Source organism: Homo sapiens, chromosome 1 (assembly GCF_000001405.40).
Source record: "Homo sapiens chromosome 1, GRCh38.p14 Primary Assembly".
Classification (NCBI taxonomy): Eukaryota; Metazoa; Chordata; class Mammalia; order Primates; family Hominidae; genus Homo; species Homo sapiens.
The window spans coordinates 89,614,342-89,902,699 of record NC_000001.11 but is presented as its reverse complement, the minus strand read 5'-3'; the positions used below and the strand labels follow the sequence as shown (position 1 = coordinate 89,902,699).

Below are 288,358 nucleotides of genomic sequence, written 5' to 3'. Positions count from 1 at the left end.
TACAAAAAATTAGCCGGGCCCTGTAGTCCCAGCTACTCGGGAGGCTGAGGCAGGAGAATGGCGTGGACCTAGGAGGCGGAGCTTGCAGTGAGCCAAGATGGTGTCACCGCACTCCAGCCAGGGCGACAGAGCGAGACTCAGTCTCAAAAAAAAAAAAAGAAAAAAAGAAAAAGAAAACATCCTTTTATTATTCTGTGGGCTCAGGGACTCAACTTGGTCATTCTTCTCAGTGGCTACGGCAGCTTATCAGAGAGGGCAGGCTCAAAGGACAAAAGTCAGTTCAGAAGAGATATGAAGACACAGAGAGAATGCCTGAGTCTGGGAGAAACTGGTTTGGGGCAGCTCTGAAAATGGGAAACAGCCAACAGTCCACAATCATGGGATTTAGGGCTTAGAAATAAAGTAGCAGGCTATTCAGATATGCACACTTTGTTAATACGGTTAAACTTTCCTCCATCTTCTCTTCAAGGTCCCTGCTGCAGGAGCATCTTCCAGAGACTGGTCTGCACGCCTTCAAATAGGTATGGCCATTTCTGGCATTTAATTGTTGTGGAGAAAACATATGTTTCAATTATAAACTCTGGAGGAGGAAGAGTGTGTCTCACACCTTGTGCCTCTCTCCCTGGCCTACTTCTGCCCCAGGGCCTAGCCCCCAGCATGGAGATGCTCACCTAGAAAGTGCTATAGAGAAATGTGTTACTATACTAAAAGCAGCACACATGAGGCCAGTACAGAGAAAAGGGTAGAGCAAAGCAGCATCTCCCTACCTCTGTGAGGCTTCGGTGGAAAGGCTGAGTTCAACAAGTTTAGGAGGAGGAAGAAGACGAAGCCTTCAGAGGCACGACGTACTGCAAAGATTATAGCGTTCCTCCAAACAGAAATCAAATTTAAATAATAAACCATAAAATAAGTATAAGAAAGTCCAGCTAAGGTCTGCTTTTTCTCATGATCACGGCTTTATTTCTTTAAGCAGCAAATATCAAATTATTTTTTAAAAAAAATATTTGAGCACGGTGTCTGCTTTTCTGGTGCCCCAAACACATGTTTAGTCTGCGTATCTGGTAATCTAACCCTGCTTGGGCACCAAAGGATTCCCTCCAGATACAGAGAGGCAGGCATGAAAGAATGGAGTTGGCAGGGACAGGTCAGGTGGAAAGGGAAGTATGAAGGAGACAGTGGCAATGAAAGGGTGGGGCAGAGGTGAGGACAGCTGGGGACTGGGCAATGGTGCAGTTAAGAGTAAGGTTAGCAATTTCAACTCCTTCCAGGTTAAATCTAGAGAGAACTTCAGAAACAATCTAAACCCAATCTTTTCCTTTTACAGGAGAGAAACTATTGCCCACTGATGATTTACCCAAGGCAAAGCTGCCAGTTAGAGGCAGAGATGGACCTGAAATCTGGCTTCCTGGCTGCCTGTTTAGAGGTCTTTCCACTCAGCACATCTCCTTTACGCTTACAGGGCAGAGGAATCAGAGCTCAGACAAACAGGTGAGAACTCAAGCAGCCGTGAAAGGCCTGCAGGCTCTCCTGCCCCAATGCTGCCTGTTAACAGAGTCAGCAGAAGAGGCAAAGAGAAGAGGTTGTCACTCTGTTTTTGATGAAGCCATTTGGTCTTCTGATAGGATATGCTGGACTAGAAATGCATGGTCACAGTCTGTTTCCCAGGGCAGAGGCTGTTATCAGGATGCTGTAGAGTACACTTGATAACGTATGGCAGGAAAGCCTACAGCACAAGAATTATGCACCCCTGACATTCCCTGACCCCTCTGGCCTCCAGTCGCCATGGCAAAGAACTGAAATCACCATTGGATACCTGGCTTTGTGATTCCTGATTCCTAAGATGGTACAGTTGTGAAGGAAACAGGGTAAGGATAAGACACATAAACCAATGGAGACACCTGCATTAACAATAGTCTTGATGAGATGCTGCTGTGGTTTTGCTGCCTAAAAATTGGGACAGACAAAAATTACTGTGAGGCTCAACAAGCTTATCTTCAGTGCTCTGTGGACCAACTCTTAGCTTTCAGACTTCCTGAGCTCCAAAGACTTTCTTTATAAAATCAGCCTCCTTTCTCTGAGAGATACTTCCAGTAAGTGCCACTATGCTTCGATGTTCACCTCAAGTGGTAAACATGTACTACATCTGGCCTGAACTAAGATTTATTTTTAGTCAGTTTTTTTTTTTATGATGGACATAAATCACTCAACTGCATTCTGCTTCACTTTGTGTAGCAGGCAAACTAAGAAATCAGGCAAACTAAGAAATCAGGCAAACTAAGAAAACAGACGATGACTTTTTAACCTACATCTCTCACCACCTTTACCTTCTGAATCTTCCTTGATGCACTGTACCCAAAAGTCATTTCTCCCAGGGGAAAGCAAGAATTGAATAAAACACCATCAGCATTTGTAACACATCGTCCCTCTACCAGGTTCTCATCCACAGGCTTTTGCCCATTGCATTTCCTCTGCCTAAAGTATCCAGTTTTCTCCAATTTACCTTGTTAATTACCTGTCTTTGCCTGCCATCAGTGCCTATGGTAAGCCTTCCTGGAAATCTCTACACCAATAACCCAGTCCTTTTAATCCTCCCTTGATGCTCCCAGAGTATCCTGTGCATTTCTGCCCCTCTACACTCTCGTACAATTATCTGGTTTTGAGTCTATCTCCTTCACTAAAGCTGTAAGATTCTCCAGGGCAGGGATCATAATTCATTCACGTTTGTTTCCCCAGGGACTAGTATACTACCCAGCACATGGAAGGGGTGCAATAAATACATAGTTGTAAGACTTTATCACACATATTCTTTAGCTGAATCCTTAGAGTGATACTGCAAGGCAGGAATTGTTGGTCACATTTTACAGACAAAGAAACAAGCTCAGAAAGGTTTCAAAGGATCCCCAGGACCATCAGTTCTGACACCCTCTAGCTCCCAGACTAGATTTTCACTTTACTACATTATAATCATTTAACCATACAAGTTCCACATAGAAGACAAATCTGAAAGCATTGATCCTTTGATGTGGGCCTATACATTGTGACCTGCACAACTGAAGAACAGATGCACAAAATTTTCAAATGTGAGTGTAATTGTTCAAATTGTTCTAAAAGCAGGAATGATGATCAGCTAAGGTGATGCAGTTTACATTAATTCTTTCCTCAAGGTCCTCTCCATCCTAAAGCTCTGCAAAAATGTCTGGTGGACATGAATTACATACAAAGTTGATCTGGTTATTAAGTCACAAAACTGTCTCTGGTTAACTGCCAACACTGTCAGACATCTTCAAAGAGCCAGACATGGCACAGCAGCAATGGCTGGCGAACTAGAAGTAACTTGGATGTGGCTGATTTGACCATGCAGAAAAGACAGGTCACCGGCAGAATGGGATTGGTTTGTAACTTTGACCCTCCATGACCCTCTGGCACACTTGAGCCTCTCCTCAGCCAAAGAAAGTGGTTTTCAGCACAGCTGCACCCTAGAATAATGCGGGGTGGCCTCAGAAACTAATGTAATGCTAGGCCACACCCCCGGAGGTACCAACTTAGTGGACCTAGGGTAGGCCCTTGAATCTACACCTGAATTGTTGAAAAGTTCCTCTGCAACTGTAGTATGCAGCCAGAATGAAAGGCCTGGGTGTTTCCGAAGCTGAAGAGCTCATCTCGTTGATCTAAATTTAAGATGAAAAGCCCAACTGGAACACCTTTTGGAACTTTCCTTTCCTTTACATCCAGCGACATTTAAAACACTTAAGTAAACAGCCACTCAGCACATCACAGTATGGACACTGCTTTTGAGTTACTCAACACTGGCTTTCATAGAGATGGAAACACAACATTCCTCTACTCTATCTGGGAGATTTTCCAGCCCTTTCTGCACAAACATTTCTAATGACAGGAAATGTACTACCTTAAAAGGTACTTTGTAGTTGTATGCTTAGAACAGGTGAATATTACAGTATGTAAATTAAATCTTAGTAAAGCTGTTTGTGTATGTGTATCTGTGTTTAAGGTACTTTGCTTGATTTCGGGAACAGCACTTATTACAAGAAAGTTCTTTTGGATCAGTCTATGAAATTAACCGATCTCTCCTTTACACTCACTGATCCTAGCCTTGCTGCTGGGGCCACTCAGATTTAAGTCTAATTCCTCTTCCACTTGACTCTGAATTCAGGCATATCTGGGTGTGAATCCATTTACTAGCTATGTGATCCACAGCAAATGAGCTCTTTCTGAGCTTCAATGTCCTGATCCACAGGAAGTGAGAGTATTTCCTTCGTAGAATTTGCGAGGATTGGCAAGCATCTAATATCTGGAACATTGTGAGATGCTCAATGAATAACGCTTTCCTTCCCTTCCCCATAGAGGTGGAGTACAAGGCTAAACATCCACACGTAGATATTTCACGATTCCTCATCAGGTTGCGGTTTTCCATTTTTCACCATCCTCCCATGAATTGCTTTTAGATTTGATAAATGTGGTGGCCTCACTTCTACAGCATCAGTTAACTCTGGTACAATAACTGCAGTATACCAATGACTGCTTACTGGCTCGTATTCAATGTTTTAAAAGTTTTAGGAACCCAAGGTTTTTCCTCTCAGTATCGGCTGCCTGTGAGCACTAAACCACATACAGAGGTTCAGCCACATATCAGAGACATCTTTATTCAGCTGCTTAGGAGCGAGTATGGCGGTTAGGTGGGAATTCCTTCTGTTATCTGCTGTGCTAGGAGAGGTGGCCTCCAATTATCACACCATGACCATGCTGCTCCTTCCCTGTACCAGGCACTCACCGGGATGCACCTTGTCCCAGCCTCTACCTCCACTGCACCTCGGCTGCCCACCACTTTTATCTGTGATTCTGGGAGGGCAACATAGCACTGCAGAAATCAAATGAGATTTGGCTAAGGCAGACCAGTTCAAATCATGGTGTCCTCTCTCAGAGCAAACTATTGACCTTCAGCAAATCAGTTTTTTTTTCAGGTTATTAAAAATAACCTTTTTTAAAAAAAGTTAATATATGCCTGATAGGAAACTGAAAAACACAAGAAGCAAAGAACAAAGTTATCCACAATCACAAGCAGTTTACAGTTTGACGTGTCCTCCTAGGTCCTGCGTGTGTATAGACACAGCATCCAATTTAATGGGATTAAGATTGTGCAATATGTATCATGCTTTTAAACACCACATGAATATTTACCAATTCAAAATCTCAAATCTATGTAAGTATTTTGATAACCAAGAATATACTACACCAACTCAATCTGCTAGGAAAAAACATAATCTCGCCTTTCTTGTGACAAAAATTTCACAGAAGACAAAAATGGCAACAGGCCTGTAGATAAAAGCACTGGCAGAGTCCCGATTAAAATACTGTGTTCCCTTAATACTCAACCTAAAATGAAACCATAAAGCAACAGAATACACCAAGTATAATGTTTCTAAGATAATTCATTAACCGATCTATACTATTAAAATACTAGCAAGAAGGTATATTGCCACTGAATTACTTAAGGTATTCCTATAGCATAGCCAAGAGAGATGTACATACATCAATAGTTATCATCAAAGTGTGTATCTGAACACATCTGCATACTTCTCTTCCTTTGGATTTCCTTCTGCCCCTCTGGTCCCAAAGTAATGAATAGTTTCTAATACACTCTGCTGACTTCAAGTAAATTATTTAACTCTCTGAATATCAATCAGCACCCCCATCTGCAAAAACTGAACCACCACACCTTTCCAAAGGGATTATTATGACAATTAAATGATTATGCTGCAATAAAGTGTCTAGCCTAATGTCTAATGCACAATAGGCATCCAACAAGTAGTAATTTTTTTTGAGAATATGTGAATATGTTTATTTCGCACTATATAGATTTAGCTTGTTTATTAACAACTATGATTCACAAGAAAAGAGAGGAGACAGAGAGAGAGAAAGGGAGAAAGACAGAAAGGGAGAAAGAAAGAGTAATTATTATCATCACTAGTGTGATATGGCGATTTCCCGCTCTTAGACTGGACTCTGTCCTGAATGCTAATCTATTTGACTACAGTCCTGACCTCTGTGCTGGGTTCTCACTACCTTTGTCCTCCAGGGGTGGTAAACCCTGATCTTCACACAGGAGCTTGCCCTACCCTCGGCCTGAACACCCCTCACCTGTGTTAAGTCTTCACAGCCTCTCTCTCCCTGCCAAGCCACTGTGTGTATTTCTCAGCTACTCTTAGCAAACTCCCAGTGTGTAAAGTGTGCTGGGAGTCAGAAATCTGCATTCTAGGTCCTGCTTGGCCACTAGCTACGTGACCACGAGCCAGGCACATAAACATTTTTATCTTGCTTCCCCTTCTGTGCAATGATGATGTCAGACGACACGATCTCTAAGGGCTCCTCCAGAACCAAAGTTTACGACCCCTCCCTTCCCCACCTCCTGGCCTCTTCCCATCTATCCTTTACCACCTTCATCCACCCCTCTACCCTCCCACTCACCCACAAGGGAGTCTTCAAGGCTGATCCTCTCCCCACACTCTTACCTCTGCTCCAAGTCCCGGCAATATGCCGTTATTGGCCATGTATTTATACAAAGCCACTTAAGCCATAGATTTTGGGTTGTTAGTCTGGAAACCTAAAACTCATGTATCATTTCTTGTCTATTAGAGAATGTATTTGTGGACATTACATTATATTAAGATGACAATGTCTAATAAAGGTTCTAACGCTTGCCTGTCAGGAGGAGACATATATTATGTAATATGTTTAATAAACATGTGCTGTCATACCTTTCCTTTTCTGATGTTTCCTATGGAAAAGTTTTCCCTGTAGAGCTGAGTATGCTACTCTGGAGTATCAGACTCAGAGACATTCTATCCTGGGCCTCACAAATTATACATAGATGTAAACTGCTTTAAGAAACATGATAAAGAGATTACTAAAATCATGAAAAAAATTGGTATGATTATTCATCTTCTTAGAGTTCTTTCAAGACATCTAAAAATAATTTAGCTTACAGAAGTTCAACGTCTCATCAACTTTTCAGAAGTTCAATTGTTGCCTAAAATGAAATATTATATATGAATAGAAACTTGAAGATATTTTAATTTTTAAAAGTACATGTCAAATTTGTTCACATAGAAAATTAAAAGTAAAAAAACAAACAGTACATCTTTAAAAGCAACATTATGCTACTTAGAAGATACATGTGGTACGTAGAAAAAAAATTATTACACATATATTTACACACAGTGTTTTGAGTTTGCACAGGGCTAACTCAAGTTGCCTTTGAAATTAAGCAGATATTTGAGATAAAATTACCTAGCTGGGAATTTTTCTGAGCCATTTGCTTGTTTATGATAGCTTGAAGAAAACATACCAAGTCTGCCAAATCTGTAAATACATAGGGATTTAAAACTCTTGTCAAATAAGAAAAATGAACAAATTTAAGGTCATCTAACAGACTTCATAATATATTATATGAATATAGTAGGCTTATCTTTTCTTGCGTAGTAATACAAAAGTCCTGCATGTGTTCCCAGTATGTTGATTTATTTTTAGGATAATGTAATAATTTTGTTTCCAAAAAATGTTAATTATCTAGCACACCTGTCTGTCCTCAGACAAGCAAGTACAGGAGTCAGTTAACACTGCTCACTGTAGGCACTGAGACATCAGCCTGCTTGCTTACTGAGTGATCAGTGGGTGGGGTGGGGGTGGGAGACCTTCACCTACAGACACACTTGGGTCATGGAATCTGACAATGAAAGAATATGAGCACTATTTGATAGTGTTGAAAGCACTCAGAACTTTCAACACTATGGCTGTCTCCGAACTTGACAGAATTTTCCGTATCACATCAGCCAATATTGTACTCACCCGTAAGATATGGAACACTTGTATCTTAAGGAAAGGAAAGAAACAACTATTTGAGTGGTGACTTATATTCCCTTTATGAAATTTACTTATGTCACTCACATTCCAATAATAGTAAGCATACATTATTTTTCTATATTTCAGCTTACTCAGTATTGTGCTGATGATGTACATGAACACTATCTTCTTGGTTTACTCTGTTCTCCATTCACTTTAGCCAAATAATGTCAGCAACCTTTCTTATACTACCTCTAAACCCAATGGGCTATGACTCTGTCCAATTTCCTAAAAGATTTAAGTTCAGCTTGCCTCCCTAAATTGCTATCTAAAAGAATGTTTAAGGGAGCATCTCAATTTCCTATGTTCTGAAAGTTAACACTCAGAGATAAACAGGAATCACATTTCTACTATACATTCCAGTTATCTTCAAGCATTTCCCTTCATACCCTTGTGCTACTGATGCCAAGAATGCTATGTGCTCGGCTCACTCTCAGATGGAGAGTGAGTAATATGGGGCTGTCTTAGTCTGAACTGCTATTACAGATTACACAGGCTGGGTGCCTTAAATGACAAACATTTATTCCTCACAGTTCTGGAATCTGGAAATCTAAGATCAGGGTACCAACACAGCCGAGTTTGGTGAGGGCCTTCTTCCAGATTGCAGACAGCTGACTTCCCTGTCTATCCTCACATGGTGAGAAAAGGGCAGGAGAACTCTCTGGGGTCCCTTTTATAACAGCATGAATCCCATCCATGAGGGCAGAGCCCTCATGCCCTAATTACTTTCCAAAGGCCCTACCTCCTAATACCATTACACTGGGGTTAGGATTTCAACACTTTGTGGGGGACATAAACACTTAGTCCATAACAAGAGCCCTCTGCTTCCAGCATATATTGCTCTAATGAGAGTTATCAGGTAAGGGTTTAGCACATTTTAATCTCAAGTCAGTCAAAAACTCACATCACCAATTATCTGCAAATACAGAACAATTAAAATGGTAATTAAATTACTCCAGATATTCATCTAAAAAACTCTTTAGTTTCCACTATGCTCTACTGAAAAAAGAGTAAGTCTGCAATCATCAAGAGGTCTTAAGTCTAAAAACCAACTGCATGTCTCAAGGCATTTTACACTACTATCCAGTATAAAAGACATTCTAAAATACTAGATATTAAAGCATTCAGAACAATAACGTATGTCCCATTACAATATAGATGGGTTCCACTGTATCTACTTCAGGGAAAAAATGTATGCTTGGGAAAACAAGAGCATTCTTATCAATCTTGAAAATGCATAATTTCCAGTATTTTCTGTTGTTTTGTTTTCAGAATACTTTGTTCCTGGGGAAATATGCTAATTCCCTTGCAATTCTGGTCTACCTTTTTTTTCCTAGTTAAATGAGCAAATAAAGTCAAATTTTAAGCATGAAGTTAGATGCTTTCTAGGAAAAAAGTGATAACGAATATTTTTCAAGTAACTGAAAGCTATAACCATGTTTTCGCCCACTGGCTGCCCTTCAGTTCTTTGAATATGCCAAGCTCACCTGTATCTCAGGACCTCTGCACGTGCTCATCCCTCTGCAGGACTGTTCATTCCCCAGATCTTCTCATTGTTCCCTTCTTCTCAACACTCCTGCCCTAGCTCAGCTGGCACCTCTTCATTGAGGCCTTTCCTGATTAGTCCCCATCTCATTTCATTTCTTCATAGCTTTTACAGCTATTTTATATTATCTTGTTTATGTTTTTGGTTGCTTATGGATCCACAAGCTGAGATCCTGTCTATTTTGTTCACACTCTATTCTCAGCACCTAGGACAGTACCTGTCATATAGATGTTTATAGATTATCTGTTTAATAAATAAATAAATGAATGAATGAACAAATTAACCACATGTCAACTGAAAGCTGAGGACATGTAATTTCAAATAAACTTTGTCTGATTGAATTTTACTTGATTTCAAGAAAGTTTTAACAAAGTTACATATAATAACCTTGTGAATTTGACAGAAATATCAATCTACGGCCAGGCACAGTGGCTCACGCCTGTAATCCCAGCACTTTGGAAGGCCGAGGTGGGTGGATCATGAGGTCAGAAGATCGAGACCATCCTGGCTAACACAGTGAAACTCCGTCTCTACTAAAAAATACAAAAAAATTAGCTGGGCGTGTTGGCGGGCGCCTATAGCCCCAGCTACTCAGGAGGCTGAGGCAGGAAAATGGCGTGAACCCAGGAGGCGGAGCTTGCAGTGAGCTGAAATGGTGCCACTGCACTCCAGCCTGGGCGACAGAGCGAGACTGTCTCAAAAGAAAAAAAAAAAGGAAATATCAATCTAGTGACGGTTCTGTAGATTCCTTACAGGTCAAATGACTGCACCTAGAGTGCTAAATAATGCCAAGCGGGGAACTTGGTCCTACCTTATCCCACACTGTTATCAATCATTTGGAAGATGAAAAATTTTAAATCACACAATGCTGAAAAGGATAGCAAATGGGCTGGGGAACAGAATCAGGTATCAAAAAGATCTCCATAGGTTGAAAAGGCAGGCTAAAACAAACAAGATGATATTTAACAGGGATCAGCCTAAAGCCTTGTACATAATTTAAAAACTCAAACATGGAGCGAGGGCGTTCAGGACACCTGGCTTAACAGCAGCAGCACTGTGAAATATCCAGCATTTTATCATTGTGAGCTTCATATGGGGCAAACATATGGCTTGACCACTAAAGAACAATTATCAGAATGTGAAACGGAACAATGTAGCATGCTCAGGTAGGATGAACTGGGGTTACACAGGCTCAAAACAAATTATTTCATTCAATAACAGTTTCTGAGCACTTATGATGTGATGGACATTATACATGGAACCGGAGATACAGAGATAAGAGACCAAAGTCTAGTATGGAGTGAGAGAACCCAGAGTTGTTAATACAGAGGGCAGGGGGATGATGACAGAGGGGCAAATGAAAGTTACAGGAACAAAGGGAAAGGAAAGGCTGGAGAGGGTGCTCCAGGAAATACAACTCTTGCAGACAGATGAGCTAATTAAGAAGGTGTTATAAAAGTGAAACCAAGAACTCAGCACTGTGCCAGGCACAAAGCAAGTCATAATAACAATGTTGGGTACCATTATAATTATAATCAACATTATTGTGGTTATCATTATTACTAAAAATGAATGCACCTTGACAGCTCTTTCTTAAAGCAGAATTCCAAATAATATATGTAGAGGAAATGATGGAAAGACAAAAATCACTGTTAGGCAAACATTACAGCAATAACTGTTGCAGGCACAAGACACTGATAAACACTAAAAGTAGTGAGCAAAAGTATGAGAAACAGGATATCTGCATAGTCTCAAAGTATCTCTCCACAAGATATTTATTACAAAAGAGAAAACAATAATTCTATAATGGAGTGGCAGACATCATCCTTACTAACAGATCACAGTTATCACCACCAGTAATAAAACATATCAGCATCACGTGCATCTTGATATGACGAACTTGGAAGAACACATAACTTATGTGGTACTCTTGCCAAAAATGCATAACCCCAATCTAATCATGAGAAAATACCAGAAAACCCAAATGGATAGACAAGGTACAAAGTAACTGGCCAGTATGCTTCCAAAGTGTTGATGTTATGAAAGACAAAAACTGAGGCCAGGCGCGGTGGCTCACGCCTGTAATCCCAGCCCTTTGGGAGGCTGAGGCGGGCGGATCACAAGGTCACGAGATCGAGACCATCCTGGCTAACACGGTGAAACCCCGTCTATACTAAAAATACAAAAATTAGCTGGGCATGGTGGTGGGCGCCTGCAGTCCCAGCTACTCAGGAAGCTGAGGCAGCAGAATGGTGTGAACCCGGGAGGCGGAGCTTGCAGTGTGCCGAAATCGCCCCACTGCACTCCAGAGTGATGACACAGCAAGACTCCGTCTCTAAAAAAAATAAAAAACAAAAAAAGAATGAGGAACTATCATCATGGCTTGGAGGAGACTAAGTACTATGTGGGATTCTGAATTGGATCCTGGACTAGAAAAAGGACATTAGTAGGAAAACTGGCAAAACTTGCATAAGGTTTCTAGATTGGTTAACAGTATTGTATAAATGCCAATTTCCTGGTTTCTAGAATTGTTCTACGGTATGTAAGGCATTAACATAAGGGAAGGTGAGTGAAGGGTACTGGAGAACTCTGTATTATTTTTGTGACTTCTTAAGTCAAAAGATAATTCCAAAACCAAAAATCAAAAATCAAAAACATGGATGTGCCTGAGCCAGGAACCAGAGATTCTGCCAGGAGATAAAGGGGATACGGAGAGGCTGACTCAGACATGAATTCTACATATTGAGCCTCCTAGGTTAAACCATGTCAGGAAAAAGACTGAATGAATGATATAGCATACAAAGCCTGGGGCTATAAATACCAAAAAGTTGGCTGTAACCAGGAAAATGTAGTGAGAACATCCCTGAATTAGTGGTTCTCAGGACAAAGTTGAACCTGTTCTTGATGACTCAGCTCCATTATCAAGAGCATCAATCAACACTTTTGTAACACGGAGGCCCCCAGGCTCCTAGGGTGTGGTATGCTGCCCTCTCCTACAATGTTTTTGGAATCCTCAAGGCTTTTATTTTATTTTATTTATTTATTTATTGAGACAGAGTCTTGCTCTGTCGCCCAGGCTAGAGAGCAGTGGCGTGATCTTGGCTCACTGCCAAGCTCCGCCTCCCGGTTTCATGGCATTCTCCTGCCTCAGCCTCCCAAGTAGCTGGGACTACAGGCGCCCGCCAACACGCTCAACTAATTTTTTGTATTTTTATTAGAGATGGAGTTTCACTGTGTTAGCCAGGATGGTCTCGATCTCCTGATCTCGTGATCCACCCACCTCGGCCTCCCAAAGTGCTGGGATTACAGGCATGAGCCACCGCATCCGGCCTATTTTATTTTATGTTTTTTTTTCAGACAGGGTCTCACTCTATTACCCAGGCTGAAGTGCAGGAGCACAATCTCGGCTCACTGCAGCCTCGACTACCCAGGCTCAAGCGATCCTCCTACCTCAGCCTCCCAAGTAGCTGGGACCACAGGCGCTCACCAAAAGAGCTGGCTAAATTTTTGTATTTTTAGTAGAGACGGGGTTTCACCATGTTCGCCAGGCTGGTCTCGAACCCCTGACTTCAAGTGATCCACCAGCCTCGGCCTCCCAAAGTGCGGGGATTACAGGAATGAGCCAGTGCATCCAGGCTGCCTTTTTTTTTTTTTTTAAACAAACATTTAAACAGTATAGTTTTAGATTTAGAGGAAATTTAAGTTACTGCCAGGAGTTACAATATACTCCACCCATTAATAATATCATACATTAGTCACAATTCACAGACCAATAAAAATATATTATCCACTAAAGCCCACACTTTTTGCAGATTTCCTTGGTCTTTACCTAATGTTCTTTTTCTGTTCCAGGATCCCATCCAGGATACCATATTACATTTATTACTCATATCTCCTTAGGTTCCTTTTGGTTGAGAGAGTTCCTCAGATTTTCCTTGTTTTTGATAACCTTGACAGTTTTGAGGAGTACTGGTCAGGTATTTTATAGAATGACCACCAACTGGAATTAGTCTCATGCTTTTCTCATGATTAGCCTGAAATTATAGGTTTCTGGGAGTAAGACCCCAGAAGTAAAGTGCCATTCTCATCACATCATATCAAGCATAAACACTAGCCTGACTTACCACCACTGATGTTAACCTTGCTCACCAGACTAGAGCAGTATTTGTCAGGTTTCTCTGCCTTCCCACATTGCTCTTTGGAGGGAAGTCACCATGCACAGCCCACACTTAAGGAAATGACAAGTATTATAACCCACTTCTTTGAGAGTGGAATACCTACATAAATCATTTGGAATTTTTCTGCACAGATTTGTCTATTTCCCTCATTTATTTATTGATTCAATCATTTATTTATATCAGGATGGGTACATATTTCATAGTTTGGGTTACAGTTCATTACTACTTTATTTTGTTGCTCAAATTATTTCATCTTTGGCCACTGTGAGCTATTTCAGTAACTCCTGTGTCCCTCTGATAAACCTTCGTCATTGTGGGTTTGTTAAGCTCTTCCTTACTTTCCAGCACTACAAGATGCTCCAAGTTCATCTTGCACATTCCCTGCCCCCGCTCTAGAATCTGGAATCTGTCATTCGGCCAGGAGACCTGGTGGCTTTCACAGGATAATGGTATTAGAAACCAAGATCTGGATGCCAGATATGCTTGTTGCTGCTGGGATATTGCTGCTTTTAGGCTCTCTCAGGTGACACAGCGAAGAAATTGTGTGCGTACTAACTTGTGTATATACACATATCTATAAATATTTCTTTGTATTTTGTATCTATATCAAGCTAAACATGAATTCATATCGGTATCTCCAATTCAAATCCATTACCACATGGATCATTTCCCTCCTTGCTTATCTATAACTTTCCATTCCAAAGTGAGAAACCAAGGCCCTCATCATCCACTATCCATTTACTTATTATTCAATTCCAGTGTACATATATAATAGTTTCAGAATCATTAACTTATATCCTCATGGGAAACAACTTTATCGAATAGAGTATAGTGCTTGCATATAGTTCCTAAGTTATTTAAGTCGGTAACCCTTTTTCATTCACTTTCTTCAGTGAGTTTATTCTGTACTTTGTAATACAGTTGGATTCTTTTGTCATAGTCTGAATTTCATCCTGGGATCCTCCAACCTCCTAAATGGCTTTTAAAAATCTGGATACATTAATGTTCAATATATGTGCTGTAAAGTTTTATGGGTTTTGACAAATGCACAGTGTCACGTCTCCCTTGGTGCCTTTTTACATCTTTTCTGTTTTCTCCTGTGGCATCAGATAATAAACTCAGGGTATGATCAGTCCACCCCTCTTCTAAGAAACCTCCCACCCTGTGGCTCCCTAATCTGTCATTAGCCAACAAACTAAATAACTGAGGTGGTAACATTATAAAGAAAATAAGAAGAAGAATGCCATGCCATAGGGCTCTCCTCCTATCCCATATTTTAAATTCATGATACTGCTGCAGAAATTTTGATTGCATAAGGCTTAAGAGGATACTATACAGGATAGAAAGAGTTAGCAATGAAAACACCTTAACAGGCTGAAAGGTGGGCCAAACCAAAAAAAAAGGTTAGATTACCAGGGAAGTTAATAATTTGATTAAAAAATTCAAGAGTACACATCAGGGAAAGATAACTAGTTTAGTTACTGCATCTATGAGATACTTCAGTGTTTTCATAGGTTGAAAGCTTGGTATGAGGCAACAAAGGGACTTGCTCATCAAAAAACTATTACCAGGACAATGGCCAGGACAGGGGAGGAGACAGTCAGTCTGCACTTGTTAGATCATGTGTGTCATTCTGTGTTCAGTTCAGTTCCAGGCATCAAAGTCCAAATGTGACACAACTACTAAATGAACCAGAGTTGTGAAAAGTCTAGAAAAATTCACTCAACAAGCATTTAGTGAATGCTACCATTCGTATAAGGTATTATAATATGTGCTAGTGTCCAAGCGTGATAATGACGAAAATAAAAACAATAAAAAAGGGCATATCATATCCAAGCACTGCTCAAAGGACTTCATAAGTATTAATTAACTTAATCAGATAAATCGGCTCTTTGTGACCCTTCAAGATATCTGAGGTTTCCAGATTTATGCCCATGTAAACGACTAGTATATTCAACAAGTCATATTTAATCATTTATTCTCCCACATTTTACACTTTTCTCCCATTTTTTTCTTCTAAGAAATAAAATTTAAATAACAAATCACCAAATCAGCACACACCCATCATTTGGCATCACTTTTTAAAAATGTCTTTTTAAAACATTTTTAAAAACATTAAAATGCCCCATTTTAAAAATGTCTTTTTAAAAAGTGACTTTTTGATTATAAAGTTAATGACATTCAATAAGGAAAATTTGGAAAATATAAATACATACAAGTAAAAGAATAAAAAATCAGGTAAGTTTCGGACCACTGTTAATATTTATGGCATTCCCCTCCACTCTTTGCATGAATAAATTTGCAGTTTTCTTCGAGGTTATCATTCTACATATGCATACTTCTATTTGACCTGATTAACCTCACGTGCATATTTCCGTTTTATTAAATAGGCTGCTGTTACTGCCAACTTATGGGCTGCGAATACACCATATGTTTTGAGATAAAAACTGAGGAAAATGTTTCTTCCTTCTCACCTTATTTAAATTGCTTATTATTAAGTGCTTTAAGGTTTCTAAAAAGATGTTCTTGTCTTTACAATAAATGAATGCCAACAGAAAGAGAGAAGCAGCCTCTTAATTGCTACTATGATTTTACAAGTACTTACCTTATTGGATAAGGAAAAATTTTACTGAGTAAGCTACAGTATAAGAGCTACTAGATCCTTCTTCCACTACTTAAACTTCTAAGAAGAAACTTGGAGGTAAAAGAAAATCCTAAATGTAACTTCCATCCCTTAAGAAGTTACAAATGACCTCCCCCGTCCGGGGCTCTTGAGAAGAGCACCTCCCTGTCTTGAGACTTGAGAAGAGTCTCTCACTCTTCAGAGACTAAATGAATTGGCAAAGGATAAATCTTAGGATATTTAAGTTTCCACTAACTGCCATGGATGAGGCACTACACTCTTAAAAATGGGAGGAAAAATTTCGAAGGCAATGAGATTCATTATGGATGAGGTATAATATGGAACAGATTCTCCCATTACTATTCCTCTCCCCACTCTCACCCCTTAACTTTTCTTTAAGGAGTAAAGGAATAGAAGGAAAAATGCAAGTAAGTGAGGTAAAGCATCTCAACAAACCAGAATAATTTTACATTGTGAAGACCAAGCAAAATAGCATTTGTCTATAGGTCCAAGACACATCAGGTTACATCTTATGAAAACTGATGTAAAGGAAACCAGGGAGTGAACTTAAAATGACTCCTTGCCCATTCTGCCTCCACAGCCTGCAGCCTGAAGCCATGGTTTGAGGAATTGAGGATCTTGTAAGAGAAAGACAGCAGGGCACTCTTTGCACACCAGGTCTTCACTGATGCCCAAGCACAATGTGTTTATTCTCTCAAAGAAAACAACGTTAAGGAAGACAGTAAACACCAGCAACAGTAGAATAAGGGTTCTCTGATGGGTCCAGACAGATATTTCTTAGTGCACATATATAGGAAACTTACTATTGCCTTTTTGCCCTTTCCAAACACCCTAACTTAAAATCTCTTTCTTCAGGCTGTTAAATGCGCTGGTACTATCCTTACTAGGATGTATTCACACCATTATTAAGTTAATGCATTCTAACACTGTCAGGATATTAATTGTCAAGGCGGAAATGAAATGGAAAGCAGAGGAATGTGTCTAGATATGGATTTCCTCATCATTCTTTAAAAGGAAAATGTGTTTCTGGGCCCTCATGTTTCTTTTATGACTCATAATACATGCATCCATGCATCCATACTTTATAAACAATGCTATATGCAGCATTTTAGGCAGGAAGATCACCATGAACAAAGGCACTGAGGAGAACTGAGTTCATTCTATGTCTAAGGTTAAGATCCCTGGATGAAGCCAAAAATTCGTACTGAGTAGTCATAAGAAATAAAGTCAAAGGGTAAGATTTTGCCAGATTTCAGAGGATATCAAAATTTAAAGGGAGTGTAGTTTTATTTAATAGGCAGCAGACAGATGGTACAGATTCACAATAACATAAAATAGGTTTAGAATGTATAGTCATACCATGGTATATGAGATCTGTGGTGTGGTTGTGGGGAGATGGGAGGATGAGAGATACTAGCAATTGTCTGGGAGGTTGCTGTCATAACTTAGCTGGAGGCAACATCAAGCATGATATCAGTGGGACTGAGGTAGAAAGTGCAAACACAGCATCTTAAAAGGAGAAATGTAGGTGGGAACTGTAATAGTTCGGGTCTAAGGGCACAAAGGCAAGGAAAGGTTCCTGATGCCAAGATCCAACAGTACACCATTTAAGTAATTGTTATTACCAGTTACTGTGCCGTTCTCTGGTTCCAAGCGTATCTGAGTTTTATAAACCTAATTTCTTTCCATTGTCACATCAAGTCTGAGAGGAATTATAATTCTAGTTTACAATGAGAAAGCTGGGATCTTTGAGACATTAAACAGCTTGCTAAAGGTCACCCTGCTTCTAGAGTTGGGGTTTGAACCCATGTTTGTCTAACTCCACGGTTCTTATCCACTCTATCGCTTCCCCAATGTCAACGCCTGAAAAAACAGAAGGAACCTGCTCTTCGCCATAAATCCTTACCTAAATAAATGCATGCCCCTAAATATTCAATACTTATCTTTGCTTTCATTAGTTAGAGTGTAACATCGCATATATGACTTCTGATATCTGGATGTGAATATATATGGCAAGTGGGAGCTCCAAAGTGCTGAACAGATGTTAGGTATTATTTTTATTATTATGTGGGCGTTTTCCTTCAGTGACTAATGTCAGGAAATAGAAAGGGCTCCATTACACACAAAGTCTACCTCATCTACAGCCCACCCTAAGGCTTACTGTGAGATTGTTTTCTTTTATAACCAGATATAAAGAACAAATGAAGAATCTCTGTTCACGCATTAAGGATTCTTGCAGAAAGGCCCATCTGCAATTTTAGGTGCAGGCTGTAGCATGACTAGATGCCGTTCAAACAACGTGCCCTACTTTCTTCAGCAATGAGAAAGGAAAAAAAGGTTAACATGAAACACGCTCTAACCTAGCTGGTTTGCTTTCTTATAAACTTTACCTACAAAGAATCAGTAATAATGAATAAGAACTAAATGGATCAAAGTACCCACACTGACAGGATCGGATGACCTTCCTGAGTTGGATGCTGGCAGTGGGTGTTTGTTTGGGTTTTCAGAAAGCACCCAGCTTTTCTAAAGTCCCTATGTTTCTCCACTGACAGATTCACAGGCTGCTAGTGCTGAACAGAATCTGAAGGGTTGTTTTACAAAGGAGGTAATTAGGGTCCTAAGAGACGAACGTTCAGTGCTCTGCATTTTCTGTCTGATCATCAATATGTCAATTATACCACTTGAACAACATGTTAGATGTTCTGGAGCATGCAAGGGGTCTATCATTAGCCCCTCCTGTTTTTTCTTTCTGGTTTCCCCACCTAGCTGAAACCCCACAGTTAGTGATTTTAACAGCAGCCTTAAAGGCCCAGAATCCACAGCCTAGGCCGGCTCCTCCAGGGCATCTCTCTTCAGCAGGTACTTTACTGAGAGGTTCCAATACCAGTGCTGACCAGGCCCCCAATGAGATGTGCTGTTCATCTCCTCCTCCCTTACCATCTGGTCGTGATCCTGCACTCAGAAAACCCAGGGGTTCCTTCCCTTTACCCTCTGGTCATGCTTGGATATCCCCCATTCTCAAAAATAAAATCCTATTTTAATCCAACGAAGATCAGATTGGATCTTAGTTGATCCAACTGGATCTAACTGCTCCAATCTGCCCACTACATTGCTATCAAAAGTAGTTTCTCAAAGTACCCTCTGAAATAAGTTTCTGAAAATACTGTCCCTTAACACACACACACACACACACGCCTACACACGTATTTTGAGGGATGGGGGTCTCACTAAGCTGCCCCGGTGAAAGTGCAGTGGCTATTCACAGGCGTGATCATGCACTATACCCTCAAACTCCTGGCCTCAAGGGATCCTCCCGTCTCAGCCTCCTCAGTAGCCAGGACTACAAGCAGGCATCACCATGCCCAGCTCTGGAATTCCTCTTTAAAAACTCTACTACCTGCTAAATAAAGTCTAAACTCCCTTGACTGGCAGTTGAAGCCCCATCCACTATCTGCCCTCGTCCTCCCTCCTAATCTCTCCACATTTCTCCATATGCCCTAGGCTCATTACCAGCCAGAACCCCAGGTGGTTTCCTGGGCCTAACAAGTGGCTATTTCTGGTGTTTGGCATGCCTCTTCTTTTCTCATATGGAACGGCCATCTAGTTTCCTAGGCCTGGCTCAAATGTCACACTTTCTAAAAGAACTACTCTCTATTATAGCAACATGTCAATTTCTGTCTTGCAATACACAGTTATTTATCCATTAATTCAATCAACATTTATTAGCACTTTGGCGCCAGAACTCTGCTGGGAATACAAAAACACTTGGAGTTTGACATACAAATAATGAAACAGTGAAAAATTTAAATAGCGGGATATGCTTCTGGAGGTACTGTGGTTTTCTTCTCCTAGATGGACTATAACCTCCCTGAGGGCAGGGGATGAGCCCTTTTCTGCATTCATTATCTCCCACAGCATTTACCATCTGTGGACTCACAGCGCCTGCAGTGTATCTCACAGAGTAAATATAAAGGTATTATAATTTATCTGCTTACCCTTGAGTAGACTCATATTAATTTTTAAAATTCCAATAGCCAGTCCAGTGCACAGCACGTAGTACTTAAACAGCAAAGCTAATGAAACAAATGAATGGTAGGAAGCAAGAAATAAATTACCATGACAGCAGGGATATCTCTACCTTATTCACCTTTGTGTTCCTGGGGCACAGCACAGGGCTTAGCACATAAGGGGACCTAACAAACATATGCTAAATAGCCATAGCTACTGTTCTACAGGAACTTGTTTCTCAAACAACTGCCAAAGTTTCTAGTCTCCTGTCCCAGAGTGCATCCAAAAGCTCCGTAGGCAGCATACAACCAGAAACATAGGTCCTGGTCCTAACTCTGATGGCAGTGAGGCCTTATCTTCCTCTCTCTGGCAGCTGCTCTGCTGAGCAGGGCCTCAGGAGTCCCAGCCCCTCCCAGTGCACTACTCCATCACCAAGGCAGTGGATATGGATAAACTGCTTCCAGATGAAGACTCATGAACAGCTCGCAGAGTTAAAGTTAACAGGGCCAACTCCATCTCTTACTTCATAGCCAGGGGCACCCTCAGCATGGCCTTGCTGTTCTGGGCCAAGGGTCATCAGGCCAATGACCACTCAACTATGAATTTGGAAATGAAAAACAGAAGCTAAAAATGAAGTTCAGTGAGGCTGTTCCAGGTTAATGGATGGAAATCACAATTCATGCCTAAGAAAAGGCATGATCATGCCTTTTCAGGCCATTCATGTCTTGAGCCCCCTTAGGTTCTCCCTTCCACTTGCCTTATTACTATAAACACTTCCTTCCTTCCTTACACCATAGCTCCCCTTGCTTCTTCTTTTCTCCATCTTACTCATCTGACAAACCACAGTTTTGTTAAGTCCAAATCTCCACCTACTCTGCAACTGTACCTGGGCTGCTGAACATGTTTGGAGAAAATCAGTCACCATGCTGACTGACAAGTACTGTTTTAAACTTATGACCACTAATCTCAGGGGGGTCCTTAGTTTAGCCTAGCAATCCTAGCATATTTCCCAAGTCCATCATTCTTTCGTTTTTTAGATGACTATTTCATACATTCTCCTTTCTTTAGAAATCTCCTCCCCACCCTCAGCTGGAAAACCTTGCACTTTGTATTTTCCAAAGAATATGCAATCGAAGGAGAATTTCCACATACTCCCACTTTTACCAGCCTTCCTGTTGGCTGAATAGATGACTGGATGAAAAATGTCCAAAGATGTAAAGAACCATAAAGGAGAAATCATTGAACTGGGAGGATTAGGGATAGAAATGGAGCTGGAAATGAGATAGGCCAGTAAAAAGAAGAGATTAATAATGGAATAGTTAAGAGCCCATAGGTAAGAACTTGCTTTTCATTCTGTAGGAAATGGAGTGCCATCAAAAATTTCACTTTCCAGAGTCATTTCTAGGATCATCTGAGGCAAAGTGTTTAATGCAAAATACATTGGCATTAGAGTGATGAGCTTTAGATTCCAGTGCTAGTGACATGTATTATGTAATAAATATATTATGTATTACATATATTATGTAATATGTACACTGTATTATGTAATACAGTGACATACGTATGTTAGCAATAACATGTTGTGCTTGAAAAAATTAATCTAACATTCTGTATTTGGAATAGAATGAATAGATCAGTTCAAAGACTAGCACAACAGTCCATGCAAGAAGAAATAAGGTGTTGAATTCAAAAGGTTGAAGAGTGATACAAAGGAAATATATATAAGGGTATCTAGCTGGTTGGGCAAGAGTTGCTGCTTTAAATTCTATTTTCTGATTTAGATCCACTAATATTTATTACATCCTTCCTATATACACATAAGGCACCAAGCATGGAACTTTCACATACTCATGGGGAAATTTTATTACTCATGTTATGGATAATGAACCTAAATCTCTGCAGAATGTAGAACACTCAGCAAGTAAATGGTAGGCCAAAAAAAAAAAAAAATCAAACCTAGGTCTCTTCTTTCTGATTTATGACAAATGTCCAACCTAATGAGATTTCACATTATTACAGTCTAGCACTGAAATCTAAAGCTCATCACTCCAATGCCAATGTATTTTGCATTAAACACTTTGCCTCAGATGATCCTGGAAATGAATCTGGAAAGTCAAATTTTTCTTTTGGATTAGATAATTTGACTCCAGTCTACATTTCTCATCTCGTATGCAGTTCCCTGTCCCCACAAATTCTATAGTCAGCTACACGAGACTACTCAACATTCCCTGCTTACACATCTATATCAAATTTCCTCCTTGCCCCAACCAATTTCCAATCAGTAATATGAGGGTAACAGTACCAAACGTCGTAGAGACATGCAAAGCACATAGATAAATGTCTCACACATAACTAAATACCAAATAAATGTTAATAATTATTATCCTTGCCTCTTTCAACCTTACTTCTTTTGAAGTTCAGTCCACACTATCTCTCTAGATTGCTCCAGGAAGAATTAAATGGCTTCTACTTACCTTTTTGTAATTCAATTTTAATACATTTCATAGTTTCATTTATATTCTAGCTAACCTACATGTCTCTTTTTCCAATTAGAATGCAAAAGCAGCACCATATTTATGTTTTTATCCCTCATGAAGCTAGCACACTGTGATGGGTACAGCAGGTCCCAAACAAATAACTACTGAATACAGCCAAGTATACTATAATTAGTAAATTGTTAATTAATTTTAAAATAAATTTGTAGGGAAGAAATGATTATACAACATGCATCATTAGAACAACGGTGTCTACTAGTGTGCCACATTTGATAGTCTCATTCACCTATGATTTAAGAAAAAAGAAATTGTTTCTTATACACAATATCATACATAAGGTAACACAACAGATTTACCAGGAAAGTATTTTTGTTATAATATCTTTGAAGTATACAATATCCCAACATAAAAAACCATCTCACCAGCTTCCTATCCATTTCAACATCTCTACCAGAATCATCTGAGCTTTTCCAAGGTCTTTCAGTAGCAAACTACTGGACGGCTCTAGTTCTCAACAATTGTTTCCTTACAGTGAGCTGATGTCGGTCTGCTCAAAAGCTCTCCTCATTAATTCTAGCTCTGCAATTTATATTAATAAGGTTTATACCCCCAGGAAATTGATAATTGGAACCACCTTCTAAATTGCAAGCTGCATCCCCAAACAAAAGGAGAAGAACAGACATTGAATTTATAGCAGGATAAACTCTTTCATTGCTTACTCTTTTTCAGCTGAAGAGATACAAATGGGTGTCAACGGCTGTAGATAAGAGTGCTAGAAAAGCATAGATAAAGTCTAGCGGACAAATGCAGCAGGGAGATACAGAGCAGGGGGGTGCACGGATGTGCACAGAAAAATAGGGGCTGCAGCCAAACAGCTGTGCTTACTGCGCAATCCAGTCCTTCATGGGCCACATCTCATTAGAGACTTTTTTTTTTTTTTTTTTGAGACGGATTTTCGCTCTTGTTGCCCAGGCTAGAGTGCAGTGGTGCGACCTCAGCTCACTGCAATCTCTGCCTCCTGGGTTCAAGTGATTCTCCTGCCTCAGCCTCCCAAGTAGCTGGGATTACAGGTGCCCACTACCATGCCTGGCTAAATTTTTGTATTTTTAGTAGAGACAGGGTTTCACCATGTTGTCCAGGCTGGTCTCGAACTCCTAACCTCAGGTGATCCACCCGCCTCAGCCTCCCAAAGTGCTGGGATTACAGGCGTGAGACACTGCACATGGCCCTCATCAGAGACTTCTATACTTCCATATCCTCCTTCCCTAAGATGACTAAAGTTTCAGACTGTAGATAGTTTCAAGCTAGAGGATATTAATAGTTGACCATGTTCTCATTCCTTCTGCTCTAAGTACAATGAGTCCATGGAAACTCTAAGCAAGTTCAATGCATCTCAGATACATTCAAACACAATCCAGAATTAGAAAAGACAACCAACAGAACAATATGGCCTAGAGAATGGGACTACTTGCATAAGAAAATACCTCTTGCCATCTAGCCAAGGGCTTTCTTCTCATATTATGTACTGATCAACAGGTGTTGGCAATGCCATCTTACAGGTCAAAAAGGCAGCTTGATGAGCAACTGTTGAGCACATAATACCTGCTGAACACTCTGCTGTTCGAGCCTTGGATAACAGATCTAGGCACTATAAAGTATTTTCACATCACTGCTGTCTCAGAAAACTTAGAAGCAGATTTTCAAGAAGCTGCACTCACTGGCTTCTGGGAGGTTTTTAAGTGATATTGTTTATCCACTGCAAGTCTATGGAACTAATTAGTAAAAAATACTGAAGATGAAAGAGTTAAGAAATAGCCACTGGATTTTAAAAACCCATAGTGACATGATTCTGAATTTTCTTTCATTTTTCAATTTCTATCACTGCTATCATTTACACAAACAAAGGGAACTCGCACCTCTCAAACAGTTCCTGCCAGTCCTGCTCAGCTTCTATAAAAGGGAAGGCACCAAGCATACTCATGTTAGGAGATTCTGACACGTCTCAAGATAAAATAGAAACATACTTCCTTTCAAATATTACTATGATTCCTGCTTAGGAACAAGAACTAACACTAAGAAACAGTCTGCTTCTAAATAAAAATGCCTAGTTTATTTTTGAAGAGTTTCAGTTATCTATAAAAGTTTACAGTGACCATCAATAAAACCTAGACAATACCATACCATGTATGTCACGTGCTGGACCCAACCGTGTTAACTGTAACAAACCTGCGTGGAAGGAGGTGAACCACCGCTGGTCCCTAAATTAGGAACAGGCTGCATTAGCCACGTTTTAGGAACAGGCTGCATTAGCCAGGTTAATATACAAATTACTCTGAAATTCAGAATCCACTTTCCTTAAAACAGAAAAGGGGGAGTGGGGCAAATATGTAAGGATTATTTTCTTAGATTAGGCCACAAAAAATCATGAAATAATAATAACAATAATTAAGAACAGCAAACACTCACAAAGCTTTTACTATGTGCAAGGTATTTTTAAAGCACATACACACTTAAAGCTCATAAAAATTTTAAAAGGTACTGTTATTATCCTTGTTTTGCCAATGAGGAAATTGAGGCAGAGAGAAGCTAAGTAACTTGACCAAGGTCAAAAAGCTGTAAGTGGCAGAACTGGATCCCTACAAGTAACTCTTAATAAACACAAATTTAAAAAAAAAAAAAGAGAGAGAGAGAGAAAGAACTGTTTGAAGTTTCTTCTAAAATATATCCTATCTAGATGTTCCTTTCCTTAGACTCCCTCTTTCCAGAGGCCTAAAGCAGACCCTTGTCATATTTGACATTTTACAGCCAATCCCAATCTGAAAGCTTCACTTTAGTTCTGCAGTTCTGCATTATCCAACATGGTAGCCATCAGCCAAATGTGGCTATTGAGGTTTAAATTAATTTTTAAAATTGATTAAAACCAAATAATATGAAACTTTCAGTTACCTGGTCACATTTTCCACACTTCATGTGCTCACTATCCAAACTTCAAGGGCCAGTGGCTACCAAATTGGAGAGCAGATAGAAACTTTTCAATCTTCATGTAGTTATTTGGTAAGCTATCCAACAAACTTTGTCTATAAAGGACCGAATGCTAAATATTTTAGGCTTTGGAGGCAGTATAGTCTTTGTAACAACTACTCGACTCTATCAGTGTAGTGCAAAGCATCCACAGACAATGCATAAACCAATGAATGTGGCTATGTTCCAAAGAAACTTTATTGCAGAAACAGGCAGCTGTCCTGTAGACCACGGTTAACTAACCCTTATTCTAAATGACTCTGGAGTTTTCACATGGATTTTCCCTTAATATCTGATCTCCCACTACCCTGCCACCTCTCTGCTCTAACCAGGCAGGGAAAGAATTCCATCAGAATTACAGAACCTCTCTGCACTCTCTGTGGAGACAAACCTGTCTTATATAACTCTTTTCTTCATCTCTTTCCCCTCACACGGGAAGTGCACATCCTCTAACCCAGTAGTTTTTAAGAAGCTTAAAATAGAGATTTTTGGGCCCCATCTGCAAAGCCTGATTTAGTGGGTCTGAGGTGGAGCCCAGGAATCTGTATGGTAAATGAGCCCCACGGTGGTTTTAATCCTGGGGGTCCGTGGACCACAGTATAAAAACACTACTTGCCATTTAAATAGTAGGTAGGAGAATGGATGAAGAGGATACATTCTTTTCTAGTAGCTGTAATTCCTCAACCACAGAGAAAAAGCTATCACTTAACCTCAGCCCCAGGAAAGTCCAGGTGTCAGCAGAGCAGACGAAGCTTCCAACGGGTCCAGCAGGAAAGAGCTCTGAGTGGATGGAAGCCTGGAGAAGAGTGGTATCTGCCTGGCCTGGGAGGTAGAGGTATTAGGAGCTTTTCAAAAGGACCTCAGGGGCTGACATGCTCCCTACCCAACATGATCCCAAAATATGGAGTCCCACCCTATCTGGTGTTCCTGAAAGCAAGAGGTGGCACTAAGAACCTTTAAGAATCTTTATTTTTTAAATTCCTTTACAAACTGATTCATTCATTATTAGCTGTGACCTTGCGGAAGTTCCTCAACATCCTGGTGCCTCAGTTTCCTCATAAAATGAAACAGTATACAAAGCGTTCTTGTGAAAATCAAATAAAATAATATTTGCAAGGCACTTAGAACACTGCTTGGCATAGAGTAAGTCCTCTATAAGTGTTTGTTAAATAAATAAAAATTTCATTTAAACATTTAATAAGCACCTTCTATGTGTTGGGTACAGTGTCAGATGACAACATATAGAAATAAAGAAGACCTTAAAAGAGGTGGAAGTTACACTGTTGTATATGAAAGGCTTTCTCTGACCATGTAACACCCCCTTCTCTCATTGCCCTATCTCTTTATCTTGCTTAATTTTGTTATTAGCACTTATTAAAGGATATCTAATAGATATCCATGAAACACATGCTTATCAGACTCATCTACTATATGGTCTTCATAAGGATAAGGATTTTGTTATATTCACAACTGTATAATCTAGCTTCTAAAACACTGCTTGGCATTCAGCAAATGATCAAAAACTATAAAATAAATGAATGAGTGAATGAAGAACATTTAATGGACACCTATTATGATATTTTGTAAAGACCAGATAGTTAAATGTTTCAGAGCTTCTAACTTTCAATCCCATGCATATTTTAAAATTTGAAATCTAGTAAACTTCTCCCATGTTAAAAAAAATCCAACAGCAATGCCTGTCAAAAAGGCATTTGTATTTTCAATCAATTCCAAAAGATTCTACCGGGCTACTTAACCTGTACAAAATAATATTGGTTTGTAGCTTTATACAGGTTTTTTTTATCCTCATATTATTCTTGAGAAGTAAGGATGGGATAGATATTCCCCCCACTAAATAATGAGACAACAGGTAAGAGAAGTTGCCTCGTCCAGATACAACCAGATCAGCAACACTGAATGATTCAAATTCCCATTATAGGAACATATTCCCACTGTATAGGAACTACTGCAATGACAATCATGGTAAAGTCTCAGTAGAACTAAGAATTAAATGAATTTATGAATAAACATTCTCACTCATCAATTCAGCCAGCCTCTTCTTCCACCAACTTCTTAACATTTTTGGATTACTGCTTAAGTCATTATTCTTACTTTTATCTATGAACAGCAATTATACTCCTTAAATGCCACCTTTTGGCTACGAGTCAATTCAACATCTACAATTCAGATTATTGCAATACTTCATCATTGCTAGATAATAATGACATCCTTTGTCAATACATACTGAGTGGAGAGGAAGGCAGAATCCATAGATAAATGGCAACATGTGGACCCTATCCTTACTAAGCATGGGTTTTTGTTCTTTTTTTAGGTGATAAAGTCACTGAAGGGTAATAGTAAACTTCACTACTCCTGACATAATGAATCCAAATATTATGCCCCACTTACCACACACACACACACACACACACACACACACACACACAAATAGTTTCTTACTTCTCAAGGAATAATAAAGGAAAACAGATTCACACTTCGAGGTCATAGAATCCAACTCCATCTCATTATAGATGAGAAAACTGAGTTCCAAAGAAGTTAGAGAACTAGTTCAAAGCTACACAGCTAGCTTCTGGCAGCACCACAGCTAAAACTCTAGTCCTCTGCCTCCGAATTTAGGGGTCTACAATTATGAGCTTGATAAGCCACATAAACTGGCAACTCTTCCTCCTAGTTTTTCCCTTTATGATGTTTTCAGCTTTGTGTAGGAGAAATTTATTCATTAAACAAAGTACCTACAAACCCTTTAATCGTTAAGTGCCTCACAAATATTTGAGTGAAGTGAACCAAATTTGGGTATGACTTACTGCCATAGGAAGCAGAATGCTTAACACTTAGACTATCCCATTTGTGATTTTTGGTTTCCATAGTGATAAATAACATTTACTGCTACATGTGGTCTGGCTTAGATCTATGAACAAGCATTTCCTGATGAATGGCAACTCCCACAAGATACAATTTCCCAAATACTTTAGGCAGCTGATGAGGAAAAAAAACACTGCCCATAGAAAAGATTAATGACCTACTAGGTCGTTCATTATCAAACGGCACTCTAAATTTGCTATGATATGGCTGATTCTTTGACTTTATAAATTTGTTTCAGGAATGTAAGGGAAAACATTTGGGCTTTGCCAACCAACTTAACAGACAGGATTATAAAATTTAGGTTTACGAGAAACATGCCATAAATTTGATTCAATAAAATATGATAGTTTTCAATCCTACATGACAAAGATATGTTTCATATTTTAACTCTTCAGTTGTTAGTTTTTGATGATAACACCCCTCTTCTAATGTGTCCATTGTTTATCTGGAACCTATCAATATAGTCAGTCCATCTGGACATAAACATGGAGCTGTATACAAAGAAGAGGCCACTGAAAGGAAGTCATGAGCTTCAACATCCACCTAGTCATTTGCTGCCTCCAGCTGGCTTTTGTGTTTGGTAGTTCTGTTTAAGAACTAAACTTATCAAAATGTTCTAGTATTAGGTCATTAAAAATACAAGGAGAACCTAAAAAGTGTATATATGCAATTATACATTTAGAAATATTTTTTCTCCCAGCATTCTCTTCCCAGAAGGCTGTAACACAGAAATTAATACAGAAGCCTTTGTTATTTTGCAACTTTGCATCGACAGCTTTGAGGGGTTGTTGAGTTACAGGGGAGGGGGTCAAATTTTTCAAAGAGGACAGGTTGAATTAGTATCTTGATGTTCCCTGGATCTCTATGATCTCTCCCCTGTACAATTACAGAAGCCTGTACACACTGTTTCTAAGAACACTTCACCAAAATTGCCTTTGGTGAGAACAAAACAACTGTTCACAGTCTGGACAGAATAAGTAAATTTTCTGGATTAAAAGCCTGCTTGTAATATCAATTTTTATTCACTTTGGGTCACAAACGATTCCTATCTAAAATTCCCAAGATGCTATCTTAATTTCAACTCTACATTAATCCTATCCTAAACATGTGGAAATTAAGCAAAATATTAAGAGTTCAACTTCTTAAAAGCATTCATGAAAGCTTTGCACACACATTACTAATCATGTACTGTCTACCTGACACAGTGTAGGAGACACAGTGGTGCAGGTTCTCTAGTGATGCACCTTCATCTAAGAGGGGAGGGGCAAAGTTGGGGAGAGACTGCAAAAACCCACAGCATTCATCTCAGGGAAATGCAGTCACATTAAGTAAGCAGAGAGAACCCAGAACAAAGTTAAATAGCTAAATACAGACATTTCATTATCAATTAGACATATTTCTAATAAGATGGTTATCCTTAAGAAAATTCTCTTGGACGTGTGAAATGAAGAAACCAAAGCTGGGGAAAGCAGAATGGACCACAGATGTGTTTGGTACAGAATATGACTGGGTTGGTTCATGTCTTGCCTGTTCTATAACAAATAACAGAATGAAGTCCTGGTCACTGCCATTGAAAGATCCTCGTAGAGAGTAAAGAAAGCACCAACAGCTAACCAACTGCCTTTGCTTTCCACCCCACTGGGCAGTTTTCGACCTTATGCCTTGGCAATGAGTGGTCTGCCCTGGAAGGGATATGCGACATTTCTGAAAACAGATAGCAGAACGCTATGTTCCACATCCAGATAACACAGCTGGTCATCATGCACACAGGGCAACTCAATGAGCACTTACTGAGAAAGCACTGCATAGTTTGCACAACGCTTGCTACTGTCAATGAATAATTTACGTTTAAACTATGGCACTTGTCCCAAAAGAACTTGCATTTACGTTGCAGACGGAATACACTCTCAGGAAAGTGATATCCCAATTTATAAAATTTAAGTGTGAAACTTTGCCAGAGATTGCCAGGTAATGAGGATGAGATCATCCAAGGAACTGAACAATACTAGGTCAATAGAAACATAATGGCCCCAATGCCAAATGAAGGTAAAAGCTGTAAGTGCCCAAAAGTAAAAGTGGACAAATACGAGGTAGTATTTAGGAGTAAGCAAGCAAAACAAAACAAACAAACAAACAAACAGGCAAAAGTACAAAAAAGGCCTCATAAGATTTTCAATGGACTTTTTCAGAAAAGAGCCACTGAAGGTATTGAAATAAATCCATTCACCATATGTTCCAAACCGTAGGTACCAGGTACTATGGGTTGCCAATATTTTCAAATTGTAAATCACCGAACAGTTTTATAATGAAGTTTATTAACATTTATCATTAACTTTTGAGATGACAGTTAAGGTATTTTGTTAGTATTCCTGTAAACAGTAGAAAGAAACAAGAGTATTAATGAAAAAAAATGGACATCTATTACCGTCAGAGACCTAAGAGTAATTATACCATATGTAAATGCAAATAGTTTAAGAATCATAAACTTCATATTCTGTTCAAATATACTTTAAGTCTAACACAATATAAAATGAATGTATATTTTTAGGAGAGGGAAGGGGGTATCTGCTAAATATCTGAACCCCAAAAGAACGCTATGCGCAGGCGGTTACCAAAAAAGTGCTTGTGTGTGTTTTCAATTAATCATTAATGAGTCTCCAAATACCGATTCAACCGCAAGTAATCACCTACTAGCTTTCTTTAACAAAGCACAAAATACAAACTTTGTTACATTGCCCATGAGACTGTGACATTTAACCCTAGATAGACATAAGATAATTTGACTCTATAAACAAGACAGCTGCAAGAAAAGACCAAAGATAGTCATCATACTAAATGCGGGGAGTCTGTACCTTCTAGCAGTGGCAAATGAACTCTTCCTCACTAGTATTTTGCTGTAAACAACTTACATAACTTTGCAACCTGAGACATGAATGAAACACCACCACAGGAAGTAACTTCACCATCTACCACTTCAATACTGTATTACTAAGTACCTCATCCCAGGAACCAACTTAAAGTAGGATTATTTAAAGTTGAATTCTATGTCTAGGTAGAAGGTATTTCAGCGTCCTACAGAAATTACCCAAATTTAAATCCAAGAATAAAATGCCCACAATGCTATTAGTTAGCTTAAAAACTACCAAATTGAACAAATGTTCACAAAGCTAAATTGGAAAGGGTACCTATTTCCAAGTACCCCTGGTCACTGCCTCCTACATGTGTTTTCCTTAAAGTTCTATCTTGAAGCATCTTATAGACAATGTTGGGACTAGATGGCTGTGAAAGCCTCTGCATTATCAGGTTGAATTCTGAGGGGAAGGTGGGGAGGGGGTGTCAAATGTCTCTCATCTCTTCAGTGACAAAATATTTATTGAGTTTCCCTTCTAAATGCACCAACTTAAGAGAAAATTTTGCAAAAATATAGGAAATCTGTAGTAAAAGTACACAAAATTTAACTAGACTCTCTTCTTGACTTAGAAAACTGAGGCCAGGAGACACCTTTAGTTTCTATCTTCTTCTTTTTTTTTTTGATACAGGGTCTCGCTTTGTCGCCCAGGCTAGAGTGCAGTGACACGATCTTGGCTCACTGCAACCTCTGCCTCCCGGGTTCAAGCGATTCTCCTGCCTCAGCCTCCCGTGTAGCTGGGACTACAGGCACGTGCCACCACGTCTAGCTAATTTTTTGTATTTTTAGTAGAGACAGGGTTTCACCACATTAGCCAGGATGGTCTCTATCTCCTGACCTCGTGATCCACCCGCCTCAGCCTCCCAAAGTGCTGGGATTACAGGTGTGAGCCACCACACCTGGCATCTCTATCAGTTTTTTAGAAAAACTAAAAGGCAGCTTACTTTGGCTGGATATGAAATTCAGGGTTGAAAATTCTTTTTCTTTTTTTTGAGACGGAGTCTTGCTCTGTCACCCAGGCTGGAGTGCAGTGGTGCAATCTTTGCTCACTGTAACCTCTGCCTCCTGGGTTCAAGCAATTCTCCTGCCTCAGCCTCCTGAGTAGCTGGGACTGCAGGTGTGCACCATCATGGCCAGCTAATTTTTGTATTTTTAGTAGAGACAGGGTTTCACCACACTGGTCAGGCTGGTCTCAAACTCCTGACCTTGTGATCCGCCTGCCTCAGCCTCCCAAAGTGCTGGGATTACAGGATTGAGCCACCACGCCGTGTGAAAATTCTTTTATTTAAGAATGTTGAATATTGGTCCCCACTCTCTTCTGGCTTGTAGGGTTTCTGCCGAGAGATCTGCTGAGTCTGATGGGCTTCCCTTTGTGGGTAACCCGACCTTTCTCTCTGGTTGCCCTTAACATTTTTTCCTTCATTTCTGCCTTGGTGAATCTGATGATTATGTGTCTTGTGGTTGCTCTTCTTGAGGAGTATCTTTGTGGTGTTCTCTGTATTTCCTGAATTTGAATGTCGGCATGTCTTGCTAGGTTGGGGAAGTTCTCCTGGATAATATCCTGAAGTGTATCTTCCAACTTGGTTCCATTCTCCCCATCACTTTCATGTACACCAATCAAACATAGATTTGGTCTTTTCACATAGTCCCATATTTCTTGGAGGCTTTGTTTGCTCCTTTTTATTCTTTCTTCTCTAATCTTGTCTTCTCGCTTTATTTCATTAAGTTGATCCTGATCGATTCAGCTATTGATACTTGCGTATGCTTCACGAAGTTCTCATGCTGTGTTTTTCAGCTCCATCAGGTCATTTACGTTCTTCTCTAAACTGGTTATTCTAGTCAGCACAGGCCAAGGTAGCAATCACAAAATCTCAGTCAAAATAACGCAGTGTTGGCTGGGTGCAGTGGCTCACACCTGTAATCTCAGCACTTTGGGAGGTCGAGGTAGGCGGATCACCTGAGGTCAGGAGCTCGAGACCAGCCTGGCCAACATAGCGAAACCCCATCTCTGCTAAAAGTACAAAAATTAGCCGGGCATGGTGGCATGCGTGTGTACTCCCAGCTACTTGGGAGGCTGATGCAGCAGAATCACTTGAACCTAGAAGGCAGAGGTTGCAATGAGCAAAGATCATACCACTGCACTCCAGCCTGGGCGAAAGAGTGAGATTCTGTCTGAAAAACAAAACAAAACAAAACAAAAAAACAACAACAAAAAATACAGTGTCAATACTTAAAAAGTTATTCTATATCCTCCCAATTACTGCAGCAGACTAAAAGGAATAAGAAAGACATTTTTGTGTTCAGTGGTTGAGAGCACTGACCAGAAGCCTAGAATCCTCCGGTAGCCTCTTTAGAGCTGGTATGATACTGGGCAAATTACTTGGTCTTGCTGAACCTAAATTTCCTTTTCTGTAATACAGGAATAAGAGTAGGATCAACTTCATCGAGTTGCTATGTCAATTAAATGACACAATGTACACTGCTTAGCACGTGCCTGGCATATAGTTAGAACTCAACAATTAGCTCTTTATTATTGTAAAAAATTGATGTGCCTTATTTGGTGGGGGGTGGGGGAATATGCTGAGGTATATTTACATAAATAAACCTCATTCGTGTCATGGAATTCACATATACCTTTCATGCATGTGTTGAGGGAATCATGGGAGAGATCAGATGTAGTTTTGAAGAAATTTGCATAATCTGAAGGAGCCCAGTAGCTTTAAGAATTTAACCCAGGGACGGTTTGCGCAGCCTGTTTTTACTTATTATAATGTTTCCTGTGGGAATCATTAGCTTCTAATCCTTACATTTTATGATTCAAAATCTTGGTGTGTCAGCTGCATTCAAGGTTCTATCTTCTTCAAAACCCAGAATAAATATTTTGTGCCAGACACCAAACAAGGTACTAGAAAATGTATAGATGGCTTATGTATTTTCTCATCATTTGAAGGCCATTCTTTGGCTTGATTGTGCTAGTAATTGAGCATCTTGAAAGGGAATGGCTTACATTGGCCCATCTGCCTCTTTTTCTCTTTCCTCCTTTGCTTATCACAGATAACCCAGTTCAGGACTCCATTTAGTATGTTCCTGAAAATGAGACTGCTAAACCATTTCTACTTAAAACCTAACCTGCCAACAGTCAGTCCTTACAATGAGGGCAGCCATTTACTCTTTGTCTTTCAATCCTCATAATTTGGGTTACAATTAGTATCCTTGAAGAATTCTAAAAGGATGTTTCCTTTCTAAGTTATAACCCTGAGAATCTAGTAAAACATTATTTTAAGGAAAACATTTTAATTAAATGTCTTCACATGAAAAGATGTTCTACATCCTTAGTTATTAGAAAAATGCAAATCAAAAACGACATTGCTGGTGGGAATGCAAAATGGTGCAGCCACTTTGGAAAACAGCTTGGCAGTTCCTCACAATGTTAAAGAATAACCAGATGACTAGCCCTTCAATTCCACTCCTAGGCAGAATACACGCAAGAAAAATGAAAATATATCTCCACCTAAAAACGTGCATACAAATGTTCACAGCAGTATTATACACAACTGCCCAAATGTGGAAAACAACCCAATCTATGAGAATGGGTAAATAAAATGTGGAGTATATAGTTTCAGTTTTGTAAGATGAAAAAGTCCCAGAGATCTGTTTCAAAACAATGTGAATATACTTAACATTACAGAATGGTACACTTTAAAATCTGGCATATTTATACAATGGGATATGATCTGGCAATAAAAAGAAATGAAATACTGACACATGCTGCAGTGTAGCTGAACCTTAAAAATATGAGAGAAGCCAGTCAAAAAGTGACTACATAATTTATGAAAAAGTATATATTGTATTATTTCATTTATTCTAAATGTCCTTAATAGGCAAATCTACAGATTAATGTTGGTCAGGGGCTGGTGAGACTGAAAAGGATGGAGAATGATGTTAACTGGGGACAGAGTTTCTTTTCGGGTGATAAAATGCTCTAAAATTGATGTGGTAATGGTCACATGATTCTAAATGTACTACAAACACTGTTGGATTATACACTCTAAGTGGGCCAATTGTATGGTATATGAATTATATCTCAATAAAACAGTTAAAAAAATACACAAATACTAAGTGACTTGCTACCCTGATGATGTTTGGCTTAATAAAATACCTTCGACTTTGGGGTCGACATCACACCGATTTTTCCTTTTAATGTTAAGTGTAAGTATCTATCTGATTGATACACTTGAAATCCTCATGCCGCCCTTAACTCTCCTTGCTGCCCTGCTCTCTCTATTCCCTCCTCAACAGGTGTGTATTCTCCATGCTCCTGAGGGGATGGGCTGCAGGGTTACCTAGGTAACCAGAAATAGCCAGAGAGAGACCCCAACAGAGAGCCTATCGGGCCTTCGTGAGACCAGAAAACAAAGCTTGACATTCCTCTCACCAAGAAGGGGTTTTCTAAGATGTAGGGATAGGCTCAAAGGCTAAAGAAAAGTAGAGAACTAAAGGAATGGCCTAGAAACGCCAGAACACTTCCAGAAACACAATAATCTGGCTGTATTTTTGTACACAGTCTATGAATGCTGTAAGCAAGTGTTCTCAAACAGGGGTCTAAGGATCTCTAAAAAACTACCGACACATTCAAGAGTCTATGACTTCTCCAGAATAATCTTTCAATTTGTGTTTTCATCTTAATGTTAATCTAAAGGAAACTGATATAAATGCACACTGGACCATCCGAATGACCCCCTTAGCAATACCATGCCCAAGTGTGTATTTATAATTGCCACATCACCAAGCATTCCTCATCAGTGATCAGTACTCCTGGGGTGCTGATAAGCACACACGGCAATGATAAAATGTAATTTAAGACTGTCATTGAGCAAGACTTTAATTTCATGGCACCATAAAATGACAAACAGTGAAGGAATGTACTATAGTAACTGCTTCAGGCTGATGAGGAAAGGACAGAGGCAGACTTGATACATAATCTGCAGAAACACACCAAGGGAAGGTCAAATGACATGAAGGTATGTGCTACACATGCAGGTATTGTAGAGCAAAGGTTTTGTTTCAGCAATTCAAAAATTATAAAGAGGAGGCAATGATAACAAAAAGTTCTGTTCAAGTTGTTTTCAAAATAATCTGAATGAGTCATTTCTATAATCTATTGACTTCCTTCAACAGTCTGACACTTGGCTGCATGCTGAAAACCTTAAAAATTTTCCATATCTCTAAGAACTAAAATTTACAAACATATTCCTGTTCCTGATTCTGCCAATAGTTGAATTAGATATATATTTGGAGTTGATGTCAGTAATTCTGAAATGGTAACATCATCTTTGAATGAACAGGACATTTACAGCTCTAACAAAAAAGTTGTAAGTCATTAAAATCATTAAAATTGTAACTAAAGAACTATTCACTGGCAGATTTACGATCTGATAAGTTCTGATAGTCCTGAGCTAGCAAGCAAGGCTTTCGAGTTCATAATGTGCTTCTGAATAACTTATTTATGCAAATAAGTATTCTCTACATTACTACTATCAGTCAAAAGACTCATATGCCTTAAGTACATATTTGGACCCAATGGAACAACTTCATATTTTAAAAAATCAACATAAGTGATTTAGTGTTGGCAAAAAAGCATTCATCTTATTAATTTAAATTTCAAAGGTTTTAATATATTATTTGTATTTGCGATTTTAAAATGTTTAATAGTTTTATAAAAACTATAAGCACAGAAAGTATATATATATATATATATATATATATATAATTTCATGTTTATACATATTTAGTACAATTAAGCAAAGTAATCAACAAGAATGGTTTTTGAAAACTCCCTTTAAAGGAATGAAATTCATTCACAGGTTGTGTGCTAAGCACTACTACAAGTAATAATAAGGGAATGATCTGGACCACATTCATTCAAAAACACGGGAGATCCTACTGTGTGCTGGGTATTGGGATACAGTGGGAAACAAGATAGACATATTTATGCCCTTATGGGGCTTGAAATCTATTAGAAAAGGCAAATCAATGTAATAAGTGAAATGTTGGAGATGTAAAATGTTCTATGGAAACAGCAAGGGGACCTAATCCAGTTTAGGGGTTAGACAGCTTCTGGAAGGACATTAAAACCAAAAGAAGACACAGGAGTTACCCAAACAAAAGTGAAGGAGCAGAAGGGGAAAAAGTGTGCTAGACATCAGACATACCCTGTAGTCAAAGCTTATTGTCATGAAAACTTAGCCAATAAGAAGTACAGGAAGAAGTTTTTTGTGTCTGGAAGATGGTGAGGGGTCGGGGGTAGGTAAAGCTAGTACTCTAGACTAGAGATGGAGGCTGAGGTTTCCTGCGGCAAGGTCTTGATGTCTTAAGGACTCTGGCTTTTAACTCCTTATTAAGGAGTTCCAAGGATAATGAGAATTCACTGGAGGGTGTTAAGGAGGTCACTGACATAAGGTTCCAATGTATAGAGAGCACTGGAGTTCAGAGGCAGCTGCAGCAGTCCAGGCAAAACATGATGGAGGCCGCAACTGGAGCTGTGGACTGCAGCAGCCCACAGCACAGTTAAGAGATACCAGATAAAATTTAAGATAGAATTGAGAGGGCTTGGCACTTCATTGCATCTGGGAGTTAAATGAGAAGGATACATCATGGAAAGTGTTCAAATGGTAACTGGTGGATAGTGGTGTCTTTCATCAGATGAAGGAAGAATTACAACTCCTTGTAAACTGAGGACCACCTGCATTCAAAGATGGCTTTGTACAAGTTTGAAAAAGTGTTTTTGTTTTTCTTGCAATTTCTTACCTCTGCATCTATGTTGAACAGTTTTTTCAAAACAAAAAAACAAAAATGCTACTGACTTGCATAATCACTCACACCCAGAGGCGGCAATATTCAAAACAAGTCTATGTTCTTTTTGGAAAGTCTTGGTTCAAAGACAAAAAACAGAACAGACCAATCTTTTGATCCTCACTATTGACATGGTGCCTCAATGCAAACCCAAGTACTGGTTAAGACCTTTCTTTGATGGGACAATGGGGCAAGAGCTCAACATAGCAGGCATTTAGTTTTAAGAGGTTCCAGCTCTGCACTTTATGCCATAACAACACGGATTTAAATATCAAAAGAACCAGACTCAAGTTCAAGTGACCAATGCACCTGGCAGAATTTAACCCAGCATAAAACCTCTCCATGCAAATTCACAATTTTCTAAGAACAAACAACCCTGGGAAATTTTTCCCATGACCCACTCCCTCATGAACATTTTTAATATTTCAAAAGTACTTAAAAACCGGAACAAAGCAATTTTAAAATCTCAAAGGGTCAGAGCAACTGGAATTAGTTTAAGAATGCATGATACATGAAAGACCAAGGCTTTATAAACAGGGCATCTTCTTTCTTCACACCAAAGCACAAGAAAACAAAGGAAGAACTAAATAACACAGACCACAGAAAATATCACATGAAAGGAAATTCATGTCTGGCCTACCCTGCAACAGAAAAATCTCAAATAAACAGGCTTGGTTTCCATGAGCTCTCTGAAAGCTAGGAGGAAAAAAAAAAGAAGCATAATCATTTTCAGCATCTTGAAAGTGAGGGACATAAGTTTATTAATATTCCAGGTTATTAGGATCACTAAGGAGGCAAAAAGAAACTGAGGTTCCCAGGCCGCCTCTTCCTGTCTCTGCTTCAACACACAGCTCAGCCCATTACCCACTTGTGTACTGCGTGATCTACATTTTGGGTCTGCCTCTGCCTCTTCCTCCAGGGGCCACAGACCAGAAGACTACATGGGCAGCCCTTTATTTTATCCAACCAATGCTTGTGCTGCACTTGCTGTGTGCCAGTCACTGTTCTAAATGCTTCACAAATAAGAGCCCATGTAATCCTCATAACAACTATATAAGGCAGGCACTATTATTATTCTTGTTTTACATACAGGGAACTGAGGCATGAAAAGGCTATAAAACTTGCCCAAAGTCAAATGGCTAGTGAGGGGATACAGCTATCTGAATCCACTCTTCATCAACTGACTAGGGAACTACAAAGGTCATTTTTAATTCTCCTTATTTCCTATATTTTCTTTATATGAGAATTTATTACTTTTATAATAACAAAGAACTAAAAGCCTTTTTATTTTGAAACAGCAAACCAAAAAATAAATAAAAACAAGGCCTTGAATATCTCATCCATGAAATCACGGGAGAAAACACCCTTCCTGCTGGAAGCCAAGGGGTCAGGCCAGATGATCTTCCTTGGATCATTTGTTACAGTAAAATCTTCAGTTCCACAGCCTGTTCCCCCAATACTCAGGTAGTAAGGGAAGCAGGAAATGTAAAAAAAAGACAGCAATTATGAACATGTGCTCTGGAAAACTCACCTGGGATCCAGTTCCAGTTTATAAGCTGTATAACCTGGAACAAGTTGTTTAAGCATTTCAAGCCTCTTTTTATCATCTGACAAAAATGGATACAGTTATACCCATCTCCTAGAGTTAACTCACAGAAAGACTGAAAAACATAAATACATCCAGCACAGAGAAGAAATACAAAAAGTGCTAAACACAGGAGAACTAAACTGTCCAAAGACTGGCCTACTTCAATTATTCCTAACCTAGAACAACCAAATAAACCAAAAATTTCATAACATCATTTACCATGGACAAAAGACGGATCTCTTATGAAGAACAATAACTTTTTCATTAACAACTTAGTAAGCAGTATGGGCTAACAGGGTATATATAGCCTTCTTTGAGCTACAATGAAATGACTCCCAGGTCCAGAGGCTGGAGTCAGGGTGGTACACTAGATGTAAGAAAATAACAACAAAATTAGGGCCCACATCTCCCTGACTTGCCTTTTTTAGTATTAAGAGTTATGTTTCAAGGAAAAAGTCACTTCACTCTTCTGATCTCCATTTTATTATTAATAGAAGAAAATCGCTGCATAGAGTGACCTGAAAGCCTCCTTCTAGCTTTAACAATCTAACGGTATAACCAGCTCTTTTAGTCATGAAGTGTGTACGAATGAGATTCTACCACTTTTCTAAATGATATCACTCTGCCAAGCAACTGGGTCTTCATACACTTTGTAATCAATAACTGTTTTATGTTGCCCCTTTAGTATCTATAGCTATTCCCCAAAGTTATGTTACATGTTCCCCTTAAAGAGGATGAATCATTCTGGCCCTTCAGGATCTGATATTCTTCTTCTCTGTCAAATACAATTATTTGTAATTAGAAGCCTGGCTCCAAAAACAGAAACTTAGATGAAGAAAAAATAAATGTTACCAGCATAGATTTCTACATCCATAAGTCCCTGTACAAAACCTTTTTCTCCATCTATATCCAACTGCTATCTGATGCTTTCATGGAGCAGAACTTGTTATAGTACACAACACAGGAAAGCTAAAGTAGCAATGAATCTTGGCTTTGTAAAAGTCTTCAGGGATGCCCATATGCCAAGTCCAAAGGATACAGAGGACCAATACCTCTTCGCTGACTTGTCCAGATATGTGACATGGACAGTGATGCTACCAAAGGAGCTCAGGGAATCCCTGGCACCACTAGTAGGCCCTAAGGCACAGGTATTAATAAAGAAGAGGACAATACAAGGTGAAAAAACCATTAATGGCTCTACAATGAATGAACTGGAGAGTAAGAAAAGAAGAAAGAAAGGAAAAAAGGCACAGAATGAAAAACTATAGAATCACAAAGTCAGTGGGAAGGAATAACTAAACCAAGTGCCTTATGTATGTTAAAGTCACATGATAATCCTCTTATCATTTTGACCTCATTTTAAAGAGGGGGAAACTGAGGCTTAGTGAATTTAGCTTACTTTCCTAGGGTCACACAGTTAGCAGGGGACAGAGGTGGTATTTAAGCATGGGCTTTTCTAGCACAAAGCTTGTGACTGAATGGTATGTACACACTGTGTAACCTTAGAGAGCATCTCTGCCCCACCCTCCCATGAAGTTTCAAATCTCTCTACTCCCTTGGCCAAGGATGGACAGACTCTCAAAAGTGCCCTTGATGCTAAGGCCCTGGACAGCACCCAGCAATTCAGCCCAGCTCTGCATGGCTTTGAAGTTGATTTGTTCCTTGCATTAACCTAAAGTATGTCTCCCTGCAACTTCTACCTATCTTTATCCCAGAAGATAATCAGATCTGCAGCAAATGAGGTTTCCTATAACAGCCCTTCTAAGTAACTTTAAAAGGGGGAATGGAGAACGTTAAAAAGAATTTCAAGGAAAATCTTAAAAATACGTACAAAATGCGTCTGTGTGTGTATATATATATATATATATATATATTTTTTTTTTTTTTTTTTTTTTTTTTTTTTGAGATAGAGTCTTGCTCTGTTGCCAGGCTGGAGTGCAGTGGCGTGATCTCGGCTCACTGCAACCTCCACCTCCCAGGTTCAAGTGATTCTCCTGCCTCAGACTCCCAAGTAGCTTTGGTTACAGCCGCGCACCACCACGCTCAGCTAATTTTTTTATTTTTAGTAGAGACAGGGTTTCACCATGTTGGCCAGGATGGTCTCGATCTCTTGACCTCATGATCTGCCCGCCCTGGCCTCACAAAGTGCTAGGATTACAGGCGTGAGCCACTGTGCCCGGCCACGTGTACATTTTAAAATTGGACGTGTAAGAGTAAAGAGCCCTGGGATCAATAAACTTACTAAGGAGAAAGATGAAGGTGGGCCTGTCTTTGGTTAGTTACTTCATGGAGGATGATGTAAAACCATTTCTGTTAAGAAAGGAATTGGAGTTGCCTTAATTAACTTTTCGCATAAAAGATTTAGTTTAAAATGCTATTGATCTGAGAGAGATCAGAAAGTGTTGAGGTTTTCCTTTCTTCCAGAAAAGCTTAAATTGTACATTTTCTTTATCTTGGAATGGTTCGGATATAAGCATGCCTTAGGTAGGAGATTTGTAAGCTTTCTTGCTCAGCACCGGTGAAAACCTACGTAGTAATAAAAGGCTCATTAACCAGTGACCTTCAAGTCAAACAAACTATCTGGCTTTTAGGCCCCATCCATAAAGTGGAAATAATACTTGGCAAATAGATATTCTGACACTGCTGTAAAAACGTTGCTTTTTGGTCTTACTATTACTGCCCCCCAAAATATACTGATTCTTCATCTAGAGTTAAGTTCTAAAACAGGCAGAGAAATTTACTTCAAAGTAATTTTTGTCATTTAACAATTTTCACTTTCCTATTTACAACCACCTCTTGGAAGCACAAAATGGAAGGTAGCCTCTCTGTCAATGCACTGCTCTAATACCTAGATTGTGTACTGGCTTCCGTGCAGGACTGATCACAAGCTCTCACTTTTTTCAAAGAGCAAATGATTAGGAAACATAGAGGAATTATCACAAAATAAATGGATGAAAAGGCAAGTAGAAAATAGGGCCTATCAATCCTTTCCCAAGAGTAGTTATTATGGTTCACATTTATAAAAGCAAAGATCACCTATTATACTTTATGTCCTTTTGGGGTAAAAGCTCAGGGTTACAAATAATCCTCTTTCCCTGTATTGAAAATAATGAGAGGATTATTTCTTCCTCCCATTCACAATCCTTAACCCCGAACCATTTCTATTTTCACAGCTATACCTGAGGAACAGAGGCAGATAAATGTTATAACAACAATTTCGACAAGTTAAAAACAGACGAAAGGGTGCAATGTCAGCAGTCAAAGGCACCAAGGCAACATAGGTAAATGCTTAGATAAATGTGTTAAGATAGTAACAACTCCTAGAATTTTTATCATTGTTCGACACTACTATCTCCGTGTATGGAGTCTCTCATTTGAAAATGAGCTTAAAAAAAAAAAAAGAGTCAAATTACCTAGCTTTGCTATTACCTACCATTACTCCCTACATTTACCGAATAGTCTACTATTATGACTTGTAATGCGAATTTAAAAATTCAATTACATTTCAAGCTTATCTTAATAAGCATCCCAGAAATTTGATTTCTGACCCCTCTACTTCTTATAAGATATCTCACCAAAAATTTTGTAAAGAAAATTTATTAAATTTACTTATAATCCCTTAAATAACAATTGTTTATATTTTGTGTTCAATTGTAGACTTTAACATAGCTGTAATAATCAGTGTATTGTGAATGAATTCTTTTTACATTTATTTTGTAAAGTTTTCTAATTGTTTTATTTATGTCAAAATGTTTAATTCTATTAGTTTTAAACAGAATGTAACTATGACTTCATTTCTTGTCTTAAATGAAATTTCCTTGTTCTAACAATAAGCTATATTAAAATGGAGGCCTACAATTTTTGACCTGGAAGTACAGAAAAAGGCATCTGCTTTTATAAACTTCCTTCTCTCAGAAGACTCAAAAAAATTTCACTTGTCATTTGTTCACTTTGATGCAGCAAGTAAGGAAGGAAAAAAAAAAAGTCCAAAATTAAAATTATATTTACAAAATTTTATTTACTAAAATTATACTTACAAAACTTATAACTTTCTTGAAAACACCTGTAAGATCCATTAGTATTAAGACAACTTTTAAAGAAATCAACATTTCATCTGTTTGCACTAAGTCATGCCACTTTCTTAAACCTTAATTGGGGTTTGGTTTATATGTAAACCTCTAAAACTTCAGAAGATATAATTAACATCATGAGAACAGTAATGGTAATTTTCTCTAATATTTCACAAGGTGGGGAGGTGAGTTCCCTGAAATCCAGATGGACCAACAGCCTCACATTAGCTATCATCTCTTCACCTATTACCACAGATACTACCTGACATCCCCTCTCCACCCCACCCAAAAGGAGATATTTCATAACAGCAAACAAAAAAAGTATTACAAAGTTGTCATGAAAAGCTATACTTTTTTTGAGATGGAGTTTCACTCTTGTCGCTCAGGCTGGAGTGCAGTAGCGTGACATCTCTGCTCACGGCAATCTCTGCCTCCCAGGTCCAAGTGATTCTCCTGCCTCAGCCTCCTGACTAGCTGGGACTACAGGTGCTTGCCACCACGCCCGGCTAATTTTTGTATTTTTAGTAGAGACGGGGTTTCACCATGTTGGCCAGGCTGGTCTCGAACTCCTGACCTCAGGTGATCCACCCACCTCAGCCTCCAAAAGTGCTATGATTACAGGCGTGTGCCACCTTGCCTGGCAAAGGCTATACCTTAAAGTGGTTTTCAAGTGCTCTAATCCTACTCATTATTTTTTGAAAGATAGTGAAGAGCAAAAAGACATTCTACTTAGAGGAGAACCTCAATAATGCAGAAATAGTGGGGCCTGGTTAACTTTACATATGTAGAAAACTTTATGTCAAACCACAGGGTAGACTGATTCCAAGTCATTCTGAGGATTCAATTTTCATTGTGTAGGCACAGAAGGTATAGGACAGGGGCTGACAACCTTTCCAATGCAAGCTTAAAAGCAGTAAACCCCTTTCCTTTTTCCCACTAGTGGAGTGCAAGTAATTATGGGATAATGTGCTTATCTCAAGGTGGAAGCAGAGAGAGGGTATACATTTTAGAATCATAGATTTTCAGCTTATTTCGCTGTGATTTACCTCTTTCTTTCTCACCAAAATGGAAAAAGCTTTGTTTCTGATTATAAAATACCTGCTTGTTATTTTTTTTAAAAATCAGATAATACAGAAAATTATAAAAAGTCAAAATCACCTATAATCTCCACTCAGAGATAATTACTTTTTTTTTTTTTTTTTTTTTTGAGATGGAGTTTCGCTCTTGTTGCCCAGGCTGGAATGCAATGGTGTGATCTCAGCTCACCGCAACCTCCATCTCCCAGGTTCAAGCAATTCTCCTGCCTCAGCCTCCAAGTAACTGGGATTACAGGCATGCGCCACCACACCCGGCTAATTTTCTATTTTTTAGTAGAGACGGGGTTTCTCCATGTTGGTCAGGCTGGTCTTGAACTCCCAACCTCAGGTGATCCACCTGCCTCACCTCCCAAAATGCTGAGATTACAGGCATGAGCCACCGTGCCTGACCCCGATAATTACTCTTAATGTCTTGTTGAAAAGCCTTCAAATTTTTTTCTACGCATACACATACATATGTTTTGGGGTATTTTTTTGTTTTAAGAAACTAAAATCAATTATAAACTCTAGGGTAATCACTAAAACCTTTTTAAAAAGAAAGTATAATTGACATTCTCAAAGAGGAGATAAAATGGAATTATATGAAATGTTAACTTAAAACCACAGTAGGCAGTAAATGTGGGGGGAGAAACAGAGCATATGCAATGAATAGAAAACAGTTACAAGCGTGGTGGATATTAATCCAACTGTATCAATAACCACTTTACATGTAAATTACCTAAACACACCAATTAAAAGACACAGATTGTCAGAGTAGATAAAGAAAACAAGACCCAAATATATACCGTCTACAAGAGACCCATTTTAAATATAAAGACTTAGGTTTAAAATACCTAAGGGATTTGAAAAGGAAGCTAAGATCATAGCAGTAAACTGCTTGGAGATCTGATTTTCTATCTTTCTGTGAAAGACAAAATGTTTACCTATTTTACAACATTTGAGGAATACAGAATCACATTATTTGACACAAATTAATGACAGATGAATACTGCAGGCATATACTGCTCCCTCATCTTGCTTGTATCCCACAAATAAAAATCTGCCAATCATAAGAGCATTTACTTTCTTTCTTTAAAATAACCTCTCATATCTTATTTCTGGAAATAGAGAAATATTAATAAATGCTGTTATCCTTACCTGAGAGTGTGTGTGTGTGTGAGAGAGAGAGATTACTGTAGCAGATGCCTTTTTCAATATGGTTCAGTGTTCAACATGAGCTGCTAAACTTTTGCTACTAGCATAGCTATGCAATTATTTACTGATCTAGCAAGTTTAATTTTAATTCTAGATGCTAAACAGATAAAAAAAGTCAGCTGGTTTTCTACATTCTTCCTAAATTTAATGCCCAAGAAGGCTATTTTCCATTGCTGTATATGTAGTATGTTCACACTCATCAAATATATCTTGAAAATAGGCTCTTTCAGACACACTAGATAGTCACATTAGGCTAAGACAATTTCAAATATGCCAAAGGTACATTCTGAATTATACATACATATCTTGATGCCACAGGCAACAAAACAAACCCCCAGAACTAGCATTAGACTTATTTTTGTGGTTAGAAAAATGACTAAAAATTTCCCATTGTGTGATGATGCGTGAATCTTTGATCTCTATTGGTCTGACTTCATACTCAGGCTACTTAGTTTATTTTGAGAAAGCAATCTTTCCTGTTGTTTCTCAGGAAATGGAAGAACATATTTATGAACAATGTTTTAACTTTCAGTTTAAGTGGTTTTAATTTTTTAACTATTTTCACTTTGAAGAGTATATAATTATGTGGAGAAATTAAGACTCTCAAAAAGAAACTAGAGCAAAGAGGTGGAGAGGCAATTGTATAGTCAGACTTCAGCTAAAAGGGTGCATTTTTAAAAGATGCCTCACAAAAACTGTTACACCCTGTTTCTTCCTGTGAAGAATTTTCCAAGCATTAAGTTGTGTAATAGCTTAATGGGGGAAAAGGAAATTCCCAGGTTTCTCTCAAATCGGCATGAGCATAAAGAAAGATTAGAGGCTTAATTTACAAAGGAGTGTCCTATCACCTGCTTAGGCTTGTTAAATTATTACAATAATCTCTGGAGCCACTCATCTGACTGGATTCACCTTTTAATGCTAACCACACCTTGAGGGCTTTAAGATGTTATCCCTGTTCTTAAAAGGGGGCTCAGACAGTTAAATGGCTTTGAAGAATAAGTACACCTTCCAGAGGAAGAATACAGCCAACTCAGAAGAGTGATGAAATCCTTCAAAATCTATAGGCAAAGACATTCAAGGTGCAGTGATGGAAACGGAAAGGAGAAAGGACTCTTAAGGTAAGATCCTCTGAATACTTATCCTTCTCCAACTGTTCGATTCTCTTCTACAATACTACACTTTTAACAAAGAGTGAGAAATGAGCCTAGAAAAAAGAAAATGCAACCAGAGAGAGAGAGAGAGAAACAACATAGAGATGAATGCAAAGAGCATCACCTTCTCTTATGAAACGACTAAATTATCTGCTACCAGTGATTCCTCAGGAAACCGTGGCACTCAGCAGGAGGGGCAAAGGGTAAATCCAAACTGTCTACCCCACACGCAAATCCCATCACAGATTCATGCTCCTGTCCTTCCCCTTTTCTGACTTGCTACCCCTCTCCCATTGCCAGGTACAGACACAACTGCAGACACCTGGGTACGGTTATCTAACAGCTGTCCTGCTGTTCATGCTGTCAACTTCCCAAAGGCTCTGGGATTAGCGCTGCCATCAGAAGAACCCATAAATGATAAGTGATGGGAGTCTAGCTGCTCTTACTCTCTTCTCCACTCATTTTTGTCTAATGATGTGCAAATCTCACAGAAGTTCTGAGAGCTACAGAAGACTTGAGAGGACATCAAATGCAACTTCCTCCATTGAAAGATGAGGAGGAAGAACTCCCCGTCTTCCATTAAATGGAAGAACTAGGACTAGAACTCAAGTTCCCTAATGTTAAGTCTGCTGCTCCTTCTCTCCTCCTGTCCAATCTTTAAATCACCATCCAAACTTAATGTTTCAGGCAGGGCCTGTGCGTTCTATTGTAAAAGGTCATTCATGCTATTCATATTACAGTACTCTATCAAACAGAAAAAAAAAAATCCTCCGTCAGCACCTAACCACCACTGACAAAACTACAACTGGGCCTTCAATGACACACAGCTATCACTCATCCTAAAGCACTGGGCTCCTTTTACAAAGGTAACTGTTACTAACTTCCAGCTGTCTCCTCAAGGCCCCACACTCTCAGCAGATTTCATCTCCTCCTTTACTGAAAATATCCAAGCCATCAGGAACAAACTTTCTCAACTTCTTTCCCATCCACTTGCATATTCACCTACAGCCACACATATCTCTTCCTCGTCTTCTCCTGTCCCAATGGAATAAACGTCCCAATTCCCTTTTATAACAACCCCTTTGAGTATGCTTGTGCTCTAGAACTTGGCCCCCCTATCTTTTCTGGAACTTTACTCCATTAATGATTTCCTCTTCTACTTGTAGTCACTTCCTCACCACTATTCTCAACCAAACTATAAGCTCTAATCACTATCACACACATACACACAACTCCTCGCAAACGTGTACACACCCGCGTGTATCTGCTCGCTCTCCTGCCTGTGCTCTCTCGCTGTCTCTCCATTTGATGCCCCCACTTCTTAACTCCTCCTCATTCCTCACTGGTGACAATCCAGTGTTAGGCTTTAGAGGTCTTCTGACTACCCACTGAATACCTAACTGTCAGATCCAATCTCCTATATTCAATCTTCACTCTACCGGACCCTTCTGTGCCCTGATAGGACCTGACAGCTTTTCCCTATTTACTCTCTGGGCAGCGTGGCAAGTTGCTCACCTGAGGTTTAGACACCCTGTCTGTAAAAGACAATAACATAATTATTTCACAGGAGATTGTTGTAAGAATTGTATAATATATAAAAACAAACAAACAAAAAGCACCGGGTACTCAATGTTGTCACTTTTGTTTTCAGATTTTCCTCTTCTTTTGTCTGCTCAGTCTTTGATCCTTTGGCCATCCCTGTGGAGTTTCAACGACATTCATGGCTACCACGATCAATCCTAGTCACTCTTCAATAATTGTCTCCAGCCCTCACTTCTCTCCTGGGGCTCAGGCCTCTTAAGATCAAAAGAATGCCCCACAGACACCCCAACTCCACTTCAACTTGAACTCACAATTGTCCCTAAACTTCTTATGTTTTCCATCCTTACTAATGACACCTTCAGATGTAAGTCATCAAAACCAGAAGAATCAAGAATCATCTTTTTCCTTCCTCTTACTCCCTTCCTACTTTCCATCTAATCAATAACTAATTATTTCTCCTAATCATTTCTTCAATCCAGTCTCGCCTTTCCTTTCTCACCTTCATCACCTTAGTTTGGGTCCTCATGATGTCTGCCTGGATTATGATGGTAGCCACTAAAGTGCTCCCTGCTTTCTTTTCACATATCTGAAAACAGTGATTGCAACACTTATTTTACCTTTAATGACTCCACAATGCTGTCAGGATAAAGTTCACACTTTCAGAAATGAAATGCATGGCCCTAGACATGGGTTTGACCAAGAACCCAAGCCAGTAGGCACCTCCAGCCTCTTCTCCCCTCTGTACCACCATCGCTTGGCTCCATTCACTCCTAGTCCATGTTCCACATTCACTGAGCCCTTTGGGGCTCTGAACCTGGGCTGTTTCCTCAGTCTGTCCTTTCTCCATCTCGGCCTGGTAAATGATCTCAGCCTCTCAAAATTCAGCACCAAAATCCCCTCCTTCAGGAATTCCTTCCTCACAAACAAGAAAGAACAAAACACTCCCTTCTATGTGCCCTACTCTCTATCATTATCGTCACAATATATTGCTATAAAGTGCCTTAAGTTATAAAAAAGTTAAGTTCCAGTTAGTGGTTTATGAGTCTATCTTCAGAGGTTAGGCACCATTTCATACTCACATTGCATCCTCAGAACTTAACAAAATGACCAGTACACAGGAGGTGGGGATGACGGAGGGGCGGGGACTAAGATTTAATAATTTGGAGCTCAGCAAATGTCTCCTGTTGAATGGATGAAGTAGTTTGGCTGCCAATTATATTACAATAATTGAATAAGAGGGAAGGCTGGTAGGACAGCTACTAAGGGGAGCACAGAGGAATCTGAATGAGAAATGGAGAACTTCCATACTGATAAAGTCCTCTAATGAGCATGTAAGTTTAGTCAGGTAACTAGCTAGGGCTGTTATAATCAAACTCAAGAGAATAGCTAATAAATCCCATTTAAAGCACAATACGAGAACAATTCCAACAACCCACAGATATCAGTCTTATCCGTCTCAGCAGGTTTCGGACCCTAGAACATTCTATATTATGATTTTATCAGACTTTGTGCAAGCTTGGTAAATCTCAGCAGTTAACTAAAAAGACTGCAACTCTCTCCTGTGTCCATAAAGCACCTGAAGAACTACAGACACTAGAAAAAAAAAAATACAGCTATTATCTACGTAATCCTATAACTATTGGCCAAGGTTAACATCTTTGTCTTAGCCTAACCTTGTCACACAATATCTATTTTGAGACCTAAATTTGTCCCCATCATGATTTCAAATTTACTTATAATAATAAGCCATGCTATGTACACAACATGGTTTCATCACATTTTAAAAACCAAGGTGGTGCCGGTCGCGGTGGCTCATGCCTGTAATCCTAGCACTTTGGGAGGCCGAGGCAGGTGGATTGCCTGAGCTCAGGAGTTTGAGACCAGCCTGCGCAACATGGTGAAACCCCATCTCTACTAAAATACAAAAAATTAGCCAGATGTGGCAATGTGCACCTGTAATCCCAGCCACTCAGGAGGCTGAGACAGGAGAATCACTTGAACCCAGGAGGCAGAGGCTGCAGTGAGCCGAGATTGTGCCATTGCACTCCAGCCTGGGCAACACAGCAAGACTCTCGTCTCAAAAAAAAAAAAAGAAAAAGAAAGACAAGGGGAAAATACATTGTACTCTGCAGAGGCACACAAACACCCACTTACCAAATAAAGTGACCTAGCATTCAGTGTGACATAAATTGCAGACGGGGAAGAATAAGACCCACTAAACTGAGAAGACTAGAGCAAAGTAAACTTGGAGAAAATCAAGCTGAAACTGACAAAGTTGTCCCAATAATAAAGAGACATCTGTAATTAAGAGACTTTCAAGAGTATTCACCCATGCAGTCAGTAAGCATCACACCTCATAAAACATTCATTCAAAAGCCGTACCAGGAATGTACCTCATAGCTCTACAAGCACATACAGAGCAACAGAGGAGGACAAGCCTTTGCAGTGACACACCACTGCCCTACACAGATGACCAAGTATGAAAGGGAGCCATAACTGCTAACAAAAGAAGAAAAGAAAAGACAAAAAAAAAAACACAAAAAAACAGAAGAAAATGTAACGTCAGCAATATTAAAATTATGTTACCAAGTAAGGAAATTAAACAATATTCCTAGATAGGTCGACACATTTCTAGAAAAATGTGTCTTTTAGAAATGTGTTTTTAGAAAATGTGTAGCTGCAAAAAGTTAACACATACAAATAAGGGCAAGGAATCTGCCTCAAAATAATCTTAAAGTCTTGAACTTTAAAATTTATATTAATGTATCAATCATAACAATAAGGTCAAGTTATATAAATGTACATGTAACAAGAAGTCATGCTAATAAAATCATGTTATATAAAGGTACATGCAACAATTAAAACAGTGTATCCAATAGTAAAGAAATGGAGTCAACCTAAATGTCCATCAATGACAGGCTGGATAAAGGAAATGGGGTACATATACACCAAGGAGTAGTATTCCTTGATAAAAAAGAACATAAAAATTCATAGAAAAGAACAAGATCATGTGCTTTGCAGGGACTTGCATGGAGTGGGAGGCCATTATCCTTTGCAAACTAACACAGGAACAGAAAACCGAATACCACATGTTCTCACTTATAAGTGGGAGCTAAATGATGAGAACACATGGACACATAGAGGAAAATAACACACAGTGGGGCCTTTTGAAAAGTGGAGAAGGAAGAGGATCAGGAAAAATAACTAATGGGTACTAGGCTTAATACCTGGGTGATAAAATAATCTGTATAACAAACCCCCATGACACGAGTTTACCTTTGTAGTATACACTTGTACCCCTAAACTTAAAATAAAAGTTGAAAAATAAATAAATAAAACAGTGTATCAAAGGCCCAAGAACATACAATTAAGTCAACTGGAACCAAATAGAGATCTCAGAAAGATACATCTACATATATGCACTGACATCCTAGGGGTAGCACCAAAACTCTGTGGAGAAAGAATGTACTAGTTGGCAAATAGTGCTGGGAAAACTGGCTCACAATATGACCAGATTTTTAAAAATAAAAATTGGGTTAATACTTCGTATCTCAAATTACAAAGAGTTTAAAAACCCAAATAATAAGAGTAACCTTTGAAGTTAATAAAAGAAAATGAGGAGAGACAACATTGTGAGCCCAGAATAGGGGAGGATTTCTTAAATGACTCAAAATGCACAGACCATAATAATAATATAAAGTGATGAGACAAGTACATTAAAACTAAAGATTTTATTGTTGCTATTACTGAAAGGCACCATAGACAAAGTTATTAGGAAAGTGACACACTAGAAGAAAGTTACAATGTCTAAAGACAAAGAGGAATTAATTTCTAGAATACACAAGAAACATTACAAAAATTCTCTCAAGAAGTTCTTGCAAGAAAAAGGCAAGAGACCCAACAGAAAATAAAGGGCAGGCTAAAGACATAAAAAGACAATTCATGGAAAAGGGAAATTAAATTAAGTAAATGAAGACATGTTCAGCCTCACTAGCAATCAGAAAAAGGCAAAATTAAACCATTAATTTTGGTTAGGTATAATTATAATTGATTAGGTATAATCAACATTTATCAGGTTGGCAGCAATCAGGAAATTTGTTTAAAAAAAAAAAAAAGGCATTATGCAGTATTGGTGGAGATATAAAGTTGGCAACTATCTGTGCAGTTCCCAGTAAAATTATGCAGTTCCTAGTACGCATATATCCTATGATCCAGCAATATTGTTTGTGGTCAATATCGCCTCAAGAAATTCTCATGAAGGCCAATAAATTCCATATGCCTAGGTTGCTTAGAAAAAAATTAATACATACTACATGGAAGCCAAAAATATTCATAAAAATGTTGACCCTTTCATGTCCCTATTTGTACTGTCTCCATATTGTTTACAGTTTTAACTTAACTTTTGCTGAAAGGGTAGGTAAGACTAAACAAACCATGATCATTTCTTTACATAGTCTAGTTCAAGAACAAGGAAAGCAGGATATACAGTGAGGGAAATGTTTTAGTGTTGGAGACTGCACAAACCTGGATCCAAGTCCAGGCCTTAGCTTGTCTGTGTGACTTGGAGTCTCTGCCTGCCTCAGTTTCTTCACATAAAACAGGGTTATTGGCCAGGTACGGTGGCTCATGCGTGTAATCCCAGCACTTTGGGAGGCAGAGGCGGGCAGATCAAGAAGTCAGGAGATCGAGATCATCCTGGCTAACACGGTGAAACCCCGTCTCTACTAAAAATACAAAAAATTAGCCAGCGTGGTGGTGGGCGCCTGTAATCCCAGCTACTCGGGAGGCTGAGGCAGGAGAATGGCATGAACCTGGGAGGCAGAGCTTGCAGTGAGCCGAGATCGCGCCACTGCACTCCAGCCTGGGTGACAAGGCGAGACTCAGTCTCAAAAAAAAACCCCAAAAAACCAAAAAAACAAACAGGGTTATTACCCACTCTGCATAACACCAGGAGGATTAGAGATAATCAGTGTCTATTTGTCAATGCCTGAAAAATATGGTGTTCAATAGATAGGAAGTAATTTCTTTTAACAAATAAAGGAACTTCATGAAATAACCCTATTAGATTTCCATGCCCTGCTCAACCTATCTCAAGCAGAATGACTTACATTCATGTCAATACAACACACACAGAAATCAGAGAGACTAATTCAATATGAACCCACACATCAGTTTTTCCCACTGCAGAACAGGGATAAATCCTATCTCCCTTTCCTTAAACTTACCACAAATTGTAAAGGTTAAGATTGGGAAGCCTCTTTTAGCTTCTGGGAAATGAATATAGGGCTGGTGGTGGTGGTGGTAGTGGCTATGACCATCATGATTCTGAAACTGGCCTCACAGTCCTGACTCTACAAAAACAGGGAAGGCATATTCGCAGAAGTATTGTAGGGAAAATGCTCTTAAGAGAAATCCAGTTATCCATGACTAACTGCAAAGATCTCAAAGCTGACCATGAAAAACGATTAGCCCGGAAACATGACCAGATCCAAAATCAGGGCTTAACACATCATCCTTTTAATGTACAACAAAGAGGAAAAATTCCACCTGGGAATCTTTATAATCTGATGGCTAACATATTATGCATTTTTCATCACCATTTCAGCATTTTCAGTCTGGAGCAGTTGTTTTGCTTTGGCCTCAATTCCCAACCTGTAGACTTCAGGGTACTGCAAGAGGTCTGTAGGCTGAATCCCTACCTCATATATACATGCAGTGCTATTTTACAAATACAGGAAGATGCTGAAGTCATTATTTGCAATATATACTTGGCTGATATTAAATAACTCTCATGAAACATCTGCAATTATAAGAGATACGAAGTAAAACAGTGAACCAGTTAAGATCGTTGAAATCTTTTAATATTAAATAAAAGCTTCCTGATTTTGGTGTCAGGAGCCACTGCATTACAGTTTACAATTTGACTAAGAAGGCATTTTTTACTTTATAATATACGTGAAGGGAAAAAAAGTTTTGAAAAAATGAAATCTTAACTTGCATTTATCTCCACTCCTAGTCCCCTCTTGGCCATTAACTTTTCCTTGGCATTTAACATCAAAGCTAGTTACCCTTTCATTTTTAGCCTTTCTGTTGGAAGAGATGCACGGCTGGTTCACAAGCCACTGCAACTCACCGACAGACAGAAAAGGCAGTGCACTGCGTATTAAGGAACCATACATGTATCATTTCATTCCTCCCTTACAAAACAATGAGCTCTCATTTCCTCTCTTTTGCTCCTCCTTTACCTTCTCCTCTCCCTGAGGGTTTTGACCACAGTTTTACAGAGGGGAAGTTATAGGCCACTACAAATATTCCAATTATTGAAGAGAAGACAAATATTTTATCCAACACTTATGAAAATTGTACTCCAAATTTTAATTTGCAGTATAACAAATTAAACCATAATTTTACAGTTTAGTTAATGGTGCAACATTAAAACTGTAACTAAAGAGAGCCTCAACTTTAAGCGCTACAAAGATAAGGAAATAAACTTACTTGCATCTAAGGAATGTTACAAAAATATTTAATCTATAATTTAAAGTTACATGGGTTTGCTCACGTTGTTCTGTAATGTGAGCCTCTCAGTGGATTACTGTGAGCTGGAATGAAAGAGTAGGGGATGCGCACAGTGGCAGCAGTAGTGGGGAGTGGAGAGTCATATATATCATTTACTAATTAATTAATTTTCTGGGATATAAACTGCCCTAGGAGTAAGCCAGAAGAGGTTTTTTAATTCTAAAAAATTAAAATATGGTAATCTGATCCCTTGGAAAGATACTTGCTCACTAAAACCTGACAAAAGGTATCTGTAAATTAAAATATACTACTAGAATTTTGGCAGAATACAAATCACACTGGTGCAAACACAGCTAAATCTAGTCACAGACACACAGGAAGTGTAAATTTCAAATATGAAAAAAAAAACTGCTTTAAAAATGAAAACAAACCTTGAGTTCTGGGCAGAGCCTGAGTGAAGAGGTATAACGAAAAACCTGGAGATTTGGTAAGGCAATCCAGCTTTCTTTTGGAATGGCAAAGGACCACCTGAATCAGCACTGCCACCTCTTCCTTAGGCAGCGGCTTTCCAGACTACAAAAGAACCACGGATTACATCAGAAGACCTTGTTCAGGTCCCAACAACTCCATTTACTAATACGACCACTGACAAGTTACATCTCATCAGCCTGTTTCCTCTCTCCATAAACTGGAGAAAATGAATCCTACTTCACTACATCATTGAAAGGAGCAAGAAGAGTTTAGCTCTGTTGAAAGGAGTAAAAAAAAAAAAAAAAATACATCATATACACTGTGTAAACAGAACATGACAATCTAAAGGCCAGTTATGATTTCTGAGTTTAAATATCACTAGAATAGAAGGAGACTCTGTTCTTAAATGGGAGATTTGGAGGCTCACAAAAGCTGTTCTACTGTATCTTAGAGCAGAGTGACAGATGCTAAAGAAAGTCCCCAAATAAATTAATAAACTGGGGGGCAAGGAACACACATAGGTATAAAAGTAGAGGCAGTGGCTGGGTGCAGTGGCTCACTCCTGTAATCCCAGCACTTTGGGAGGCCGAGGCGGGTGGATCATGGGGTGAGGAGTTCTAGACCAGTCTGACCAACATGGATAAACCCCATCAATACTAAAAATACAAAATTAGCTGAGCGAGGTGGTGCGTGCCTGTAATCCCAGCTACTCGGGAGGCTGTGGCAGAAGAGTCGCTTGAACCCGGGAGACGGAGGTTGTGGTAAGCCAAGATCGCACCATTGCACTCCAGCCAGGGCAACAAGAGCAAAACTCCTCCGTCTCAAAAATAAAAAAAAAAAAGTAGCTGCAAAACACTATGGTTGTACAGGTCTTTCAAGAATCTCTCTTGACTGGCTGAGTGTGGTGGCCTCCCAGTATTTTGGAAGGCTGAGGTGGGCAGATCACTTGAGGTTAGGAGTTCGAGACCAGCCTGGCCAACATGGTGAAACCCTGTCTCTACTAAAAATACAAAAATTCGCTGGGTGTGGTGGCGTGCACCTGTAATCTCAGCTACTCAGGAGGCTGAGGCAGGAGAATCGCTTGAACCCAGGCGGCAGAGATTGCAGTGAGCTGAGATCACGTCACTGCACTCCAGCCTGGGTGACAGAATGAAAAACCGTCTCAAAATAAAAAGAATCTCTCTCGATTACTTTCTCACTTTTCATGACGTATTTGGCAAGAAGAGGCATAAACACAGCCATCTCACAATTAAATTCAAACTTACGAAGTTCATGTCTATCTAGGAAGGATAAGTTTAATTGTTCAGTTTTCATAGTGCATTTTGGCTACTTAATGCCATGTACTTATTGATTACATGTTTTGTACTCAAGCTGGTAAATTTGTACCACCCTGGTAAATTTTCCTTTCAAAGCAAACTTAATTATGTAGTAAATATGTTTTATGATAAAATTTTCAGCATCAGAATGCTATAGTCAGCATCCCACGTCATGAATGTAAATTCTACACCTAACCCTGACTCCTTAGATGGCTTGGCTACCCGATAAAGTGAAAGCGCGCAGTGTATGTGATACTGTGCTACACAGATTCACTTTTCCTCTGTGCTACAGGGAGAGATCTTCTTTGGCAGAGTCTCACTTTCCTCCCCTCTAGTCATATGCTCACATCCCTTCCTCGGAAATAAAAATTAAGAAGATGCTACTGGCTTTAACAGGGCTCAAACATTTAATTTGAGGCCATATAATGATCCCATCAAACTGATTATTCTCAGCCATCCCACTCCCCTTAGTGTCCTCCCCAAGACTAGAGTTTCACCAGGTAGATAAACAGGCGGTAAAACAAGGCTAGGCTTTCACTGGGGGGAGAAGTCAATCTGAGTTATTCTGGAGAAAGATTGGACCTGCCAGGGAAATAAAGATGCAAAACGTCTGTAGCATAAAACCAACCCTAGTGTTTTATTCTCCTATGAACATTTGAGATGGAACACGATGTGGAAGTGAAAGTATAATCTACCTGGTGAATTTGAGAAAAGTCACTCTCAATTTTACTTTGATGACAAATGGAATTAATAAAGATGCCTGGCTCATATGTTAAAGTACCTTCTGTCTCAGCGAGGAGGCCTGGCTCAGAAACCACAGTGGAGTTAACAAGCCAGACACCAGACTAAACATCTCAGAACTCGCTGCTGTGCCTCATTCCTGGTCCCTACCTTTCCGGTGTGTGCCTGCATCATTAATTCCCTCTGTTTGGCATGGCCTGGCTTTCCCAAAACAGAAACCAAGGAACCGGGGTCCTCTGTTTCAGCAGCTGAAGAGCTGATTTCTGAGCATGGACACTAAGATTCTTTTCTCCTGTCCACCTTACACTTCACCCACAACTCATCTTCTTCCTCTTCCCTACGTCCCAACCCCTTACCCTCCCACCACCCTGCCTCCCAGGACATTTATGTGTATGACCCCAGACCAGTAAGGGAGGAACAAAGAGCTGCTGCTTCAGGCAGCAGCAGCTGGAGGAGAGGGTGGAGAGGGCAGCTGGGGACTCCAGGAAGACTCCCCGAGCACTGGCAGCTCCAGCGCAGCCCGGGGCAGTCCAGCCTGGAAAGCGCCCTAGTGGAGTCCTCGCAGGCGGCTCCGCAGCGCACGCCCAGGGCCTTCCGCCGGCCCGAACCCAGGGCGGCAGCAGCCAGAGTTTGGCAGAGACCCCGGGTGAGAAGCCAGTGGTGGGGGGCGGGCAAGTGAAGCTGCAGCACAGAGCTGGAGATGCAGATCCGACACTAGCAGTGCTCCGTGCCGCAGACTTCCCGACCCGCTCCCTGGACCCAGACCCGACCCCGCGCACCTGGACCAAGCGGCCACCCTGTTCTCTCAGGGCGCTCTCTGGGGACGCGGCTTGGGCGAGCTCCGGAGGCTGGAACCACGGCGACAGGAGACTTCACTCCTCCATCCTGAGACCCGGCAGCACGTTATAGACAGCCGTGCACTTCCTGTTTGAAAACACAGGGGAGAGAAAGAGCTAGAGAGATCCAAGTGTCGGCAGCGGGGAGGAAGGAGTGCAGGGCGGCGGGGAGGCAAGACCAGGGGGTCACCGCTTGCATAACTGCCATGGTGGGCACCCAGCGCTCCCCTGGCCGTGGCGACCCCGCCGCACCGGCTGCCCGCGTGGTGCCGAGGTGGCGCGGCCTCGGCCCGGGCCCCCCCTGCTGGTGGCCTCGCTGCCAGCCACCCGCCCGCCCGCTCGCTCACAGCCCTTCCGTTTGCAGCTGCTGCTCGGGTTCTCCCCTCCCCACAAGTACCTAGATCAATGGACTCCACGCTTCCTCCGCCGGTGCCCAGTGTGATCGGCCTTCTTTTTCTTCCTTTCTTCACCCTCCCAACCCCCACCCCTACCCCCCAGAAAATAATTACCTCGGGGAAGGTGTAAAGACAAGACTGAGCCTTTGCAGGGGAGTAGGGGCTGGATTTATGCAAATTTTTAAAGTTCATAGCCACATCCCAGTATATCCACTACAGCTCAGCAGCTGTGAGAGATTCAAGATGGGAAATTACTTGTCTTGTGCCTCGCTGGCTCAAAAGAGAAAGCGTGCACACAGCTGCCAACACAGAGCAGCCAGGAACTGCAAAACAGTAACAACAACAAAACTACATAGTATCCTCGGTTCCTCCTAGGGTCTCTACTCAGATCAACCTGTCAACCTCATCCTCACAGTCTACCAACATTTATATATACCAATTCCACATGGAGCATAATCGCATGGTGCATTCTTCCAGAAAATGATTCCGTAGTTCTCTGTGCTATGTAATCACAGAGAAGTTCCATAGTCCTGGGATTACATTCATTCATTTTGTTGAACTCTGACTTAAGTGGACTTCAGTACAGTGTTAAAAAGAGTACACAGATGGCTTAAGAATCTGCTGTATGTAGAGTGTGCTGGCTATGGGGATTCGCATTTGTAACCTGCCTGCCCTTACATGCACAGTCTACCAGGTTAAAAAGCGCTTACAGGACTGTCTCTTGACAAACGGCTCCTTTTATTATCAAGCTGTTGGCATTCATGGTTCCATACTCAAAATGGAGAATGTAATACAAACAATAATCATTCTACATATGAAGCTCAGTTTTGACTGAAGCAGAAAGGAACGGATAGATATTAAGCTCCTACTCAGTGCTAGACAACATCTCATTTTAAATCCCTCTTGGCCTTAATATTTTCCAACAGATCTGCAAAAGTCATATTCCCAAGTGAGGAAACAGGGTCAGAGAAATTAAAAAACTGTTCCCATGGCTCTGGCAGAAAGTGGTCAAATGGAGAACTGAATACAGGTCTTTCCTGATTATAAAATCTGTACCATTTCCCCTACACTGCGAATTCCTACAATGATCACAAATTCTTTTTTTTTTTTTTTTTTCTGAGACAGAGTCTCGCTCTGTCGCCCAGGCTGGAGTGCAGTGGCGTGATCTCGGCTCACTGCAACCTCCGCCTCTCGGGTTCAAACGATTCTCCTGCCTCAGCCTCCCGAGAAGCTTAAACTACAGGCACACGCCACCATGCCCAGCTAATTTTTTTGTATTTTTAGTACAGATGAGGTTTCACAATGTTGGCCAGGATGATCTCGATCTCCTGACCTCATGATCCACCCGCCTCAGCCTCCCAAAGTGCTGGGATTACAGGCGTAAACCACCACTCCTGGCCAATGATCATGAATTCTAGGGAGAAAGTCCAGCACAGCAACCATCCTGTGATCCATCCCTTCATCTCTGAATGATCCTGCTACTTACCAGCTATTGCTGTTGTGGTAGGCAGTTTCTTTAACCACCTGAATAATACACACCTTAATTTCTCGGGCAGAGGATACTGGCTTTTTCCATTACCTACTGCTGGCTGTCAGCCTTTCCAGAATTACTTGGTGGCAAAAGTTCAAAAGGTTCTAGAATGGCTACTCATATGCCAAGGTACAAAGTCTGTCCAGTTCAGAACCTAACAAGCTGACTAAAATTCGATTCCTGCATTATTTTTTCTCTAACTGGGGCTCTTTAAGAAAGTGGCAAATGATGTTCACAAAAACACACATGGCTTCAAGTTGACATTCTCTCATTTTCTGTTTCCTTCTGCTATAACACTTAGTTCACAATCACCTGTCAGTAGCATGCTGCTATGAGGCTCCTGACGCAACCAAATGAAAAGGTGATTAAGAGTCTTGTGCACTCACAAAAAAAAGGGGGGGGGTGGTCTTGACAATACTGAGGCCTCCAGACGATGAACTACACCTCACCCACCCTTTTCTCCTCACCTCACAGACTTGAATTGTAGTGCACCCAGATGACCATGGCCTTCAAGTACAAAGGCAGGGGCGGGGAAGAAGACTGCAAGGACCAGTGAGATGCATTCCTGTCCACTAGGCACTCGCAGTCTAAGGAGGGCTTCTTACTAAAAGACTTCTCAAGGGATCTTAGCATCCTTTTAGGGTCTAGCTCTGTTCACCTTTTTCCTTCTCTCAATCCTTTGCTTACCGTGGTCCTGGCAACTCTTCATGTCTTTTCACAAACTTAATACTTCTTCCCAAACAGCTACCACATATTTTCCACAAAGTACTCAGTGTGGGGAGTGGGGATGTGAAGCAGGGCATTTAGCTAGAAACTTCTCTCATTTTAAAAACCCTGTCAATTATTACCATGTTTTTAAGGACACAATTATGTTTTGAAATATCTTTTGGTATCCCTCCTTCATTTTTGTTACTCATTATCTAAGAGCCCAAGGAAAACCTCTGAAGAAAAATATTTAAATTCTTAAGAAAAGGCAAAGGAAAACTTAAACCTGCAGAGCCTTTGTTTTTTATATTTGGGACTCATGCGATTAGACTATCTAACTTCTTAAAATCTCTCTTAGGAAAAATTCAAAGTCATTAATCTAAAAACAGTTAACAGTAGACTATTCCTATTTTGTCCAAGTACTGTACTGAGTGATAATTTAATGATATATAGGAGAGTTTGTATGGTTTAATAGGTAACAAAATACAGAAGAGCATTTGGTGGGAGACTAACAATGGTATTCGCCTATGCTGCTATGTCCACACCCAAATGTCTAATACTCTCCCCTCCAGAGCAGTGGCCAGCTGTGGGGGAAGGGCAGCCACATTTCTCTTTCTTAGGCTCCCTATAAACCCAAACCCTCCTCCTTATCAAAAATATTTATTAACATTCACTCTGTACGACTCCCAAAGTTTACAGTTTGGAGAATACAACACAGCCCCTGACATTTCCTAATCCTAACTACCATGAGGCCTGAACACCATCTCATACTTTCCCCTGGTCAGCTATTCGCCCGCTCCTTCTGTGTTTCATGCAGAAGTGTTTCTTTCTCATAGCCGCTGTTATGCTTTTGTGTGTGTGTGTGCATGCGCACGTGTGTGTGTGCACGTGTATGTATATATATTAAAATCACAACCTCATAAAAAGAAAAAATGCGCTCTCAGGTAGGCACAAATTATGCCACAAAAGATTTTGGAAAAATGTGGAAGGTTCACTTTGAAAGTCTCCACTCCCTAAGTACCATAATCCCCAGATGAAGAGACCAACACTGTGAAAGCCATTTTAGAAGCTCCAAATTCAGTTTCAAGAAATAGCTTTTCTGAGGACTAATGGGTGTGGAGGAGGAGATGATAAACTCATCTCTAAAAAACAATGCTGCTTATCTTTCTTCATCTTAAGAAAGATCTTAGTTTGGCGGTTAAAAATGTTTGCCACAAGCAATTCTCTGTGTGAATATCAGGAGTCCTGGTGATTATTACACATGGATTTTACAAACAAGAAAATAAAAAATGACAAGCTGTCTGGTTGCCAAAGAGATGACCCTCTGCACTATCAGCCTTCACAGCAGTGTCCCTACCTTGTCTTCACCTCCGGGGTAGCACATGCAACAGGATTTTCTGGGAAGGAGGTCTCTGGCACTCACATTCACTTCCTGGTCTCTGCAAAACCTGAACCATGGCTTTCAAGGAAGCCTTTCGCAGAGCCAACTGGCTGGCCTGATTGGCATTTACCCATAGAGGATTATTAGCCATCTTTAAAGAACCAGAGTAAGTGTCATTTCACATGACAAAATGCAGCAAGGGGTCGCAAATCATGTTTAAAAAAAAATATGCCTGTAAGATAGTTTCCTGATTTTGAGAAAGCAAGAAGGAAAGCACTACTTAAAGCACCCCACAGCATGACTTAGAAGATCCAACCACCAGGCAGGTAGGGCCAGGGTGGCTACAGGCCTGAGCTGGTATCTCTCTAAGCTCAGTGCTCCAATTTCCTCAGCTTCCAAACACACACAATGAACCCACACACCTTGCACAAAATTACTAACATTACATAGGACAAACCCTCACAGGCCCTGCCTCAATGAATTCTCAGAACTACCTTCGCAGGGAGGTGTCATTATTAATGTGTTACAGAAGCAGCAGCAGGGCTCACAGATGTTAAGTGATATTCTCAAAGCCTTAGGTAATGGAACGAAAACTCACCCTGGGTCTGTTCTTCCTTCTTTTAATTGAATAGAAATGAGTGGGTGCATTTTGGCTGTGGATATATTATTCTGCACTACATATCTTTTGCTCAGAAAAAAAATCCCACTTTAAAAAGATAACTTGTAATGCTCTCTCTCAAGTGCATCATACACCCTCATCACCTCGCCAGATTTTGGTAAAGTGTAAAGGATAAACATGTATTTTGTAATAGGTCAACTGACTTTAAGCCATAGGAATATAAGTAGATATAAATTAGGTAAAATATGCACTTGAGCTGCAGCTGGATATTATTTTATAAAATAATAAGACTGATCCACTGATCAAACTGTGATAAACAAAATCTTAATACATTTTTTCCAAGCTTCCTCTCTCATTCTTCAATTAGTATGCAAAAAAATGCATGTAAAGTAGGACATGATGGTTGATGTACTGGGATTTACTAGGCATAATACTGTGAAAGAAGGGTAAGATCCCCCAAAATTCTGACTAAATGCAAATACCTGTATAAAAGACTGTTCAAAATGCTCCCAGCACAGACTGCTAGGAATGAATAGCCTTGGATTATTTAATGACTGTTGATTTTGATGTGTATTACATAGATGAAATACTGTCCTATAATTCATTCTTCTTTGGAAAGCATGTTTTGTCTGTTAATCTTCTGTGGTAGTATCTGCTTCCTTATTTGAAACATTGTTTTAATTCTCTTTGGGCAATCTTATTTATCTTATTTTTATTTTTGAGACAGAGTCTCACTCTGTTTCCCAGGCTGGAGTGCAGTGGCACAGTCTCAGCTCACTGTAGCCTTGTTCTCTCAGGCTCAACCAATCCTCCCACCTTAGCCTCCCCAGTAGCTGGGACTACAGGAGCTCGCCACATCCAGCTAATTTTTCTTTTTTCCCCCCTTTTTTTTTTTTTTAAGGGACAGGGGTTTCGCCATGTTGCCCAGGCTGGTCTCAAACTCCTGGACTCAAATGATCCACCCACCTCGGTCTCCCAAAGTGCTGGGATTACAGGCGTGAGCCACCACGCCTGGCCTGGGCAATCTTGTTTTTTAAATAACATATTAAAAAGCCCAACAATGTAAAAGGGTTGGATCCTAAAAAGTCAAATAAATATAATGTTCATTATTAAGAAGTGTTCTTAAAAATGACTTTCAGAGTTCATAAGGAATAAGTCACACACATCATATCTTGAATACAATTCTCCATTATACATTATAATGGAGTCTACACGAAGAAAAACAATTCATGAATAATTTAAGGTTACAAAATTAGATACTTTAAATTTCATCTCCTTTCCTTTGCCTGTAGTGGAATAGCCAAGGCAAATAGCACGAAAGAGAAACGGAGTACCTGAAAACTCCAGAAACTTTATTATGAACTTTTAATAGCTTATTCATCAATTTTTTAACTAACCCTAGTTTAATAAATGCCAAGCACTTTACATGTATTAACACTTCAATGATTCCTGACAACAACCCTATGAGGTAGGAGTTATTGTTATCTTCATATTACAGATGAGAAAAGAGACATGGACATGGAGATGTTAAGTAATTTGCCCAAAGTCACACTGCTAGTAAATACTAAAACTTCGATAGCCTGGCTGACCAGAATCTACTTTAACCAACACATTTTCTTACCCATAAGACCCAATTGGATTGAGTTTGCTTTCCCTTGTGTGAAAGTTCATGAGGTACAGTGCCATAAATACAGCAGAAGAAAAGAAGTGGGGAGGAGTGGGGTGAGGGGCTCAGAGACTTTCCAGTTTGTAGCAAGAATGTAACCACTTGTCTAGGGGCACTAGGCTGAAAGCTTTAGGAAGTCAGGGATGCAGAGCCTGGGCCACATTGCTGAATAAATAAATATTAAGAAGGAAAGAAAAGGTATTTGCAGAATGAAAAGGCCAGGAGGAAGGGCTGCTTCCTCACCTTGACCAGAATCCTGGATTTCAAGGCTCCAGGATTGCCTGGCTACAGCACAACTGAATTAGCAACTGAAAGGAATGCAGTGAACCCATGTACTTTGATCTTGGTAAAGCAGTTGATACAGTATCCTGTGAAATCAGGATCCTAAATCAACCAAAACTTATGTTGTTCCAAGAACCACACAAGTTAAGCAGGCTAGAAACAAAAACACTGGCTACATCTACTAGTATGATGAAGAAAAAGCCACAAGGAACGGAATTCAATCCGTATTCAAAAGTAACTTGGAAATTACTCACGCTGTTTTAATCAAATTTGCACATAACATTAATTTGGGAGGTGTGAAGAGGGCAAATGAGGGCGAGCCAATTGACTTAGTTAAATTAGCAGAGAGGTGAAGAAAAACAGAAGTTCAGTTTCATTTTTGTGTCCCCTTTAATTTGCAGGGAGTGGCTATGGATGTCCAATGGGTAGTAACCACCTCTAAACCTAAAATGCCAAGACTGAACTAAGTAAGCAATAGCAAATAGATACATGTTTAAAATGTTAAGACTTCAGGTCTGAACTTCACAGAGCATGATCGTATTATTCCATACACTATCAGTAAAGTTCCATGGGAAATAATATTCCTTTCAACAAGACTTCGTTAGGAAAACCCAAAGAAAAGAAGGGGCTCAAAGGCTGAGTTTAGGAGGTCAGATGAAAATGTCAGTGGCGTATGTATAATCTGGCCCCACTACAAATATGCCGCACAGGCAGAAGGTCATGAGAATGGTTTGCAAACACATGGCAGGACAAAGAACAGTAGAGAAGGCAGAGAGAAGCAAGCTAAAACTTGAACTAACATTATTTTTTTAAGCATAAATTATAATTTCTAATTTCTTTAATGTTGAGAAATAGCTTATCCCTTGGTAGAACTATCTGTCCTCCCAGCAAAAATTGTATTTTAAATGTTAGCAGTTGATTTAGAACTAACAAATGAGAGTAAGAGAGCTCTGAAACATTTGAAAAAAAAATGACCTATATTCAGGCTGGGTCCTAGGAAATGTAAAAGTGAGCATCATTTCATGTAGCTCCTAAGAGACTGAAGAACTGCACTATTAGCTCTGTAGCCAATATGCAGGAAGAGATTCTTGACCAGATATGGGTTTTAAGTATGTCCTAGCAGGCTTGTTCATGGGAGGAAAGCATATGTTTCTAGAAAATAAAAGGCTCTGAAAGGAAAGAGGGTCACTGAATAATTAAAACTTTCTAATATGTCACCCTTACTACTCTCAATCATAATTTGTACAGTTATTTTTTAAGGTGAAGCCCTCAATACGCGAGCAATGCAGGCAAGGAATACCTTTAGGTATCTGCAGAATTAATGACAATAATAACAGCAACAGCAGCTAACACGTGAGTGTTAACTATGTGCCAGGAACTGTTCTAAGCATTTTATATAAACCATCCTCACAACTAACCCTAGGAGGTAAATATTATTGTATCTTCATTTTATAGTAAGTTAAGTAACTTTCCCATGTTCCCATGGCTAGAAAGGCAGAGTAAAAACCCAGGCAGTAAACTACAGAGCTCATGCTCTCCAAGAGATTGTCATTGAAGACAGGTACAGCCCACAATAAAATCCCATATATTCCTCTGCCTTCTAAAAGAAACAGCAACAAAAAAGGAGAAATCTAGCACAGGGGCATAAGGATTAGAGCCATCCCACATTCTAGATTTGAACAGGAAATACATGTGAAAAACTTCAGCCAAATGACAATGCTCTGAGAGATTACTGTTTAATACTTACAGAGGACAAAAAGCAAACCATAGAACCTACACAGACAGAACTTCCACAAAGTTTGATGACTGGCCCCCTCCCATGGTTTAAAAAATCATCCATACAGGGACAAACTCAAAATTAGCTTCAGCTCAGACCTTTCTCTAGAATGCCCCAATGCCCTCTAGAACCCTTCCCTCACCAGGCTGCCCTCAGAACCACCTGCAGAGCCTTCAAAACACACTTTCCCAGGCCCTACCCAAGATGTGAACCACTGAAATCATGGGGGTGGAGGGGTGCTCCTGGAATCTGCACATTTAGGAAACTCCCAAGTGATCCTTAGATGCAGCCTAGTGCTGGCGAAAGCCCATGCTACCACCAGAATTGCTGAAGGCAGAGATCAAGGCAAAATTATTTCCCTTCTCAAGAACCTTCAATGGAATAACCTTTATTCAAAGGCAACCAAGTGAAGTCTAAATTCCTCAGCAGGACACTCTAGGCCCTCTGTAATCTGTCCCAAACTACTTCTCTGGCTTCCTTTCCTCCTCCATCCCTCACTCCATCCCAGCAGCATTTCCCAAACACATTCTGTACTTCTACAACTCCATGCTTTGCTGCTCCAACGTTCCCTCAGCTCTCCCATCAATTCTCTACCTGTCACCATCTTTGTCATCCTTCAAGGCCCTATTCAAGGTATTTTTCCTTGTGAGACCTCCCCTGATCTTTCCAGTCAAAATCAGTCTCTCCTTCTGAGCAAATGTCCAAAAAATGTAGCTCTCACAAGAATTACAACATATACTGCAAACTGTGCTGAATTATACTAAACTGTTTACATGCAGGTCTTATCTTCAAAGCAGGGGCATATCTTACTCATCTTTCATATTGTGGATGAGAAAGAGACCTAGGTCGAAGTTTAGCTCTCCCTGCTAGTTATTAGCACTGTATCCTTGAGTGGGTTATTTAAACACACTGAGCCTCAGTTTTGTAATCTTTGAAATGGAACACCAATGACACCAACCTTCATGGCTGATATAAGAATAGAACAGAAAAGTGGCCCACTGTGGACCACCTGAAATGCACTAACATGATAGCCGTTGTTAATATTTAGTGCTAACTTTCGTTTCCCACCCCACTAGAGTGCACTGCAGACAAAGTAAATGCTCAAAAAGCATTTGCTTTTACTCAAAAAAGGCATTTGCTTTCAAAGTAATGATAAATGTTAAGTGATTTCTTAAAGTCCTTTCTCCTGACCCAATTTTGTTCTGTTATAAAGAAAATTTCACAATATTTCTATTCCTATTCTATTTGTACTCCCCTTTCTTTCCTTCAAAAATTAATGTTCAAAATTCTAATGAACAAACCCCGTCAGTGTCCCTCCTACTCTAGCTTGGCTGTTTGCTTTGAACTACAGCAACTGCCTGCAGCCACAGTGTCGCTGCCCAGAGAATTGCCTGCTTCACCCTTGCAACAAATAGCACTTTGTAGGCAAACTGGAAGAGAGCCCAAAGTAGGAGGGGGGAAAACCAAGGAAAAGGAATTTGGGCCAAAAACTGAGTTGACACCCACACTATCATTCACACTGGAATACAGGTAAGGAGAGAACAGGAAAGAAAAGGGGTTCAGATCAACACAAACCTTCCCCAACCACCTACCTCACCACCCACCCATGGAAAATGCATTCCAAGACTCACAAAGGACTTGCTGGTCAGCTCACTGCCTGACACACATGGCTATTGTGAATAAAATACTGTCATATATAATAGCTTCTTATCCTCACCAAACCAATCCTAGTGCCGTTACTGTCCCCTCCCCCATTTACAGGAGATGAAACCCAAGGTCACACGAGTCCACAAAAGAGAGTGCTGGGATTAGAACTCAAGTCTTTTAAGCTCCAAATCCTAGGTCCTTCCCACTGCCTCCAAATAGGTTGCAAAAAGCAATTTAAAAAGTGCTCTCAGAAGCTCACCAAATCTACCAGTTGTAAAGGTAAAGGTAAAACAAGATGGGTTTTGTGCTGTTAAAAACAAGTCTGGTGCCAAGGATGCGGGTTGTCACAGCAACAAGGCTCCAACTACAGCCTTTGTAATGATCAGTCCAGCGTTTTAGTACGGTGTTCCAGGAAGATCCTTTAGTCAGGTTTCTGTTCCTAGATGGAAACTGTCTCCATGATTTCATTTGTTCATTTGGTTTGGGGAGGCAGTATCAGGGAAGGAATATAATTTTATTTCTTTTTTCAACCAAACTCTGATGCTGACTTTAAGACTGAGGTAATGTGGAAGGCAAAAGAAGTTTCTAAAGCAAATTTATGTTCGTCGTTGTTGTGAGAGAGTTCAAGGGGCAATGAAGGAGTCCTAAAAAGCACAGATCCTGAAGCCATGGCAGCTTGGGTTCAAATCACAGTTCTGCCACTTCCTGTAATGACCTTGGCTGCTCATGGTGATTGGGAGGAGCAGCCAGACTAGAGAAGCCAGCCTTGGTTTCCTCTGCTACAAAATGGGGCTGTTGTCAGAAGTAAATGAGCTAATATATGTAAAGTGCTGCAAACAGTGCCTGGCACATGGTGAAGTGTTTCCTAGTCTTATTTCCAGATTCGTCACTAGGACTGGATTCTTTTTTAAGTGTATTTTATAAGAAGGTTAAAGAAGACTTCTTGTACAACTTGTTAACGCATAATGCCCCAAACGAGCACAAACATTATTTACAAGTTTCACTTCCTGATAGGATCTTCCAGGACTTCCATCTGTAGAGTAGAGTCCCTAGAAGGCCGAGCAGTGGAATTTGAAGAATTTTTCTTCTTCCCAACAGTGCAAGAAAACCTGAACCCATTCTCTCAATACTACAAATGGTTTCCATAAGGGGGAAAAGAAATCCATAAAGATCCTTACTGCACTAAAGTAACAAATAGAAGGGGACATTTTAAAATGAATTTATTCTAAAAAGCAACCAAAGTATTAGAAATTTAAAGTTATTCCAGTCTAGAAAGACATAGTTCAGATCACACAGGGATGATAGCCCCAGGACTGGAATAAAACCTGCAGATGATGAAAAGACGTTGTTCCCCTCCCCACAGAAAATGCTGAAATTCCAGGAACAAGGTACTATATACTTGGGATGATTAAGAGCAAAATGCTTTTAAAAATCCTCTCAGACTAGGATTCTGCTAGTAGCAGAAATCTGTTCAAATTATTACTCTCTTCTCTTTCAAAGAGGGTGTATGTACAACAAATTACACAAACGATGTTAGATTTTCCCCAGAAAAGCAAATAAAACTAAAGACAGGAGCACTATTGGGGTCACAGTAAAGGTCTGAGGTCCTGTCCTGCACCAAGATACCCAGATGGTGGAGAGGGGCTAAAACCCAGTAGACAATATCCTCCCGGCAGTGTGCCCTGACAGCGCAGACGCAGCCCTGCTGACACTGCTTCACACAAAGGGACCCTGGAGGCTGGCCCTTCAAAAGCAAAACAAGCTGGTGTTCCAAACCGTCTTTTTCCTAGGGACTGCTGTGTATACCCGCTCAATGTCATAGTTTGGATGGGGGAAAAAAATGATGCTTTGTACTCTAACATAGCCAGCTTTCCCCTATGCAAACATTTTCCAGCATTCTTGGTTTACTTTTTGCTATCAGCTGTTCTCTGGACCCCTCTTCTTTATCTCACTCCCTAGTCTTCTTTCTGACATAAACTCTTTTCCTTCCTTTTCATTCCAATTCCCCTTTTGTAGAAGCCACCGTACACATTAACATGATACACTAGGAATTGCAAAATAATAGCACTCTTTGCCCCCTGCCAACATAGATTCTGCACTATTTCTAAACATTGACATTTTTTCTTTCTTTCTCTTTCTTCCCCATTTACCCCAAATCAATTTTAAGATATGAACAAATCTTCCCGTATCTCCTGGGGTAGATGATCTCTTTACTCAACTCCAAGTGGCTCTTACCCTTCCTTCTCTCTCTGTGTGTGTCCCACCGGTCCTCTCCCCTTTTATATTCATACTCTACCTATTTCTCCCTAAACCTATTCCTCCTCAGGCCAGACAACCTGTTCAAATGCAACCACTCCAGATGTAATACACCACATTTAAAGGTCAGAAATTGTTATCATTAAAGTACGGGGCTTGCGGGTTGCTTTGCTCTGCTTTGTGTCTGGGGTTGGGAAAGAAAAGGATGAAATCAAGTTTCAATTCATGTCAATTTAAATTAATGTTTAAAAGTGTATTGTGGGCCAGGCGTGGTGGCTCATGCCTGTAATCCCAGCACTTTGGGAGGCTGAGGCAGGCAGATTACATGAGGTTAGGAGTTCGAGACCAGCCTGGCCAACATGGCGAAACCCCCTCTCTCCTAAAAATACAAAGATTAGCTGGGTGTGGTGGTGCGTACCTGTAATCCCAGCTACTCAGGAGGCTGAGGTAGGAGAATCGCTTGAACCCGGGAGGCGGAGGTTGCAGTGAGCCAAGATCACAGCACTGCACTCCAGCCTGGGCCACAGAGTGAGACTCCATCTCAAAAAAAAAAAAAAAAAAAAGTGTATTGTGCTTTTTATTCAAACCCTATGCTTCCATTTATCTGGCCACTAAAGGGCTATCTCTAAGGGCCTAAAGAGGCGGTTTCCAGCCCACAAAGCTATTTTGTTTGGTTTACAGGAAGTTCTAAAATGTTGAATTAGCCAACCTTTAAAATCAGATTTTACACAATAATCCAGATTTCTGGCTTACAGTGAAAAATCAGAAGACCTGGCAACACCGGCCCACATTCCCACGCGGCAACAATGCACTGCTCAACAGGCCCACTTCTGATGGGCCTCCCACTCCTGATGACCCCACCCTGAGGGCGAGTGCCTGCTGCCACAAATCATCTCTGAGGCACACTATTTGCTCAAGACCCCCAGGCTACTGCTAGTATCCAACTCTGATTAGCACAGAAATTACAGATCTAATTTCTGCTTGGTACAGAACTTAGCAGGTATAAATAAGTTATAAGGAAAAGAATTTAGAACAGGTGAAAGAGAAACTATTTTGGAATTGAAAAATATCTTAAGAGAGCTAAGTTAAAGAACAAGTGCATCTCTCTCTGTCTCTGAGTGTGTGTGTTTGTAGGAAGGGTGTGTTTTGTGCAAGATGTATAAAACTGCAGCCCAGTTCCCAATTTGTACTTTATTACTGGCTAAATGTTAAGATAAATAATTCAATAGTTAAAGTAAAACTTGAACAGAATAAATTCACTCCAGCAAAGAGATTATACTTGAGTATAATGAAGTATAATTTTCTTGTATTTAAAAAATAAAGGCACGAATGAAACAGCCTATGAATATGATGTAGATACATGGATATTTATTTATTCATTCATTTACTTTGAAGATATAGTTTTTTTATATTGAATATATTTATGGCATTTATTCAGCAAACATTTGTTACAGCAGTTTTTTCAGCTAAGACATAACACCTTAGCAAATATTAGGTATATCTTTACATGATTTGTTTATGTACAGTAGTTATTCTGGCTGAGATCTAACTAGGAGGAGGGTGCTTAAGATGTACTTTACAAGTGGCATTCTATCATCAATATGGGTGACAAAAGAGAACAGGGCTAGAGAAAACACCAGAATAATTAAGTGATTTAAAGTTACCCTCTCAATTCCAGGATAAATTTTCATTCAAGTAGTTTTACCAACAGGCTCATACTTCTAAGACCAACTTGGGGTGACAAGAGCATTGGCCTGGAAGCCTAAATGCCGGGATGCCGCTATGGCTCTACTCTTCAAACACGCAGCACGAACCAGAGGAGTTATCAGGTACCTTTACACCTCAAAACCTGATTCTCTTTTTCATGTAACAGAAATACTACTAGGTATTATAAAATAAATACAAAGAAATGTGCAGAAATGAGAAAGGGTACAGTAGATAAGAGAATAGGTATATATTATAAAATATTAAAAAGTCTGGTTTAAAATAAAAAAGTCTGGTATAAAATGAGTCTGGTTTCAAATTCCACCTCCGCCACTTCTATGTGACGTTGTTGCAAATGACATAACCTTTCCAGCCTTATGACCTCATCCGTAGAGTGGGAATAAGTCTATCTTTCACTCAGAATTGTTTTGAGGATTATATGAGAATGCATGTAAATTCCAGGGCATAGGTTTGGACAATCATTAAGTGCCTAATAGCTGTTATTATTAATAACTTTAGGTGTTCCATACATTGTCCAAGTACTTCTTAACCAGCTAAGTTAAATACGAAAACAAAAAAGCAGCCATATCTGAGAATACTCTGATTTTAAAAGCCTACTCAGTAGAGTGCCATTGCAAGCACCATGGGGACCATTTTTCCAAGCATTTTAATTTTCTAGTATTTCTTAAAATTGGGTTGTAAGCAATCAGTGAAGAGAATTTTGACTGACGGCATCTAATACCCAATCTGAAGAGTTCTGTCCTATCTCTATAGCATGAGAGATTTTGAGACACAGCTTTCTGGCGGCCAATGACCATCAGAGAAAAAGGTGTCTTCTTGTACATCCTTTCTTCTCCTTGTTCTGCAGAACTCGTTGCAGTGCTGGCTATCTGTCGATGCTAAGATGTAGCAATGGGATTTATGCATTGTTGGGGAAGTGAAGCTTTCTCTGGCAATGTTCCTAACTATTACCAGCAAGCATAAGAGGAAAGAAAAAAATGTTTTAAGAAAAAAAAAATGCTTGTAATGGAACCTAACACCATATTTATGAGCGTTCCCCAAAAGGAGGTGTCAAGGGGTAGACACAGACATCTTGAAAACCTCAGAGGAGTGGTAGTTCCCAGACTTTTGATTTCACAGGCCAGTAAAATGTCAAAAGAAAGACTATCACAAAATTGCCAGCTTAAAACTGGACCTAGAAATGACACCAAAAAACCATCATCATCCTTTCATAAAATGAAAAAACAAGCCAACCTTCCAGTAGGAAGGACAACCCAAGATTAAACAAAACAAAAACAAAACAAAAAACCAGACTCTTATAATTGAATAAACTTAGCACTAAAGTTGAAACAGAAAAGCTTGTTGCATTGTCTTCACTCTTCTCATTTTTTCATGGGCTGGTGAAACTGTCATCAGGGACCCACTCTGGAAATGACTGCTCAAGGATGGACTGGGAGTTGGTCCCATCATCCATCCAGCCCAGGATGCACTATCTCATGGAGGCACCAAGGGCCATGGTGGACCATGTGCTGTTTGGGTCACTATACCTTCCAAGAAGACTGACATATCCTTAAAGCTTCTCTTTTGTCTTAATAACCAATGATGGGCTTGCTGGCCACAAATGTTTCAAACCCATTTGAAGGTGTCTTCAGTCAGTACCCAGCCTTCGTGCACAACTACTAAGATGGTGGTTCTGAGCTGAGCTGCACATTAGAATTACCTGGAGGCAGGGAGGGCTGTTTTCAAAACTAAACTCCATATCCAGAGATTCTGATTCAATAGGCATGGGGAAGGGTCTGAATATATGTATTTAAAAAATATTCCCCAGACTGATTCTGATGCCAGCCAGGGTTGAGAAAAACCATATTTCTTGGCATTCATCCTGAATTTATATCTTGTAAAGTTTTAAGGTATACCTCTTCTTTCATTCCTCTGGGTGACAAATACTAATAGAGGGCCTGCCACGTGCAAGGCACTAGAAAATCAGTAGAGAACAAGAGAGATAAATCCCTATCCTAACCACACTGACAGAGTACCGGAGCAGGAAGACAAGGAGGCAATTAAAATAGCACGCTTGGGCTTATTAGAATAAAGTGAACTATCAAGGCTGCCTATGGCCCTATCCTTGTGGTTTCATAGGCCTCCATGCCATCTCCTCTCAGATGACTCTTTCCAGGTGCTAGAAATCTTAATATTTTTATCAAAGAAACAGATGAGCAAGGACCCTGTCCTCATGAAGCTTACATTCTAGCAGCAATGTCCAAACATTCTAGGTAGGTATCATTACAATGGTCATTCCAGCTCTAGTGTCTTTCTGAAGGTTAGGTGCCCACGAATTTGGGGGAAAAAACACAGTGAAAACTCAATTAAGACTATATTTTGTATTTTTTTCCCCAAAATCTTTTTTTTTTTTTTTTTTGAGACAGTCTCTGTTGCCCAGGCTGGAGTGCAATGGCGCGATCTCAGCTCACTGCAAACTCCGCCTCTTGAGTTCAAGTGATTCTCCTGCCTCAACTTCCCGAGTAGCTGGGATTACAGGCACCACCACCACATCTGGCTAATTTTTTTATTTTTAGTAGAGACGGGGTTTCACCAGGTTGGCCAGGCTGGTCTCGAATTCCTGACCTTAGGTGATCTGCCCACCTCAGCCTCCCAAACTGCTGGGATTACAGGCCTGAGCCACCATGCCCAGCCCCAAAATCTTTTTGATGAAGCCTAGCATTTCATGGTTTTTGTTTTTCTGCAACAGCAAGTCAGGACAACAACATGAAGGTATTTTCAGAGCCCTTCCCTGAGTTTATCCAACAAAACACCATCCTATGAAAATTCTGTAATTTCCCCTTAATACCCAACCACCTATTTGCCCACAAGAAACTCACCTGCAAATCGTCTGATGACTAATACATCCTAGTGTGGTTTCCCTGGAGCAAATACCCAGTGGTTAGACATTTCATAATCCAGAAAAGCTGTCATCTGCAAACCTAGAAATTCCACTGTGTGTTCCTTCTTTTAGATCAATTATGTAAATAAGACCCGAGGGACCCCACTGTTTACACACCTCTAAGCAGAGAAGAAATCCTGATCCTTAGCCTTTATTGTGGTCTTTAAGGCAGATAGATTCTAATGCCTACTCTGTCACTACATGTGTAAACTTACGCTAAGCACATCACCTCCCTGTGCCTGGATACGCTCAACTATAAAATTTAAGGGTAGCCAGGCGCGGTGGCTCATGCCTGTAATCCCAGCACTTTGGGAGGCCGAGGCGGGCGGATCATGAGGTCAGGAGATCGAGACCATGGTGAAACCCCATCTCTACTAAAAATACAAAAAATTAGCTGTGTGCAGTGGCGGGTGCCTGTAGTCCCAGCTACTCGGGAGGCTGAGGCAGGAGAATGGCGTGAACCCGGGAGGCGGAGCTTGCAGTGAGCTGAGATCGCGCCACTGCACTCCAGCCTGGGCGACAGAGCGAGACTCCGTCTAAAAAAATAAAATAAAATAAAATAAAATAAAATAAAATTTAAGGGTTGATCCCTTCCAGCTATAATATTCTTTCTATTCAAAGTGACACAACTGCATCCTTAATTCTAAGACTCCAACTTCGACACAGCCTTTGACAATATAAAAGGACAGCAACACTTTTCCCCTCAAGAAATTTCAAATATTCAAAAGGCATCCCTTCTTTTCATTGGAATATCCTTCATCTCCAGAGGATATAAAGAGGTTGCCCACGTGGACTGGTAAAGAAGGGAAACCAAGTAGACTGCACCATCTGGACAGCCAACACACTAACAAAGGATTGGGGCACAATGGACACTCATCACAAAGAGGTGACACACATTTGGCCATGAGATTTGAAATTTTCCTCTAGCTCTCCTTCAACACTGTGAGACAGCTACCACCCAAATCAAGTAATTTATTAAATCTAGTTCACTGGATAGATCTAGAGTATTTGGAGAACTTGGCACTAAGGTACCTGGGATTTCTTACCTGCCAGCTTCAGAAGACATCTGGGAATGGTAATTTCCTAATGTCTTTGTAGTGAAGACTGTAAAATTCAAGTTAAGTATGAACTTACATCAACGGCAAGTTAAAGCCAAGCTCTGAGAAAAAGGTTTGCTTCTAAACCTCAATCCTCTCTCCTTCTCTAAATATAAGGCTGTCACTAAATATTTGAGGCATATTAGCAAAAAAGAAAACAAAGCTTAGCCTGAGTGGGAAACAAGTCCATAGTTGATTTTTGCCAGTTATCCTATCTTCTCACAAATTTCAAAAGCAACTCTAACCCTGCAAGCTTCAGATTTGCACAAAACATTAGAAACTCTCTTCCAGATACATAAACAGAACTACAAAGACCCAGAGGAAGGAATTCAGATTTCAGAAGCTTGCAACAGACTTGAACAATTTCAAAATGGTACCCCAGGTGCAAACATTTCAAGAGCTAAATGCCATGTGGCCTGGCATTTAAATTTCTCAGAAGCCCCCAAAATAAGGGCTAATTAGCCCTAGAACTCACCTCCATCACTCAGTGATCTCAGCTCTCATATAGGACCAATAGAGCCCCCAAACTACTGAGTTTTACATAGTACTGACTACAGTTTTCAACAAAGTCATCCTCCATTCCTCTCTGATATAATTAGAAGACATAAATTCAAAAATGTCAAAGGCTAGAAGACTGGATCAAAATAAATAGGATAACATTGAGAAGGAACAACAACAACAAAAAAAACTTCTCCAAAAAAATCTGCCCAAGAAATACAGGATGCAGCAGCTCACAGAGCAAATATCTGGGGGTTTTGACTATCCAAAACATGATTATCTAATAAAGAAGTTTGTGCTCGGCACTGCCTAAGAAAATCATAGGCAGTTGTAAGCTTAAGGTGCAGTAAGTAGACATTTATGCTTAGGTCTCAGCAAACAGCTGTCTTACTGTACTCTCTGTTGGCCAGATCACATCTCAATTACATATTCAATTCCAGATTCTCCATGTGAGATGCCGATAAACTGAGAAGACATCGAGAAACCACATCCCAATAAAAGACTGTGAAAAGAATTGGGACTAGTTTGCATTAGCAAAGTCAACTGGGGGTAAGGGGACATCATATTGTCTTGGTGCATTCAAAGAGAGTAGGCAGCTCCAAAAGAAGAAAATCATTGGAAAAAAAAATTCAAGGAGACAGTCTTCAGCTCAAGTAAAAATACAACAAACAGTCCAAAGGTGTAATAACCTGTCTTCAGGAGAAGTTCACGGTTCCTGGGGTTAAACAAAAGTTACCTAGAAAGGGTAAGAATTTACTAAAATAAATAAATTGGATAGGGCCCCTCTAAAATGCCAATTCTGATTTCAATGATTCCCAACTTACTCCACTATCATACTGTGCTCATCTGCTATGATCTCCCTCCAAACTGCCCCTTTCTTTCAATAAGGATTTGCCCAGACCCTAATCACATCAGACCTGAGCACAAGTCTCCTACATCAGCTTCCTAAGCTCAATGTTATTACTCCTCCCATGTCAAGAACCACCTCCCTTCAAGACCTATTCTGAGATCTAAGGGCAGGCACTATCGCCATTTTGGACAGGATCATTCTTTGTTTAGGAGGAAGGGGGTTGATGTCCTGTGCACAGTAGGATGCTTATGTATCATCCCTGTCCTCTAGCCACTAGATGACAGCAGCACCTGCCACCTCGCTATGATAACCATAAATGTCTCCGACATTCCTCAATGTCTGCTGAGAAGCAAAATTGCCTACTTCTGAGAGCCACTGGTCTTGAGGCAAATGATTAACACCACTGACTTGTGGTTAAGTTTTTCACGAACTAGGTTCCCTCTACCCTCCTTTATTAGTCGTATATTCTGTTCCACATCCCTGACCACTGTCAAAAGTCAATTCAGATTTCCACTCCTCCCTCAGCATACTTCATAAACTTTTATCTGGTTCCACACACCCTGGATTCTTAGACAACTGTAACTGTCTGCTTCTGCTGGCATCCTCATGTGTGCCTGTCTTATCTGCTCTCTGTGATTACTACGAGAATCCTCTCCTGCCTTGTTAAGATCCCACAGCACCCACTCCAGTTCTCTGCTTCCTGCTGGCACTCAACAAATATTAACTGGTGTTTCTTAGAATGTCAAACACCAGCTCCAATTAAAAATAACTGAAATCTCTTACAAGCTACCACTTCAACAACATAATAATCATGATTACAAAGTTTTGACAAACTTTTGACTTTAATAGCTATTTTGTCTACAGTACTGAGAACAGAATCGAGTCTAATTTCCAAACTATAGCTACCAAAACAATTTAACTATTTGGACATGACAAACACATCAGAATTTTCTAAAATTAATTTTTAAAAATGCTGCATAATATAAAAATTAAGGGAAAAGGGGCCTAGTTTTTTTCTTTTTTCTTTCCATTAAACTTTAGCGATTTTGAGAAAAAAAGGGCCAAGTTTTGACCATGTTTTTTAAATGCTGGAAAACACAGCAGGGAGAAAATGATATGAATATGGCTCAATACTTTAAGTGTTGCATCATATGCTACTCCACATGGTAATGGAAGGCTGGGTCATCTAAGGACAGTTTCCTCTCCAACCTTCTAATCTGTTAGGTTTTAATCAACACGCACACATACACTCTCAATAAAAACGAGACAAATCTAACATAGTGTTCAAATATATAAATAAACTGTGCCAATTCAAGATTTTGGAATTTTTCCCTGGCTCCATAGATTACCTAATCATTTTATGGGGGGCTCCATAAGTAACCTACAGAGACCAAACACCCCAAATCAACTTTTCGTGACCCCTGTTTTAACCACCTAATTTTCATCTCAGATTCCTCCCCATCTTGCACTTGGATTTTAACAGGGATTTAGTTAGTTGGTGTCAAGACAGATGAAGCAAGAACCCCAACTCTCGCCTAGCTGACAGTAGGTGTTTGGTCACTATTTTTGGACTGCAAAAATAAATGCTGCCTGAGGACCCCATTTACAGGATATGGTGCAGGGTTCTTCCCACAGGTCTGTAAGAAGCAGAGGTCCCAGATGCTATGGCGAGGAAGGTCTGATCACTCTCATTCTTGGCACTGGGAGGGGCCCCTTATTTGTTTATAAGGTAGACAGCCCTCATCATTACTGCAAACGGGGATTCCCTGCCTGTCCAGACTCTTCCAAAGTCCGGTACAAACCACGTAATAGGTGCTCAATAAACGCTGCCTGTACGGAATTTTACTATCAAAGCTGCCAAGGAAAGTTTCCAGAAATCAGCTCTTCCAAAATATGTCCTCAGAGTTTTCTTTGTCCAACAAAAAAATATTTTTGAAGATCCAAGAGCAGGAAATCTGCGAGGCAACGAGGAGCCAAATATAAGCCAAGCGGCTCCAGCTGGGCCCCACATTCCGCTAGGACTCCCCAGTACCTATTCCCCATCTCTCCGCCTACATCCTGAGTGCGCCCTCCCTCTCATCTCGGCTGTTTCCTTCCCACAACCCTACCTCCATACTTTCGGCCACACACACCCCAAGTGCGTGCTCCTGGAACCTCACAGCCCACCTCTCCCTCTCCAGCAAGGACCTACCTCTCTTCCCCTCGACCTGCAGCAGTTCTTCTTCACTGCAGCTGGCTTTTTAAGAAATCAAAAAATCTCATTTATCTGCAAGGGATACCCCCTAGTAAAGGGTGACGGAAAGGAGAAGGCCCCTATCAACCCTCCAGTAACTGGAGGTGCTGGTCCTCCCGGCAACCACCCCCAATTCTCCTCCTTTTCAAGCCCCTGGACAGGATTTGAGCAGAAGTCCCGCTCCCAAGAGCCCACGCCTCCAAACAAGCTAGAAGCGGATTATACCGGTACCCAACCCGGAGACGGCCCGCGGACGGCTGGGTGCACCTGCGGGCCCCCAGCTCCCTCCCACAGGCGCGGGGGGCGGGGCGCGGGCCTTCACCTCCCCGCCCCCGCCCGCCGGGCTCCCAGCGCAGCCCACCCTGCACAGGAAGGAAGCGGAGGGGAGGCGATTCTGGAGAAGTTAAAGGGCTCACCTTTGGACGCCGGGCCAGCAAGGCCAGACACCAAACACCCACCTCCGGGAGGAACCAGCAGAGCCGAAACCGGCTCTCCCCGCCTTTCCGATAGGGCGGAGGGAGGTGAGAGAAGGGAGCGCGCGCGAGGGGTTCAGGAGCCAGGAAGCCGCACTCCCCTCCCGCAGGGCCGGCCGCCCGGGGCCGAAGCGGCCGACGCTCAGACTGCAGAAAGCGGAACAATCTCCCAGGCCCTGGCGGCAGCAAACGGGAGCCCACTCCGCTCGCCGCCACCTCCTCCCGACCCCCGGACGTCCCCGAATGAGTTCCCGGCCGCAACCGCAGCTCGGGCCGCGGCGCCTGCGCCAGGGTTGCGCGCTCCGGCTCGGCGCGGCTCCACCTGCGCGTCGCCTTCCCTCGCAGCCCCCGGCCCCTGCCGGGAGAGGTGCGCACCAACCTTGGGGTGCAGCTCGGCCGCCAAGCCACGGCTTATGCTGAGGCCGGAGGTGGCGGCATCACCCGCGGCGGGCGGCGGCTGCACCGGGACGCGCCGGGGCGGCGAAGGCGCGCTGCACCCTGGACCCTGCTCCCGCGGCCCCGCCCGCGGCTGCCACCTCGAAGCGCGGCGGAGGAGCCGGGGCACCACGGGCGGCGGCAGCGGCAGCGGCAGCAGCGGCGACGGGAGCAGCAGCACATGACTCTGTAACGAGGGGAATTAGACAAAGCGTAACATGGACTCCGGGCCCGTGCAGGCGCTGCAGCTCTGGGACCAACCGCAGCCGGCGAGTGCCGCGACTGGCCCGGCCGCAGCCAATGGGGCGGGCCCGGGCCTCCATGTGATTGCGAGCGCTTTCTCCGGTGGCCCTGCAGCGCCTGACCGGACGGGGTCTGTGTGGCGAGGGAGGGGACCCGGGGTTGGAGACTGGCGGCGAGCGACTGCTAGATGCGGAGCAGGTGCTTGGGAGGGGAAGAACGGCAGCCTACATAACCATCGCCGTAATGCTCTCGCAAGCGTCCACCTGGGCAGGGCTCGGTGCCGGGCAGGCGCAGCTGCCAGTTAGCTGCGAGGCATGGTCAGGAGCCTTCACCCGTCCTGGGCGAAGGAGGCTGTCCCGTCGACTAAAACTCTGATATTAAGACTTGGCGCTGGGGGTGGGGAGTTGAATTACGTTAAAAAGTCACTTAAGTGCCTTCCAACTCTAAGGAGAAGTACTTATCTGAGCTTTGGGGCACACACAACTACTACTTGGCATGGAGAGTTTCTCAGCTTCATGTGTTCCGTCTGTTATTGAAGCTGTATTGGAAAGTCGGTTCTTGTTTTTATCTGAGCCCGCCGTTTTCATCCCATTCTTTTCGTCAAAAATATGTTACATCTGAAAGAGGCAGATGAAAAGATTATTCTATGCTAAGAGGGTTTTGCAGCCCGATAATGTCACCGTTTTTTGTTGTTGTTGTTGTAGGATCGGGGTTCATTTGCAGTCTTTTTTGTGGGTGAGCAGAGGCAGGGGCCAATAAATAAATTAAGGCGGGATATTTGGAGTTATTTGGTTGTAATAAAATATGTGGTTCAACCCAGTGCTTTCATATCTTCTTTTATCTGAATCCATGTGTTTCTGTAAACCATCGGAAGTCTAATCTGTCTTCTACCAATATCTCTCCATGTCAGCAAATGTTCAATCAACGTTTACCCAGCATCTAAATATTCTTAATAAGCATGCTGCACAAATGTTACAGGTACTCAGGAAGGTGTCGGTTCAGAGACAGTGAGACATTAAAGAGAATGATTGTCCAGGGTTTCAGAAAAGGATTCAGAGAGGAGCTGATAGAATTGACCCTTGGATGGTGAGCACTTGGCCCTCAGGCATTGGACGTGAAGAAGAGCAGCCCAAACAGGAACATGAACAGAGAGGTCCAGAATACACTCAAGGGACTGCCCGAGACCCGTTACAAGATGCCACCAGATTCTGAGCCCTCGGCCCTTTTGCTCTCACTTTCCTTCCCCGACCCTCCTTGCCAGCAGCCACTCCTGTTCCACACACTGCCAAGAAGGAGGTGTATGGGCAGGGAGTGTGTGTAAGTGATCTAATCAGTGTCAGATTTGCTGATCTAAGAGATGAGAGGTCTTTTAAAACTTAACAACTAGTGGTGTGATATTTTTATTGAAAACAGCCCACTATTATAATGAATATGGAATGTTTTGCTGTTTGTAAAAAAAAAAAAAAATTATAGGCCGGGTGCAGTGGCTCACGCCTGTAGTCCCGGTACCTTGGGAGGCCGAGGCAAGAGGATCACGAGGTCAGGAGTTAGAGACCAGCCTGACCAACATGGTGAAAACCCGTCTCTACTAAAGACACAAAAATTATCTGGGCATGTTGGCACGCACCTGTAATCCAAGCTACTCAGGAGCCTGAGGCAGGAGAATCGCTTGAACCTGGGAGGCGGAGGTTGCAGTGAGCTGAGATGGTGCCACCACACTCCAGCCTGGGCGACAGAGTGAGACTCCATCTCAAAACCAAAAAACCAAAAAAACCAATCTTCTGTACTTTGTTCTTTTGATCTTCCCTGGGTTTTAAATTGTGATTCTAGACTTGAAAAACATGATTTTAAGATTGGTATAAATCGAGAAAAGAAAAAAGTGATATTCAGAAAACAGTCAAATGTGGAGAAATAGACACTCACACACTGTAAAAGTAAGAGGAAATTGGACAAACCCCTTTGGAGGACAATTTGGAAATTTTTGATAAATAGGTGTGTTCCCTTTGAATAGGTAAGTCCATGTCTAAGAGTTTGTGCTTTAAGCATATTTGTGCAAAAATTATGTCAGAAATATTTACACATGTACAAAAATATATATATACGTGTCTTATTGCAACATTGTTTGTAATAGTGGGAACATGTAATGGTGTAAAAATCAAATAATAAAGTCCCAGTAGGAAACTGTTTAAGCAAATTTTGCTAGATCTGTAGAAGGAAACCATAAGCAGCCATTAACAAAAATAAGCTAGATCTATTTGTACCTACATGGAAGGATGTCCAAAATCTATAAGTGAAAAAAAAGGAGGCTGCAGAACAATATGAATAGTATGATTCCATTTTTTTGTACTTTTTTGCATTAAGATATACATGTTATTAAATGTATGCTTCAGAAGAAGTCTGGAAGCATATATAACAAGCTGTTAATGGTGATTATCTCTGGGTGTGGGATTACTAGGGCCTTTCATCAAGTTCTGTATGTTTGAATTGTTTTTATATTGAGCACATATTACTCTGATAATCAGAATAATAATTTTAAAAATTTAAAGGATTGTTTTAGAGTATATTCAGGCTATTATAACAAAATACCATAAGCTGGGTGGCTTATAAGCAACAGAAATTGGCTGGGCATGGTGGCTTATGCCTGTAATCCCAGCACTTTGGGAGACCTAGGCTGGAGGATCACCTGAGGTCAGGAGTTCGAGACCAGCCTGGCCAACATGGTGGAACCCTGTCTCTACTAAAAATAAAAAAATTAGCTATGAGTGGTGGCAGGCACCTGTAATCCCAGCTACTCGGGAGGCTGAGGCAGGAGAATCACTTGAACCCAGGAGGTGGAGGTTGCAATCAGCCAAGATCATGCCAGTGCACTCCAGCCTGGGTGACAGAGTGAGGCTCTGTCTCAAAAAAAAAAAAAAAAAAATTTTTATTTCCTATAGTCTGGGGGCTAGGAAGTTCAAGGCAACAGCAGATTCCACGTCTGTGTGTGTGTGTGTCTTCTTTCTAGTTCAGAGAGGGTGACTTCTTGCTGTGTCTTCATATAGTGGAAGGAGTGAGGGTCTCTCTCAGGCCTCCTTTTTAAGGCCACTAATCCCATTCATGAAGGCTCTGCCATCATGACCTAATCGCCTCCCAAAGGAATGACCTCCTAATACCATCAGTTTAGGGGTTAGGATTTCAACATATAAAATGGAGGGGCGGGGGACGCAATATTCAGACTATAGCATGGATCAAACTAGTAAGAAGTCTACCAATGATAAGTAATGAAAAATAACTCTGATTATCTATGATGTAAAAACAGAAACAAAAAAATCAGCCCATCAGTTTCCCCTTTTCCACAAAAAAACAGAACGGAGGCAGCAAAGGACAATAACTGATTTGATGTTGGGTTCAGAATTAAGAAATATGATGGAAAAGGAATCTGAGGCTACTCTAGACATATCTACAGAGAAACACATGGCTTCTAGGAAGTTCTATTCAACAAAAAATAGAGCACTTACTATCCTTTGCTACTTGTTATGAGAATTGGCAACTGTTTCAGCACATGGTAAATCTGTATCAACAATAACAACTAATACTTACGTAGGTCCTCTTCCAAATACTTTACACATACCTTAAGTCTTCACAGCAGCCCTATGAGATACTATCCTCATCTAATAGATGGGAAACAGAAGGCTTTAAAGAGGCTCTGTGACTAGCTCAATACCACATAGCCTTTAACTGACAGAGCTACCTTTTTAGGTCAGGTGGCCTGGCTCTAGAGGTCCAAGCACTTAATCACAGTACTGCCTAAAAGGACCATGTAAGATAAAGGGCATTATTTGTGCATCTCCTCTTACCAAGTATGATGATTCTAACTTGATTTGTTCTTACCTAAACTATAGCATGCTCCAAGACACTCAATAATACTTTTGAATGAGGGAATGAATAATTGACTTTCCTACAAAAGAAGAATCTGAGCTCCTTGGAGGAGTGATTTTGCATTCTTCCATTTTATCACCTAGCAGAGTGCCTAACATATGGTAGGCAATATGGGTTTCAATAATCTGTAAACATGTTTTTGAAAAATTTTGCAGCAATCAAACTTTATAAATTGATCTCAAATGCACTGAGGTGGCTTATGAGTAATGTCATGATGAATTCGTTGGAAAATGAAAAATAGCCCTGGTGGGCTAAATATGGATATACCTGCATAGTCATACACAAATAAATGTACAGTATATTTGCTTGAAAGTGGTAGTAATGCTGAAGAGTTTCAAATTATTTGAGCCTCTCTCTCACCTCTCTCAGTTTCCTCATCTCTGAAATGGGAATACTAATACATACCTCAGTTGATTATGAGGGAAAGAGTTAAATGACATAATATGTGGAAAGGGCTTAGCCAACTGCTTAATAGGCATCGCTCAGTAAATGTTACCTAAGTACAACCACATATTATAAGTGTGATCAAATTTCTCAATCTAGTGTGTCTCTTAATAACATAACTAACATAATATGCAATATCTAGAGCACTTTATTTTTAAAAGACAGGAACTCAATACATATGATGCTTTAAAATTACATGGTAGGAGTTCAGCCTAAGTAAATGGTAAAACAAATGTTTTCTCATTTTCTTTCCTCCCCTGCGCTACCTACTACTTTAATGTTCTTTCTATTCTTTATATGGGTTAGACCCATTTCAAACTTTCTTTATATGGGTTAAACCCATTTCACTTCTCAGACTTATTTAAACTCTTGCGGGTTGTTTTTTGTTTGTTTGTTTGTTGTTTGTTTGTTTTCCGAGACAGGTTCTTGCCCTGTCACCCAGCCTGGAGTGCAGTGGCGCCATCACCACTCTCTGTAGCCCAAACCTCTTGGCTCAAGCAATCCTCCCACCTCAGCCTCCCAAGAGCTAGGACCACAGCATGCACCATCATGCCCAGCTATTTTAAAACAAAAAATTTTGTAGAGACAGGACCTCACTATGTTGCCCAGGCTTAAACTCTTAGCCTTATAGGTAGCTAAAGAGGCAAACTGTCTCCATTCCTCACAGCTAAGGAAATTGAAATGACTAGACTAGCAATGAGCAGGTTGAAAGGGGAGAAGCACTGTGGAGGAAATGGAGCTGGACGGGATGTGGGGGATAACCCTCCGCGAGTATGACACAACATCAAGTCCAAAGAGGAAGGGAAATTGCCAGACTGCTATAGTTAGAAATAATATGGCGAAATTGAAACTAGAAAAACTAAGGGTACATGTCTTAACCACAAAAAGAAGAAAGAAGTGGATCTACGCCTTCTAAAATGGATTCATAGGGCTGGGTGTGGTGGCTCACTCCTGTAATCCCAGCACTTTGAGAGGCTGAGATGGGAGGATTGCTTGAGGCTAGGAGTTTGAGATCAGACTGGTCAACATAGCAAGACCCCCTTCCCTATTTAAATAAAAATAAAAAATGTATTCGGAGAGAGTGGTAAAATTAGGGTTATCTATCTAAGTGAGTGGGTGCATCTTAATAGGTAACCATGAAATAAGTGTTCCCTTCAATAAACTGTAAAAAAAGAAAATATACCAAATTCAACTGCCTATGAATTCGTACCCATATACTCCACCTTCCTGCCTGCTTCTACTATGAATGGATCTCAAAATAATTGTCTCTACTCATTGTCTCCAATTCATCCCCCACCCCCATCTTAAACTTAATTGAATCAGGGTTTTACTCCCAAAGCATCAGTAAAACTGATCTTGCCAAGGAAAACAATGACTTCCACACTGCTAAATACAGTCAACAATTCTTGGTCCTTACTTGACCTCTCAGCAGTACTGGACACCATTGAATACTACTGCCTCTTCAAGTGGACTTCTCTTGCCTTTCAGGACACCAAACTCACTCCCTTCAATCAGTTCATCCAGTTATATAGCTTTGAATTCCCCTTCTATGCCAACAACTTTGCATTTATGTCTCTTACTCAGTCCTCTTTCCTGAGCTCCAGCTTGTGTTTCTGACTGCCTAGTTGGGTTTCCTACTTTCACGTCTAATAGACACCTCAAACTCCACATGTTCAAAACTGAACTCCTGATTTCTCCCCAAAACTTGTGCATCCCACACAGCTTTACCCCCTTACTAAATGGCAATTCCATTCTTCCAGTTGCCTGGACTAAAAGCCCCAAGTTATCCTTGACTCTTTATCTCATGCAACTCACATTGAAATAGGAAATTCTGTTGGCTCTACTTTGTAACTATGCACTTCCACGGCTACCACCTTGGTCCCATCCACCATCGTCTCTCTCCTTGATTAACTCGTTAGTCATCTAATTAGTCTATGTAGTTCTGCTTCTATCCTGTTCCTCCCCACAGTCTATTCTCAGCAGCAGCCAGAGTGATCATTTTAACATATGTTTGATTGTCTCACTCCTTTGCCCAAACCCTGTGATCACTCCCCATTTTACTCAGAGTAAAGCCAAAGTCCTTACGGTGACTTGTGAGGTTCTTACATGATCTATGTACCACATACCCAAACGTCACTCAGAGAAGCATACCCAGACAACCATATCTAAAATTGGAATCCACTCCCTGCCTGCTTCCGTTCCCATCACCCTGCTTCATTACTTTCCCTTGGGCACTTATCACTGGCTTATTATATTTTTTGTTTATTATCTATCTCTTCCTGCTAGAATATAAGCTTTTTGCGGATAGGAAATTTTATCTATTTTGCCCACATGTATTTAGAATAGTGTCTGGCACATAGTACACACTGAATAATTATTTTATAATGAATTAATGAATTTATTTCAGATTTCTAATCAATAGTAAATGCAGGAGAAAATTTTTCCCAGGAAGAGATTTTTCCACATCATGCTGTTCTCTGAGTTTCGTTAATTGAAAAAAGGCATTCATATTCAGAGTTTCCAAATCATACATACCTATTACTAAAACAACACCTAGTAGTTGACATGGCAGGAGATGAAACTTAGTGGAAAACATTACCATTTTTGCTAATCTCTTTTTTTTTTTTTGAGACGGAGTTTCGCTCTCATTGCCCAGGCTGGAATGCAATAGCGCAATCTCAGCTCACTGCAAACTTTGCCTCCCCGGGTTCAAGAGATTCTCCTGCCTCCACCTCCCGAGTAGCTGGGATTACAGGCATGTGCCACCATGCCCAGCTAATTTTGTATTTTTGGTAGAGATGGGGTTTCTCCATGTTGGTCAGGCTGGTCTCGAACTCCTGACCTCAGGTGATCCACCCCCCTCGGCCTCCCAAAGTGCTGGGATTACAGGCGTGAGCCACCACGCCCAGTCAATTTTTGCTAATCTCTTATAAGGAAAAACAATCTGATCTGACTTAACAAGTAAACAAAATTGCTAAATAGTAATTCCAAAGTCCTAAATTATATTCTAATTAAGGAAAACATTTAAACAAAGTAACACAATAGTGAAAAGAATAAGAGCAGATTAAACATTCATTTTCCTGTAACATATTATTTATTTTAAAAATGTCATGTGAGGTAAGGCTGCTGTGTATTCTAATTGGCTAAAATAAAAGGTTTAAGTGAGAATAAAGGAACACAGATATGACACAAAATAGCAAGTGGGAATCTAAGTTTTTCTAATAGAAAGTTGAAATGGCAAAAAAAAAAAAAAATCCTCAAGAAAATCACCATAAGAAAAGAATTGAGCAATTCTTAAAAAATTAAAAAGCTCCCAAAGCAAACTGATTTGTATGGTCACTTGAAAAAAGGAAGAGTAATTGCTGTTTCTAAATGGTGAGTTGAATGTTTAGAAATCTACATGGAAATTACTTTGTTAGTATGTCTCCTCATAGCTCTTGTCTGTGGGAAGAGAAGATGAGCACAGCCAGAAACCTTAAATGTCAAGATGAGGCTGAGCAGTGCCTGCGCTGGAGAGAGGAATGTAGGAACAGGAAGAGAGAAGCCAGCTTGTGGGGTTTTCTTACTCATGAGTGAAATTCTAGCATTCTGGCTTTAAAAGATTAATATATCTGAGCATTGTTTGAAATTTCACCTGACAGCTTCTCAAAGCAGCAAAACCTGGAGATGATTTGAAAATAAAGTTCGGACTGAGAGGTTGTCGCCATGGAACTAAAAGTCAGTGTTATCCTAACGTGAGTGGCTCCTTGGGCAACACAGATGCACAGAAGAAGGCAGCAGTCCTGTCTCCTGTTGCTGATCATTCTCGAAGTTGGTGCCCTTGCTCAGCTCAGGCAGGGAACCTAAGCCAAAGGGGAGTGTGATGCTTACATTTAAGTGTCAATTTGATTAGGTTAAGAGATACCCAGATTGCTGGTAAGGCATTATTTCTGGGTATGTCTGAGGGTGTTTCCAGAAGACACCGGCATTTGAATCAGTGGACTGAGTAAGGAAGATCCATCTTCACCCAATGAAAGCCAGCACCATCCAATCAGTTGAGAGTCCAGATAGAACAAAAAGGCAAAGGAAATGCAAATTCAAATTCCTTCCTGGAGCTGGGACAGCCATCTTCTCCTGTCCTTGGACATCAGAACTCCAGGCTCTCAGGCCTTCAGACTCCCGGCCTTGCACTAATGGCCCCCCTAGGATGTCAGGCCTGCAGCCTCAGACTGAGAATTATGCCATTGGCTCCCCCGGTTCTCAGTTCTCTGGCCTCAGACTGAATTACACTGCTGGTTTGCCCAGTTCTCCAGTTTGCAGATCGTGGGACTGCTTAGCCTCCATAATCACATGAGCCAATTCCCATCATAAATCCTCTTTTACATATCTCTATATAAATATGCTATTAGATCCATTTCTTGAGAAAATCCTTACTCATACAGGGAGCTGAGACTATGAGTCTAAATCATCCATTCTTGAGACTAGTTGACCAGCTACCTCCCATTCCTGAGCCTCTATTATATCCCCTGGAAGTTTTTCTCCAGCATATCAACAGATAGTTCTCCTGACACTTTCCTCAGTAACATTTACCTATCTCCTAAAATCTGATCTTTCTTCTCTTTAAATGGAGTAAGAGTTTTATGAGTTAACTATGTTAGTCTTTCTTCTCTTCTTGTGTGACACCTGGCTGACAAGCTGTAGACCCAAAGCCTACAAATGTGTTTTCACTACACAGTGTTCTAAGATTTTTAAAATTAGTTGCTGATATTTAGTAATCAGGAGATTTCACATAAATGCCTAGATTTCCAGCACCTTTTACCATCCAGAACAAAGTGCAAAGTAGGGTGAGGAACAACCCAGAAAAGGATTCTGACAGCTGTTTGAGTGGTAAACATTGGATTGGGGTAATCCTCTTGGAGAGGGGTAGAACTCAAAGCTCTGACACCTACCCTCATTACTCTGAACCATTAACTGTAAGATGCAATCACATATTGCTTTTTGTGTTCCCTGCTATTTCATGTAGGTTTCATTTAACTCTCCCAACTAGGACCTAGACTCTGTCTTAAGTTTCTTCAGTCTCCCCCACTGCCTTTCACAGTGATGAATCAGTGATTATTAATTTATGAAATAATGCCTATGTTCGATTCTTTTTGTTATTTGTTCTCCTTGTCATTGCCATATATGCATGCCTTCAAAAAGCATTTATTTATATACATGATCAATAATAACCTTTATTGAGTACTTGCTTACTGTGAGCCAACCATTGTGCTCAAAATGCACATATCAATAAAGCATATTCTTGCATCTTTATGAGCCCACAGTCTGTGAGGCGAGACAGAAATTCAGATAGAAAGATTATACTTCGCCTTGGGTGCATCAAGGGAACCTTCAGAGAGGAGATGGTGTTTTTTGCTGGGTCCCAAAAGATGAACAGAAGTTCACCTAGCGGATAAAACAGGGAAGGTTCTACCAACAGAGGGAACAGTATGAGCACAGGCACAGAGCTTGTCTTCATCTCCATTCTATCAGGTAGCATGGGACAAGCAATGAGGCCCATTCTAAACCTAAATTCAATGAGCCATTGAATAAGGATTACACAATTTCTGTTTACACTGTGCATAAAACAAAAGCCTTGGCTGCTTTTGCCTCACTAGCAAACATGCAAGTAAAGAACTCAGAAAATTGCTTTTTTTGATGGAGGTTTGTTGACTTTTTAACCTCTCATCAAGAGTCTAAACATGAAACTCTTTGCCTTTTTCATTATGAGCACTAGACTTGAGTGGCAACTCAAAAGAATTGCTCTTCTTATCCTGTCTCCTTTTGATTAATTAATCAAAGTTGTATACATCAAGAATAAATACTTCACACTCATTTTGATCACAAGTAATTTGTTATGGTAATAAACTTAAAAATTATTCCTGTCATGTACAAATTTCTCCTTTATTTCTTAGCATCTTAAAAATCTTTTCTTTTAGCCAACACAGCCAGACAGTACTTTGTCCTGCTTTGAGCAAGCACTTTTATCTTCTGAGTTATCATGGAATGCTTGAAATAATATGGATTCTAAAGAAAAATTCTAAAGAATGGTACATTATAACACTAACACTGTTCAGAGAGAATGGGCTAATTATCAAGAGAGGAAGGTCTTGCACTGCTGAAGTCTAACTTCCTCCCTCTCTGGTCCCCAGACCTTAGACACACCAGTAGCACTTAAATAAGGCTGTGTTTGCATGCCTCACACTGCGTTCACAAACCCCAGGTCAGAGATGGTTTATTGTAACCCCATTAGGTAAAGGCATGGCTGAGCCCCAATTTAGAAGGTCATGGTGATAATAGGGAAAGTAATCAGGCGACTTTGGAACAAATAGCATGGTTGGGTACGAGCACTATTAAGAATAGGGCTTTACTTTCATGCCTGGAAAGACCTCCATGATACTTCAGCTAAAATCCAGAGGGCAAATGGTCATGTCCTAACTGCTATGACACGAATGGGGGCAGTCCTGTAATTTGTGACTTGGACCTCTTGCCTTGCAGGACAGCTGAGAACCTTTCCTTAGAATCAACTTTGACCCAAAGGGACTCTTGAGTTTGGATGGAGGAATGATGAAAATGTTTATTGCCACAGTGCTTTATTCTTTGTAAGAGCTCAAGCTCTTTTTTGTTTGGCTAGTTGCTGGTTTTCGTGGTGGTGGTGGTGGTGGTGTATGCGTGTCTATGTGTGTGTTAGTTTTACATGATAATGAACAAAAATCTGAAATCTTGCTTATTTTCTCCCACTTGCTTCATATCATTCATACTCCTGGCTGATTCAAAGCAAAGATAAAGAATCTGGAGGTGCAACATGCTGGAAGCAGCTTTGGGCAGCCAGGACTTCTCATTGCCCAGGAACTCGTCCCTCCTTCCCACACCCTGCCCTCTGCAACCCTGAGTTCCTCCTCTAAACCTCTCACATAAATCTTCACTTTCTTTTAAGTTCATTATAAACCCCAGTGTTGTGTGTTCATGATGTTGTGTGGAGGCTGCTGTCCAAAAATAAACTATTGTATTGCACAGGGAGAAGGCAGGTTTTCAGAGGCGTGCCAGCTAACCATGGTGTTCAGTCGCACTTATTGGTTAATGTCTGCAAATTTTCTTTTTCTACGAAAAGTTAAGTAGGGCTCATTAAGCTCCTCTGGTGTAATTTTTTAAAAGAAAGGAAAAGTTAAAAATAGTCTAAGCACAAGTATTAGAGGCTTAGAGTTGTTAGGAAGAACTGATGAAGAGGTCTGGAGAGATGTTTTCACAATTGAATTTCATAGCCCTGCAGGAGTGGCAGAACTCCAGCAGGAAGGGAAAGCTGAAGGGCTAGGACAGAGAAAGTTTCAGGGGCAGAGCAGTGGCTCCAAGGATGGACTCACATTCAGGTCCTGTTCAATATGGATTTTATCAAGCACCTACTAACATATAATCTATTAAAGGGCAATAATGAAGTTCCTGACCCATGTCTGCTTAGGAAATCAGGATCTTGGTACAATTTCATGAAAGAGTTGGGACTGAAAAATCTAAAGGACCATCTCATTTTGAGACTCCAGCCCTTTGAAGAAGATAGCTGTCCTTACTCATCAAAGGATGATAAGGCCTTGCCTGCTGTGTGTTGTCAGAAAAGAGAAGACAAGACAAACAGGTAACCAGCATGTGAATACAGCATTACCCCTCACTAATGACCCCCTGTGCTGCAAGCTAAAGTAGGAGGCTTCAAGCTGCATTACCTTGTATCAGTGAAAGGAAAGTCAAGGAGAGCCTTGGAGATGAAATGTCATCAACGAGCACTCTGTAGCCAAGAGCTTTACCAAGGGTTTAGATGCCAGCTGCGGGGGTGTTGCTTGTGGACTGAGCATATGCAAGTTTGTGCATCTCTGACATCTGAGCCAGCTCTCCTCTGACAACTGCCCCCCAGGTCTCCGTGGTGATGCCGACCAAACCGGTTCCCAATGACTTAGGGGCCCTTTTGTTTGCATCAGTGTTAATTTGGATTTCCAAATATGTGAAACTTTTCACTGCCTCCTGGAAGGACAATGAGAAAAGTGGGTTGGGAAGGAATGACTCATTCTATAGGAGGGAGGGAAAAGCTCCAGCCTCTCCCTAGGTTAAGTCCCTGCTATTCCTCCTCCAAGCAGACCATGTGGAACACATGGGGTTGACTTAGAAGATCTTGAAAGTGTCATCCAGGGATGACTTCTGGGACTTGGGCTCTATCTCCCACCTTCCCTGCCTGAGAACCATACTGAGAGGCCATCAGGTGAGAGATTAAAGCAGCAGCTGTCACTTGGCAGAGATGTGGTAGGGGTATGCAGGCACCAGATTGTGGACCTGGGTGACCTGTGAGACCTTTGTAACCCTATGATGTTAGGGTTCCACAGATCTGGGTGATAGCTCCTGAGTCCAAGGAAGCTCAGTGCAGGAGGAGTTGCACAAGCACTGGTGGTGGCTGAGGTGTCTCTTTTCTTGTGTCTGGCTCATGCCACAGGCTCTGGAGCCTAGCCCTCCTTGCTCTCTTGCTGAGCCGTCCTCCTAGTAACTCACCCTAACTAACAGCAATAATTCTGTGGGCCTGACTTCTGGAGTGCAATATGTATATTATAAACCATTTATTAAGGGATTATTATTTGCCAGCACCATGCAGGAATTTTACCTACACTATCTAATTTATTAATCAGCCAGGTTCAGGTTCAGGTTCAAATCCTGACTGTACTATTTGATATCTGGGTCACTTTAGGCAAATTACTTAACCTCTCTGAGCTGTATTAGTCAACTCGGGCTGCCATAACAGAATACCATAAACAGGGTGGTTTAAACAACAGAAATTTATTTTCTCATAGTTCTGAAGACTGGAAGTCTAAGATCAAGATGTCAGCAGGGTTGGTGTCTGGGTGTCTGGTGAGCGGTCTGTCTTTAAGTTGCACCTGGCTGCCTTCTCACTGTGTCTTCATGAGGCCTGTCTTTGGTGCAAAAACCTCACATGTTCTTTCTTGGAGGGGAGGGGGTGAAGAGAGAGAGTTTTCCCTGGGTCTCTTTTTTTGTTTTTGAGACAGGGTCTTTCCCTGTCTCCCAGATTGGAGTGCAGTGGCACAATCATGACTCTGCAATCTCTTCTCCCAGGCTCAAGCAATCCTCCCACCCCAGCCTCTCGAGTAGGTGGGACTACAGTTGCACCATCACACCCAACTAATTTTTAAAGTTTTTGTAGAGACGAGGTCTCACTATAGTGTCCAGGCTGGTCTCAAACTCCTGGGCTCAGGCGATCCTCCCACCTCAGCCTCCCAAAGTGCTGGAATTATAGGTGTGTGCCACTGTGCCTGGCCTTCTGGTATCTCTTCTAATAAGGACACTAAACCTATTTGTTCAGGGCCCCACTCTTATGACCTCATTTAACCTTAAATATGTCCTTTGAGGTCCCATCCGCAAATACAGCCACAGCAGGGGTTAGAGCTTCAACATACGAATTTTGGGGGTTCACAAACCTTCAGTCTATGACAGCCAGTTTCCTCAGTAATAAAATGTGAATAAAAGTGGCACTTAGATAGCTGAGAGGATTAAATATGATAACGCATGGAAAGTGCTTAGCAGAGTGCCTGGCACAGTGCTAAATCATGCTTACCACTGCTAATATGTGCCAGAAGTGGTGTTATTATTATTAGACCTACGTTACACAGGCAGCCCAGGCTGCTGGTAGCATAACTAGTAAGAGGAGGGAGCTACAGTATTAAACATGGGTTTGTGGGTCTCTAAAGCCTGGCTTTTTTTTCTCCGTTGTGCTTCATTGCTTCTTAAGACTCACCTTACATCATGTAGCAATTATGAGACCCAGAATCATTTGAACTGTCCTCAGAGCAGAATAGTGTCATCTCTTGTTTCCTATTAAACACACTGGCATATAGATCACCAAATGGTTTCACTTTAAATTATCATACCCTCAAGTTCAGGGACTGTGTCTTAATATATTTTTGACTCCCCAGTGTCCAGCGTAGTGGCTTTCACATCAAAGACTCCCAGTAAATATGTATTAAGTCGAGCTGTATTAGATTCACAGGAAAAATGAAGTTAGTGCAGTAAACAGGGCTCCTCAGCTCCCCTTGGCCATCCCTAGGTGCCCCATTCTGACCCCAAAGGCATTGTCCCCACACTTCACATGCCCTTTATGAAATAAGGTAATTTTTAAAGTGTTTCTTCTCCTGTATTTCTCTCTTTTTAATCATTCTTCTCAGTTTGTTCATTCACTTATCTATAAACAATCATTAAGGGCTTATCCAATATCAGGCTCTGTTCCTAGAGTTGGGATAAGATAATGTCTAGGAACCCTGTTCCTAGAGTTGGGATAAGAAAACCAAAGGTCCTGTCCTCACAAAGAGGGTACAGCAAGTATCTAGTGGGTGAGGTTGGAATAAAGTTTCTAAGGGAAGGCAAAGACGTGTGCATCGTGTGTCATGCCCTGGTGGGAGAGGTGGAGGGTGCCTTGGGAACATGTAGCAGCAGTGCATTCCTGGACTTGAGCAATAATATCACTTGGAGCCATCCAGACTGAGCCATGAAGTGGGGTGGGAGCTACACAGGTAAAGGGCATGGGGAGAGAGTTATGGTGTAGGTGAAGAGAAGTGCCTGGGAACTGCCAACACAATGGGGATCTGATGGCTATGAAAGGGAAGAATAGGAAAGAACAGAAAATGAGGTCTCTGCCCTCTAAGAGCTTCCACCCTTCAGAAACAAAATGTATAGAAGTGTGGCAGCTTGAGAAAATGTTTCAAGTAGTAGTAACAAATGGCAAATCATATCATTAGAAGAATGCAACAAGAAGTATTTTGCCAAGATGAGGTTCACAGACTACCTATGTCAGAATCAGCCAAGATCCTTGTTAAATATGCAAGGATACGATCCTAGACTTTGAGAATCATAATTTCTTAGGGTAAGTTCTGAATATCTTCAAGTTTGACAAGCACCCTTGGTGATTCTGATGCCTATTAAGGTTTGAGAACCATTGTCAGCCAGTATTTATCTGGCACCTACTATGGTTCAAGAAGTCCCTACAGTCAGGATCAGAGAGGAGAGGTGTAAGGGCCACAGGAGGTGTCAATGCAGACCCTATGGCATGAAGGTTAGGTGGTCTCAGAGGAGGAGGAAGAAAAGAGGATGTTTCTAGTAAGTGAGGTTGGAATAAAGTCATTTAAGAGAATCCAGAATGAAATATTTATGGACAAAAAAAAAATTACTGTGCTGGCTAGAATGGAAGGACAAGGTTGTGGAATAACAGTTTATTTATTTATTTATTTATTTTGGAATAACAGTTTTAACTAAAGAAATTCTAAGGAATTCTGCAATTGAAAGGCATTTATTAGACAATAGGATGTTATTACATACTCTTCAGTAATCAAAGCCTTATTGCTTTGAAAATGCTATTGGTAGGAGTTAATAGTACACTACTTTTGCATTTATGACCCTGGGCACATCACTTAATTTCACTGAACCTTGATTTCTTAACCTATAAAGTGGAGATTAATAATACCTACTTTTCAAGGTTGTGAGGATTTAATGGTATCCACATGAAAATCCTATTCTGGACTAATGCTATATTAAAACAAAAACAAAACCAAAACCAAAATACAGAGACCCACACAGACACAGCCATTTTCATTGCCCATCCTGTGGCTTGTGACATCGGATCCATTGATAATACTGTATCTTTTTACTGTTTATTTCTTCTCTTCTTGGCTTCCCTTTTTGGTCTCCAGCTGCTCCAGGAGGCTTCCTGCTTGTGTAGCCAGCCTTCTCACGGAGCGCCCTCTAGTGTCAGATGCTGTAATGACTCATTCTGTCTGCACAGTTCAAGTTTCTAATGCAAGACACACTGTGCTTTGAAGGCTCTTGTAGCCTACATAAAAACATCTTTAATAGCAAGTTACACATCAACACCGAGGAAAAATTACTTTATGACTTTACAGGCATAATATTAATGACTTATGAACAAATTTATTATTGAAACAAAATCTTTTGGTAAATACTGTGCAGGTTGAGGATAGAACTCAGGAACCAATGATGCTTCATCCTGAAGCTTCCTCTTTCATGATTCCAAAGCAACTGGCAAAATGTTTCCCTCAAATGCTTTTTAATGATGATGATTTTGCTTACAAATTTCTTCTTCTTCTTCTTCTTTTTTTTTTTTTGAAAGAGTGGCAAATATTGAGAGTCTGATTTCTGGGGCCAGTTCTGTTATTGGATAATTGGGTGACCTTGGTTAAGGAATGCCCCCATTCTGGATCTTAGTTTCTGAAAATTAAAAATGAGATCTGTAGACTCCATGATCACTCAAGTCTCTTCCAGCACATGGTTCTTTGCTTATATGCAGAGGTGGTGAGAGGAACGGATCTCACACTGGGACAGGAGTCAGAAGACCTACATTTTTATTGGTGTTCCAATATTTACTAGTTCTGGAAACTTGGTCAATCATTTAACCTGTCTGGGCCTTAGTTTCTTCATCTGCAAAATGGGAAAGAGGCCTTTTCGGCCTTATTCACAGAATTATTAAGAGATTCGAGAAAAGATACTGTTCACAAAATACTTTGAAAATTACAAAGTGCTATAGAAAATGCAAGGTTCAAAAATAAAGACCTTGGCCCACTGCAGTGGCTCATGCCTGTGATAATCCCAGCACTCTGGGATGCCGAAGCGGGCAGATCAGCTGAGGTCAGGAGTTCAAGACCATCCTGGCCAACATGGTGAAACCCTGTCTCTACTAAATATACAAAAATTAGTTGGGCATGGTGGCACATGCCTGTAGTTCCAGCTGCTGAGGAGGCTGAGGCAGGAGAATTGCTTGAACTGGGGAGGCAGAGGTTGCAGTGAGCCGAGATCACGCCATTGTACTCCAGCCTGGGTGACAGAGCGAGACTCTGTCTCAAAATAAAATAAAGACCCCTTCCAGTCATCTTTTTACAAATGATGCACGGAAATTAAGGGCTTTAAACACAGACTTATGTCAGTTTTATTCCTAGTCCCACCAGTTAGTGGCTTCTGTAAATTTAGGTAAATCTAAGCCATATTTCCATTAACAGGAAGAGAAGTCGACATTGTTGTGGCGATTAAATAAGAAATATATGAAAGGGCTTAACACAAGGCGTGGCACATAGTAAGACATCAATATATGGGTGCTATTATTTTTCTCTAATCAATTTTATTCTAGCTCTTAATGGGTAAAGTAGCTAAGGAAAAAAGTTAAATGATTTTTCATTTAATCAAAACCTCATTCCTAGAACCTTTTGTGGAATTTTATTTATTTATTTAGGAACAAGGTCTTGCTCCAGCACCGACGCTGGAGTGCAGTAGCACATTCATAGCTCACTGTAGCCTCTAGTTCCTGGGTTCAAGCTATCCTCTTGCTTCCGCCTCCTGAGTATCTGGGACTACAGGTATGCATCTGTATAGCAGGGTGATTTTTAAAATTTTTTGTAGAGATGGGGTCTTGCTATGTTTCCCAGGCTGGTCTCAAACTCTTGGCCTCAAGCCATCCTCCTGCCTTGGCCTCCCAGATCTCTGGGATTACAGGCATGAGTCACTGTGCCCGGCCTGGAATTCTTTTTAGACCTGCTGTTTATCTCACGTCCTTAATTCTAGGAATGTGTTATGTTAATGGGAAAATCATCAGAAGGCCTCAGACTGTGTAAGAATGGCAGGTTAAGGTACATGCTTTGTTTAGAGGTTTTTCTGGTAATGTACTTAAATAGCCAACTCAGAAATTCAATATCCTAATTGATTTAAGAGGCCAGTGCTACAAAAACAGGGTGATTATACAAAAAACTCCCAATATCTAGATTCTCTGGATTTGGAATTCTCTGTCTGCTGGACCACGGTGCTCACAGATCTGGCACCGGCTTACCCAGCATACGCCCCTGTGCTCTGCCAAGTAAAGACTAAACATCAGGACCGGTGGCAGGACAGCCTCTCCTTGTCACTGGGTCCTCAACTCTGGTTGAGGGCATCACATCATATAATTTGAAAATAAAAACAAAACACAGCTGGAAGCCCAGTGAGATGCTCTGAGCCCATTGCTAGCGCTGTGGGCTCTGGTAGGTGCTGCTGGGACTGAGTAATGAAGATTTAAATAGGCTTGTTCACTTTGATTTCACAGCCATCCCTTCCATCTCTGTTAGACTTGTGTAAGCAACTGAGGCAAATGCCCCATGGGAGCTAGCTGGCACTTTATCTCAAAAGCATTTAGAGGGCTGATGGGAGAGGTACTTCCATATCAACAGAGGTACTTCCATATCAGTAGTCCAGTGCTATTTCCCCTGGCTTTTGAAAAACAACTCTCATGTTCAAGCTGTGTAACAGAAAGGGATAGCTCAGATTGCCAAACAATACAGACAAAAGAAGCTCTGGGCCTCCCTCCACTTCTTTCCTAGCCTGGTCTCCCTGACTACACAGGAGTCCCTCGAGGAGGACAATGAGAATCACATGGAAGAACAGGTGCAGAGAGTTGGAAAGTGATGGAGCAAGCCGGCTCATTCCTCCCACATTTCTCTTGTTTTTAAAATTAAGACTCCTGCAAACAATATGTTTAGTGTGATGTGCATTCAATTAGAAGCAGAGTGACCAGACAGTGGTGTTTTACAGCCATGCAGCTGCCAAGCCGCCACTCCACCAGGTGAGGAAGCAGAAAAGTCATGTCCAAGCTTTCCTAAGTGCTCCCTCTCCACAAAGGGCATCAGGGCCTCTTTGCACATTGTCCCAAACAAGCTCATCGAAATGGGCCTCTCTGCTTTCTGAGGTGCTTCTTGCTTTGTGATATCCCATGAGATGGGTCAGAGAGGACCAGAAAGGAGATTGTCACTGAAAGGGCCTCTTTCTGCATTTTAAATCCTCTTGCTTATGTAATTAGGAAACCAAACACTTTATAACAGGTCAAGGCCCACCAAACTCTAGTATCTATGACATAAATAATAAGCCCCTTCATAAACAAACCTGCCTTTTCTGCAGAAATCCGCTGAAGTTAGAGAATCTAGATTCAAATCCCAGCTCAGCCACTGATCAGCTCTGTGATTTAGGGTAAATCCTCCAGGACTGTAAACAGAGAAAGTATCTTCTACCTTCAAAACGTGGTTATGAGAATAAAAATTAAAATGTGGGCTGGTTTATGCAAAGGCTGTGGAAATTGAAGGGGATGTTTAAGAGTGCCTGCCTGGCCCTTGGTGCACATCCAGTAAATACCTATGGAGTTGGCTACAGGAGTGGGAGATGTGGGATGTCAGGCCTAAAGCATGCAAGCTGATGGGGAGATACATGGGGGCTTTATCTTTGCCTACTCCCTCCAATCATTTACTCTGTTCATATGTGAAACTGACTTCAATTCCACTCAGCTACAGTATCCCCACCAAACAGCATCCACAGACTGGGCCATAGATCAGTCTCTAAAAACCATCACAGCAGGGCTGGGCATGGTGGCACATGCCTGTAATCTCAGCACCTTGGGAGGCTGAGATGGGCAGATCACCTGAGGTCAGGAGTTCAAGACCAGCCTGGCCAACATGGTGAAATCCTGTCTCTTACTAAAAATACAAAAATCAGCCAGGCATGGTGGTAGGCACCTGTAATCCCAGTTACTTGGGAGGCTGAGGTGGGAGAACCGCTTGAACCCAGGAGGCGGAGGTTGCACTGTGCTGAGATCACGCCACTGCCCTCAAGCCTGGGTGACAGAGCGAGATTTCGTCTCAAAAACAAAACAAAACAAAACCCAAAACCGAAACCATCGCAGCAGCCTGTTAAGTGGCCATGTGCCAAATGGCTTATTTGTAATGCCTCCTAAAATCAATTTTCCTATAGATGTTGCACCAGAAGGCCAGGAAACAGCCTCCTATGGACTAAAAAATAAGGAATATCCAGCTACAAATGGTAACCTCACAGTGTTCCTCCCAGGATTGTTTGTCAAACTCTAGCGCAGAACTACTTATGTGGCTTGTCATATGCGGAATCGGATCCCATTTGTCCACAGTGGGGCCTGACATCAAGTTCTCAGGTGACGTTGATGCTGCTGGTCCTCAGACCACCCTTTGAGCAGCAAGGCTGTAGAATACCATCAGGGACTCAATCATCTCTCCTCACATTCCTATATTCATTGGTTGACCTACAGCTGTAACCCCCACTTCATGATCTAACCCCATCAAAACGTGGTGCTCCCTCTCCTCCTCCCAGTTTCCCACTCACTTCCTCTTTCCCAAACCCTTCCACTGAGCCATCTGAATCTCCTGTCTTCCCAACTCTTGGTCATGTCTGTGAAGCCCTGTTCCTTTGTGGTTCATGCAGACTTCCCGATCTGCTCCTCCCTGCTCATTGATGACTACAGTCATAGCCCTCCTGTCTGTCTCCAGCCCTGCCATCATCTTGGCTAGAGTTCACATCTCATGAGTGGCCCCCACCCCCGGCCTCTTTAGTTCTCCCTCTCCAGTTCACCTTCTTCTCACTTTCACCCACATACCACTTTGTATGACCATGGTCTCTACCTGAAAGTCACCCCAAACCATTCCATCTCCCATAGGGCAATTCAGAAAGCCCATCCTGAACTCAATTCCTACCCCTCCTCCTTATTTGCTCTTCACACCCCCTTTGCTGCTGCTGCTGCAATCCTTCAAGATTCCCCACTACCCAAGGCCCTGTCTGTGTTCCCCTCACCTCCTCCTTTCAGGTCAAACCCTCTGTCATATGCACTTACAGCGCCATTTGCCTCCCTTTCATGGTGTAATTGAAAGTGTAGAATTTGAAGAGCCCAGTCATAAGACAAATTTATTTTTTCCCATGATTACCCCTGTAAACCACCCTGAGGGGACAGTTTCCTCTAGCAGCCACCATAGATTATCTGGTCATGAAAAGTGCTCTGTCACTTTAGCTCTTGGTAGTTAATTGTGTCCAGTCTGGAGGAATAATAAAAACTATGAATCATTCAATGTTGGCCCGTTGTGGGCAGGAAACCTGCAGTAGGAAATGGGGATGTGGTCAGCTTCTCTCTCTACCGCTCCAGTTTCTCCTTCCAGCTCTATTCCCATTCCGCCACCAGGTGCAACTTCTGATTTCTGCAGGGTTAGAGGGGAGGTAGGATAAGGGGCTGAAAATCTTCTGCTGAGTGCTTGCGCTCTGTGCTCTTTGGGCTGGCAGGTGTTCCGAATTCTCCCATGGGCTGCTCTGAGATTCTTTGGCGACCCTGCTCCCGGGATCTCTCACCTGTACTTCCCTGATTCGGGTGATCCCTCACCCAAATCTCAGAGGGGATCAGGTGCCCATTTGAATCTCCCCCTGAAGCCCCTGTTCTCAAGGATTTAATGCTTTCTGTTGGGATAACTTTAAAAGTGGCCTTTTGGGGCAAAGCCCCTTTAAGGAGCCTCCTGGTCAACTCACAGCTCATCCTTTGGATGTCTGAACTTCAGTTTCATGGCAAAATGCACCTCTGACCTGTTGTCAGGGGAGTAAACTTCCCAAATTGTACCCTCTGCACTGTTGCCATGGGCAGCTTCAGTCAGACTCCTGGCCTTTAGATTTCCCAGTCACAAAACAGATACCAATCAAAACTCCACCTCCAGTGACACAGTCAATGGTTCCAGAAGGTCTCCTGCAGGCCCATGGCCTCTTCTGCATTGTAGGGAGGTGGGGTGAACCACACACTGTCCACCCATCAAATCCTCCTTCTGTGTTTCTAGCCTTCCTCTCAGAAACTCCAACCTCTTTCCTAGGTTGGAGAGGACAGTCAGCTAAGGTGTCAAAATCAGTTCACAGCCTCCTTTGCAAGGCCTGTACAGCTGAGCTAGTAATTCACTCTGGGATAAGGGAGCACTTGCCAACTACTGTCTTGTGTCCTCAGCCAAAGCACAGTTGAAATCCCATGTTAATGTTCTGCAGCAGTACTTCCCATAGTAGCAATGCTACACTTGTTTTGTAATTAATGTTTGCTTGCCCTTCTAAAAGGTGATCTCCGCGAGGTCTTGGATCATGTCCATAGCACATTGACATTGACCACAGCATCTGGTAGTATAGTAAGTGAATTTTTTTTTTTTTTTTTTTTTTTTTTTTTTTTGAGACAGAGTTTCACTCTTGTTGTCCAGGCTGGAGTGCAGTGGTGCGATCTCACTGCAGCCTCAACCTCCCGGGCCCAGGGGATTCTTCCATGTCAGCCTTTCAAGTAGCTGGGACCACAGGTGGGTGCCACCACGCCCGGCTAATTTTTTTGTATTTTTAGTACAGACAGGGTTTCACCATATTGGCCAGGCTGATCTTGAACTCCTGGCCTCAAGTGATCTGCCTGTCTTGGCCTCCCAAAGTGCTGAGGTTACAGGTATGAGCCATCGTGCCTGGTCCACATGGCCTTCTTTTAACAATGCCAGCCGCCATCCCATCTAGGAAGTGAAGAGCGTCTCTGCCTGGCCGCCCATCGTCTGAGATGTGGGGAGCGCCTCTGCCCCGCCGCCCCGTCTGGGATGTGAGGAGCACCTCTGCCCGGCCGCGACCCCGTCTGGGAGGTGAGGAGCATCTGCCCGGCCACCCCGTCTGAGAAGTGAGGAGCCTCTCCGCCCGGCAGCCACCCCGTCTGAGAAGTGAGGAGCCCCTCCGCCCGGCAGCCGCCCCCTCTGAGAAGTGAGGAGCCCCTCCCCCCGGCAGCCGCCCCGTCTGAGAAGTGAGGAGCCCCTCCGCCCGGCAGCCGCCCCGTCTGAGAAGTGAGAAGCCCCTCCGCCCGGCAGCCGCCCCGTCTGGGAAGTGAGGAGCGTCTCCGCCTGGCAGCCACCCCGTCCGGGAGGGAGGTGGGGGGGTCAGCCCCCCGCCCGGCCAGCCGCCCCGTCCGGGAGGTGAGGGGCGCCTCTGCCCGGCCGCCCCTACTGGGAAGTGAGGAGCCCCTCTGCCCGGCCACCACCCCGTCTGGGAGGTGTGCCCAACAGCTCATTGAGAACGGGCCATGATGACAATGGCGGTTTTGTGGAATAGAAAGGCGGGAAAGGTGGGGAAAAGATTGAGAAATCGGATGGTTGCCGCGTCTGTGTAGAAAGAAGTAGACATGGGAGACTTTTCATTTTGTTCTATACTAAGAAAAATTCTTCTGCCTTGGGATCCTGTTGATCTGTGACCTTACCCCCAACCCTGTGCTCTCTGAAACATGTGCTGTGTCCACTCAGGGTTAAATGGATTAAGGGCGGTGCAAGATGTGCTTTGTTAAACAGATGCTTGAAGGCAGCATGCTCCTTAAGAGTCATCACCACTCCCTAATCTCAAGTACCCAGGGACACAAACACTGCGGAAGGCCGCAGGGTCCTCTGCCTAGGAAAACCAGAGACCTTTGTTCACTTGTTTATCTGCTGACCTTCCCTCCACTATTGTCCTATGACCCTGCCAAATCCCCCTCTGTGAGAAACACCCAAGAATGATCAATAAAAAATAAATAAATAAATAAATAAATAAAATTAAAAAAAAAAAAAAACAATGCCAGTCATTGGATTTAGGGCCCACCCTAATCTGGTATGATGTCACCTTAACTAATTCTATCTACAAAGACTGTATTTCCAAACAAATCACATTCTGAAGCCTGGGAGGACATGAATTTTGAGGGGGATGCTATTCAACCCAGTACGAGGATATTGGAGAGCAGGGACAAACCAATGAGGTAGGGAGTGTTATCCCCAAATGGAAACAATGATAAACAGCTTTTCCCCTAAAAACTTCCCTAAACCTCTTTTGTAAAATGGATCCCAATATTGGTTTGCATTGTCTTAGCAGATAAATACTCTTTAAGAAAAATAAGGCCTATTTGTAACCAGTAGGGGACCCTGGCTTCATCTGCATTAAAGACCAAGGTGCCAACTGAGCTGGCCTATGTACTCAGTGCACACTGCATGGCACACAGGTCTCCAGAGGCCAGCCCAGGACTCTCTGGGACTATGGTACTGTTACAGCATTTGGGATATCAAAACATTGTTTTGGATACAGAATGAAAATGTAGTTCTTGTTCCCTAAGCTCCTTGCGTGTTTGAAAACATATCTGTCTGACTTAAATGTTAGACCTAAAACCATAAAAAGCCTAGAAGAAAACCTAGGCAATACCATTCAGGACATAGGCATGGGCAAAGACTTCATGTCTAAAACACCATAAGCAATGGCAACAAAAGCCAAAATTGACAAATGGGACCTAATTAAACTAAAGAGCTTCTGCACAGCAAAAGAAACTACCATCAGAGTGAACAGGCAACCTACAGAATGGGAGAAAATTTTCGCAATCTACCCATCTGACAAAAGGCTAATATCCAGAATCTACAAAGAACTTAAACAAATTTGCAAGAAAAAATCAAACAACCCAGTCAAAAAGTGGGCAAAGGATACGAACAGACACTTCTCAAAAGAAGACATTTATGCAGCCAACAGACACATGAAAAAATGCTCATCATCACTGGTCATCAGAGAAATGCAAATCAAAACCACAATGAGATACCATCTCATACCAGTTAGAACGGTGATCATTAAAAAGTCAGGAAACAACAGGTGCTGGAGAGGATGTGGAGAAATAGGAATACTTTTACACTGTTGGTGGGAGTGTAAACTAGTTCAACCATTGTAGAAGACAGTGTGGCGATTCCTCAAGGATCTAGAACTAGAAATACCATTTGACCCAGTGATCCCATTACTGGGTATATACCCAGAGGATTATAAATCATGCTGCTATAAAGACACATGCACACGTATGTTTATTGCGGCACTATTCACAATAGCAAAGACTTGGAACCAACCCAAACGTCCATCAATGATAGACTGGATTAAGAAAATGTGGCACATATACACCATGGAATACTATGCAGGCATAAACAAGGATGAGTTCATGTCCTTTGTAGGGAGATGGATGAAGCTGGAAACCATCATTCTGAGCAAACTATCACAAGGACAGAAAACCAAACACTGCATGTTCTCACTCATAGGTGGGAATTGAACAATGAGAACACTTGGACATAGGGCAGGGAACATCACACACCAGGGCCTGTCGTGGGGTAGGGGTATGGGGGAGGGATAGCATTAGGAGAAATACCTAATGTAAATGATGAGTTAATGGGTGCAGCAAACCAACATGGCACATGTATACATATGTAGCAAACCTGCACATTGTGCACATGTACCCTAGAACTTAAAGTATAATAATAATAATAATAAAAGAAAACATGTCAGTCTGAGTTCTTCTGCAGCTATTTGACATAGCAGAGAGTGATACTCCTTGTCATCCAGTTTCCCAGTGAGCCCACCATCCTGACCTCCCCTGCCCCAGCTGTACTCAAAAGCCCTCTCCATGAGGTGAAGGGAAAGGACAGGTGGAATCTTGCCTCCACCTGCCAACTTGCGGTGGGGTGTGGGGAGAAGCTGAGGGAGCCCTGGGGGCGTGGGAAGCAGCGCTGACAGTTAGACTGTAAGAGCCCAGGGTAGGAACTGGGCCTTTCGCTCAGTACCTTGGGCCAGGTCTGGCACATAGCAGACACTTATGGAATATCTAGAGGATGAATGACTGGTCACTGGGATGCTAGCGGCCAGGTCAGCCCATTTCTCTTTGATGATGTTCCTTCCTGGGTCCTGGACTTTTCAGAACATTAAAATATGGGCTGGGCGTGGTGGCTCACACCTGTAATCCCAGCACTTTGGGAGGCTGAGGTGGGCAGATCACGAGATGAGGAGATCCAGACCATCCTAGCCAACATGGTGAAACCCTGCCTCTACTAAAAATACAAAAAATTAGCCAGGCGTGGTGGCGCGCACTTGTAGTCCCAGCTACTTGGGAAGCTGAGGCAGAATTGTTTGAATCTGGGAGGCGGAGGTTGCAGTAAGCTGAGACAGCACCACTGCACTCCAGCCTGGCAACAGAGTGAGACTCCATCCCCACCCCCCACCCCCCAAAATAGGGTCTGATTTGGGGGTTCGAAATCATGGTAACTGTTTCAGGAAGGGATGTGTTCAGCTCAAGTGCTCTTTGAGCCCCAAGTGAAAGTGCTACTCCATCCCCCTGAAAAAGCAACGTGGCAGCGCCTTCCCTGAGACCTTGCCAGGAAAGCCTGGGCCTCACACTGCAGGAGGAATTCCTTGTGCATTCCGGAGTTACTCTTTACAGGACTCAGTGACTGGCTGGATTTTGACTGAGGGAGAGGGAGGAGTCCATGACTTCTACTATGATTTCTAGAAACTATACCAGGTACTAGTCACGTGCATTGAACAGCTGTTTAAATGATTAATGAAAGAATTGGCTTCTATACTTACAACTTAATTTCACCTAAATATCAGAAAAAATTAAAATGTAAATCAATTGTATAACTTGATGCCAACTTGTCTCTTTTGTCTGGATTCTGGGGTAATACATGGTGAGATTACCTATCCCCACCCTTATCCACAAAAATAACATACAAAAAATTCATTAAGAAGAGATATGTTTATAGGTATTATTACCTCTAATCCTATAGAAAATTAGGGAGCATAAACTAAATTTTCTACGGAACTAACCCATTCACCAGGTGAGGTAGGTCAACATTTCTAGCATGTAACATTTCTAGTAGGCTCTGTATCAGGTCACCTGCCAAACACATTCAATAAGTGTATGAGGTATCTCTTGCTGTATAATGAATTAACCCAAAGTTTAGTGGCTTAAAACAACAAACATTTATTATAGCACAGTTTCTGTAGGTCAGGAATTGGGAGTGACTTAGCTAGGTTTTTACCCCCATCTTTACAAATTGTATAATTGACAAAAATTGTATATGTTCAAGGTATACAACATGGTGATTTGCTATATGTATACATTGTATAATGATTACCACTGTCAAATTAATGAACACATCTATCACCACACTTAGTTACCATTTTGTGTGTGTGTGCGTGTGTGCGCGCGTGTGTGTGTGTGGTAAAGGCACTTAAGGTCCACTCAATTAGCAAATTTCAAGTGAATAATACAGTATTATTAACTATAATAACCATGCTGTAAATTAGAAACCCAGAACTTATTCATCTTATGTCTAAAAATTTGTACTCTTTAATCAACATCTCCCCACCTGCCCCTGCCCAGCCCCTGGTAGCTACCATTCTATTCCCTGCCTCTATGAGTTCACATTTTTTAGATTCCACATATAAATGAGATCATAGAGTATTTGTATATCTGTGTCTGTTTTATTTCAGTTAGCATAATGTCCTTCAATTTCATCCATGTTGTTGCAAATGGTAGGATTCACATATTTTATTATAGCTGACTAATAGTCCTATATATATATTTTTTTCTTTTTCTTTTTTTTGAGATGGAGTCTCTCTCTGTCACCCAGGCTGGAGTGCAGTGGTGTGATCTTGGCTCACTGCAACTTCCGCCTCCTGGGTTCAAGTGTTTCTCCTGCCTGAGCCTCCTGAGTAACTGGGATTACAGGCACCCACCACCACACTCGGCCAATTTTTTTGTCTTTTCAGTAGAGATGGGGTCTTCACATGTTGCCCAGATTGGTTTTGAACTCCTGATTTTAAGTGATCCACCCTTCTCGGCCTCGGCCTCGCAAAGTGCTGGGACAATAGGCATGAGCCACAGCACCTGGCATATATTCTACACTTTCCTTATTCATTCATCCATTAGTGGACACTTAGGTTGTTTCCATATTTTGGCTATTGTGAATAATGCTGCAATGAACATGAGGGTGCAGGTATCTCTTTGATACTGATTTCATTTCCTTTGGAGATATACTCAAAAGTGGGATTGTTAGACTGTATGTGATAGGATTTGGGTCTGTGTCCCTGCCCAAATCTCATGTGAAATTGTAATCCCCAATGTCGGAGGTGGGGCCTTGTGGAGGGTGATTGGATCATGGTGGTGGATCTCCCCTTTGGTGCTGTTCTTGTGACAGTGAGTGAGTTATTGTGAGGTCTGGTTGTTTAAAAGTGTGTAAGCACCTTCCACCTTGCTTTCTTCCTCCTGCTCCAGCCATATAAGATGTAACAGCTTCCCCTTCTGCCATGATTGTAAGTTTCCCTAGGCCTCCCTAGCTATGCTTCCTGTACAGCCTGCAGAACCATGACCAAATTAAACCTCTTTTCTTTATAAATTACCCAGTCTCATGTAGTTCTTTATAGCAGTGTGAGAATGGACTAATACAGTATGAACTTCTGTTTCATTTTTTTGAGGAACCTCCATATTTTTTCTATAACGGCTATACCAATTTACATTCCCTGGCTAGGTGGTTCTGTCTCAGGCTCTCCTATGAGGTAAACTGGATGTCTCCTGGGGCTGCAGTTATCTGAAGATTTCATTGAAGCTTGAGTATCTACTTCCATGCTCATCTCAGTTTCTTGTTTGCTATTGACTGGAGGCCTCAAGATTTTGGCCATGTGGGCCTCTTTATAGGGCTGCCTGAGTGTCCTCATGGCATGGCACTTGGATTCCCTCAGAAAAAGTGATCTACCTGAGAAAATCCTGGCAGAAGCAACACTGCTGTTATAATCTAGCCTCAGCAGTCACACATTATCACTTCTGTCATATTCTATTGGTCACACAGACCAACTCTGATAGAGCATGGGAGGATACCACACCATGGTAAATACCAGGGGCCTCTATAGTCTGAGATTAATTTTCTTCTATGATCACCAAGATCAAACGTAATGCAATTAATTAGAAATACAAATGAAACACTGTCCTTATTTTCAGAAGCACATTTTGCTATTGCTCTTATCCTCTCACCTTGTAACCTTTTATGTGAGTATATTATGTTATTTTGGTTAGGTTTGACTAAAGTTCTGCCACAAAGGAACTTGCAAATATGGTAGCTAAGATGAAATAGAAGTTTCTTTCTCTTTCACATACCAGTCCAGAAGGGGTTGCAGCAGTGAAAGGTGGTCCTGTTCATTGAGGGCACCCAGGGGGTCAGATTCTTTCTATTTATTGCATTTGCCTCCAGGATTCTGACTTAATCTGCACAGTCAAAACTGTTTCAGCAGTGCAGAATTTGGGGGGAGGAGGGCTAGGATGTGGAGTTGTAATAGCTTCTTTTATAAGGATGTGACCTAGAAATTGGACTCATCAATTCCACTTACATTCACGGGCCATAGTCAGTCACATGGACATGCCAGCCTGCAAGAGGAGCTGGGAAATGTAGTCTCCATCTGGTGACCCATGTGCCCGGTTGAAACTTGTGGGGCTGAAGAGGAAGAGAATAAATCATGGGGGTCAGTTAGTGTTCTCTGTCACATAATTGAATAGACAGCAGATAGGCAGAAACTACATGACACAGTGAGGCTCTGGGTTAGGAGTTGGAGCTGCTAGCTCTACCACTAGTTATAAGACCAGATGTAAGTTATTTATTGATTTTCATCATCAGTAAAATGAGCTTATTGAACTAGTCAGCAATTTCCAATTTATAGGCTTTAGACTCGGAGGGAACTTAGGTGTGCCTGCAAGGAATTTTAGGAATGTTTGTGAATCAAGCATTTTGTCAATGGAATGAATAATACATCTTATACATGTGTATACTACTAATTTTCAATGTAGGTAATGTCATAATTATTAAAATATAATATTTAAACTTTTATTAAGTTTGTAGTTGATTTTACTTTATTAAATAATTTTCTGAATGTCCAGAATTACAATGCTATCATATGATGGTCTGTGACCTTTTTTAATATTAAAAAAAGATTTTTGTACTTGCATTCCCTGCACATAACGGGCATTCAGTAAACATTTGTTGAGTGGATTAAATAAAACGTAAGGCACCAGTGAATAAGATGATCACTTTGGTCTCTGCCAACTCTAAATTCTTATAAATCCTTTACTCTAACTCTGAGGCAGTTTTCCAGGTTGAGTTTTTACTGTAATCAGTCATTTCTACATAATTAAAACCAGCTCTGGTCTACTGCACCAGTTACCAAAGACTGGGAGACATTTCTGTTTCACATGCATATAATAGCACCACTCACTTAGTATTCAGGTCTTCAAAATCTTTTCCTGGAAAGAATCTTTCCTTGTTGTAAAAATGAGGTCTGTGGAACTTACATGCCACCCTTTGAAGGTTTCATATTATAAATTCATTCAGAAACATGGATTACGTCTGCTTGTAAGGGGAGAATTAGGAGACAGTGTGGCACATCCGCAGTGGGAAGGACATTTCAAAGGCTCGTCACAAAAACCCAATTATTTATTTTGCCATACAGTGGCTATTAAGTTCTGAGATAGTGACATAAGAATATAAAATAAAATATGTTGGCCTGTAGGTTGAGAAAGTTCATGGTGCTCCCCTCACGCACCTCTGAGACTATCCCAGGAGGAAGGATGTTACCGTGGATCAGCCATGTTCAGGGACAGTCTTGGGTCATACTTTTTAAGGCATGGAGCATTAGAAGTGGAGCTTGAAAAAGCTTGACTTAGGGGCCTATACCACTTCTGGCTCTTGAGATGGTTTTCCTCTGGAGGGGAAAGGAAGAAGGAGAAGACTTGGCTTCTTCATTTCATTCTCTCTTGCTTCTTCACTCTCGCCTTTTCCCATCTTCCTGGGTAAGTCAGAAGGGCTGTGCTGAGTTCACCTGAGGGCTGGGGCTGGCTGCCCAGAGAAGCTCTGACCTGTGCATTAAGTTTCATTTTACAATAGAGAAAATTGTTTTGAAGTGTAACAACCCACAAATTCAAAGTTAGAAGGGTTTGGCGCAGTGGCTCATATCTGTAATCTCAACACTTTGTGAGGTTCAGGTGGGAGCATCACTTGAGGCCAGGAGTTTGAGGCCAACCTGGGCAACATAGTAAGACCTCATTTCTACAAAAAATAAAAAATAAAGAAAGCCAGATGTGGTGGTGCACACTTGTAATCCCACCTACTCAGGAAGCTGAGGTGGAAGGGTCACTTGAGCCTGGGAGGTCGAGGCTGCAGTGAACTGTGATTATACCACTGCACTCCAGCCTGGGTGACAGAGCCAGACCCTGTCTTTTAAAAAAAAGTTAGAAGGCTGTGGTTTAAATCCCACCAACTATGTGATATTGGCTAAAATATTTAGCCTCTTCTTTTCCTGGAAGAGTGTGTGTGTGTGTGTGTGTGTGTGTGTGTGTGTGTGTGTGTGACATATCTTATAGGAGTTAGGAGTAAATGAGCTTCCAGAGATAACAATTGTCTGCTATATGCCAGTTCTTTTTTGATGTTGTTTGTTGTTTGATTTTGTTCTTTATGAGACAGGGTCTTGCTCTGTCACCCAGGCTGGAGTGCAGTGAGATGATCACGGCTCACTGCATCCTTGACTTCCCGTGCTCAAGCGATCCTCCCACTTCAGTCTCCCAGGTAGCTGGGACCACAGGCATGAGCCACCATGCCTGGCTAATTTTTAAATATTTTTGTAGAGATGGGGGTCTCCCTATGTTGCCTAGGATGTTCTCAAACTCTTGGGCTCAAGCAATCCTCCTGCTTTGGCTTCTCAAAGTGTTGGAATGACAGGTGTGAGCCACTGCACCTGGTTCTATATGCCAGTCTTAAGAAAATAAATAAATGTTTCTTAGGAGAGGTCCATTTGTTCCATTTTTAAAAGGGATCCAATGTCATAACTCAAACTAGAGGGCACTGGCTCATTCCTGTGCCTCATAATGCCCCAGGGAGGCCCAACAACTTTGCAGCTCAGACACGTTTTCCCTCAGCTCTATCTTCTCACCTCGGGTTTGAAAATGGAGGGATTTGTAAGGGAGGATCTACGTTCATGGCAAAACTTCATTCTGCACTCCTGTGTCCCCTTCAGCCAAGGTCAAATGGTCCAGTTGGCCTCTCAATTATAGGTCCTGATCGTTAACAAAATGAACATTTATTCAGACATACCATGAATAATGTTAAGTACCCTACATAATCTATTTAATCTTCAAAACACACCTAAGGAGAGGCTCTGTTTATTTTTATCCTATTTTTACATATGAGAAAATTGACCCTTAGACAGATTCAGTGATTTGCCCAGGGAACACAGTTAATAAGTAGGAAGCTAGTGGCTGAATTTGGCAGCCTGACCTTAAAGCCTCAACTCTGACCCACCTGTCGCTAGGTTCCCTTATTGATGTCTCACCTGCGGTTATACCATGCATCCTAATTGACCTCAACAGTCCTGGCTTCCACTATTCTGTCCCTTTTGTCCATGAAGATGCTCTAACTTGTCAAATTCTGGGTCTCAATTTCTGGTAATGTTTTAACCATAGGTGACAATCATGTGTTCATTTAACAGACACTTACATAGTGCTTACTATTCTAGCTGTTCTATTGAAGTTAATTTATTAAATTAATATTAGGGTTAATCTAATTTAATCCTTATAACAACTGCATAAAGTACAGACAACCCTCCATATCTGTGGGTTCTGCATCTGTAAATTCAACTAACCTCAGATCAAAAATATTTGGGGGAAAAAAATTGCACAAAGGTCCATAGAGCACAACTTGAATTTACCATGCACTGAGTACTACATTGAATCTACATGAATAAAATGATGTGCAAGCATTGGATCAAGTATTGTAAGTAATCTAGAGATGCTTTAAAGAATATGAGAGGATATGAGTAGGTTATATGCAAATACTATGCCATTTTATATAAGGGACTTGCACATTCACAGATTTTGGTATGAGGGGTGTCCTGGGACCAATCCCCAGGATGCCAAGGGTTGCCTATATGTATTAACACATTATTTCCATTGTACAGATGGGGAAATTGAAGAACAGAGAGGTTAAGTAACTTGGTCAAGTTGACGGGACTAATAAATAGTAAGTGGCTGAGTTGGGATTCAAACACAGGCTACTAAGTAGTAACCATGATGCCATGTTGCCTGTACGTATTTGTGGTATTAGTAAGTGGAACATTTACTGTATGCTCAGCACTCTATTATGGGGGATATAGACATGGACTTTTGCTGCCCACAAATTGCAATACAGTATTTTCTTTATCAGCAGTTTTCTTTCCATGGTTTCAGTTACCCATGATCAGCCATAGTCTGAAAATATTAAATTAAACATTTCAGAAATAATCCATAAGTTTTAAATTACATACCATTTTGAGCAGCATGAAGAAATTTCACATCGTCCGACTCTGTCCTGTGGGGATATGAATCACTCCTTTGTCCAGTGTATCCACACTGTATGTGCTACCTACCTGTGAGTTATTGACATTGTCTGCTCCTGACATCCAGCCATGGACACATCACAAGAAGAAGGGTGAGTATGGTATAATAGGATATTTTGAGAGAGAGAGACCTCATTTGCATAACCTTTCTTACAGTATATTGTTATAATTGTTCTATTTTGTTATTAGTTATAATTGTCAATCTCTTATTGTGCCTAATTTATAGATTAACCTTTATTATAGGTATGTATATATAGGAAAAAAACAGTATTTATAGGGCTTGATACTATCCTTGGTTTCGAGCATCCACTGGAGGTCTTGGAAAGTATCCCCTGAGGATAAGGCGGGAAGACTGTAAACAGTTGCTCAAAGGAGGGTAAAGTTCCAATGGACTGGAATAGACTGAAGGAGTGGTAGGCACCGCTGGTTGTTTATCTCATCTTCTACCATTTCCTCTTCCTTTCTAATAGCATGCCGGTTTTGTTTAGGAGAGCCATGTGCCCAGTAAGGGTGGCCACCCAATCAGGTTCTGGCCAGCAAGATGACAGAGGAAGTCCAGTGAGTGGGGCTTCCAGGAAAGCGATTATTTTCTTGGTACAAAGGCACAGACTCAGTTGGCATGCACCTTGGACCCTTTGCTCCTGCCCCTTCTCTTTGCCTGGGACCCAGACACAACACATAGAGTAGAGCAGCCATCTTACCACCATGAGGACTGAAGCCAGTCGCTGGGGTTGTCAGATAAGGATGTTAGAAGCAGCCTGGTCCTTGGTGATTTCCCTGAGCAGCTGTAAGAGTCCTGGGCTGTCTGCTTCTGGACTTCTTGGTGTGTGAGAAAACAAACCCCTATTTGGTTAAAATAATGTAGTTGAGCTTCTGTTACAAACAATTGAACAAAGTGTTACGTGTAAGCCTTCGTGGTGGAGAGAGTCTCTCTTTAGGGTTTAAAGGTGAGGAATATTCAGCTAGGCTGGGAGAAAGGAGAAGCTATTCCAGGTGTACAGTATGTCCTACCCAGTGGCAGGGAAGCAGAACCAGCACATGCATTCAGGGCAATGTCGAGAGCCAGCCACCCTGGGCAGAGTACAGTTAACTTAATTTTGTAATGCCTAAGGGAGAACAAGAAGGGTAAAGGAGCTGATGTATGAAACAGCATAGAAAGAAACAGCATAGAAAGGCCGGAGACTTGGTGAGAAGGTGAGAAACAAGCCTTGGGCCACATCACAGATTTTATTTTCATGTATTTATTTACTTTTTTTTTTTTTTTTTTTTTTTTTTGAGACAGAGTCTCGCTCTGTTGCCAGGTTGGAGTGCAGTGGCGCGATCTCAGCTCACTGCAATCTCTGCCTCCCGGGTTCAAGCGATTCTCCTGCCTCAGCCTCCAGAGTAGCTGGGACTACAGATGTGAACCACCATGCCCAGCTAATTTTTGTATTTTTAGTAGAGACGAGGTTTCACCATATTGACCAGGATTGTCTTAATCTCTTGACCTCATGATCTGCCTGCCTCAGCCTCCCAAAGTGCTGGGATTACAGGCGTGAACTACCGCCCTTGGCTTATTTATTTACTTTTATAGACAGCATCTCACTTTGTCACCCAGCCTGGAATATTGTGGTGCATTCTCAGCTCACTGTAACCTGGGCTCAGGCGATCTTCCTGCCTCAGTGTCCTGAGCAGCTAGGACTATAGGCGCATGCCACCATGCCTGGCTCACATTTTGGATTTTGGACTAAAGAGTTTAGTCCTTGCCCCAAGTAGAAACACATGCAGACATTTTATACATGTAACTAGATCTTCACACAGTCAGTGTACAAGTATTTCCAAACATTCCAGCCTGTGTCAGACATGGTTCTAGGCCCAGAGTGAAAGGTCAAGATTCTGTAAAATAATGTTAAGCTCAATTTTGGATCCCTAAACAACTATTTTATAGAAAGGGTTCCGTTATCATTTTAAAATGATAAAACGGAGTGTTTTGGGGGGCACTGGCTGGGTTCAAATCGTTCAAATCCTGGCTTTGTCACTTGTTCACTGAGTGGCCTTGGACGGGTTTCTTTACATCTTTGTGCCTCAATCTCCTCGACTGTATTATGAAGTAAATAAAAGTACTCTCCTCAGTTTAATCTTAAGGATTAAATGAGGCAGTACTGATTCAGTGTTTTTTGTCTAATTAACAGCAGATCTAGTTTTCCATTGTTCAGTCCCTAAATCATGGAGTATCCTTGAGACCTTTTTTCTCATCAGCAAATCCTGCTGAATCTAATTTCAAAATAGATCCAACATCCAATTGCTTTGTGCTACAGTGATTACCATATTGGTCATTCCTCCCAGGTATCCTCTTCAGAGCTGAGGTCCCTGTCCTCCACCTGCTGGGAATGTTGGCTGTCAAAGGCATACAGGTGTGTCCCTCATGGGGATTGCCTTGGCTGAGAACTGCCTTGCTCTCCCAAGGGGCAGCCCCCCACCAAAGCCTGGCCAATGTATGGATACGAACACCTGGCCACCTTGCCTGTGGTAGACAGAATGATAGCTTAATCCCCAGACCTGTGAATGTGTTAGGTTACATGGCAAGGGGAAGTAAGGTTGCTAACCAGTTGACGTTCTGATGTAGAGATTGTCCTGGATCATTTGGGTGGGCCCAATGTAATCACAAGCCTCCATGTAAATGAAAGAGGGAGGCAGGAGTCAGAGTCAGAGGAAGAGATGTGTTGATGTGATGGCAATTGCTGGGATTCAGTTGGCCTCTAAAAGGTGCAATGCAGGCAGCTTCTAAGCTTCTAACAGCAGGAAAAGGCAGGGAAACAGATCCTCCCTCTCAAGTCTCTAGCAGAATGCAGCTCTGCTGACACCTTACTAGTCCCATGAGACTCATTTCGGGCTCTTACAATTCTGTTATTTAGAATTGTAAAATAATACACTTCTGTTGTTTTAAGCCACCAAGCTTGTGGTAATTTGTTATAGCAGCCATGGAAAACTAACCTAATTTTGGACAACTCTGAAGGGCCATCCCAGCTCCAGGGCTCCCCATAGGATTGGCTGAGGCGTCAGATGCCACCATCTTTCAGGTCAGCTTCTCTCTCTGACCTATTATGCTTTCCTCAAGTCCTGACACAAGTATCTCCCAAGAGCACGCTCTATAACCCTGTGGATGTAATTGCTCATCTCAGAGTTAGTTTCCAAGGATCCAGATCTAAGACAATATCTTACCTGGGTTGTTATAATAGCCCCCTAAATGGTCTCCTTGTTTATATCCTTAACTCTGCAGTCTCTGCTCAACATGGGAGCTGCAAAGACTCTGTTAGAACATAAATTAGATCAAGACACTCCATAGCTTTCCTTTCCACTCAAAGTAAATGTCAAATTCCTTTTTTTTTTTTTTTTTAAGACAAGGTCTGGCTCTATCACCCTGGCTGGAGTGCAGTGGTGCAATTTCAGCTTACTCCAGCCTCCACTTCCCAGGCTCAATCCATCCTTCCTCTGCCTCCTGAGTAGCTGGGACTATAAGTGCGTGCCACCATGTCTGGCTAATTTTTTGTATTTTTGGTAGAGACAGGGTTTTGCCGTGTTGCCCAGGCTGATCTCAAACTCGTGAGCTCAAGTGATCCACCTGCCTCAGCCTCCCAAAGTGCTGAAATTACAGGTGTGAGCCACCACGCCTGGTCGAGGTCAGATTCCTTACAATGACATAAAAGACTTCATAATCTGCCCAACCACCCTGTCCTTACTTCTTCAGCCTCACCTCCTGTGACTCTGTCCCTTGTTCACTCCACTTCAGCTACACTGCATCCTTTTTGACCATGCCAGTAAAGCTCGGGCCCCAGGCCTTTTGCATTGACTCTTTGCTCATATGCCATCTTTTCCCTGAGGTTCCTGATCACTCTATTTGAATGGCAATTGTCCCTCATCCTACACCAGCACACCCTATCCCTGTTACCTGCATCGTTTTCTGTATGGGCCTGTAAAGGGGCAGCTTAACTTCAAAATGCATTTTAAAATTTTTTTTCCTTTCTCTTGGGTTTCAAGATGTAACCTTGAAGCAAACTGCAGAAGCCTTTTCCCTTAGCCTTAAAATAGACTCCCCATCCCTCCCTTTCTCACCGTATACACGCCCTTCACATTTATCTAACTATATGTTAGTATCTAACTAGGTGCCTACTTAGAAGTTCCAGGGACAAATCCTGAGAGAGACAGATCAAGCCTGGAGACCCAGCTGCAGAATTCCAGAGATTACCTCAAGGTGGCTAATCAACAACCTGGCCATTGTTGAGATGAACGCCAGCCCACACTCCAGGTGGACCGGGACCCAAGATAGCCACTGGAATAAAACTCAGTGCAATTCCTGCATCCCTTCCATATCAGGTCTTCCCTTTTTAAACGCTTGCCTTTCCACCTCAAAATTCAAACTGGTTGCTTTGGATAGGAATCCAGCCACTTCCCCTTAGCCAACTTTGGAAATAAAGTCAATTTTCCCCTACCATACCTCGCTCTTGTTAATTGGACTCTGCAAGCAGTGACTGAAACTGTGTTCAGTTACAGGCTTATAACTTTCCAATATACTATATAGTTTATTTACTTTGTTTATTATTTTTCTTCTCTCATTAGGCTATACGCTCTGTGAAGGCATGTATTTTTATTCACTTACTGCTCTAGCCCCAGTGTTTAGGACTGTGCCTGGCAAAGAGTGGCACTCACTAAAAACTTGCTGAATGAATAAGTGCAGTGCACTATTCTAAAGTATTTAGAACAGTGTCTGACACATAGTGAATGCTCAATAAGGGCTAGCTATTAATATTATTTTTGCCAGTGGAGAGGGGGTCATGAGATTCCTGGCATTGCAGAAGCTACTCATATATATATAGCATTTGATCCCGTGATCCTGCAAGAAGTGGAAGACAAATAATATGCACATGTTAATTAGGAGCTTAGTTTCCTTGTTTTTATGTGTGTGAACCAACCCCTGGGATGAGTTGAATTCCCTTTAGAACAGATGTAAAACCATAGATCTGAGTCTCTCACATGTACCTAGGAGGTGATGAAGGGCAGAGAGGAGACTGTGGGCTGGAGCTGTTTGGAACCACAATTTGGGCCCAGAGAATCCGAGCTCAGGGAAGTCTGATCTGGCCCCAGGTCAGGTCTGATTGATTTTAGGGTCACTTTGGGAAATGAGGAAAGTCCAGCAGTTATACTGCAACAGAAAGGCTGATGATAGTTTATGCTGATTCTGAACTTTTCTTTATTGGAAGAGCTGCCTTTTTAAAATGAGATATGTATAAAGAAAGAACCCAGAGAAATATGTATTTGTTTCTGGTTCCTGGCATAGAGCTCCTAAAGCTCTAGTAATTCTCTGAGTGATAAGAGCATCTTTGTTCTAATGAGGCAACTCTTGCTGGGCTCCTTTATAACTTTGGGATTGAGGTTGGTTGCCAGGAAGACCCAGTCTTGATGAGAAACTTGGAAAATTCAGTCCCATCCTCCAAGGGAGAGAAGCTAGGGCTTCAGTTAATAATCAATCATGCCGACATGATGAAACCTCCATAAAACCCCCTAAATACTTGGTGACCACATCAAGGTGCTGGGAGGGTGCCAGAGGAAACTCCACGCACCACCCCCACACCTCGACTTGTGCGTCTTTTCCATTTGGCTGTTTCTGAGTTTGGCTGTTTCTGAGTTTATAATAAACTGGTACTAATATGTAAAGTGTTTAACTAAGTTCTGTGAGCTGTTCTAGGAGGGGGTTGTGGGAACCCCTGATCTGTAGCTGGTGGGTCAGAAGCCCAGATGTCCTGGACTTGTGATTGGCATCTGAAGTCTGATGTGGAGACAGTTTTGTGGAACTGAGCCCTTTCACTTTTAGCATCTGACACCAACTCTGGCAGTTAGTGTCAGAATTGAATTGAATTGTACAACAGCCAGTTGTTGTCTGGAGAGTTGGAGAATTGGTTGGTGGGAGGAAAAATCTCATTTGGTGCCAGATGTGTTGTGAGAAAAGAAAAAAAAAAAAAACAGCTCATGAGCTCTGTCTTTTCTTGAACTGACTGTGCTGTTACCATGCAGTAATAGTTGAAGGTGAGATCCTTTCTTTTGGTATGTTTTAGGGAAAAAAGCCCAGAAACATACTTTAAAATTGGAAAGAGCAAGAGTATATGGATGTGTATGTGTAAGACATTCTGATTCCTAGGGGGATACGCAACCATCTTTATTATTATTATACATTTTTAGAGTCGAGGTCTTGCCATATTGCCCAGGCTGGCCTCAAACACCTGGACTCATGTGATTCTCCCACCTTAGCCTCCTGAATAGCTAGAACAATAGGCATGTACCACTGCACTCGGCCACAACAATTTTAAGAAAAAAATCTGGCCTGACAAGGTGGCTCATGCCTATAATTCCAGCATTCTGGGAAGTCAAAATGAAAGGATTACTTAGGCTAGGAGTTAAAGACAAGCCTGGGCAGCATAGTGAGACCTCATCTCTACAAAAAAATTAAAAAAATTAGCTGGGTGTGGTGGCATGTGTTCAGGAGGCTGAGGTGGGAGGATTGCTTGAGCCCAGGAGGTCAAATCTGCAGTGAGGCATGATGGCGCCACTGCACTCCAGCCTAAGTGACAGAGTGAGATCTTGTCTAAAAAAAAAAAAAAACTATCCTGCTTGATATAGATCTAGATTTGTAGTCATCATAGAATAACAACATGGCCAATTCTGCCATCTGTTGGTTGTATGAGCACTATGAATAATCAACTCTGTGTGTGAGACACTTGAAATCATTGAATGCTGGAATGAAAAACCATATAATGCATAAGCTGTCAGGGACAGGCGGGGTCAGTCCTGTTTCTCATGATCTTTTTGAAATAGATAGACACTTTATAACCTTTACTGCTTGTTCAATTCAAAAACAGACAACACATTGGAATGTCGTCGTGGCACTGAAGCTCAGCTCTTTTTTGATCCCTATTGTTGATGTTAGCACCTATTCAGATCCCTTTATAATGACACTGGAAATTACATATGTGAAAATATGTATACAGTTATTCCTGTAATCTTTTGTTAAAAAAGGTTAATTTCCAATTTTTAAATAATTCACTTTAAAGATATGGGATGGGGGCTCTTTCCTGAAATTTAGATAGTATTCAAATCATAGCATAGTGCCTGAGGACTTCCACATCTATTGCATACTGCTTGCTTAATGAAAGTTGAATTTCTAATGCCTTTAAAAATTAATGCTTTGGCTGGGCGCGGTGGCTCACGCCTGTAATCCAGAACTTTGGGAGGCTGAGGTGGGCGGATCACGAGGTCAAGAGATCATGACCATCCTGGCCAACATAGTGAAACACTGTCTCTACTAAAAATACAAAAATTAGCTGGGCGTGGTGGCGCATGCCTGTAGTTCCAGCTACTCGGGAGGCTGAGACAGGAGAATTGCTTGAACCCAGGAGGCGGAGGTTGCAGTGAGCTGAGATTGCGCCATTGCACTCTAGCCTGGTGACAGAGTGAGACTCTGTCTCAAAAAAAAAAAAGAAAAATTAATGCTTCTTAAAGAAGAAAATATCCTTCTACTCAGTGAGGAAAACATGATATATATGCTTATAGAGTATAACTTTTGGCTCTTGAATACTATACATTTTTCTTTGTCATACTTTTGTTAACTTATTACAGTATCTTGAAAACTTTTGAAATAGCACACGTTGCTCAAGTATGTTTTTCCATTTGGAAAGTCTTAGTGCTTTTTCTACTGCACTTTTACTTAGTGATTCATTTTCCATCTTGTCTCAGGACCCAAGATGAATTGAACCAAACATGCAACCGCCCGCCCCCATCTTTACTGTTTTTCATCCTATTTTTGGTGGGCCATTTTATAAATTTAATTTTGAATATTAGTCTAATCTTCTAGGGTGTGATAATCTTGTCCAGAATTGCCTGATCTTCCCACTCACTCTTGCAGCCCAGGGGCTAATCATCTCCCTACTCCATTGACCTAGAGTGATGATTGATATTTCTAGCCACCTCGGTCTCCACCTATATGATTTTTAAAAATCTAATTTGCTTCAGATAGCCTGTGTGACAGGGATCATTTCCACAACTTCAATTCTTTACTGAGGGAATAGTCAGTGAACAGATTGAAGCCCAATGCTATCACTTTGTGCCTTCCCAATTTCACTTCTGAGTCTGCGTCAAAACAACACACACTTGAACTTGTATTTTTTTAAAAAATCTGCTTTCGTGCTCATAATCTTTTTCAATCTCTTTTCCTGGTATCTAAAATATCTTAGCAACAACTCTCATCTCTGAGCAACCATCAGGGTATAGTTTCAAATACTACAGCAATCAAAGCATCCTACTTCATTACTTGCTGATTTTTTCCAGGCAATCTATATTTATTTTGTGAATATAACATCAATATAGAAGCACATGATTTACTACCCTTCTCTCTAGTCCTCAAGAAAACTCTTTCTGCGACAAGCAAATTTCCAAGACTCCGTGACTTTTTCATTTTTTTTTTTTTTTTGAGACGGAGTTTTGCTCTTGTGGCCCAGGCTGGAGTGCAATGGCGCGATCTTGGCTCACTGCAACTTCCACCTCCTGGGTTCAAGCAATTCTCCAGCCTCAGCCTCCTGAGTAGCTGGGATTACAGGTGTCTGCCGCCATGCCTGGCTAATTTTTTATTTTTAGTAGAGACAGGGTTTCACCACGTTGGCCAGGCTGATCTTGAACTCCTGACCTCAGGTGATCCACCAGCCTCAGCCTCCCAAAGTGCTGGGATTACAGGTGTAAGCCACCGTGCCCGGCCGACTCTGTGACTGTTAAAGAGCCTTTGTTTGCTGCTGATTGATTAAACTCAGTTATCATTTGAAAACTTCCCAAAGAGGCCAGACTATATTCTGATGAGAAAAATCACTATGATGATATACTAACATGAACTCTGTGAACCTCACCATTAGCCAGAGATTTAAAAATATTTTAAATTGAGGTATAATATATAAACAGCAAAGTGTACAAATCCTGTGTAAACTTGATGAATTTACACACACACACACACACACACCCATGTAGCCACTGCCTAGATCAAGATATATTTCCAACAGCTCAGAAGGCTTCTTTGTCTCTCTTATGTCTCTTCTCAATATCCCACTTCATGTAACCACAGACCTGACTTCTATAACCATAGATTTGTGTTGCCTGCTCTCTAACTTAATACTAAAAGGAAACATAATATATGTATAGTTTTGTGTCTGGCCTCCTTTCTTATCAGTATGTCAATGAGATTCATCCATGTTTGTACTTAACGTAGGGCTGCATTCTTTTTTATTACTGCCTTGTTCCACTGTTTCAATATTCCACAGTTTATTCATCTATTCTATTACCGGTGAACATTTGGGTTGTTTACAATTTTGGGCTATTGTAAATAAAACTATTTAGTCTGAGATTTTCACATATAAAAGAGCTATACACAAATTCTGCTGTTTGGACAATCCTTTATGTGATGTTAGACACAGAGTAGGAAATTAAATCAAGGCTGGGCGCAGTGGCTCATGCCTGTAATCCCAGAATTTTGGGAGGCCAAGGCAGACAGATCACGAGGTCAGGAGATTGAGACCATCCTGGCCAACAATCGTGTCTCTACTAAAAATACAAAAATTAGCTGGGTGTGGTGGCGTGTGCCTGTAATCCCAGCTACTCGGGAGGCTGAGGCAGAAGCATCACTTGAACCCGGGAGGTGGAGGTTCCAGTGACCCGAGATTGCACCACTGCACCCCAGCCTGGTGACGGGGCGAGACTCCGTCTCAAAAAAAAAAAAAAAAAAAAAAGTCTTCTGTGAATCAAAGGATACAACTTTTCTTGTGTGTATCAAAGGATACTTTAAAAGCAAAAATACAACCTACTAGGTGGGGGGAAATATTTGCAAAGCACATATCTGATAAAGTATTAATATCTGGAATATATGAAGAACACCTAAAACTCAAAAATATAACTAAAAACACATGAAAAAATGCTCACCATCACTGGTCATCAGAGAAATGCAAATCAAAACCACAATGAGATACCATATCACACCAGTTAGAATGGCAATCATTAAAAAGTCAGGAAACAACAAGTGCTGGAGAGGATGTGGGTAAATAGGAACACTTTTACACTGTTAGTGGGACTGTAAACTCGTTCAACCATTGTGGAAGTCAGTGTGGCGATTCCTCAGGGATCTAGAACTAGAAATACCATTTGACCCAGCCATCCCATTACTGGGTATATACCCAAAGGACTATAAATCATGCTGCTATAAAGACACATGCACACGTACGTTTATTGTGGCACTATTCACAATAGCAAAGACTTGGAACCAACCCAAATGTGCAACAATGATAGACTGGATTAAGAAAATGTGGCACATATACACCATGGAATACTATGCAGCCATAAAAAGTGATGAGTTCATGTCCTTTGTAGGGACATGGATGAAATTGGAAATCATCATTCTCAGTAAACTATCGCAAGAACAAAAAACCAAACACTGCATATTCTCACTCATAGGTGGGAATTGAACAATGAGAACACGTGGACACAGGAAGGGGAACATCACACTCCAGGGACTGTTGTGGGGTGGGGGGAGGGGGGAGGGATAGCATTAGGAGAGATACCTAATGCTAAATGATGAGTTAATGGGTGCAGCACACCAGCATGGCACATATATACGTATGTAACTAACCTGCACATTGTGCACATGTACCCTAAAACTTAAAGTATAATAATAATTAAAATAAAATAAATGGGCGAAAGACTTGAATAGAAATTTCTCCAAAGAAGATATACAAATGGTCCATAAACCCATAAAAAGATGTTTAGTATCATGAGTCATTAGGGAAATGCAAATCAAAATCACAATGAGTACCACCTTACACCAGCTAGCATGGCTATAATTAAAAGACAAAACAAGATGGAAAATAACAAGTGTTGGTGAGCATGTGTAGAAATTGGAATCTTGCACATTACTGGTGAGAATGTAAAGTGGTACAGACACTGTGGGAAACAATTTCACAATTTCTTAGAAGGTTAAACATAAAACTACCATAAGACCCAGTCGTTCTACTTCAGGTATATACCCAAAAGAATCAAAAGCAGAAATCTCTCTACAGAAATCTATCTATCATCTATCTATCTATCTATCTATCTATCTATCTATCTATCTACCTATCTATCTATCATCTATCTATCTATCTATCTATCATCTATCTATATCTATCTGAAACTTCAACAGAAATTTATCTATCAGAAATTTCAACAGAAATTTATTATCTATCATCTATCTATCTATCTATCTATCTATCATCTATCTATCTATCTATCATCTATCTATCTATCTATCTATCTTTTTAAATTTAGAGCTTGGAGAGGTAAAGAACAGATGTTTGCACACCAAATTTTATAGCAGCATTACTCACAAATGCCAAAAGGTATAAACAACCCAAGTGTCCATTAACAGATGAATGGATAAACAAAATGTGGTTTGTGTACACACACACACACACACACACACACACACACACACTAGTATTATTCAGCCATAAGAAGGAATACAATTTTGATATATGCTACAACATGGATGAAACTTGAAAGTGTGTTTGGGAAACAAGTCAGACACAGAAGAACGTATATTGTATGATTTCACGTATATGAAGTACCTAGAACAGGCAAATTCATAGAGACAGGAAGTGGAATAGTGGTTACCAGGGGTTGGGGGTAGGAGGATGGAGGAGTTATTATTTAATGTGTAGTTTTTGTGGGGCTGATGAAAAACTTTAAAGTTTAGATAGTGGTGATGGTTATACAACACTGTGGATGTATCTATTGCCACTTAACTGCACACTTAAGAGTGGCTAAAATGATAAATAGTATGCATATTTTTCCACAACAAAAGACCAACTATAGGTATAAAACAGTAGTTTTTCAGTATTCATTCATTCAACACATGCTTATTGGATGCTAGCTGAAAACAAGACCCTGTGTTAGGCACTGATGGAAAGAAAGATAAATCAGACATACTGTATTTGTTTCCTATTGCTGCTATAAAAAAGTACCAGAATCTTATGGGCTTAATACAACACAAATTTATTATCTTACAGTTCTATGGGTGAGAAGTTCAAAATGGGTCTCACTGGGCTAAAATAAAGATATGGCAGGGCTAGATTCCTTCTAGGGGCTCTGTGGGAGCATCTGTTTCCAGGCCTTTTCCAGCTTTGGGGGGCTGCCCCTGTTCCTTGGCTCATGGTCCCCCACCATCCTCATGGAGCAACAATTGCATCATTTCAACCCTGCTTCCATGATTGCATCTCCTCTGGCTCAGATTGTCCTGCCTTCTTTCATTTATAAGGACCCTTGTAATTACCTTGGGCCCTCCTAGATGATCTAGGATAATCTCTCCATCTCTACAGAAGATTAGCAACTTTCCTTTTATCTGCAGCTTTAATTCCTCCTTTCCACGTAACCTAACATATTCACAGATTCCAAGGATTAGGACATTGTTGTCTTTGGGGGCCATTACCCTGCTTACCACACAGATCTTTCTGATTTTGAAGATCAGTAGGAGAGATACGACAAAAGGTCATGAGTGGTGCTGCTGCTGTGCTCTGAGATTTCAGGGTGAGAAAGATTATTCCAGCTGAGAGAATCAAGACACTTTTCTCAGAGACTATATAGACTATATAGAAACCAGTCAAGAAAAATATACAAGGGTGCCCACTACATCAAGGACTTTCTGAATGGTTTGTGGCATATGTGAGCTACATGTCACATTCAGTGGCAGGCAGGATCATTAGAAAGCAGCAGATTAGCCGGGCATGGTGGCTCACGCCTGTAATCCTAGCACTTTGGGAGGTCAAGGCAGGCAGATCGCCTGACCTCAGGAGTTCGAGACCACCCTGGGCAACATGGTAAAACCCTGTCTCTACTAAAATACAAAAAATCAGCCGGGTGTGGTGGCACACACCTGTAGTCCCAGCTACTTGGGAGGCTGAGGCATGGAGAATCACTTGAGCCAAGGAGGCGGAGGTTGCAGTGAGCAGAGATCATGCCACTGCACTCCAGCTTGGGCTACAGAGTGATTGATACTTCATCTAAAAAAAAAAAGAAAGAAAGAAAGAAAGCAGCAGCAGATTAGTCAATGCCAGAGAGTGATCTACAGTGGCTGCACAGTGGCATAATTCCATGGGTCAGTTTAGGGACAGGACAGCCATGCTGTTGTTGCTTGACAGGCAAGGGTGCCAGGACCACTATTTCCCGGTATCATACACAGGAGAACCTTACATACATGGTACCCGCTGGCAAACCAGAAATCCAGAGAAATGTGAATTCTGGCACTAGCATTGAAAGTGTAATCTACCTACAAATGGCAGCCTGGCCTTGTGCTTCTCTTAAACATGAAGTGGTTACAATTCAGATTGCTTACCAGTGCTTGCATTTGTACTGCATTATCCAGCAGTGACCTCACCAGCATTTTCATGTAGACGGCTGCTGATAAACAGCAGTAAGATGTATCTTCCAATGTAAGTTTTTTGTATGACGCCTTGATATCCTGAATAGCACCAGAAAGCACTTTCATCCCACAGAAGATGGACTGGGAAATACTGCACTCCAGGTGCAGGAGCAGTGCATCTGCACCTCTAATCCATGGCATCGCGAAACAGCTCCACTAAGCATCCAAGACATCCAGCAGTGGCCACTACCATTTCCCTCCCCAACTGGCATGATTTGGTTTTGTCATCCATGTTAGTAATTGAATAAGTATGTGCTTAATAAATGTTTAATAAATGCATAAAATAGGAATAAACCAATAACTTCAAATATCTAAAATTCTTAACCTATGCCAACGTTGTGGTTCTGAGGGATCATACCTACCTGATTATATGCATTTCTTTGCAATAATGGCCTCATCATCTGCACACATCTTTGCTTAGCCAATTACATAGGTTTGCTCTCTGCCTATGTCAACTCTAACTAGAAAAACACAATTATGGATGTTAGAAAAAATCTTTTTAAGGGTGGTTTTATATGAACAACAAATATATTTCATTAGAATGTGGGCCTTGGTTAAAGGAAAACATTGCAGACCCATGCAAACCCTGCTTGTCTCTTATCTCTAAGGATCTATCTAAGCCACAGGTGGAGCTGGTTTCCTAGAGCCCAGGAGTATTTCTTTCTCTCCTTCCCTACTCAGTGACATCAAGAACTAATAAAACCTTTTTCAGTTGTGTGACTCCAGGTCCACAAGGCCCAAACTATTTCACTTAGTATTTTCCCTGAGAGAATGTCCAGGAAAATTTCTAGTAGACTTCTGGACATTGGTCAAAGATGTCACCCCAGACCCATGATTCCCTTATAAATGGTACACATTCAAGAATATGTAAAAGTCCTTAAGAAATTAGGTTACCCTATTTTTGGTAAGCCTTGCATAACATTTTCTGACTCTCTCTCTTCCTTCCTTCTTTCCATATATTTATTAATTCAACAAATACCATTGAGCATCTATGATATGCAAGTTGCTGATGAGGAACTGAGGATTCAGCTGAGAATATTAAGAAGGTCTTTGCCTCCATGGGGTTTACATTCCAGTGAGAAGGTCAGGTAATGAACAAGTAGACAAATTAATTACTTCAGCCTATAAGCACCAAGAAGATAGTACACAGAGTGCTGTGATAGAGAATAACACAGGGAAAGCATGTTATTTTCATGCACTGAAATACATACCTGGACAACTATCTGCAGGTGTGTGAATAACACTGAGCTAGTCTTTTGGGGGCAGCCCCAGAAGGAGAAAGCTTGGGTCAGTCTTCCCGGTGAAGGAGGAAAAAGAAAACTGAAAATGCCAGGGCAGTTTATCCTGTGAAGAATTCAGAGAGAAATGAGAATCTTTTAGGTTCTCTAAGGTCCATGAGGGCACGGACATCCGTCTTGCTCATCATGGAATGTCCAGTGCATAGCGCTGTGCTGGCACACAGAAAAAGTTCCCAAAGCAGTAACAGATGAAAAACCCAACAGATCCTGAAAAGCGTACATTAATGGAATTGCTTCTTTCTTTTGTCTTAGGTAGAAGAAAATCCCACAGTATTCTGAGTGATAAGTCTTGATGCCCAGAACCCTTTCCAAACATAGCAGACTGGGATGGCTCTGGGCATGCCCTTAGTAAGGCCCTTAGTAAGGAGTGGCAACAGGCTCAGGGACGCAAGCACAGTCTTCCTCACAGCGTCCTCCAGGAGGCCAAACCACCGGAGTATACTCTTTAGAAATATCAAGACACTGGTGCTGGCTGATTGCTGATTGGGTGTTTGAGAAAGGATTATCTCTTGGGTTCAGATTGCTGTTTACCAGAAGAAAATGAATACTCTTGATCCATTCCACAAAGGGTTCATTAGGAAAATACATTGCCCTATTATAGCATTTACTGTCTTGTAAATTATTTGTGCACACGTCAGTCTCTTACTCCAACAGACCATAAACTTCTTTTGTGGCAGCTTTAAAATATGATGGGCAGAAGAGATTAAGTCTTGTCTTGAAGCTGCATTTTCATAATAAGCATATGTCTTGAAATTATAGGTCTTAGATCAATAAAGACAACTTTTTTTTTTTTTTTAAGACAGGGTCTTGCTCTGTCACCCAGGCTGGAATGCAGTGGTGCAATCTTGGCTCACTACAGCCTCTGCCTCCCAGGTTCAAGCCATCCTCCCACCTCAGCTTCCAAAGTAGCTGGGACTTCAGGTGTGCACCAGCACACTAGGCTAGTTTTTATTTTTTTATAGAGGTGAAGTCTTACTATTCTGTGCAGGCTGGTCTCCAACTCCTGAGCTCAAGTGATCTTCCCACCTCGGCCTCCCAAAGTGCTGGAATTACAGGTGTGAGCCACCATGCCAGGCAGCATTTTAATTTTTTCGTTAAGATTTCTCACTTTTTGTTTGTTATTCTCATCCTCATCATGTTACCTGGGTGGCTTTGGGGTAACTGCTGAAGATTATGGTCAGGCTACCCGCCTCTCCAGATTACTCCCCCAAGGCGAATCTCCCCCTCTCCAACCCCTTTCTTGTTGATCTTTTAAATCCCCAATGTTTAGCACTGTAGCTTAGTGATTGTTGCATTGAGTATAAACACTAATAATAAAGAAATAATTTAAAAGGCACAGAATATAGGTGTTAATCTTATCTTCTAATACTTGTATTTTGAATGTACAACAAGCTGCAACAGGATAATCACGCTTAATTCAAAAATTCAATTTTTTTTTTTTTTTTTTTTTGAGACGGAGTCTCGCTCTTGTTGTCCAGGCTGGAGTGTAGTGGCGTGATCTCAGCTCACTGCAACCTCTGCCTCCAGGGTACAAGCGATTCTCGTGCCTCAGCCTCCTGAGCAGCTGGGACTACATGCACATACCACCATGGCCGGCTAATTTTTGTATTTTTAGTAGAGACGGAGTTTCACCATGTTGGCCAGGCTGGTCTCAAACTCCTGACCTCAAGTGATCCACACGCCTCAGCCTCCCAAAGTGCTGGAATTACAGGCGTGAGCCACCGTGCCTGGCCAAAAATTCATTTTATTTTATTTTTTTTGCCATGGAAAAACACTCTTGTTTATTTGATTAAACAAAAATAAAATAAGCTGCATAGGAACAATCTTCTCTCCCAAACGGGGTCTATGGCAGCTGCAGGGGAGACACTAGGGAGGCATATTGTCCTAGAATAGTGCATTTAAAATCCACTTCATTTGTGTGAACTGGAAAGATCTCTTAAAAGTGGGCTGCAGTCAGACATTTATAACTGCTGTTCCTGTCCTTCTTCTCCCAACCAAACTGCTTTGACCCCAAAGCCTCCAAAACCTTCTGTCGAGACAAGTGCAAGAGGTGGAGACTAAAGAGCCCCTGGAGATGAATAAACTGTCATTTCACCAGGACCACTGATGAAATCCCCATAAGCTTTCCTTCCCCAGGATACAGCATTAGAGAAAGGAACTGGGCTTAAATGATTATCGCTGGGCTGCTGCCAAGAGAGGAAATCATATTCCTGGCTTAATAAAAAAAAATAAAATGTAAGTTGAATCTAAATGAAATATAATTCAATTCCCTTTTTATCCAAGTGATTTAGATGGGCAAAGGATAGGGGCTCTGCTAAGAGCAAATTAAATGAATCCTCTGACACATCACAGTGGCTTTTAGGGCAGCACTGGGCGTGGGCTCTTGAACGGGGAGGTAAGGGCAGTCCCCAGCCCCTAAGGCACATATCAGAACACACAATGAGAGAGGGAGGTGAGGTGAGGTAAAGCCTTACCCTATTGATATTCCTGTCTGTTGTAAACAGTGAGGAGTCACAGAAGGTTCTTGAGTAAGGGTCTTGGACATGACCAAAGTAGAACTTAGGAAGCTAACCTCATCACATCTCAATAAATACTTGTCGGGTTAATGAATGAATGATTCAGAGTAATATCAAGACAAAGACATGAATCTGGCCACTTAGGAATATGGATTTCACTAACGCCCAGTGAAAAACGATCAGAAAGTGATATCAGATCAATATCATTATTAAAGTTTTAAGTTATTTATGGCTTTCTAATAGGTTCTTCTTAATGTAACAAAAGTGTTGAACAAATGTGACACGTGGAATGTGATAAAAACACAACTTGACTTTTGTTCTTATTGATCCTATAAAGTTTATTTTGTATGGTAATCTTTTCCTGCCTTGGATGAATACAGTTCACCCCAAGGTAATTTACAGTCTGTCCTGTGGTCATTTTAAGTCACAAACACAGCCCAATACACACATTAGAATACTGAGCCGTGGAAAAATCTAAAACCTTGAATTTTATTTAATGTTGAATTGTATCCCATTCTTGGGCAGCCCCAGTATGAGCTGGCTGCCTGCAGTGAGAGAGGAAGGCTTGATCCTTCATTTCTCCTTTCCTGCTCCTCTTCCTCATTAGGCTTGCCCCTAGGTTTGGGACATAAAGAGAGGAATCAAAAATAGTAGAAGGGAATTTTCTTACTCAGCTCTATCTGCCATAATTTGGCTTTGTGCTGAGTGTGGCTGACGTTTAAAGCTGATATTCTCTTGAGCACTCTTTTGGGGGGTACCCGCTCTGTGGGATCTCTGGAGCTGTGTTGATGCCCCTTCTGCTGACAGCTCCCCCCTTTAGAGGGTCCACCCACACACACTATGAAGTCCCATTGCCCCTTCTAGGAGGTCCTGTCTGATAGAGCCTAACACAGCCTCAGGATTGCTGGTCCTCTATCCTGTCCTGCATTGGGGTAACATGCCGTGTCCTTCCACGGCAGGGCCTTGGGGTTGCGGGAATTTCCCAGGTGTAGCAGCTACTTGCTTTGGCTTCATCATCCTCAACACAACTGGCCAGCTTCTCTCTTACTCTGCACATTTTCTGGGGCAGAAATCAGCCCTCAGCTCACGGTCTTTCAAACTTCAGGTGACACATATTAGACTCTCAGAATGGCCGTGTTGAAGGCCCTCAAAACCTGAGGGAGGTTCAGGTGTCCCCTCACCCCTTATTTCCTCTTGAGATACAGGACTTCAGGCTTACAGCAAAAACTTTTCCAAAAAATCCTTCTCACTAGAATCTTTCTTCTTTCTTCTTACTCTCCAAAAAATCTTTTCTATTCTTGAAGAGAGAAAGAAGCCCTTGGATAAATGACCTTAAAATTTGCAACCAAACCCAAACATCAGGGTTTGTTTTGTTTTAGATTACTCTTATGGTGTTCTGTCCCATGCGCACATTGGTACCTGAGAGCCACAATGTCAGTCCCTCTGGACTGACGCTTCTGAGGTGAGAAGCGTTCTATTTTAATATTAGGTTATGTTCACTTAACAAACCATGTAGGGCATTCAATAAAGTAGCTTCAATTCTTCTCAGTTAATATTCTTGCCCTTTTAAAGCCTGACGTTGAAAGTACTTCCAAAGTAACCAAACTGGTAAATATCATTTGGAGCCTTCACTGATTGTGACTGTTGCCTGATCACCAGGGGTAGTTATGCGTTGTGTAGGAGCTTACACAATTTGGCAGAGGCTTTCTTTAAGAAAAAGAACGCAAAGTTAGGAATAAAAAATTGGTTGTAGAAAATAGAAAAAATAAATAGAAAAAATAAAAAATAAAAAAAGAAATAAAAAATTAAAACAAAAACAAAGATAAAAAATTGGGTATGTAAACAACTATTTACTTGGAATGAGAAAAATCCACAAATTACAAATTTTAAAATGCCAATCCTTTTGTAGTTCATAAATGTGATGATTGGGTTCTCACATGTGAGGTGTGTGAGACGTGCTTCATTCAAACCCTGTTACAACATCCGCACATACCCTGTCTGTCATGAAAGAAAAAAAATTAAAAAAGAATAAAATGTTGACAAATATACCACAAACATCAAAAGTCCAGGACAAATTATGCAATTCTTTTATTAATGAATTACCTTATATATACCTTTATAATTCTTTTGAATTTTAATATAATCAATAATTCTGAATAAATACACAAAGCTACATGAAATTAAGGTATATAGAAGAGTAAGTAAAATAGATTTTAAACATCATTGCATTAAGCTACCTACTTGTCATTATTCTTATACTATGTACATGGACTTATTTTATAAATATGTGTGGTGATTTTATCATTGGAATGTTTCTTTAGGTTGTTGTGATTCATTGATGAATACTTTTTCATTCTCTTTTGTCTAAAGCTGCTCTTTGTCTTTAGGATGCGATGTGATCCAACATGTTGGGATGCATAAAATACATGACTAAACAAACAGGCACAGTCATTGTGAACCTGGCACTGGTCTGTGTCCTACAATCACAGGATTTCTGATAAATTCTATTTTGTGTGATTTACCTCAAAAAATAAAAAATATTGGGTTTATAATTGCATACACTGCTTATCATGTATATTCTCAACAGGACAGAACTTCCATTTTGATCAGGCGTCTTTGAGAATTAAATCCTCTGCTCAGACTTTTACATAACTGAAGATTGGCAGAATTTTCCACAGGCTAGCTTCTGGGTTCATACTTTTGAAAACTTTGTCTACGTGATTACCTACAGACTTCCAATGCCAAGTGCAATAGGTTACATTCAAATCACAATATGACCTCTAGCATTGCACCTGTCTGTCAGATATTGGCTGAGCAGCAAAGGAGCATTGGAAATATTGCTGGAAGCCATTCCTGCACCACGATAGCTAACAATAACTTAGATATGGAAGTGAACCACATAAAAATAATCTTCTTAACCCAAACTCTATGCCTTTTCAAGTCAGCTTCCCCTTAGCTGAATCCAATCACCCCTTGCCTCTTTAAGATCACCCTTGGCCAGGCGCAGTGGCTCATGCCTGTAATCCCAACACTTTGGAGGGCCAAGGAAGGCGGATCACCTGAGGTCAGAAGTTTGAGAACAGCGTGGCCAACATGGGGAAACCCCGTTTCTACTAAAAATATAATAACAAAAAAAATTAACTGGGTGTGGTGGTGCGTGCCTGTAATTCCAGCTACTTGGGAGGCTGAAGCAGGGGAATCACTTGAAACCCGGAGGCGGAGGTTGCCGTGAGCTGAGATCATGACACTGCATGCCAGCTTGGGTGACAGAGCGAGACTCCGTCTCCAAAACAAACAAACAAAAAGACCACCCTACAGAAGAGCAAGTGTAACAGAGGGTAAGCTGGAGAGGAAAGAGACAGAGGTCTTAACCGATTGTAGTTAACATAGCTCCCAAGTTTTACAAAAGCTTATGACTATGGGAACACATTTCTCGGGCCCCAAGCATGAAAAGGGCTCATGAAAGGGAGGGGTCCTAGAACTTCATTAACATCATAGTAATTTGCCTTGCCAACCAGGAATGAGCCCTGCTTGGATGGACCACCTGCTCACAGTGTATTTACATTTACAGAATTGGCACACTGGTGTGCTTGTGGGCAAATGCAGGTTAATATGTGTTACTGTCAGAGTTTAGCAGTTGGTCAACCTCCAACAGGAGTCAGCAACGGTGTAGAATTTCCCTGAGTTTTAAATGTATGTCTTAGCCCTAAAGGCCTTTGGAAAGTTATTGGTCTTATTAGTGAGTTCATATGCCATTGAAAGATGTTTGACTAGAAAATGACATTTTAGTAAACGGGTAAGGAAGAGACTTACGAAAAAAGGACCATGAAGACACTGGGAAAATTAAAGAGAGCCCAGTAAGATGTCTTATCAGTTTATGATTCTCTTTTGTACACTAGTAATTTATAAGGGAACAGTCACAGTTAGGAATGATTTCAGCTACATGTAACATAATAGTTAACTAATGGTGGCTTAAATAATAAAGATAATTAACTCTTAGAACAAAAAGTCTGAAGGTAGGTGACTGATAACTCTGTTATTTTAGGACTCTGTCACTATCTTTACGATTCTTAAGGTAAAAATATGATTGTCACAGCTCTGGGAATCATTTGTTCAAAGGCAGAAAACAGGAGGCAGCTAGATAGTGTGTGTCTATCTCTTTTCAGTAAAGAGGAGAAATCTTTCCTAAGCAATTACCTATCAGAATTGCTCTTTAAATCTCATTGGCCAAAACTGGGCACATGGGCACCCCTAGCTGCAAGGAGGAGTTGGGAAAGTGAATATCTGGCAAAAGGGTATGAGAGTTTGTTGATTGGCTTAGACTTGTCATGCTTTATCTTTCAGGACTGGGCACATAGCTGTCCTGAGAAAGAATATGGATTTTATTAGTAAGGAATAAAAGGGATATGGCTATTGGGTGGCAACAAATGGCAGATGCAACCAGAACCTTTGGGTTGAGTAAAACTATCTTTTTACTTAGCAATTATCAAACTAACATGAATTAAGAACACACATGAATACAAACAATAATTTCGTTAGCAAATATTCTGTGCTAGGAACTTGGTACTAGATGTTAGATATATATTATCTGCAATTTTCACAGCAGTCCTGCAAGATGAATATTCTCCCTGTTTTCAGAAAGATTAGGTTATATCCCAATTAGAGAAATAAGTAGCTCTATTCTGACTTCTATCATTGAAGTCTTGCCTTTCTTGAACTTCAAATCAATTAAATCATATAGGAGGTACTTTTTGGTTTCCAACTTCTCTTGCTCAATATTAGATTCTGGACTCATTCATGTTGTTAATGAATACCATGAATAACTTATTTTTTAGTGCTGTGTACTTATTGTTTGAAAAAAATCAAAATTTATTCATTTTACTGTAGATTGACATTTGGGTTGTTCCTAGTTTAGTGAAATGATTAAAGTAATTAAGATTATTATATGTGATATGATTAGATCATAAATTATATGATTATATAGCTATATGAGTAGGTGACTAATATATAAGTATATATCTTATTATATATTATATAACATATTATATTTACAGAACCGACCAAAATAAATCTGACAAAAAGTACTCCTTTTTGTTGGATTTGCAATTTGTTGGATTTATATACAAGAGTAAAATAAAGTATTTTTAGCTTTAGTAGATACTCTCTAAAAGATTTCCAAAGTAGTTGTACCAAGTTACACTCCCATCAGCAAATTATGAGAGATTTATTTGCCAATGGTTGGCTTTGTTATATATATTATTTTAGAAGGTAGTAAGGAATATGGTATGTGCTATGGAAAAGGAGAAGTTGGGCAAGATAAAGGGGATTGGAAGTACTGGGGGAAAGTAGAGCAGTTTGAAATTTTAAATATGTGGTCAGGATTGGCTTTTATTTATTTGTTTTTTTGACAGGGTCTTGCTCTGTTGCCCAGGCTGGAGTGCAGTGGCATGATCATGGCTCACACTGCAGCCTCAACCTCCCAGGCTCAAGCAGTCCTCCTGCCTCCCAAGTAGCTAGGACTATAGGTGTGTGCCACCGTCCTCTACGAAAAATATATTTTGTATTTTTTGTAGAGATGGGGTTTTGCCGTGTTGCCCAGGCTGGTCTGGAACTCCTGGGCCCAAGCTGTCTGCTGCCTTCACCTCTCAAAGTGCTGAGATTACAGGTATGAGCCGCCATGCCTGGCTGGCTTTTTTTTTTTTTTTTTTTTTTTGAAGGTGACAACTGAACAAAGTCATGAAAAAGTAAGCGAAAGAGCTATGCAGGTATGTGAGGAAAATATTCTAGGTAGAGGGAAAAGCCAACACAAAGGCTATTAATAAATTGCTGGTGCTTTCCAGCAAAAGCAATTGGTCATTGTGGAAGAAACAGAGTGAACAAGGGAGAAAGGTATGGGAAATAACATGAAGGGGGAAAAGAGCCAGATCATGTAGGGCCTCCAGGACATGGTGAGTGCTTTGGCTTTTACACCGAGTGAAATAGGGAGCTACAATAGGGGTTTGAGCAGATGAGTGACATAATCTGATTTACACTTAAAAAAATTCTGGTGGCTAGATTAAAAATAACTGTGGGCAGGAGCAGGGAGATGAATTAGTCTATTGCAGGAGGTGACAGTAGCTTTAACCAAAGTGGTGATAGTGGACGCTCCAGGCAAATAGGGTGTCAAAAGCCGAGGTGCAGAGATGGAAAGTTCAGTTCAAGGCCGGTATCAGAACTGTGAGCAAACCAGTTGTCTTTCTAACGGGGGAAGGAAAATGACAGCTGCCATTTATTGAACATTCACTATGTGGCAAGCATTGTGCTAAATTTGATACTCCGGCGACCTCTTTTAGTCTCCATGACAACCCTGTAAAGACATTTAGAATTTAGAACCTTTCATACAGTTCCATGACTAAAACGTAGCACACCTGGCATTCCAACCCTTCATTTCATTCTACTCTAGCACTAAAGCTAGAAGGGAAGCTTGAGGCCACATTGTGGAGTGCCAAGAGGTTTGAACTTTTGCCTGGTTTGAACTTTTACCTTCTTAATCTTTTCCCCGCATCCCCACATTTGAGGACAGGACACCTCCAGGAACTGCAGCTCAGCAACAGGGGTTCAGCGTGAGCGCGGCCTGGGGAGGGTCATCGCCTTTTTGGGGAGTGTGGGGAGAAACGCGGCTCGCCTTGTCGTGGCTGGCGATACGCCTCTGCAGGAAGGGTGTGTCTCCCCGCTTGAGGATTCTCCCTATAGATAAAGAGGAGACTCAGCAGAGCCTTAATTAGAGATCACAGAGGACTGACAACGAGCGTCCGGAAGACGAATTGGCAGCGAGGTGCATGGATTCGATACAGAAGCTGGAGATAGAGTCCAGCTAACAGACCACTGCAGTTCGACGGAGCCAGAGTGAGGCAACGAGGAGAGATGTCGGGGAAGGAAAGGGGATGGGACTTGGGGACTGGAGCGGCTCGAGAGCGACGGAGAAGGGGGCGTTAGGCTCTAAGGATTCTCTTACTGTGCCTCCTCCCCGTGTCCTCGGGTGGCGGCTGCGCAGCCCTCCAGCCCTCAGAGCTGCCCTGCAGCACCTTGGCCACTAGGAGGCAGGCCCGCCTTATCTGGAGCCCCGGCCGCCGCTCACTCCAGGGAGGGCTGCGCTGCTGCTTAAATTCCAAGTCAGGCCAGCCCCTGGAACGCTTAATGGGAGCTTAGATTTAGAACAGTTGATTTTCATTGAGACGGAAATTTGGACAGTCTCCCACTTGATTGAAAACGGCTAGAAACAAGGCTTACGGTAGAGCAATGAATGCCAGAGTGCAGGCGCCGGTGCCCAGGCGGCCCGGGGAACAGGAGGGCCGGAGGAGGAAACAGCTGCCTGCAAAACACCAGCAGCGCCCTTAATTAACACCAGTGCTGGCCAGGGGGATTGTGCTTCCGGAAATTCCCAACGTCCTTTCCCTGCTTGCCCAGGGCCATTCCATTATACAGTTTCAGACCAGTCCCAGGTCTGAAATGGAAAGAGATGTTACCCTAGATGCCCGGAGACAGCGGGGCCGCAGAGACCTCGCACAGCCGAATAGCAGTGGAGCAGGTGTGTGTGTGTGCATGTGCATGTGTGCACGCTGTGAGGGTGTGGTGTGTGTAACATGCTCCCATGTGTCCGTGTGCCCGCTCTGCAGGGGGAATGTTAATGTTTGATTGTTGTTTGGCTTCAGCCCAAAAGAGAAACAAATAATGAGGTGAACGGAAATGAGCTGGAGTCTCTGCTTTCACCGCTAATTAGTCCCTGCTCGATTTTGACGAAGAAGACATACAATAGACACAAGTGAGCAACGAATGAGAAACTCAGGGACCTAGGCTGGGGAAAGGGCGTCGGGTGGGGGGTGTGTGGGCAGGGCTAGGAAGGGAATCTCAGAAGCCAGTGTGCCTGGATCAGGCCGACAGGTCATTCCCACCCTTAGATGAAAATCTGCGCATTATTCCATCTTGGCTGGCATCTCTTATGGGCTGGCCTTCATCTTACTAACGCCATTTCACTTTTTGAAGGGTTGACAGTTACCTTCTTCACCTTCCCCTGGGCAGTTCTTTGTTGTCTTTGTCAGGCTGGCCCCTGTCCATATTTCTCAGAGCCCTGGTCACAGCTCTCTTACTCACCAGCTGCTCAGACAAACCCAGCCTTGACCTGGCTCTGCACTTCAGCACGTTGCCTGCTGCTCCTTAGACTCTTCTCTTGCTACCTGTGAAAGGTCAGATGCAAAATGGTGAAGGCAGAAACAGACTGTTTGATGACAAGGTGAGGAAGAGCTGCTGCTCAATATACCTGTGTGTCTATTGATGTGCAAGTGAGCAGGAAAGATGGTGGTAGAAAGTCATGTTAGAGACCTCTGTGGCAGACCCTTCAATTATCAGCAATGCCAAGGGTCCCTGTCTGTGGGGCCCCCACAGGCACAACTCGTATGGGCTCCAGAGACACCATTTCAGCTTGAGAATGTGTCCCCCAAGTTGCTAAAGTATGTGTCCTACCCTCAGAGTACCTGGTCTCTCCAGGGCTCTCATAGCCCCTTGTGAATATATGCCTAGGAGTGCATGCTCCTTGAGCATGAATATGAGAATTATAAAAAAAATTCTTCACCCAGAGCAGGTTCTCCTCAGACTTGTATTCTCGAATGTGTGTGTGAGAGAGGGAACTTCATTTCTTTCACATCCTAATAAATACAGAGAATGGTCACTTCTTAGAAACTGTTGTTCACAGCACTTCTGGGTTGTTGCTAGTCTTTATTCCCTTTCTTTTTGCTTGCCCCTTTAGGGCACAACTGTCCCAGTACAGGTTTTCTTTCTAATGCTGCTCTTCTTTTTTGTTTGTTTGTTTGAGATGGACTCTCACTCTGTTGCCCAGGCTGGAGTGCAGTGGTGCGATCTCAGCTCACTGCAAGCTCTGCCTCCTGGGTTCAAGCAATTCTCCTGCCTCAGCTTCCCAAGCAGCTGGGATTATAGGCGCGTACCACCACACCCAGCTAATTTTTGTATTATTAGTAGAGATGGGGTTTCACGATGTTGGCCAGGCTGGTCTCGAACTCCTGATCTCAAGTGATCTACCCGCCTCAGCCTCCTAAAGTGCTGGGATTACAGGCATGAGCCACCATGCCCAGCATGCTCTTCCTTTATAATTTGGTAGATTGGGCCATGGTGGGAGTTCTCAAACTTTAATAATAATAAAAAAAGTCTCTCAAGGAGTTTGTTTTAAATGCAGATTTCTCAGGTCCTGCCCAAATCTATGGAATCAGAATTTCTGGAGCAGTCCATGGGAATCGGCATTTTACCAATCCCTCTGCTACCTCCTCCTCTAAGATCCGAAGTCAGATGGTTCACAGAACACATATCATAAAACGTGGTGCTGATGGAGGCCTTGGGCCCTTGTCTGGCTTGCTCAGGCTGCTATAACAAAACACTGTAAACTGGATGACTTATAAACAACAGCAATTTAATTCTCACAGTTCTGGAGGCTGGAAGTCCAAGATTGGATTTGGTTTCTGGTGAGTGCTCACTTCCTGTTTCCTAGAACAGTTCTTTTCCCCTGCGTCCTCACTAAGTGAAAAGGGAAGATAAGCTCCCTTGGGCTCCTTTATAAGGGCACTGTTCTCACTCATGAGCCCTCCATTTCATGACCTAATCACCTCCCAAAGGTCCCACCTCTTAATACCATCACCTTGGGGTTTAGATCTCAACATATGAGTTTTGGAGAGACACAAACATTCAAACAAAAGCAGTCCTTTTCTTAATTTTGAGAGTTATTTATATATTTTAGACTCAAGACCTTTCTTAGAGATGTAATTTCTAAATATTTTCTTCCTGTCTGTAATTTGTCTTTTGATCCTTTGTCCAAGGTCTTTCACAGAAGTTTTTAATTTTGATGAGATCCAATTTATAAATTTTTCTTCTTATGGCTCATGCTTTTGGTGTCAAGTCTAAGAACTTTGCTTAGTCCTACACCCCAAAGATTTTTCTCTTATATAGTTGTATGTTTATGTTTTAGTCAATTATCCATTTTGAGTTAATTTTGGTATTGGTTTAGGTCCAATTGCTCCAGCACCATTTATTGAAAAGGCTGTTTCTCCTCTATTGCATTGCTTTTACTTCTTTGTCTAAAATTAATGGGAATTTTGAGTGGGTCTATATCTGTGTTCTCTATTCTGTTCCACTGATTGATTGCTTTGCCTGTTCCCTCTACCAATACCATACTGTTTGGATACAGCACTTATATATAGGGCCTTAACATTTGGAAGCGTGATTCTTCCCACTTTATTCTTGTTTTTAAAGTTTTTTTTTTTTTTTTTTTTTTTTTGTTTTTTGCAATTCTTGGGTCTTTCCCTTTCCATATAAATTTTAGAGTAAGCTTGTCTATGTCTATGAAAAAAACTTATTTAAATTTTGATAGTAATTACATTAACATGATCTGGTTACGGAGAAGAAACTGTGTGGAAAAGTTGGGCAGTCGTAGTTGCTATATGATTTGTTAATAAACTTTGATCCTTCTAGAATCCTAGAACCAGAGAGGACTCAACACTTTAAACTGGCTCCAGGGAACATTGTAGGTTCTTGGGGGTTCATAAACTGTCTTTAGGAAAACGGAGCTGTCTTAAGAGAAGTAAGTTGTACGTACTTCTCTGAGAACCGAACTTTCTCTCTTATGGCTGTGAGAACCAAATGTTTACTTAAGTAAAATTGATCTTCATTTCTACTTCAACAGGGAAGGAAGAGCTGAAGGACCCTGGGGATGATTGAACATAGCCTCTCACCAGCGCGCTCAGGAATTGTCCTGAGAGCAGCAGGAGGAGTGGTAATCCTGCAAGAGAAGGTGGCTTTGTTGAGAGCCTTTAAATTCAGCTTTATTACTCGCCAGTCTCCTTCCTTGTGTTCTGGCCATATTTCTTATCCATTAGGCAGCCAGCCCTTCACATGAGATCCTCCTGGTTTTGCATTCTTTTCTGCAATGCTGACACTTCCTTCTAGTTACACCCTTTGGCACTCTAATCTGTGGTCTTAGTTTTAGTCACTGATGAAGATATTTGGCACATTAACTCTTATTTCAGTTAACACCAGATGAAGTGAACTCAATTCCTCTTCTCACACAAAAGTTGGCCCCAAACTAGTTCAAAAATATATTTGAATTCTTTCTTGGCTAGTGTCGGTTATTTGTGTCCCTTTAGTGATCTGATTAATATTTGCTTTTGTGATGGTTGTCACATCAAGATAGCTGCAAGCATTGTTAAAGAGACATTTGATAAGAGGGACTACTTACCTGGAATTCACCCCCAGACCACCGAAATCTTAACTACTGATGACAGTTTTGTGTATCCTTTAAGGAGCTCTTGAACTCTGAATTCTATAGAGAAAATAAAAAGATTTGTTGAAAATGACTGACCCCATGTGGGTTGAGAACTATATCCAGTTAACTAAACTGTAAACAGCTAACTGAATCTGTTAACAGTTAAGTATGTTATCTATAAAATAAGCTTCAAGTAGCACTGTGTTGTAACTTCTTGGTGCCTCCAAATTAAGAGTTAAACCCTTAGATCTGGCTAAGGAAATGACTTTATCCTAGCCCAAAGGAGACCTTTTCCTCAACTCTTCCTCCATTATTTTTATTCTCTATTGTTTACTCATCGTCTCATATGTCCCCTGTCATGTTACATTGGAATCATTTCTTTTAGATGCAAACTGCAGCTGATGTGTTCATTGGGTCTATTGCAGCCCCCACCAAGTGTTCACTTCTGGTGAGAGGCATATCCAGGGCCTGAGTGCTGGAACCCAAAGATGACAAGGGTGGAGCATTGATGAGTTAACCTCGCAGCTGGAGGGTCTGTGCTGCATAGTCTCCCCTTGGGCCATGAGAGCACATGCTTGAGAATTACATAAGCCTGTAGCAGGGCAGGGCTCAGGGCTACGGAATTGATAACACCAGTGGGACTAAGGCATCCACCATCTGTTCTTTGTTATGTTCATGCCCATCACCAAAGTAAAAATCACAGTCATCCTTCTCTCCACCATTTCTGTCTCAATCAATCACTTCCTCCTAGGCTGGCCAAATTATCTTCTTCAACTTGCCAGAGGAAGAGGGAATGTCTTTTGGTAAGGCACAGAGGAGCCCTTGGTTTTCCAGTTACACTCCTGCTAATTGCAGAGATTTCTCAGTTCGTGGTAATCATGGAGGCTTGCATCTTTAAGCGCTTGCCATCTGCAAAAACTGGCCCCAGTTGCTATCCGGAGATGGCATCTCCCACTGAAATCTGCATGAACTTTGTCCCTGTGGGCTGCAGGGACCTGAGTAGTTTTCAAGTCCCTGGCTTTTGATAGGAAGCAAAAAGCTTCTAGATTGAGTACAGCCTGAAAAAGGAAGAGAAATCGTGATACTTCCTGTGTTGCAATAACAAACACCCGTCCTAACTGCTGCTAGACAGGGAACTGGCAGTTTAACCTCTTCCTGCTCACTAGGGAGGTGGGGCAGGGCGAGTGGGAGTGGGGAGCTCCCCTTTCTTGCAGGCTCCATCCACAGAACACTTCCTACAAACCCCTTCCTGCCTTTGTAATCCTAGTGTTGCAAAGCTGCCCTGTCTGCTCTGTGCAGAGCCCTCTCTGTGCTCTGCCTCGCCTGTGCCCTCTCTAATTGCCCTCTTCCTTACAAAATCCAGCTGCCGGTTGAGGCTTCTCTCCCTGAATTTACAGCCGTCTAATCAACTGGTAATTTACTTTCAATCAGTGCCGGATTGTGTTCCTCAGATTCATATCTCCTTTTTCATTTAGTGAGGAAATGATTGCCTTTCCTCTTTACCATTTGTTTTAAATATTAGCTGCCATGTTGTGCCGAGCAATGGTCTCTTAAATACGAAGGTACGATCTGGCAGTTCAAGACAGCATTTGTCCAAAGCTGTCTGAACACTTACAGTGTGCTCGAGGCAAGTCCGCATGCCTAGGACTGGGGTAGCGTCTGTCATGCTGTCTTATGCCCCAGTGACTTAAGTTCTTCAGTTGTCAGTGTCAAATCTTGATTTCTAGAGGCTCCTTGTTATTTAATTCCAGCCAGGAACTGATTTCCTTGCAGGCTTCTGTGAGGCCATCCTGAATGGCTGCAGTGGGGTGAGGATGGTCTGGGGCTGTGCTATGAGGCTTTGACCCTGAAGTTTCACCTGTTAAGATCTGAAAAACTGCAGGCCAAGAACATTAACAGGTTGTTTTGTGGCTTGTGGGGCAGGTTGAGTAGCACAGAAGAGAAGCTGGGGAGATGGAGAGAGAGCAGGCAAGGGGAGAGTCAGAGATGAAATGAGTGACCAGTGGGTCAGCTGAGGCTCATCCGCCCAGACCCTGCTCTTAGGCATATCTTGAATGTGTCCCTGGACATGCTCTTACATGTGAATGATGTTAGTAAGTCTCATCCTTTCTGCTGAGAAGCACTTTCCTAGTAGGACAGGATCGGGGCTGAGGAACTTTCGACCCCAGCCCACTTTCTAGCTATTTGCTCTTATTAAAAATCTTCCTGCTGGCCAGGCACAGTGACTCAAGCCTGTAATCCCAGCACGTTAGGAGGCTGAGGTGGGCAGATCACTTGAGCCCAGGAGTTTGAGACCAGCCTGGGCAACATGGCAAAACCATATCTCTACAAAAAATAGAAAAATTAGCTGGGTGTGGTAGTGCATGCCTGTGGTCCTAGCTACTCAGGAGGCTGAGGTGGGAGGATCACCTGAGCCCAGGGGGGTTGAGGCTGCAGTGAGCCGTGATCGTGCTACTGCGCTCCAGCCTGGGTGACAGTGTGAGACCCTGTCTAAAAAAAAAAAAAAAAAATCTTCCTCTGAAGAGCCTGAGGATTCCTCCCTTCTCCCAACTTCCCATACTTCTTTTATTTGTTTGGCTCATTTTCAAGAGCATTCTAGAATTTCTCTAAAGGAGGGCCTTAGTGGTGGCCATCTATTTGAAGCGCTAAGGTGGGTAGAACGATGCTAGAGGACATGTTTCAAAGTTGCCTGGCAGAGCAGGTAAGCTCCTTTCCTTCACAGGAAACGTAGGATAAGGGCACAGCTCCTGCAAGCAGCCTGCCTGAGTTCGAGTGCTAGGTGTCTCACTCAGCTTAGTGATCCCAGACAAGGTTCTTAGCCTCCATGTATCTCAGTCTCTCTTTCTATGGACTTAGGATAGTAATATCAGGATTCTTGCGATGATTAAATAAAATAATGACTGTTAAGTTATCTTCTGATTACTGTGCTTGGTACATGAATATCAATAAATGTTAGTTTTTACTATTAGGTTGCTGGGGATGGGGTGCGGGGAATAACAGAAATCACAGGGAAGGCTCCAGCTCCTCCAGAGCACTGCTAGTGGTGCCTTTGCTAAACACTCTTCACTGTTTTCGGTCTCAGTTGAAACAGAAGTTTCTCCACAAGGCGTTCCTCTCTACCTCCCAGCCTTCAGACTCTGAGTCAGGCATCTGTCTCTATGCTTCCCAGAACCCTGTGCTCACAGACACTCACCCTTTTCACCTCAGTTTAACTTGACCTCTGTAAAGACCCTGTTTCCAAATAAACTCATATTTGGAGGTACTGGGGGTCCAACATATCTTTTTGAGGGACTACAATGTAACCATAACACTGACCAAGCAGAATAACTGGTTGAGGAGGAATAGAAGTGGAATGGATTGTCATCCGAGAGTTTGAAATGGCTAAGGATATCTGGACTTCTGACATGCCCTCAAAACTCTCATGGAAACATTTGGATATTTCAGAAAAAGAGAAAGAAAAACTCACAGGTATAATCTAAAGACCTGATCTAAAGACTCATTAATGAGAGATAGATGACTTTCAAAAATAAAATTCCGATAACACAAGTGGAAGTGATTCTGAACAAAGGGAGTGTCTGGCTACCAAGAGAGCTCTTTGGTGAGTTCTTAAAGGGTCATGAAGAATTGTAGGAAGGAGGAGTGCATAATAAAGACAGAATATAACCTGCAAAAAGAAGCAGAGTGTGAAATACATTTTATAAAAATTCTAAGGGCAATAAAATGGGCTTTGTTAGACATATATAGAGCAAAGAGAACAACGTGGAGCAGGCACCACATGGGGCAGAAGATTTACGTCAGCAGATGACTATGGGCAGCAGCTGTTGATTTTGTTCTGAATTCTTCAATAGAATAATTTCCAAATTGTAAAGGCAGATCAAAGATGGGCAAAGATGAAAAGAAGTCAAATATTGATGAGGTAATACAAAGAAATCACTAGCTGTCTTAAATGAGCTCAAATATTTATACTAGACTAGGGGTCGGCAATTTTTTTCTATAGAAGTGATATTTTAGGCTTTGCAGGCCATATGGTCTTGGTTGAAACTATTCAACTCTGCTGTTATAGTGTGAAGGCAGCCATCGACAGTTTGGAAATAGGCAAATAGGCATGGCTGTGTTCCAATAAAACTTTATTTACAAAAATAGGCTGCTAGCCAGATTTGCGCTGGACTGCAGTTTGCTGATCCCTGCACTAAAGCAATGACAACCCAGACAACTGAGAGAACTTGCTGTTGCAACACAGAACCACTGTCAGTAATCTCTGAAAAATGCTGCAAGAAAGAGGAAATGCTCAGAATCTGGAGAAGGGCAAAGAACAAAAAGATTCTAAAATCTGTAGTTCACATGGTTTAGCACAGGTTTCTGACACATTTCCAGAACAAATGATTAGATAATCCTATATAACAAATGTGAACACCTACTTTGCACTATTTTAAGTTCCTAATGGTAAACACAACAGAAGTGGCCTTTGTACTCAAGGAATTTTTAGTGTCAAAAGAAAAAGTGATTTTGTAAGAAGTGATTACAGTGGCACTGAATGCTTTGAAAGGGGTTGGAGCAATGAAGATTTAAGCAAGGGGATCTAACTTAGTTTTGGGGAATCAGAGGAGGTCTCTCTGAAAAAACTGAGATCTAAAGCATGAAATTAGCCTGGAAAAGAGGACAGGGTAGAAAAGCATTCTAAACAGAGGGAAGAGCCTCTGCAAAAGCATCCGAGAGACTCCTCAAGACACAGAAGTAAACCAAAAGAGGTCCATGTGGCTAGAGGACAGAGAAGGAGAATGGGACAGGACAAACCTGAGTGGCAGGACAAAACTGAGCAGCAGGCAAGAAGTTCAGGACTATGAACTTTGTCATCTCTCTAACACACCAGTCTAGCAACACTAGCAAAAATAAAAAGAGGTGACTTTGACAGAACTTTGTTGTAGTGAGCTCACATTGGCTCCAATAACCACAGTTCCCTTTTCAAATGCTCATGAACCAGCCTCTTAGCTCTTCTCCCTGCTCCTAGTCTTAGTTCCCTCCAATCACTCCCCACCCAGATGCATCTTTAAAATGCAAATCTGATCATATCATGCCCATGCTTATACACCTTTAGTGGATTACCATGGTTCTTGGGATTTCATGTATTTAGATTTTAACAAGGCAGTTAACTAAAATATTTTTTAAATTGATAAATAAAAACTAGGCTGGGTGCAGTGGTTCACACCTGTAATCCCAGCACTTTGGGAGGCCAAGGCGGGTGGATCATCTGAGGTCAGGAGTTTGAGACCAGCCTGGCCAACATGGTGAAACCCCATGTCTACTAAAAAAAAAAACAAAAAAAACAAAAAAAAAACCTGGGCCTGGTGGCGGGCGCTTGTAATCCCAGCTACTTGGGAGGCTGAGGCAGGAGAATCATCACTTGAACCTGGGAGGCAGAGGTTGCAGTGAGCCGAGATCATGCCATTGCACTCCAGCCTGGGTGACAAGAGCAAAACTCCATCTCAAAAAAAAAAAAACCAACCAAACTATATGTATACATATATATATACACACACACATATATACATATACACACACACATACACATATGGTGTATAACACGATGTTTTGATATGTATTCATTGTGGAATGGCTAAATCAAGCTAATTTGACATATTCAACATTTACCTAAATCTTTAATGATGTTTTTGGGTGGAAATGAATTTGTAGCTGATACAAATTTGAATTAATAGAATATAGTCAAATGTCTTTAATGTATTGCCACGGGCTCATGTAAGCTCCACCTACAGTTATGTCTAGAACATATGGCGTTCAAGGTCTCTGCATCAGGGGAATAGAGGAATAGAAGAATCAGATTGTCTCTTAAATGCCTTGGCCCGGGAGGAGCCAAGATGGCCGAATAGGAACAGCTCCGGTCTACAGCTCCCAGCGTGAGCGACGCAGAAGACTGGTGATTTCTGCATTTCCATCTGAGGTACCGGGTTCATCTCACTAGGGAGTGCCAGACAGTGGGCGCAGGTCAGTGGGTGCACGCACCGTGCGCGAGCCGAAGCAGGGCGAGGCATTGCCTCACCTGGGAAGCGCAAGGGGTCAGGGAGTTCCCTTTCCGAGTCAAAGAAAGGGGTGACAGACGCACCTGGAAAATCGGGTCACTCCCACCCGAATATTGCACTTTTCAGACCGGCTTAAAAAATGGCGCACCACGAGACTATATCCCACACCTGGCTCGGAGGGTCCTACGCCCACGGAATCTCACTGATTGCCAGCACAGCAGTCTGAGATCAAACTGCAAGGCGGCAGCGAGGCTGGGGGAGGGGCGCCCACCATTGCCCAGGCTTGCTTAGGTAAACAAAGCAGCCAGGAAGCTCGAACTGGGTGGAGCCCACCACAGCTCAAGGAGGCCTGCCTGCCTCTGTAGGCTCCACCTCTGGGGGCAGGGCACAGACAAACAAAAAGACAGCAGTAACCTCTGCAGACTTAAATGTCCCTGTCTGACAGCTTTGAAGAGAGCAGTGGTTCTCCCAGCACGCAGCTGGAGATCTGAGAACGGGCAGACTGCCTCCTCAAGTGGGTCCCTGACCCCTGACCCCCGAGCAGCCTAACTGGGAGGCACCCCCCAGCAGGGGCACACTGACACCTCACACGGCAGGGTATTCCAACAGACCTGCAGCTGAGGGTCCTGTCTGTTAGAAGGAAAAATAACAAACAGAAAGGACATCCACACCGAAAACCCATCTGTACATCACCATCATCAAAGACCAAAAGTAGATAAAACCACAAAGATGGGGAAAAAACAGAACAGAAAAACTGGAAACTCTAAAACGCAGAGCGCCTCTCCTCCAAAGGAACGCAGTTCCTCACCAGCAACGGAACAAAGCTGGATGGAGAATGATTTTGACGAGCTAAGAGAAGAAGGCTTCAGATGATCAAATTACTCTGAGCTACGGGAGGACATTCAAACCAAAGGCAAAGAAGTTGAAACTTTGAAAAAAATTTAGAAGAATGTATAACTAGAATAACCAATACAGAGAAGTGCTTAAAGGAGCTGATGGAGCTGAAAACCAAGGCTCGAGAACTACGTGAAGAATGCAGAAGCCTCAGGAGCTGATGCGATCAACTGGAAGAAAGGGTATCAGCAATGGAAGATGAAATGAATGAAATGAAGCGAGAAGGGAAGTTTAGAGAAAAAAGAATAAAAAGAAATGAGCAAAGCCTCCAAGAAATATGGGACTATGTGAAAAGACCAAATCTACGTCTGATTGGTGTACCTGAAAGTGATGGGGAGAATGGAACCAAGTTGGAAAACACTCTGCAGGATATTATCCAGGAGAACTTCCCCAACCTAGCAAGGCAGGCCAACGTTCAGATTCAGGAAATACAGAGAACGCCACAAAGATACTCCTCGAGAAGAGCAACTCCAAGACACATAATTGTCAGATTCACCAAAGTTGAAATGAAGGAAAAAATGTTAAGGGCAGCCAGAGAGAAAGGTCGGGTTACCCTCAAAGGGAAGCCCATCAGACTAACAGCGGATCTCTCGGCAGAAACCCTACAAGCCAGAAGAGAGTGGGGGCCAATATTCAACATTCTTAAAGAAAAGAATTTTCAATCCAGAATTTCATATCCAGCCAAACTAAGCTTCATAAGTGAAGGAGAAATAAAATACTTTACAGACAAGCAAATGCTGAGAGATTTTGTCACCACCAGGCCTGCCCTAAAAGAGCTCCTGAAGGAAGCGCTAAACATGGAAAGGAACAACCGGTACCAGCCGCTGCAAAATCATGCCAAAATGTAAAGACCATCGAGACTAGGAAGAAACTGCATCAACTAACGAGCAAAATCACCAGCTAACATCATAATGACAGGATCAAATTCACACATAACAATATTAACTTTAAATGTAAATGGAATAAATTCTCCAATTAAAAGACACAGACTGGCAAGTTGGATAAAGAGTCAAGACCCATCAGTGTGCTGTATTCAGGAAACCCATCTCATGTGCAGAGACATACATAGGCTCAAAATAAAAGGATGGAGGAAGATCTACCAAGCAAATGGAAAACAAAAAAAGGCAGGGGTTGCAATCCTAGTCTCTGATAAAACAGACTTTAAACCAACAAAGATCAAAAGAGACAAAGAAGGCCATTACATAATGGTAAAGGGATCAATTCAACAAGAGGAGCTAACTATCCTAAATATATATGCACCCAATACAGGAGCACCCAGATTCATAAAGCAAGTCCTGAGTGACCTACAAAGAGACTTAGACTCCCACACATTAATAATGGGAGACTTTAACACCCCACTGTCAACATTAGACAGATCAACGAGACAGAAAGTCAACAAGGATACCCAGGAATTGAACTCAGCTCTGCACCAAGCAGACCTAATAGACATCTACAGAACTCTCCACCCCAAATCAACAGAATATACATTTTTTTCAGCACCACACTACACCTATTCCAAAATTGACCACATAGTTGGAAGTAAAGCTCTCCTCAGCAAATGTAAAAGAACAGAAATTATAACAAACTATCTCTCAGACCACAGTGCAATCAAACTAGAACTCAGGATTAAGAATCTCACTCAAAGCCGCTCAACTACATGGAAACTGAACAACCTGCTCCTGAATGACTACTGGGTACATAACGAAATGAAGGCAGAAATAAAGATGTTCTTTGAAACCCACGAGAACAAAGACACAACATACCAGAATCTCTGGGACGCATTCAAAGCAGTGTGTAGAGGGAAATTTATAGCACTAAATGCCCACAAGAGAAAGCAGGAAAGATCCAAAATTGACACCCTAACATCACAATTAAAAGAACTAGAAAAGCAAGAGCAAACACATTCAAAAGCTAGCAGAAGGCAAGAAATAACTAAAATCAGAGCAGAACTGAAGGAAATAGAGACACAAAAAACCCTTCAAAAAATCAATGAATCCAGGAGCTGGTTTTTTGAAAGGATCAACAAAATTGATAGATCGCTAGCAAGACTAATAAAAAAAAAAAAGAGAGAAGAATCAAATAGACGCAATAAAAAATGATAAAGGGGATATCACCACCGATCCCACAGAAATACAAACTACCATCAGAGAATACTACAAACACCTCTACTCAAATAAACTAGAAAATCTAGAAGAAATGGATACATTCCTCGACACATACATTCTCCCAAGACTAAACCAGGAAGAAGTTGAATCTCTGAATAGACCAATAACAGGAGCTGAAATTGTGGCAATAATCAATAGTTTACCAACCAAAAAGAGTCCAGGACCAGATGGATTCACAGCCGAATTCTACCAGAGGTACAAGGAGGAACTGGTACCATTCCTTCTGAAACTACTCCAATCGATAGAAAAAGAGGGAATCCTCCCTAACTCATTTTATGAGGCCAGCATCATTCTGATACCAAAGCCGGGCAGAGACACAACCAAAAAGGAGAATTTTAGACCAATATCCTTGATGAACATTGATGCAAAAATCCTCAATAAAATACTGGCAAACCGAATCCAGCAGCACATCAAAAAGCTTATCCACCATGATCAAGTGGGCTTCATCCCTGGGATGCAAGGCTGGTTCAATATACGCAAATCAATAAATGTAATCCAGCATATAAACAGAGCCAAAGACAAAAACCACATGATTATCTCAATAGATGCAGAAAAGGCCTTTGACAAAATTCAACAACCCTTCATGCTAAAAACTCTCAATAAATTAGGTATTGATGGGACGTATTTCAAAATAATAAGAGCTATCTATGACAAACCCACAGCCAATATCATACTGAATGGGCAAAAACTGGAAGCATTCCCTTTGAAAACTGGCACAAGACAGGGATGCCCTCTCTCACCGCTCCTATTCAACATAGTGTTGGAAGTTCTGGCCAGGGCAATCAGGCAGGAGAAGGAAATAAAGGGTATTCAATTAGGAAAAGAGGAAGTCAAATTGTCCCTGTTTGCAGACGACATGATTGTTTATCTAGAAAACCCCATCGTCTTAGCCCAAAATCTCCTTAAGCTGATAAGCAACTTCAGCAAAGTCTCAGGATACAAAATCAATGTACAAAAATCACAAGCATTCTTATACACCAACAACAGACAAACAGAGAGCCAAATCATGAGTGAACTCCCATTCACAATTGCTTCAAAGAGAATAAAATACTTAGGAATCCAACTTACAAGGGATGTGAAGGACCTCTTCAAGGAGAACTACAAACCACTGCTCAAGGAAATAAAAGAGGATACAAACAAATGGAAGAACATTCCATGCTCATGGGTAGGAAGAATCAATATCGTGAAAATGGCCATACTGCCCAAGGTAATTTATAGATTCAATGCCATCCCCATCAAGCTACCAATGACTTTCTTCACAGAATTGGAAAAAACTACTTTAAAGTTCATATGGAACCAAAAAAGAGCCCGCATCGCCAAGTCAATCCTAAGCCAAAAGAACAAAGCTGGAGGCATCACACTACCTGACTTCAAACTATACTACAAGGCTACAGTAACCAAAACAGCATGGTACTGGTACCAAAACAGAGATATAGATCAATGGAACAGAACAGAGCCCTCAGAAATAACGCCGCATACCTACAACTATCTGATCTTTGACAAACCTGAGAAAAACAAGCAATGGGGAAAGGATTCCCTATTTAATAAATGGTGCTGGGAAAACTGGCTAGCCATATGTAGAAAGCTGAAACTGGATCCCTTCCTTACACCTTATACAAAAATCAATTCAAGATGGATTAAATATTTAAGCGTTAGACCTAAAACCATAAAAACCCTAGAAGAAAACCTAGGCATTACCATTCGGGACATAGGCGTGGGCAAGGACTTCATGTCCAAAACACCAAAAGCAATGGCAACAAAAGCCAAAATTGACAAATGGGATCTAATTAAACTAAAGAGCTTCTGCACAGCAAAAGAAACTACGATCAGAGTGAACAGGCAACCTACAACATGGGAGAAAATTTTTGCAACCTACTCATCTGACAAAGGGCTAATATCCAGAATCTACAATGAACTCCAACAAATTTACAAGAAAAAAACAAACAACCCCATCAAAAAGTGGGCGAAGGACATGAACAGACACTTCTCAAAAGAAGACATTTATGCAGCCAAAAAACACATGAAAAAATGCTCACCATCACTGGTCATCAGAGAAATGCAAATCAAAACCACTATGAGATATCATCTCACACCAGTTAGAATGGCAATCATTAAAAAGTCAGGAAACAACAGGTGCTGGAGAGGATGTGGAGAAATAGGAACACTTTTACACTGTTGGTGGGACCGTAAACTAGTTCAACCATTGTGGAAGTCAGTGTGGCGATTCCTCAGGGATCTAGAACTAGAAATACCATTTGACCCAGCCATCCCATTACTGGGTATATACCCAAAGGACTATAAATCATGCTGCTATAAAGACACATGCACACGTATGTTTATTGCGGCATTATTCACAATAGCAAAGACTTGGAACCAACCCAAATGTCCAACAATGATAGACTGGATTAAGAAAATGTGGCACATATACACCATGGAATACTATGCAGCCATAAAAAATGATGAGTTCACGTCCTTTGTAGGGACATGGATGAAATTGGAAACCATCATTCTCAGTAAACTATCGCAAGAACAAAAAACCAAACACCGCATATTCTCACTCATAGGTGGGAATTGAACAATGAGATCACATGGACACAGGAAGGGGAATATCACACTCTGGGGACTGTGGTGGGGTTGGGGGAGGGGGGAGGGATAGCATTGGGAGATATACCTAATGCTAGATGACAAGTTAGTGGGTGCAGCGCACCAGCATGGCACATGTATACATATGTAACTAACCTGCACAATGTGCACATGTACCCTAAAACTTAAAGTATAATAAAAAAAAAAAAATACCTTGGCCCAGAAATGACATCACCTTTACTCACCATCCATTGGCTGGAGGAAGTCACATGGCTCCAACCCAATTGCAACAGCGTTTGGGTAAAGCAAGGGAGTACATGGCATATTTGGCAAGAATTGTCTTTGCCACAGTGTGCTTATTGAATCTATGTATATCATAAAACATGGATGGTTAGTTAATATGTTTGATAGAATTAAAATTCAAAAATATCTCAACCGGGTGGAAAGATATACTAAATTAACAAAGAGATATTTAGGAAGATTAAATATAAAGTCCTACACTTTTGTTAAATTAAAAATGAACTATTTTAGTACAAGGTGGAAAATACCTTCCTTGACACATTTCAAGTAAAAGAAAACCACACAAAACAAATGGTTTTAGTTAACCACATGCTCAGTATGAATCCCAGGGCCTGCCAAAGAAATCTAAAGTAATCATAGCAGCATTAATGGATGTATGAAGTTTACAATAAAATCGATAACAATCCCCTTGTTCTCTTGGTTGGCTAGAGCACATCTGCTGGTGGGTTCAACAAAAGGGGCTCCCTTTAAAGAAGAAGACTGAGAAGCTGGAATGAATCCAGAGGAAAGTGAGTAGGATCCTGAGGTTTGTTGAAAGACATGGGGAAAACACTAGACTTCAGATGAAGAGATTCAGGTTTAAGTTTTGAAATTGCCACTTCCAGATGACATTGGGCAAAATCTACTCCCCACCTCTACCCAAAGCTGCATTTCTTCTCTCTAAACCTTATCTTCCTCCCGGGCAAAGAGGGAGATCTGTACTTGAATTTCTGAGGCCCTTTCCAACTTGAAAGTTTGGAAGCTACAAAATTACATCATCTGAGAACAGTTGAAGGAATCAGGGGAGATGTAGCCTAGAGCAGGAAATATTGAACGGGAACATAGGATCTGCTTTAATTATTTGAAAGGTCATCATGAGAAAAAGAAATTTAGATTTGCTCTGCGTGTCACTCAAGAACAGATCTATGGCCAGAGGGAAGAGGGTGTGGAGAATATTCTGATTGTCGGCACTTCCTAATGATGGAATGGGCTACCGTGTGAGACAGGGATCATTTAGCAGAAGCAAGACAGAAGTTCCCTTCTAGATCCTCCAAAAGTACCTGGCACAATTATATAAATCTGTGTGAGAACTACATAAACAATTTATCATGAGAACCTGCAGAAATCCCTCCAAATGTGCTCACCTCCAATCCACTTAGTCCATATTTGTCACCCATCAGCATCTTGGGTATCTTCTTTTTCTGGCTCTGTATACTTGATAACCTTCTTCCAACTTGGTGCTGAGATTGACAAGCTTATTTGGTGTTCTCCTTCTAGGTTGTGACCTTTACCCCTCTTTAAGACATAACTTTTTCTATCTGCTATTTGGCCCTTCAGACTGCAACTTTGGGCAATAGATGTCACAGTCGATGGCCTTCCCTAGCCAACAGAACAGTGTGCATTTAAACTGACTCCTCTGATGTTTTTATGTGATATGGGAGGGATATAGGACATTAGACTCCCTGTCAGGGCCACATAGAATAATCCTACCTTGGGTGGGAGGTTGGACTTGATGATCACTGAAGTCCTCTACCACTCTCAGATTCTATGATTTTAAGATTTATATTTACCACTGTTCACAGAAATAGAAAGTTTCAATGATTCTTTATCAGTGGTGATGCTCTTCCCAGAATGCCACCATTTAATAAGTCTCATATATGTACACATACTTCTGCTCCTGGACTTTGCAACTGACCTACTTTTAAAGCTCTTGGAGCAGCTCATGGAGATGAACTAATGCTTCTTAGTTTATTTGTTTCTGGTGTCCTGAATGACCAAAGGAAGCTCACGAAGTACAGCTGGCTAGAGAAGAAGGGAAAGCAGCATCAGTCGTGGAGCGGTGCTGATGATCCATGTGGTCAAACCATGGCTTTGGACTCTTTGGTTCTTGAGTTACCGAGAATCCAAGGCTGTTTGAAGAATGGCAAGGAGGAAAATCTGGCCATAGCTGTGTTGACTCCTAGAATGGTTAGATTCCAATGGAAAACAACAGAAGGTTAAGACCCTGGTTCCACAGGTATCCTGTACAATGGCTCTTCCTCTTCACAGTGATCTTATTAAAAACCCTGAATCTGATCATCACTCCACTAATACTCTCCAACTGTACTTATAATAATATCCAAACTCCATATCATGGCCTTAATGGTCTGATTCCTGTGTCTCTCTCCAGCCCTATTTCATATACTTATTCTAATATTTACTTCTTGAGGGCAGAAACCTTTTCTTATGTCCTGCTGCACCTGCAATATTGAGACCAGCACTTGGCACAAACCTCAATACCTGTTGGTTAAATAAATGAAACCAGGCTGGGCGCAGTGACTCATGCCTGTAATCCCAGCATTTTGGAAGGCTGAGGCAGGTGGATCACTTGAGGCCAGGAGTTTGAGACCAGCCTGGCCATCGTGGTGAAACCCCATCTCTACTAAAATACAAAAAATTAGCCAGGTGTGGTGGCACACACCTGTAATCTCAGCTACTCAGGAGGCTGAGGCAGGAGAATCACTTTAACCCAGGAAGCAGAGGTTGCAGTGAGCCAAGATTGCGCCGCTGAACTCTAGCCTGGGTGACAGAGTGAGACTGTATCTCAAAAAATAAATAAATAAATAATAATTAAAAAAATGAAACCAGTCTTGACTTCCAAAGGACTTTACTAAGTTCGTATAACGGAACCTCTCATCACTATATTCTTAAGAAGAAACCCTTTTTTGAACCCCCACCCCTATATTTCCATGACGCTTCAGGGATGAAAAGCACTCGTTTGATTACTGAGAGGATAGCTGGAGAAGTGAAGAATAATGTGATGTTCAGCTCAAACTCCTTGGGGGAATTCGGTTGTGAAAATGGAATTACCCAAGTTGGATTCCGCCCAGGATGCCAAGCTTAAGTTATTGGGTAAGTGCACATTAGAAAAATGAATTTTGGCAGCTGCCAAAATATTCTCTTTATGTGAAAGTAAGTGACCTTGGGTTTAGTTTCTGTTAACGGCTGGCTTTTTCTGGCAGAGGCAAGAGATGGATACTTTGCAATGGTTTTGCAATGACAGCAGCAGTACCAGGAAACTTGCGGGTTGTTACAGTGCATCCATTTCTCAGCATCCATTATAGTTAGGAATGTGATGGACCAAATGTGCTTTTTATTTTGCCAGTGTTTGGACTCTTCATTTGGAGAATAACCCATGATTGTAGCTGACTATATTCCAAGATTCATAAGCTTTGGCGCCTGAATCAGATACCTATGGAGGAAAAAGAAGCAATTTATTCATTCCTTTCTTTTTTTTCCTCTCCCATTTAACTGTCCCAAATGTCAGTGAATGAGTCAAATGTTCAATATTTTTCCACAGGGGCTGACTTTGGAGAAGCCAGTACAGTCCATCATACTGTTTTCTCAACTAGTTCATCGTGACATTCTGAGATTTTGAAAGGACACCTTTTCCGTGTCAAGCCGTCCCAGGGTGGCTAATATGCCTTTGCTCATTTTTGACAAGACAGAGGGAGGACAGGGTGACAACACAGCAGGATAAAAGGGGAGAGAGTGGCTGGATGCTGGCTGTTTATGCGTGGATGTTGAGAGTGGAAAATGCAGATGGAACTGAGGGTAAGATGCCAGGGAGTTGCAAGAGGGCTCCTTCTCTGAATAACCTCATATTCCAGAAAACTCATAAAATTGGAAAATAGTTTTAAACAGTGGAAGCCTTCTCTGAGGCATTTATATTCCCTGTTAATAAGGTCACAAATAATCACCTTTATTATCAATCCAAATAAAGTATATGATGCTGCTCATGGTAGGATTGGGAGAGAACCACCCCAAAATACCTCCCCAACTAGCCTAGTAAGGTGCCTACAGGTTCTACCCATACTCTTTCTTTGAGTAAAAGCACTAGCTTTCAAATATCCTGAGAAAATGCTGGTATTTTAACTGGGAGAAGAAGATCAATGGACAGGGACAGGGTTGGTTTATTTAGCTGTCTGCTAAGAGTGCAAGAGATTTGCGATGGACTGAATGTTTATGTCTCTCCCAAATTCATGTATTGAAATCCTAATCCCAAGGTGGAGTATTAGGAGGTGGGGCCGGTGCACAACAGCAAGTGCTCTCACAGTGGAGAGCTCTGGGAAGGCAAAAACATCCATGTGTTTGGAGGACCCAGCAAATGAGCCAGCAGATTCATGCCAACATAGACATGTGTGAGCTACTTAATGGTTGTGGCTTCACTACTTCCCTCCAACTTTCACACAATATCTCCTGTGGTCCACACTAATGGGAAACACGCAGCAAAGGGAATTCTGGGAAATGCAGTTCAGCCTCATCAAGTTGACACCCATCAAGCCACCATACCAGGTCAGTTGATTCCAGGATGTGTGGCCTTTCCATGACAACACATTGCCCCTCCTCAAATGGCTCTGTCCATTGCTTGCTCAATCTTTACACCCAAGAAAGGCATTCTTCCTAGGTCAGCTCAGTTTAAGTATTGATACCACAGGCCTGGAACAGGGCAAGGCACGGTGGAGAAGGATCAAGAGGTGAGCATCATCCTGAGGAGACCCTACAACAATTAAACTGCAGTTGGAAAGAAAAAGAGTCTCATCCTTGGGGTGAGCATAGTAAGGGTGAGGCACTTGGTCTTCCACATATCCCTGGCCCCCAGTACCACTTTCTCCCATAGCCCCAGGTACAGCTGTGCCGTCTCTGTACTGCACTAAAGTGTCCAGCCGAGGGGGAGGGAAGACAGTGGGCTGAATTATAGCCCTGCCTTTCTCCCCAGTCTCAGAGATGTTTCAGCCCAGAGGAATAAAAGCTTTTTTCCCAATCCATGGGCCTGAAGGAGCCACCTTTTTATAATTTGCACAAAGGCATTAGAGGTATAACTGTGCCCCTTGAATCATCTGCCTATAGCTGTCTGACATAATAAAAAATATATATTTGGTCTTTTACCCCAGTTCCTGACACATGGGTCTTAAAACCCTCATCATTTCCTGAATGATAGGAGTAAGAGGAGCACCATTTGTTATATTTGGTCTTATTCTCTGTTCCCTGGCACAAGAGCTTTTAAGAACCTTGGAATCTCCAGAGTGATGACTGTCTTTTTTATGCTAATGAGATGACTAGTACCTGGGGTCCCTAGCCAGCTTCAGGATGAGGGCTGGTCACCTGAAAGACCAAGCCTTGATGACAGGGTTAGAACTTTCAGCCATATCTCCCTTCCCCATTCCCCACCTCAACTTCCTGGGAGGGGAGAGGGGCTGGAGAGTGAGTCAATCACTAACAGCCAGTGATTGAACCAACCATATCTACACAATGAACCCCCCATAAAAACCCTAAACAACGGGGTTCAGAGAGCTCCTGGGTTGGTGGACACATTCACGTGTTGGGAGGGTGGTGCACCCCAACTCCATGGGGACAGAAGCTCCTGTACTTGGTACCCTTTTGGACCTCCCTCCAGGTACTGCATTGTCTGTGTGCTCATTTGTATTCCTTATACTCTCCTTTGTAATAAACTAGTAATGGTAGAATGTTTCTGAGTTCTGTGAGCCACTGCAGAAAATTATGAAAGCTTAGGGGATTGTGAGAGCCCCTGATCTGTAGGCAAGCCGGAAGTTATGGGTCACCTGGAGACCCACTACTTGCAATTGGCAAATGAAGTGGGGGCAGTCTTGTGGGACTGAGTCCTTAATCTGTGGGGCTTGTGTTAACTGTCAGCACAAGCTAACCAGTGTCATAATTGAAGTAAAGTGGACATCCAGCACCCAGTTGGTGTCCCCAGAGAATTGGAGAATTGCTCAGTATGACCCACACATTTGGCATCAGAAGTGTGAATAGAGAAAAGGGTTTGTTGTTGTTGTTTGTTTGTTTTTCATTTGAGAAAGCCAAGCCAGGACAGTTTGCCCAGACTTCAGAGACTGCCTTCAGGCTAGCTCAGCTGCTGGTCTACCTGGCTTAAGCCTGAGAGGACCTCCATGTGAGGAAAGTCGGAGCAGAGATGAAAAACCAAACAACTAGTTTTACACTGGTCCTCCCAAAGCATCAGGACAATGCCACCTTTGTCAGGGCTTTGAAAAGAAAATAAATAATTGTTAACAGGATCACATACTTGGTATTGTGCTGAGGATGTTATATGAATTATTCATTCAATAAGTGTTTATTGATGACCTACTATATGCCAGAAAATATTCCAGGTGCTGAGGATATAGAAGAAAACAGACAAAAATCCCTGCCCTCATGGAATTTACATTCCAAAGGGAGAAAGGTAAGAGAATTTAAAAAGTAAAATATATGATATGGAAATGATGATAAATGTCATATAGAAAAATAAAACAAAGAAGGGTGCTAGGAAATGCTGGTGAGAGTTGAGGAGGGGAAGGTAGCTCTTTTAAATGTGGTGACCTGGTAAAGATCTCACTTCAAACTGATCTGGGGCCAGGTGCAGCGGCTCATGCCTATAATCCCAGCACTTTGAGAGGTGTAGGCTAGAGGATCGCTTGGGTTCAGGAATTTGAGACATAGCGAGAGCCTATCTGTATTTAAAACAACAAACACAAACTGATCCAGAGGACATTGCATCAGACAGATTATATTGTTATCATTTCACAGATTAGGAAACTGAAGCTTAGAATATGAAATCTTTTTCTTAGGAAAAGATCTGTTTTCAGCTATTCATATGTTAGAGTCTATCTCTTCCCTAAGTATTTGCATGGCACTTGTTCTTTAGCAGTAGAATGCAAAGCAATTTGTACACGGTTAAGGAATTTTAACACCAAAAGTTGTGCTGAAGGTCTGAGAGAAGAGGAGAGCTTTCATCTCTTGGGACTCCTACAATCACAATGCCTTGGTTGGTGGGTCCTGCGTATCTAGTCTTCCTCTTGACCTAGAACAAACCACTTCTGATGCTAGGCAGGGCTCTGTGGCCACAGAACAGCTTTATGTTGTAGTTTTCTCAGCCAATTTTTAATTAGACTTTGTTTTTGTTTTAGCAGTTTTAGGTGCACAACAACATTGAACAGGAAGTACAGAGTGTTCCCACAAACCCCCTACCCTCACACCATACAATCTCCCCAACTAATGACATATTGCCAGAACAGACTTATTTACAAGGTTAACTTTTTCCCTGTCCTGCCCCTTTCTCACAGATCAAATCCGGGCTACAGATTCCGTTGGTATTGCTCTTTGGGTCCTGAGTCCCCCATTGCCTACCTGGGCTGCCCAGGCTGTCAGGGGCCTGCCATTCTCTCCTTGCAGATGCACAGTACCTGCAGAGGATGTACAACGGTGAGCAGGGCAAATGGGCAAACAGATGTCATGGCTCCACAGTACTCGGGGCTGCAAGCTGTGTGGCTGAGGGCTGTTCCTGCCTCGTCCTGTCAACTCAGAGAACCTTCTCCCAGCCAAAGTTATAAATTCTTTTCTAGGAATTTCTCAGCCCTGGATTTCCCCTTTTGCTTTTTAGTTTCTCATCCTGAGTTGGCTCAGTCTCTTCTTCAGACTTGCCTAAAAACTCCCCTTTTAGTGTTGAGCCTTGAATAAATTTTTGTCTGCTGCCACGGCTGAGTCACTGCCTAGGTGCTGTGTCCATACTGTCTCTAGAAGGCTGCCTGGCCCTGGGGCTGAGAGGAAGCAGCGTCCAGCCAGACACCCACACTTTCAGACAGAGCCGCTTCTGAGAAGCAGTGGGGTAGGAGTGTGTCATCTGCTGGAGGGTGGGATGGGGAGACTTAGGCTGTGGGGAGGGGGAGGAGGAACCCAGCCAGATATGGGTGGAGGGATTGGGAGGTGGGGGGTGACATCAGGCTTGATCTTGCCTGGACTAGGGGGAGGCCGTGGGTGAGCTTGCTTTTTGAGGAAAAAGTTGAGATCATTGATGAGCTTTCCTTACTTGAGAGTCAGGGGATGAGGTCACACCTGGGTTTGTGTTATTTGGGAGACGAATGAGTGAGATCATGCTGTTTCCCTTATTTTGTATCATTAAGTGAGGGGAGGAGGTATACGGTGCCCAGTACACCTTATTTAAGAGGTTGAGGTAGTTTGGATGGCCTTCTGCCTCTAAACCGAGGGTTGCCCTGACCAGGCAGAGCCTGGGAGCAGCCCCTCCCAGGGCAGTTCAGTGCTTGGCTGGTTTTGCTGTATTGCTCAGGTCAGCGAGGGCTGCACTATGGCTTTCATGAGCCCTGATGGCTTTTGCCTTCATGAGCCTTTTCCTCCATTAAATTTTTAAAAAATTTTACGACTGTTGGTATAAAAATTAATATAATACAGGCCAGATTTATTATTATATAAGCAATTTGTTTTTCTTCTGATTTGAAAAGAAATTAAAATTAAAACATTTTTGTGGGCCTCTAAAAGCCCTCTGTGCCTATTGCTCCTAATGGACGAATTGGTCCTGAGGTCACTGGGACAGTCAGGGCTCTTCTGGCCTTCAGAAAGAAATCTGGGGCTGGAGGCAGAGCAGAGAGGGCCCCACCCACTCCCTAACTTCACTTTACCTGTCTGAGACACTCTGCCAGGGAACTGGCTAAGAGAACTGCGCAGAACTGGCCTGTCTTCTTGTACAGTCACACACCACATAACGATGTTTCAGTCAGCGGCAGATCACATATATGACAGTGGTCCCATAAGATTATAATGGAGCTGAAAAATTCCTACTGCCCTCAGCCTCACGGCTCGCAGCCCCGAAAGTACTGTGGAGCCATGCCGTCACTACTGCCTAGTGATGCTGTAGCTGTTGTAACAATGTAGTGCAGCATTGTAGTGCAACACATTACTCACGTGTTTGTGGTGATGCTGGTGTAAACAAACCTGTTGCTAGTCATATAAAAGCATAGCACGTACAATTATGTACAGTACATAATACTTGATAATAAATGACTATGCTACTGGTTTATGTGTTTACTATTCTATATGTTGTTATTTTAGAGTATACTCCTTCTACTTATTAAAAAAGGTTAACTGTAAAGCAGCCTCAGGAAGGTCCTTCGGGAGGTATTCTAGAAGAAGGCATTGTTCTCATAGGAGATGACAGCTCCATGTGTGTTACTGCCCCTGAAGACCTTCCAGTGGGACAAGATGTGGAGATGGAAGACAGTGATATTGATGATCCTGATTGTGGGGAGGCCTAGGCTAATGTGTGTGTTTGTGTTTTAGTTTAAAAAGAAAAAAAAATAGAAAAAGGTTTTAAAGAACAAAGATATAAATATTTTTGTACAGTTGTACAATATATTTGTACTTTAAGTGTTATTATAAAAGAGACAAAATGTTAAAAAAATTAAAAAACGTTTAAAGTTAAAAAGTTACGGTAAACTAAGGCTAATTTATTATTGAAGGAATAAAAAATATTTGTTTATAAATTGAGTGTAGCCTAAGTGTGCAGTGTTTATAAAGTCTATGGTAGTGTACAGTAATGTCCTAGGCCTTCACATTCATTCACCACTCACTCCCTGACTCACCCAGAGCAGCTTCCAGTCCTATAAGGTTCATTCATGGTAAGTGCCTTATACAAATGTATGCTTTTTAATCTTTTATAATATATTTTACTGTACCTTTTTTCTGTTTTTAGATACACAAATACTTACCATTGTGTACAATTGCCTACAGCATTCAGTAGAGTGACATGCTGTATAGGTTTGTACCTTGGAGCGATAGGCTATTCCACATAGTCTAGGTGTATAGCAGACCATACCACCTAGGTTTGTGTAAGTAGGTTTGTGATGTTCCCATAATGATGAAATCACCTAACGTTGTATTTTTCAGAAGGTATTCCTGTCACTCAGCAACACATGACTATACTAAGAGGGTGCTGTGCAGAGGCAGGATGGTCCGTCAGGCAGCAGTCTAGCTGAGAACTTGCTTAAGGTGAAGTGCCCTCTTAGACTAAGTAATCCATCAAAGAGCAGATACTGGCCATTTCCCTAGGCAAAGGCAGAGACCAATGGTTCATTCATTCATTAAACAAATATTTATTGAACCTCAACTATGTGCTAAGTAATATTCCTTGGGGATACAGATAAGTTCTGGGTTTCATGGAACATATACACTGTACATTTAAATCCCTCAAAGTGTCTATTTACAGCCACAGATAAGTTAGAAATAGGGGAGAGGGAAACAGAATTCAATAGTTAGAAGCCTTGTCACCTGTTACTGCTAACAGCCTGACATGCACTATGTCACTTGACCCTCTTAACAACCCTGTGAGGCATGTATTATTATTTCTGTTTCATAAATGAGGAAACAGAGGCTCACAGAGGTTAGGAAACATGTTCACAATCTCACAGCTCACAAGCCTGGGTTGGAAAACAGTTCTCATTCATTCCAAGGTCTGTGATATTCCACCTGGTTACTCTGCCTCACTAGTTACGATTTATGTCCAACAGGAATTTGATTACTAATAGTTTTCTCTGAGTATTTTTTACAGTACAAAGTTATACATACTGCTTTTTGGCAAAGGTGAAGGTAAATCACACCAGAGAGAAGCTAAATTCAGAACGAATGGAAATAGAGCCTAGGTTAGAAATGTAGGAAAGGCAGAACCTTCTTAGTCCATCTGGGCTATAGTTTGTAAAGGGTGAGGTCCTCAATGTCTGGGGAAGACCACCATAGTCAACTGGAGAGATCACTTAGGTTTCAGGAGACATGTGTTTTCATATGAGTGAAATACTGAAGTAACATGTCTGTTAAGGTATGTTTCTGCCATCTGGTTAAGATATGAACTGTAGTTACCATAGGTGCTGAATATACCAACATACAGACAGTAACTGGTGCAGTATACAGCACAGCATGAGAAGAAAATAAACATAAAGAAGAAAATAAAGATCACCTATAATCACACTACTAGGTAATAAACAGCATTAACATTTTGGTGAATATACCTCAAGTATTTTTTCTATTCATATCATTTAAACAAATATACAACTAAAATCTTATATTCTAATAGGGGCTTGATATTTTTCTACTAAAAAATATATCACACACATTTACCCCATGCAGTTAAGTATTCACATACAATATGATATTTAGTGGCTACGTAGTGTTCAGTTATGTAGATGTATCATAATTTATTTAAGAAATCCCCTGTTGGGAACTACAATTAATTTGTTGTCATTTTTCTCACTGTTGTATGTAACACAGACATGAACAGCTTTATGCATAAATCTCAAGAATCCCTAATTACTTCCTAATGGCAAATTCCCAGAAATGGAATAGTTGGCTGACAGAGCTTAAATATTTTCAAGTCTTTTGTAAATAGAAGTTAAGCTTCAAGGAACAAACCCAATTGGCATCAAAATCCTGGAATGTACAGGACGGAATCTCAGATCAGCTGAGACTCCTTCAGGCAGGCACCAAGGCTCTGGGTACACATGGTTCAGAATCCAGGAGTCAGAGACCATTGCACTGGAGACCTAGACACAGCAGGTGAATGTCATTCCTGGAGCAGGAGCTGTTGCTGTTGACTTGTATTGCCACATGCTGGGTGTGTGTGTCTGTGTGTTTGTGTGTGCATGCACACACACATCAAGTGGGGGAAGGGGCAGGAAACTGGGTTCCAGGTGTTCACAGGAGCGAGAAATCTAATGGCCTCTGGATGAACCCTGCTGCCAACTGAGGCAGGGTTAGACTTGCAGTGTGACCTCTCAGACATGTGAGATTTTTCATTCATTTTATGCTGCCTCTGCCTACAGCATCTACCAATCTCAAATATTTACAATCCACTTTGAAATAATATAAGCAAATATGTTTCTTCACAGTTCTTTTCTGCTGTCCTTGTTTTTCCCTATCTATTGAGACCCACATATAATCCAGTCCTGTTCCACACAGCCTTGGTCACATAATAGTAACTCCGACAGAATAATCATCCTCTGAGACCCATAGTTGCCATCATATGTCCATCAACTGTCCTCTGTTGCTGCTTCTAAGCCCAAACCCCATTACCCACCCAAGTCGTTTTAGAAATAGAAGACATTATCTGTTAGAACCAGGAGAAGGAGGGAAAGTCATTAATTAAGTTTCCAAATGCCAAAGCACAAAAATTTCTGTAACTAAAGGCAACAGGAAGGGAAATGTCCAAGCAGAATTGTCTACATAGTTCATCAGCTACTCCTGGAAGAGCATCCAGGGAGATTCAGAAGCAACATTGGCAGTGAAACTAAGGTAGGTGCAACGACTGATGGGCATGAGGAATGGGAATGCCATTCAATGACCATGAGCCTCCAAACCAGTTTGTGAAGGAAAAGGCCCTTTCCTTCTCTCTGGAGGAGGAGGGAGGCTGTGAGATAGCAGGACTCTCATTTTCCAAGGAAATTACCAAAGTGTGATGCTAGGCATCTGGCCAGACTGCATAGGGTGTACCTCACACTTGGAAGCCAGATTTCTGACACAGTCTTGCGAGTTTTTGGGTAGGGCCCAGTCTACATAGTCATTCTCTTTTCTTTTTTCTTTCTTTCTTCCCTCCTCCTCCCTTCCCCTCCTTCCTCTCTATCGTTTCTTTCTCCCTCCCTCTCTTCCTTCTGCATGGTAAGTAGAGTGTGTAGAACATGATTTAATCTATTTTCATTGATTCTGAAAATTCTCCTGGAATCTCACATTTACTGTTAGAAATTATTTTCATTGGATAGGATGAGTATATTGACATAGAAAATCTGGAGACTAGTCTGAGTTGGTAAAGTCCTGAGAAATAGCCTGAAAATTGGTTATGGGCAAATCTCAATTCAGAATTGCTTTCTTGAGATCTTCCATTTTCTTCTGAAAGTCAAAGGCAGAAGAATTTCAGATTAGCTGAGGTTTCTGGTTGTTGAGTCTGGTTAAATCTTTCCTTGCTACTCTCCTCTCTCCTTTTCCAGGTACTGGGAAACTTTTCTGGGTTAAAATATTAGCAAGAACCTAACAAGCGGAAAATTCCCTCTATTTTTACAAGCCATCCGCATCTTTGGCTGCAAGATGAACTTCATATACATAATGATCTCTTGCTGAAAACATTTTATCTTGATTAATTAAAGCACTTTTTCTGCTACTAAAAAGCAGGGAGGAATTTCTGGAAAGGACTCCAAAGGCACTTAGCCTCTTTAAAAGCTCTACTGCCTACAAGTCTAGACTAGCCGATGCCTGCTGCTACTTTAATCATTTTATCTAGTGTGGCACTTCTGCAGGTGGCAGTTGCATACTTTCCATTACTTCTGTTACAATTTAACACTACCAACATAATCGACAACCTTAATTTAAAAAAATGCTTTTCTATTTTAAATGTCATAGATTTTCATTGTAGAAAATTTAAAAATACAGAGAAACACAAAGAAGAAAATAAAAATCACCTGTAATCACACCACTAGGTTATAAACGGCATTAACATTTTGGTGAATATCCCTCAAGTATTTTTTCTATTCATATGATTAAAAATATACACAACTAAAATCTTATATTCTAATAGGGTTTTGATACTTTTCTACTAAACAATATATCACACACATTTTCCCCATGCAGTTAGGTATTCATATACAACATATTTAATGGTTATGTAGCGTTCAGTTGTGTAGATGTATCATAATTTATTTAAGAAATCCCCTGTTGGGAACCACAAATAATTTGTTGTCATTTTTCCCACTGTTGTATGTAACACAGACATGGAACAGCCTTATGTGTAAATCTTCTCAAGAATCTCTAATTACTTCCTAATGGCGAGTTCCCAGACATGGAATAGCTGGCTGACAAAGCTTAAACATTTTCAAGTCTTTTGCTATAATCTTGCCAAACTGGCCTCCAGAAAGGATGCACCAATTTATTCTCCTAAAGAGTTTTAAAGGGAGTAACTCTTTATCTACATTCTCAACAACATTCAGTGTTCAAAGTGAAAGTTTACCAATTTGACAACTGAAAATGAGAATCTCATTTTTACTGAAATTTCCTAGAATCCTATTGAGGTTGAATCCTGCTTCGTATGTGTAACTGGCCATTTGTATGCAGGCCCTAGGGAATGGTTCCCCAATTCTGTCTTCTTGGTTTCCTACTGGGATGGTTATCTGTTACCTTTCAGTTTGCAGGTGAGCTAATTGTTTGGTAGTTTCCACTGTCAGATCATTTCTAAAAATAATTTTTTTCAATCTTTGTTTTAGAATCGGAGTACATGTGCAGGTTTGTTACAAAGCTATACTGTGTGTGCTGAGGTTTGGAATACGAATACATACATCACTCAGATAGTGAGCATGGCACCCAATAGGTGTTTTTTTCAACACTTACCCCCACCCACTTCCTGTATTTCCCAGTGTTTATTGTTCCCATTTTTATGACCATGTGTTTCCAATGTTTAGCCACCACCTATAAGTGAGAACATGCAGTATTTGGTTTTCTGATTCTGTGTTAGTTTGCTTAGGATAATGGTTTCCAGTTCCATCCATGTTGCTGCAAAGGACATGATTTCATTTATTTATGGTGCATACGTACTCCATTTTCTTTATCCAGTCCAGAGTTGATGGGCATCTGGTTTGAGTCTACATCTTTGCTATTGTGAAAAGTACTGTGATAAACACATGTGTGCATGTGTCTTTTTGGTAGAATGATTTATCTTCCTTTGGGTGTATACCCAGAAGACAGATTGCTGGGTCAAATGGTAATTCAACTCTCAGTTCTCTGGGAAATCTCCAAACTGCTCTCCACAGTGGCTGAACTAATTTACATTCCCACCAACAGTGTGTAAGTGTTCCCTTTTCTCCACAGCCTTGCCAATATCTATCCTTTAACTTTTAACAAAAGCCATTCTACTGGTGTGAGATGGCATCTCACAGTGCTTTTGCTTTGCATTTCTCTGATGATTAGTTATGATGAACATTTGTTCATGTTTGTTGGCTACTTTTATGTCTTCTTTTGAGAAGTATCTGTTCATACCCTTTGCCCACTATTTAATGGGGTTATATGTGTTTTGCTTGTTGATATGTTTTAGTTCATTCTTGATTCTGGATATTAGACCTTTGTTGGATGCATAGTTTGTGAATATTTTCCCCCATTCTTTAGGTTGTCTTTTTACTTCCTTGATAGTTTATCTTGCTGTGCAGAAGCTCTTTAGTTTAATTAGGTCCTATTTGTCCATTTTTGCTCCAAAATTTTATGGCAGTTTGTTTTATATATGCTTCATTTTTTTAAAAAAAATCTTCCTAAGAAGGTCATGGAAAGTGAATGCATCTTAAAAACTGTCCAAATTACTCTGCTTTCAAATTTGCAAGTAATCTTTCCTCCTAATCTACTCATGTAATTACTCTGTTTTGAAATTTTGTACTGACTCTTTTTCACTTTTCAAATGAAAACAAAACCTATTTCAAATGAAAAAACTAGGTAGAGCCACACTGTTCAAGACAGTAGCCACTGGCTACATGTGGCTATTTCCATTTAAATTTTAAAAATAAAATAATTAAAATTTCACTTCCTCACTTGCTCAACAGCCACATGTGACTAGTAGCTACCATTTGGACATCATAGATATAGGACTTTCGTAGATAGTTCTGGACAGCACTGATCAACATTTCTAACTGTTCCCATCCCTGGACGTGCTCCCTTCCACATGTGCTAGCCTCTTCTTAGAATACCCTTCTCCCTTTCTTTGGCTAATTCTCACTTATTCCATGTGGTGAACAGGTCTATGCAAACCTAACTCCGAAAGCCAAGGGAGCTAACAGGCCAAAGAAAGAGGTTGACAAATCCAGTTTCTCAGAAAAAAAAAAAATTTTTTTAGGGACTTAGGAACAGAAGCAAGGTCTCTGGTGGCCATGAGACGGTGGATTCCTACACTTGTAGCAAGATTTTAGAGTAAAACATGTGCAGTTGGTCATGTTTCAGATTTTCTTGTGAAACTTGTGACTATTGGGAAGGTTAGGGAAGCATCTTTTTCAGGCTATCTACACTATAACATTGTTTAAAGACCTTGCTGCTTAAAACCTTGCTATGGAGGAGTCAAATATTAGCCACCACGGTGATTTCACTTCAAGATGGCGTCACTCTTGCCGTGCAATAGGCTGTTTTCCTATACCACTTGTCCTTCAACATACAGCTCAGATGTCACCTACTCTGGGGAAGCCTTTCCTGACTACATGTTTCCCCACCTGGATTGCATGCCCTTCTTGGGCCCATTAGAGGCCTGGGCATAGAGTACTCATTGTAGTCCATCTTGGATGTTTGTTCACTGGTTCTTGTCCCCTACTAGCTCACTGAGGGAATTGTATGTGCCTTTACATTCTGATTCTCTAGTACCCAGCTAAGTTCTGAAAAATAGACAGAACTTGGTGTATGCTGAATAAATAGACTGCTCACCATTTGCCCTACCCTGTGCAGAGGCAATGGTTTATCCTTAAAAATTCTCAAGAACTAAAAACATAACAAAAAAAATTGAAGGAGCAACGTATTTGTATTAGGGACAATTCAATTATTAAGAATAATAAAATAATGAAATACACACATATATTTTATGAGCTGCCTCACAAAGGACAGTGACCACAACAACACTATAACATTGCTCTTGTTTATATACATATATACACACGTATTACCTTTATGCTTGAACAAGTGTATATTACTGGAACAATTCTAAACAATATCATTCTAATTATTCATATTTTATTTTATGAATAAAATAAAAATAAAATAAATAAAATTCATATTTTATTTTATTCATAAATAAAAGCCTATGTGAAAGCATATCTTTTATCTTTAGTCCTCCAGAGTCTTTCTGGGTCTTCATCTAATTTCCCTTCTAATGTTACAGCATATTGCTGGCAGAAGGTGCATCTGTGAGTGCCAAGCCTAGATACTTTTTTCTCTCTTAAATAAAAAAATCACAATTAATATATAATTCTTAGAGGAAAAATTCTAAAATACTGATATATATAAAGAATAAAAGAGAGTGCACTTATACTCCCACCACTGAATGACAATCTCTGTTTGCATTTGGATGTATATCTTCTTCCATTTTTTTTTTTTTTTTTTTTTTTTGAGACAGAGTCTCACTCTGTTGCCCAGGCTGGAGTGCAGTGGTGTGATCTTGGCCCACTGCAATCTCTGCCTCCCGGGTTCAAGTGATTCTCCTGCCTCAGCCTCCTGAGTAGCTGAGAGAACAGGTGTGCACCACCACGCCCAGCTACTTTTTGTATTTTTAGTAGAGATGGGGTTTCATCATGTTGGCCAGGATGGTCTCAATCTCTTCACCACAGGTGACCCGCCTGCCTCAGCCTCCCAAAGTACTGGGATTACAGGTGTGAGCCACAGTTCCTGGCCCCAATTTTTAAATATATATATATTCTTTCTTGCATAAGTGAGATCACACTGTGCTTAATTTTAAAAATTTACTTTTTTCAATTAACACATAATGAATTACACGTCAATAAATGTATTTGTAACATTATTTTAAATGTCTACCTAGTGCTTTATTGTAAAAATGTATCATTCTCATTTTTGGAAGCTTAGATTGTTTTCATTTCTCCCACCCATCATGTTGGTGATGTGATGGTTCTCCCTCTGCCTAAGTGTTTTCCAGGGATCTGCCAATCTGACTCTATTCCCTTCCAAGGGAGAAACAAGGAATGACCTCCTTTGGGGCCTTAGCGGGTGTCAGGGAAAAGTGATTATAAGCCTGCTTAGACCAACCCAGGAAGAAACCAGCCATATTAATGGGTTCAGAGTGTTATTCTGAGTTCAGTGGGCAAGGGTTAGTGGATTCTCCAAAAAAGCTTACCTGCTAATGCTTTTTTGGGAGGCGCCACGGCAGGGTTGCAAAAATAAGAGAAAAGGAAAATCCAGGCTGGGAGGAAGGAAAGTGAATATTCATTAATGAGTTGGTCACAGCTTCATGACAAAACAGCCTGTTGCTTGGTGGTATGAGACATCCCTGGCAGGACAAACCAAACCACTCAGCCTAGGAATCACCCACAGGAGGAAGGGAGGGCGTAGAATTTATTGGCAGTCCCCTCAGGGTCTTTTTTTTTTTTCTCTATTTGGTCAAATTTCACCCTACGGGCATAAACTGCCTCTCACTTTCAGGTTGTGTCACCTGGTCCCTCTGAAGAGCCACTGTAGGGGCCAGTCTCATATTCCAAACTGCGCTGCTTCCTCTGTAACGGAAAGTGGTGGGAAGAGTCAGAGTCTCCCAGGGTGTGGTCAGGGAAGCGTGGGTGCCAGAGATGCTGTGGCTCCCTGCTATGGCAGAGAGGGTCCTGCCAGAGGCTGAGGCAGGGGTTGCAAAATAATTAAGCAATGGCACCATCAGAGGAGAAGTGTGCTCTCTAGCGTTTCAACCTGTGGTCTTCCCATTAGCATCAAAGCCCTTGGTTGGGAGAACCAAGGCATTCTGCAGAGTGCTGTCCAGAAGAAACACTAAGACCCGTGCTACCCAGGAGGGTAGGGCAGGAACACAGCATTAGAAAGAATGGGAAAATGAAACTAAGTTCTGTGGGCAGGAAAGCTCCACCTTTCCTCTGGAGACAGAAAAAGAGCAAGAGTCCTAATGGGGACACTTGGCTAACCAAGCTACGTCTTCCACTGTGTCTCTCGCCCTGAGTTATCCAGCCCACAGGGCTCCAAGCAGGCAGATTGGACTTACCTGGGGAGCAGGCTTGAAGGAGGATAAGCAGATACAAACTTTTGCACATCCTCATATACCCTGAGAATGGCACCTCACAGATGAGCACACCGGTACGATAAGGGGCAGAGGGAGGAAGAGAGCTTTGCACTGAGAATGGCGCTCAGAGTTCAGGTAAACTGGGTGGTTTCCTTTTGACTTTGTAGACATGAAACAGGGCAAATTCCCGTTAATCGGCTGGAAAACAGCAGCAAAGCGAAGGAAGAAACCGGGGTGTGAAATAAGGAGGAAGAGGCAGGGACAAAGGACAATGGGCCTGCTGGGTAGTTTTCCTGAGGTCTAGTGATGCCAAGAACAAGCTGAAGTAACACATTAATGTTTATGAGTCTCATGCACCATGAAATTTGATTGGGGCATTGTTAATCTGCCGACTCTTGGCTTCTCTCTGTAGCCTTTGGATTTCTAAAAAACGAGATGGTAGTTTCTTTCTTTTTACAAGAATTTGAACACAGGGAGGAGGCTCCAGACAGACTGTAAGATTATCCTGCCTTTGAATTTAACTGAGGATGGGCTTAAACACCTTCCCCAGTTTCCCACTGCTGGAGGATAAAATAAAGAGGTCTCTGGCATGGGTGGAATACACAGGGCACCCTCAAGCTGATCCTCACATCTTTCCATCTTTACCTCTCATCCATTCCAATGGCCGTGACCCTTCCCTGGCACCAAGCCCTCCAAATGACATCACGTGATCTCTCAGGCCTCTGTCCCCACCCTAAAAGCTCTTTCCCTGACGTCCTCTCATTTCTCTTCTGGGGATCACCTGCATCAAGACTCAGTTCAGGTTCATCTCCTGAAATCTTTCCCATGGCCAGGTGACTCTGGCCCACTTTCCCCGCTGCTCCTAGTGTGAACAGACTTCTGGGTTAGCTCTTACAACACATTGTAGCTATCTGAATGCATGGAGGCCTTTTCCTATTAGATTATGGACTTTTTGAGAACAAGGATCACAGTATTGATTTTTGGTCCTTAAGTATCTAGAACAGTATGTGCTACCTGGAAGGTGCCCAGAAAATGCTGGTTGGTTGAAAAAGCAGTTGTGTTGCCAGAGGACTTCACTTACACACTCACTGCATCACTTATCCTGCTGCCCAGTGGTAGCTGTTTAGCTGTGACTCTTCCATGATGCTCTAGCTCCTTAAGGACAAAGATACAAACTTGCTGCCCTTACAACAATGTCTAGCACATTCTGGGTGTTAAAAAATGTTGACTTTAGGAAAATGTGCAGTATTGTAGATAATTTTTATATTATCCAGAGCCAGAGTTCAGTCTATAGTCATCATGAGACTAGCAAGTTTTCTGAGTACAAGCATTGAGCTAGGCACATCACATACCTCAGGCCACTGATCCTCGCAGGAACTTTTAAAGTGGGTTTCCATTTTACAGATGAGGAGGATGTAGCTCAAGGAGCTAACTGATTTGCTCCAAAACACACATGCAGAAAGCGGCAGAGATGGGATGTAAACTCTGGACCAAATGTGTAATGGCCATGCATTACATCAGGGCCTCCCAGGCTCAGATTCTCTGATGCAGCCAAAGTTTTGGCTGTAGCCCTTAGTGCCTATAATGCCAGCTACCTGTCAACATCTGAACTTCAGAGAAAAGGGAACAAACCGTCTTCCCCAACTCCACTCAGTTCTTCTCCCAGCCCACCTAACTGCTCCATGATATAGCTAATTAGGCACTTGGCTGAGGGTGGGACCAGCATCAAGACATTTTACTACTTTCTGGGAAGGGTCAATACTTGGATATCTTCAATATAAACAGAGGCTGGAGAGTTTAAATAAACTTGCTCAAAGTCATGCATCAGGTAAATGGATAGTAAGAATTGGAACTCCTTTTGGACTCCAGGACTTGTGCTGGAAATGCAGGTCAAGCCTATCTTGTGGTCCACCTCGAAAGTCAGGGTAAGGCCCACAGACAATATCAAGAAGACACTGGGAAGGTTTTTGAGCAGAGGAGCAATAAGGTCAGAGTTACAGCTGGGAACACTAGTCTAATGGTGGAGAAGAGGAGAGAGTCTAGTGTGGAAGCGGGAGTGGCTGATGACGAGATTATTTAGGAGGCAGTTGCAAATACGAGAGTTGTGCCTAGAACAGGTTTACTTCTAAACACATGAAGCTGGAGATGACAGGCAGGAGGAAATGTCCATAAGGCAGTTGGAGGTGGGAGGTGGAAAAGAGATGCTAACCAGAACTAGAAATCTGGGAGTTGCCAAAAAAGGCTGCTGACATAGCCCTGAAGGTAAATGAGGCCACCAAGTGCTGGGGTAAGGACAAAGGGGTACAAAAGGCTGAGGAGTAAGCTTGAAGATTTGGCTTATGCAGAGGGCAGAAGAGGAGGGCTGTGAAAGACAGGAAAGAGGCAGAGGTCAAGCAACGACTTGTATCAGGCTGATCAAACAACTGGACAGCAGACACCAGAATCCCTCCTACATGATGGAAGTGTGTAGAGAAATACATGGGTAAGCCGCTAGGAGGGCCAAGGGTGGGAGTGAGGAGGTGGAGAGTGGGAGACCAGGAAACAAGAGAGAAAGTGAGAGGGCCCTCTGCCAGAAGTGAGGAACCTGAGACGGGTGTTGTGAAGCAGAGAAAAAGACGGAAGGGCTGGGAGGGGGAAGATGGGGATGGCTTTCACAAACATGGGGTTTTAGAGTAGCTTGCACTGCTCTCATGAATGCTCTGCTGTCTCTCCAAACCTTCAATAAAGTTTCTAAAATGCACAAAAACCTAGTGTGAGTGCTGGGGGAGATCCAGGAAGAGGGCAGTGGTTTACTGAAGAACAGGGATCAAACTCTAGAATGGAGATCTAACCTAAGCAATGGTGAGCTGATGAATGGAAGATGTTCCATAGAGACTGAGGCTCAGAGTCAGTGGCCTGAAAATGTAAACACATTGGAAACTTATGAAACCTTAGGGAGGGCAGTGGACTTGGGGGTATAGCCAATTTCATCTAAATCTTAGGGGACATACAGACTCCAGTTCGACATCTGCACTGCAACCTTATCATGGACGATCATAACTATTGAATATTCTTTCTGAACAAGCAAAATGTGTTGGTGGATTTTACAAGATTAAACATGAGTGACGCAAGCCCTCAATGATTTGGTTTGGAGATTTAGTAGGCTGGAGGGAGAACGCAGATCTTAATACAGCATTACATAGACACAGTTTACATCAGCCATTATAGGGCAGGCTGCCCAGCAGCGAGTCATTAGTTTAAATTGTCTGCTGAAGAACATCTCTGGGACTTTTCTGGTCCCTTTGCTCATGAGTAATTCTTTCCTAGAAAACTTTTTCCAACCCCTAAATGTTCCTCCTGATCTAGAAGAATGATGTGACCCAACTGAGAAGGCTGCCACAAAGCAAGGAGGCAAGAGACCTGCCCTCACTGCCTGTCCTGCAGTCACTGGGAGGGTTTGTAACCTTCACTAGGGTCAGGCTGGGGAGGGCAGGAAGCTAGAGCCCTGAGCACACTTCTGTGCTGGGATAAAAATGGAAGCTCAGGGGCTTGGCTAAGGCCCCACCCCTGGTCTCTCCACATTTTCACCACAGAGACTGATGAGACATTTCCTCTTATTCATTTGTGTAAGTCATAGACAAGAGGTGTGTGTACACACCCGTCTCTGAGCATTTAGGAAATTTTGGCTTACACTAGGAGAAGTAAGAGCGTTAACCAAAATTTGTAAAAGTGCCTCATTGAAATCCTGTCAAAAAGATAATGATTTTAAAGAGGGAATAAAATGAAATGATGGCTTTCTTGCAGCTATTCATAATACGCATTCTGCCAGGTTCCCCCTGCTTGCCCAAAGAAAAGGAGAAATGAAAACACTAGGTTTGTAAATTTTCTGCTTTTCTACAATAATTACTGGATATGCTGAAAGATTGTATGAAATTCATGAGTGTTTCTTGGCCTCTATGCATCCTATATTTCCTATCTATAAATGTTAGCAAACATTAAAGAGTTAGAGGTCCTTACATGTAAAACATTTAGAAGTGCTGCTCCATGGTTGAAGAATTTGGTGTGAGATTGTGTGACAGATTGTATTTTTCATAGATGGCTACAACAATAACTCCTGTTCCACATATTCTTAAGATGTGACACTGGCACTTCTCCCACTGAAACGTGGGTTCTGTGTCTTCTCTGCCGCTGCTCCGAAACGGGGCAAGATTTATGACTGTTTTAACTAATAAGAGCATGGCAGAAGTGAGGAATGTGACTTTCGAGGACAGGCCATGAAAGATGATGCAGCATCCTTTTTGTCTTTTGGAATACTTGTTTTGGACCCTAAGCTATTGTGTAAGATGCCTGACTACCCTGCAGCTGTCATGCTGGGAGGAAGCCCAGGCTGCATGGAAAGGTTTGCTATGGCTGATAGCCCCAGCTGAGGTTCCTGCCAACAGCTAGAATCAAACACCAGACATGGGAGTGAAGACGCCTCCAGATGATTGTAGCTCCTAGCCATTAAGTCTTGCCAACTGAGGTCCCACACATCATGGAGCATAAGTAAGAGGTCTTTGCTGTGCCAGATTCCTTACCTACAGAATCTGAGTGTTATAATGTAGTTGCTTTACACCGCTAAGTTTTGGGCTGGTTTGTTACATGGAAATATTAATTGCAACAGATATAAAACCAGGAGCCCTGTTCACTCCCTGAGTTCTTCTAAGATACTTTGTTGGAGAGTTATAGATTCTTGGAACACTATTTGAAAACCTCTGGACTAACTACTCTTCAATGGCTCCAAAATCTCTGCTTGTAATAAAACTAGAATTTAAGAGCTTCATCAGGAAAGAGAAGAATCTCGCGTAGTGTTATGGATTGAATTCTGTCCCCCTAAAAGATGTTGAAGCCCTACTTCTCAGGACCTGTGAATATGACCTTATTTGGAAACATGGTCTTTGCAGATTATCAAGTTAAGATGAAGTCATTAGGGTGTATGACTATGTTCTTATAAAAAGGGGACATTTTGACACAGAGATAGATACACATGGGGAGAATGCCACATGAAGATAAAGGCAGAGATGGAGGTAATGCATCTACAAGTCAAGGATCATCAATGATTGCCAGCAAACTACCAAAAATGAGGAGAGAGGGACGGAACAAACTCTCCCTTACAGTCCTTGGAAGGAACCAACCCTGCTGCAAACATCGTGCTTTAGAACTGAGACAATAAATCTGTTTAAGCCACCCAGTTTGTGGTACTTTGTCATGGTAGCCCTAAGAAACTCTTGCACCTAGGAGTGAATTTGAACAGAGATGATGGTCCCTCATGTTCTAAGTCCCTCAGTTAATGGAGTTAGGCCTTTTGATTGATTCAGTGTTTTTTTTAGAGCCAACTGGGTACAAGTCACAAGGGTAAGCACCACAGAGAAATACAGAGATAAACAAGTCTTGGTTTCTGCACTCACTGGGCCTCCAACTTTGGAAAGAAAGATATGATAAGTCCTAAAACAACCATAATCCAAGTGGTAAGTGTCCTAAATAATGAGGCAGGTAGAAAGTGTTAAGAGAAAGTCTAAATAAGTCTTGAAAACTCTTTAAAAAGTCTCATGGATTTTAATACATGCAGGGCCCTAGATTGGATTTGGATGGACGGACTGACAACAGAAAGGGCATTTCTATGAATATCCCAATACTCTGTGTGCCCCGTCTGATCAAAGTACATAAATAGAGTAAGTATAACTCCTTTATTATTGAGCCTACTTAAAGCATTTGTAGAATCCTGGATAAATTTTTGTATAATTTTTTTCCTCCCTGTATATATAAGAAAAAAAATGATTCTAAACATTTGAAAACAACCCAGAATGCAACTTTTGTCTTACAGTTGTTTACCATAGTGTAGTGCTGTGCTATTAAGAATATCCACGCAGGATATAGTTTGGCAGGTGGGGAGATGGGGAGGGGGATGGAGAATGTCATTATCAGTTTTTCCCATAAGATTTTGAAGTTAACTTCCTGGCATTTTTGATGCAAGTTCTTGATCAGATTTATAACTGAAGCACTTAATAGTCACTAGCAGTTTCTGAGTTAGGGAACGTTACCTGAAAATAATTACCTAGCTGGTTTGCAGTACTTCAGATTTGATTATTATTATTATTATTATTATTATTATTATTTTTTTTTTTTTGAGACGGAGTCTCGCTCTGTCGCCCAGGCTGGAGTGCAGTGGCGGGATCTCGGCTCACTGCAAGCTCCGCCTCCCGGGTTCACCCCATTCTCCGCCTCAGCCTCCCAAGTAGCTGGGACTACAGGCGCCCGCCACTACGCCTGGCTAATTTTTTGTGTTTTTTAGTAGAGACGGGGTTTCACCATTTTAGCCGGGATGGTCTCGATCTCCTGACCTCGTGATCCGCCCGCCTCGGCCTCCCAAAGTGCTGGGATTACAGGCGTGAGCCACCGCGCCCGGCCCAGATTTGATTATTTTAAAGCTGGTAGAATTTGAAGGGCAACAAATCATTCTGAATTTTAGAAAGTGTGTTAAGCACCCCTTATCAGGAGTCTGCTTTCTAAGCTCCATTCTCCCCTTGCCCCCCAACAAATGACAGCCTTATTTAATATAAACCAGGTGTTTAATCTGACATTCTTTGTATTTCCCATTTGACATGAAATCAGTTTCTTTGAGAGGTTACGTGGACTTAAGAAAATATTTACGTAGCTAAATGTTTAGATTGGAATCTCTAGTTTTTAGTTTTACAAGTATGAATTTATTTTAAATACTTCATCACTTAAGGCTGTCAACATCCTGTCTTTGTTTCTAAATGCATAAAACTACTAAATCTGTTAGCATGCTGATATTGTTAAGGCTCAAAGTGTGATTACCAGGGAAGTCTATGAGTCACACCACCAGAGGCTAGAACCTGGGGGAGAGTTCAGAAAAAATAGTCTTCTAATTTTGAACAAATTGACTTCCTGTTGGTAAGGCTCACAGAAACGCCCTGCACCCATTGAATAAAACTTGGTTTTCATTTTGATATCATTGTTGTACATGGCCTTTTAGAATTTTGTTAAGAGTGGCAACTTTGACAACCTAGTTTTCACAAAGAAATTTAAATTACTAAGATATAATTTATCCATACAGCTCAATAGACATGAATAGAACTCATTTCATAAGCTTGTGGACATTTATTGCTCAAATGCATAGGGAGTACATCTTTACATTTTTGCATTGGTTTTCATTATTCTTGGACTAAATCATCCTAAGAAAGATTTTTAAGCTGTCTGAATATTAGAGTATGATTTTAACAAAACTGTCACACATAGTCTATGTTAAATTACAATGAAATCCCAAGAACCTTCCCAATTCAAAGTGAAGAAATGCTATATATTTTTTTTGCCATATCAGCATCACTTCTGGGGAGTTGATTTTTTTTTTTTTAATTAGAAGAACTGTGGAGGAGATAAAAAATGTAAAACTTAGAGGTTGCCTCTTTTGTGTCACTTTTCCTGAGATGTCTTTTACCTGAGGCTAATAAGGATTGAACCAAGCAGTATTTTTTTAATGGCAAAAGTCCAGATGTAACTCGAGTTGAAATAAAATTAATTCTGTAAAGGATTAAAAAATAAGGAGAAAGCCCATTTTCTACTTCTCAAACTTTATAACAGAAAAATCCCTGGATTAAAATAATTGGAATGGCCAATTTGGTTTAGATGTTTGATATCATTGCCTACCCTGTATCTTTTATGCAAAATATTCAAACTCTGGGAATATTCTATCACTTATGATATGCCTGATCATATAACTATTTTAATAATTTGTCCCTAAATATGTTCAAATATGTTTAAATGTGAAACCTACAGTATAGTCTGCATTCAAACATCTATGCTCACACAAAATTATGTAGCTAATGAACAGCTTTCACTTTTTTCCTACTTGCAAATTTAGGATGACATTCAAACTTACATTCAGAAATATGTGGGCCTTGTGCTCTGACCGTGTAAATACTCCACTGAGTCTCAAATGAACTTTAATAACTTCCTTTTTATGCATTTACTTCTTCACCCAAACGAAAAGCTTATGTTGCTAGCCAATAATAACCAATTTAAAATTTTTCAGAGTTTATCTCAATACTCTGTGTAAGTGAAAGGACTAGAAGATGGGACAGTGGAGAATGGCAGTGGGCAGTTTTTTCTGTACGTGCAGATTGCACTGAAATCGCCAGATGTCTCTAATCTATTGCATTCCCTAGCTCCTTTCCAGAATTTCTCCAGAGCTCTCACATGATCTCTTCTAATTTGTGCTACTCACACTTACACAGCCTCTCCCATCACACTCACCACCCTTCCTTATCTCAACAATCCTTCTCCAGAGGGCTGATGATCAGTAAAATAAACACTATTATTAATAAAAATGTGTAAAGGGACTATTTAACTTTGAAAATTACCCATCATTTCTTATGCGTAAGTGGTCATAAAGTTTCCTTGTAGAGGGCTTCCCTAAGCCTGGAGTGAATGTGGTTAATTAGAGGAGGCCTCCTAGCTGTGCAGGATCATGCTGATTCCTTTAAGTAACCACAGTCATTACTATAAGACTATTTACTGAAAGCTGAGCTGGACAGCCATTGTACAATCTCATCTGGCAAACGTACAGAAATTGCACTCCAGATTACATATGAAGGCACTAATTACCCAAATGAAACTCCAGGGGCACCTTAGGTAGATACAGTAGAGTGAATTAAGGAAGGAAATAATTAGTCACAATTACAGAAACTAGCTCAACACAAAGTGAAAGAATGCATGCAGCTTATTTCCTGCAGAGAAAAGGGAGCTTTAGTAATAGTTTAAGAAATGCAAACGATAAACATGATTTCTAAAAATGAGTAAGAGAGGGACAAATATCTATTTTAAGTTATAAAAATGACTTTATTTTTCTGTTTCTATGTACTACATATCCAAATAACATTAAGACATTTTATCATGAATTTGCACTATGACAAATCAACTTTCAAGCATTTTCTTGACAGTTTTAGAGGTTTTGCCAGCTTTTGACATACATACAGACAGAGTAAACAAGGGGAAAAAAGAAAACTTAGTGAGCACGTAAGTCATGGAGTTTGAGCTCCAATAAAAATATTCATTAAAGAGGAAGAATAAGGTGGGGGGTGGAGAGAGGTATTCTGAAGAAAGAAACAAATTTACCTCACATTAAAAACCATGCATAGGAACTGTTATCAAACACAGCCAAGAAATTAAGTTTTCCAAATTTATATACCCCCCTTTCAAGGTATTCTGATAAAAAAATTCCTTTGGGCAGGGGGAGATCCTCCTCCACCTTTCAAAAATGAACTTAAGGATGCTACCTTTATCGGTGAGTGACTTTGGGAAGATGGAATGAGTGGATGCTTAGTTTGGATGGCTGGCAGGAAACTTTCAGGAGCATGTCACTGAGGCCTAAATCTTATAAAATCATGGCAGGTCTGGTGAAGACTGTCCAAGGTTTCTTGCAATGTTTCTAAGTAGAAAGAAAAGATGAGAAAATTTTCTTGATCTTTTAAGCAGTCTGCTAAGAACCAAGCTGTTTAACTAATTTGTTTTGCTAACTTGAGGTTAGTATGGAATGCTATCCTGAGTTACTAAGAGCTTAATAAAATTTGACTGTTTGAATCACATTATCACATTCAGAATTCATAGGATAATGTTAATTGAATCTTAATTTAGTCTCTAAAAACAAAGTGGAATTATATTCAAATTGACTTTATCTGTTCACTACTAAGTATGCTGACACTTTTCATAATGATGGATTAGGAATCTTTGCTGCTTAAATATATCATTTCTATTGATCAGGTATTTGGTATGAAATTAGATTAGAGGTAAAAGAAACTACTTAAAGAATGAACTTTTCTTATAATAGAAAATAAATAACAGCACAACCCTTCTTGGGGGAAGTGTTAATAAGAGATATAAAGATTTTGTTTTTTCTTTTTTAATATCAGAAATCCTGAAATAGCATACTGTAAGAATTTGGACTTCACTTAACCCAAGTAAATACAAGGAAGATTTTTGTCTAAGACCCTCTCCACAAAGACAACTTGAGAGCCAGGTAAATGGCTACATCTGAACAAAATATTCATAGCAGGTATGTTTTCCAGGTCTTTCTGAAAAAGCAGTACCTACTGCATACGATGCAATGTAAATTGTTGAAACTCCTTGAAACAGATGGGAAATACAATGGCAGGGGAAGGGGTGGGTGAAGAATAACTTACACTTGAAATAAGAGATTTCACTGTATCAAGAATCTTTATATTAAAAGAGCTGCATTAAAAACAAAAGCAAATCAAACCCAACACATAATGAGAAAATGCAATAATTTCTGAGGTGTGGTCTTCTTTGGTGAGTTCCACTGGGATATATTTATATGCTCTCTTTCAACCAGGCCATCACCAAACAATTGTTTGTTCTGTACTTAACAATTAAAACTGACAAAAAGACTTTTTCATCATGAGCTTCAAGCAGCCATAGGAGTTAAGAACACATATGGTGCTTTTATATTTACACAAGCAATCTCTCATGAGTCCTATAGAGATTGGGGAAATAGAGCTATAATAGTTATTCCTTTTTAGAAAGAGCACTTGTAAAATACGGAAAGTGGTTAGATAAATATCCCTCTATACAGAATTGATCAGTTAAAGAACTTTAGAAAAGTCAGCAGTTCATTACCTGAGTTTCCCAGTTAAGGGCTAACTAGTAATTAAATGTTTTTTTTACTTAAGAAAGTGAACAAAAACTTACAATATTAAAAGGGGCCAGTGTCAGAAAATTTAGACTCAAAATTAAGTTTCAGACTTTTGAAGGTTTATAAAATCTAATAGGAATATCTATGAATTTTCCTTCTTAGTTAAAACATGAAGTCACAGAACTATACTGACTTACCAGATGTTATCAAAACTTAGGTTGGGGGTCAGCCTGCAAAATCACTAAAAAACAAATCAATATTTTTTTGGAATTTTGAGCAAATTTTTACAAGTGATAAAAATGAATTATTAGTGACCTCGGTTATGAACCCATATGAGATTTTTAGTTAACACCAGATAAAGACTTCAGCATAAGCGTGATTTTTAACCTGAAGAGATCCCTTTTGAAGGGTAATATAGAAAATAACTATAAATTTTATCCAGAAAAATAGTGCACCCAGTGTTTTGCCAGCAGTTACCTAAGCTTGCCTTTCGACGAGGTATTTTTGTCATGCTCAACCATGGACAATCGGCCAACAAATTATTTGTTTAAAACAGATAGGGCTATGTTTCTAAATACAACACATTATTCAAACTCAGGATTCCAACACTATTCTGAAATTGAATACTTTATCATACAAGAACTATAACCATGTTATTATTCTGAGCACATTATTTCAATTCCAGGTCTAAATTAATCAGCAAAATCACCATTCTAAAACATTAACATAGAGCAGAAACGTAAAGCACTTTGGTCTGTATAATTAGATTATTAAACAAATCGAAAGAATCTCTTTCCCTAATGCTTCACCTCATGATGTAAAGTTGAAAACACAACTTAGGAACACATTTCTGAGGAGCAATTCCCAACATTTGTTTCTGTATACAACTCAAAGCAGCACTGAGTAAATTCACCCAAAGAACAATTTTAAAAAACAACATTTTGAAAACCCAAAGCATCTTTCTACTTTCTTTCATTGTTAAGTCACAAAACTTACTACGATCAGTCTAGAGCTCAGAAAATGGTCAATGTGAATTTGGTACATAAAACAAAGTTCTCATAATTAGTGGTTCTGGTTCTAGGTCAAGGGCACAAATAGTGTATTTCATTTTCCTGTTCTACATGCTTAATAGTCAGTGAAATATTTTGCCCAAGAGCCCATGCTATGTTGGATTTTAATTACAAAGGTAAATAAAAGCTCTGCTGATGGTCAGGCAAAAATTATTGCTAAGCAACAACCACTTAGCAATTTATTCACACTTTAACGAACAATTTTAGATGAGATACATATTTTAAGCCAGAGAGCAGATGGATTTCCCGTGCTTGTAGCACTAGTTCACAGCAAGGGCAGGCTTGAGGGAAATCGATTAATATCCAGTCATCCCTCGGTATCATGGGGAATTGATTCCAGGATGCCCTCGAACACCAAAATCTGAGGATGTTCAAAATCCTTGACATAAAATGGTGCAGAAATTGCATATAACCTATGCACATCCTCCCATATACTTTAAATCATCTCTAGGTAATTTATAATACCTAAAACAATGTAAATCCTATTTAAATAGTTGTTACGCTGTATTGTTTAGGGAATAATGACAAGGAAAAAGTCTGTACATATTCAGTACAGACACAACTTTCTTTTTGAGTATTTTCCATCTACAGTTGGTGGAATCCACAGATGCAGAACCCACAAGTACGGAAGGCTGACTGTATATATAAGTGGATTATTTTGTGTAACAGGCAAAATTTGAATAGATTACCACTGCCACACTGTGCTGAGAAAAGGAGAGGGCCTCACTGGAGCACACCAGCTCTTTAACAGGGTGCTTTAGTAAATTTTTTTCCATCTGATGCAGCTGCATATCAAGATATGAAAGATGATTAAATTACTCAAAAACCAGGCTTCTATCATTTTAAAATTTAATTATCTATTAGAATATTAAAATAAATCTAGGTTCTCCAAAGTTGTTCACCAGTACTACATAGCAGTATTGAGATTAAGGTGGGAGGAGCCTCTGTATTTAGGTTTTAAATATTTTTAAAATGTTGGTAAAATGCAAATAAGTTAAATGATAAAGGCCTAATTCAAACATACCAGCCACTAAAGATTATTTTCTTCACTCACAAAAACCTTGCCTAAGGATAACAATAACTGTCAGGTATATGAAATAACACAGTTTAGGGTTTTGTTGGAGGCAGGGGAACATTTAAAATACTCTATGACAATGCACTTATGTGAAGTTCCACTGAATGAAGGTCTTGGCCAATGGAGAAGACAGCTGGTATTAAAATAACTAGCACAGATTCCTTGATACACACACAATGAAAACAAAAATAAGAACCCTGTACAGGTGTAAACAAGTTAAAAATGGCCTTGGCAAAATATCTTCCTCTATTTAAAAAATGCCAAAAAGCATGCAACTTATAATTCCCTCCTTTCCACAAGAATGAACTAAAAAACAAAAACAAAAAACCAAATGGAACTATCTCTTTCTGTCAGTAGATAATAGATACATTGTGTTTCAAGACAAATAAAACTTCAAAATATTAATATTGAAAAAATACAATTAAATTTTTATTAAAAATACATACTCCTTACGCGATCTTTGTGTACATTTTGTGTGAAAAGGAAAAAAAAATAGGAAAGGCATTAAGACTACCTAATTATTTATACTGTATTTGGTAGAAGCGTGTTTCAGTCAAACTTTAACGAAAAATAAGTTATTCTGTTTTCATTTGCTCCCGGACGTCAGAAGGCAGAGTTTCAAACAGAGCATCTTCTACAACTAAACCAGCTCGCTTCAGAGCCCGACAGTCACCCAGTTCAGGAGGGAGGATTTCAAAGTGATTACCTTTTACATCTAAGTAGGAAAGAAATAGCAAATTTCCAATTTTCGGTGAAAGTACAGATAGGCTGTTTTTTCCAATCTTCAGAGTTTTAAGTTTCTTGCAGAAGTAGAGTTCATCTGGAAGGCTTTCCACTTTGTTACATGTGATGGAAAAATACTGTAAACTTTGTAGAACTCCAATTTCAGGGGGGATAAATCGAATGTCATTGTACGATAAGTCCAAGTATCGGATCTTGTTGCATAGGAAGAGGTGGGAAGGCAGCACCTCTATTTTATTGTGACTAAAGGACAGGCGTTCCAGGCTGGTGAGTTTCTTTATATGCTCTGGGATGTAGGTGATGCTGTTATGCCACAGTTTTAGCACTGTCAACTTTCTTAAGTGCTGAAAGCTAACGATTTCTTCTATAGATTTCAGATTGTTTTCCTTCAGGTCCAATTCCTGGAGGCTGAGTAGGCTGAACACAGCATGAGGAATACGCTCCAGGTCACAGTGGACCAGCTCCAGCTCTGTCAGATTGGTCATCTTCTTTAAGTTGTTGAGCATCACCAGCTTGGTGCCATCATTATGTATGCACATCTTCTGGAGATGGCTGGAAACATCAACCACTGCCTGAGGGATTTTGGAAACGTTGCTTTTGATAGAGAGAATTTTAAGGCTTTTGAGATCCCGCAGAGACTCAAGGGTGACATTTCTGGAAATATCATGACTTAGAGAGCCAACTAGGTACAGCTCTTCCAGATTTCGGAGCCCATACATCCAGGGGGGGAGTTCCCTCATGTCATCAAACTTGACGCTCAAGACCTTGAGGTTTTCCTTCAGGAAAGAGAGCGCCGCACTGTGGATTTTGACAGAACACTGGTGCAGAGAGAGCTCTTGAAGATTGTCTAGCTGTGCAATGGTGGCTGGTATCATTACGTTCTTAATGATTTCAAGTTTTAGAGATTGCAACTCTGTGATTTCAAAAACAGTGTCTGGAAGGCCAGAGAGCATGATAAGAGGCAATTCCAGTCGATTATGGGCATTTGTCTGTAGCTTCTGCCTCAGTTTATCAGGAGTCCATTCGTTATTTAAGTTCAGCTGCTTTAATTTGTTTTCACTGACTTCAGACAGGAACACTGCAAATCTCTTGGAATAGAGAGGGTCATACTGATCTATCATATGAAGCATAAAAGCAAAGTCATTTTTCACATCTGGAATATCATCAATTCCAGTCTCCTGACGGACATACTCAAAGGAATATTCCCGTAGAGAACGGTAGAACAGCCAGTATAAGGTATAAAGGCACGTCAATCCATAGATACTAACAAAGCACAGATAGCAAAAGGACAGTTTTGAGAACAAGTGTGCCATGGTATGATTGCAAGAAAAGTTTTTATATCCAGTCATGTCCTGAATGTCCACATTACAGTCCACTGTAAACTGGACCTTGGAAACCAGAGCACTATTATATGCAATGATGATTAGGAATTTGATAACTTTAAGTACAGTCTGGCGAACATACATGGCATATAGAATATCACCTTCTTCCACATGCAGCCTGAACTTCTTCACCTTCTCAAATAAGGCCTTAGCCTGCTCACCTTCCTTTTTATCCAGAGCCCCTGCAGTGGATTTATCAACTACAAACTTCTCAGGAATGGACTTTAAAGACTGAGAGTTGACCAGGCTGTCTTCTGGACCAGATTGGATGGTGTTGGACCTGTTCATGTTGTTCTTCCTGTTGTCCTTTTCTTCTGAGTCCTCCCCAGACACTTCAGATAAAGCCCGTGTGGTCCAAGGAGAGTCAAAACACTTCCCCAGAATGGAGATGAAATGTTCTATTTTGGAGCTGGAACCAGGGAATTTGAACCAAAAGTTACTGCAGAGCATAAAGACCAGGGTATGGATGAGGACAAGGTAAGGGAAATACTTGGCATACCAGTGGAGGGCTCGCTCATAACACATCTGATTTATAAAGCTGTACTGCTGAAGGTCCAAATCTGTCTTCAGGCCTTTCATTTCCACAGTGATGGGGTTAGCAGGAGATGGTTTAGGTGGAGGCAGTGGAGTGGTACTGGCAACTGCTTGAGAGACATTCGAAAGGGAAGAGTGGTTCTGAGCAGGCTGCACTCTTTTCGGAAGGCAGATTATCTTGTCTTGCATGACCTGAAACATGGAAATAATATTTTCAAATTATATTACTCAAAGAGCTTTCATAATGTCATTACTGCAAAGAAAGCAGCAGTAACATCCAATAAATGTCCATTTCCTCTGCCTGGAGAATACAACGTTCAATTCCAGCATCAAGATTTTATTCTTAGCTCATATATTGGAAAAATGAAATATCTGACTTTGTTCATCATGTCTAAGTTATGACATAAAACAGTGTTTTTTCAGGTCATAGAACAACTCACAAGAAAATAAATATTTAGGGAACATTCATGTATTTTTAAAAAATTAGCAGCCAGGCGCAGTGGCTCACAACTGTAATCCAAGCACTTTGGGAGGCCAAGCCGGGTGGATCACCTGAGGTCAGGAGTTTGAAACCAGCCTGGCCAACATGGCGAAACCCTGTCTCTACTAAAAATACGAAAATTAGCTGGGCATGGTGGTAGGCACCTGTAATTCCAGGTACTTGGGAGGTTGAGGCAGGAGAATTGCTTGAACCCAGGAGGTGGAGGTTGCAGTGAGCCGAGATCGTGCCATTGCACTCCAACATGGGCGACAAGAACAAAATTTTGTCTCAAAAAAAAAATTATCAATTCTCTCACTGGATTCTGGGAGAATCAGTCATCAGTCTGGGAAGTATATCATCTTCTCAGACTCAATCTTGAGTTAGATGTCCTCAAAGATTGTATCAGTCTGTGTATGAGAAGCAGAAAGATAAGAAGGAGGAACTATGAAAGGAATTCCTGTCTTGTTTTCCCCTTCTTTTTCTACACATATTCTAGACTGTATGTATAGATCAATATGAATGAATTTAATGGAAATTTTGCTAAGCTTTTATAAAAACTCTTCCTTCAGAGAGAGATAAAAAAATACAGAAGTGTTCAACAGTAAAATAATTGTTTAGATTTGCTAGCGTTACACACAAAATATTACATTGAGAACCACCATCCTTCCACCAACGTTTCAGTTTGTTGAAAAGAATATTAAGCTGTAAGAATGTCCAGCAGACTCAAAAAATTGCAATTTGGGAAAGAGAGAATGAATGCACCCTTTTTGAAGATAAGGTAGGATGTGACAGAATACACATTGAATAAACCTAGACGAATCATCTTCAGGAGGAGGCCTATGTTAGTAGAACTCTATGAACAAAAAGTTGACATTTCAAAGGAAGAATAACCAAAGAGTATTCAGCAATGACATGTGGAATTAATAACGCAGGGAAAGTCTATTTGTACCTTAAAATGTCAAATGGCTGAAAATCCACAATGTTTAGTGATTCTGCACCAGCAGTGGTTAGTGATTTTGCAACATCAAAGTCCTTTACCTTGATTATAGGCATAGAAACTGAACCCGTTGTAAAGTGGTCTGCTATAGCATAGTAAGGTGACCACGAGCTGGTGACAAGGGAACTAGCAGCCTACCATATAGAAGCATGAGGCTGATGACAGAGTGAAGCACCCAACACTTAGTAAAGTGTCTGGTACATGGAAGACCACCAGTGTATATTTTCTGAGAAAGGGAGTGAATCCAAAATTGCCAATAGTCCTTCTAGTTCAGGGTTGTATCAGTCTGGGTGTGCAGGACACCTCTTCTAGGGATGAAGATGAAGATGGTGATTATAGTGATGACAGCAGCAAACTTCTGTTATGCTTAATATGCAGCTGACCGTCTTTTCATAAAGTCATGGGCATTAATTCTATTAATTGCCATCTTAATCGGATGACATCAAGTACTCTTATTATTTCCATTTTATAGATGAGGAGACTGAGGCATGGACTCAGGTAAATAACTTGCCTAATGTCATCTAGCTCAGAATCACCTAGACCCAGAGCCCATATTCGTATTTTCCTGAATGTCTAGGATTAAGCCAGAGGGATCCCAATTTGACTTTATCTTAACAAATTATTTTGCACAAACAAGTCACATTTTACAGAAAAGGCTTACTGCTTGCCATGTCCTATGCAGATAACAAGAAATGAGGCTGCGGGAAGAGAGGAGGTTTCACCACAAGATTTATAAAGTTCTGTCTTGGGAAGATAAAGCAGGGGGGCAACTATTTACTATTTAAATCAAAAGAATGCAGGTAAGAACAACAAATGTGATTGCATTTAGAGGATTTGGTGGCTACTGAGATGTGAGAATTCAGCAGTGGTCTTCAAACATTTCTATTACTTAGAGGAAAATGTTGAGTATGCCTACCCACTATATTTATGTCTTCCTATAGGTACTGCATATCCACATCAATCAATATGTCAAATAATCAAAAAGCTAACTTATTTCATGTTTAAAATAAATATAAAGAAAAGTTTTCACTTTTATTTCACATCTCAATGGAGCATTCATCATATTTCTCGGGATTCAAGCACCATACTTTGGAAACCCCTGGAATAAAAAACAAACAAAACCACCAGGAGAAAGCCTAGACAAATACTAGACTATCTTGAAGAAACATAAAAGAGAAGGGCTTGGGATCATGTTCCAGATGCTTTCCTGTTCATGATCTCATTTAATGCTCCAACAACTTGGGAAGTAGGCAGAGGGAGGGGGCCAGAGATCAGCAGGGAAAAGGAATGTGCTTCCTTGAGCACATTCTTCAAGACTGACACCCTTGAACTATTGTTAATACGATATTGTTAATGATATGATGAAAATACAGGCTGGGTGCCGTGACTCACGCCTGTAATCCCAGCATTTTGGGAGGCCAAGGCGGGTGGATCACGAGGTCAGGAGATCCAGACCACCTTGGCTAACACGGTGAAACCCCGTCTCTACTGAAAACACAAAAAATTAGCCGGGCGCGGTGGCGGGCGCCTGTAGTCCCAACTACTGGGGAGGCTGAGGCAGGAAAATGGCGTGAACCCGGGAGGCGGAGCTTGCAGTGAGCCGAGATCGCGCCACTGCACTCCAGCCTGGGCGACAGAGCGAGACTCCGTCTCAAACAAAAAAAAAACAAACAAAAAAAAACCACACACAAAAAACAAAACAAAACAAAAAAACACAGAGGAATCAGGTAAAAGCAAGATTAAATAGAAGGTAAAAAGGGAGGCATCTTCTTAAGGTGCTAAGTCCCTGCAAAGCAACCAAGTGGGCCCCATTTCTGTACCCCTGCCTGAACCCTCCCCCGGGCTTGCTCCTAATGAAAGAAGACGGTGGACTTAAGGAACTTGGCTGCTGTACAGGATTTTAGGTTATGCACTGTACCAGGGTGCCCAGGTGAAGGGCAAGTGTAGGCTGAAATCTAGCTTGTGTACCTCTCACTCAGCTGTGTGCACTTGGGGTTATGTCCACACAGTGCAACTGCGTTTTTATATTTTGCACAAAAATGTCTAATTAGCTGGAATCTGCCATGCTGGAGAAGTAGGTCACATTCTCTCCGTTCTACAGAAGAAGAAACTGACCAAGGTTCAGAAAACTTCAGTGACCTGCACAAGTTCACGCAGCTAGGAAATGGCAGAACAGGAATTTAAACCTGTCTTTTCTTTCCAGCCTAGTGTTCTTCCACCACTCCCCACATTCTTCTCATTTCACCTAGCTTCCGCTAGGATGGCTTTGTAGAGAACAGCCCAGCGTAGGAGGCTTATGCCACAGGCAATCTCCAGAAGTTCTGTTCACTCTTTTGACTTCATATTTCCCTTTCATTCCTTCATGAAGATATTTTTTGAAGTGTGCCTACTCAAATCTCAGGAGAATAAAGACAGTAATCTATTTTCCAAAAGCTGTTAATCACCCAGAAACGAGCGCTGAGTAGAAAAAAAAATACTGGAATCTAGTTACTAAGAACAGTAGCATCTCATGTTGCTGAGGGAACACATCACAAGAAGACTCCTGCAGAGAGGCATCTCTGAGTAGAATTCCAAAAGAATGTGAGGGCTGGCTGTCAAATCCAGGACTACAAAAATAAATAGCCAGGTTAGGAGGTCCAACAGTAAACAGTATGAAGATTTAAACAGTGCAATAGCTATAAGAGAGAGGAAGTTACCCTCCATGTTAAATAGAGACTGTATTTCTGAACACTGCAATGTGGGGAAGAACTGGGAAAAGGATCAGTATTTTCAAAGAGAAAAATAAGAAAAAAAATAAGGCAGGCAGCTTCTTCTTCTTTGTCTTCTTCTTCGTCATCTTCTTCTTCTTCTTCAAAAGGTTAAACAGTGTTTTTGCCATATCTTTGTAACAGCAGCCTGTGAGAATTAGGAAATTTTTGTTTTATCTGTCCTATCCTTTTGAGAAGTCTGCCTAATCAGACCTATACTTCACGTTTCTTTTTCTTTACCCAGTAATGTAAAGATCAGGGTGCAAAACAAGCCTTAAAGAAAGGCTGCAAAACAAATCTCAAAAGAATAGTTGTAGGGTTCCAGGCTGTTGGTACAGGACTAAGACAGAGTGCTTGGAGTAGGGGCAGGGAGAAAGTGCCCAACCGCATCCCCTTCTACAAAGCCTTGAGGTTCAGTGCATCACCAGCAGCTCATCCACACACATTATCACATGGAGCAATTCCGCCATTTTCTTTCAAGGACAACTCTCAGCTGCCTTTGGAGGAAAAAGGCTTGAGAATGGAGTTACGTGGTGCCTTTATGTAGGAAGAGGGAGAGAAAAAGGGGGAAGAAACTGGGGGGAGAAGTGAAGAAAAAAATCAAAATGAACAAGAGAACCTCATCCAAAATGCATAAAAGTGAGAAAAGTTAATATTCTAAAAGCTGCTATAAGAATTCTCAGAATTCTTAGAATGAAATCATTTATGGAAAGGAAAATGTCTAAGTGAAGGAGGAGGAGAGGGACACAGAAGAATGAGACACTGAGAGCAAGGGTCAGATTAAGCCAAGGTACAAAGAGACAGCTAAACTGCCTACTTTACATTGGAGTGAACAGGCTTGGAAGTAGGAGGAGGTGAATCAGGAGAGCACGGACAGGTTAGAAGGGAAGAAGAAAATTAGGTCAAGCCATACAGCAGGTGGCTGGAGTATATGCTCATTATTTCTATTTTGAGATAGAAATACCTTTCAATCTTTCTCAAATCTTTAGTAAAATCTGCTACACACACACACACACACACACACTCACACACACACACACCAGCCACACCTTTTATGAATGCATTTTGTAGAAATCACAGCAAATTTCATGCTGGGATCAAAGCTGTACAGAGTTTACCTGGGCTAGGTAAAAATCTGTAATCTAAAGATTTCCATGGAAGCAGAAACTGGGACCATGGGAACCTAATCCTTCCAGGAACCTGCTGGGGGCATTAGACTGGGGTGTGACCCAATATCCTCTGGATCTGTTTTTTTGTTTTTGTTTTTTTTAGATGGAGTCTTGCTCTGTTGTCCAGGCTGGAGTGCAGTGGCGCAATCTCAGCTCACTGCAACCTCCGCCTCCCGGGTTCAAGTGATTCTTCTGCCTCAGCCTCCCAAGTAGCTGGGACTACAGGTGTGTGCCACCACACCCGACTAATTTTTGTATTTTTAGTAGAGATGCGGTTTCACTATATTGGCCAGGCTGGTCTTGAACTCCTGACCTCAAGTGATCCACCCGCCTCGGCCTCCCAAAGTGCTGGGATTACAGGCATGAGCCACAGCGCCTGGCCTATCCTCTGGATCTTTAGGAACGACTGACATCCAGGAGTATAAAATACTCCTCAAGGCTTCCCAATTAAAGTCCTTGGAGAAAAAAATGTACACATAAACTTGTTCCACAACTGTGATAATATCTATGCAGTACTTATGGAAAAGAAACCCAAGGGTTGCAATAATTGGTTAAATGGATTCACTAAAATTTGGATTCTTCAATTCTGATCTGCAAATCATCATGTTGAGAAAACACAACAGCTATTTTTGAAAAGATAAAAGAGGATCTTGAAGATCCTTCCTCAATTCTAAGGTCAATGAAATAAGCTGAATTTCTTGCTTTTGCTTTCTATGGGGGAGGGGAAGGGTTTCAAGGGAAGCATAGGCCAAAATTCAAGCTTCCTTAAAAAAGAAACAACCCATCCAAACCTGCCTGAAAATGCTGTTCGAATCTAGGAAGAGAAATCAAATGTTTTAAATGGTAACAATCAGATTTAGAGATGCACTGTAAGTGGAGTATGTGCATGCTCTATTGCATACTGAAATACCTTGAATGGTCAACGTGAAATTCGGGCCTTTTAATAGAAATTTTCACTATTTTAAGTCATAATATTTATGGCTACATTTTTGTATGATGTATGTTATTTAAGTCTTAGTCCTTTGTTAGAATCATTAAGACACATCAGGATGACACTTATTTAGGCAGTTGCCAGAAAAGTATGGAAGTGAAAAAGCAGAACCCACCTGTGATAACTAGTTGAAAAGGTACCACATTTGCATGAATGAGACACCAAAGGGCTGAGGTTAAAACAAAATAAAACCACTTAGCTTCAGAGAAACTGCCTGAAATAACAAAGAACATATAAACGAAGGCAGCTTATCTATTACATGCCAGACATGTAGAACATAAATGCTGAATTCTGAGTGTGCCTCAGGAAAAGTCATTCTGCAGTAGTATCTACTATATGTCAGTTGTTATATTTGGGATACCAACAAGAACAAAAAGCCCTTCAAAGTCAAGCACAGGAATGAGACATATAAATCAGTAATTAGTGTGATAAGTGCTCAAATTTGTGCTTGTCTTTCACGATAAACTTTATCATCAGATTACGTAGATACAGGAAAAACAACCCTAGTAGTATTTTTATTGGGATCACTTTATAAGTTAAGAACTGACATGATGTTGATTCTTCCTCCTTATGGTGTGTGTTTTCACTTGTTTGCATCTAATTTTGTGCCTTTCAAGAGTGTTTTACAGTTTTCTCACATAGATTTTGTGCATTATTAAGTTATGTCTGTCTATGTATTTTATTTTTTTGCTACCATAAATCTGTCTTTTAAAAAAACCATTTATTTATTTATTTTTGAGACAGGGTCTTGCTCTGTTGCCAGGCTGGGGTGCAGTGGCGTGATCTTGGCTCACTGCAACCTCCACCTCCCGGGTTAAAGAATTTTCCAGCCTCAGCCTCCTGAGTGGCTGGGACCACGGGCCTGCACCACCATGCCTGGCTAATTTTTGTATTTTTTTGTAGAGATGGGGTTTTACCATGTTGCCCAGGCTGGTCTCGAACTCCTGTGCTCAAAACGATCCACCCACCTCAGTCTCCCAAAGTGCTGGGATTACAGGCATGAGCCACTGCACCCGGCCAAAACATTTATTTATTTATTTTATTTTATTTTATTTTATTTTTGGTTAATCCCTAAATTTCTTTATTATTATTATTATACTTTAAGTTTTAGGGTACATGTGCACAATGTGCAGGTTAGTTACATATGTATACATGTGCCATGCTGGTGCGCTGCACCCACTAACTCGTCATCTAGTATTAGGTATATCTCTCAATGCTATCCCTCCCCCCTCCCCCCACCCCACAACAGTCCCCAGAGTGTGATGTTCCCCTTCCTGTGTCCATGTGTTCTCACTGTTCAATTCCCACCTATGAGTGAGAATATGCGGTGTTTGGTTTTTTGTTCTTGTGATAGTTTACTGAGAATGATGATTTCCAATTTCATCCATGTCCCTATAAAGGACATGAACTCATCATTTTTCATGGCTGCATAGTATTCCATGGTGTATATGTGCCACATTTTCTTAATCCAGTCTATCATTGTTGGACATTTGGGTTGGTTCCAAGTCTTTGCTATTGTGAATAGTGCCACAATAAACATACGTGTGCATGTGTCTTTATAGCAGCATGATTTATAGTCCTTTGGGTATATACCCAGTAATGGGATGGTTGGGTCAAATGGTATTTCTAGTTCTAGATCCCTGAGGAATCGCCACACTGACTTCCACAATGGTTGAACTAGTTTACAGTCCCACCAATAGCATAAAAGTGTTCCTGTTTCTCCACATCCTCTCCAGTACCTGTTGTTTCCTGACTTTTTAATGATCGCCATTCTAACTGGTGTGAGATGGTATCTCATTGTGGTTTTGATTTGCATTTCTCTGATGGCCAGTGATGGTGAGCATTTTTTCATGTGCAAAACATTTATTTTTAACACAGAAGGTAGAGTCCTCCCTTTCCCTTTTCCTATCCCCATTGCCATTCCTTCATGAGCCCTGATAAGTTTGGTGTATACCATTCCAGATCTGTATCTGTGCATTTACATGTATATAATACATAAACAAATAAGATCTTACTATATGTATTGTTCCTGCACCTTGAGTTTTTCTCTTTCATGGTATGTCTTGGAGATGTTAATAGATTGGCACCTGGAGATCTACTTCATTCTAAGTGCCATGGAATTACATATTGTGGATGTGCTATAATTTACTGAAGACATTCCCATGATGACATGCATGTAGGGAGTTTTGCTACTAAAAAGTGTGTTAGTCTCAAAAGGTTACATACTATCTGATTTTACATGGCATTCTGAAAAATAGGACAGAGAGATGAGGACATAGAACAGATCAGAGGTTAAAGGCTGAGGTTGGCGGGTTCATTGCAAAGGTCAGCACCAGGAATTCTTTGGGGTGTTGAGATTCTTCTGTATCCTGTTTGTAGTGGTGGTTACAAGAACCTGTGCATATTAGAAAACTCAAATATATACCTTGTTTAGATAAAGAGTGTATTCTTGAAGATGGGAGGGCTAAATGCTATCTAATATTAACATTACGCTACCAGCTTTTTTGGGTATTTGTGTTATATTATCTTTTAATCTCTATTTTTACTCTTATAATTTTTTTAGGTTTCTGCCTTTTGAATTTTTAAAAATCCAAACTAATCACCCTTTTCTTTTTATAAGTGAACTTAATCCATTATTTTGCTCACTCATATTTGGATATTTGGACTTATTTCTAGATTTTTCATTTTCATTTATACTTTTCCCTTCTCCTTCCTGCCTTCTGCTGCACTGCTCATTTTTTCTCTATCTCCTATTTCCCACCCAACCCCTTCTCAGCTGGTTAGGAAGATAGCGACTGTATTTCTGTTCTTCTAGATGTTATCTATAATTTCTTAAAATGTACAGTTAAAATTTTTAGTATCTCCACACCACTTCCAAGAATATGTTGTAACTACCCACTGAACTATACCAATTTGTTGTTCCCAGAGTTTGTTTTTGCTTTCTTTTGAAACTTTTTTTTTTTTTTTTACAATCTGTACTTGATTGTGTTTGTTTATATATTTATTAAATTATGAGTCACTAGTTTTCTTAGATCCTATAACTTCTCCCTGGGTTCATTTTCCTTTTGGTTGAAGTATACACCTTAATAACTCTTAATAAAAGTCTGTGGATAGGAAACTCATATATCCTGTAAGACTGACAATTCCTATATTGCTTTCATTCTTCAGTAACTATTTGGTAAGTTATACAATTCTGTTTTGATAGTAATTTCCTCTCAGCATTTAAAAATATTATTCCATTTTCCCTGGCTTATATTTTTTCTGATGAGAAGCTTGCTGTCAGTTTGTGTTATTTAGTGCGCAATCTATCTTTAAGGTAGCTTTTAAGATTTTACCTTTAGTCTCAGGATTTTCTGCAGGTTCACTTTAATTTTGAATGTATGTGGATTAATCCTACTCCATATCTGGAGCTAAGGACTTGACTTTCTTTAATTTTGGGAAATTAAAGCAAATATTTCTTCAAATATTGCTCCATCCTTTCTTCCATTTTCTTCTACAACTCCTCTGAGATGTATGTCAGTGTCTCTCAGTCTGTCTTTCATGAGCGTGTGTTTTGATTCCTGTCTTTCTCTGTGCTGGGCTCTGGGTAAACTGAGAACTCTTGTTTAATTCATTACTTCTTTATGCTACTGAGTACAGTCCAGTTATTCTATCTGTTGATATTTTATAATTCATTGACTTTATTTCCAAGATTTCTAAATTTGTTATATCAGCTCTTAAGTCATATCTACCTACTTTATTGATTGATTGATTGAGACAGGGTCTTGCTGTGTTGCCCAGGCTGGAGTGCAGTAGCATGATCATGGCTCACAGTAGCTTCAAAAATCCTGGGATCAAGTGATCCTCCCACCTCAGCCTGCCATGTAGCTGGGACTACAGGTGTGTGCCACCATGCCTGGCTAATGAAAAAAAAATTTATTTTTTATTTTTTAATTTTTATTTTTTTAGAGATAGGGTCTTGCCATGTTGCCCAGGCTGGTTTTGAACTCCTGGGCTCAAGTGATCCGCCTGCCTCGGCCTCCCAAAGTGCAGGGATTACAGGTGTTCACCACGGTACCCGGCCCCTACTTTTTAAATGTTATGTCTTGATCTTTTTAACCACTCTCTGTATATTTATTTTAAATTCATTGTCATCTGGTTAAAACTTAATTTCATCTTGCATGAATCTGTGTTCCAACTGTTAATTTTGTTAATAGTCTTTCTTAACATAGTTTTTTTCATGTGTTCTGGGTGGTAGACGCATCCTGAGTAGGTGTATGTTTTCCACTGCTTCTCTTGAGTGTACTTTTGTGGTTTTCTGCACCCAGCCCCCAGCCCCCCAGAGTCCACCAATAGGTCTTATCATGGTATTTGGATGTTCCACTGTGATGTCAGGCCTCACAGAGTCAGTCTGCAAGACAGTGGACAGGCTGACTCAGTTTCTGGTCGGCAGGCACCTCAGATGCACACTTTCCTCTGAAGTACTGGCTCCAGCATCCAGTTAATCGCTATATTTTTTCAGCTTCTTTTTGGGAGTGAGGACTTTTGGCTTGAAACAGTGACCAGGCTCCAGTCTCTTATCTTGCTTGGTGCATTTATGGTTCCCTTTACTAGCAGGAGCTGAGCTCCTGGCTGCTACTGCTTAGTTTTGGATAAGAGCCCAGCAATTGATTCAGACCCATTCAGCGTTCCATTTGTGCTCCACAGAAACGCTCATCTTGCTTTGGGGTCTGTGTATGCATTTTTGTTATCTTTTTATATCTATCATGACTATACACATTGAACACAGGACTGTTTTGAATTGTAACACCTGTTTTACCATCTTTCGCAGATGTGTGTATCATAATACAAAAATTAGTCGAGACAAATTATTATGAAAAATTGTGTTGCTTGGGTAGTGCCACACAAGGTAAACTTATATGTCAAATTCCCTCCCCACCAGAAAGGCCGAATTTCTTTACACATGTTCCACCAACAGCATATGAAAATACTTACTTTCCTATATCCTCGACAATAAAGTCCATTGTTCTTTTTCTTTCTTTCTTTTTTTTTTTTTGAGATGGAGTCTCACTCTGCCACCCAGGCTGGAGTGGAGTGCAGTGGTGCGATCTTGGCTCACTGCAAGTTCCGCCTCCCAGGTTCACGCCATTCTCCTGCCTCAGTCTCCCAAGTAGCTGGGACTACAGGTGCCCACCACCACGCCCGGCTAATTTTTTGTAGTTTTAGTAGAGACAGGGTTTCACCGTGTTAGCCAGGATGGTCTCAATCTCCTGACCTCGTGATCCGCCTGCCTCGGCCTCCCAAAGTGCTGGGATTACAGGCATGAGCCACCGCGCCTGGCCCCATTGTTCTTTTTCTATGAACTATAATCCCCAAATTATTTCTCCAGCTTGAACCTGTTTTCTATTTTTATTTTTTATAGAGATGGGTTCTCACTGTATTGCCTAGGCTAGTCTTGAACTCCTGGGCTCAAGTGATCCTCCTGCCTTGGACCCCCAAAATGCTGGGATTACAGGCATGAGCTACCAGCTTGGACTTTAAAACACAGCTATGATTATATTGTTATAGGAAGAGGAAGTAAGAAAATTTGCAGTGTATGATAAAATAGGTGGTACCATTCCAATATGTTAACTTGTGATCCAGATGTAGTCTTTAGATTGTGTCTTATTCTTTAAAAAGACAGTACTTTAACTTGGTTATGACAGATTTGATCCAAACAGGTAGAGTGGAGCCACAAAAAGGCAAGTGGCCAATATAAGGCAGTTAAGTTTATGCTTCATCCTCCCTCCACCTCATTGATTCAAATATAGGTAGTACCAAAGATTTCTACCCTGAAGTTGATCATCTAGACTTGCCCCCAGTCTGACGGAACAAACCAAGTTTTCCCTGTTGACCTAAGAAGGATATAGCAAAATCACATCCCAAAGATCTATTCTCCAGGGATTGTTCAGAGATAAGAGCAGGCTATCCTTTACCAACAGAAACATATTGAATACCTACTATCTACTATTAGGTTGGCATAAAAGTAATTGTGGTTTTTGCCGTTGAAAGTAATGGCAAAAAACACAATTAGTTTTGTGCCAACGTAATACATGCTAAGCGTCATAGGAAAACCAAAGAGGCATAGCCAGTATTTGCTGTTCTAAAAGCACTTGCAATCTTGCTAGAGGGACATAAACAGCCACATGAAAAATCAAACGAGAGCACAAATATGGCAATATCTACAGTAAGAGCTCAGGCTTGGAGTAAGCAGGGTAGGCTTGGCGGAGTAGAAGGAACTTCACTTGGGACTTGAAGCTACTAGGTTAGAGCCTGTGGTTCCAGAGGCAGGAGCAAAAGGATGCATTTGGGGAGAGAGAGGGAGAAAGACTGAAAAGATGGAGTGTCACTCTTCTTTTCTGAGGTAGACCCATTTCTCCTGGGCAAAGGGATAGAAATAGAAGGGAAAGGAATTAATTTTCATGTCACTAAGTTATCAGTTAATGTACAAACTTGACTAAGCACTTTCCCCAAGATACAAGATGCTAGAGGACAAAGAAAGCACTCGTTGTCCAAACGCATGAGATTGATTCCCCTCATCAGTGATAGAATTAACTCTGAAAATGTAGACTGTGTTTCAAGGCTGAACTATTGAAAATATTTTAAGTACAAAAAATGTTGGTGAGAATGAGAATGAAAAGGAACTGAAAAGGCAGAGTAGATGGCTCTGAAGGAGTGAATATTTAAATGCTTTCATTCTTAGCAAATGTCTTATTCACAACTCTTGCTGTGCATTATGTTGACTATAAGCATATTTGGGGGCAATCGCCACAGGAGCACAGAAATAGACATCTATGAGAACCACACATGCTGCATCACTATCATCAGGACGAACACCGTCCTTGTCTCCAACAGAAATGGAAAAGCAAAACTGCAAGTATGTGGCATCATTTCCTGTTTGCTGTGCACATGCTCTCTTCTTTTCTTCTACTTTTTAAAAAGACTTTTTAAATTTTCTTAGAGCAGCTTTAGGTTCACAGCAAAATTGAAAGGAAGGTACAGAGATTTCCCAAATGCTCCCTACCTCCATCCATGTATAGCCCTCCCCATTATCACCAAGCTCAACCACAGTGGTACATTTGTTACAATCGATGAACCTACATTGACACATCACTGTCATCCAAAGTCTACAGTTACCTTGGGGTTCACTCTTGGTGTTGGATAAAGATTTGGACAAATGTATAACAACATGTATCCACTGTAATATCCTACAGAGTCATTTCACTGCCCTAAAAGTCTTCTGAGCTATACCTACTTATCCCTCCCCTCCTTTGTCCTTTCTAAGCAACAACTGATATTTTACTGTCTGTAGTTTTGCCTTTTCCAGAATATAATACAGTTGGAATCATACAGCATGTATCCTTTTAAGATTAGCTTCTTTCACTTAGCAATGTACATTTAATGTTCCTCCATGTCTTTTCATAGCTTGACCGTTTATTTTTTATTTTTTATTTTTAGCACTATATAGCATTCCATTGTTTGGATCATCTCTCTCTCTCTCTTTTTTAATTTCTTTTTTTTTCCACCTTCGGGACTTGTCTGAATCTCCCTTATTTTTAATGATGATGATGCTTAACATTTATATCATGGCCAGGAAATAACACACTGTACAGGGAGGAAGTTTACACCCATATAGTAAAGTGAGAGAAAAACCAGTCTAAGGCAAACTGCCAAAGTCTAAGGTATTTACAAGAGCAGAGTAAAAGGTCTGTTTTTATTAGTTGCCTATTTCTCCAACAGCAATAAGAAAGGGAAAAAAAAATCATACCTTGGCACATTTGAGGCATGGAGTGCTTGGGGAAAAAAATCCAAGGGATTGAAGAGATAAGTGCATTAAAACTTAGATTTCTGAACTTATGGATTTTCTCAGTGGTAAAGTATAATGGTACTTTTATACAGGTTTTATTAATACATAATTAAAGGCTAGTATCAAGTGAAACTCCTTGAGTTATGCACCGTGAGAAATGCCTGAGGAACATTAAATGTCACTGATAGAAAGATTAAGCACTAAAAAAGCTACAGCATATCTTAAATCATTATACAGAACAAATAACAGTATAAGGACCAGTAAGCTCTTTAAAGATAGACACCATGCTTAGTTTTCATTGCCTGGCACAAAGTAGGTACGCAATAAATATGAAGTGAATAAATAAAACAAACACTGTCCCCCATATCCCTAAGGAGGAACAAACCACAGCTAAGGCAAGCATATGCATTCATATATTCAGATGCCAGAGAACATCTGGAAATATTTGACCTCTAGCTACCTTCTTCTGACATGAAACAATTCGTTTTGCACACTCTCCTAACTGCCAAGTGATATCAGTCTAGTGATTCCTAAAGCCAGAGTTAAGTGCTAACTCATTTAAGAGACACAAAGAGAGTACCAGATTTGGGACACATGGTCTGTTTATTCCTAGGTAAAAAAGAAACCATCATATCCACATTAGAATCATGTCTACATTTTGAAATTTTGCTTAGTAAATACGATTCTCCTATCACTGTAAATATTGACATACTAACTTTTCTGAGGGTGGGAATGACAATACATACTATTAATGTTCATTTTTTTAACCCTTCATTAAACTGAAGGTTTCCAGCCATCAAGGATGCTTTTATTACCTCTATCTTGGTTGTATCCACATTGTTTTTTTTCCCCTCTTCTTTTGAAGAAAGCTTCTCTAGGCCAAACAAGGAATTACAAAAAAAATTTTTCAGAAATGAAGGGGGTGGGTGAGATTTGAAGCAGCTTCTTCTCATTCTGCTTCATGGCATTTTTCCATAAGCCATAAAGACCAGTGAATTATTTGATCCATGGCAATTTAAGATCTATGTGGAAAGCATCCATTTCAAAGTAACAACCATGTGAGAAAATTCAATGGATACATAACACAGAACATGTTTTGATTTATAACAGACTATTTGTTTCGGTTGTTTGAAGAATTTGAAATATTTATCTGTAATTATGCTCTTAAAATAATACAGGAAAAACTCTTTTTGAAGCAATGCCCAGGGACTGAAACCTCAGTTCTGTACTCAGCTGACTTAGCTCTAGAAACCCTGCAGTTTACTGATAAATCTGTGAGCAGGAGTAGAATAAAAGAAATTGGGAGAGTTCAAAGAGAAACATAAATCATCCAGATTATCTTCGATGTATGAACAGGACAAAGATACAGAATTCTAAATATGGGAAGCATGCAAATAAAACTGTTCTAAAAGGATATTTTTAAATGATTATTTTAGAAATTTACTATAATAATTGGAAAATAATTTGCTATTTATTTTTAGCAAATAAAAATATCTCCCCAAGTGAGATGATATCAACTGCCAGGTTGTGGTCCAATCTACATGAAGGAATAGATAGTGTCATCCTTAAAAGATAATATCCATAATTTGTTATGGCATCATAGAAGGCTTGCAGTTAAAGCAAGAGTCATGGCACTTGTTAGTCATTTATGTGTGCTGGATGGCAAGTGATTTTTTTTTCAATCATTATTATAATTTTTAGAAGTTAAGATTATTTGGATTCCATAAATATTAATTTGGATAAGACAGGTTCCACACATTTCAGACAAACAGGTCTTTTACCTATAGAGGGAGAATTTCATCTACGCACTTTTCCATTTTTCTGAATCATCCAGATAATGGCTGATCTCTGGGGAGAAAAGACTCTTCTTTGCTCCTCCTTACTTCTTTCTAGGTGAAAGAGGGCTTGATAGAGATGGTGACCTTTAAGGAAAAGGACTGAACTCTGGTGTCACAAGGGGTTGTTTCTCCTTGGGACCAGTCTGTTTTGACTCTCTCTTTAGAGCTTCTAAAGGGAGTCATCATTTGGAAGTCTCCCTTTTTCCTTAAAACTGATGTGACACAACAGGTTTGAAGCTGCCTCTCTCTGGGAAGTTGATGGTAGCCTAGGAGGGCCTGAAGAGGATTGTTCAGATGACCTTTAGGAAGAATCAATAATAAATCAATATCTCTCTCCCCTCTCTCTTCCTCCCTCTTCTCTCTTCCCCTTCCCCTTCCCCTCTCCCCTCTGTCTGTTCTTTACTCAGATTACCTTTCTTTGACCTGAGCACAGCAGAGATTAAGGTGTAGAAAAAGAAGCTAAGGAGTTTTTTTCAGAACTCCCTACCACACCCCCACTTTTTTTGCAGGTACGTAGATTTTTCAGAGCTTAGGCAAAGAAAGTGCTTGAGACTTATCTGAAGTGTGGCCTAGCTCACCAGGAAACTGATAATGTGGTTTAGGGCCAGAACCTTAGCTTTAATTAAATGTTCTTCTGCCTGATCTTGTCCACTATGTCTGTATAGCTCCTGCAAAGTCTTCTGGGAGACAGATGTAGGTAGCTATCAGAATTAGGGCATTTGGTCCTGGATTCAAGACCTCTCTCAATCTCTGTTTGTCAAGACTCAACTAATCACACTTATGACTATATGAAGATGCCCCAAATGAAGAGAAGGCAGTTTTTTGTTTTGTTTTTCAATTGGGGAGGATCAGAGTAATTGCCCAGAGAAGACATTTTGAGGTCTACAGTTTCTAAAGAGACTAAAAACAATACATTTCTATTTTATCACCATTTTTTTCACAATAAAACTGTAAAATGGAAGTGATGCCTATCCTGCTCATTTTATAAAACTGGGCCTCAGAAAAGCCATGTGTTTCACCTAAACTCATACTAAGAGCATATGAGAGAGCCCATGCTTTCTGTTTGAAGTTTTGGGGAAAGATTTTGTTTTTTCTCTTTAAATTAACTTGATCTAGCTGAAATTATTATTTTTTTTAAATCCAGGTTTTCTATTTCCAGTGAGCATATAAGGTTTCTTACAAGGTAAAATGATGAGATAGTTGATGGCCTATTTATTAGACAAAAGATTTTTGCAGAATTCTAAAAATATAAAATTAAGTGACTACTAACTGATATAATCATGCATACAAGTGTTCTACAAGTGAATATCACTACAACACTGTCTCAGCTTGCATTAAGCATTTTCTGAGTCCAATATCTATCACCTATAACATTTAACATCAACATCCTAAACAGTAAGTTAACATATTGAACTTAAGGTCACATAGCCCCAGCTTTGGATATCAGTGCAAAGAATCTCACCAGCTTTTAAGAACTAAAATAACTTGAGTAGGGAGATGCCAATTCTATTTTAAGATAGCTGACCCTATTACTGCCAGTAGTTCAAACACTTCTTAGGAAACTTAACATTTTGAACTTGTCATTACATGATGAAAAATGTCACTATGTATGTTCAAAAGCCTTTATATAGGGCCGGGCGCGGTGGTTCATGCCTGTAATCCCAGCACTTTGGGAGCCCGAGGGGGGCAGATCACCTGAGGTCAGGAGTTTGAGACCAGCCTGGCCAACATGGTGAAACCCCATCTCTACTAAAAATACAAAAATTAGCTGGGCATGGTGGCTCACGTCTGTAGTCCCAGTTACTCGGGAGGCTGAGGCAGGTGAATTGCTTGAACCCAGGAGGTGGAGGTTGCAGTGAGCCAAGATTGAGCCACTGCACTCCAGCCTGGGCGACAGTGAGACTCTGTATCAAAAAAAAAAAAAAAAAGTCTTTATACTTTTATTAGAAACAGGAAGTGCTATTATAACAAAAAAGCTGGGCATGGGCTGGGCTCCCAGCACTTTGGGAGGCTGAGGCGGGTGGATCACTTGAGGTCAGAAGTTTGAGACCATTCTGGCCAACATGGTGAAAGCCCGTCTCTACTAAAAATACAAAAATTAGCTGGGTGTGGTGGTGCATGGATGTAATCTCAACTACTAGGGAAGCTGAGGCAGGAGAACCACTTGAACCCGGGAAGTGGAGTTGCAGTGAGATCATGCCAATGCACACATTCCAGCCTGGGTGACAGAGTGAGACTCCATCTCAAAAAAAAAAAAAAAAAAAAAAGAAGCTGGGCATGGTGTCACGCACCTGTAATCCCAGCTACTCAGGAAGCTGAGGCAGGAAGATCACTAGAGCCCAGGAGTTTCAAAGCAGCCTGCGCAACAGAGTGAGAACTCGTCTCCAAAATAACAAAACAAACGAAACAAAATGAAGCAGAGCTGAAAGTCCTTGTTTGCTAGAAACCCCCAAGTGGACATCTGTAGAATGTTACCATGCCCCACAAGTCTTATCTTCTGTAATACACCATATCACTTTTTTCTCCCTGGAATATAATTTATTCCTGTATTCCTATAACCACCCTGTATACAGTCCACATAAAATTGGAATTCAGTCCACATAAAATTGTCAAGGTGATAGATGACAAGAAGTAAAATTCTAGGGAAGATCAAAAGTGTCAGTTCAAATAAACCACCATAAAAAGAAGGTCCCAACTAAGGCATATTTTTGATACTAGATGTAACAGAGGTTTTGAAATAGTGTTTCTTTCACACCATTCACTACCATCCCCACAGAGATGACAAAGGTTGCTCTTTACAATTATTTTCACTATCTAAATAATTTTTGTTTTATATTCCCCAAAGACCCTAGTAGAACGGAGATGTAAGGTGGGTACATGGAAACTTTATACAACTGGGCCGGTGCAGTAGCTCACACCTGTAATCCCAGCACTTTGGAAGGCTGAGGTGGGTGGATCACTCTAGGCCAGGAGTTCAAGACCAACCTGGCCAAAATGGTTAAACTCTGTCTCCACTAAAAATACAAAAATTAGCTGGGTGTGGTGGTGCATGCTTGTAAACCCAGCTACTCAGGTGGCTGAGGTATGAGAATTGCTTGAACTGGGAGGCAGAGGTTGCAGTGAGCCGAGACCGCGCCTCTGCACTCCAGCCTGGGTGACAGAGTGAGACTCTGTCTCAAAAAAAAAAAAAAAAAAAAAAAAAAAAAGGAAGAAAAGATAAAAGAAAAGGAACATATCTGAGATGAGGTCTTGATTTTAAGCCTTCACTTCTATCTGTGATTTCATCAGTATTCTGATGTAATCAGTATTACTGATTCTAAGTAAGAATTTCTGGGCTTCTATCTATAAAATTCAAATTTGGCCAAAGAAAAAGATCTACTAGAAATCCCAGACAGTATACAGCAGATGACTGCATGGGGGGAGTAGAAGCAAGAATTCAGGGCACATTGTCAAAATGAAGTCTTCTGATATCATTCTGGAATCTATAATTCTGATTGCCTGTACTTTCCAGTGAACTGCCTATGAGCATTTTCACCTGAAGGTCATTTGTCATGGAGCTGACATTGATGGCTCTAAATCAGAGAAGTAGAAATTAATTTCAGTATGCCCTAAAAATCAAAGCGGGGATCAGCTCTAACCAAAAAACTCACATGTCCTAACCTTTTTGATAGTGTGACCCTGCTGGCCACTTCGCTCCTAGTGATTGGGTTAAATCTTCCAGGATTTTTTTGTAGGTGGCTTTGTCATTGAAATAATTCTTTTTTCCCCTCCAAATTCAGAAAGCAGGAAATGTCTTTTCTATGTCACAATCACAAGGCAGGTCCCCTAGGGCTTCCAGGGGGCTTGCATCTTCCAGTTCCTGTTTCTGGTTTCTAACTGCTAATTCTATATTTGGTAACGGTCTGCCCATGGGCTGTTTTGGATTTGGTCATAATAAGATAACCTGGAGTCACTGAGCAGAGATCTAAAGCAATCTTATTTTTCCAGGAAGCAACGTGTTGACCTTTCAGGATATGGTCTATTTTGTTGAATGTGTTGAGTTTTTGAATAGTGTTGTTTATAGCACAAAGTTGGGTGTTTACACTATTGGTCCTTGAGGGTGTATGACTGTACAGGAATAGGACAGACACATATACTCCTACACTCTCCTGGCTTATAGTGAGTTTATATTTGTTCTTATGTGGATTGATGTAATCTAAGGAATGCTCTTTATACATGCTCTTATTTCATGGCAGCCTTGAAAAGAGCTACTTGCTCAGAAATGAATAAATATTTGTCAGACAAGTAAGGCAAAAGTGCTGGTTCTAATCCTTTTACATAAGTGCAAGAAAGAATCAACATCCCCTTGATAGAAAATAATCTCCTTAATCCCCCAGTATTTTCCAAGCTGAGTAGTGTTGAACCTATATGAATACAATCTTTTAGGAGTAAACAGATATCAACTGTTAACTTGACATGAAAAAAGCAACTTACAAAATAGTTACTCTAAAAGCTGTTGGATTACTATTTTATCATCAAAGAGTGTTCTTCTAACTTCACCTTAGATTTTGCCTTGTCATGTATTCCAATATAGGAGTTAACTTGCTTTGTAAATAAGATCAGAAAGAATGATACACTTTCAATTTACAAGTGGAAAATCAAGACATAAAAATATATTTTAACAATTTTAACATCGCCTTGGGAATGAGAAAGGAACTTGAGCTTCACAGAGAATCCTTTGTTTATAAAGTTATCAGTCATTAAGCCATTTTTAGTGGATTATCATAGCAGAGCTAAAATAAGAGCTTAAATTCTTCCCCTATGGAACATTAATTTGTTATATGGATCCTAGGTAGTTTTACTTTGATAATTTGTACCATGCATTCTTTCTTGTTTTGTTAATGCTCACTATAGAGTGCAAATTTTTCTTTTTAAATAGCAGGTATATAGTGAATGCCCCTTAAAATTTTAATTTATAATTCATAAAATTGATACTTTTTGTAACGATTTTCTCTTTTTATCATTTTGTACTTGCTTTTACACTGAAAATCCTGTTTTATAAGCCAAACCTTGCCCTCACAATCTGTGCAATTGTGATGGTTCCATAATATTTGATAGCAGTGTGCACAGGGGTGACAGACGCCTCATGGAGAATCAGCCTAAGATTGGAATCTCAGCTGCATCCCTCTTGGCTTTGGGGCAAGTTATCTAACCTTCTACACTTTGGAATTCTCATCTGAAAAATGGGACTAATCTACTTTCACAGGTTTGTTCTGGGAACTAAATAAAGTACATACAGATTCTAGCACAGGTTCTCTTGCCAGTGTTACTCCATGGATGTGCTATTAGCATTCTGGATAAAACAATTCTGCTGTGTGGGAATGTCCCACCGATTGCAGGATGTTTAATATCCCTGACCCCACCCTCTCCGAAAAATGCCATCTGGGCCCTCCGGTCACTGTGCCAATCCATGAGGGCTTTGTAAAATGATCACACTAAATATTCTGTTAATGCTGAGTTTTCCCCTTCATGCGTCTTATTAAAATATATATTTTGGTTTTGTATATTCATTCTTTGAGACTTCACTCAATTATCTTCTTGAGTCCCTCACTTCCAGTGACTGAGATGACAACATCATATTTGATGCTCTTGAGGCACCATTAAGGCATTTACATATTGGAAAACATTGCTTATGTGTTTCTATGGTCTTCAGACAATTAGCAATCTGAAGGCATGGGCTGTGCTGTTTTTCTTTTAGCATCTAACACCCCACAGAGTGTCTGATATATTGCTGATGCACAGGATTGTTTGTTGAATTGAGTAGTCCACCCCGTATGAATTCTGTGCCCTGCAGCCTTCATATTCTGAAGCAATATTTCTTTTGGCATCTCACTTTTTCTCAGAACCTTGTCATCTCAGACAACACTTCTTGTACCCAGTCAACTGGCATCAGATTTCTTTTTAACGGCTGAAGAGATGAAAAAGGCCTATGTGTGAAGGGCCCAGGTTAGTTAACCTGTCTGAGCAGGAGCCACTGATTGTGCGAGGTAAGAGTGGTGGTGCTGAGAAGGCTGGTCAGCGGGGAGCCCAAAAGCCTTCTGGACTGTAGAGAGACACTGTGGGGCTGTGCTGCAGGAAGATGATTCTGACCAGCACACAGGAAAAGAGGTTTAGCTTGTGCTTGAATTCCCTCCTGAACTTACCGCAGGCACATCTCCTAAATGATGCTCATTATAGACATTTTCATAGGTACACTCTTATTTTCATTCATTTCATTGCAAGTTAACTATTTATTCTAAAAGATTTTCTGTGTTCTTTCTCTTTTCATCCTGCCATGGAATGTGTAAACAAGAGAAACAATTCCGTGTGCTTGTTAGGCAGATCCTGCAGCAGCGCTCTGAGCCATGGCACAGTAATAAAGACAGGTTGATAGTGCTCCCGCTAATCTATGTCACCTTCCTCTACTATTTCCCAAGCTAGCCACCCCAAATCTAACCTTCTCCTTGAGACCCCTGCTCTACTACCTTCCTTATTGCCAATTCCTACTGCATTCCTCACCCTCACAACCTCTCAGTAAATGTTGTTTTCTCCATCACAGAGAAACAACAAGCCATAAGGCACAGACGCCTGTCTTTCTGTCTCCCTACCAAATAAAAATGTATCTGTAGCTATCATTCCCATTCTGGTGGATGATGCCTCCTCCACCCAAATCAGGGATAATCCTTCCACCTAGATCCTGGATCTTCACCTCGTTCCTCCTGAAAATGACCATCACTAACCCCAAACTCCTGGGTTTTACATCCAACTGATTACTTAATATCTCCACGTTGATGTTTAACATATATCACAAACCTAACATGTTTACAAACAAACTTTTCTAGTTGCTGAGGTCTAAAAATCTTAGTCATCCTTGATTTCTCTCTTTTTTTTTTTGAGACGGAGTCTTGCTTTGTCACCCAGGCTGCAGTGCAATGGTGCGATCTTGGCTCACTGCAACCTTTGCCTCCCGGGTTCAGGCGATTCTCCTGCCCCAGCCTCCCGAGTAGCTGGGATTACAGGTGCATGCCAACATGCCCGGCTAATTTTTGTATTGTTAGTAGAGATGGGGTTTCACCATGTTGGCCAGGCTAGTCTCGAACTCCTGACCCCAGGTGAGCCACCCACCTCGGTCTCCCAAAGTGTTGGGATTACAGGTGTGAGCCACCATGCCCGGCCGATTTCTCTTTTTCTCTTGTATTTCACATTTAATCTTTCAGCAAATCTTGGTGGGTTTTCCTTCAAAATACATGCAGAACAACTGCTTTCACCCTACTCAAACCATTTAATTCATTTCTTGCCTGGATTATTGCACTAGCCTTCCAAATACCACCCTCACTTCCATCCTCACCCCCTACAGTATATTCTCAACAGCTGTAGTGGTCTTGTTAAAACATAAATTATGCTAATCTTCTGGTCATAAATCCTTCAAACATGTTCTAACTCACTCAGAACAAAGCCAAGCCCTCCAGTGGCCTAGAAGGCCCTACGTGATCTGGCACCCACTGTGTCTCGGGCCTCACCTTTTACTGTTCTTCCCCTCACTCACGTTTTTCTGGCACACTGGCCTCATGGCTTTTCTTCAACATTACAGAGGTAATTCTGCTTCAGGCCTGTAACATGTCCAGGGGACTTTCTAGGTTCACCTTAACATGCAGACTTATAAGATTATCATAAACTTCATTTGGCACCAGAATCACTTCAGAAATACACAGATTAGAGTCACCAGCAAGGCAACATCAGCCTTTCCCCTTTAGGAAAATCTTCACAACTGTCCATGTAGCCGTCCACACTGCTGTCCTCCTGAGCCTCTCCTCCCCAAATCATCTCCAGTGCAAGGAAAGTGATCTACTTTAGGTAGGTTCAGAACTTACCCTGGCTTAAAAGCCTTGTGCCTCAAAGGAACCAATATCTCTAGTAACTCAATAGATCAATCTTTGATGTGTCAAGGAGCATGCTGAATCACAAGTTTCACTACAGTCACAGAAGTCCAATGATACAGCTTCCTACCAGGCATTTATCACTCTTCCAGCCCAGAAACAGTTGACCAATCAGCAGTCATTTATGCCATAATGTTGCCTAGTAACACAGTTAACATTTGACCTTTATCAGGTCTCCGGGGAAACCAAACTAGAAAACTGAGAAAGTCATAAAATCCAATTCTTCTGCAGAAAAGGAAGGGACCTGTGCCTTCCTTTCACTATGTGCCTCTTGCTCTTGCTGTTCCCTCTGCCTGGAAGCCTCCTTCCAGGACATCTGCCTGGCCTGCTCCTGGACGTCTTTTAATTCCTTGGCCAAAAGTCACCTTTCCAATGAGGCCTTCCCAGGCCATCCTATTTGAAGATTGCAGCTTCTATCTTACCTGCAGGAACCTTCTACCATCTTGGCATGCTTTATTTTTTCCCATTGCCTTTATCTTCTAACATATTTACTAATTGATTTTGCTTATTTTGCTTATTTTTCCCATAGAATTTAAAGTCCATAAAGCTGGGATTTTTGTCTTTTTTCTCCTTCGTTGATAATTCTTAGTAGAACAGTGCCTGATACGCAGTAGGTTCTTCAACAACTATTTCATTTATGAATGAATTTATGCCCCTTTTTTTAGACAATAACTTCTCACTGGCACCCTTTGTTGGAGGGGAGGGGGAAAGATATTTTCAGTGACCAAATAAAAGACAGCATGGTGTGAGGGACTAAGAGCAGGAACTTTGGAACCAAATCACCTGGATTGAATAAAGGCTTCAATACTCACCTTGGGAGGATCGTTAACCTCTCTGTGCCTCAGGTGTCTCATTTGTAAGTGAGGCTAGTAATAGAACCTATATATAAGAGTTGTCATGAGGATGACATTTGTTAAAATACATGTAAAGTGTTCAAAAGAGTTCCTGACACATAGGAAGCAGTATGTGTTCACTATTTTTAAGGCCAACTTTTAAAAGTACTTTATTTTCGCTCTGTACCACTTCTAGTGATTTCTCTTTCTCCCTATACCTTCTTTTCCAGCTGATCTACCCGAAAAATCACATCTACCCCATAGCTTCTATAATACGTTGATTTCCATTCAGTTTTCCAACCACTGACCTAAGATTTCTAATGACGTAGTTGCTACTTTCCTCTTCTTAGTCCATGAGTTAGTTGTGTTGGCTGCCATCATTGTCCATGGCTTCCTTTGGCTTCTGACCTATGCCTCTCTCCTGGTTTTCATCTGTCCTTATGGCTGCCCCTTCTCAGTCTTCTTCAAGGGCCCCACTTCCTTCTCCATTTACTCTTTAATGTTATTACTGACACTATCTTCCTCATCACATTCTCCCTGGATGAGTCCATTTGCAAGCATGGCTTCAGCTCTTATATCAACACCCTATATGTGCCAGTTCTACTGACAGTTTCCCAAAGATGTCATGTTCTTTCTCACATCCATGACTCAGAGCTTTCTTTTCTCCTCTTGGTGTCCTCTTACTTTCAGCTAAGGAGAGGTTCTTGACTAACTTTAGCTGGTTCTCCAAGTTTTAATTCAACCATCACCTTTTCTCTTATTCCCAAACCAAAATGAGGGTTTCTCTTCAGCATTCCCTTAGTGCCTTATGGACACCTCTATCAAAGTATAACACAAGTTATTTTGATTGCTAGTTTATTTATTTCTCCCCTAGAAATGAACTACTTATATGTATCCATGTCCTCAAAGTATGGTACCTGGAACATAGCAGCTATGTAAAAAATACCTGGATTCAATACATAAATACATGGCATCTACATAAATTTTTATTGGGTTCTTTTCAAATTCAGAACTAAACATTCAGTAAAATAATGATATCTCATCAAAATTTTAGTTCTTCCAGAAAATCTTATTAGGGGTAAGGGTAAAGGATGAATAAAAGCAAAAAGTTCCACTTTGGCAGTATCAATGGTGCTGGACATATGTTACATTTCACTGTGAAGCCAATTTGGAAAGATAAGGGGCCCCCTTTGATGTTAGTGACATCAGACATTACTTGACTACAGTCAATTGCTCTTTGGGCTCATTGAAATCTTTCAAGTACCATATTTACCGTATTAGGAAATCCCAGTAAATAGGTGTTTCAGGTTCTCTGCTATGATTACAAATACATCCACAGAGAACAGTGACTAATACTTACATGGTTAAAAATCACACAGCCAGCTCCCTAAAGAGGTTTCAATGACTTGTGCTTTGCTCTGGCCCCCATTTTGCCAGGGATCTAGGCACCTACCTGTAAAGTACATCCAAACACGCCGATCATGAGCATGGCTACTGAGAGGTAATCGGTAAACACATCCCACCATGGCTTCAGCACTCGGAAGGCAGGCTGCTGCTCAGAGAACTGCCGGAATTCTGTCACGGGAATCATGTTTCTGAGAAAGGAGAGATTACTTGTAAATCAATTTATCTTCCAGTACAACATACTGCATTGTTACCAAATGTGGCTCCAACTCCTCACAGCAGAGGTCTGAATTAGTTCAAGAGCTGTCAAGACACATCAATGTTTTGATGAGCCACTGAATAAAATCACCAGTTGAGGAAATAAGGAGACCCACATGGAAAAGGCAAGTACTTGCCTTTTCTTGTCCAATGACAAGGTTCCCTTTGTGCTCCAGGTGGGACAGAAAGAACATGGCCAGACACTTTCCAAGTCCCAGTTATTTCCTGGACCCTCATTTCTCTTAAACAGAACATGAAGATGCCAGAAAGACTAGAGCTCATCCTTTGAAATGTTTTTGCTGTTTATCTTACCATCTTGGGTTATTGCTTTAAGCTTTTTTTTTTTTTTTGCTTTAAACCATTTTTAAGTGTAATTTTAGCATTCTTTTGTGCTAATTCTTTACTGAGCCCTATTTATAAAGCATTTTGCTTGTTCCATGGGAAAGGAAAACAGTGTTTCCACGTGGTCCTTGTCTTTTAAGAAGAAAGGTCTTATTGATGGTGGTGGATTGAGGAGGCCTCAATTTTTCTTCCTTGTTTCCTTTTTGTCTCTATGCTTGTATCTTGATTTTTTTCTCTGTTTCCTGTACTTCTCACATTTCACTGTGAACCCCAAACTTATCCTAATTTTCTCCGCTGAGACAACAGTTCAGTCTGGAAACTCCTATCTTTAACCAAATGACAGAAGATAAATGAATAGGGTGCACCCACGGCTCTGGGAAAAGGGAAAAAGAGGTACATTCTTTTCTTGATGTGCCTCCTCCTTTCTTACTCATTCTTACTGCCTTTAGTGTGACCCAGGACTTGAGGTTAATCATCCTGCTACTGTGAGGAGAAATATTCTTTCTGTATCTTATGGCAATCATCCTCCTACTGTGAGAAGAAATATCCTTTCTTTATCTTATGGCAAGGAATAAGGGTGGCCAAGGAGGGCCAAAAACATTTCACCTTCCTTCCCTAATACTGAATTAAGAACTAGATAGACAATGGCCGGGCGCGGTGGCTCACGCCTGTAATCCCAGCACTTTGGGAGGCCGAGGCGGGTGGATCATGAGGTCAGGAGATCAAGACCATCCTGGCTAACGTGAAACCCCGTCTCTACTAAAAATACAAAAAATTAGCCGGGCGCGGTGGCGGGCGCCTGTAGTCCCAGCTACTCGGGAGGCTGAGGCAGGAGAATGGCGTGAACCCGGGAAGCGGAGCTTGCAGTGAGCCGAGATTGCGCCACTGCAGTCCGCAGTCCGGCCTGCTGGGCGACAGAGTGAGACTCCGTCTCAAAAAAAAAAAAAAAAAAAAAAAAAGAACTAGATAGACAATAAACATCCCACATAAAAGCAAAGCCTCTTCTTTGATTACAGCTTTGGCAACAATTACAATGTTATCTATTCCGTCTTGCTGCATTGTGACTTTCTTATACAATAATTTGTCTTCTTTTTGAATCTGTTAACACAGTGTTGAAAATTTCAACGGCCTGGCGATGTTCTCCTCTCTGACCTACCTACTTGACATCTATGCAGAATACAATTTCCTCATTTTACTGAAACACAACTTTTCTTAACTTTTTTCTGTTACCACCCACTAGGCTACAAGTTTCTTCAGGGTAGAATCTACATGTTCTGCCTATGTGTCTCCTTAAAACATGTATTGCAGGCAAACTGCACAAAAGCTCAATACATTACTTTGTATATTTCTAGTGTGATTAAAATTTCAGACTAGTCCAAACTTTGATTTTCCTGACACTTTATGGCCTCTTTTTTTCTCAGTAAATTATTACAGTCCCACTGCCCCAAATGTTTGATAGTCACAGTTGTCTCAGTGGCAATAACAGATGGCACAAATTCATCTTGACTTCCAAGTTCCACTTCAGAAGGTACTGTCTTACTCTATTTTGCATCCCCATTACTTGCCATACTGCCTGAAAAACAAGAAGCTCGTAACAACTGTCTGTTGAATAAATTCTGATGCTTATTCGTGAAGCAATGCTCATCCAACTCAGATTTGGGGTGATCCTAATCAGCTGCAGCGGCAGGGATAATTAGCAAACAACCTGTGTTATAGTCTATTGTTCCTTGATAGATTTGGTTGTTGTCTCCTCCATAGGTTTCTTTACATCGTAGAGGAAATTGGACTTATTTATAAAAGTGAGCAACAATTTCAGAAATAAAATGCACCAATATAGAGCAGTGGCTCTCTAACTTTTTGGTCTCAGGAACCCCTCATGCTCTAAAACAATGAGGAGAACCCTGAAGTATTTACATGGGTTACATCTATACATATTTACCATACTAGAAGTGAAAAACCAATAAATGTAATATATATATAATTTATTAAAAAGTAAACTCATCCATCAAGATACATCATTATGAAAAATAACCATATTTTCCAAAACAAAATTAGTAGAACAATGAAATTGTTCTAAATTTTTGCAAATCCCTTTAATGCCTGGCTTAATATAAAAGCCAGCTGAATAGAAGATATATCTGCTTCTGCAATCTATTATGATATAATATGTTGTTTTGCCTGAAATTTCAATCTATTGTGATATGATATGTTGTTTTGTCTGAAATGTATGGACCAAACATGGCCTCACAAAGACATGTGGTTGGAAAAGGGACGAGTATCCTTTTTATATCATTGTAGATATTTATTTTTGATACTATACTAAACCTTGACTAACTTAGTTGTGATATGGAAACTGGAAACTCTATCAAACAACTTTTTAAACTTCATTATATTAAAATTAATTAGTGGCCAGGCTCAGTGGCTCACCTGTAATCCCAGCACTTTGAGAGGCCAAGGTTGGTGGATCATGAGGTCAGGAGATCAAGACCATCCTGGCCAACATGGTGAAACCCCAACTCTACTAAAAATACAAAAATTAGCTGGGCGTGGTGGCATGCACTTGTAATCCCAGCTACTTGGGAGGCTGAGGCAGGAGAATCGCTTCAACTTGGGAGGCGAAGGTTGCAGTGAGCCGAGATCGCACCACTGCACTCCAGCCTGGTGGAGAGCGAGACTCCATCTTAAAAAAAAAAAAAAATTAGTCTATCTTGTACTTTGAATGGATCTTTTTACACATGCATGATTTTGTAACATATGCATGATTTTGTAACGCATGATTTTGTAACATCATGCATTGGTAATTTGGAAAACATTGGATCACTGAGTTATCCAGACCTTCCAAATGTTGACACATTTCATCCTAATAAAATATTAAGACACATTTTAGTAATAATATTTAAAAATCACATTCATTAATATCACCACTGCTATCATCAGAAAAATGTTTAAGTCTTGGGAAGCTGTCAAGCTCATGGTGGTGATCACAAGTTTTCCAAAATTCTAATTATCACTTGAAAGTTTGAATTTTATTGCTGTCAACAAATACTTTAGTTGTTCTCCCTGAAGTGTCAGGATCACTTCATTCATTTTGAGGATATATATGCCACATACTCAAGTCTCAATAATCAGTTGTTTTATTCAAGTAAAAGTAGTATGATGTGATAAAGTAGCTCATTCTACTTTCAACTCCATTACACAAGAGCTTTCTCTTCAGACAACCATTGTACTTTGGAATGCAGCAGAAGTGCTTTGTGTATTCTTCCCATTTCATCACATAGTGTATTAATAAAACATGCAGTCAAAGGTTGAAAGTTATTAAAACAGTAATTTTTACTGCCTCAATAAGAACAGCAAGTGAACCTGGTTTTTTAATTTCAAGTGTGTACCAGTGAAGAACACAATCCCTTCAGCACAGTCTAGTGCCTCTATCTTGAGTAATGTGAAGGTGCCTTACTAACCATGGTTTTTGCACCATCAGTGAAATAGGCAAAAAACATCTTAGCATTACAAAACAGTTTTGACTTCATGGGGTCCCTTAAAAAGGTCTAGGTTGCCAGGCTTCCATGAACCATACTTTGAGAACCGAGGTAGAGGGTCACTGTTCCTTTATCTAAGTCTTCCTTTGAAAAAACAAAGACCTGAATACTCACAACAGGTGAGGTTCTCTGGGTCCTTGTCTGAGTTGCTTCACAGACCTCATGCTTTTAATATGGGAAATAAAGTCAAACTAAGGCATCTAAGAAATATAAGTATTATCTACTGCTTCTTAATATTGGCACAGTCTAGATAAGATAGAATATAAGACTTGATAGGGAATCAGCTGGTCAAGATGGCAAAGTTTAGTGCTACAACACAACTATTATTGCATTTAAATTCTTTTTTTTGAGACAGAGTCTCGCTCTGTCGCCCAGGCTGGAGTGCAATGGCGCGATCTCGGCTCACTGCAAGCTCCGCCTCCCGGGTTCACGCCATTTTCCTGCCTCAGCCTCCTGAGCAGCTGGGACTGCAGGCGCCTGCCACCACGCCTGGCTAATTTTTTGTATTTTTAGTAGAAATGAGGTTTCACCGTGTTAGCCAGGATGGTCTCGATCTCCTGACCTCGTGATCTGCTCACCTCGGCCTCCCAAAGTGCTGGGATTACAGGCGTGCCCAGCCGCATTTAAATTTTTTTGAGTAAATGCGTATGTGCATGTATGTCTACATGTCTACATATGTACATGTATCCTACATATAAATATATATACAGATTGATATGGTTTGGCTGTGTCCCCACACAAATCTCATGTGAACTGTAGCTCCCATAATCCCCCTGTGTCATCGGAGGGACCTGGTGGGAGGTAATTAAATCATGGGGGCAGGTTTTTCCCATGCTGTTCTCATGAAAGTGAATGTCTCATGAGATCTGGTGGTTTTATAAAGGGCAGTTCTCCTGCACACACTCTCTTGCCTGCCACCATGTAAGATGTGCCTTTGCCCCTCCTTCACCTTCCACCATGATTGTGAGGCCATGTGGAACTGTGAGTCCATTAAACCTTTTTCTTTATAAATGACCCAGTCTCAGGCATGTCTTTATTAGCAGCGTGAGGACAGACTAATACACAGATGTACCAGATTTTATTGAATTAACATATTACAAGGCCCCAAACCAATATCTAACACAGCATTAATCCTTAATGTTTTTGATGCAAAAAGGTGAGTAAGGGAAGACTTGAATAAAAAACTACAAATCTAAAGAGAAGGTAGATAGACCTTTTGCTTGCTCAATGAAAACTTTTTTTGTACTTCTCTTTCACAACTTTCAGTTCCTCTGAAAAAGTGACAGCCACACTTGATCAATTGCTCTTTCATTGCTGCTGTCATTTCTAAGTGATTTGCGACAATTTCAAGAGTTATCATTTCAAGCTAAGGGAGCCACTTCTGAATAAACTACTGGGTTTAAATAGGGAGATAAAGATCAATCAGCATAATTTTATTTCTAGTTAAACATTTTTCTATTTTATATTTCCTCCAACCTTGATTTTCAACTTGCTACAAAGGATTTTAATTTATCTTATTAGTAATGTCTTTGGAAGTGTAATATTTTTAATTAAATCAAGAGATTCTGGTATCCTAATTTTAAAAATGAAAATTATTACATCTCTGCTTCGGTAACCTTTTGCAGACATTCAGATTCATTTCCTTATTTAAAATACTTATTGTAGGCTGGGTGCAGTGGCTCATGCCTGTAATCCCAGCATTTTGGGAGGCCGAGGTGGGTGGATCACTTGAGATCAGAGGTTTAAGACCAGCCTGGCCAACATGGTAAAATCCCATCTCTACTAAAAATACAAAACTTAGCCAGATGTGGTGGTGTGTACCTATAATCACAGCTACTCATGTGGCTGAGGCAGAAGAATTGCTTGAACCCGGGAGTCAGAGGTTGCAGCGAGCTGGGATCATACTACTGCACTCCAGCCTGGGAGACAGAGTGAGGCTCCATCTCAAAACAGAAAAAAAAAAAAAAAAAAAAAAGCATGAAAGCATGAAACACCTGGCACTTATCAACTACCAATTCAAATATCCTGTGGCCATCTCCAGACCAGAAAAAAAAAAAACTATTACAAAAAACTATTTTAGTAGATCCATATTCCACATAACTTTACTTCTCAAAGATATATATTTTGGTAAAGAATATTGGTAAAGTTGGCCGGGCACGGTGGCTCACGCCTGTAATCCCAGCACTTTGGGAGGCCGAGGTGGGCGGATCACAAGGTCAGGAGATCGAGACCATCCTGGCTAACACGGTGAAACCCCGTCTCTACTAAAAATACAAAAAATTAGCCGGGCGTAGTGGTGAGTACCTGTAGTCCCAGCTACTCGGGAGGCTGAGACAGGAGAATGGTGTGAACCCAGGAGGTGGAGCTTGCAGTGAGCTGAGATTGCGCCACTGCATTCCATCCAGCCTGGGTGACAGAGCGAGACTCCATCTCAAAAAAAAAAAAAAGAATATTGGTAAAGTTAGGTACAAACATAGAGTTTATTTTATTTATATGGCTCTTCCTAAAATAATATGTTCCCATCCTCCTCCCCAGGATAATTTTTGTGTTTCTTGCCTAGAATTAATATCCCAGAATGTATTCTGCTCTATTTATCAATCCATGACCTAAAGAATATGAAACTTATTCTAGTGTGATTCCAACACGATTGCTAACACTGTTTTGTGGCTATCAGGTGGGTAGAGTTAACATTTGTTTTATTCCACATTTTTCTGACAGTGGGTAAATAGTATCACCTTTAGCACAATCATATATCATTCAAGAAAACAAGAACCAATTTCAAATGATGGTAGGTAGCCTGTCAGTAACCCAGTGAATGGCCCTGATCAAAACGAATACAAAACAATTTAATAGTTCCTGAGCACATGAAATAGGAATTCAACAGAAAAGAAACCCATGTGTATTGCTCATCTATGTTGTTAAATCCAATGGTCAGTTCTAATTCCTTATCTTTTCTTTTGTTGTTTTTTTGGAGACAGGGTCTGGCTCTGTCACCCTGGCTGGAGTGCAGTGGCGTGATCTTGGCTCACTGTAATCTCCACCTCCCGAGTTCAAGTGATTCTCATGTCTCAGCCTCCTGGGTAGCTGGGACTACAGGTATGTACCACCACGCCCGGCTAATTTTTGTATTTTAAGTAGAGAAGGGGTTTCACCATGTTGGCCAGGCTGGTCTCAAACTCCTAGTCTCAAGTGATCCACCCACCTTGGCCTCCCAAACTGCTGGGATTACAGGCATGAGCCACTGCACCTAGCCTTTCATTCCTCATCTTATTTATGAGCAGCACTTCATGTAATTTGACCATTTCTCCCTTGGCTTTTAAAGGACACCACAGCCTTTTGGTTTTCCTTCTACTTCCCTGGCTATTCCTTTGTTGTTTCCTCCTCTTCTCCCCGACCCCCTTGTTTGGAACATCCCAATGCTTACTCTTAGGTCCTCTTGTCTTCCCTAATGCATTCACTCCCCTTGTGATTGCATCTGGCCTCAATGTTTCAATACCAACTATACTTGACGCTTCACAAATTCATATCTCCATCCAGACTCAGAGTTCCCACTACGTACTCGACATCTCCTCTTGGATATCCACTAGACACATCAAACTTGGCCTGTCCAAAACCTACTCCTGTCCCAGTCCCCTATTCCCCATCCCCACAGCAAACCCTTCTCCACTTACAGCTTTCCTATTCAGTAAATAGCAAGTCTATCTTTCCAGTTGCTTAGGCCACAAATCTTGGAGTCATCCTTGACTCCTGTCTCATAAAATCACGTGCAGTCTGTCAAAAAACCCTCATTTATTGTGTTTCTTCCTTTCGTTTTTTTTTTTTTTTAGACAGAATTTCTCCCTTGTTGCCCAGGCTGGAGTGCAATGGCGCGATCTTGGCTCACTGCAATATCTGCCTCCCAGGTTCATGCGATTCTCCTGCCTCAGTCTCCCGAGTAGCTGGGATTACAGGTATGCACCACCATGCCCAGCTAATTTTGTATTTTTAGTAGAGACGGGGTTTCTCCATGATGGTCAGGCTGGTCTTGAACTCCTGACCTCAGGTGATCCACCGGCCTTGGCCTCCCAAAGTACTGGGATTAGAGGCAGGGGCCACCATGCCCGGCCTTGTGTTTCTTGATGTATTGCATCTCTACTTCCACAAGAATGCAAGTTTCATGATGGCAGAACTTAATTTTTCAGTTCTATTGTGTTCATCGATGTGTTACAAGTACCTAGAAAATAATGCCTGGCATGTATTAGATACTCAACTAATGTTTGATGAATAAATGGGTGAATACATAGTAATTTTAGTTAAGAAAGTGGGATATAATTGCTTTTGCAATTTTTATTACTGAAGCTAAAAGCAAAGTATATGTCTGACACTGTCATGGTAGGAAGATCCCACACACAGGGCCAGGACATTAGCATAGCTAAAGCCAGTGTGAACAAGGGCAAAAGAGGTAACGAACAGAAATGCCATGATTTTAAATTTATGAGTTCTTTTCAGTTGTACCCAAAGTCTCCACAAATCAAAAAGTCATCAGAATATGCTGAAAACATCAGTTGTAAAACAAATTGCTTTTCTTTTGGCAGTGAAAAGATGGAAATAAAAAGCAGGAGCAAAAAGGCAAAATTTCCCAATTACATAAAAATTATACCTTTCTCCCTTGGGAGAGCATGACTGTAGATTGTGTTTTATTGTACAGTTTTGGCATTCATGACAAAATATTTCTGGAAAAATCCACTGAAGCAGAACATAATTATATGGTTCTGTAGAAATGTATTTAATTAAATGAGAAAAGCATAAATGGGTTATAAAATTTTAGGACCTGAAAAAGGTCAAAGAGATCATCCAGTCCAGACCCCTTACTTTATGGGTGAAAATCCTGAGCCAAGAGAGATTAGGTGACTTGCCCAAGGAACACAGCTAATGGTGAACTATAACTTTTAACCAAATCTTTTTCTTTCCATCTAGAGCTCTTTGCTAATACCACATGATGCTGACTGTAACTGAAAGAAGTTAAACTGTGCTAAGAAACAAAGAGTTTAAATAGAACTTTTCCTGTACTCAAATTTCTCTTTTCATGTTTCTTATTTGACAATATAAAAGAAAAAATAAACGAACATTAACACATTTAAATGATTCTTAAGCTATACTGTCCTCATAGCATCATAAAATGATAGAACTTTTGACTCAAAGGAATCTTAAGAGGTAAGCGGAACTTGCAACCCAATGAATACTTCCATCTTTTCCTTGGATATCTCCATGATATTGTATGTTCAATTAATGGACCAATTACATTATTTGGAAAGTCTTCAAGTTGAGCTTAACCTATTTTTCTAAGGGTGTTGGTGGGTGTGGCAAAAGTACTTCTACCTAGCAATTTTAGTTCTCTCAAACAATGACGATATTATTCGTTTCTGATTATGCTCTTCACATATTTAAAGAAAAATCCTTTTAATTGTGTGTGCTTCAGGCTGTACATTTCAAGGCTTTTGCTTTACATGACAGTTTCCACAGTTACCTATATTATTGTAGCCACAGGCCTTTGAATTCACTAAAAATCTATGATCAGTAGCTGCTTTTTCCCTCTCACAAGCATAATTCACTTTCATTCACTCATGTGCTTACTATAAATTATGAGAGGGAATTGTATGTCAGGCTCTGTGCTAGGTGCTGAGAGAATCCCTCACCCACATATACACTCACGGGAGAATATTCATTGAAGAAATTCTTATAAAAATATGAATTGAAACTCCTTTGTAAATGGGGTTGATTATTGTTTCCTGTGCCAATGGTGCATTTAAAGACGTTGTTACAGTATTTTTATTTTACCAAGGATAGAATTTATATCTCATCTCTGTATCTTCAAGAAAGTAGCACAGTGTCTTAGAAGCAGCCCTCAATACAAATTGGTTACACTAAAATCGACTTATCCATGCTTATCACCCACACAGATAAAGACACACCCAATCGAGCATTTTGTAGTAAGGACCAACTCTTTCATTACGTTATTATCCCCTTAGATAGACCCTGACATTGCAATAAATAAGAGAGAGACTATTACCAAATAGCTCCTTGTTGTAAATAATGATTATTCAAAGAACATCCACTACTGAAGAGAATGTTTGAGATGAGGAAAGAAGTCAGGAATAATTTATAATTTCAAAGTTAAATATCATTGAATTTTTAATGCACAATGTTCTGTCACTACTGCTAAACAGGATGTGTTGATCAGTAATGTCTTCTGAGGTCTTAGCTTGTACCCAAGAAAATGGCCAAATGTTGTGACTACCTTGTCAGAACATGAACCTATTAAGAAACAGGTGATAGAAAACAAATCTAAACATTAAAGTATTATTAACAAAATAATGGTTTGGAATATTGCTTTTCTAAATCTCACTGAGATCTTAAAAGAAAGCTTTAATTTCTTTGGGATTTTTGTCAAATAGTTTCAGCTATATGTATATGATACTAATAATTATTTAATGCCTATTCCGCACAATTCAAGTACATTTAAATTCAGAAATCCTTACTGAAATGAGGCTAAGCTGAGATCTAATAGTCCTTCAAAAACTGTTCATAAACGATTATCCTCAAATGTCAGTCATTTCTTTCCATATATCTATTATTCTGAGTATACCTATAGTCTCTCTCAGAAATGGCTCAGCTCTCTGCATCTTACTGGCCTTCTTAGTCACCTCTTCACTCCAGTTTCTTTTTTTTCTTTTCTGTCTCCTTTAAACTAGAAACACTCTTCCATGAGGTAGCGTGGATACACACCTCCTCCCAATCCCAATCGGATTCTAAACCCTTGAAAAGGCTGTGTGTTTCTCCTTGAACTCTCAATATCATTGGCTGTGGTTAAGGCCAGGTTTTCAATCACCTTATCAGTCTCAACATCCAAAAGCTAAGTCAAATTCAACTGGGGAAATCTGTAATGATTGGTTTGAAGATCATTGATCTCTTCCTTCAATGTACAGAAAGAGACTGAGGTTTACCTCCAATCCAGTTTTACCCCTTGAACAAAGAGGGCACAGGGTTCTAAGCAGCAGGCACACCATGAACACACAGCGCAGCCCAGAAAACCCAGGCATGACAGGAGCTGGCAAAGCCATGTGCGGGGAATGCTGCTTTCTTTCTGATGAAGGGCAGCAAGGAGAGGAGGGTGCGGAAGGCAAGAAGACTCCTGCCCTCAAGAGCATTAAAACTAAAGTTTCTTGTTTATTTTGTAACTTCTGGAATTTACAGTTTTCTGAAAAGGCAAGGGGTCACCTTTTATTTTATATTCCTTGCTCTGGGGCCTAGAATACTCAAAAAAAGGTTTTTTGTTTTTGTTTTTGTTTTTTTGTTTTTTTGAGTTGAACTCTTAATGATTTCATAGGGAGAAAGTTGTCTTTTCTGTTCTGACAAGAAATGTAGCTTGTTTTTCAAATACCTTTCCATAAAAATAGATGGTAGACTGGTACTTATACAAACTGTCAACCAAAAAGTGTGACAAGGAAGCTAAAGCAACTTTTTGTCAAACACTTTTTCACTTGTTTTTGTTTTTGTTAAATAGGGGTAAAATTTAAAATTTCCAGCTAGGTTAAACATAAAAAACTAGGAAACAAAGTAACACTGCACAGAAACCAAGAGACTGATGTTTAAAGTGAGAGACTGAAAGACTAATGGGTTTAGAGTATGATCATTTTTATCTTCCTTTTCAGTTAAGCTAATCTTTACAGGAATCTACCTTTAAAATGTACCATCTAGAATCAGGGACCATGAAAGTTTGATAATTGCAGAAAAACACTAACGGTTGACTAATTATCTTTGGAGCTTTTCAAGAAGGCTGCCCTCCATCTCATGCCAGCTGTTGATTGGTCTTTCCTGTTGGATGAGCTCAGTAAAGTTTGTGATGGAAGGAAAAATTTCAGGTCCTCCAGCCTCCAGGAAAAATGGCCCTTCAGGAGCATTAAAACTGATAAGAATGTACCTAAAAATCAGAATGTTAGGTTTTGTCTGTCCAGCTAATGAATATTTAATGCAAGGCTTTGTATCTAAAGGAGAAATAATTGCTGGGTTTGGCTCTATATTTAACATACTGATTTAATGGCCATCTTTTCCAAGTTAGACATTTTATGAGTTCCCTCTTCTAAGTTTTCTTTATTCACAGCAGAGCTAAATATCTAATGCAAACACATTTGATGCTCATAGAGTCACACATTCTAGAAGCTGAGAAAGGGCATGAAAAGTTTCTTTATAGGAAGGCTCTAGGTGGAAATAGCCAAATGTTACTGGTCTCTCAAATCTACATTGTGCCGAACATCTATACGAAAAATATTCTCGGAAAATATGAATCATTTAATTAAAATACATTGTTTCTGAAGATAGATATGTTCTTTAATTTAAAAAGATAAAAAACCTATCCTCCCTCAAAAAGAAATAGTGAAACTAGGTAACATACATTGCATGATAGCAAAGGCCAACAGTCTATGTAGATCCTGAAAAGTCATCACAAAGAAGACATAAATAATAGTGGCAGGGGCCTTTTGGTACTAATCCTACAACTGGAACGTTCTTTCAATACCCACCCACCTTGCTTTGTTAACTCCTATGCATACCGCAGACCCAGGTTCTAGCACCACTTGCTCAGGGAAGCTGTCCCCAATCTCTCTGACTCCGTCACATCCAGAGTTTCAGGCTCTCATTGAGGATACCCCCTGATGACCTCTGTCAGAGAGTACTTTCCATTCATTTGTGCTCTTGGATTTACATTGGTCTTCCCTAGGCTATAAGGTCCATGAAGGCAGAAATAATTTGTTTTGTTCACCACTGTTTTCCCAACACTTCACAGTATTTGGCATATAGTAGGTGCTCAATATATATTTATTGGGTAAATAGATGAGCAATTAAAAAGAAAGTTACAAGAATGGTCTAAGTGTAATATCTTGGATTTATTAATTTGCATCCTATGTCAGAAAAAAAAGTAGAGGAAGAAATATAAAGCTCATCAGCTAACTTGGAACAAGACCAAAAACAGTGCCATCTTCATTGACAAACGGTACAGTATTTTGAAATCACTTGGAGTTGCTATTATTAGTAAGAAAGCTGGCTTGGAGCCAGATGAGGTCTTCCTGAGAAAACCATCTCAAAGATATCTAGACCTTGCAGATATATTTTTTTAAACGGTTGAAAACCTATGGAAGTCTAGTAATGTATCAACTTGCAAGGTGACATCTAAAGCTGATTTCAGAACTGATTTTTCTCAGCAACTTCATCAGGAGGATTAAAAAGGCGGATTGCGGGTGCTTGAAAAGAGCAAAACTGGCTCAAAAGTTGTTAAATTGGGAGGTTTAAATATATTAATCACAAATGCTAAAAAATAAAAAATAGCATAGAAAGGTCATAGGAATTCAATTAAAACTTTAGACAAGTAGAAAAAAGTATGGAAGAAAGAAGAAAAAACACTTTTAAAAGTCCAACACTTCAAAGAAGAGAGATCTTTGGAAGTTCTGAAGAAGGACTTAGGAATGAAGTAGATGATGTTTTGGGCAGTGGAAAGTAGGCTTAGGGCCAAGGGAAAGGACAGGGTTTATGAAACAACTGTGGGGATGTTTGTTTTTACTTGTTCTTGTAATGTTTGATCTTCTTTTCCAATGACCCATCTTAAAAACTTAACACAGCCTAATGTTTTAGAAACCTAAAACATTAGGTAACACAGATATAAATTAAAATTGTTTCTATAAAAATAAATAAATAAATAAATAAATAAATATCCAGTCAACGAAGAAATGGAAATTGGTGGAAAGATAAGTTGGTTCATTTCTATTCCACATCCTTGGACACAAGCACGGCCAGTCTTGGGATTATCGTGAGAAAGACATGGGATGTAGGGGAATGGGGGTGGAGAAAGTTCTAGGATCTTAATGTATCCTTGGTCTTTCTGTTTCTAGAGGCTGAATAGATTATCAATGGAGATAGCTACTGGAGTACAACGTTTCCAAAGGACAGATGCGGTGTCTTTGAAAGCTTTATATTCCTAGCACTTACCACGATGCCTGGAACTTTATTTATTCTTTCTATAAGTATTAGAATAGCTCTATCTGCAAGGTATTGAGCTCGTTAATGTGAATAAAGTGATGAGTAAGAGAGACATAATCCCCGTCTTCATGAATCATGCATTATGGTGGAAAGACAGACAGTAAACAATGACACACAACCATTTAATCACAATTGTGACAAGCATGATGAAGTAGAAGTGTAGGTCACTCTGACAGTATATGTTAGGACCTGAACTACTGGGGGTTTAGGAAGTGATGCTTGCATGGAAGTATGAAGTATAGTATAAGTAGTAACAGTTAGCTAGGTAAAATTGGAGGCCAAGGCCAGGAGAACATTTCAGACAGAGTGAAGGGTCTGCAACGTAATGGCTTTTTTTGTTGTTTGTTTTTCCCCTCTTAAAATGTTTCATTTTGCTATCCATTACTCATAAATGTTTTGTTTCTGTTTATTTTGAATAAGGTTGGGCCCTGTCATTTTCTATCTGTAGAGACATAAGGATAGGGGTAGCCTGAGCCAGTCCAGATGATCTGAGACAAGGAGGGCAACACATGACATGCTCTTAGATGGAACTGGCAAAAAGTCACAAGACTCATTCACCAAAAGTTGTTTTGTACGGTATGTGTGAAAATCTACCCATGCTTTCTGCAGATTCATGTAAAGCTTCACAGCTTCACCTTGCATGTGGCTGTTAAATGGAGAAAACTGCCTTCTAGAACATGCAAACTGACTCTGACCTATACTTGGTCATCCTCCACACAATGCCTCCACATTAATTCAGCGTAAACATCATTAATGCCTCCACATTAATTCCATGTTAAAATCTGGCTCAATAGCCTATGTTTGTACCAAGTTCACAAAATTCTCATGACAGGCACTGAAGGCCGTTAGAATCTCAGTGGGATGGTCATCACCGGTCATGGGCTGCTCAACAATCTCCTGAGACTGAACACACGCAGCAACATGTGGGTCAACCATGTCTTTACTCTCCTGCATTTATCCAAATGTGTGTCAGCCTGCCATGAGGGCCCCTCACTCGAAATCCACCTAGAATTCCTCCTTAGGAACTGACTTCTGAGCTATGCACAGAGATTGTCTTTGCTCAGAGGATAGTCTCCTTTGATCTGTTTTTCACTTTTCTCTTTTTCTTCCCTTCCTTGAGTATGCCCTTCCTCTTTCCTTTTCTCCTTTCCTCCTCTCTAACCTTCTTCCCTCCCTAACCTTTTTCAACACATTTTACCTAACTACTAAGTGCCAAGCACTGGGGATAGAAGATAAATAAAAAGCTATAGTAGAATATGTGACTACTGGGGTGGCTGAGGTGGGAGAATCATTTGAGACCAGGAGTTTAAGGATGCAGTGAGCTATGATGGTACCCATGAATAGCCACTGCACTCCAGCCTGGGTGACAGAGCCAGACCCCATCTCAAAAAAATAAAAAGAAAGAAAAAAAAGAGCATATGTGAGTAACAGATCTATAAACAAGGAAACCAAAAAATGTATTATCCCCTTTCTTTGCTCTTCAGCTCTTTATACTGATTCAAACCCAAGGGGCTTGCATAAGCCAGGCCAGCACTGGAAAAGATGCATACCAACTAGCTTTTTAACTCCTGCAGGTGGTTTGCCAAGAGACATGCCAGAGACAAACAGGGTATAAAACCAAGCATGGGACTGCCCTGGGATGAAGATATGAAAACAGAAATAAACAGGTACCTTTACTTTCACAATCTAAATTTAAAGATGGAATAGATTCAGATAGTTTTTTTGATAAATTCCTTGCTGTATAAACTCTTGCAACTTGCTATTCAAAAGCTAAGAACCAAATAGATTTGTAAAGAGATACTTGAATAAACTTCTATATATTCAATATTTTCATTCATTATTTTTTAAATTGACATTTTTCTGAAGAGAAAGTCCACAGCTCTTTTCCAATCTTCAGTGGGATTTGTAATCCCTCCAAATATTTAACCACTACTCCAACAATGCATTAGCTGCTATGATTATAGAAAGAAAAGCAGAAAACATATGTTGTAAAGAAAGTAGTTACCAGAATTACACTAGAAAAAAAATGGCAAGAACATGAATGAGTCAGCATGAGGGTATAACAGGCTAAGGGCATCAACTTCGAAGAGAAAATGAAATTATTTGGGTTGCCCTGGTAACACCAAGATAAAATGCGGAAATGAAAATGCGAGGTTTAACGCTAAGAAAACCTTCTTCAGCACTAGGGTCTCTCACATCACGGAATGAGCTTTACTATGGCAACACGCAAAAAGCATGTAAACGGATTAAATACAGAAAATATCCAAGGGAGTGAAAGCATGGTATTAATAATAAGAACTAAGCTGATATAATAACTATTCTGGACCTTTCTTTTCTTTGACTCACAGAATTAAATAAGGGGAATGGGAAAGGGTTTGCAGGGATCAAATGAGATTTTCTTCAGTGATATATAATCTTAAATAATTAAAAAAGTTAAACATTATGGATTATTTCCACCCACTCACTTTTCTGCAAATGACATAGAATCTCCACTCAAATATCTGGTTTTATTATAGGAAAAGGCAAAAGAAAAAAGAAACAAACATAAGAAATAGAAACATCCTCCTAGGTTACATTTTCCATGTCCAATCTCTACTTTTTTGGAGGAGATCTGTCATTGGTTATTAAGGCAATAAATGACTCCTCTCAAGGGCAGACAATCATATTAATATAGTACTAGAATATAAAAATAATACTTCAGAATCATAGTGGTTGGGAGCATGGCACTGAAGTCAGGGTGCCTGAGTCTGTATCCCGGCTCTGTCACTTGTAAGCTGGGTGACCACAAGAAACTTACTTAATCCTTCTGTTTTCTCATCTTGAGAATGGGGAAAAGAACAGTATCTTGCTTCACAGGATTGCTGGGGAAGCATGTAAGAGTGGCAAACACTAATCATGGTACTGGGCAGGAATTAGCACTCAATAGATGACAGCTACTAATATTAGCAATAGAGATGACAATCAAATTTGATAGCTATGATAATGACTTTATGATTTTTAAACATGTTATTTTGGTAAGAGCACAATATAAGATCTACCCGCTTAAAATTTTAAGCATACCATACAGTTTGGGTAACTATAGGTACAATGTTGTACAGCAGATCTTTAAAGCTTACTCATGTTGCAAACAGAAACTTTATGCCCATTGATTAGTATTAACAGCTCGCCATTTCCCCTCCCCCCAGCCCCTGGCAACCACCAGTGTTCTCTTTGATTTTATTAATTTGACTACTTTAGATACTTCACATATGGAATCACATATCTTTCTGTGACTGGCTTATTTCACTTATCAGAACGTCCTCATTCATCCATGTTGTCACATATTGCAGAATTTCCTGTTTTTTAAAGGCTGAGTAGTATTCCATTGTGTGTATATACTACATTTTCTTTTTCTATTCATCTGTCAATGGACATTTTGGTTATTTTTACATCTTGGTTATTGTGAATAATGAAGTTTACTTTTGAGAATAAGAATTTATCGGTGTTTGGAGACTTCTGTCCTAATTTGAGGTACCACACTAAAATAGAATTATTTATAAAAACAGAAGAAACAAAAAAATTGTGTTGGTTAAATAGGAAATAAAAGGTATATAATTGACATATAATGTTATCATGCTTACTAACTGCCAGACATTAAACATGTTATCTGTTGAACCTCCATATTAAATCCACGAGGTAGGTATTATCTTTTCTGTACAGAAGAGGAAACACACAAAGAGAGATTAAATAATTTCTCCAAGATTGGAAAGCCTGTGAAGGGCATAGCAAAAATTCCACCTCAGGGCTTTCAGATTCCAATGTCCAAGCTCATTTCATTTAAAGAGGGAAATTATTTTAGTCTCTAACAATCTCCTTTACGGGAAATTCAGACTTGATATCCATTGGCAAAAGGACCTATTTGGAAATTCACCTCTTTCAGGATTGCATTCAGGGCAATCATATTTGTGACTTGAACACTGTAGCCTAAAATCTGACACTGAGAGAAATCCAGTCTGAGGAATGATCTTTTTAGAAGTTATAAAGGATTCCGCTTCTGTCCATGAAGGAGTCACTAGGGTGAAACTTATCCTTCTATAATAAATAGCTAAAAAAATAAAATTTTACCAGAGCCACTGAAGCTCTTTTGTGTTATGCTCTTGGTTATACCTGTTTTTCATTTGATGCTAAATCCTTGGGTGGAGAATGCAGTCCCCAAATATTGCACTGTTCCAATCTCCTTTAGGGGGATCTGTATGTGATTTCCAAGAACTTGGTGCAGCAAAACAGCAAGAACCTTCTGTGCTGAGAATTTGAATGCTGGGAAATGTATACCAAATCAAAACAGAAGGACAGTGAGTACTTACTTCCTTTTCATGGTTCAAATTAATATAATCAAGATACTTAAGTATTTAACCATCTTTTACCCCATGACATTTATCATTTCCTTTCCCTGATGTTTCAGCTAAGTGTTTTGCTTTATTGTAGATATGCCAACAAAGAACATTCATTTTTCTAAGACTGGTTCAAATGCTCACTGTTTTTTAAAATTATTATTATGACTTTGCACTTCTGGCTTCTCCATTCAGGTCCCACAATGTTTCCAGAAGCAGGAAATGGAAAATACTTTAGGTAAACTTTATGTAAAACATTCTCACGGGTACCTAAAGTCTCTTTCTAACCCATGGGTTGACAGCTTGAGTTTTGCCAACTAACTCACTCTTGATGTTAAGACATATCAAAACATAGCAAACCACTTTAAAGTTTTAGCTCTTTTAAGGGAATGTGGCTTAGGATGTGATTTCCCAGCAACCTGAGTTCCAAGGCTCAAATGCCTTCAGCTTAGATTTTCCTCATCCCATCAAACACTGCCCAGAAAGTAGCTCTATTACTGCTCTGCTTTGTATTTTACCTTAATTTCTTCCTCCCACTGCCCTAGGTTTACTCCTTTTTTAGTTTTTCCCAATATAAGTAACTCGTGCTCTAGCTGATGGATTGGGTGTGAGGTTTGAGAGAGAAGAATCATTATGAGTCCAATATTTTTAAGTTGAGAAGCTGAAATAATGGAGTTGCCATTTTATAAAGGGAGTGAGAGGCTACAGAAAGTAGGTTTAGGGAGTGGGGAATAAGGAGTTTGGATAGAGACATCTGAAATCTGAGATGTCTACTAGACACCCAAGTGGAGGGGCTCCACAAACAGCTGGATACACTGGACTAGAGATAGGAAAGATCTGGGATAGAGATAGAAGTTTGGGAGTCATTAGGGTTATAAAAAGTGATAGGATGAAACCACCTAGGCAGCATATAGAGAGGAGAAAACGGTCTAAGGACTTCCTGCAGCAAGGAGCATTCTGCCACCAGATATTGGCATGAATATTGTTTTCTCACTTCCTTCAGGTCTCTGCACATATATCATTATTGGAGACACCTTTTCTGGCTACCCTATTGAAAATATTAATACCAACTCACCAAAAGCAAGAGCATGCCATCCCAGCACTCCCTTTTTCATTCCCTAAGTTGCTTTCCTCAATAGCATTATCTTTATCAGATGTACTATACGGGTATTACTCATTTAGTTATACTTCTATCTCTCTGCTGCATCATAAGGTAAGCTCCCTAAGAAATGGGGACTTTGTTTTGTTCACTCCTGTCTCCCAGAGCCTAGAACAGTATCTGGCACATAAAAGGTACTCAATAAGTAATTGCTGAACCAATGAAATGAGAAATGAGCATCTACTTAACCTGAAATTCTTCCAGTTATTAAAATGAATAACAGAAATGTTTATGTGACTAACAGAAATTAGAGTAAGGTGCACTTGGTTTTGGGGAAGAGAACACCAGATTTCTTTTGTACTACTCTGCATTTTCTCATGATACCTGCACCCTGTTTAGGGGCAAAGAGGAAGCAAAGAAGTCAAAGAGGCCACCTGAGAGATCTGCATGGAGCTGGAAAAGGACAATTCTATCTTATTTAGAGAGTTGGGAGAAGGAACAAAGGAGAGGAGTGGGACAAGAACTGTCCTGGGCCTCATTTGTTTTGAATCATGGGCTTCTTTATATATATATATTTTTGTTAAAGTTCTAGTGTACATGTGCACAAGGTGCAGGTTTGTTACATATGTATACGTGTGCCATGTTGGTGTGCTGCACCCGTTAACTCGTCTCCTTTATATTATTAACAGTATCATGTTTTTTCCTCTACTCACATTGCCGGCCTCTGTCAACTTCCAGGGACCTACCATGGAATAAGGTAAAGACTGCAAGAAGGGAATGTACATGTTTATTAAGCAACAGCAGTGCAATAGCAATCATTGATCATTTGGGTCAAAATGCAGTCATATGTTGCTTAATAATGGGGATACGTTCTGAGAAACGCATCATTAGGCAATTTTGTCGTGTGGATGTCATAGAGTGTACTTATACAATCCTAGACGGTATAGCCTACTACGCACTTTGGCTATAGGGTTTGGCCTCTTGCTCCTAGGCTATAAATCTGTACAGCATTTTCCTGTACTGAATCCTGTAGGTAACTGCAACATAATAGTAAGTATTTGTGTATCGAAACATAGGAAAGGTAAAATAAAAATGTATAAAAGATTAAAAATAGTACACCTGTATAGGGTACTTACCATGAATGGAGTTTGCAGGACTGGAAGTTGCTCTGGATGGGTCAGCAAGTGAGTGATGAGTGAATGTGAGGGCCTAGGATGTTACTTTGCACTGCCGTAGACTTTATAATAAACACTGTACACCTAGGCTACACTAAATTTATAAAAAAAATTTTTCTTTCTTCAACAATAAGCTGTAGGTTACTGCAACTTTTTTGCTTTTTAAACTTTAAACATTCTTTATAACTTTTTGATGCTTTCATAATAACATTTGGCTTAAAACACAAACACATTTTATAGCTGCGCAAAAATATATTTTATTCCTTATTCAATAAGTTTTTTGCTATTAAATTATTATATTTTGCTTTTTAAATTTTTTAACTAAAAACGAAGACGCCAACATGTATATTAACCTAGGCCTACACATACACAAATCAATAAACATAATCCATCACATAAACAGAACCAATGACAAAAACCACATGATTATCTCAATAGATGCAGAAAAGGCCTTCAACAAAATTCAACACCCTTTCATGCTAAAAACTCTCAATAAACTAGGTATTAATGGAATGTATCTCAAAATAATAAGAGCTATTTATGACAAACCCACAGCCAATATCATAATGAACGGGCAAAAGCTGGAAGCATTCCCTTTGAAAACTGGCACAAGACAAGGATACCCTCTCTCACCACTCCTATTCAACGTAGTATCGGAAGTTCTGGCCAGGGCAATCAGGCAAGAGAAAGAAATAAAGGATATTCAAATAGGAAGAGAGGAAGTCAAATTGTCTCTGTTTGCAGATGACATGATTGTATATTTAGAAAACCCCATCATCATCTCCTTAAGCTGATAAGCAACTTCAGCAAAGTCTCAGGATACAAAATCAATGTGTAAAAATCACAAGCATTCCTATACAGCAATAATAGACAAACAGCCAAATCATGAGTGAAATCCCATTCACAATTACTACAAAGAGAATAAAATACCTAGGAACACAACTTGCAAGGGATGTGAAGGATCTCTTCAAGGAGAACTACAAACCACTGCTCAAGGAAATAAGAGAGAACACAAACAAATGGAAAAACATTCCATGCTCATGGATAGAAAGAATCAATATCGTGAAAATGGCCATACTGCCCAAAGTAATTTTATAGATTCAATGCTATCACTGTCAAGCTACCATTGACTTTCTTCACGTAATTAGAAAAAACTGCTTTAAATTTCATATGGAACCAAAAAAGAGCTCACATAGCCAAGACAATCCTTAGCAAAAAGAACAAAGCTGGAGGCATCACACTACCTGACTTCAAACTATACTACAAGGCTACAGTAATCAAAACAGCATGGTACTGGTACCAAAACACAAATATAGACCAATGGAACAGAATAGAGGCCTCAGAAATACCACCACACCTCTACAACCATCTGATCTTTGACAAACCTGACAAAAATAAGAAATGGGGAAAGGGTTCCCTATTTAGTAAATGATGTTGGGAAAACTGGCTAGCCGTATGCAGAAAACTGAAACTGCACCCCTTCCTTACACATTATACAAAAATTAACTCAAGATAGATTAAAGACTTAACTGTAAGACATAAAACCATAAAAACCCTAGAAGAAAATCTAGACAATACCATTCAGGACATAGGCATGGGCAAAGACTTCATGACTAAAACACCAAAAGCAATGGCAACAAAAGCCAAAATTGACAAATGGGATATAATTAAACTAAAGAGCTTTTGCACAGCAAAAAACAAACAAACAAACAAACAAAACTGTTATCAGGGTGAACAGGCAACCTACAGAATGGGAGAAATTTTTTGCAATCTATTCATCTGACAAAGGGCTAATATCCAGAATCTACAAAGAACTTAAACAAGTTTACAAGAAAAAAATCAACACCATCAAAAAGTGGGCAGAGGATATGAACAGACACTTCTTAAACGAAGACATTTATGCAGCCAACAAACATGAAAAAAAGCTCATCATCACTGGTCATCAGAGAAATGCAAATAAAAACCACAATGAGATACCATCTCACACCAGTTAGAATGGCGATCATTAAAAGTCAGGAAACAACAGATGCTGGAGAGGATGTGGAGAAACAGGAACGCTTTTACACTGTTGGTGGGAGTGTAAATTAGTTCAACCATTGTGGAAGACAGTGTGACAATTCCTCAAGGATCTGGAACTGGAAACACCATTTGACCCAGCAATCCCATTACTGGGTCTATGCCCAAAGGATTATAAATCATTCTACTATAAAGACACATGCACATGTATTTTTTTTTTTTTTTTTGAGACAGAGTCTCGCTCTGTCGCCCAGGCTGGAGTGCAGTGGCGCAATCTCGGCTCACTGCAAGCTCTGCCTCCCGGGTTCACACCATTCTCCTGCCTCAGCCTCCCGAGTAGCTAGGACTACAGGTGCTGGCCACCAAGCCCGGCTAATTTTTTGTATTTTTAGTAGAGGTGGGGTTTCACTGTGTTAGCCAGGATGGTCTCGATCTCCTGACCTCATGATCCGCCCGCCTCTGCCTCCCAAAGTGCTGGGATTACAGGCATGAGCCACCGCGTCCGGCCACATGTGTGTTTATTGCAGCACTCTTCACAATAGCAAAGACTTAGAACCAACCCAAATGCCCATCAATGATAGACTGGATAAAGAAAATGTGGCACATATACACCATGGAATACTATGTAGCCATAAAAAAGGCTGAGTTCATGTCCTTTGCAGGGACATGGATGAAGCTAGAAACCATAATTCTCAGCAAACTAACACAAGAACAGAAAACCAAACACTGCATGTTCTCACTCATAAGTGGGAGTTGAACAATGAGAACACATGGACACAGGGAGGGGAACATCACACACTGGGACCTGTCAGGGGATGGGAGGCTGGGGAAGGGATAGCATTAGGAGAAATACCCAATGTAGACGACGGGTTGATGGGCACAGCAAAGCACCATGGCACGTGTATACCTATGTAACAAACCTGCAGGTTCTGCACACGTATCCCAGAACTTAAAGTATAATAATTAAAAAAAAGAAACATAGGAAAATAATATCTACCCCATGGCGGGGGCTGAAAACACAATACTAAATTTGTGGTATTCAAGAGTCAGACAGTTAACCTTTTGCTATAACTAGCATTATTCAGGTCCCTTACTGGAGTTTAGGGCTCTATTTTAAGAGGAATATCAAAAAATATTACATAGACATAAGGGCAAAAAGTTTTACCTACAAAAATATATTCAGATTCCAACGATTTCTGACCCATCTTAGCTGCTACCCCGATCCAAGCCACCATCATCTCTCAATTAGATTATTGCAAGATTATTGCAATATCTTCCTGATTAGTCTCTCCACTTCTACCAATGACCCCTAGAGAGTCATCTCAAGTGAGCAACCAGAATGATCCTGGGTTTCTTCTCCATTCAAAATCCTCTAATAATTCTCCATCTCACTCTGTGAAAAAGCGAAAATCTTTACAAAAGTCCTAAAAGGCCCTCTGCAATCTCACTCCCACCCCACACCAGTCTCATAGCCCTCTCCTGCACACTCGCTTTGCTCCAGCCACACTGGGCCTTCTAGCACAAGCTTGTCCAATCTGTGGCCTGCAGACCACTTGTGGCCCAGGATGGCTTTGAATATGACCCAACAGAAATTTGCAAGCTTTCCTTTCCTAAAACATTATGAGATTTTGTGATTTTTTTTCTTTTAGCTCATCAGCTATCATTAATGTATTTTATGTGTGGCCCAAGACAATTCTTCTTCTTCAAGTGTGTCCCAGGGAGGCCAAAAGATCGGATGCCCCTGTTAGAGTGGTTTCTTGGCACCCCAGGTTCACTCCTGCTTTTGCATTTGCAACAGCTCTGTCTGGAATTCTCATCTTCCTGGTATCTGCAGGGCTCAATCCTTCACCTTCTTTAGGCCTTGCTGAAATTTACCCAGATTGCAACCACTTTTCACCATTTCTATCACTACTCCTCTGGTCCAAGCCTTCACCCTCCTCTTGTTTAGATAATACTGCAAAGCCAATTTAATATCACACCATATCTCAGCCATAGCACTCCCTTTCCTCCTGCCCTGCCTTATTTTTCTCCATAGCACTTAACACCTTTGAACATACTATATATATTTTAGCTAATTATGCATTTCCTTTTCTCTCTCCTCCCACTTGAATGCAAGTCCCAGGAGGGCAGAAATTTTTGCCCAATTTGCAAAATGTTTTGTCCCTAATGCCCAGAAGAGTGTCTGGCCCATATTTGTCATTCACCAGATATCTGTTAATTAGAAGAGTAAAGTGGTAGAAACAGAACCTATCAAGAAACACTATGGAGATACTACTTAGGCCAGAGCCTGGTGGCTAGGCTGGTTCTCTCCTTTCCAATCGGAGGCCTCTTCAGCAAACATGCTCCACCACATCATCACTCAGTCCAAGAAGCATCTAAGCTTGATCTCCCTCTTTGTATTCATTGGAGCTGGAGGTACTGGAGCAGCACTGTATCTCGTGTCTGGCATTGTTCAATCCAGATGTTAGTTGGGACAGAAAGAATAATCCAGAGCCCTGGAACAAACTGGCTCCCAATGATCAATACAAGTTCTACTCAGTAATTGTGGATTACAGCAAACTGAAGAAAGAAGGTCCAGATTTCTAACAAATGTTTCACTATAAAGCTGCTTTAGAATGAAGGTCTTCCAGAAGCCATCCACACAATTTTCCGCTTAACCAGGAAATACTTCTCCTCTAAATGCATGAAATCATGTTGATGTAATCTATTGGCGATTGCACTGATTAGTAAATAACTGAAACTTGGAAAACAAAACAAAACAAAAAGAAACACTATGTAAATTGAGACAAGCAAAGGAATACAAAAGGCTACCAGAGGAGTCCAGAGCCTGGATGTCCATGGATAGACTTCAGTGCCAAATACAAAATGTTTCAACTTTGCACATTACAGGCTTTAAACTGCTGCATGAGAGATTTAGGAAGAAACAACCCATTGTTAAATGACCAAATAAATGGTTACAGGACGAAATCTGAGGGTTGGTCATGCCAAGGAGATGTGAAAAATAGGACAGTGAATCATGTTTTGATGGTGAGCTTGCTGTCTGGAGGCAGGGTGCTGGATGAGAAAGGTTCTTTTGCTCCACTAGGAGCTTAAGATGAGTATTTCTCCAGGAGCCAACATTACTTACTGAAATGCAGAAAGTGCACATGTTTTCAAAGGGAAAACACATGGACTGGTATTAAATTAATAACTTCTGATTGGAAAACTTGTTGACAGAATTTGGCTGAGCTAGTCTCCTGAAATTTATTAGGGAACATCTGGGGGGAAATAAAACCTAGGATAGGGAGGAAGAGTGGCTCTCAACCTTGGCTGCACATTGGAATCATCTGGAGAGTTTTAAAAACACTGATGCCTGGGTGCAGTTAAATCAGAACCGCTGGGGTGGGGCCCAGGCATGAGGTTTTTGTTTTGTTTTGTTTTAGAGGTCCTCAAGTGATTCCAACATGTAGGTGAGGTTGAGACCTATTCTCCCCAAAACATCTGTTTCTTCTGTTTGTGATAAAAAGTACAGCTACGCACTAAGTGAGGTCTTAGGGAAAAACCAGAGCTTTATCTGGGCCTATCAAAGGCAGGGTTTACTCACTTAAAATGATTTCAGTACTCCATGAATTTATATTTTAATATCACATCTTTGGTTAATACTTACCTGGACACCACCCATTCCCAGATCACCACATCAGGACTGTCAGGCTTCCCCACACAGCCCACCCTCTCTCAAGAAGAGCACGCTGCTTGGATAATATTTGAAGGGGTCTCAGACCACAGCTGCAGTGTCCTATTTTGGAAGCCCGTGGCTGAGTATTTTCATAAGCAGTCCAAGATCAACACTTTCCTACTTGCTCTCTTCACCTCTTCACTCCCCTGGGTTATTTATATTCTCAACTATCTCCATTCCCACACTGTAAATTCTGTAAGGGCAGAGACCAGGTTGCTCATTTTGGCATGCCCAGCCCCTGACCTAGTTGTCTGAGCAGTAACACTTTTGCATGACACAGAGCTAGTCCACATGTACAGCAATGATTTACCTCTCAAAACAGTTTCTCAATGTAGATGATCCTTTGAACATTAAAACTGTAGTTCTGATGGGGTCCATATTTATAAGCATTTTATTTTAGAGTAACAGTTCATTACCATTTTATTGACAGTTTTATTAACAGTAACAATTAATTACTGTTACTGTAAAATGAAGTTCTCTTTATGTATAAAGGAAAACCCCACCTCCATCATAACACGAGCTAAGGTTTACTGTGTACTTAGAAGTGTCAGGAGCATCATACATATTACATTACTTAACGCCCAAATATCTCTGGGCTCCAGGTACTATAAGCCTACTCTTACTCAAGAAATGGAGGCTTAGGAAGGTCAATATCTTGCCTGGGGTTACAGAGCAGTAAGCAGAGGGGCCTGCATACAACCCAGGTAATCTGTTTTTAGAACTGGTTAATCTAAGTCACTAAACCTAACATTCCGTAACAGAACAAAACAATTGAAAACTGAGTTGAATTCCTTCTTGAATGAATATAGGAATTAGTTAGGAGGAAAGGGTATTTTCCTTTACAGAAGTGTTTCATAAAAACTGGGATAGCTGGGCTGACACAGTCTAGCTACTTGGGAGGCTAAAGCAGGAGGACTGCTTGAGCCCCAGAGTTTGAGACCAGACTGGGTAACATAGTAAGACTTCATCACAGACACACACACACACACACACACACACACACACACACACACACACACAAAAAAAAAAAAAACCTGGAGAAGACACAACCTAAAATTTCCTATTAACTCTCATTATAATATCAGAGACACTTTTAAATATATATCATACTTAGAGTGTAATATACACATACTCAGATACTTTTTTTAAAAATTTGTTTGCTTTTCCATTAGCAGTGGCTCCTAATTCTTTGGCTATAAATCTTTTAGCTCTATAGCCTCTTGGTCAGGCGCTTATAAACTTTAAAGAATTTAAACAGTGGAATCTACACTTCACCCAATAGCTAAATGAGAGTACAGGTAGTTCATTTCCCTGTCAGAAATGTGCCTGTTTTCAGCATATGGTACATACATATTTTCAAGAAACATTTTATAGTTTATCACTCAGAATGAAAAATAATGACACAAATGTTAAATTTTATATCAATTGTGTAGTTTTGGAAAGATAATGAGGATTTCCTAAATCCTGTTCATAGGTGATCCTGATATAAAAATAGAAATGGTATTTAGGTATAATCTTCCTTAAAATGAGGACATAGCTGCATATTTTTAAAATGTAGTGATTCTACCACCTGCCCCATTTCCACTACATAAAATGCCTTGGCGTCTGAGATGTTGAGATATGAATAATTACTATTTTAAAACTTTACTGAGCCTCAGAATTTTTAAAGCCTTTTTTAGATTATATTCTAAAAACAAATATATTTTCAAACAGTCTTCATTCCAGGTTTCCAAGCAAACACACCCGAATAAGTTAATATTTCAGACCCTTAGGCTGTTTTCAAATGCTATATTTAACATGCTTATATGATCACTCAAATAATTTTGATTCAGTTCAAATATGTCAACAGGAAGAGGTCGGGCAGAAATATAAAAATTCTAAGCAAAGTCATTCTGAGACTCAAACAACTCCAATACCAGAAACGCTAGTTAAACCAAACAGTAGTGTGGCCAAAGAACATCAAGGGAAACTGCTGTTTTCAAGATTTGTGGTTTCCTTATATAAAGAACCTATTCTGCTCTTGGATGTGGCACAAGGGGGCTTTTTGAAAGCATGGTATATTTCAATAAAAAAACAAATCATAGTCAAGCTGAGTAAATGTAAAGTTACACACAGTCATACACTTCATTCCTGAGATCCTCTGGAAGTAAATCTGCTGCTTAACATTAATGACACGTCTTATCAACTATGTTTTTGTTTATAAAATATTCTAATATGTACATGACTCCAGTTCAGGTTTAAAATTTTTCCCTTCTTTTGAAGAATAGGTCCCCTGAAAATTTTTCAGAAATTCTTAGTAACTTTTCATTATACTAAGCATCTTTTTTTTTTTTTTTTTTTTTGATACAGAGTCTCACTCTGTCACCCAGGCTGAAGTAAGTGGCGCAATCTGAGCTCACTGCAACCTCTGCCTCCCGGGTTCGAGCAATTCTCCTGCCTCAGTCTCCCAAGTAGCTGGGACTATAGGCGTGTGCTACCACGCCCAGATAATTTTTGTATTTTTAGTAGAGACGGGGTTTCACCATATTGGCCAGGCTGGTCTCGAACTCCTGACCTCATGATCTGCCTGCCTCGGCCTCCCAAAGTGTTGGGTATACAGGTGTGAGACACCATGCTCAGCCATACTAAGCATCTTCTAAACCACAATGGTCACTACTTCCTGGGCCCACTACCACGTTAGGCAAACCATTCATAAAGACAGGATATGTTGCTATTTAGGATACCAACAATATAGTAATAGCACTTTAATACAAAATTTTAATTTTGTACAAATTCTCTTCCTATGAACTGATTACAGTTTTGTACACTTAGGGTGATATGAAGTCCTTAGTCCAAGGCAATATATGTCAACAGTAAAACAAACAAAAAAGACTCCTGTTATTGCCTTAGATGTATATACTACTACCTCATTGGACATCTGCATTTTCAGAATTCTAAGTTTAGTCATAAGCGGTCACATTAATCTAAAAAATAAAAATAAAAGGAAGCCATCTCTACTCACCATTTTGTATAATATAATGAAATAGTTACAATGTATGTTTTATAGCCAGAAAGACGTAGGTTTGAAATCTAGCTCTATGGCTACTAGCTAGTGACTTTGGGCAGGTTATTTAACCCCTTTGAATCATGCACACTTGGATAAGTAGCCGGCAGTAAATGTGAAAATTGTCAACTACATTATTTAATTAAGAAAATATTTCCAGACTTCTTGCTTTTTAGAACAATGTTTGTATTGTTTAATAAACTTTGAATAAAAAAAATAGCTAGGCTTCTCTCTTGGGAATCTTCTGGATTCTAAAAAATCCAATTTACTGTATGTTCCACTATATCTGCTGTTCATGGAAAGTGCCGAACAGTACCCCCAAATTGTGGTGTCCTCTTGAAAACATTTGCTATTTTTTCCATTGCCTCAAGAATTGCCTCAAGGCCAATTCCTCCCAATCAATTATCTGTAACTCCATGTGTTACCTATGCTTGTTGCATGGATATATAGAAACCAAACTCTGTGAAATGCCAAACTGCCCCAATTCTTGAATTACATGCCTGGAAACCCAGAGGTCTCAAATGTGCATTTCTACTAGATTCCCCACTGACTATGTGACTCTTTGAGCTTACTCAGTACCTAGCATCTCTAGAGCATGACCTGAAGTTTTAAGAAAGCCTCGATAGCTAATACCAATAATGATAAAGTTAATGAACAGGTGCTTAAGAGCAAGGGCCCATCCCCACCCCACACCTGACAGGCAGTTAGACCCGATGATGTGGAGATTGCCAGCTTATGGAAGGGCTGTTCCTCTGACCACTGCGATCCAGAAACACAGCTGCCTTTATAGGGTCTACAGGATGGTTAGCAGCTGAGGCTGAGGAAACTAGCTGCAATCTGTGAGATAAACATGTCCCCTCAAGGGAGAGTTCTTGGAAGGTGAGTTATACAATCTTCAGGAAAGTTCACTGAAAGAGCCCTCATGTTGAATCTTTGTTGTGAGCTACTACAATGTCCCTGTGCTCTTTGTACCTCTCGCTGTAAGATGGCAGCATCACAGTCGAGACACAGCTGCTTGTTTTCCAGTATTTAGCCTCTCCTTTTTACGTAATAATAAAGTACATGTTCCAGCCCCCTTGAAGGCAGGTATGGTGTGGGACTTAGTCCTAGCCAATGGCATATAAACAGAAAAGATGAACTCAACTTGGAGTTGTGTCCTTAAAGGAGCCCTCCATATACCTTCCTCCCCACCTCTGAGATGGGATGCAGGCTTAGTATTAATCATCTTCAACAGACAAGTAAGGGATACATGTTAGCAAGGGTAGTAAGGAGATCTTTAAGAGTTGTTTAGGTCTTGAGGGTTCTGCCCTCATGCATGCATTAGTGTTATCTTGGGAGTCGATTTGCCCCCTCTGGCTCTTGCTCTCTCTAGCTCTTTGCCATTCCACCATGTGATGGCTTCTGCCATATGATAATGTTACAAGAAGGCCCTCACCAGATGCCTGCACCTTGATATTGGGATCCCAGCCTTCAGAACTGTAAGCCCAAAATTTTATATTCATTATGAATTATCCAGTCTTGGTATTCTGTTATAGCAGCACAAAACAAACTAAGACATTTGAAGACACAGATATAGATCATCAGTCATTTGAGGAATGCCTCCAACTGAAAGACAGATATAAATAAGACAAATACACAATCAAAGGAACAAATAAAGACACACTAAAACCGAAAGTAAAGCAGAGAGCAGGAGTTCACACTTAAAAACTTCCCAACTATAATTAATATTCTCAGAGAGCTAGCAAGAGATACTGTATTTATAAAATAAACACACCGAAAAGAACTTGGAAATTAAAAATAAGATAATGAAAAAATCAGCATAAGGTTAGATAATGTTGATGAAATTCATCTTAAAGTAGAAAAAAAACAGACGGGGAAAAATAATATACAGACACCAGATTCAATGTTTGAATAATGGAAATTAACTAAAGAGTGAAAGGAGAAAATGACACAGAGGTATCAAGAAGAGAGTGCAAGAAAAATTTCCCAAACTGTAGGACATGGGACTTCATATTAAAAAGGCTGCTGACTAGCTGGGCATGGTGGCTCATGCCTGTAATCCCAGCTACTCAAGAGGCTGAAGAAGGAGGATCACTTGGGCCTAGGAGTTCAAATCCAGTCTGGGCAACATAGCAAGACCTTGTCTCAAAAAAAAAAAAAAAAAGGCTTACTAAAGTGCTAGCACACAATGAATTAATAAAGACCCATACTGTCATGAACATTGGGGATAATGAGAAGATCCTAAAAGCTTGGAGGAGGCAGCAAATAGAGAGGGTAAAAGGGTGCATACAAAGAAACAAAAGTCAGATCAGTATTACACTTTTCACCAACAATATTGTATGCCAGAAAATAGTTGTAAAAAGCCTTCAAATTCTTAGTGAAAGTGGTTGTCAATGTAGAGTTTAGTACCCAACCAAACTAACTTTCAAATTTGAGAGTAGAATAAATAGTGTATTTCAGACATAGAAGGACACAGAAAATTTATTTTTATGTATTCTCTCCTTAAAAAGTATTGAGGAATATAAAGGGAGTAAGACACCCATCCCCTGAATTGAGACTTAAATATCCAGCTGCCAACTTGACATTTCCAACTGGAAGTTTAGTAGACATTTCTCTTTTTTTTGTATAAATTTAAAGGGTACACGTGCAATTTTGCTACATGGCTATACTGGGTAGTGGTGAAGTCTGGGATTTTAGTGTAACCATCACCTGAATAATGTTCATTGTACTTATTAAGCAATTTCTCATCCCTTAGCTGCCTCCTCACTTCTACCCTTCCAAGTCTCCAATGTCTATTATTCCACTCTATGTCCATGTGTTCACATTATTTAGCTCCTACTTCTCAATGAAAACATACACTATTTGTTTCTGAGTTGTTTCACTTAAGAAAATGGCCTCCAGTTCTATCCATGTTCTATCATGTCTATCCATCAAAAGACATGATTTCATCCTTTTCCATGGATGAATAATATTCCATTGTGTATATATATTGAATAATATTCCATTGTGTATATATACCACATTTTCTTTATCCAGTCATCCATTGATGGACACTTAGATTGATTCCATATCTTTGCTGTTACGAATGATGCTGCAATAAACATACAAGTGCGGGTAGCTTTTTGATATAATGATTTATTTTCCTTTGGGTAGATACCTAGCAGTGATACTGCTGGATTGAAATTAACGAGTCCAAAATAATTGTTAATTTCACTCCAAATCTGCTATTTCCACAACCATCCATATTTCAGTACATAGGAAATCCATCTTTGCAGGTCCTCTGGGTCAAAACCTTGGAGTCAATTTTTAATTTTTTTCTCTCACATTCAGGTCTATTCTGTTAGCAAAACCTGCAGGCTCAATCTTTAAAATCTATCTAGAATCTAACCAGTTCTCCCTACCTTTTCTGCTATAACCCAAGGCACCAGCATGTCTCATTTGTTTTATTATAATAGGTTCCATCCTTGTCTCTTACAGTTAGTCTACTCTTTACCATTGTTTCTCACAGTGTGCCTTTTTGGGGAATCAGTGAGGTCAAAACTATTTTCACAAGAATACTAAACATTATTGGCCTTTTAAATTCATTGTCTTGTGACTGCACAGTGAAGCTTTCTAGAGGCTACATGATACATGACAGTGAACAGACTGATTGCCAGACATTAAAGACATTTGCAAAAACTTAAACACTGACATCTTTTTGTTCTTTTGTTTTGGAAAATATAATTTCAAAACATATGTTACTTGTGTTAACATTCAGTGGCATTATTGTTATTTTAAAATTAATAAATAATCAGATTTACATTTCTGAGCTCTTAGGGGTTAGAGCTCTTTGGAATTTTCAATAATTTGAGTACAAATGCCCTGAGACCAAAAGGTTGGCTAATGATTGCTCTATACCACAGCCAGAGTGATCCTTTGAAAACGCAAGTCAGATTAAGAACTCTCTAATGGTTCCTCATCTCATTCAGAGTAGAGGTGGACAAGACACTTCATGAGCCTACAGCACCCTCTCTTAACGACCACTCTCCCTATTGTTCAGAGCTGTGCACCCACACTGGCCTTCTTGCTGTTCCTCCATAATGCCAGGGGAACATATTTATATTTGCTGTCCCCTATTCTCAGACCTCTCCTCCATAGATATCTGTGTCTCCCCACCTCCTCCAGATCTTTGCCTTATGAGCTGTATTTTTAATTGTGTCCCTTTTCAGATGTTTATATATTGCAACGATTCCCCCTTCTCCTGTGATACTGCGACCCCGTAACTTGCCACTTGTATATTTGTTTACCCTATCCTTCTGTCATAGAGTAAGTCCTCTGGGACAGTGGCTTTCTTTTTAATCCCCTAGAAAGCCAGTGGATCTGGTGATCTGCACCCAGTGTGGTCCTCTTTTATTTTCCCTTTGATCCACCGCTGAGAGCCTCGTACCTAGTGTGGTCTTAAATGATAATGCAAGACTGATCATAAGGGGTTATCTGATTAAACCTTCAGGCAAGACCACACTAAACCCATGACAGAGAGCCCCAACTCTGTTCTATTTTTAAGATATCCCAGAGACCCAGCCACTATGCAAATTTGTGAAAAGGTTGATTACTTGAAGCTTCAAAATTATTATTCTTAACCACCAAAATCTTTGTGCAGCAGGTTAAACTCTTATCTCTTTTCAGAAGAGATGCAAAATTGCTCCTCAGATTCAGAGACCTTTTCATACCCCTGGAAATAATTACTAACTTTTTCCTGGACCCCATCTTAGCAGCAATATCTCAATTCCTTTCATCTTTCCCACATAGATCCTGTTTTCAATGCTCTAACCCACTCTGTGATGGTCTTCTGATTCTTTTCCCATTGTTTTATCTTCATATTTCATTGTGTATCTAAATTCCAACAAGGTATGAGTTAGTGTGGCATCAAAAGATTCCTACAGTTTTACTTTTCTTTTACTGCACCCCAGCACTCCAGTGTATGCTTTTAAAAATATACTACATTGCCTTGAAAAAGAAAAATAGTCCCAAACCTGTTTGTGTGATATTACTTACAACCTCCTCTCAGAAAGAAATGAGTGTTCCTGACAAAATGCTTCTGTAATTGATTCTCATGAACTTTAATGACACTAGGACTTATTTTGGGAAATTAGATATGACCCATGCAGTTGACCAGCTGTCAACCAAGAATTTAGTGACCTTTAACAAAATATTGTTTTATTTTGATGTCAAATCTAGTAATTTTTCTAACAATTCTCTTTTGCTACAAAATGTCCCTATCAAGAGCAAATCTCTGAATTAGCCTACTAACAAACTCCTCCCTTACAGCAAGTTTATTACAAAGCTTTAACATACACTAACAAGTAAATTGTCAATCTTTTTTAAAATGCAAGGATCCATAAACTTTTTCCTATAAAGGGAGGGAAAGCAAATACTTAGGGTTTATAAATCATATGTGGTCTACGTTGCTTTTTTTTTTTTTTTTTTTTTTTGAGACAGAGTCTCGCTCTGTCACCGAGACTGGAGTGCAGTGGCGCGATCTCAGCTCACTGTAAGCTCCACCTCCCAGGTTCATGCCATTCTCCTGCCTCAGCCTCCCGAGTAGCTGGGAGTAGAGGCGCCCGCCACCATGCCCGGCTAATTTTTTGTACTTTCAGCAGAGACAGGGTTTCACCGTGTTAGCCAGGATGGTCTCGATCTCCTGACCTCGTGATCTGCCCACCTTGGCCTCCCAAAGTGTTGGGATTACAGGCGTGAGCCACTATGCCTGGCCTATGTTGCATATTCTTTTTAAAAAATTTAAACAATCCTTTAAAAATAGAAAAGCCAATCTCAGCAAGTGGGCCATACCAAAACAGTTTGCACTAACTCAAAATGCATGGGCCACAGCTTGTCAATTCCTGTTGCAATGGTTCTCAGAACTCCCTTGGAGACCTGCTCACCTCAAGAGAAACAGTTATTGTCAGCCTCTGGATCAAGGTACTTCATGGCATATATGCTATTGTTACCCACTGTGTTATGCTTCTTGATCACTGGATTATTTTTTTTCTGAGATATGGCAATTTGAGCACTTGAATGTCAATGTCTAATGGCCATCTGAAGGGACTCCCATTCTACTGGGCTTAAAATGACTTGCCATCTAAGTTGAGAGCTTGGAGAGCTGTTTGAGCTCTAAGAAGTGGTTGAACTTGGGGTTGGAGTTAAAACAGGACTCCTCCCCCAGGGTGAAATCAGAGCAGTATTTGATATTGGAGGGATGTAAGTGTGGAAGTGTAGAACCCAAAACTTCTGTTCCTAGAACCCATGTTCTAAGTTTGAAGATTTCCACCACCAGTGTTTTGTATTTGACACATTCTATGGCTTAAAGTTTACTATATTACTAAGAAACAACCAAAGCCCTTAAAAAGAACATTTAGGATAAGCAAGTGTACATTGTTTCAAAAAGTATTCAAAACTTGGAAGTGAGGGAAAGGTAGAGCAATATATCCTTTCAATGTAATACTGAATAATTATTTAATTGGCCCACCCATGGATTACTTGGGGAAATATACCTTTTTTTTTTTACTTCCTAATTTCTACTGATTAAATTCCAGTCTTGTAGATTTTTGGCTGGTAGAAAAGAAAACTAAAAACATTATGGGTTTTATTTTCCTGAAGGACATTACCTAGTTTTATATCTAGCAATGTTATTCTAACATTCCTTTCAAAAATAATTCCTTGAACACTCTTTGCACCAGTTTTGCCATCCTGCTGGCTCCCTCATTTATGAGTTAAATAAATCTTTGACTGTTCATTCTATATTTAAGAGTCATGTTTAACTTTTTGAAAATTATCCTATGACAACATTCACAGAAATCTTAAGTTATTTTGTGTTTTGCCTGCAGTGGGTTTGTGTATATATTTGTATCAGTATTTACATTTGTTGAACAGTTAAAATTGTATCCTATAGGAATGGGTTCAGAGGTTTCCTGTACAATTGTCTGTGTCTGTAAACAGTTACTTACAGTGTTCTATATTTTTGGTCAGTGAGTCCTTTGAATACCTAGGACTCAACTACTAGAATGAGAGCTTCTCATTTGCTTAGAATGCCTCTAAGAATGAAAGTTAAAGGGGTCACAAAAGTTTGTCCTGTGTTTTGAAGAACATCTCATTAAACAAATGAATTCACTTTGAAACAAAGAGAGGAGGGGAAATCTGCCTGGGTGATTTCACAGGTGTGTGATAAGAAAGAGTTAAAGGAAATTTCTGCCAAGTCTGGGTGACAGTGAATTAAAAGAGCATCTCTAAATAGACCAAAACAGATAGAATCTACAGCCTGTCAAGATAGTTCCTCCACCACCCTGGGCAAAGGAATAGTGCCTGAAAGAATGTTTCAAGGAAAGGTGTTTTATTTACCTCCAGGAGGTAAAATAACTTTACTTCCTTCCAGAGAGAAATTAGCATGACTGTGAAGTTTTTCAAATAGATGGAGTTCACATTTTCTAGACAGAAACTAATAGCAGTTATTTATATCTAGAATAAGAAAATCTTAAAAAAAATCTTTTCTGGACACACAACAAAAAGAGGGGAAAAATGCACAGAAGGAATGTTTGGAGTTAACAGATGACGTACAGATCACTAGGGATAAGGAACAAGAACAACAAAAATGCAACTAGCTACCCTGTCAGCTTTCAGCAGCTCTTTCCATATTTAACTAGAACTTTAAATCCAAAATGTAAAGAGCTTTACTAGTGCTTTAATAGTACTTTGCAAACAACTATGAATTAATTATATAAAATTTGAAGTTCAATTGATATTCCAGTAATGATTAATGCTTAGACAAATTAGTTTGTTAAACGTCATTAAAAAGACAGTTAAATGCCTTAGCATGGATTTTATTTTAGTTAGGGATAGGATGCAAAAATTATACCTCATTTACATCACAATGTCAAACACAGAGTTATCATATTACCCAGAAATTCTATTCCTAGGGGAATATCCACAGGAATTTAAAACAGGTACTCAAATACATATACATGAATGTTCATAAAAGAATGATTTACAAAAGCTAAAAGGTGAAAACAACCAAAATGCCCATTAACTGATGGATGGATAAACAAAATGTGGTATGTTGAGACTATGAAATATTATTTGACAAAGAAGTGGGGCATTGATATATGCCACAACATTAATGAACCTTAAATATATGCTAAGTGAAAGAAGTTAGTCACAAAAAACACGTATTTTTGATACCACTTACATGAGCTGTCCAGAATAGGCAAATCTATTGTGACAAAAATAGAGTAATGGCTGTGGGAGAAGTAGAGGATGGGGAGCAGGGGTAATAGCTAATGCATAGATGTTACTTTTTGGGGTGATAAAAATGTTTTAAAATTAGATTATGGTGATAGTTACACAATTCTATAATTATGATAAAAGCTATTGAATTGTATACTGTAAACAAATATGTGGTTTGTATATTATATCTCAATAAAGCTGTTAAAAATGTATTTTAGTTTGTGCAATTCATTCATGTGTTTTGGTTCACCCTGTCTGTTCTCTGATACAATGTGCATTAAACTAGAAGATATTAACTTCCTTATATTTGTCTCATAGGTCAGATGGTTGGTTATTATTTATACTAAAAATTTAAGACTGTAGATGTACCCAACAACAATGAATTATAACTAGTGTCTGTTCTTTAATGGTTGTAAATTTTAGGCAATGTTGCAGTAATGTTAAATCATGGGATGTTGTATTTCTCTTATAGGCTTTGAATACGAACAGTAATTATTTTAAATGGTAATTTAAATTGCAATTTTAGATAATTAATTTTAAGCAGGGGCTAATATTAAAATTAGGAATTCAATGAATAATCTTTGGCAAAATACTTATACAATAGTTTTAACCTATGTATTCGATTTATAAACATATTTTTTTCTTCATAATATTCAAATAAGACTATAATCTTATTTCATAACATGCTTTATAAAATTAATTTTATTTATTTTTGAGACAGGGTCTTGCTCTGTCACCCAGGTTGGAATGCAGTGTTGCAAACATAGTTCACTGCAGCCTCAGTCTCCTGGGCTCAAGCCATCCTCCCGCCTCAGCCTCCAGAGTAGCTGGAACCATAGGCATGAGCCACCATGCCCGGCTAATTTTTTTAATTTTTATTTTTTGTAGAGATGGCTCTCACCATGTTGCCCAGGCTGGTTTTGAACTCCTGCGCTCAAGTGATCCTCCCACTTTAGTAATTTTATTTTAAAAACTAACATTTAACACTAAAAATTGTCACACACCATTGTTTGGCCTGTGTGATTTGTATGAAAAATAACACATTTTGAGATAAAATTAAGTTTTTTGAAGTAGCTAAGTAGGATAGATAACTGGTAACTCAAAATGAAAAATTATTTTCGAGATGGCCTTTTCTAGAAATAAATCTGTAAAGTTATTTACTTACCGTATATTGTACCCAGAGAGTAAAAGTTATATATTTTTTCTCACCCAACCCAAATGTGTTCTTTCAGAAGCGGCAAGTCAATTTCATGCTTTTGTGCTGCTTTTTAGTATTTCAAAATACCGAAATGAAACAAGAATAATAAAGATTCCTGGCCTCTAGAGAAATTAAAATTCTAACATTTCTTATGTACTTTCTGATACAGTTATTAGTAAATAAGCTAGGCAATACTATGACCTTCTCAATTCCCTGGGCATCTGCATTCTTATCTGACAACATGTTAAAATGCTGCCTTCCTTTAAGATCATGTTCCTAATTTGGAGCTATATAAAAAGGAGGAGGCACTTTGATAACCCAATCCATGTTTGATACATAATAGCATCTAGGTAGCACCGAAGATTTGCTTTGTCTCCTATAATCCAGGATATGGTACTTACAAGAAAGAGAGGCTAGAAATAATTACTTTTAATTGATTTGTTCCTTAATCTTTAATTAGGTCAACAGTAGGCAATTCTGTTTATTGCACTCACATTATGGGGAAAGCTGTCAGGTAAAGATAAATTAACAGGTAAAATATTATTAATGTTATGTTATTAAATACCCTTTCAGAGTAAGTAAAATCATATTCATGTTCATATACAAGGGCTGATTGACATGGTGATTGTCAACAGATTTACTGGTAAGATTTTTTGGTAAATTTTACATATCTTCATGTCGATTACAAGTTAGTGTGGCACTTATTATTTTTCGTTGTTGCTTTGTAGATTCCTTAGAATATGGAATCCCAATTTCTAACCACAAAGCTTATAAAGAAAAGTAGTTCTACTTCTTTCTTTTAATCTTTAATTTTTTTCATCCTTATCACACTGGCCAGCCTCCTGTATAATGCTGAATGGAAGTGATGAGAGAAGATATAATTGCTTAGTTCTGATCTCAAGGGGAAGGCATTCAAAACTTCACCATTAAGTATGATGCTAGCTATAGGTTATTTTAAAATAAAATGTGTATGAGATTGATAGAAAATCTTTGAAAATCTTTATCATTACTAGATGCTGAAAATATTGAATGCATCTACTGAAATAATAAAGGAGAAAAACCATATGATCATTTAATATGATGAATTACAGTGATTGATTTTTGAATGTTAAACCAACCTTGCATTCTTGGGATTAAATCCCCTTTGAAGTTTTCCTTATGGGAAAGTTTTTGGTTATAAATAAAATTTCTGTCAGGCTTTGTAATTGTGCTTTTCAAGAAACTTTTTCCCATTTAAGTTGTCAAATGTATTGGCATATAGTTTTCACAATATTTCCTTGCTATCCTTTTAACGTCAGTAGGGTCTGTAGTGATACCCCTCTTCCATTCCTGATATTGGTAATTTGGGTTCTCCATCCCCTACTCCCCCTCACCTCTTTAATGGTTTGGCTAGATTCATTAATGTTTTCAAAGTACCAACATTTGTCTTATTTAATATTTTTCTGTCACTCATCTGATTTCGATTTCATTTATTCTGTTCTTAAATCTAGTATTTCTTTCTATGCTTTTGGGAATCTAATCCAGCTTCTTGTGGTGGAAATTAAGATGATTAATATTAAAAGTTTCATAATATAGAATATCAAGTTCTAAGTAACCATATCTATCTATCTATCTATCTATCTATCTGATCATCTTCCTACCAAACTACCTATGCCCTGCTTTAGCTATCTCATTATTTTTTCCCATTAATTTCAATGCTATATTTTTATCATTCAGTTTGAAATATTTTTAACCTTTTTGAATTTTTCTTTGGCCCATAAGATATGTAGAAGTTTCTTATTTTATTTACAAATATTTGAGGCTCTTCTAAACATCTTATTGTTCCTATTTTCTAATTTAATTCTATTGGGTTCAGAGAAAACACTCTAATATTTCAATAATAATGTTTTGTCCTTTTTTGAGAAAAAACTCACTCATCATCTATATTGTTATACTCTATGACATGTATTTTAATTTTCTCTAGCTGTTTCTATAGTTTTCTCCTTATCTTTGGTTTTCAGTAGTTAGACTGTGGTAATATACCCAGGAATGGTATTGTTGTACTTAACCTGCTTGTGGTATAATGTGCTTTTCAGATTGGTAAGTTGATGTGTTTTCACCATAATTGCGAAGTGTATGGCCATTCTTTCTTCACTTTTTTTCTCTCTTTTTTCCTCCATTTTTTCCTCTCTTCTCTTTCCAGGACATTCTTATCTTGACATTTTCCCACATGCCATTATGGCTCTGTGCAATTTTTTTTCAATCATTTTCTCTCTATTGTTCAGATTATATTATTTCTATCAATACATGTTCAAATTCTCTACTCTTTACTTTGCTACCTCCAATTGTTGTTAAGCTCATCCAGTGGATTTTTCATTCTGGAATTTCTATTTTACTGTTTTTTATAATTTCCATTTCTTTGCTGAGAGTTCTCATCTGTTAATTCATTATGACTATATTTTCTTTTCACAATACTATAATAGCAGTTTTAAAATTTATTATTTGCTAACTTTAACATTTGGATCATCTTGGAGTTAATTTCTATTGACTGTATTTTGTCTTGATAATGAGTTATATTTCCTGTGCATTTTCATGCCTACTAGTCTGATTTTATCCTGGATATTCTGGATGACATATTATGGAAGCTCTGTAGTCTATTATTTCCCTTTGGAAAATACTGATTTTTAGCTTTAGCAGGCCATTGACTCGGTTATACTGAAACTAAACTGTCTTCTCTAAGGTGGGCAGCAGCTAAAATGTCTGCTCAAGCATTTTAGGCTTCCTGCTGCTCAGGGGTTTAGGTTTACATGGAGCCTAACTCCTCTCATGAGCACTTCTGGGGTCAGGCAAAGATTTGGTAAGAGTTTATATGCGGATTTGAGGGCAATCTCTTTTATGTGACTTTTTTCCCCCTAGGATTTCCCCTTCACTTTCCAACCACAGAGCAAGGTTCAAACTCTACCTTTGGACTATGTATAACTGCAGTGTCAGGTATGAGAGTTAGTAGCTGTAGACCATATGGACTGGGTACTGGTTTCAGGAGAAAAGTCATAATTCAAATCTCATCCAGTGGAGTCTCTTTCTGTCAAGGATCAGTTCCCCTCCATTTCTACTTGCTTTGGTTGCATTCCCATGCCTTTAAATAGTGGGGTTTCGTCTGGGCACTGTGGCTCACGCCTGTAATCTCAGCACTTTGGGAGGCCACAGCGGGCAGCAAGTGTAGGCAACATGGTAAAACCCTGTCTCTACTAAATATACAAAACATTAGCCGGGTGCGGTGGCACGTGCCTGTAGTCCCAGCTGCTCAGGAAGCTGAGGTGGGAGAACTGCCTGAGCCTGGGAGGTGAAGGTTGCAGTGGGCCGAGATTGTGCCCCTGCACTCCAGCCTGGGCAATAGAGCGAGACCTTGTCTCAACTAAATAAATAAACTAAATAAAAAATAGTGGGGTTTTATATTTTGGTCAGTTTATAATTGTTATAAACTCAAGAGTTAATTGATAGAAAGCTATCCTACCATTGATGTTTTATTTTTTGAAAGGTATTTGATAAGCCCCTGCTTTTCTTCTTAGATTATTATCTCTAACCCTTAATTTAGTAGGTTATTTCAGTGCATTTGTAGGTTATCTTTTTTAAAAACTTGAAACAAAGAAATTGTAACTTAAACACCTCTGATTATTGGTTATGCCTATAACTATATCAAAATTCAAATGTTTGATTGTTATGTTATCAAATAGTACCGTGTATGTCAGAAGCCCGGTTTTAGAGGGTGAGGGACTATATTCTTCAGAATACTACACAGCATGAGCACATGCTTTAGAATTCTGGAACTCACAAAATGTCTAGTATTCTATCACTATGAAGGAAAACATCCTGTATGAAATAACAGGAAAAGCTGTGACAATAAACTAGTGAATACCCAGGAGAACCTAAAAATCCTTTCAAAATTGAATTTTAAAGAGGTAAACTTACAAAAACACAACTCATTTTTGTTAATGATCATTTACATAAACTTTACTTATTCTTATCATACTTAAAAGCAACACAACTTTTTGTATATAACTCCACTATCATGGAATCTACAATTCTCTATAAAATGTGACATAAATAGGTTTGCCTAGTCCACAAAACCATGCAGAATGGTAGTCATTACTATACACATTGAGACACTTTACTGCTCCTGGTAATGTAGCTATTTGTATAGGTTCATTAAGAATATGTCCTCCCAGCTGGACATGGTGGCTTATGCCTGTAACTTCAGCACTTTGTGAGGCAGGGCAGGTGGATCACTTGAGCTCTGGAGTTTGAGAACAGCTTGGGCAACATGATGAAACCCTGTCTCCACAAAAAATAGCTGGGTGTGGTGGCGTGTGCCTGTGCTTCCAGCTACTCTGGACGGTGAGGTAGAAGGATGGCTTGAGTCTCAGAGGTAGAGGTTGTAGTGAGCCAAGATTGTGCCATTGCACTCTGGCCAGGATGACAGAGCAAGGCCCTGTCTCAAAAACAAACAAACAACAAAAAAGAATAGAATATATCCTCCTTCCTACTGGTATATAATTGAATAAACCTATTTTTTTTTTTTTTTTTTTTTGAGACACAGTCTCACTCTCTTACCCAGGTTAGAGTGCAGTGGCGTGATCTCGGCTCACTGCAACCTCCACCTCCAAGGTTCAAGTGATTTTCATGTCTCAGCCTCCTGAGTAGCTGGGATTACAGGTGCGCACCAACACACCCAGTTAATTTTTGTATTTTTTTTTTTTTTGAGATGGAGTCTTGCTCTGTCGCCCAGGCTGGAGTGCAGTGGCATGATCTCAGCTCACTGCAACCTCCACCTCCCGGGTTTAAGCAATTCTCTGCCTCAGCCTCCCGCGTAGCCGGGATTACAGGTGCGTGCCACTATGCCTGGCTAATTTTTGTATTTTTAGTAGAGATGGAGTTTCACTATCTTGGGCAGGCTGGTCTTGAACTCCTGACCTCGTGATCCACCCACCTCGGCCTCTCAAAGTGCTGGGATTACAGGCGTGAGCCACTGTGCCTGGCCAATTTTTGTATTTTTAGTAGAGGTGGGATTTCACCATGTTGGCCAGGCTGGTCTCGAACTCCTGACCTCAGGTGATCCGCTTACCTAGGCCTCCCAAAGTGCTGGGATTACAGGCAGGAGCCACTGCACCCAGCCATGAATAAACCTAATTTCTAACATGCTGTGCCCAAAGTGTCACATTTAGAGATAAATTTAGTTTGACATGAAAATCCTATTAAGGTACTAATGCTACACTACATAAATTGTAGCAATGCACAGAACATCCTCCCTGGATACTAGTCTGGTATCTACTCTATGGTCAAAAGAATCTCAACTTTTTAGGCAGTACGGAATATAACTATCTAGCAGGATAAGAATCTGAGGAGGAAAAAAGCGTCCTCAAGAAAATAGGGTTACCACAGTTACAAGTACTAGAGGCAAAATCTGATGGAGATAAATTAGATACTCCCTGAGTTCTGGCCTTGGAGTAGACAAGCTGAGAGGAAAGTACTATAAAAATTACTTCTAGTGTGAAAGAAGCAATAAAAACATAACTTCAAGGATTTCACAAAGCTTCCACAAAGATGTTAACTCATTGGCCTTACTGGTTGTGCAATATCATATGGCAGCGAATGCCTTGATCACATAAAAAGATCGTTTAAACGGATTAATAAGCTCCTCTTGCGGTACCTTTTAAAACAAAGCATGCTAAGTAGAACAGAACACAGAAATATAGAAGCCCAGGACCATAAATTATATAAAGTAGATAACACTGAAACTATGTTAGTTTAGATTATGCTTTGAAAATCTTCCCTGGTATAGAAAACCAGTTCAAAGTATTATCAGTGTTTATATAAATAGTGCTTGTAACTGTGACTCTGGATGCAAAGTGTAAATAAAGAAACCTAAAAGTTAATGAGTAGGTAACAAATTCAATGACCCTAATGCAAAAATGTAATGAGATGGATAGACTTCCTTGACCAAGACAGACCTGCAAAGACTGTCTAAATTGAGAGACTATTAAAAAAAAAAGTTTCTAACTTGATCAGCAACAGAACCTATTTGTGAAGTAGAATTCACAATCTCCTTCTATGAAGAAACACATATTCCTAATAATTAAGCAATTTTCTGATTAAGTTTAATAGGGAAACACTTGTTCTTAGAAACCAGCTACCTAGCCATCCAGTTAAATTGTTAGGTGTCAGTGAAAAGTCTAGTGACCTTGAACCCACATTTTTTAAATCTAGGTTAGCTATATCTGACCATTCACTTTTCTTACCAAATGTCCCTAAGAATGAATTTTTGAATCCATCTACCAGAAACATTTTACACCTAAGACAAATAAAATTTTAACACATGCTCAGAAATTATTTGTCCAAAAAGTTTTTCTAACAGTTTAGTACTTACGCATTTCCATCCCCTTAGGAATAATCTTAATTTTGCTCTAATCACATGTTGTCTTCCTCCATCTTATATTTTATTCATATATTTATTCAGCAAATGTGTATTAAATGTTTGCTTCATGTCATATACTATTCTAAATACTGGAAACTACAGAAACAAATTTAACAAAACAAATACAAATGTAGTATATTTATGTCATTTGCTTGGTTTTATTCAATGTACCACCCTGTGCTTTCCTTAAATGAATTTAATTGCTTATCTTTGATTATTTCCTTTCACTTTAATTTTATATATTTTATTTTGCCAAACTCTTTTCAAATTCTTGCTTCAAAATCAAGGCACTCTATACACCACAAAGTCACTTATATAAATATCACCTGCATGTTTTCTATTATGCCATCCAGATCCTCAGATAAAATTCTAAAACACCCAACTCAGATCCAAACCCTGGACATACCTCCAGCTGCTACTTCCTCAGTTGATAATCACTTTCTGGTCACAGTTGTCCACATAGCAGTGCACTAACTAGAAAGTTATGTGTGCTGGACAGTATCTCCTAACTTTACTGATAAGCATATTATACTGAACCTTGCTAATATCAAGAGATAATATAAATTAGCCTGACAATGTTTTGCTAATGAAGCCATTCTCATAGTAATTTCTCTACAGTATTTTCCCAGAAGTTACATTTATAGGATATATCTTTCATATTAAAAAGATATTTGAGCCAGTTTCTAGTTTTCATAAATCTCTAAGATATTTGAAAAAGACTAGTTAGTAATTTTTGTTGATTTTGATAAGTTCTTAAAATACATAAGGAGAGGCTGGGTGCAGTGGCTCATGCCTGTAATCCCAGCACTTTGGGAAGCTGAGGTGGGTGGATCATGGGGTCAGGAGTTCAAGCTTAGCCTGGCCAAGATGGTGAAACCGTGTCTCTACTAAAAATACAAAAATTGGCTGGGTGCGGCGGCAGGCGCCTGTAATCCCAGCTACTTGGGAGGCTGAGGCAGGAGAATCACTTGAACCCAGGAGGCAGCGGTTGCAGTGAGCTAAGATTGTGCCACTGAACTCTAGCCTGGGCAACACAGCAAGATTCCATCTCAAAAAAGAAAAATACATAAGGAGAACTGACAAGATGTATGAGTTTTCACATTTTTAGTTTATTTAGTGACTGTTACCTAGGATTTACTTTGATGTCTTAACTCATGTTTTATATGCTTACTCCTAATTTATAATTATTTATATACTTTCTCCTGCTTTTCAATCACATATAGAAATATTTACATGTCTCTTAATGTCCCTATTAAGAAGTATGACTTCTAAGTATACTTTCAAATTTCATCATCAGAATCTAAAATAGTAGAAAAGACAATGGATATACTCCAAATAGGTAAGAAATGTTACTGTAAATTATGTCATTAAATATTTATAACATGATTATTTATTGAGCAGCTATGCCCCAGACACTTTGCAAGTGCTGTAGATATATGGCAGTGAACAAGACAGATATGGCCTCTGCCCTTGTGGCAGTTTCAGTGTAGCTCCAAAAATCAAACAGAGAAAATATGTGGAAAAACAAATATATTTCTGGAGGTTTGAGGGTAAAGGAAAAGAATATGGTTTAAATAAAAGCTGGAGGAGATGAGGGATGAGTTGTTGGGGGGGAAGGGAGCATGCCAGGCTCCAGATGCTGAAAGCAGCCAATATATAAAGGAGACAAGCTCCTCTAGTCCTCACAGCTGCCATGATAGGCTCATGCTACCTAAAGAACCCAAGCAAGGCACTAAACATGAGAAAGCCAAGAATTTCTTCAGAGGCCCTCTCCTCCTCCCAGATCTACTTGTTGTGAACTGAAATCTCTTAGTTATGGAACGCAGTGTTTCATAATTATAAATAAGTAGGCCAGGCGTGGTGGCTCACGCCTGTAATCCCAGTACTTGGGGAGGCTGAGGCAGGTGGATCATGACATCAAGAGATCGAGACCATCCTGGCCAACATGGTGAAACCCTATCTCTACTAAAAAGACAAAAAATTAGCCAGACGTGGTGGCTTGTGCCTGTAGTCCCAGCTACTCCAGAGGCTGAGGCAGGAGAATCGCCTGGACCCAGGAGGCAGAGGTTGCAGTGAGCCAAGATCGCGTCACTGCACTCCAGCCTGGAGACAGAGACAGAGTAAAACTCTGTCTCAAATAAAATAAAATAAAATAAAATAAAATAATAAGTAAAATAAAAAATTATAGTTTAAAACATAAATTCTCTAATAGAGACATACCAATTTATACTCATACAATTGATTAGTCAAAAGAATGAATAATACCACAGCATTCCAGCATAACAGAAATATATAAAGGATGTTGAATGTCTGAAGTTTGCGGAGGGCTTCCCTTCCAGGAAATAAAAGGATACAGGTAGGGGAGGCTTTTGAGAGACAACTTTATGAATTTAATAATTTTGTCAATGTAAAATTGGGACTAGAAACCTTACATTTTTACATGTAAGTTTCAGCTGAAGGGTCAATAAAGTATGTTTTATTTGCAAAAAAAGTAATTTAATTCCAGAGGATGTGTAAATTAAGGTATTGTATATATTCATACAAAAATTTATAGATATGTTGACTATTTTTCATGTCTTTAAGTTTTATATGGCACTTTTGTGATTTTAAACATGATATAGAATCATGCTACACCATGTGTTCTCAAGCGGGGGACAATCTTGCCCCTAGGAAAAATTGATTGAGGTGAAGGCGGGGTAACAAAACCTTAAATAATGGTTTGTGATCCACTGAAGAGTCACAGTACATAAACAGATACACAGTGTATCTGTGTTATTACAATTTATGGAAAAAAGGTTCACAGATTGAGGTTAATAATCAAAAAAAGGTTGAGAAATGAAATTAGCTCCACTGTGTTCTCTCTAGTGTTTCCGGCCCTTGGATGGATTTTTGTTTTAGACAAACTAATTTCCTTCTTGTTTTACCTTCACAACCTCTTCTGGTATGGAAAGAGCTTTTATTCTCCTGAGTCCTTAGAAAGGTTCTTTAAAGAACATATAGCTCTCCTGGATTTCTTTGACTCAAAATACTTTGGTCATCTGGAACATTTTCAGTTACTTCCCTAAGCTTTAACATTTTTCTTAAAATTGATTTCTGAATTTTGCCAATTCTTCCTTTTCTTTTCTGAATTCTATTTTCTGAACCCGTATCACCTTGTCTCCATCAATTAACATTCGGTTAGATACACCGAATGTTAGACTTAGACTTAGAACCGTATTTTAAAAGAACACCCATCGAATACCAGAAAATGATCCTAAATTCACTCCTCAAATTTGTGATGGTATGTTACACTCCTAAGTAGAGAGTCTAAGGTTTTGTTTGTCTTATGCCTGCTATTGGAAAAGAGCTTAGACATTTTCTATCTTGTAATCATTAGGAAATTTTCAATATATTCCTGCCAAACTATGTATTTCAAACAAAGTTCTGAGATTACACTCTTGTTGCTCTGTGCTGGCCCTGGACCAAGTGGAAGTCTATTGCTGTGCTAGATGTCCAAGGTGACATTAGTTTCTCTTTCTTGCCCATCTTGACCCCACAGTCTCTTTCCTACTTTTACAGTCCAAGAATGACCAATATCTAGCAGGCCTCAGTCATAAGGTATTATAGTTATGCTTCCTTTATTTTACCTCTTCCATTTTATTTTTCTACCCCTCATATTTATAGTGAGTCATATTTATAGTGGGTCTTCTGCTTGTGCTAATTCTCTCTCTGAAGTCCACTTCTGGTTGTAGCCTCCACACTGTGCCATGATGAGTTTTATTTTCAACGAAAGCAGTCTGAAATCCTCCTTGCTCATTATCTCAACCTCTTCTCTGAGGTAGGTGTTCCTTCCTCTCTAGTAAATTCTATTATTAAAGAATACATTTGAACCATTACCCATCTAAACTACCAAACTACTCAAATACGGTTGACATGCTCGGTATATTTGCAACCTAATGAGGTTACTATATCACCATGGAAGCAATTTATTAATGAAACATAGCTATCTTACATGGTACCTAATGTCCAAGGCTTTGTTTAAGAATGACAGCTTTCCAGCAAATGTAATACCAGTTAAACCAGTCGAGAAGCCTCGGTTGAACAAGTCTCAAGATAACAAAGAAGGTGCCACCAACAATTTGGGTGTCTTTCCTAATTATTGTAAGGATCTCAGAATATCCGATTTGTCTCTCATTCAGGAAATAGAAACCATCTGTGTATTATCCCAAGCAAAAATATAAAGAAATTTTTTAAAAATCCCTGACGTCAAAGAGTTTATAGTCTTTCAAATATATTACCTGGAAAAATAAGAATTTTAAAAAAATTTTAAAATAGCATTAGGAGTGGGCCGGGTGCTGTGCCTCATGCCTGTAATCTCAGCACTTTTGGAGGGGTACGTGTTGTCTGAATTATAAGTGAACTGACAAGGATCTGGAGGGAAACAGGCAGGCTCATGAAGGAGGTAGCTTTTATGCTGAGCCTTGTAGGAGATGCAGAATTTCAGCTGGTGGAGGCTTGGTCAAGGGTGAGGTGTGTGGTGGGGAGAGACTGGCATTGTCATGGTACCCTGAGTGATATACAAGGCTAAGAGATCAGGAGAGGCAGAAAAAAGGAAAGTATGTTTGCCAAAAAATACAAATTCCGATCCATCAACATATTGTTAGTAAAGTAAAAATAAAATAAAAGAGTAAGAGCAAAGGAAAAACTATAGAATGAGTACATGTTTCTGACTCAAGACAACAAAAAAGGATGTGATTCAAAAGTTAAAGATGCTAAGAATCAGATTAGACCTTTGTATAATTACATAAAGAGTGAATCACTGATAGCAATGACTAATCACTACGTGCATGTAAAATATACATAAAGTGAAATACAGCAGAAGTTTCTACCAGTGCTAGGATACACTGGTGTTAATCCTTACTGAGCACCTACTAGGTGACAAGAGCTGTCCTTTACATGCACTATTACAAGTAATCTGCACAGTGATCCAGCTAGGGAGGCTTTATTAATCCCATTATACAAGAGGAAACCAGGGTTCAAAGAAGTTGAATAATCTGACCTCATTTGCACTCCTACTGCACGGCAGAGTCCGAATTTGACAGCAGCTTTTTCTGGAGGCCATTCTCTTTACCCCATGCCAAACCAGAATGATTTATAGTTCAAAAGGAATCAAGTAGATTCAAGGATACCTCCATGGTTATGTAACCCTCATTAGTTGTAATATGCTTTTATGAGTGATCTGAAACTGGAGATACAGTCAACACTCCAGAAATGAAGTATAAAATCTTGGGAGTGTGTTACAGCCCATGAGACCATCATTGTCATGTCAGTGATAATAGCTGATGGGCAGGAGTAAATTGTCCATAAGGTTAAGCTCTGGATCAGTCATTTAAGAGAAATCAGTGGCAAGAACATGGGTTTTAGAAACAGATGGCCTTGATTCAAAATTGGAATTCTGTTATATGGAAAACGCTGGGCAGAAAACTTTACAATCTCTGTTTCCTCATATAGTCACTATGGTGAGTTAACAACAAATTTATATAGAAAAAATAAATAAGCAGCTTTGGATAATAAAAAAAAGTATATCATTAAGACTAAGGAGGCTTGGCTTCATTCAGGCACTAACTTAGCTGCATAGTCTTCAGCCAAATCAGAAACTCTGAACTTCCTTCTTATGTAAAATGTGGATGGCACCATTTACCTTAGGGGTTCATTGTAAGAACCTGAGATAATGTGTATTAGGTATCTAGCATGCAGCTAGATTATGTTATAGCAATGTACCATATTAAATCATTAACACAATTCTTGGCAAAATAAATATAGTTTCCACCTCATTTCATTTTAAACTTAGGCTCGCTCTATTATAATGTCATAGGTGACTATAACTTAATAATACTATAGAGTATTAAAAATCATAACAATTTGGTAAAAATTGAACACTTGGGAGTTAAACATATTTCTAACTTTGTATTGTTTTTTAAAAGATAAACTTCATGGAAATAAAGTGCAACATTTTCATTCATTTATCTTACAGCTCCTAATGCATTATTTTCACTAAAAGCATTCCCTTTTAAAAATACATTTCATTAAAGTGCTTAATCTGAGAAATAATAGATTAGTACTATTAATAAAGGCTTGATTTTATTAATAAGAAAATTGTTAAATATACTTGGTATCTCTGATACAATTGTTGGGTTGATGGGTCCTGTCTGTGCCCAATCTATTATGTGAACCATGGCAAATATCCATCTTTGCAAAACTGCCCTACATCCCCCTCAAAGGAAACAAACTGACCCCAAGACAGAACTTAATCACTCCAGAGTAAAGCAAACCAATTATAGCCTTGGCCTTCCCTGTTAAAGCAAGTCACAAGAAATGCAAATATCCTAGACTAGAGCTGTATACATTTAATGTTTGTTTACACACTCAACACATTGTTTATGAATTGAGCGAGTTTTATGCAGCTCAGATTACGTTTTGGGTTTTCAACAAATTATTTAAAAATAAACAGAATTTATAAATGTATAAAAATTATTGGCTCTGGCGATTTTGCAGCATTGTGCTAACCAAGAGGACTACTCCACTTTTACTCCTTTTTCGTCTAAATGGCATCTTAATGACCTGCCCACGCTGAAGCCTCATCGATGCTTTGGGAAACCATCACATACCTGTCGGGAAATGTGACTGTTGGTTAAGGCTACGTTTCTCACACTACCGCGAAAGAAGTATGTGACTTACAAACGGCTGCGATTTCCTTTACCTATTCCTTCCTTCAAAGGCTGCTTTAAATGGAGGTAATTCAAGCCTCCCCGTGCCAAACACCGGCACTCCAACAAAGATGGATTGGTTCTTATTTTTTACTTTGAGGATGGGAACCTGAAAATGTTTCCTAACGTTTGCTGAGGCTTTAACATGTTTAAGGAATTTGAAACCAAGGGAAGTTTAGCCGTAATACTCTGAAATATCCGCATTAGGATGCGGGCTAGGTGTCCGGCTGTTGCAAAACTACGGAGGATGCGAGGTTTGGAAGAAACTGTTTGGACTTTGCTGTATACCGGGCAGGCGTGGGGGTTGGGGAGGGAAGAACCGGCTGAGGGAGAAAAGAAAGGCATTCGTGTCCACAGAACACATCTAAGGCTCCTGAGTTGCTAACTCCATCCCTAATCATCTCATTGGTGGGAACCAGCTGGAAAGGGAAAGATCAGCGAGCCTAGGCGTGGGATGAAGGCAGCGGTTTTGGCCTCAACCGCTGGCCTAAACACCTGGCTTCTGGGGCCCGCCCGATCAAGCTGAACCCCTTCCCTCCTGTCCTGCAGGTGAGCACACGGTGCTCTCACGTTTCTTCGAGAAACCTTCCAATTCCTTTCCCTGCCCAAAAGTGCTAACTTCAAGGGTTCGGAGGTGGCAGGGGGGTGATAGACCGGAAAGGACTGGCCCCGGGGTCTCAGAGATTTTCGAGGTAGGAAAGAACAACGATCGCCCCGGCCACGGACGCATTTCCCCTCGCGGACCGCCCCCCCACCCCCGCGCCCAGTCTGCAGGACCTGCCGCTGCGGCGCGGCGTTGGGCGCCAGGCTGAGATCCTCGCGCGGCCGCTCGGGCTAGCGCGGATTGGGTGGGGTAGGGGTTGGCGGGCTCCTGAGCCGCAGTAGCGGAAGGTTCCCAGCACCACACGCCGGGCGGGCAACCACATTCTGCCTGTCTGAGAGCCGGGGGGAAGCAAGGACGCGAGTGAGGCGGGGCGAGTCCCGGTCCGGCGCGCACAGCGGACCGAGCGGGTGGCCCTCTGCGGGCTGCCCCTCTCCATCCCTCCGCGGATCCCCCGCCCTTACCTCCGGGCGCGAGAGTGTCGACTGGAGAAGGTGCTAGGGAGCGGCGAGCTGCCTGGGGGTCGGGCTCAGCGGCTGCCAGGGACGGCGGCGTCGCCCGCGGGGTCGCTGCTCATGGCTTGTCGCGCCCGAGCACTGCGGCCGCGGCCACGGCGGCGCCTTCCTCCTACTTCTCTTCGCGGGCTTCCAGCCGGGACGCAGCTAACGCCCCAGCCCCGCAAGCCCTCCTCCCCTCCGCCTCCCCGGCCGCGGACGGAGCCGCCTCCAGCGCCGCCCCGCACGCAGCCCGGCTAGCGGCAGCCAGCGCCGCCCAGCGCCCGGCCCCGGGGTCGCCACCGCCCGCCGAGTCGACTCCGCGGTGCCAGCCCCGCTGTGACGCAGGCCGCGCCGCCCGGGAACTTCCTCCCCTGCAGAGACCACCTCGCTCCCGGGACTCGCCAGCGAGGGATGCCGCCGGCCGCCGGGGGCCTTCTCCAGGACCAGGAGAGAAATCCTCTCTCCGCTTCACGACGCGGCCACTCCCACCCCTGAGACGCCCACCTGGCGGACTCTGAGGGAGGATTCGGCTGCGTCTAATACCACCTCCACCCCTCATCCCTCACAATGCGCGGAAAACCACAGGCGGCTGTGCGCGCAGCGTCGGCTCAGCCACCGCAGCTCCTCCCCTGGGTAAGTTAGAGGGGAGCAGCCACCACTAAAAATAGCCCTTCTGGGAACTCCTCCGAAGGCCAGGGTCAGGATGAAGATAACCCCTCCACAGGAGAAGCGAAGGCCTCCTAAGAGAAGGGTGGGGAGGGGACGGTGGGATAGAATGAGGAAGATGGAGAAGGAGAAAAGCAAAACCCAATATCCTTGGATCATGAAGCCCTTGAGCCCCTTGACAACCAAGTCTCCTTTCAGGCCGGAATCCCCAACTGCACCGCCCCTGCAATACGGGCTAAGGGGCAGATTCCAGGGAGACTCAGTTGGAATGCCCCGCCTACAGCTCCCGCATAAAGGAGTTGACGGTGCACAGCAAAACCACCTGTTGTTTAACGAGTATGGAGGGAGGGGTTCTCTCTCATTGATTGATCTGAACCGTGCTTTTCTTCTCCCCATTTTCCCACCCAATTTCAGGATGAAAAAGCACTCTGACGTCTTGAAAGCTGGCAGCTCTCTGTTTGGAAAATCTCTGCCCAGTGAAAAAATGTACCGACAAGATTACTAAGTAACACAGTCTTCTGGGAATGCCTTATCAATGCCAGCTATTTGAAGAGCACCCAAAGTCAAACTAGTGCTCCGCGCTGGCAGTCTGGAAAAGGCAGATGTATGTGAGTAGAGAAACTGATAGACAACTAGTTGCTGGCCAGTTGGCCTGTTTTCGTGCTACAAGCCTTCAGAAAACAGTCGCCTCCTTTTACCACGTTTCTATTTCTAAACCAAAATGAAAAGGACGTTTGTTCAAAAGATATTCTCTTGGGCTTTACATTGCTTTCCCCCTGCTCACTCAGCAAAATCCTACACTTTTTTTCCAATTCCAATGCTGCTGTTGGGTGTCCTTCCCAGAAGACAACCTTAAATTCTCTTAGGCCTTAGGAGCTGAATCTAACACCAGTCTTAATTAACCTACAACAAGACAAAAATTTAGGTCCGGGCTTACCTCCTAGTCAGCAGATGGGAAAAATTCCTAGAGAGTCTCTGGGAAAAAGGCAAAGGCTAACTTTAGCAGTTTGCTAGAAAAAAAAAAATTCAAGTACCTTGTAAGTCACCAGGGTAGATGCAGCAATACTCTCTAAGGTAGCTTTACCTCTTCAATTCTCTTACCTTACCTGAATTTAAACACAGTGAGGCAAGTACCAAGGTCACAACCCTCCTGTGGAGGGCCTTATTCTGCAAGGGCTCTCTGATATACTTCTATCTTTGTACCGTTGGCACCTGACCACAAGCTTAGGCATCCCTGAAATGCTCCCTTGCTACCCAGTGTCAAGGAATCATTGAACCTTAGACTTTGTACTCAGGTGAACCAGGATGAAATCCCTATTCTTCCAGTTTAAACTTAGGAAATTTACTGTTCTTTTTATCTGCCCCCTCCCCACCACCCACATCCCCTTATCATCCCTATAGGTATAGTACTACAGGGTGCTGTGAGAATTAGCTAATATGCTCAAAGCACCAAGAACAGTGCCAATCACTTTGTAAGTAGTCAGTAAATGAGAGCTACTATTGTACTTAACTACTCTTCACTGAAAGCAAAAGAACCAGGAATAGCAAAAAGGTTTGGAAACCTGGGATCTGAATCCCCTGCAAGTTGAGTCCACCCCAAGTTGCTTTATTGCAATACTTTTGGCTACTCTTGTGTCTGCCTTCTAATTGGATCAACTGGGTAGTTCTTCACGTGTAGGCAGGTGATTCACATGCACATTAATGCTTGAAAGCCACTAGTCTAAAAACTATGCTACACTGGTTAGTTCACCTCTTCTTATTTTGTAGCATGTAAACCTTAAATCTAGTGATCTTACCTCAGTCCACCTAATTCACATTAACATCCACACTTAGCAAGCTCTCTGTAAAGGACTGGTAGAATTAGCAATCAGTCAACTTGAGTGAGGGTCTTAAAGAAGTACAAGGCTTATTCTCCGACTTCAGGGTGTTCATAGTTCATGGGAATCATGCATACACACAAACCAGAATAAACCATTTTGAAGCAAATGTGCTTGAAGTTCAGCACATCTCCAGGAAGGAGAGGGTACTGTGAGCTAGATGAACTGGGTGCACAGACTCTGTCTTGACCTTTCACTTTATACCCAATTCTTTAGGCTAAATTTTGACATTCTAATTGGACTTCCAGAGTTAGTAGTTCTCACACTAAAGACTGTGTAATTACAAGTTAACCATGTACAGGTTGGTGATAGAAGCAGAAGTAGATATTTCTGGGCTATGCAGGGCTATGGTAAGGGATTTGGAATGAAATAGGTCTGGGCTTAAATCTTGTATCTCTAGCTATGAACTTCAGTTTCCTCATCAGTCTATTGGAATATAACTACCTTTTAGGGTTGTGGTGAGACTTAGAATATCTGTAACCCCTCTAGTGGGTTGTATGGTAACAGCAATTGTGTCACATTGTTGTTTTGTTGTTAGCTGTAAGAAAACTCAGGCTGGGCTGAGTTGTTCCTTGAAGGCGTAATTAATTAATTTTTTCTGAGACAGAGTCTCATGCTGTGTGATCTCGCTGACTGCAACTTCCGCCTTCCAGGTTCAAGCAATTCTCCTTGCCTCATCCTCCTGACTAGCTGGGATTACAGGTGCCCGCCACCACGCCCAGCTAATTTTTGTATTTATTTATTTTTTTTAGTAGAGATGGGTTTTCACCATGTTGGCCAGGCTGGTCTCAAACTCCTGACCTCAGGTGATCCACCCGCCTTGGCCTCCCAAAGTGCTGGGATTATAGGCATGAGCCACCACGCCTGGCCTGAAGGCATAATTTAAAAGTCACCTTCTCTATGAAGCCTCCACAGGTTCTAGGCAAGTATAACTCTTCCTTCCTTGTGTGACCACAGCACTTACCATGGCATGCTCTCATTTGTCTCTTTACATGCCTCTTCACTACAGAGTCTGGGAGCCTCTCCAGGGCAGGGCTGTATCTTGATTCACTTTTATGTCCATTATCAATACCCTGCACAGGACCTGATATTAAATATTGAAATAATGAGTTTTTAAGTGTTTCAGTTTCTTGTATTGGTTCTGACTTTCAGTATAACTCTTATTATACTACAGGCTCTAAAACCTGAACCCTTTAGCTCATAAATAATTCATACTAAATTTATGTATTATGTATATGTATCTGCTTAAACCTTGATGATGTCAATGCTGGGATTGTTCTTTCAGATCAACCTGCTATTCTTGTTTTGTTTTGCATTTGATTTCAGTTGATCCTACCTGGTAAGAGTGCAAGTAAAATCTACATTCTAAACCAAAACCACCAGCAGGATTTTACGCTGCATTCTCTATCCACCCTGTGCACATCTGCTCCCCATACCATTTCTGAGCTTTGTGGGAAGAGGCTGAGCTAAAAGAAAACGTTGTTGTTTTAAGTTTCAGTTGTTTAGACTGTTGCAACCATTAGCACTTTCTGAATTAATACCTGCAAGATAAATGCTACCTTTAGCAACAGTTTTGAAATCCTTGACTCTGTGCCATTAAAAATGCTAGACAGGGAAAAATAAAACCTTCCCTAGAAAATTCTTTTGCCCAGAAAGTTGCCTGAGAGGTAATGTCAAATGTGGACTTGATCCCAAAATGGCAGTTGAATTTGTACCAGAGGAGATGGTGGTCTATTGGGGCTAAAAATGATACCCCAAAATGAAGGAATAAAAAGCAGCCTCAGAAGCAAAGTCTCTGTCTAGCTTTCTCCTGCCCTCCTGTCTCTCACTCTCTTATTCTCCCTTGAAGCAAGCCATAGAAACTGGAATCCTTCTTCCCTGAGGTGGGTCATATAAACCAGAACCTTTTCCCCAAAACCAGCCTTAGAGCCTAAACATTTTACTCTAATCTTCTCCCTCCCTTCCCTTTCTCTTTCTTGCTAACTGCTGGCCATAAAGAAATTAAGACCCTCATTCCAGGGGGTCCTACCCCATACCTGGGAGGAAGGAATGTTATATCGAAAGGCCAAGAAGAAATCTGAACAGACAGGCCTTGCTGGATTTCCCCATTCCCCTTGCTGGATCATACCCCTTTTGTCCAATCATATTTCTACACAGCTTTCCATACTTCATTGAACCCAAGCATAAAAATGGGCCAAGAGAAGGTGGCTCATACCTATAACCCCAGCATTCTGGGAGGCCGAGGTGCAACATCACTTGGGCCCAGAAGTTACAGGTTACAGTGAGCTATGATCAGGACATTGCACTCCAGCCTGATCTACAGAGTGAGACCCTAAATCAAAAATAAAAATAATAATAAAGGAATAGTTGCCCCTATATCTTGGGGTCTTCATTCTGAAGGCTCCTGTGTCACACAAAACTACGATCAAATAAATTTGTTATGCTTTTCTCTTGTTAATTTGCCTTTGTTAGAGAGGTGTCAACTGTTATGATAGGAAGGAAAGGAATCACCCCTTTTTGCTCCCTACAGTACCAAGGACCTAAAAATAGGATTCTATAAAACTTTGAATCAGATTCTTCTAAAACAAACCTTATTTATTTTACCACCCCAAGACAGAATTGTTTGATCCCACTAACTTGTGAAATTTTCTTTGGAAATAGTAAAGAATAAACACTTATGAGGTACACATTATGTGCTAAATGCAGGTTGAATATCTGTTACCCAAATTCCTTGGGACCAGAAGTGTTCTGGATTTCAGATTTTGAATATTTGCACTATACTTACCAGTTGAGCATACCAAATTCAAAAGTCTAAAATGCTCCAATGAGAATTTCCTATAAGCCTTATGTCAGTGTTCAGAAAATTTGGAGCACCTCAGATTTGGGATGCTCAATGTGTGCTAGCTTTATATGCATTGTCTCATTTATTCACCATAGCTATCCATTACACAGGCAGTATTATTTTCTCATATTGACAGATGAGAAAACAGAGGCCCATTGTAATCCAGTAGCTAGCTGAAGGTCACATAATCAGTGAGTAGAAGAGTTGGGATTTGGGCCTAGGCAAGTCAATTTCAGGGTTCTCATGCTTACTCACTACTTAATCCTATAGGAAAGGAGTATTTATTTTTAAATGGAACCCATCAGTTATTTCAGTAAGGTTAATAATGTACTTTTTCAGTATTTCAAAATTGCATTGATTTGTGCTTTTTCCACTAGTGTACTCATATCCCATATGTGCCTTCATGAGCTGGTTTTACAGCTTACTCTTTAATTGAAAAGCACTTTACAACTGAAAGCAAACTTCTTAATCAAAGATCATAATGTGTCCGTAGCTCCGAGTTAAGGCAACATGAACTATAACCAGACAGAGAGTCTCATTCTTAGAATTATTGTTCAGATGGGTCGATAGATAAGTAACTTTCACATGAGAAATATTATTATATTATGATATAATAAGAAATATATATATATATTGGTCATTGTCTATGGTTCCTGGCTTACAGCTTCTAAAACTCTTGTAATTTCCTCAGTGATTAGAGCTATAGGATCATTTTTGATTATATTTGGGTTTTGTCTTTAGTTCCTGAAATAGCTCCAGATAAAGGTGAAAAAAGTGTCTTTTATTACTCATAAGATGTCTTCTTCAACCACACCTGGGTTTATGTTAATGAAGCAATTTTTGGAAAGCCCCTAGATAACTGCAGGATGGGAGCTGGTTGCTATGGAAACTTAAACGTGTGTGTGTGTGTGTGTGTGTGTGTGTGTGTGTGTGTGTGTGTGTGTCTAGACTAGAGGGTTGGAATTTTCAGCCCCACCTGGACCTTTGACCTTTTGGGAGTGTAGAGGAACTGGAAACTGACTTAATTACCAACGCTAATGATTTAATCAATCGGGCCTATGTAATGATGCCTTTATAGAAACCAAAAAGGATGGAGTTCAGAGACCTTCCATGTTGATGAACAAGAACACATTCACCTGCTGTAGGGGTAGGTGTACCCCAAAACTCCACTGATACAGAAGCTTCTATACTCAAGACCCTTCTATACTCAAGACCCTGGATCTTACCCTATATATCTCTTCATCTGGCTATTTATTTGCATCTTTTAATATATCCTTTGTAATAAACTAGTAATCTAGAAAGCAAACTTTTCCTAGCTCTGTAGGCCATTCTAGTAAATGATTAAACCTGAGGAGGAGTTATGGGAACCTTTGATTTGTAGACAAGTTGGACAAAAGTGGTATATATCCTAATATAACATGGGAACCTGCCACTTATGATTGGCGTGTGAAATTGGGGGATGGGGAAGCAGTCTTGTGGGACTGAGCCCTTAGCCTGTGGGGTCTAATGCTATCTTCAGGTAATATCAGAACTGAGTTAAATTATAGGATACCAGTCAGTGTCCATTGGAGAACTGAATTATTGTGAGGAGAAACCCACACATTTGGTGGCTAAAAGTATTGATGTGAGTAGTAGCATATAGGAGTTTTTTGCTATATACATATGTAGTGTAAGTTTAAAGTAAAAAGTTTTGTATTGTCAGGAGTGACTTCTTTGCACCTAAATATCACTGCTATAACTGCGTTACTAAGGAATAGTTGCTTGCTTTTATGTATTTGGCACCTGCAGCTACTGTTCTAAAAAGTTTGCATGTGTTAACCTATTAATTAAATCTACAAATGACTGGCTGTACCCATGAAGTGAGTTATTCTAAAGACAATGGAACATTTAAATGGTTTAGAAATTTTTTGATTAAAAATACATTAATAATATCTCCTAAAGAATGTGACTGATTTTTTTCCAGGGCTCAAATTTTTCAGTCTTTTCATAACACCATATTTTATTATGCATACACAATATGCCATAGAGCCTGTCAGATCACAACTTAACATTGAATTGCCTCAAATTTCAGTGGCATCAGCCCTGACGAAGCATCTAATTTTAAGCCTAAGCAATTGTTTCTTTGTTTTGAATGAGAAGCTGTCCTCTCTTTGAGGCATGAAGATCCATGGCTCAGGAAACCTTATCACGGTAGTGAAATTGAAGATGCTCTTGTTACTCACATAAACATGATTCTCTCTTTGGAAAATTATTGTAGACGGTGCTTTGTATGTTTAGGAAATGCCGTAGCCATGCGCACATGCTCTGTCCGTGAAAGCCACCACCCATCCTGAGGTATGATGCATTTTTTTTTAGCATTTTTGGAGCTTCTTAGTTTCCTGAATCCACTCATATTTTTGTCTCTTTAGGAAACAACATCAGCAACAACAAAGCCTGATTTCCCTTCTCAGTATCAGTGATGTATTAATGGCACTTTTGCTGTTAGTGAAAAGAACATAAGCTGGAATTGATGAGACCTGGATTCCAGTCATATTTCTTTCATTGACCAACTTTGTGACTTGGGAGAAATCTCTTAATATCTTTACATCCTCAGTCCTCATTTGAAAATGAGAGGATTGGGAAAGATGTCTTCTTAGGGCTTGTTTGGTGTGAGAATTTTATACATAGATATTAAAATTATACATGTTTATCCTCCTTAGATTTCAGTCAGTAATGGATATTACCACCAGCATTTAATCAAGGAAGCAGGAAGTGATCCATCACTGCTAGCTGCTATCTACAGGAATTCTGTCTACAGGCAGGGCAGACCAGTCAGCCAGTATCTTCCCGAAGTACCTTGGTCTTCCACCATCCATCCCACTGAGAGAGCCGTTCCTCTAATGAGGCATTTCTAAGCAGCTGTCCATTGAACTCTACCCCTTGAGATATCCTGAGAAATAGGAATCTATGGTTCCTATTGTTTGGAAAGTAGTATATCTTCCTTGAAGATTCACAATGCGTATTAATATGCTTAGGGCTCTGATAAGTCCTGTATTAAAAATGCTTGTTAAACTTTGCTGAACCTAGCATTTCTTTAACTTCACTTGGCCGTGGAGCTATTTCCTTTATTACACCTATCAACATTCCAAAAGAATAAAATTCCTTAGAATAGAATATTTTGTTATTTTTGAGTTAAAGACTGCAGAGCCTTCATAAGACTTTTCTTGTTGGAAAGAGAAGGGAATTGTGGGCTCTATAACTCATTTAATGAATATCTGTCAAGATAAGCCCTCTTGGTAGATGTTTTCTTCAGCTATTTTCCTTACAAACATCAGTCATAATAGAGTGCCTGACATCTTTAATAGGACAAAGAGTATCCATTCTCATTGGTAATAGTGCAGCTTTGTTCTGTTACACTGAGGAATAGTTCCCTGGCTGTTACATACTCTTGTTAGCCTCTGGGTTCCATGACATCCTTTCAGAAATAGCTGAAACTGATATAGAACACGCACATATTCTGAGCACAAAAAAGATGACATAGAATAGTCTATTATTGGTGACTATTGGAAGACAGTTCTCTATGGGTCTCTAGTGTTTTTGTACTCTTTCTTCCAAAATAAATGTTCAAGGATATTTGTACAGTGAACAGCCTTGAAAGATAGAGATAATGTCTTTCTCTGGAGCAAAAGCCAGACATGTTTACTGTCCAGTATAATAAAGATAATGTTTTTCTCCAAAGCAAACGGGAAGCATACTTACTGCTCATAAAAGGTTGATATTCCCTAGCTCAGGATTTCTCTCCTATAACACAATCCACTGTGGAGTTAGGTGCTTTCTCGCTCTCTTTGCATCTCCCTGTGGGAAGTGGGTCTCCAGGAACTGATATAAAAATGCTGATACTTTGGATACTGCTATTGAAGTGAGTAGTAAACTTTCTTTTGTCTCTGACCCAGGACTTTTCACGTCTTATACCACCATCCCAGAAAGTGTAGCAGGCTAGTATTTTAGTTTCCAAGGATAAGAAAATTTCAGACCCTCCACATTTCTTTACAACGACTAGCTTTTTCCTCTCTACTAGGTGGAAATTGATGGGATAACTTGATATACTTATCTACCCTCCCTCTCTGAATCATTCCTGGCCTAATGAATATTCTCTCCTATGAATGCTTTTCTAGGCCTGTTGTGGCATTTTTCTTTTTTTTTTGAGATGGAGTCTAGCTCTGTTGCCCAGGCTGGAGTGCAGTGGCACGATCTCGGCTCACTGTAACCTCTGCCTCCTAGGTTCAAGCAATTCTCTTGCCTCAGCCTTCCCAGTAGCTGGGACTACAGGCACATGCCACCATGCCCGGCTAATTTTTTGTATTTTTAGTAGAGACGGGATTTCACTGTGTTAGCCAGGATGGTCTTGATCTCCTGACCTTGTGATCTGCCCACTTCAGCCTCCCAAAGTGCTGGGATTACAGGCGTGAGCCACTGTGCCCAGCCTCTCTTGTGGCATTTATGATAGCCTTCCATCCTTGTTTCTGAGGAAGATTCAATAGAGAGCTATTAGAAGTGATGTACTCTGATTAAGGAATTTCAAAGAAAAGACACCATTAATTTAAAGTCCAGCATGATAACATTTCATTACAATGATGAGACAATATTTTATATTCTATTTTATTTTGAAAAATTATTTAAAAATCAATTCTCAGTGAAAAGGAATTACCATGTTACATTAAAGAATGTGTGTGTGTGTGCGCATGTGTGTGTGTGTGTGTGTGTGTGTGTGTGTCTGAGTTAGTTGCGTTGATAGCTTCCAAAATGAAAACACTAGGGTTCAGATAAGATGAACTGCTTCCAGTGACCAAAAGGAGGAGCATTTAACCACAACATGAAAACAGCTTATGGTCTCATTTAGGAGACTGAAAACATCTCTGATCTCTTAAGTGTCTCGAATATTCTTTAGCTTGTAAAATGCTCCAGATAATAGCTATTTATATCTGATCTGATACCATTTTATATTAATTGTTCATTTTATTGGCTTAACCAAAATTCAAAATTATACCTTCTATAATAATATATCTGATCATTTGCTTTGAAACAAACACTTTCTGATTGAAAAATTATCAGAGACTTTAAAGTATAACAGTATTGATTTAAGAGCAACCAGGTCTGCACATTTGTAAGATGACAAGCAAGTTGTAGGCTGACAACTTGCTGCAGTGATTTGAATGATACAGACAAGGTAGCTGATTAACATTTGCTGAGGATTTACTCTACGTCAGGCATGATGTTAAAGATTTCACATGTAGGCCAGGCGCGGTGGCTCACCCCTGTAATCCCAGCACTTTGGGAGGCCGAGGCGGGCGGATCGCAAGGTCAGGAGATCGAGACTATCCTGGCTAACACAGTGAAACCCCGTCTCTACTAAAAATACAAAAAAATTAGCCAGGAGTGTTGGCGGGCGCCTGTAGTCCCAGCTACTCGGGAGGCTGAGGCAGGAGAATGGCGTGAACCCAGGAGGCGGAGCTTGCAGTGAGCCGAGATCGCGCCACTGCACTCCAGCCTGGGCGACAGAGCGGGACTCCATCTCAAAAAAAAAAAAAAATTTTACATGTATGATTTCATTTCATCCATGTAACAACAGGATAACAGGTAATCTTACTATTCCCATTTCACAGATAGGGAGTCTGAGGCACATACAGCTAATGTCACTTGCCTAGCCTCATGCTGCTAGTAAGTGGCACAGCCAGGAGTATAACCCGGACAGCTTGACTTGAAAGCCCACACTCTTATCACGCCCTTTCTATCTTAAAACATCACAGTATTTTAAACTGCTGGAAAATGTCATTTTTTCCCCCTAGAGTGCTAAACAAAAATAAACAGTCTTGCTTATCTGGAGTTTCATACCTAATTATCTTCACATATACGATGTTTTTGATCTTCATTTCTCTACAGTGAATATATTTCAGGACCATTAAGGGTGAATTGGTATGCATCAGCCCATGTTGACTGAGAAAAAAAGATACCGTATAGCCCATTTTGAGTAGGGAGACATTCTAGTTATGCCACTTGGAAATGTTTCACATAAGGTTTTGCTGTATCCCAGACTCCTAACATAGATGCATTTGAAAAATCATTTAGTAACCTAAAACAAATACCAAGAGATGTTGAGTGTCTTTAAGTCTATATCCAAAGAGGGAGGAAAGAGCAACAATATTTTAAAAGTTACTAATTCTCTACCTGGAGATGTTTCCATTTTTCATGATTATAAAGACTATTACTGCCAGCCCCAAACTGCCCAATTTCCAGGTTCCCCAGGTGGGCACATTGTGATGCTGCCTAGGCTACAAGTCACATCACAATACTTTTCCTCAGATCAGACTGGCAGCTCAGCCTCTCCAGTTTCCCAAGGAGGGTGAGGTGAGGAGTGGTGCAAGACTTCTGAGTGCTTTAAGGGGAAAGGAATTTTTTTTTGAGATGGTGTCTCGCTCTGTCGCCCAGGCTGGAGTGCAGTGGCGATCTCGGCTCGCTGCAAGCTCCGCCTCCTGGGTTCACGCCATTCTCCTGCCTCAGCCTCCTGAGTAGCTGGGACTACAGGCGCCTGCCACCACGCCTGGCTAATTTTTTTTTTTTTTTTTTTTTTTAGTAGAGACGGGGTTTCACCATGTTAGCCAGGATGATCTCGATCTCCTGACCTCATGATCTGCCCGCCTTGGCCTCCCAAAGTGTTGGGATTACAGGCGTGAGCCACCGCGCCTGGCCAAAAGGAATTTTTAAACTCTTTTATGATTATTTCTTAGGATGATGAGGAAATCATTTAATAAGCAACCTTTATAGATTGCTGCCTAGCCTCTCAAAACTCCAAAATGATTTCTAAAAAATAGCAATAAAAAGGCTTCATGCAAAATTCTCTGCAACGTTACATCTACTCAGTGTCCTGGCTACCGAAGACAAATAGTATGATACACATTTCAGTTGCAAAAGCAAGTTTCACTTCTAGCATCCCATGCAACCATTTTCACAAGAAAATGAGGAGTCGTCATGGTCTTTGCTGAAAAACTTTTGTGAAGATTGGTGGATATTTTTCTGTCTTTCTGTTAAGACCCTGAAGAACAGAGTTGAGTGGAACTTACTTTCTGTTTCTGTTATCTAGAGTGAATTAAGAAGTTTAAGAGAAGCAAGTATGAATCTCCTGATCTTGTGAAATCTCAAGTAGCTAAAAGGAAGTATTGACATTTTTTAACTGGAAGTATTTGAATTTACCTGGATTTAAACCTGCATTGGCATTTTTTATAACATATATGATGACTGAATTTCTGTAGACCCAGTAGGAAATCGCCTATTTTTTTTTTTTTTTTTTTGAAAAATCATCTTCCCGAACTTTGCAGTTCTTTAATCAAATTTGCACATGGCTCTGATGGGTTTATAGTTCTTTACTGCCTCCCTGATTTTGCATGTGTCTTTATACCATCTTCTAATTTCTTACTTCCTTTTTGTCCTTATCACTATACTCTCTTTCTCTCCAAATTCCATCAGTCTTTAAATGTTCACTTCAAATTCTATCTTCATAAAGTTTTTCTCACACTTTCTTTTCTGTAAATGCTTTCCTATGGTTTGAATGTTTGTGTCCCCTCAAAATTCATATGTTGAAACCTAATTCCCAGTGTGATAGTATTAAGAAGTGGGGCCTTTGGGAAGTGATTAGGCTATGAGATTTCCAGCATCATGAATGGGATTAATGCCCTCATGATAGAGGCTTTAGGGAGCTTATCCCTTTTGCCATATGAAGATGCAGCAAAGAGACAGCAAAAAGGTACCATCTATGAAGCAGAGAAGCCCTTACCAGCCACCAAATCTGCTGGTGACTTGACCCGAACTTCTCAGCCTCCAAAACTAAGGCAATAAATGTTTATAAATTATTCAGTCTAAGGTATTTTTTCACAGCAGTCCAAAGGGACTAAACTACTCTATAGTCATTAATCATCACTCTTACCTTCCATACCTATGAGAACCTAAATAAGCTGCTTAACTTCTCTGAGCCTCAGTTTCCTGAGAAATAAATGGGGGTAATTATAGTGTCTACTTTATAGTCTGGTTGTGAGGGTTAGATTATTTAATACATATAAAATATTAGAACAGAGCCTGACATATTGTAAGCATGTGACAAACATTAATTTTTATTAATATTTAACAGCTAATTGCATCCTTATTTTAAAGTTTTCCATTTTTTTCTATTTTCCATATGGTAGAGGTTAAAATTTGTTGATTTGATTTAATTATGTATAGTATAATGCCAAAGGGAATCTTTCTTCAAATTTTTAATTATATTGTAAAGAGTTACTAATTGACAGTTTTCTTATAAGTTAGCTTAGTTATAATAAAATGTTTAAAAAGTGAACATAATGAATACTTATTACCTGAATTAATATTACATATAATATACATATAATTATGTATTTATTATATAAAAAGTTTATTTGATTATTTAAATTTGTATTCATTTATGTAAATAAATTGTTATTTTTATTAAAATTGATAAATTTTATATAAATATAAAACTAATATAACTTAAAATGTTTCTACATTTTTATTTCAATTTAATATATCACCCATGATACACTAAAATCATCATTTCTTTCCCCCACCCCAAATTTAAACACAGGAAATTGTATTTTTGAGAAATTCTTATCTAAAGTATCTGTCATATTGTAGAACTTCTGTGGATATGAATGAGTCAATGTCCTAGTTACTGATATAGAAAAATGGCTACACACCAATAATTTTGAAAAAAGACTTTCATTGTTTACTGAAATCGCATGCAGGAAGAAATAGCTAGTTTTAACACACCAGTGTTATGTGTTCTTTTTTACATGATCTATAAAGGGATACATCTCAAGATCTCTTCAAATCCCTCATAAATTTGTGATCTACAGAGTAGGGAGGACCTCGTACTCTAAAGCAAACCAACTTCAAAAGGCTGTTTGAAATGTAAAATTGGGCAATATTAATTTTAAAACAGAAACAGTTCAGCCATTTGAAAACAAGAGGTGTCAATATTTCTGTCCAGAAACCAATGGGAGTATGCCACCAAAAATTAAGACACAGGTCCTGAAGTTTGTTTGAGATAAAATACTAAGGTCTCGTAAATCAGAGGAGCCACTTTATCTATATTACTTGGCTATCTTTAGAAAGTACTTTTAACTCTTCAAGCAGTTTTAACTACTCTAACCATTGTGTAGTATTTTGTAATGGTGACAAAACTTTAGATAAGATGAAATCTTACTTCAAAATATCTCTCAACCCCTTCCTTTCCTCCCTTTGCATTTCCACGTCTCTCCTCTAGTTTTGCTCTCATCACTTTATGCCTACCTAGTGGCCACTGTCTCCTTCCCAGTCTTCCCATTTTAGTTTTATCCAGTTCAATCTCCATGAAATCATCTGATTTATCTTCCCAAAGTGCTGCTTTCAACACATATAAAATGAATGGCTGGCCCAGAGTAGCTGCTCAATAACAATTTCCCCTTGCTTTAAGTAACTCCCCACTGTCCAAAGGGAAAAACTTAAACTCGAATCCTGCATGGTTTGTAAATCTCAGTAGGAGACTGTGGTATAATAAAGAGTATATTGGTCTTTTTCCCTGGTTCCTACTCCAAAGCTTTTAAAACCCTCTGCATTCCCTAAGTGATAGAGGTCTCTTTGTTATGCAAATGACGTGTCTGACCATAGCCTCCTATGTAGTTTCAGGACAGAGGCTGGTTACCAGAAAGACCAACCATGGGATTAGCGTGCTCAAACTTTGGGCCAGCTTGACCTGAGTTAAAAACTCAACTAGTCAGGAGGGGAAGGGGGCTGGAGACTGAGTTTAATCATTTGACCAATAATTTAATCAGTCATATATATATAATGAAAGCCCAATAAAAACTGTGGACTCTAAGGCTCAGGGGAGCTTCCTGATTGGTGAACATATAGTTATACCAAGAGAGTGTGTGCGTTGGGTCCATGGGGTGAGAGTATGGAAGCTGTATGGTCTCTCCCTGACCTTGCCCTATGTATGTCTTCATTTGGCTCATCTTGAGATACAGTCTTTATAAAAAGTCTGTAATCAAATCTGTGCTTTCTTGAGTTCTGTGAGTTGTTCTAGTGAGTGACTGAACCTGAGAGGGTCATAGGAGTCATTAAATTTGAAGCCAGTTGGGCAGAAGTGTGAGTGGCCTTGGGACCTCCTGAGACTCATGACTGGCATCCTAAGTGAGGGCAGTCTCATGAAGGACACTGTCCCTTAATCTGTGCCAATTCTGGTAGTTAGTGTCAGAATTCAGTTGAGGTGGAAACAGAACACAGACAGTATTAAATAGCTATTACTGGAATCCATGGAAGTAGATCAAGCCACTGGAGCATGATTGTATAGCATAGCTGCAATGGAAAAACTGATTTACTAATGGCCTGCCCAGGACCACAAAATGATTAAACTGCTTCCTCTAATCTGGCTTACCTAGAACATGTTAGGATAGCCTCATGCTAAGGAATCATGCCCATGAATCATCTGAAGACAGGAGGAGTCAACATAGTTTTGACTAGCTTAGGGCAAGGCAATTGGACTGAATTGTGAACCGTGGTTTTAATTTCACAGGGTCCTGCTAATGGTTTATTTAGGCAGAAGACAACATGAGTGTCCTTCATCACTTAGTTTCTCTGAAAAATATTCTACCTAGGCAAAAAAACCCAAGCCTAGATGATAAGATATAAGTAAGTGGGTATGTTATGTGTGAAGATTTGGATTTCTCTGCTCTGTCTATATCCTAGATAGTAATTCTGAGAAAAATCAAGTTGCTGGTACTGGTGATAGTGGTGTATGGGAGAGGGAGGGCCCTGCCTATTTATTGCTCAGTAAGCTATCTGTTTCCAATTTTGGCAGTAAAACATAGCAACAGAGGGAAAGGAAAGAGAAGGCACAAGGCATTGAGTATCCACTGCCTAGCAGGCTCAGAACAAATGCTTTTACTTACGTTAGCTTATTTAACATAAGCTTATGAAGACACATATAGCATAAGTTATGAAGACATAACCTCCCTGAGGAGTAGGTATTCATATCCTCACTTTGTAGGCACTCATAGTGGCTCAGAATTCCCTGAGATCTCATAGTAAGTTAAAGAACAAGCATTAGCATTCAGGGTTGTCTGAGTCCAAATTTAAACTTTATGCTCTCCTTTACTGCCTAGTTTCCATCTATGAGCCTCCTTATGGCATGCCCAAGTCACACTCTGGTTTAATAAAGCCAAGAAAGGTTGTCTTTTCCCCCTAAATTTGCAAGAGGTGGGATGAGATTTATCGACACTCAAGTTAGACTAGAGTCAGCTCCTGAACCAATTTTCCCCAGACAAATCAGAGATTTTCACTGTCAAGACAATAATGAAATCTCTTTGCAACCTCCTTCTTCAATGTTATCTCTTTCAGGCAAATTGGAGCTAATTCTGGGGCAAGCAGGAACAAGTAATAATCACAGCCTCCTAGAGATATCCTTGGCACAGTTGCCTCGGGCACACTTGGCTGTGTTTTACAGAATGCTGTTCCCACGCCCCTGAATTAACTCTGTCTAGTTGTAGATGGCCAGAAGTGACCCTTCTAGCAAGAATCCTTGATAGTCCCCTGTCTTCCAGAAGACCTGCTAGTGGGCTCAAAATATGCTGAACTCACACTGGGTTGATGAGGCTAGGGCCCCTGCATTACTGTCTGTTTGTCATTAATAAATCTTCCTGGCACCATTGGCTGGGACCTAACATGAAGGACCTGGCATATAGTGCCCAGCCCCCTAGTGGTGGAGGCACAAGGGAGTAGGACAGGGCACAATGATCTCCATGGTCTCACTTGGCCACCAGCAGGGCCGGCAGCTTAGGATGGTGTCTCACCTGGGCCAAAATGTTGAACAGTCTGTGGACTGGTACCTGGGTTGCAAGCAGAGTGCATGTTCTCACTAGCAAACACCTTCAGCTGAACACATTCTTCCTCTCATTTCCTGAGGGCTCCCAGCAGTTGATTTCCCATGGAAACAAGCAGAAAACTGTTTTAATCATCTGGCATTTAGTTTCCTAATTTGTATGGGAACCTGGAGATAGAGACATATGGTACATTCATTATCTGAGAAAGCTACAGCTGAAAGAAAAATAATGAAAGCCAGTCTTAAAACTGGAAAGTTTCAGCAGATGCCCTCAAATTACTTTCCTTCATCTCAGGGACTGTCAACAATGCTGCCAAAATTGTTGTTCTGTTTTAGCTCAGTATTTCTAGCAGGATTTACACTTGAACCTTGGTGTGTGCTTCCCCCATGGCCCTTTACAGCCTGTCAGCTCTCATAGTTGGATATTGGAGCCCCCCTATTATCTCCTGAACCAGACAGAGAGTTGGAATGAGCACAGGCTCAGGAGTCAGTCAGACCTGAGTTCTAATCCTCAGGAGTCAACCTGACCTTACTAGTCCATTGGTGTTGGGCTAAAACTGAACTTCCCTACGTCATTTCTTTCCCCCCCTTTTTTTAGACAGGGTCTCACTCTGTCGCCCAGGCTGGAGTTCAGTGTCGTGATCTCAGCTCACTGCAACCTCCGCCTCCCGGGTTCAAACGATTCTCCTGCCTCAGCCTCCTGAGTAGCTGGGATTACAGGTGCATGCCATCATGCCTGGCTGATATTTGTATTTTTAGTAGAGATGGGGTTTTCCTGTGTTGGCCTGGCTGGTCTTGAACTCCTAATCTCAAGTGATCTGCCCGCCTTGGTCTCCCAAAGTGCTGGGATTACAGGCATAAGCCACCAGGCCCTGCCCATTTTTCCTCATCTGAAAATTTCATTCATTCATTTAACAAATATTTATTGAACATATATTTTGGGCCAGGTACTATTTTAGGAACTAGAAAGATAGCAATAAATAAATAAAATCCTCACCTTTGTGGGGATTATATTCTATTTCAGAGGACACAAATAATAAAAAATGAGTAGAAGACATAATATGTCAGCTGGTGATAAGTGCTATAAAGAATAATAATGCAGAGAAAGGGAGTATTTGGACAAGGCAATGACAAATTTTTAAAAGGCGGAGCAGGGAAGTGTCCTCGCTGTGAAGAGGCCGTCGAAAAAAGACCTGAAGGAGGTGTGAGGGTGGGCCTGTGGCTACTGGAGAAAGAACATTTTGGGAGAGGCCCTAAGGTTGGGAGACTCCCTGGTGTTTTGGAGGAACAGCAAGGAGTCCGGTATGGCTGGAGTCAATGAGTGCAGAGCTTTGGGCAACACCAAAGAGAATTTGGCTGCAGTCACTGTCACTCTCATACTGGAAAGTTTGGAGCAGAGGTGACATGATCTAAGTTGTGTCAGGGTTACTCTGGCTGCTGTGGTGAGAGCAGACTGCATGGGACAAAGTTAGGATGTTATAAGTCATCAAAGGGAGACTCCATAATGGTTTGCACCAGGGTAATCGATGTCAGGTGGTGAGAAGTGGCCGAATTCTGGTCAACATATTCTTTTGAAAGTAGAGCTTTAAGAATATGTGACAGATTGAATGTGGGTTAAGAGAGGGAGAGGAGTCAGAAATAACTCCAAAGCTTTTAGCCTGGTT

General features: G+C 40.5%; 2 protein-coding genes, 5 long non-coding RNA genes, 1 other non-coding gene and 1 pseudogene across 24 annotated transcripts in view, besides 20 other annotated features; 4 read left to right on the top strand and 5 right to left on the bottom strand.

The window, feature by feature from the left end:
• The window catches only part of LRRC8D (leucine rich repeat containing 8 VRAC subunit D), a 115,580-nt gene extending 33,912 nt beyond the window's left edge, over nt 1-81,668 (bottom strand). For 2 of the 12 annotated variants that reach the window (XM_047423953.1, XM_047423956.1), the window contains exons 1-3: nt 80,973-81,668; nt 58,918-59,062; nt 56,042-56,183 (exon numbers count right to left, since the gene is read on the bottom strand). The gene's annotated coding sequence lies outside the window, so the exon portion shown is untranslated. Of the gene's footprint in view, nt 1-56,041; nt 56,184-58,917; nt 59,063-80,514; nt 80,762-80,972 lie in introns of those variants that run through there. The other 10 variants (XM_047423944.1, XM_047423943.1, XM_047423950.1 and 7 more) reach the window with 5 other exon arrangements.
• Nucleotides 8,176-8,470: a silencer, noted in NCBI's record as "tiled region #14100; HepG2 Repressive non-DNase unmatched - State 15:Elon". NCBI's record gives its function as "represses a minimal TATA promoter and a strong SV40 promoter by Sharpr-MPRA in HepG2 cells {active_cell/tissue: HepG2}" and the evidence as "EXISTENCE:reporter gene assay evidence [ECO:0000049][PMID:27701403]".
• Nucleotides 59,093-59,312: a silencer, noted in NCBI's record as "silent region_1060". NCBI's record gives its function as "represses an Ori minimal core promoter by ATAC-STARR-seq in GM12878 lymphoblastoid cells {active_cell/tissue: GM12878}" and the evidence as "EXISTENCE:reporter gene assay evidence [ECO:0000049][PMID:35858748]".
• Nucleotides 59,836-60,130: a silencer, noted in NCBI's record as "tiled region #10367; K562 Repressive non-DNase unmatched - State 15:Elon". NCBI's record gives its function as "represses a minimal TATA promoter and a strong SV40 promoter by Sharpr-MPRA in K562 cells {active_cell/tissue: K562}" and the evidence as "EXISTENCE:reporter gene assay evidence [ECO:0000049][PMID:27701403]".
• Nucleotides 75,757-76,256: an enhancer, noted in NCBI's record as "H3K4me1 hESC enhancer chr1:90292003-90292502 (GRCh37/hg19 assembly coordinates)". NCBI's record gives its function as "activates a minimal SCP1, AML or CMV promoter by ChIP-STARR-seq in naive H9 embryonic stem cells {active_cell/tissue: H9 hESC(naive)}" and the evidence as "EXISTENCE:reporter gene assay evidence [ECO:0000049][PMID:30033119]".
• Nucleotides 80,699-80,918: a silencer, noted in NCBI's record as "fragment chr1:90287341-90287560 (GRCh37/hg19 assembly coordinates)". NCBI's record gives its function as "represses an EF-1alpha promoter that drives an FKBP-Casp9 reporter gene in an ReSE screen in K562 erythroleukemia cells {active_cell/tissue: K562}" and the evidence as "EXISTENCE:reporter gene assay evidence [ECO:0000049][PMID:32094911]".
• Nucleotides 80,699-80,999: a biological region, named in NCBI's record as "ReSE screen-validated silencer GRCh37_chr1:90287341-90287560".
• Nucleotides 80,790-80,999: a silencer, noted in NCBI's record as "silent region_1059". NCBI's record gives its function as "represses an Ori minimal core promoter by ATAC-STARR-seq in GM12878 lymphoblastoid cells {active_cell/tissue: GM12878}" and the evidence as "EXISTENCE:reporter gene assay evidence [ECO:0000049][PMID:35858748]".
• On the top strand, nt 80,906-82,526 carry LRRC8D-DT (LRRC8D divergent transcript). The gene has a single exon (NR_185885.1). It is a non-coding gene; the product is annotated as an LRRC8D divergent transcript (long non-coding RNA).
• Nucleotides 81,090-81,189: a silencer, noted in NCBI's record as "silent region_1058". NCBI's record gives its function as "represses an Ori minimal core promoter by ATAC-STARR-seq in GM12878 lymphoblastoid cells {active_cell/tissue: GM12878}" and the evidence as "EXISTENCE:reporter gene assay evidence [ECO:0000049][PMID:35858748]".
• Nucleotides 81,290-81,639: a silencer, noted in NCBI's record as "silent region_1057". NCBI's record gives its function as "represses an Ori minimal core promoter by ATAC-STARR-seq in GM12878 lymphoblastoid cells {active_cell/tissue: GM12878}" and the evidence as "EXISTENCE:reporter gene assay evidence [ECO:0000049][PMID:35858748]".
• Nucleotides 82,080-82,139: a silencer, noted in NCBI's record as "silent region_1056". NCBI's record gives its function as "represses an Ori minimal core promoter by ATAC-STARR-seq in GM12878 lymphoblastoid cells {active_cell/tissue: GM12878}" and the evidence as "EXISTENCE:reporter gene assay evidence [ECO:0000049][PMID:35858748]".
• Nucleotides 100,121-100,622: an enhancer, noted in NCBI's record as "NANOG hESC enhancer chr1:90267637-90268138 (GRCh37/hg19 assembly coordinates)". NCBI's record gives its function as "activates a minimal SCP1, AML or CMV promoter by ChIP-STARR-seq in primed H9 embryonic stem cells {active_cell/tissue: H9 hESC(primed)}" and the evidence as "EXISTENCE:reporter gene assay evidence [ECO:0000049][PMID:30033119]".
• Nucleotides 104,167-104,860: an enhancer, noted in NCBI's record as "H3K27ac-H3K4me1 hESC enhancer chr1:90263399-90264092 (GRCh37/hg19 assembly coordinates)". NCBI's record gives its function as "activates a minimal SCP1, AML or CMV promoter by ChIP-STARR-seq in naive and primed H9 embryonic stem cells {active_cell/tissue: H9 hESC(naive and primed)}" and the evidence as "EXISTENCE:reporter gene assay evidence [ECO:0000049][PMID:30033119]".
• On the bottom strand, nt 112,205-114,330 carry LOC101927975 (uncharacterized). Its single transcript, XR_001738141.2, has 2 exons — nt 113,718-114,330; nt 112,205-112,647 (listed from the first exon to the last, which is right to left on the bottom strand). It is a non-coding gene; the product is annotated as an uncharacterized LOC101927975 (long non-coding RNA).
• A 71-nt stretch (nt 114,331-114,401) lies between these two features.
• On the bottom strand, nt 114,402-130,779 carry LOC107985744 (uncharacterized). Its single transcript, XR_001738140.2, has 3 exons — nt 129,882-130,779; nt 115,859-116,000; nt 114,402-115,129 (listed from the first exon to the last, which is right to left on the bottom strand). It is a non-coding gene; the product is annotated as an uncharacterized LOC107985744 (long non-coding RNA).
• A 3,602-nt stretch (nt 130,780-134,381) lies between these two features.
• LOC124904833 (small nucleolar RNA U13) lies at nt 134,382-134,488 on the top strand. The gene has a single exon (XR_007067429.1). It is a non-coding gene; the product is annotated as a small nucleolar RNA U13 (small nucleolar RNA).
• Nucleotides 139,466-139,966: an enhancer, noted in NCBI's record as "H3K4me1 hESC enhancer chr1:90228293-90228793 (GRCh37/hg19 assembly coordinates)". NCBI's record gives its function as "activates a minimal SCP1, AML or CMV promoter by ChIP-STARR-seq in primed H9 embryonic stem cells {active_cell/tissue: H9 hESC(primed)}" and the evidence as "EXISTENCE:reporter gene assay evidence [ECO:0000049][PMID:30033119]".
• LOC107985743 (uncharacterized) lies at nt 143,762-158,887 on the bottom strand. Its single transcript, XR_002958333.2, has 3 exons — nt 158,704-158,887; nt 156,888-157,702; nt 143,762-143,843 (listed from the first exon to the last, which is right to left on the bottom strand). It is a non-coding gene; the product is annotated as an uncharacterized LOC107985743 (long non-coding RNA).
• Nucleotides 149,929-150,536: an enhancer, noted in NCBI's record as "NANOG-H3K27ac-H3K4me1 hESC enhancer chr1:90217723-90218330 (GRCh37/hg19 assembly coordinates)". NCBI's record gives its function as "activates a minimal SCP1, AML or CMV promoter by ChIP-STARR-seq in naive H9 embryonic stem cells {active_cell/tissue: H9 hESC(naive)}" and the evidence as "EXISTENCE:reporter gene assay evidence [ECO:0000049][PMID:30033119]".
• Nucleotides 163,020-163,189: an enhancer, noted in NCBI's record as "active region_1299". NCBI's record gives its function as "activates an Ori minimal core promoter by ATAC-STARR-seq in GM12878 lymphoblastoid cells {active_cell/tissue: GM12878}" and the evidence as "EXISTENCE:reporter gene assay evidence [ECO:0000049][PMID:35858748]".
• On the bottom strand, nt 183,167-286,876 carry LRRC8C (leucine rich repeat containing 8 VRAC subunit C). Of its 6 annotated transcripts, XM_011542283.3 has the most exons (4): nt 234,390-241,376; nt 216,089-216,230; nt 189,765-189,991; nt 183,167-189,674 (listed from the first exon to the last, which is right to left on the bottom strand). In XM_011542283.3, exons 1-4 carry the CDS (start codon nt 234,398-234,400, stop codon nt 187,718-187,720), a joined length of 2,337 nt encoding a protein of 778 aa, XP_011540585.1. In that variant the 5' UTR covers nt 234,401-241,376; the 3' UTR covers nt 183,167-187,717. The 6 variants fall into 6 exon arrangements, with proteins under 6 accessions (XP_011540585.1, XP_011540584.1, NP_115646.3 ...); XM_011542282.3 differs by lacking the exon at nt 234,390-241,376 and adding an exon at nt 286,666-286,876 and having other exon boundaries at nt 183,167-189,991; NM_032270.5 differs by lacking the exon at nt 234,390-241,376 and adding an exon at nt 269,378-269,580 and having other exon boundaries at nt 183,167-189,991.
• Nucleotides 241,167-241,647, top strand: LOC100505788 (cytochrome c oxidase associated subunit FA4 pseudogene; annotated as a pseudogene).
• Nucleotides 244,550-244,609: a silencer, noted in NCBI's record as "silent region_1055". NCBI's record gives its function as "represses an Ori minimal core promoter by ATAC-STARR-seq in GM12878 lymphoblastoid cells {active_cell/tissue: GM12878}" and the evidence as "EXISTENCE:reporter gene assay evidence [ECO:0000049][PMID:35858748]".
• Nucleotides 268,609-268,658: an enhancer, noted in NCBI's record as "active region_1298". NCBI's record gives its function as "activates an Ori minimal core promoter by ATAC-STARR-seq in GM12878 lymphoblastoid cells {active_cell/tissue: GM12878}" and the evidence as "EXISTENCE:reporter gene assay evidence [ECO:0000049][PMID:35858748]".
• Nucleotides 268,689-268,738: an enhancer, noted in NCBI's record as "active region_1297". NCBI's record gives its function as "activates an Ori minimal core promoter by ATAC-STARR-seq in GM12878 lymphoblastoid cells {active_cell/tissue: GM12878}" and the evidence as "EXISTENCE:reporter gene assay evidence [ECO:0000049][PMID:35858748]".
• Nucleotides 269,119-269,778: a silencer, noted in NCBI's record as "silent region_1054". NCBI's record gives its function as "represses an Ori minimal core promoter by ATAC-STARR-seq in GM12878 lymphoblastoid cells {active_cell/tissue: GM12878}" and the evidence as "EXISTENCE:reporter gene assay evidence [ECO:0000049][PMID:35858748]".
• Nucleotides 269,806-277,851, top strand: LRRC8C-DT (LRRC8C divergent transcript). The gene is made up of 3 exons (NR_033981.1): nt 269,806-270,043; nt 270,491-270,684; nt 277,495-277,851. It is a non-coding gene; the product is annotated as an LRRC8C divergent transcript (long non-coding RNA).
• Nucleotides 279,476-279,770: a silencer, noted in NCBI's record as "tiled region #5460; HepG2 Repressive non-DNase unmatched - State 13:Ctcf". NCBI's record gives its function as "represses a minimal TATA promoter and a strong SV40 promoter by Sharpr-MPRA in HepG2 cells {active_cell/tissue: HepG2}" and the evidence as "EXISTENCE:reporter gene assay evidence [ECO:0000049][PMID:27701403]".
• Nucleotides 286,877-288,358: the final 1,482 nt, after the last annotated feature.

Coding starts and splice junctions, on each gene's coding strand:
- LRRC8C (XM_006710960.5), bottom strand. Junction 189,992..216,088: donor TGTTTGGATGTACTTTACAG/GTAGGTGCCTAG, acceptor TCCATGTTTCAG/GTCATGCAAGACAAGATAAT.